The sequence below is a fragment of the Anomaloglossus baeobatrachus genome, chromosome 6 (genome assembly GCF_048569485.1).
Source record: "Anomaloglossus baeobatrachus isolate aAnoBae1 chromosome 6, aAnoBae1.hap1, whole genome shotgun sequence".
Lineage (NCBI taxonomy): Eukaryota > Metazoa > Chordata > Amphibia > Anura > Aromobatidae > Anomaloglossus > Anomaloglossus baeobatrachus.
In genome coordinates this window covers 13,729,841-13,974,000 of record NC_134358.1, presented here as the reverse complement: position 1 = coordinate 13,974,000, position 244,160 = coordinate 13,729,841, and the positions used below count along the sequence as shown (strand labels likewise).

The 244,160-nt window shown below is 53.4% G+C and overlaps 4 protein-coding genes across 7 annotated transcripts; 3 read left to right on the top strand and 1 right to left on the bottom strand.

The window, feature by feature from the left end:
• The first annotated feature begins 1,394 nt into the window (after positions 1 to 1,394).
• MROH1 (maestro heat like repeat family member 1) lies at positions 1,395 to 104,643 on the top strand. Of its 2 annotated transcripts, XM_075352779.1 has the most exons (41): positions 1,395 to 1,534; positions 1,863 to 1,994; positions 21,875 to 22,037; positions 22,754 to 22,852; positions 27,560 to 27,711; positions 27,805 to 27,945; positions 28,236 to 28,328; positions 28,747 to 28,825; positions 29,559 to 29,672; positions 29,752 to 29,825; positions 37,374 to 37,496; positions 37,617 to 37,724; positions 37,812 to 37,956; positions 38,556 to 38,596; positions 38,720 to 38,861; positions 41,076 to 41,128; positions 42,779 to 42,883; positions 42,969 to 43,088; positions 47,420 to 47,542; positions 49,532 to 49,678; positions 51,639 to 51,665; positions 57,190 to 57,312; positions 57,495 to 57,574; positions 58,104 to 58,221; positions 59,357 to 59,452; positions 59,535 to 59,639; positions 59,952 to 60,087; positions 80,735 to 80,847; positions 81,466 to 81,618; positions 81,973 to 82,127; positions 82,478 to 82,643; positions 86,314 to 86,507; positions 88,451 to 88,588; positions 88,793 to 88,907; positions 95,722 to 95,868; positions 95,945 to 96,133; positions 100,532 to 100,687; positions 101,421 to 101,555; positions 101,713 to 101,815; positions 101,942 to 102,007; positions 104,160 to 104,643. In XM_075352779.1, the coding sequence occupies exons 1-41, from the start codon at positions 1,406 to 1,408 to the stop codon at positions 104,243 to 104,245; spliced, it is 4,884 nt and encodes a 1,627-aa protein (XP_075208894.1). In that variant the 5' UTR covers positions 1,395 to 1,405; the 3' UTR covers positions 104,246 to 104,643. The 2 variants fall into 2 exon arrangements, with proteins under 2 accessions (XP_075208894.1, XP_075208896.1); XM_075352781.1 differs by lacking the exon at positions 51,639 to 51,665.
• A 10,113-nt stretch (positions 104,644 to 114,756) lies between these two features.
• BOP1 (BOP1 ribosomal biogenesis factor) lies at positions 114,757 to 175,383 on the bottom strand. Its single transcript, XM_075352774.1, has 16 exons — positions 175,152 to 175,383; positions 169,615 to 169,755; positions 162,450 to 162,521; positions 120,791 to 120,945; positions 120,315 to 120,432; positions 117,853 to 117,954; positions 117,562 to 117,774; positions 117,321 to 117,482; positions 117,170 to 117,250; positions 116,976 to 117,045; positions 116,538 to 116,670; positions 115,859 to 116,039; positions 115,493 to 115,781; positions 115,320 to 115,404; positions 115,129 to 115,236; positions 114,757 to 115,050 (listed from the first exon to the last, which is right to left on the bottom strand). Exons 1-16 carry the CDS (start codon positions 175,182 to 175,184, stop codon positions 114,897 to 114,899), a joined length of 2,097 nt encoding a protein of 698 aa, XP_075208889.1. The 5' UTR covers positions 175,185 to 175,383; the 3' UTR covers positions 114,757 to 114,896.
• On the top strand, positions 121,638 to 146,195 carry SCX (scleraxis bHLH transcription factor). Its single transcript, XM_075352778.1, has 2 exons — positions 121,638 to 122,376; positions 145,783 to 146,195. The coding sequence occupies exons 1-2, from the start codon at positions 121,867 to 121,869 to the stop codon at positions 145,819 to 145,821; spliced, it is 549 nt and encodes a 182-aa protein (XP_075208893.1). The 5' UTR covers positions 121,638 to 121,866; the 3' UTR covers positions 145,822 to 146,195.
• Positions 175,384 to 175,428: 45 nt separating the features above from the next.
• Positions 175,429 to 218,902, top strand: HSF1 (heat shock transcription factor 1). 3 transcript variants are annotated; one of them, XM_075352776.1, is made up of 15 exons: positions 175,429 to 175,536; positions 188,944 to 189,097; positions 196,242 to 196,350; positions 196,460 to 196,596; positions 196,682 to 196,806; positions 196,977 to 197,052; positions 197,196 to 197,257; positions 198,980 to 199,076; positions 200,194 to 200,324; positions 200,399 to 200,626; positions 204,827 to 204,904; positions 207,845 to 207,950; positions 208,038 to 208,103; positions 215,064 to 215,124; positions 215,203 to 218,902. In XM_075352776.1, the coding sequence occupies exons 2-15, from the start codon at positions 188,990 to 188,992 to the stop codon at positions 215,415 to 215,417; spliced, it is 1,599 nt and encodes a 532-aa protein (XP_075208891.1). In that variant the 5' UTR covers positions 175,429 to 175,536; positions 188,944 to 188,989; the 3' UTR covers positions 215,418 to 218,902. The 3 variants fall into 3 exon arrangements, with proteins under 3 accessions (XP_075208891.1, XP_075208890.1, XP_075208892.1); XM_075352775.1 differs by having other exon boundaries at positions 204,827 to 204,919; XM_075352777.1 differs by lacking the exon at positions 204,827 to 204,904.
• Positions 218,903 to 244,160: the final 25,258 nt, after the last annotated feature.

Here is a 244,160-nt window from a genome sequence, read left to right as displayed (position 1 = left end):
CTGGTTAATACTCAGACCCCAGAGCTCATCAACACCAGGAGAACAGAGTAAATTTGCTTCAAAGAATATCAAAAAGTTTATTATCAAGTTATTACACATACAATATTACGTGAGATAAAACAGGCACGAGAGGAAAAGATGATATAAAAGGCAATAACACCTGGGGGCTGCACAACCATTACTAAGAAGAGATCCAAACTCTAACCACCAGGCAATATGTATCCATCAAAGCAAGAAAAAGAGCCCCAGTGGGCTCATTTATCAAAGGCACAGCCCAATTTTTGTTTGATGGTTACCCAGGCTCAAGTGGAGGGTAAACAAATAGGCAACAGGCAAGCAGTAGTTGTGCTAAAGGAACACATGCATCAGGCGTCCCCTATTAGGTAAATAGACCCATAAGGGTTCAGTGTACATACAATAAGCCGGGGCAAGCTGTATGCATGTGGACCCAGTCCACCAATACTGCTAACCTGTAAAAGCCAAGGAACGTGCAGACCGACCAAGGGTGACAGGGAGGGTGAGACCCCCAGTACAGACTCCAACGTACGTTTCACGATGGTAGTGTACCATCGTGAAACGTACGTTGGAGTCTGTACTGGGGGTCTCACCCTCCCTGTCACCCTTGGTCGGTCTGCACGTTCCTTGGCTTTTACAGGTTAGCAGTATTGGTGGACTGGGTCCACATGCATACAGCTTGCCCCGGCTTATTGTATGTACACTGAACCCTTATGGGTCTATTTACCTAATAGGGACGCCTGATGCATGTGTTCCTTTAGCACAACTACTGCTTGCCTGTTGCCTATTTGTTTACCCTCCACTTGAGCCTGGGTAACCATCAAACAAAAATTGGGCTGTGCCTTTGATAAATGAGCCCACTGGGGCTCTTTTTCTTGCTTTGATGGATACATATTGCCTGGTGGTTAGAGTTTGGATCTCTTCTTAGTAATGGTTGTGCAGCCCCCAGGTGTTATTGCCTTTTATATCATCTTTTCCTCTCGTGCCTGTTTTATCTCACGTAATATTGTATGTGTAATAACTTGATAATAAACTTTTTGATATTCTTTGAAGCAAATTTACTCTGTTCTCCTGGTGTTGATGTGCTCTAATGAGTAGCTCTGAAGTGGTGTGGTGATTGGTCTTGACCCACCCCATTTCAATTTTCTGTATGGATTCCTGTAATCTAATCAGACCCCAGAGCTGCAGTCACTATTGTGCTGTTACATCGAGTCTTATCCTCCAGTCACCTCCAGAGCTGCAGTCACTGTTCTGTATTTGCTGCTATGTTGTGGCTTTACGAGTGCAGTGGCATCTCTGCTATTGTTGGTGTCGGGCTCGTGTTTCTCCCGCGGTGTACATGGGAGGTACAAAATTCTATACACCCTTTCCAGGTCTGGCTGTGACCCTCATGGACGCCTCCACGGACAAGGATCCCGATGTACAAGAGCAGATCTACAGCTCACTATGCTTCATAGGAGAGACGGCGCCGGTGGAGGTGCTGGAGGCCTGTGATACCTACCTGCGGCAGCATGAAAAGGTGAGTACTGTGTATGGGGGGGTGCCGCCCTCAGGCCCCCTGCGCGTGCCGCCCCCCCCCCCCCCCCTCTTGTGGCCTCTGCGCATGCTGCCCCCCCCCTCTTGTGGCCTCTGCGCGTGCTGCCCCCCCCCCCTCTTGTGGCCTCTGCGCGTGCTCCCCCCCCCCCTCTTGTGGCCTCTGCGCGTGCTCCCCCCCCCCCTCTTGTGGCCTCTGCGCGTGCTGCCCCCCCCCCCTCTTGTGGCCTCTGCGCGTGCTGCCCCCCCCCCTCTTGTGGCCTCTGCGCGTGCTGCCCCCTCCTGTGGTCTCAGTGCATGGTCTTTCTCCTCAGCTCCTGCACGCTCATCGCACAATCATCCTGAGAGCAATGGAGACTGTGGTGAAGAACAGTCTGAACAACCTGAGCAAGGAGACGGCCAAACTCACCATCGTGCTGGCTTCCAGCGAGATGACCAAGTCTAAGGTGAGAGCAGGGTCTGTTATACACTGATGAGGAGCAAAATGTTCTGCACTTGTGACTTCCAAGCTCCAGATCTCACCGTCCTCTACAGCGCCGCGCGTGAGACCACCTTCATTTTAGCTTGCGGCTATTTATCATATGATCAGTTCTGCAGATTCTCGGCAGTCGCTGCATTGTTACTGTTTTGTTAGTATTTTGTAAATCCACCTTTGACTTTCACCTCTACCTGAAACCTTCTGCGCACCATCAGATTCCAGCATGTCTCCACCGATATCTGCTCCCAGGTCTCTTCTCCATGTTCCCAGTGTTGGTGTATACTGGTCAGGTCTCTTCTCCATGTTCCCAGTGTTGGTGTATACTGGTCAGGTCTCTTCTCCTCATTCCCAGTGTTGGTGTATACTGGTCAGGTCTCTTCTCCATGTTCCCAGTGTTGGTGTATACTGGTCAGGTCTCTTCTCCACGTTCCCAGTGTTGGTGTATACTGGTCAGGTCTCTTCTCCACGTTCCCAGTGTTGGTGTATACTGGTCAGGTCTCTTCTCCACGTTCCCAGTGTTGGTGTATACTGGTCAGGTCTCTTCTCCACGTTCCCAGTGTTGGTGTATACTGGTCAGGTCTCTTCTCCACGTTCCCAGTGTTGGTGTATACTGGTCAGGTCTCTTCTCCACGTTCCCAGTGTTGGTGTATACTGGTCAGGTCTCTTCTCCACGTTCCCAGTGTTGGTGTATGTGAGGTAAATCCGGAGATATGACGATAAATCATGATTTCTTCGGCGCTCTATTGGGAGACCCAGACGATTGGGTGTATAGCACTGCCTCCGGAGGCCACACAAAGCAATTACACTAAAAAGTGTAAGGCCCCTCCCCTTCTGGCTATACACCCCCAGTGGGATCACTGGCTCACCAGTTTTCTGCTTTGTGCGAAGGAGGTCAGACATCCACGCATAGCTCCACTGTTTGTAGTCAGCAGTAGCTGCTGGCTCTATCGGATGGAAGAAAAGAGGGCCCATATAGGGCCCCCAGCATGCTCCCTTCTCACCCGCGGTGGTGCTTGTAAGGTTGAGGTACCTATTGCTGGTACAGAGGCTGGAGCCCACATGCTGTTTTCCTTCCACATCCCCTGGAGGGCTCTGTGGAAGTGGGATCTTGCCGGCCCCCAAGCCCTGGGGCCGGGCTCCATCCACAGACCCATAGAACCTGCTGGATTGGGAGCGGGAGTGCCGTTCAGGGACAAGGCCCTGCAACTTTCAGGTACTCTGTGTCCCCGGCAGGCACGGACACTCTCAGGGCTTGCTGAGCGTTGTAGTGCGCCGGGGATAGTGGCGCTGTACGCTGGGGGTTAGGTCACTGCAGCTTTGCTGAGTGACGTTGTGTGTTGGGAACTACTGCGCCGACCGCTCCTGGAGCGGCGGCGCAGCTGCGACTTGTGGTGCGCCGGGGGCTTTGCGCCGACCGCGCTTTTACGGCGGCGGCGTTTCTAACTTTAGCCCCCGGCTTCTGCGGCCTAGCGCCGCTTCGTTCCCGCCCCCACCCTGTCAATCAGGGTAGGGGAGAGACGCTGCTCAATGGCAGCGCCGAGGGCTGGAGCTTTATTTACATGCTCCAGCCCTCTCACTAGGCACAGGGGGAAGCAGACTTCCCGCTCTTCGTCGGTGTACGCCCAGGGCCCGCCCCCCCTCTCCACAAGGACGCCGGCAGCCATTACACATGCGGTCTGGCTGGGGAAAGGCAGCAGGCTCTGGGAGACCCAGACTAGAGGGATTTCTGGCGACCACACACCGCTCCTAAGCGGGCGGTAAGCTGCACAGTAGTGCTGGCCCCACTAGTGCCTCAGTGATATATTAGTGTACTTTTTTCTTGGTACCATATATATATTTAGTTGCACTGTAAGGTCGCTTCTTGGCTGGACACCCTGTACTGCTCTGAGGAGGCAGCAACATGTCATCCGCAAAACGCAAGGCTGCCAAGGCACGGGCTGTGTGCACTGTTTGTACTGCATGTGGGGCTGATCTACCGGCAGGCTCCAATGATTCACATTGTATGCAATGTTCAGTCCCAGTGGCACTTCGTCAGCCAGAGCCTAATGTGGTGGTAGCCCAGGCAGAGACGCCTGTGAACCCTGCCCCGGTGACGGGGACAGACTTTGCAGTGTTTGCTGATAAAATGTCTGAGGCTATGACAAAAATCCTGGAGACCTTGCAGGCCAGGCCAGTTCCTCAGACCATGGACACTGCTGTGTCTATGCTCCCCGGTCCCCCTCAGTTGGAACTAATCCGTACTTCAAGGGGGTCTCAAGCATCACAAGCTGAAGTCTCTGACTCAGATGACAGTCCCAGGCAGCCTAAGCGAGCTCGCTGGGAAAGACCCTCCACGTCATCACACTGCTCAGGGTCTCAGCGAGAAGAGTCTCTCTGTGATGAGACTGAGGACGGTGATCAGGATTCTAATCCTGAGACCCCTCTCAATCTGGATGCCCCTGAGGGTGACGCCATGGTTAATGACCTTATATCGGCGATTAATACACTGTTGGATATTTCTCCCCCAGCTCCTTCAGCAGAGGAGGCAGCTGCACAGCAGGAGAAGTTCCATTTCCTGTATCCCAAGCGTAAATTAAGTGCTTTTTTGGACCACTCTGACTTCAGAGAATCAATCCAGAAGCACGACGCTCATCCAGACAAGCGTTTCTCTAAACGTTCTAAGGATACCCGTTATCCTTTTCCCTCTGAGGTGGCCAAACGCTGGACCCAGTGCCCAAAGGTGGATCCCCCAATTTCCAAGCTTGCGGCTAGATCCATAGTCGCAGTAGAGGATGGCGCTTCACTTAAAGATGCCAACGACAGACAGATGGACCTTTGGTTGAAATCTGTCTATGAAGCTATCGGCGCGTCGTTTGCTCCAGCATTCGCGGCCGTGTGGGCACTACAAGCTATTTCAGCTGGTTTAGCACAGGTGGATGCTATCATGCATCCAGCAGTGCCACAGGTGGCGTCCCTAACTTCGCAAATGTCTGCGTTTGCGACCTATGCTATCAATGCTGTCCTAGAATCTACGAGCCGTACCTCTATGGCGGCCGCCAATTCTGTGGTTTTGCGCAGAGCCTTGTGGTTAAAGGACTGGAAAGCAGATGCTGGTTCCAAAAAATGCTTAACCAGCTTGCCATTATCTAGAGACAGACTGTTTGGTGAGCCATTGGCTGAAATCATAAAACAGTCCAAGGGTAAGGACTCTTCCTTGCCACAGCCCAGAGCAAGTAAACCTCAACAGAAAAAGTGGCAGTCGAGGTTTCGGTCCTTTCGAGGCTCGGGCAAGCCCCAATTCTCCTCGTCCAAAGGGACTCAGAAAGGACAAGGGAGCTCAGATTCCTGGCGGGCTCACTCACGCCCCAGGAAAGCAAATGGAGGTACCGCTTCCAAGGCGGCTACCTCATGACTTTCGGCCTCCTCCCTCCGCATCCTCGGTCGGTGGCAGGCTCTCCCGCTTTTGCGACATTTGGCTGTCACAGGTCAAAGACCGGTGGGTAACAGACATTTTGTCTCGCGGGTACAGAATCGAGTTCAGTTCTCGGCCTCCACTTCGGTTCTTCAGAACCTCCCCACACCCCAACCGAGCAGATGCCCTGCTGCAGGCGGTGGACTCTCTAAGAGCAGAAGGAGTCGTGATCCCTGTCCCCCCTCTGGAACGGGGGCGAGGATTTTACTCCAATCTCTTTGTGGTTCCAAAAAAGGACGGCTCCTTCCGTCCTGTTCTGGACCTAAAACTGCTCAACAAGCATGTGAACGCCAGGCGGTTCCGGATGGAATCCCTCCGCTCCGTCATTGCCTCAATGTCCCAAGGAGATTTCCTAGCATCAATAGACATCAAAGATGCTTATCTCCACGTGCCGATTGCTACGGAGCACCAACGCTTTCTGCGCTTCGTGATAGGAGACGAACATCTTCAGTTCGTGGCTCTGCCATTTGGTCTGGCGACAGCCCCCCGGGTGTTCACCAAGATCATGGCAGCAGTGGTAGCAGTCTTGCACTCTCACGGACACTCTGTGATCCCTTACTTGGACGATCTACTGGTCAAGGCACCCTCTCAGGAGGCATGCCAACTCAGCCTGAATTTTGCACTGGAGACTCTCCAGGCGTTCGGGTGGATCATCAACTTCCCAAAGTCAAATCTGTCACCGACCCAATCACTAACGTATCTTGGCATGGAGTTTCATACTCTCTCAGCGATAGTGAAGCTTCCGCTGAGCAAACAGCGGTCACTACAGACAGGGGTGCAGGCTCTCCTTCAAAGTCAGTCGCACTCCTTAAGACGCCTCATGCACTTCCTCGGGAAGATGGTGGCGGCAATAGAGGCGGTTCCGTTTGCGCAGTTTCATCTGCGTCCACTTCAATGGGACATTCTCCGCCAATGGGACGGGAAGTCGACATCCCTGGACAGGAAAGTCTCTCTTTCCCAGACGGCCAAGGACTCTGCAGTGGTGGCTCCTTTCCACCTCATTATCACAGGGAAGATCCTTCCTACCACCGTCCTGGGCGGTGGTCACGACAGACGCGAGTCTGTCAGGGTGGGGAGCAGTGTTTCTCCACCACAGGGCTCAGGGTACGTGGACTCAGCAGGAGTCCAGCCTTCAGATCAATGTTCTGGAAATCAGAGCAGTGTTTCTTGCCCTACTAGCCTTCCAGCAGTGGCTGGAAGGGAAGCAGATCCGAATTCAGTCGGACAACTCCACAGCGGTGGCATACATCAATCACCAAGGAGGGACTCGCAGTCGGCAAGCCTTCCAGGAAGTCCGGCGCATTGATGTGGGTGGAAGCCACGGCCTCCACCATATCCGCAGTTCACATCCCCGGCGTAGAAAACTGGGAAGCAGACTTCCTCAGTCGCCAGGGCATGGACGCAGGGGAATGGTCCCTTCACCCGGACGTGTTTCAGGAAATCTGTCGCCGATGGGGAAGGCCGGACGTCGACCTAATGGCGTCCCGGCACAACAACAAGGTCCCAACCTTCATGGCACGATCTCGCGATCAAAGAGCTCTAGCAGCAGACGCCCTAGTGCAAGATTGGTCGCAGTTCCGGCTCCCTTATGTGTTTCCACCTCTGGCACTCTTGCCCAGAGTGCTACGCAAGATCAGATCCGACTGCAGCCGCGTCATACTCGTCGCTCCAGACTGGCCGAGGAGGGCGTGGTATCCGGATCTGTGGCATCTCACGGTCGGCCAACCGTGGGCACTACCAGACCGACCAGACTTACTGTCCCAAGGGCCGTTTTTCCATCGGAATTCTGCGGCCCTCAACCTGACTGTGTGGCCATTGAGTCCTGGATCCTAGCGTCTTCAGGCTTATCCCAAGGGGTCGTTGACACCATGAGACAGGCTAGAAAGCCCACGTCTGCTAAGATCTACCACAGAACGTGGAGGATATTCTTATCCTGGTGCTCTGCTCAGGGAGTGTCTCCCTGGCCATTTGCATTACCTACCCTTCTTTCTTTCCTCCAATCTGGGTTAGAAAAAGGTTTGTCGCTCGGCTCCCTTAAAGGGCAAGTCTCGGCGCTATCCGTCTTTTTTCAGAAGCGTCTAGCACGACTTTCTAAGGTGCGCACGTTCCTACAGGGGGTTTGCCATATAGTTCCCCCGTACAAGCGGCCGTTAGATCCATGGGATCTGAACAGGGTACTAGTTGCCCTCCAGAAGCCGCCCTTCGAGCCTCTGAGGGAGGTTTCACTTTCTAGACTATCACAGAAAGTGGCTTTTCTGGTAGCGATCACATCTCTTCGGAGAGTGTCTGAGCTAGCAGCGTTGTCTTCCAAGGCTCCCTTCCTGGTCTTCCACCAGGACAAGGTAGTGCTGCGCCCCATTCAGGAGTTTCTCCCGAAGGTGGTATCCTCTTTTCATCTTAATCAGGATATCTCTTTGCCTTCGTTTTGTCCTCATGCAGTTCATCGGTATGAGAAGGATCTACATTTGTTGGATCTGGTGAGAGCACTCAGAATCTACATTTCCCGCACAGCGCCCCTGCGCCGTTCGGATGCACTCTTTGTCCTTGTCGCTGGTCAGCGCAAAGGGTCGCAGGCTTCTAAGGCCACCCTGGCTCGATGGATCAAAGAACCAATTCTTGAAGCCTACCGTTCTGCGGGGCTTCAGGTTCCATCAGGGCTGAAGGCCCATTCTACCAGAGCCGTGGGTGCGTCCTGGGCATTGCGACACCAGGCTACGGCTCAACAGGTGTGCCAGGCAGCTACCTGGTCGAGTCTGCACACTTTCACCAAACATTATCAGGTGCATACCTATGCTTCGGCGGATGCCAGCCTAGGTAGAAGAGTCCTGCAGGCGGCAGTTGCCTCCCCGTAGGGGAGGGCTGTCTTGCAGCTCTAACATGAGGTATTTCTTCAGCGCTCTATTGGGAGACCCAGACGATTGGGGTATAGCTACTGCCCTCCGGAGGCCACACAAAGCACTACACTAAAAAGTGCAAGGCCCCTCCCCTTCTGGCTATACCCCCCCGTGGTATCACGGGTTCTCCAGTTTTCAAGCTTTGTGCGAAGGAGGTCAGACATCCACGCATGGCTCCACAGATTTTAGTCAGCAGTAGCTGCTGACTATTTCGGATGGAAGAAAAGAGGGCCCATATAGGGCCCCCAGCATGCTCCCTTCTCACCCGTGGATGGTGTTGTAAGGTTGAGGTACCTATTGCTGGTACAGGGGCTGGAGCCCCACATGCTGTTTTCCTTCCACATCCCCTTGTAGGGCTCTGTGGAAGTGGGATCCTGCCGGCCTCTAAGCTCTGACGCCGGGCTCCATCCACAGACCCATTGCACCTGATGGATATGGAGCAGGAGTACAATCAGGGACAAGGCCCTGCATCATACAGGTACTCTGTGTCCCCGGCAGGCACAGACACACTCCGGGCTGGCTGGGTGTTGTAGTGCGCCGGGGACCGTAACGATTGAGTTGGTGTTCCTGCAGTTTACTGGGGGACTTTTGTGTTGTGGGAACGCAGCGCCGACCCCCACTGGACCGGCGGCGCTGCTGTGACTTGTAGTGCGCCGGGGACACGCCGACCGCGCTTTTACGGCGGCGGCGTTTATAAATCCAGTCCCCGGCTTTTGCGGCCTAGCTCCGCTTCGCTCCCGCCCCCACCCTGTCAATCAGGGTAGGGGAGAGACGCTGTTTCGCAGCAGCGACGAGGGCTGGAGCCTGATTTACATGCTCCAGCCCTCTCACTAGGCACAGAGGGAAGCAGGCTTCCCGCTCTTAGCCAGGAACGCCCAGGGCCCGCCCCCCCTCCTCTCCCAGGACGCCGGCAGCCATTACATGCAGTCTGGCTGGAGGAAGGACGCAAGGCTCTGGGAGACCTGGACTAGGGGGCTTTTGGCGACCACACACCCGCTCTTAAGCGGGCGGTAAGCGGCATTTCAGCTGGCCCCTCTAGTGCCTCAGTGTGTATTGGTGTACTGTGTCACCAGATATATATTTATTTATTTCTTGCACTGTGAGGTCGCTTCCTGGCTGGATACCCAGATCGCTCTGAGGAAGCAGCAACATGTCATCCACAAAACGCAAGGCTGCCAAGGCTAGGGCTGTGTACACTGCGTGTGCTGCATGTGGGGCTGCTCTACCAGCAGGTTCCAAAGACCCCCATTGTGTGCAATGCTCAGATCCGGTGCTGCTTCGCCAGCCGGAGTCCGGAGGGGTAGTGACCCAGGCTGAGACGCTTGTAAGTCCTGCCCCGGTGTCAGGGACAGACTTTGCAGTTTTTGCTGATGGAATGTCTGTGACTATGGCAAAAATCCTTGAAACTTTGCAATCCATGACTGGGGCTCAGTCTATGGACACGGCGAGGTCTCTGTCCTCTAATCCCCCTCAGTTGGAATTAATCCAGACTGCAAGGGGGTCCCCGGCTTCCCAGGCTGAGTATTATGACTCAGATGATAGCCCCAGCCACCCTAAGCAAGCTCGCTGGGAAAGACCCTCAACGTCATCACACTGCTCAGGGTCTCAGCGCAATCAGTCGCCCTGTGATGCGTCTGAAGAGAGTGATCAGGAGTCTTATCCTGGAACCCCTCTCAATCTGGATACCCCGGATGGGGACGCCATGGTAAACGAGCTTATCTCAGCCATCAATAGACTGTTGGATATTTCTCCCCCAGCTCCTTCTGCAGAGGAGGCAGCTGCAGAGCAGGAGAAGTTTCGTTTCCTCTATCCCAAGCGTAAATTGAGTGCTTTCTTGGATCACTCTGACTTCAGAGAGTCAATCCATAAACACGACGCTCATCCAGAAAGGCGTTTCTCTAAACGTTCTAAGGATACACGTTTTCCTTTCCCCCCTGATGTGGTCAAGCGCTGGACCCAGTGTCCAAAAGTAGACCCCCCGATTTCCAAACTTGCAGCTAGATCCATAGTTGCAGTGGAGGATGGCGCTTCACTTAAGGATGCCAATGACAGACAGATGGACCTTTGGTTAAAATCTGTCTATGAAGCTATCGGCGCGTCGTTTGCTCCAGCATTCGCAGCCGTATGGGCACTCCAAGCTATTTCAGCTGGTTTGGCAAAAGTGGATGCTATCATACATCCAGCGGTGCCGCAAGTGGCGTCCCTTACCTCGCAGATGTCTGCGTTTGCGTCTTACGCTATCAATGCGGTCCTAGAATCTACCAGCCGCACCTCAATGGCGTCCGCCAATTCGGTAGTTTTGCGCAGAGCCTTGTGGTTAAAGGACTGGAAAGCAGATGCTGGTTCCAAGAAATGTTTAACCAGCTTGCCTTTATCTAGAGATAGACTGTTTGGCGAGCCATTGGCTGACATCATTAAACAGTCCAAGGGTAAAGACTCTTCCTTACCCCAGCCCGGATCAAGCAAACCTCAGCAGAAAAAATGGCAGCAGAGGTTTCAGTCCTTTCGAGGTTCGGGCAAGACACAATTCTCCTCGTCCAAAGGGACTCAGAGGACGCAAAGAGTCTCAGATTCGTGGCGGGCTCACGCACGCCCCAAGAAAGCAAATGGAGGAACCGCTTCCAAAGCGGCTACCTCATGACTTCCAGCCCCCCCCCTCCGCATCTCCGGTCGGGGGCAGGCTCTCCCGCTTTTCCGACATTTGGATGTCACAGGTCAAAGACCGGTGGGTGACAAACATTTTGTCTCGCGGGTACAGAATAGAGTTCAGTTCTCGTCCTCCAGCTCGGTTCTTCAGAACCTCCCCACATCCAGACCGAGCAGATGCCCTGCTGCAGGCGGTGGACTCCCTAAGAGCGGAAGGAGTAGTGGTTCCTGTACCGCCTCAGGAACAAGGGCGAGGGTTTTACTCCAATCTCTTTGTGGTTCCAAAAAAAGGACGGCTCGTTCCGTCCTGTTCTGGATCTAAAGCTGCTCAACAAACATGTGCACGCCAGACGGTTCCGGATGGAAACCCTCCGCTCTGTCGTTGCCTCAATGTCTCAAGGAGACTTCCTTGCCTCAATAGACATCAAAGATGCTTATCTCCACGTGCCAATTGCTACAGAACATCAACGTTTTCTACGTTTTGTGATAGGAAACGACCATCTTCAGTTCGTAGCTCTGCCATTCGGTCTGGCGACAGCCCCCCGGGTCTTCACCAAGGTCATGGCGGCGGTGGTAGCAGTCTTGCACTCTCAGGGACACTCGGTGATCCCTTACCTAGACGATCTACTTGTCAAGGCACCCTCTCAAGAGGCATGCCAACTCAGTCTACATGCTACGCTGGAGACTCTACAGACGTTCGGATGGATCATCAACTTTCCAAAGTCGAATCTGTCACCGTCACAGTCGCTAACGTATCTTGGCATGGAGTTTCATACTCGAGCAGCGAGAGTGAAGCTTCCGCTGAACAAGCAGCGGTCCCTACAGACAGGGGTGCAATCCCTCCTTCAAGGCCAGTCGCACCCCTTACGGCGCCTCATGCACTTCCTCGGGAAGATGGTGGCAGCCATGGAAGCAGTTCCCTTTGCGCAGTTTCATCTGCGCCCACTTCAATGGGACATTCTCCGCCAATGGGACGGGAAGTCAACGTCCCTGGACAGGAAAGTCTCTCTTTCCCAGACGGCCAAGGACTCTCTACAATGGTGGCTCCTTCCCACCTCATTGTCTCAGGGAAGATCCTTCCTGCCCCCATCCTGGGCAGTGGTCACGACAGATGCGAGTCTGTCAGGGTGGGGAGCAGTGTTTCTCCACCACAGGGCCCAGGGGACGTGGACTCCGCAGGAGTCCACCCTTCAGATCAATGTTCTGGAAATCAGGGCAGTGTATCTTGCCCTACTGGCCTTCCAACAGTGGCTGGAAGGAAAGCAGATCCGAATCCAGTCGGACAACTCCACAGCGGTGGCATACATCAACCACCAAGGAGGGGCGCGCAGTCGGCAAGCATTCCAAGAAGTCCGGCGCATTCTAATGTGGGTGGAGGACACAGCATCCACCATATCCGCGGTTCACATCCCAGGCGTAGAAAATTGGGAAGCAGACTTCCTCAGTCGCCAGGGCATGGACGCAGGGGAGTGGTCCCTTCACCCGGACGTGTTTCAGGAAATCTGTCGCCGATGGGGAGTGCCGGACGTCGACCTAATGGCGTCCCGGCACAACAACAAGGTCCCGGCATTCATGGCGAGGTCGCGCGATCAAAGAGCTCTGGCGGCAGACGCATTGGTTCAAGATTGGTCGCAGTTCCGGCTCCCATATGTCTTTCCACCTCTGGCACTCTTGCCCAGAGTGTTACGCAAGATCAGATCCGATTGCAGCCGCGTCATACTCGTCGCCCCAGACTGGCCGAGGAGATCGTGGTATCCGGATCTGTGGCATCTCACGGTCGGTCGACCGTGGTCACTGCCAGACCGACCAGACTTACTGTCCCAAGGGCCGTTTTTCCATCAGAATTCTGCGGCCCTGAACCTGACTGTGTGGCCATTGAGTCCTGGATCCTAGCGTCTGCAGGATTATCCCAAGGAGTTGTAGCCACAATGAGACAGGCTAGAAAGTCAACTTCTGCTAAGATCTACCACAGAACGTGGAAGATTTTCTTATCCTGGTGTTCCGCTCAGGGAGTGTCTCCCTGGCCATTTGCATTGCCCACTTTTCTTTCTTTCCTGCAATCGGGGTTAGAAAAGGGCTTGTCGCTCAGCTCCCTTAAAGGGCAAGTATCGGCACTATCCGTGTTTTTTCAGAAGCGTCTAGCACGTCTTCCTAAGGTGCGCACGTTCCTGCAGGGGGTCTGTCATATTGTGCCCCCGTACAAGCGGCCGTTAGATCCATGGGATCTGAACAGGGTTCTAGTTGCTCTCCAGAAGCCGCCTTTCGAGCCTCTGAAGGAAGTTTCCTTTTCTCGCCTGTCACAGAAAGTGGCGTTTCTTGTTGCGATCACATCGCTTCGGCGAGTGTCGGAGCTGGCAGCTCTGTCATCCAAGGCTCCCTTCCTGGTGTTCCACCAGGACAAGGTAGCAGGGCTGTGGAGTCGGTAAGCCAAACCTTCGACTCCGACTCCGACTCCGACTCCTCAAATTCTCTTGCACCGACTCCGACTCCAGCTCCGACTCCGACTCCGGCTCCGACTCCGACTCCTACATATATTGCTTATAGTTAGGTGAAAAATTTATTGTAGTACATGAATATGTGTATGTGAACATCAGACATTTAATAATTTTTATGATACAATAATCAAGATATTTGGATAGAACATAAAATATATTTATTGGAATACAACTTTAGAACACAAAAAACTGTAATAAATTGTAAATAAGTAATACACTATGTAATATACAGTAGATTACATATATATCTTGTGTGTGTATATACACTGTATATATATATATATATATATATATATATATATATATATATATATATTTATTACATATTTACAATTTATTAGTTTTTTGTGTTCTAAAGTTGTATTCCAATAAATATTTTATGTTCTATCCAAATATCTTGATTATTGTATCATAAAAACAATTAAATGTCTGATGTTCACATTGTACTACAATAAATTTTTCACTTAAATATACGCATTATACTAAATGTTATTATTTAGTAAAATATTCAGCACATTCTGCATTGCACTCCTGTCCCCAATTTATTATATATTTTAGGAGTCGGAGTCGGTGCATTTTATACCGACTCCGACTCCGACTCCACCAACATGAGCTCCGACTCCGACTCCGACTCCACGACTCCGACTCCGACTCCACAGCCCTGCAAGGTAGTGCTGCGCCCCATTCCGGAGTTTCTCCCTAAGGTCGTCTCCTCGTTTCATCTTAATCAGGATATATCCTTGCCTTCTTTTTGTCCTCATCCGGTTCACCGGTATGAAAAGGACTTACGTTTGCTGGATCTGGTGAGAGCACTCAGAATCTACATTTCCCGCACGGCGCCCATGCGCCGTTCCGATGCACTTTTTGTCCTTGTCGCTGGTCCGCGCAAGGGGTTGCAGGCTTCTAAAGCCACCCTGGCTCGATGGATCAAAGAACCAATTCTAGAGGCCTACCGTTCTGCGGGGCTTCCGGTTCCTTCAGGGCTAAAAGCCCACTCAACCAGAGCCGTGGGTGCGTCCTGGGCATTACGACACCAGGCTTCGGCTCAACAGGTGTGCCAGGCAGCTACCTGGTCGAGTCTGCACACTTTCACCAAACATTATCAGGTGCATACCTATGCTTCGGCGGATGCCAGCTTAGGTAGAAGAGTCCTGCAGGCGGCAGTGACATCCCCGTAGGGGAGGGCTGTTTTGCAGCTCTAACATGAGGTATCTCTTTACCCACCCAGGGACAGCTTTTGGACGTCCCAATCGTCTGGGTCTCCCAATAGAGCGCTGAAGAAGAAGGGAATTTTGTTACTTACCGTAAATTCCTTTTCTTCTAGCTCTTATTGGGAGACCCAGCACCCGCCCTGTTGTCCTTCGGGATTTTTTTGTTGTTTGCGGGTACACATGTTGTTCATGTTGAACGGTTTTTCAGTTCTCCGACGTTATTCGGAGTTAATTTGTTTAAACCAGTTATTGGCTTCCTCCTTCTTGCTTTGGCACTAAAACTGGAGAACCCGTGATACCACGGGGGGGTATAGCCAGAAGGGGAGGGGCCTTGCACTTTTTAGTGTAGTGCTTTGTGTGGCCTCCGGAGGGCAGTAGCTATACCCCAATCGTCTGGGTCTCCCAATAAGAGCTAGAAGAAAAGGAATTTACGGTAAGTAACAAAATTCCCTTCATTCAAGTTATGTCAGGAAGCCCTCTCCTGGTGTCACCCCCCCCTTTCCTTCACACAACTCCTTCAAGCAGAAAATTTACCACAGGGATAAACGGTTTGTTTAGCAGATAGGTGTCAAAGGAACTGGTCTGTGTTCCACTTAAGCTGGTGTCACACATAACGACGACGACAACGACGTCGCTGCTACGTCACCATTTTCTGTGACGTTGCAGCGACGTCCCGTCGCTGTCGCTGTGTGTGACATCCAGCAACGACCTGGCCCCTGCTGTGAGGTCGCCGGTCGTTGCTGAATGTCCAGCTTCATTTTTTGGTCGTCACTCTCCCGCTGTGACACACACATCGCTGTGTGTGACAGCGAGAGAGCGACGAAATGAAGCGATCAGGAGCCGGCACTGGCAGCTGCGGTAAGCTGTAACCAGCGTAAACATCGGGTAACCAAGGGAAGACCTTTCCCTGGTTACCCGATGTTTACGCTGGTTACCAGCCTCCGCTCTTGCTGCCAGCGCCGGCTCCTGCACTGTGACATGTGGCTGCAGTATGCATCGGGTAATTAACCCGATGCATACTATAGCAAGGAGAGCAAGGAGCCAGCGCTAAGCAGTGTGCGCGGCTCCCTGCTCTCTGAACTGTGACATGTAGCTGCAGCACACATCGGGTTAATTAACCCGATGTGTGCTGCAGGAGAGCAAGGAGCCAGCGCTAAGCGCGGCTCCCTGCTCTCTGAACTGTGACATGTAGCTGCAGCACACATCGGGTTAATTAACCCGATGTGTGCTGCAGGAGAGCAAGGAGCCAGCGCTAAGCGCGGCTCCCTGCTCTCTGCACATGTAGCACAGCGACCTTATGATCGCTGCTTCTGCTGTGTTTGACAGCTAAGCAGCGATCATAACAGCGACTTACAAGGTCGCTGTTACGTCACCGAAAATGGTGACGTAACAGCGACGTCGTTGTCGCTGTCGTTTAGTGTGACACCAGCTTTACACCTCCATGGCCATCTCCTGTGATATGGAGATTAGATGATGTGGGAACAATGGACACAGGATGACTCCCTGCCGTGACCCTGTGGTAGGGGCTGCTATCTAATTAGCAAGCTTGGAAGTATCCAGACAGAACGACTCCAGGAAAATATGGTTCATATCTCGCAAGCCATATTTCCGATAAATATGGCAACCATAAAAATGGTGTCTCTGCATGCGGACGATGCTGGCACACCTTTTTTATGGGAGTAGGACATTGGGAAGTACCCCAGGCGTGATATCAGCCAATGGGGAACTAGTAGACAAGTCACGAGTCCTCTCGTTCTGTAGCTAAATTCATAACTGTCACAATGAGAGCGTTGGCATCCGCCTACGACGCTCCCAGGCAAAGTTATGGCCCATATTCCATGTTGTGGATATTGTCCATAACTCCAGCCAGGGGTGGAGCAGTGCTCCCTCTGAGGTCACTAAGGTAGGAGGGGACCTGGATTTGCCCAGGTTGATAACCCTACTTCGGCCATTTTCCAGTGTTCTTTCGCCGGGGGTCACGTGTAGGAAACATCTGTGGGAAAGATCCTAGAAACCTGGTCTACAGCGCCCCCCTGTGGCCAGACGCACAAGGTAACTGCTGGAACTGTGTATGCCTGTTTGTAACCCATGCTTTGATTGTAACTGTACTCTGACATATGTATATTCTGTAGATCTCCTATTGTATATATTGTAGTTTCTAGTGTGCTTTAGGCTGATTAAATTATATAATTAATCTTGGGCTGTTCTGTTATCTCGATCTTGAATCCCACGTCTGTGTGTTCGGCTAATAGTTACCGTGAAGCGGTTGGTGGCAGCGAGTTGTGCCAAGGATTATTGTGGGGAGGCCAGTGAGATTCGGGGAGGTTTTATATATTCCGCCCGCGGAGGTCGGGGGAATATATACCCTACTCTCACCGGGGACCCTTCAATAATCGGCATAAGTAGTATAGCGGCCTCCTTGCTTATTGTCGGGCAATTCCATAATTGGCCTGACTATAAGAGGGGCGCTAGAGAGCGCGTCACGTGCTCTGTCTGTCGGTCGGGAGGTATAAAGGAGGGGTGACCCCCACTTGTTACCCCCCGATTGTGACGTACTGGTAGCCAGCGCGGGGGATTTCTGAGTGACCCCCCCGGTGGTTCGTGACAGTGTATACTGGTCAGCTCTCTTCTCTACGTTCCCAGTGTTGGTGTATACTAGTCAGGTCTCTTCTCCACGTTCCCAGTGTTGGTGTATACTGGTCAGGTCTCTTCTCTACGTTCCCAGTGTTGGTGTATACTGGTCAGGTCTCTTCTCCACGTTCACAGTGTTGGTGTATACTGGTCAGGTCTCTTCTCCATGTTCCCAGTGTTGGTGTATACTGGTCAGGTCTCTTCTCCATATTCCCAGTATTGGTGTATACTGGTCAGGTCTCTTCTCCACGTTCCCAGTGTTGGTGTATACTGGTCAGGTCTCTTCTCCACGTTCCCAGTGTTGGTGTATACTGGTCAGGTCTCTTCTCCACGTTCCCAGTGTTAGTGTATACTGGTCAGGTCTCTTCTGCATGTTCCCAGTGTTGGTGTATACTGGTCAGGTCTCTTCTCCACGTTCCCAGTGTTGGTGTATACTGGTCAGGTCTCTTCTCCATGTTCCCAGTGTTGGTGTAGACTGGTCAGGTCTCTTCTCCACGTTCCCAGTGTTGGTGTATACTGGTCAGATTCTTCTCCATGTTCCCAGTGTTGGTGTATACTGGTCAGATTCTTCTCCATGTTCCCAGTGTTGGTGTATACTGGTCAGGTCTCTTCTCCTCATTCCCAGTGTTGGTGTATACTGGTCAGGTCTCTTCTCCACGTTCCCAGTGTTGGTGTATACTGGTCAGGTCTCTTCTCCACGTTCCCAGTGTTGGTGTATACTGGTCAGGTCTCTTCTCCTCGTTCCCAGTGTTTGTGTATACTGGTCAGGTCTCTTCTCCTCGTTCCCAGTGTTTGTGTATACTGGTCAGGTCTCTTCTCCATGTTCCCAGTGTTGGTGTATACTGGTCAGGTCTCTTCTCCACGTTCCCAGTGTCGGTGTATACTGGTCAGGTCTCTTCTCCATGTTCCCAGTGTTGGTGTATACTGGTCAGGTCTCTTCTCCACGTTCCCAGTGTTGGTGTATACTGGTCAGGTCTCTACACCACGTTCCCAGTGTTGGTGTACACTGGTCAGGTCTCTTCTCTATGGTCCCAGTGTTGGTGTACACTGGTCAGGTCTCTTCTCCACGTTCCCAGTGTTGGTGTATACTGGTCAGGTCTCTTCTCTGGCCCCAGTGTTGGTGTATACTGGTCAGGTCTCTTCTCCACGTTCTCAGTGTTTGGTGTATACTGGTCAGGTCTCTTCTCCACGTTCCCAGTGTTGGTGTATACTGGTCAGGTTTCTTCTCCAGGTTCCCAGTGTTGGTGTATACTGGGCAGGTCTCTTGGGCATGTATACAGCTTCTTCTTCACCCACAAGTGTTGGATTGGGTTGATGTCTGAGGACAGTCCAGCTCCTCTACTTCTTTGTCATTGATCCATGTCTTTTCCAATCTCGACGTATGCTTCGGGTAGTTGTTCTGCTGGAACACTGTCGTCCTTTTTGTTCTCATAGTATCGAGTGTATGAAGTAACTCTTCTTGTAGGACGCTCACATCTATCTCAGCATTGCGACCACCAGCCATCCTGGTCAAGTGTCCAACGCCTTTGGTGACTCAATCCCATATCTTCAGGCTTCCTCCACAGAACTTGACCTTTCCTCCAACTTCTCAATCCGTTCTTCCCTTTTCCCCTTGTTTCTTCCCATTCCCCCCCCATTAGAGCCGTCTATTGACTTTCTTCTCATCACTCCCGATCTTCCGTTTCTTATCTTCCACTTCTTGTTCTTTTGTCTTAATCTGGAGCCGACGCTTCTTATGACAATATTAAAGTTGAGGCTTCTTCACCTTTTTTCGGCTCACCATTCCAGACTTGTGTAACGCGCGTCGCTCGGTGCTTGTATGGACGTCTGTGATGTCACTATTATGGAGCAGACGAGCCGCCCCCACTGCTGGGTGCCACCAGAACTGATAGACCTTGGGATGAGCGACTTGGTGACTCTGGTATTTTCCTGGACGTCAACTCTTGGCTGGTTAATGGACGGGCGGACTTCATTTCTTATTTTTCCATCTGTCATGGCCTCACATGAGGTAGTTTGGCAGTTTTCTTGGACGACAGACCGCTATCGATGAGCTGGATGATGCAGTGTTTCTTTTCTTGGGAAATTTTCTTCATGGCGGCTCCTCGATTCCAACCAGTGACCTTTCACTTGCGAATCAACCTAATAACACTGAGCTATTGGGGAATGTGAGAACAGGTTGTAATATGTAGTATATGGGAAGGAAAAGGAGCAAAACAGTAACAATGCAGTGACTAGAATCTGCAGAACTCATCATCTGCTGGATACATCTCACATTTATGTATGAGAAGCCGAGATGATTGTCTATAAAATGAAGTCGTCTCACGCTCAGAGCTGTTGTGAATACATTTGAATTAGATTCCAGTTTGGGGCTCCCTCTTGTGGTTAGTGCTGGTAGGGAAGTTGGCTTGCAGAATAGAAACCAGATAGCTGGGGAAGATTGGCAATCAGGGTGTTCTGACTTGGCTGATATAACTGAGTAGTGTTCTCTTGTTCCTTGCTGGTGCTCAATGTATCTCCTGTGTGCTAAGGACATTCTTAAACCAGCCCTTTTCTCTGTGTCTACCAGAACTCCTCTCAGATAAGTTGGTCTTTGTACCTCTGCTTTGTCCCTGCTGGGAGTATCTGTGTACCTTGCTCCATGTTCTGTTATGTATTGTGTTTTGTCATGCTTGGTACAAAATTCAGTCCCTCCTCTATATCAGTGTTTTTCTTGGACCCAAGTAACACTAGAGTACTGATATAATGGGGGAGAGCGTGTGTAGGTTCAGTATTTTTCCATATCGGGCGTGCTGGTATTGTCAAGCGAGGCATTTGGGTAAAGATAGCTAATGGTATCTTCGTTTGGGATAATCAGAGGCCGGTGCCGTATTAGCTATATATCAGTGCCGATATTAATGAATCAGACAATGATTACACAAGACATGTTCTCTGTGCTCAGGCTTGCGTCTGAAACTCGTATATTCGATAGATCCAATTATACAGTATGAATCAATAACCTTGAAGCCAGAACACAGAACTTAGGGAGGATTCCACTCCCCAATTTCTCCCAGCAGGTTATGAAACACATCTCTGTTATACATTCTTTCTGTGTGAACATTACTGATAAGACTTTGCAGTTTCACATTCTGGCTTCATTATCTTTTGGTTAACCCCTTCATGACTATACAGCTTAGAATTATATTATGGGTCTATGCGATTGCTACCTAGACAGATTATTATGCAACTACATCTACATTTTGATTATTTACATACACAGATATTCTTATTACGTTTGAACAAACAAGCTACTGCTCAGGCGACCTCCACAGTATTTACTAGGGTTTTTACGGCTGCAGTCAGTGCTCTTTCCTATACAGATAGTTCGGGCCTCATCTTTGCTGAATCTGTTCTCTAGCTATGTATTGTGTTTTCTTATATCGCTGTTGTCTTTACATGTGGGGGGCTATCTATATCTTTGGGGACCACTCCGAGGCAGGTTAGCTTTTCTAATATTTCTCTCTGTAAGAATATTTAGTTCTCTGGCTGTGTCGAGGCGTCAAGGTCATCGTAGGCTCGTCCCATGGCTACTTCTAGTTATGGGTCAGTATTAGGTCTGCAGTCCGTTAAGGTTCCAGCCACTCTGGTTATTTTTTGGGGTTTCCGAGTTTTTGTCCTCTCCCTCCTCCCTCCTCCCTCCCTCCCATGCCTCTGTGCTTGCTGTATTCCTAGGTGGATGATTGCATGGAGGCCCAGCTCCTCAGTCAAGGAGAATCTTTTTCCTTGGGGTTTGTGTGATTCTCTTCGGTTTTCTCCTCCTGTTTCTTTTAGGATTTGGGGGGGGTTCACTTTGTTGTTCTTCTGGGTTTCGTACATTTTCCTCAGTCTCACCGCTTGGTCAGTTTGAACACGTCTTTAGCCCGGGGTCTCGCCCTCTGCCGCTCTGCACTTCTTCTGTTATGTTTGTTGGTGTTTTTGTGTTCCACTTGGTTTATAGCTTAGTGAGGTTAAGGACACTCGGGGATCAGTTGTCGACATGTTGGGGCGCCAATGCGTTATCTTCAGATGCCAACCTCCGCTGTCAGGCAAAGACATATCTGTGTCAGGTTTAGGATGGTGCCGAGTCTGTTTAGGGTCCAGTGGATACATCTCCCCTGGTTTGTTCATCCCTGTGAGAGGGAAAGGGCTCAGTCATAGCTGTGTGTGTGTGTGTGTGTGTGTGTGTTATATACCTGTGTGTGTTATATACGTGCAGTGTGTGTTATATACGTGCAGTGTGTGTGTGTGTGTGTTACATACGTGCAGTGTGTGCGTGCGTGTTACATACGTGCAGTGTGTGCGTGCGTGTTACATACGTGCAGTGTGTGCGTGCGTGTTACATACGTGCAGTGTGTGCGTGCGTGTTACATACGTGCAGTGTGTGCGTGCGTGTTACATACGTGCAGTGTGTGCTCCATGATGCCTCCTTCCCCTTCTCCTGCAGACACTGTGTTCGGCGCCCGTCTCCGGCCCCCGGGTTCTTCTGATCTTTCTGTCTCCCGCAGGACGTGGTCTTTGAGTGGCAGCAGGCGGCCAGTAACGTCCTCGTTGCCGTCGGGAGACGTTTCATCAACTCTGTCATGGAGGAAATTCTGCTCAAGTTCCAGCCGGGGATTCTCCCACATTTCTTCGTCATGCAGACGCTCGCCAACCTCTCCCTGGCGAATGGTATGTTCCACAGCCCCCTATATACCCATGTGTACAATGGGGGGACGTATATACACAGCGCTGGGCAGAAGTCTCAAGCAGGGGTGGAATAAACCTTGCAGAGTCAGAATCTTTAGACAAAGAAGGTTTAACACTGTATGCTGAGGGCGGGGACGAGGGGCAGGCGCCGTGGGCGGGGGTGGATGCGAGGGGCGGGCGCCAAGGGGCATAAGCGAGGGGCAAGGGCGTAGGCGAGGGGTGGGTGCCGCGGGCGTAGGCGAGGGGCGGGCGCCGAGGGCGTAGGCGAGGGGCGGACGCCGAAAAACAGAGCATGGAGGAGACTGGCGTTACCGTATAATGAGGGGATTTCTCTTTTCTTCGTCACTTTGGATGTTGGTAATTGAGAACAATAAACTATTAACCCTTCTGTGGCTGAAGCTTCTGATGCTGCAGTTTATTCTGCACCTGCCTAAGACTTCTGGCAAGCGCTGTACATGTGAGGCACCCAGTGAATGGTAATAATGGGTGCAGATCTGTCCTGTGACGCTCTTCTGCTGGGCCCTCTGCTGTGTGACCCCCGTTTTTTTTTTTTTTTTTTTTTTTTTTTTTTTTTTTTTATACGTATGTACTTGTGCTGTGTGTGCTGATCCCTGGGGCCCTCTGCTGTGTGACTCCCAGGGCCCTTTGCTCGTCCCCTCACTCATGCTGTGTGTTGACTCTTGCTCTTCTCTCCTCAGTATTCGGGATGGTGCCGTTCCTGAACTCCATCCTGGGCACGATGCTCCCAATGCTGGGGATGGTGAAGCAGGACCCCATGAAGGCCGTCTTCTGTGTTTGTGAGTGACACATGGGGGTGACATTTGGTATTCACTAGATATACAGGCGCCTCAGATCCTGCATTGGTGCGTGTATGTGAGGAATATGGCATTCAGACACATCCTGAACTGTATCCGGTGGTCACCAACATAGGAATTCGATACCAAGATCTGCGAACAATTGCCAGGTGACAAGTTAATTATAGCAGAGAAGCAGGCCTGACCAGAGCAGACCCTCTGGTGACAAAAGTAATTTAGCTAGGGAAGTGGGCGGGCGACTGCTGGCCTCAGGAAAGCTTCAAAGGCATTTTGCAGGCAGCCAGGCTTGGAGGAAAAACTTACAATATTGGGGAGTGCATAGCTCCCACAAATAGGCAGGCCTATTCTCAGCCTTAGTGCAGCGAGACGCACATTACTCGTAATTTTCTTTAATAGTGTGATGTTCGTATCAGCCCATAATTTAATAACTAGGCAAGGGAAGACAATAGACCCATCATGTTTCCTAGTTAAGGATAGATAAAATTGTGACTGGAAATATGATGATACTGTCTTCCGCGTGGGACACTCGGAGGCGGAGATATGGGAAAAACTGCCAATTCATAATTTTCTGGATCCTCGAAGCCCATCTCATGTCCAACCCAGTTATAGGTCACTAGGTGGGCGGTATGTGGGAGATACATGGGTTCATAAATATCACAGCGGACGTTTTGAAGGTCGTTCTCCTCTGAGGTCACGTCCAGTAATGTGTGGGGAGTCCCAAGGAAATCGGTGGCTCCACAGCGACTCCCCTGTGCCGAGCCAGCACCGGGCAAAGCAACAAAGAAAAGGTATCTGATCCAGCTGTATATCCGCTTGCAGCTAACTCTTAAGGCCCTGTCACACACAGAGAGAAATCTTTGGCAGATCTGTGGTTGCAGTGAAATCATGGACATATTGTTCCATTTGTACACAGCCACAAACCTGCCACTGATTGTCCACAATTTCACTGCAACCACAGATCTGCCGCAGATTTCTCTCTGTGTGTGACAGGGCCTTTATTTGTATCTGTATCTCTGACCATACTGTCAGGAAATTCATCCTGTATATAGTGTATTTCTCGTGTACCCTTAAGGCGATTAAATATATAATTTAATCCTGGGCTATTCTTTTATCTCGATCCATGAACCCCATGTCTGTGAGTTTGCCTTAGTGTTACAGGCTACCTGGGCTGGTTTCTGGCTCGATACAATCCTGCTAACGGACCAGGCCTATATGTAACGAGGAACTGGAGTGGCTGATCCCTGTTTCACTGGGGCTAGTGAAAAGGGTCTGTCGGCCTGTCGGGGTTGTGAGCGAGTGGGGTGGCATGCCCGAGATTGCGTGACCTGCTGTCTCCCTCCCTGTGCCCGCGTGGACAGGAGGTGGCAGTGTAACCCTGCGCCACGTGGACATTACGTACCCCTTGGGTGCGGAGCGTCATGTGTTGGCGAAAGCGACGAGGACGTATCGCGTTGCTCCGACGTATTAAAGACGTCAGGGTGGCGCTGTGTTGTTGTCAGATTGGCGAACAGTGGTGGGGCGTCTGTGTGACTCTCCTTTTTCTTTTTCTTTTTCTCTCTCTTTTTCTTTTTTCTTTCTTTTTCTTTTTCTTTCTCTCTTTTTCTTCTCTCTTTTTCTTTCTCTCTTTTTCTTTCTCTCTTTTCTTCTCTCTTTCTTTCTCTCTTTTTCTTTCTTCTTTTTCTTTCTCTCTTTTTCTTTCTCTCTTTTTCTTTCTCGTCTTTTTCTTTCTCTCTTTTTCTTTCTCTCTTTTTCTTTCTCTCTTTTTCTTTCTCTCTTTTCTTTCTCTCTTTTTCTCTCTCTCTTTTTCTCTCTCTCTCTTTCTCTCTCTCTTCTTTTCTCTCTCTCTTTTTCTCTTCTCTCTCTTTTTCTCCTCTCTCTCTTTTTCTCTCCTCTCTCTTTTTCTCTCTCTCTCTTTTTCTCTCTCTCTCTTTTTTCTCTCTCTCTCTTTTTCTCTCTCTCTTTTTCTCTCTCTCTTTTTCTCTCTCTCTTTTTCTCTCTCTCTTTTTCTCTCTCTCTTTTTTCTCTCTCTCTTTTTTCTCTCTCTCTTTTTCTCTCTCCTCTTTTTCTCTCTCTCTTTTTCTCTCTCTCTTTTTTCTCTCTCTCTTTTCTCTCTCTCTTTTTCTCTCTCTCTTTTTCTCTCTCTTTTTTCTCTCTCTCTTTTTCTCTCTCTCTTTTTCTCTCTCTCTCTTTTTCTCTCTCTCTTTTTCTCTCTCTCTTTTTCTCTCTCTCTTTTTCTCTCTCTCTCTTTCTCTCTCTTTTTCGCTCCATCACAGTGTACATGGAGGTGATCAGTGCAGGGCTCTCTGGGGGGAGCGGGTGGACTGACTCTCACTTCCCTTTTTGCATTCGAGCTGTGCACCGGTGACTGAGGAAAGCGAGCGGTGCCACATGAGTGCTTCTTTTATAATTCGAGAAAGGTCCATGATCTTTACCCGCCAAGGTCACAGGGACAACGGCACAAACTGGGTGCAGCAGACGGGTAATAAAGGAGGTAACACAGGTGCAAAAATACTGATGAGCCCTCTCCGCCTCGCCGTGCACAGTGTCCAGTGTCAGGATTGCCCAGAGATGAGGCTTGTGTAGGGCGCTGGTCACACACGTGTGGTGCACAGTGTCCAGCTAACGGCCCATTACCCGCAATCATCTGTAATGGTCTGATGGTGCCGGGCAGCTGGATAGTGTGCACCGCACGTGTGTGACCAGCGCCCTATACAAGCCTCATATTAGAGCAATCCTGACACTGGACACTGTGCACGGCGAGGCGGAGAGGCCTCATCGGTATGATGTCGCCTGTGTTACCTCTATTAGTACCCGTCTGCTGCGCGCTGTCTGTGCCTTTGTTCCTGTGACCTCGGCTGGTGAATGGCATTATGGCTTTGCTGCTAAGTTTATAATTTCATTATTTGGGAATTTGTACAGAGTTTCTTTTATTTTTTGCTTTTTTTATTTTGTACGAGTGATTCTGACGTTATTGTGGAGTGCCCGGGTTCACTGGTCATGTTGGTAGTCAATCGCCCACAAACCTCCCACCTGCTGGCATCCCTGATTAGGAGGAAGCCATGATCCAGGAGAAGCAGCCGTGGTGGAAAGAGATGATTGTACACCTTGTAAGAGAAGATCTGCAGCTGTACATGAGCCCCGCCGGCCGGTCCATGCCACAAACCTTTTCTTCTCGTTTGTAGCGCCAGTAGGTCCATGCTGCTCCACCACTTCTACTGACTCCCCCTCCGGCTTGTGCGTAATTCTTGCTCGTCCTGCCGTCCAGTCTGCACCGCAGCACTTCTCCTGGTTCACCGCACCGGCAGGTCCATGCTGCACCACTTTTTCTTCTGACTTGCTCCGCTGGCCGGTCATGTCACAACACTTTTTCTTGCTCCCCCTGCCCGCAGGTCCGCACCACTTCTTCTGAATCGTTCCACCGGCCAGTGCATGCAGCAACACTTCTTCTGGCTCGCTCCGCCGGCAATCTTTGCCGTATTTACAATATGCAGGTAGCTCAGTGGCCTCTCACCATGGGATGATGACCGGTCTTATGTTATTTGAGTTTTCTGTGATGTTTTGTTCTCATGCTGGATGCATATATTTTCCTCCAGGGACCCTGCCTCGCTGTCCGCCCCCCAGCTGCGCCCCTTACTTCTGATATTTCCTTTTGATAGTGAAACCTATAAAGCGGCTCCTGAGTCTGTGCGATTTCTCGGGTCCCGCCCTCCGCCGCCCAGCCCGCTGCCGCCCTCCGCTGCCGCCCTCTGCCGCCCAGCCCGCTGCTGCCCTCCGCTGCCGCCCTCCGCTGCCGCCCTCTGCCGCCCAGCCCGCTGCCGCCCTCCGCTGCCGCCCTCCGCTGCTGCCCTCCGCTGCCGCCCTCCTCTGCCGCCCACACACACCACCTTCAATAAAAAAATATTTAAAAAATTGGTTCAAAGCTCAAAGTGGCAGCAAAAAAATCTCAATCTGAAAAAACCGTCCCCTCAGAGCTGTTCTTGTAGTACGATGAAAGACTGATTTATTTTTAATAAAGTCACTGATTTCTGTGAACTCCGGAGGACGGCCCCGACACATACAGCAGCTCCCAAGAAGCAACAAAGCGCCTCGTAGGACGCTCCCGAAACATAGAAAATCCTGCAACACGACAAGGAAAGACCCAAATGACGCCGAGGGCTTAAAGGGGTTTTCTATAAAAGCACCACGCCAGCGAACTTTTTTTTTTTCCTTTAATTCCAGCCAGTCCTGCCCTTGTTCCGTCCGGGCCTTATCCTCTCCTCGCCCCGTCCGGGCCTTATCCTCTCCTCGCCCCGTCCGGGCCTTATCCTCTCCTCGCCCCGTCCGGGCCTCGCCTTGCCTCGCCCCGTCCGGGCCTCGCCTCGTCCTGTCCTGGCCTCATCCCATCCTGGCTTCATCGGGGCCTCGTCCCGTCCTGTCCTGGCTTTGTTACAATGATGTATAACGTTGTGGGCGCTCCGTGTATGGCAGCATCGGTGCCAGGGGAGCTCCATGTATGGCGGCGGGCTGGGGGAGGCTCTGTGTATCTTAGCAGAGAGGCTCCTTGTATGGGGGGGGAAAGGCTGCATGTATGTGAGCGGGGTGGGCTTTGTATGGGGGTGTAAGGACTCCGTATATGGCTGGATCTGAGGGGCCGCTGTTATTGGTGGGCCGGTGGTTTGTGTGGCCGCTGACGCTCTTTTCTTATCTCAGCTCTGCAGCATTTCTGTGAGAGCATTCTGGAATATCTTGCTAATCTGGATAAGGCCCCGGACCCCACAGTGAGGAAGGCGACCTTCTCCGGCGACCTCTACAGCGCCCATGACGTCCTGTTCAATAACTGGCTGCAGAACCGCGAGTCCAAGGTGAGCGAGCGCAGGACAAGAGCTCTGCTGCCCCTCCACCTCACCCAGGAACTGCTCCATTGTCCCTGTAACTGACTGTGTCGCCCCCTGCAGGTCAGGCTCGCTGTGGTGGAGGCTCTTGGTCCAATGAGTCACTTACTTCCCAATGAGAAGCTGGAGGAACAGCTCGCCCGCCTCCTCCCGGGCATCCTGTCCCTCTATAAGAAGAGTGTGGAGCCTTACTATGTGACCAAGGTGAGAGCATGCTTCACTCGCCCCCTACCCCCCCAGCTCCCCTGTCCTTCTTTCCTCTTACCGGCTCCTATCCTCTGACCCCTCTTTCTTTCCGGCTCCTATCCTCTGACCCCTCTTTCTTTCCGGCTCCTATCCTCTGACCCCTCTTTCTTTCCGGCTCCTATCCTCTGACCCCTCTTTCTTTCCGGCTCCTATCCTCTGACCCCTCTTTTTCTTTCCGGCTCCTCCCTCCCGTGCTCTCCCTGTTTTGTCTTTCCTCTGATGTTTCCCATTTTTTTTTTCCCCTTCAGAGCCTGTGTCAGATCCTGGAGAGTGCGGTGTGTAATGAGAGTCGTACCCTGGAGCCTCAGATAGACTCTGTGCTGTCCGTGCTGCACTCCCAGGTGAGGAGACGGCCGCTCTGTGCTGTACAGACCAGGTCTATGATTATGGTGGGTAAGTGGTGCTGCAACGTAGTCAGCAGGAGCACGATGAGCGGCCACCATTAATCTGTCTGGCCCACTGGGACACCTCCCGGCTACCTGTGGCCCTCCTCTGGGGCGCTTCTCCTCTGCGGGGGCCCTCAGCCGCCTGTGGCCCTCCTCTAGGGGCCTTCTCCTCTAGGGGCCCCATTGATTGCCTGCGGCCCTCCTCTGTGGCACCCCTGGCTGCTCGAGACCTTCTGCGTTGTTGAAATATCCTAGGGAGGTGATACTGATACAATGCCTCGGAGTGTGGCGGAGGACACTCTGGGGCACAGGGCGGCATCATGTGCTGCGTATGTGGCGCTCTGTATCGCTGACTCCTCCTTGTTGTCTGCAGATCTGCTCCTCCACAGACTCGCCCTCACACATGCTGGTGAGGAATAGGAACGAGGTTCTGCGCTGCTTCACGGTTCTCGGTAAGCGGAGGGGATCTTCTGGATTTGTGGGGTGGAGGACTCTTGTTTTATCACATTGGGATTTCATTGACCCTTCATAAAAGGGACAGTCCTAATAAAATATTGTCCTCATAAAGGTGACTCGGGTCAGTAGTGGGGGCTCTGCTTCCTCTGGTGACTCGGGTCAGTAGTGGGGGCTCGGCTGCCTCTGGTGACTCGGGTCAGTAGTGGGGGCTCGGCTTCCTCTGGTGACTTGGGTCAGTAGTGGGGGGGCTCGGCTGCCTCTGGTGACTCGGGTCAGTAGTGGGGGCTCGGCTGCCTCTGGTGACTCGGGTCAGTAGTGGGGGCTCGGCTGCCTCTGGTGACTCGGGTCAGTAGTGAGGGGGCTCGGCTGCCTCTGGTGACTCGGGTCAGTAGTGGGGGCTCGGCTGCCTCTGGTGACTCGGGTCAGTAGTGGGGGCTCGGCTGCCTCTGGTGACTCGGGTCAGTAGTGGGGGCTCGGCTTCCTCTGGTGACTCGGGTCAGTAGTGGGGGCTCGGCTGCCTCTGGTGACTCGGGTCAGTAGTGGGGGCTCGGCTTCCTCTGGTGACTCGGGTCAGTAGTGGGGGCTCGGCTGCTTCTGGTGACTCTGGTCAGTAGTGGGGGCTCCCTACTATGTGCGTAGTGGATCCTGGTTAGCGGGGCATGGCAGGCGATAAGTAGGGATCGGCATTGGTGGGAGCCTCATTGTAACCTCTGTCTCTCCGTCCCACAGCCGCCTCATTCCCCGATAACCTCCTGTCGTTTCTGCTCCCCAAATTGGAGACCAGTAACCCCAAAGTGCGTGTGGGGACCCTGATAATTCTGAAGCAGGTCATTAACTCTGCAGGTAAGCGGGGCCCGGGGCCACATCTTCTCGTCTTCTCATGATGCTTTTCTCTTATTTTGTTACTTCTCTCTGATTTCAGCTTCTCTGATGGAAGTGAAGAAACCGCTGATCCTGACTGCGGTCAGAGGGTCCCTGCAGGACGGAAGCAACCAGGTCAGTGTCCCAACGTCCACGACCACCCTGCTGCCCACCAGGGACCTTCATGGTTCTCCCCTCTTGGTTGTCTGGTTGGCGCATTATGGTCCACCCCTCATCTTCCGAGTGGGCTCACCATGGTCATCCGCTTTGTCCGGCTTGTCTGTACTTCAGGGTCCTCTTGTATGTCCAGGGTCCTCCCCTCAGTCCGGCTTGTCTCTCCCCGGGGGTCCTCCCCTCTGTCAGTTTTGTCTGTGGTGCTTCTGGAGTCCTCTGCTCTATGGGGTCTTCTGCTATGTCCAGGGGTCGCTGCGGTGTCTGGGGGTTGAACAGTGTCTACAAACACCAGTCCTCTGCAGCATCGATTGTGGAGACGCATGGGTCAGAGGATGACCTCGTCTACTGGCCTGGCTGTCTTCCGAAAGACCGCACGGACCGAGCTCATCCCACTGGACACTCTCACTCCTTCCCCTCTCAGACAACACGGGGTGAGGGAACCACACATTGGTAAGAGTATTGGTTCAGCAGGTAAAGAAGGGAATTTTGTTACTTACCGTAAATTCCTTTTCTTCTAGCTCCTATTGGGAGACCCAGACGATTGGGTGTATAGCTACTGCCTCCGGAGGCCACACAAAGCATTACACTAAAAAGTGTAAGGCCCCTCCCCTTCTGGCTATACACCCCCAGTGGGATCACTGGCTCACCAGTTTTAGTGCAAAAGCAAGAAGGAGGAAAGCCAATAACTGGTTTAAACAAATTCACTCCGAAGTAACGTCGGAGAACTGAAAACCATTCAACATGAACAACATGTGTACCCGAAAAACAACCAAAAATCCCGAAGGACAACAGGGCGGGTGCTGGGTCTCCCAATAGGAGCTAGAAGAAAAGGAATTTACAGTAAGTAACAAAATTCCCTTCTTCTTCGGCGCTCCATTGGGAGACCCAGACGATTGGGACGTCCAAAAGCTGTCCCTGGGTGGGTAAAGAATACCTCAAGTTAGAGCTGCGAAGACAGCCCTCCCCTACGGGGAGGCAACTGCCGCCTGCAGGACTCTTCTACCTAGGCTGGCGTCCGCCGAAGCATAGGTATGCACCTGATAATGTTTGGTGAAAGTGTGCAGACTCGACCAGGTAGCTGCCTGGCACACCTGTTGAGCCGTAGCCTGGTGACGCAATGCCCAGGACGCACCCACGGCTCTGGTAGAATGGGCCTTCAGCCCTGATGGAACCGGAAGCCCAGCAGAACGGTAGGCTTCAAGAATTGGTTCTTTGATCCATCGAGCCAGGGTGGCCTTAGAAGCCTGCGACCCCTTGCGCTTACCAGCGACAAGGACAAAGAGTGCATCCGAACGGCGCAGGGGCGCCGTGCGGGAAATGTAGATTCTGAGTGCTCTCACCAGATCTAACAAATGTAAATCCTTCTCATACCGATGAACTGCATGAGGACAAAAAGAAGGCAAAGAGATATCCTGATTAAGATGAAAAGAGGATACCACCTTCGGGAGAAACTCCTGAATGGGGCGCAGCACTACCTTGTCCTGGTGGAAGACCAGGAAGGGAGCCTTGGATGACAGCGCTGCTAGCTCAGACACTCTCCGAAGAGATGTGATCGCTACCAGAAAAGCCACTTTCTGTGATAGTCTAGAAAGTGAAACCTCCCTCAGAGGCTCGAAGGGCGGCTTCTGGAGGGCAACTAGCACCTTGTTCAGATCCCATGGATCTAACGGTCGCTTGTACGGGGGTACGATATGACAAACCCCCTGCAGGAACGTGCGCACCTTAGAAAGACGTGCTAGACGCTTCTGAAAAAAGACGGATAGCGCCGAAACTTGCCCTTTAAGGGAGCCGAGCGACAGACCTTTTTCTAACCCAGATTGCAGGAAAGACAGAAAGGTAGGCAATGCAAATGGCCAGGGAGAGACTCCCTGAGCAGAGCACCAGGATAAGAATATCCTCCACGTTCTGTGGTAGATCTTAGCGGACGTGGGCTTCCTAGCCTGTCTCATGGTGGCAACGACCCCTTGGGACAATCCTGAAGACGCTAGGATCCAGGACTCAATGGCCACACAGTCAGGTTCAGGGCCGCAGAATTCCGATGGAAAAACGGCCCTTGGGACAGTAAGTCTGGTCGGTCTGGTAGTGCCCACGGTTGGCCGACCGTGAGATGCCACAGATCCGGATACCACGCCCTCCTTGGCCAGTCTGGGGCGACGAGTATGACGCGGCTGCAGTCGGATCTGATCTTGCGTAGCACTCTGGGCAAGAGTGCCAGAGGTGGAAACACATAAGGGAGCCGGAACTGCGACCAATCTTGCACTAAGGCGTCTGCTGCCAGAGCTCTGTGATCGCGAGACCGTGCCATGAAGGTTGGGACCTTGTTGTTGTGCCGGGACGCCATTAGGTCGACATCCGGCCTTCCCCAGCGGCGACAGATTTCCTGAAACACGTCCGGGTGAAGGGACCATTCCCCTGCGTCCATGCCCTGGCGACTGAGGAAGTCTGCTTCCCAGTTTTCTACGCCGGGGATGTGAACCGCGGATATGGTGGAGGCCGTGGCTTCCACCCACATCAGAATCCGCCGGACTTCCTGGAAGGCTTGCCGACTGCGTGTCCCCCCTTGGTGGTTGATGTATGCCACCGCTGTGGAGTTGTCCGACTGAATTCGGATCTGCCTTCCTTCCAGCCACTGCTGGAAGGCTAGTAGGGCAAGATACACTGCTCTGATCTCCAGAACATTGATCTGAAGGGTGGACTCCTGCTGAGTCCACGTACCCTGAGCCCTGTGGTGGAGAAAAACTGCTCCCCACCCTGACAGACTCGCGTCCGTCGTGACCACCGCCCAGGACGGTGGTAGGAAGGATCTTCCCTGTGATAATGAGGTGGGAAGAAGCCACCACTGCAGAGAGTCTTTGGCTGTCTGGGAAAGGGAGACTTTCCTGTTCAGGGATGTAGACTTCCCGTCCCATTGGCGGAGAATGTCCCATTGAAGTGGGCGCAGATGAAACTGCGCAAACGGAACCGCCTCCATTGCCGCCACCATCTTCCCGAGGAAGTGCATGAGGCGTCTTAAGGAGTGCGACTGACTTTGAAGGAGAGCCTGCACCCCAGTCTGTAGTGACCGCTGCTTGTCCAGCGGAAGCTTCACTATCGCTGAGAGAGTATGGAACTCCATGCCAAGATACGTCAGGGATTGGGTCGGTGACAGATTTGACTTTGAGAAGTTGATGATCCACCCGAACGTCTGGAGAGTCTCCAGTGCAACATTCAGGCTGAGTTGGCATGCCTCTTGAGAGGGTGCCTTGACAAGTAGATCGTCCAAGTAAGGGATCACAGAGTGTCCGTGAGAGTGCAAGACTGCTACCACTGCCGCCATGACCTTGGTGAACACCCGTGGGGCTGTCGCTAAACCAAATGGCAGCGCTACGAACTGGAGATGGTCGTCTCCTATCACGAAGCGTAGAAAGCGTTGGTGCTCTGTAGCAATCGGCACGTGGAGATAAGCATCTTTGATGTCTATTGATGCTAGGAAATCTCCTTGAGACATTGAGGCAATGACTGAGCGGAGGGATTCCATCCGGAACCGCCTGGCGTTCACATGCTTGTTGAGCAGTTTCAGGTCCAGAACAGGACGGAATGAGCCGTCCTTTTTTGGCACCACAAAGAGATTGGAGTAAAAACCTTGTCCTTGTTCCCGAAGAGGAACAGGGACCACCACTCCTTCTGCTCTTAGAGAATTCACCGCCTGCAGAAGGGCATCTGCTCGGTCGGGATGTGGGGAAGTTCTGAAGAACCGAGGCGGAGGACGAGAACTGAACTCTATCCTGTACCCGTGAGACAAAAGGTTTGTTACCCACCGGTCTTTGACCTGTGGCAGCCAAATGTCGCAAAAGCGGGAGAGCCTGCCACCGACCGAGGATGCGGAGGGAGGCGGCCGAAAGTCATGAGGCAGCCGTCTTGGAAGCGGAACCTCCGGTTGCTTTCTTGGGGCGTGAGTGGGCCCGCCAGGAATCAGAGCTCCTTTGCTCTTTCTGAGTCCCTTTGGACGAGGAGAATTGGGGCTTGCCCGAGCCTCGAAAGGACCGAAACTTTGACTGCCACTTCCTCTGTTGAGGTTTGCTTGATCTGGGCTGGGGTAAGGAGGAGTCCTTACCCTTGGACTGTTTAATGATTTCCGCCAATTGCTCACCAAACAGTCTGTCTCCAGATAATGGCAAGCTGGTTAAACATTTTTTAGAAGCAGAATCTGCTTTCCATTCTTTTAACCACAAGGCTCTGCGCAAAACTACAGAGTTGGCGGATGCCATTGCGGTACGGCTCGTAGAGTCCAGTACCGCATTGATAGCGTAGGTCGCAAACGCAGACATTTGCGTAGTTAGGGACGCCACTTGCGGCACTGCTGGACGTATGAAAGAGTCCACCTGTGCCAAACCAGCTGAAATAGCTTGGAGCGCCCACACGGCCGCGAATGCTGGAGCAAACGACGCGCCAATAGCTTCATAGACGGATTTCAACCAGAGGTCCATCTGTCTGTCATTGGCATCTTTAAGTGAAGCCCCATCCTCCACTGCAACTATGGATCTAGCTGCCAGCCTGGATATTGGAGGGTCCACTTTTGGACACTGGGTCCAGCGTTTGACCACGTCAGGGGGAAAGGGATAACGTGTATCCTTAAGACGTTTGGAAAAACGCTTGTCCGGATAAGCATTGTGTTTCTGGATTGACGCTCTGAAGTCAGAGTGGTCCAGAAAAGTACTCAATTTACGCTTGGGATACAGGAAATGGAATTTCTCCTGCTGTGCAGCTGCCTCCTCTGCAGAAGGGGCTGGGGGAGAAATATCCAACAGCCTATTGATGGCCGCAATAAGGTCATTTACCATGGCGTCACCATCTGGCGTATCCAAAGTGAGTGCGGTGTCAGGGCTAGACTCCTGATCACCCCCCTCTGTCTCATCATATAGAGACCCTTCTCGCTGAGACCCTGACCCGCGTGATGACGTGGAGGGTCTCTCCCAGCGAGCTCGCTTAGGCGGGCTGGGACTGTCATCAGAATCAGAGCCCTCAGCCTGTGATGCCTGGGACCCCCTTGAAGTACGGATTAGTTCCAACTGAGGGGGACCGGGGAACATAGGCACAGCGGTGTCCATGGTCTGAGCAACTGGCCTGGACTGCAAGGTCTCCAGGATTTTTGTCATAGTCACAGACATTTTATCAGCAAAGACTGCAAATTCTGTCCCCGTCACCGGGGCAGGGTTCACAGGCGTCTCTGCCTGGGCCACTACCACCATATGCTCTGGCTGACGAAGTGCCACTGGGACTGAACATTGCACACAATGAGAGTCGTTGGAGCCTGCCGGTAGATTAGCCCCACATGCTGTACAAACAGTGTATACAGCCCGTGCCTTGGCACCCTTGCGTTTTGTGGATGACATGTTGTCTCCCCAGAGCAATATAGGGTATACAGCCAAGAAGCGACCTTACAGTGCAGTATATATATATCTGGTACAGGAAAAAGTACACCAATATAACACTGTGGCACTAAGTGGGGCCAGCACTAAAGTGCTGCTTACCGCCCGCTAAACGCGGGTGTGTGGTCGCCAGAAATCCCTAGTCTGGGTCTCCCAGAGCCTGTGTCCGTCCTCCAGCCAGACTGCATGCAGGAATGGCTGCCGGCGTCCTGTGGAGGGGGGGGGCGGGCCCTGGGCGTGCCAGACTAAAAGCGGGAAACCTGCGTCCCACTGTGCCTAGTGAGAGGGCTGGAGCATGTAAATAAGGCTCCAGCCCTCGGCGCTGAGTAAACGTACAGCGTCTCTCCCCTTCCCTGATTGACAGGGTGGGGGCGGGAACGAAGCGGAGCTAGGCCGCAAAAGCCGGGGACTAAATTTATAAGCGCCGCCGCCGTAAAAGCGCGGTCGGCGCTAAGTCTCCGGCGCACTACAAGTCCCAGCCGCGCCGCCGCTCCGAGAGTGGCCGGCGCGGTAGTTCCCAGCATATGACGTCACCCAGCTAAGCTGCTGTGACTCCAAACCCCAGCGTACAGCGCTACTGTCCCCGGCGCACTAACACACCCAGCAAGTCTGGCGTGTGCGTGCCTGCCTGTACGGGGACACAGAGTACCTGAAAGTTGCAGGGCCTTGTCCCTGAATGGTACCCAGCTCCGTATCCAGCAGGTTCACTGGGTCTGTGGATGGAGCCCGGCCTCAGGGCTTGGGGGCCGGTAAGATCCCACTTCCCCAGAGCCCCTCAGGGGGATGGGGAAGGAAAACAGCATGTGGGCTCCAGCCTCCGTACCCGCAATGGGTACCTCAACCTTACAAACCACAAGTGGGGTGAGAAGGGAGCATGCTGGGGGCCCTATATGGGCCCACTTTTCTTCCATCCGACATAGTCAGCAGCTACTGCTGACTAAACAGTGGAGCTATGCGTGGATGTCTGACCTCCTTCGCACAAAGCAGAAAACTGGTGAGCCAGTGATCCCACTGGGGGTGTATAGCCAGAAGGGGAGGGGCCTTACACTTTTTAGTGTAATGCTTTGTGTGGCCTCCGGAGGCAGTAGCTATACACCCAATCGTCTGGGTCTCCCAATGGAGCGCCGAAGAAAAACATATATACATTCTCAGCAAGAATACGAAATGGTGTGACAGAATCTGGCCCTTCCGCTGGCCTGCTAGGGACCGAATCTTTGTGACTTTGGAGCAAACCTTCCCAGCCAGCAGCACCTCTGTTTTGGCAGGCACCCACTGAGAGGAGATTGCCGAAAGCTTAGGAAGCTGACCGAGGACAGCAAGATATGTAGCCCGGCGACTGAATTGTCCCATCCTGCGTTCTCCAAGTGAATTTGTGCGCTCAGTGTTGAGAAGTGAAGCAGTTCTGTGATCCTCCAGCTGGAACCGTGGACCCTAGGCTGAAATCCTGTAGAGTGAATGTGGTGACAAGAGCGAGTATTTTTCAGGACTTGTGGGAGATGGCTGCTCTTTCATTGGTTGTTCAACCCGATTGCATATTTTTTTTCCTCTCATTTAGTCAAAGGGGCTGAGGCAATCCACACTTATCAGATAATAGTCCGGTCAGTCTGGCATGAAACAATGGCTAACTTCACTTGATTTATCAAACAAAGGAACAATACATCTGGCCTAATTAAGAACAGTTCACCCCACATGTGATCAGATATCATCACAGTCCTCCCCTGTCAGTCTTGTCTGTGCCCCGGGGTCCTCCACTCTGTTTGGGGGTCCTTTTTCTTAATCCGAATTGTCTCTGCCTTGGGGGTCCTTCCTGTCTGCTCCAGGGGTCCTCTGCTCTGTTGGTCTTGTCTCTGACCTGGGGGTCTTCCGCTCTGCCCCGAGGAGCCTCACCTCAGTCCAACTTGTCTCTGCCCAGAGGTCCTCCACTCTTTCCGGGGGGTCCTCCCCTAAGTCCGACTTGTCTCTACCCCTGGGGTCTTCACCTCTGTCAGTCTTGTTTGTGTCCCTCGGGTCCTCTGCTCTGTCTTGTTTGTTCCCTGGGGGTCCTCCCCTGTGTCTGGGGGTCTTCGGTCTTGGCACAGCCTCCTGTATTCTCTCTCGGCAGGTGAGGAAGGCGATGGTGCAGCTGGCCAGTACTATGGCCCATCACGGGTACCTGGAGCAGCCGGGGGGAGAGGTGATGCTGGACTACATCATCCGGCTGTGCTGTGTGTCAGCAGAGAATTCGGTAAGATGCATGATGGGAGTCATCATAGTACCCGTACGGGGGTCTGCTCCATCTGGAGCGTCCAGCAGCAGACCCCCCCCCCCCCCCCGCAAAGGTAACCGATGTCCGCTCCATCATCAGGTGCGACGTCAAAACTTCGAGCAGGAGGAAGTGACGGAAGAAAGCGTCAGACGGATCAGCGTCAACACCCTGTACCTGGTCAGCACCACGGTGGAGCGTATGAGCAGCGTGAGTCCACCGCTATACAGAAAGGTGTAAACCGGTTTATGGCAGCTCAAGGGTTAATGTGCCGCTCACATTGTGTTCCTACGGCAGATCCTGTGGCCCCACCTGTTGGAGTTTGTGGTCCCCGTACAGTTCACCAACGCGCTGACCCCGGTGTGTAAGAGCCTGGTGCACCTGGGCCAGAAGAAGCAGGAGGAAGGTGTGGAGGGGTTCCTCATCAACTACAATGTGAACGGTGAGCCCCCACCTCACTGCTCAAAGGATCCACCGCCCGCAGTGTGACCGCTCGTAGGGTCCGCAGCCCACAATGTGACCGCTCGTAGAGGGTCCGCCGCCCGCAATGTTACCGCTCGTAGAGGGTCCGCCGCCCGCAATGTGACCGCTCATAGGGGATCCGCCGCCCGCAATGTGACCGCTCGTAGAGGGTCCGCCGCCCGCAATGTGACCGCTCATAGGGGATCCGCCGCCCGCAATGTGACCGCTCGTAGAGGGTCCGCCGCCCGCAATGTGACCGCTCGTAGAGGGTCCGCCGCCCGCAATGTGACCGCTCATAGGGGATCCGCCGCCCGCAATGTGACCGCTCGTAGGGGATCCGCCGCCCGCAATGTGACCGCTCGTAAGGGATCCGCCGCCCGCAATGTGACCGCTCGTAGGGGATCCAGCACCCGCAATGTGACCACTCGTAGAGGGTCTGCTGCGCGCAGTGTCAGCGCTCGTAGAGGGCCCGCAGTGTCAGCGCTCGTAGAGGGCCCGCCTCCCCCCAATGTCAGCGCTCGTAGAGGGTCCGCCGCCCCCTACTCAATTTATCTGAGAATTTCCATCTTCTGTTCACAGTGACTCTGCCATCTCCACACGCTCTGTATGCAAGACTGCTGGTACGTGTCCCCCTAATGTGTATATAGTATATATCAAGGAGGAGGGTGAGGAGGAGTGGACACATCTAGTCCTGTCCTGTAGTGATGTATATAGTATATTGGGGGTGTTGTTGTCTTTTTCAGGTGGTCTCGGCCTCTCTGGACCCCAGTGATGGGAGGAATGCGGCTGCTCTTCGCCTTCTGTCCGTTCTGCAGATTAATATCCACCCCAGTATTGGGCAGTGCTGGGAGCAGGAGATTCCGCCCCTCCTGCTGCTCCTGGAAGGTGAGGGGTCTTATGGATGATGTTGGATATTTTTCTGCTCTCCTGATATAATTTGTGGCATTGAACCTCGTAATGATGTGGACGCTGTTTGTGTCAGTCTGTGGCTTCCAGACTCTGTATCGGTCTGTCTGTTGGGGTGCTGTCACTCTGTGCTTGTGTCGGTCGGGGAGCCGTCGCTCTGTGCTTGTGTCGGTCGGGGGGCCGTCGCTCTGTGCTTGTCGGTCGGGGGGCTGTCGCTCTGTGCTTGTCGGTCGGGGGGCCGTCGCTCTGTGCTTGTCGGTCGGGGGGCCGTCGCTCTGTGCTTGTCGGTCGGGGGGGCCGTCGCTCTGTGCTTGTCGGTCGGGGGGCCGTCGCTCTGTGCTTGTCGGTCGGGGGGCCGTCGCTCTGTGCTTGTCGGTCGGGGGGCCGTCGCTCTGTGCTTGTCGGTCGGGGGGCCGTCGCTCTGTGCTTGTCGGTCGGGGGGCCGTCGCTCTGTGCTTGTCGGTCGGGGGGCCGTCGCTCTGTGCTTGTCGGTCGGGGGGCCGTCGCTCTGTGCTTGTCGGTCGGGGGGCCGTCGCTCTGTGCTTGTCGGTCGGGGGGCCGTCGCTCTTTGCTTGTGTCGGTCGGGGGGCCGTCGCTCTGTGCTTGTGTCGGTCGGGGGGCCGTCGCTCTGTGCTTGTGTCGGTCGGGGGGCCGTCGCTCTGTGCTTGTGTCGGTCGGGGGGCCGTCGCTCTGTGCTTGTGTCGGTCGGGGGGCCGTCGCTCTGTGCTTGTGTCGGTCGGGGCGCCTGTGAGGAAAATTCTGAGAAATATTGTGAGGATTATGACATTCATATAAGTGCAAAGAATTCCCCAGATCTAGTCACCAAATGGCCAAGGTGACAAAATCCAATTAAGCCTAAAGAAAAAGTTCCTTACAAGAAGCAACCCGCTGCTGTGAAGAGTATTCAGCCAAGTAGATGGGCGTTTACAAGTTTTACAACTAAGCTGCAAACCAGGGTCCTCAACTCGGAGGTGCCTATGTAAGAGTTACAATATTAGGGAGCGCTTCGCTCCCACATCTAGGGCAGGTATATTTCTGGCTTCACGCACGTCACACACACTTTCTTTTAATAGTGTGACGTGCGACTCAGTTCCAAATTAATATCTCGCTGTGGGAAGGAAAATAATGGTCATATCTTCCGCGTGAGACGCTCAGGGGCGGAGATATGGGAAAAACTGCAAGTACATATCTTTCTGGAAACTAAAGGCAAACCTATGTCCAGCCCAGTCTTAGGTCACAAAAGGGATGGGACATGGAGGGGGTCGTAGATTCATTAAAACCGAAGTAGACGTTTGGTGAGTGTTCTTATCTGAGAGGTCACGTGTGGTACACGTATGAGGAGTCCCAGGAAAATTCATGATTCCACAGCGCCTCCCTGTGCAAGCCAGCACCAGGCCTAATCACAAAGGAACAAGGTAACTGATCCATCTGTATAGCTGTTTTTGACCACGTTTTACCTGTATTTCTGAGAGATAGATTATATATATATATATATATATCTCTGTAAATCAATCTTGTATATTGTGTATTATCCAGTGTGCCCTTAAGGTGATTAAATATAAAATTTAATCTTGGGCTGTTTCTTTTATCTCGATCTTTGAACCCCATGTCCGTGAGTTTGACTTAACACTACACGCTACCTGCGCTGGTTTCTAGCACAATATAATCCTGTTAACAGACCAGGCCTATATCTCACGAGTAACTGGTAGCAGTCTACCACACTGTACCCAACCAGCCGGGGCTACTGGAAAGTCCCTGTCGGGACTGTGGAAAGAACTGGGTGCCCCGCCGGAGGTTGCGCTGCCTGCTCTATCCCCCTCACCGTGCCTCCCTGTGCCCGCAGGGACAGGAGGCGTCAGTGTTGCATTACGCCAAGCGGACCCCACACGCTTCTTGGGGGCGCGGAATATCATATGTTAGCGGACGTGACGATTTCTTATTGCGTGGCTCCGACGTATTAGAGACGTCAGGGTGGAGCTGCGAGGTGCGGTGTCGTCACAGAATGACAGGTCCACGACTGAGCGGAGGGATCTTGATTGACACCCCCCCTTCCCGGCCTCTTTCGTAACAGTGTTGTTGCTCTGTGTCTGTCTGTCGGTCGGGGGGGGGCCGTCGCTCTGTGTCTGTCGGTCGGTCACTCTTTTCATTGATCTGCAGACTCAGGATCTGATGGTTAAACTCTTCTGGTTTTAGAAACTCCGGAGAAACTTCCACAGCAGACGGCGTGGGAGGATCGCTTACTAAAGGTACGGGGCAAGGGAGGAGCTTACTAAAGGTACGGGGCAAGGGAGGAGCTTACTAAAGGTACGGGGCAAGGGAGGAGCTTACTAAAGGTACGGGGCAAGGGAGGAGCTTACTAAAGGTATGAGGCAAGGGAGGAGCTCACTGAAGGTATGGGGCAAGAGAGGAGCTTACTAAAGGTATGGGGCAAGGGAGGAGCTTACTAAAGGTATGGGGCAAGGGAGGAGCTCACTGAAGGTATGGGGCAAGGGAGGAGCTCACTGAAGGTTCGGGGCAAGGGAGGAGCTCACTGAAGGTTCGGGGCAAGGGAGGAGCTCACTGAAGGTACGGGGCAAGGGAGGAGCTCACTGAAGGTACGGGGCAAGGGAGGAGCTCACTGAAGGTTCGGGGCAAGGGAGGAGCTCACTGAAGGTATGGGGCAAGGGAGGAGCTCGCTGAAGGTTCGGGGCAAGGGAGGAGCTCGCTGAAGGTTCGGGGCAAGGGAGGAGCTCGCTGAAGGTATGGGGCAAGGGAGGAGCTCACTGAAGGTATGGGGCAAGGGAGGAACTCGCTGAAGGTTCGGGGCAAGGGAGGAGCTCGCTGAAGGTTCGGGGCAAGGGAGGAGCTCACTGAAGGTTCGGGGCAAGGGAGGAGCTCACTGAAGGTTCGGGGCAAGGGAGGAGCTCACTGAAGGTTCGGGGCAAGGGAGGAGCTCACTGAAGGTTCGGGGCAAGGGAGGAGCTCACTTGAAGGTATGGGGCAAGGGAGGAGCTCACTGAAGGTATGGGGCAAGGGAGGAGCTCACTGAAGGTACGGGGCAAGGGAGGAGCTCACTGAAGGTATGGGGCAAGGGAGGAGCTTACTAAAGGTTCGGGGCAAGGGAGGAGCTTACTAAAGGTATGGGGCAAGGGAGGAGCTTACTAAAGGTATGGGGCAAGGGAGGAGCTTACTAAAGGTATGGGGCAAGGGAGGAGCTCGCTGAAGGTACGGGGCAAGGGAGGAGCTCACTGAAGGTACGGGGCAAGGGAGGAGCTCACTGAAGGTACGGGGCAAGGGAGGAGCTCACTGAAGGTACGGGGCAAGGGAGGAGCTCACTGAAGGTATGGGGCAAGGGAGGAGCTTACTAAAGGTATGGGGCAAGGGAGGAGCTCGCTGAAGGTACGGGGCAAGGGAGGAGCTCACTGAAGGTACGGGGCAAGGGAGGAGCTCACTGAAGGTACGGGGCAAGGGAGGAGCTCACTGAAGGTATGGGGCAAGGGAGGAGCTCACTGAAGGTATGGGGCAAGAGAGGAGCTCACTGAAGGTATGGGGCAAGGGAGGAGCTTACTAAAGGTATGGGGCAAGGGAGGAGCTCGCTGAAGGTACGGGGCAAGGGAGGAGCTCACTGAAGGTACGGGGCAAGGGAGGAGCTCACTGAAGGTACGGGGCAAGGGAGGAGCTTACTAAAGGTATGGGGCAAGGGAGGAGCTCACTGAAGGTATTATTATGGGATGTGAAATATTGAGGGGTTTAATGAAGTTGGGGCAGGGAGGAGAAGTCCAGAATAATCACTGTGCTGTATACAGCTCCTGGTGGGCTCGCTGCGGGCCGTCCAGTACATTTCCCCCTCTTTTCTTGCGGCTCCTGGTGGGCTCGCTGCGGGCCGTCCGGTACATTTCCCCCTCTTTTTCTTGCAGCTCCTGGTGGGCTCACTGCGGGCCGTGTCCGATGACGCCTGGATCTTTCAGCTCTCACAGGAGATGAGGCGGCAGCTGCCCGGTTATACCTCCGCTCTGGAGAAGGTGAGTGGCCTCTGTGCACTGGAGGATGATGGTCATTCTGGTTTGTGACCACTGGAGGGCGACATTGTCCACTTTCTTCTCTCAGAATTTCCTGTATAAATGCATCGGGAGCAGCCTGGGCGCCTGTGCCAACCGCGAGCTGGTGAGGAGGGAGCTGCAGGAGCTGCTGACCGGTGCCCGCTACCAGGACGAGGCCGAGAGAGAGGTATCGCCATCTCATCCTCCGCCATGTGTATCTCATCCTCCTCCGCCACGTGTATCTCATCCTCCTCCGCCACGTGTTTCTCATCCTCCTCCGCCACGTGTGTCTCATCCTCCTCCGCCCCGTGTTTCTCATCCTCCTCCGCCACGTGTATCTCATCCTCCTCCGCCACGTGTATCTCATCCTCCTCCGCCACGTGTTTCTCATCCTCCTCCGCCACGTGTTTCTCATCCTCCTCCGCCACGTGTTTCTCATCCTCCTCCGCCACGTGTTTCTCACCCTCCTCTGCCACGTGTATCTCATCCTCCTCTGCCACGTGTATCTCATCCTCCTCTGCCACGTGTATCTCCTCCTCCTCTGCCACGTGTATCTCCTCCTCCTCTGCCACGTGTATCTCCTCCTCCTCCGCCACGTGTATCTCCTCCTCCTCCGCCACGTGTATCTCATCCTCCTCCGCCCCGTGTGTCTCCTCCTCCTCCGCCCCGTGTGTCTCATCCTCCTCCGCCCCGTGTGCCTCATCCTCCTCCGCCCCGTGTGTCTCATCCTCCTCCGCCCCGTGTGTCTCATCCTCCTCCGCCCCGTGTGTCTCATCCTCCTCCGCCCCGTGTGTCTCATCCTCCTCCGCCCCGTGTGTCTCATCCTCCTCCGCCCCGTGTGTCTCATCCTCCTCCGCCCCGTGTGTCTCATCCTCCTCCGCCCCGTGTGTCTCCTCCTCCTCCGCCCCGTGTGTCTCCTCCTCCTCCGCCCCGTGTGTCTCCTCCTCCTCCGCCCCGTGTGTCTCCTCCTCCGCCCCGTGTGTCTCCTCCTCCGCCCCGTGTGTCTCCTCCTCCGCCCCGTGTGTCTCCTCCTCCGCCCCGTGTGTCTCCTCCTCCGCCCCGTGTGTCTCCTCCTCCGCCCCGTGTGTCTCATCCTCCTCCGCCCCGTGTGTCTCATCCTCCTCCGCCCCGTGTGTCTCATCCTCCTCCGCCCCGTGTGTCTCATCCTCCTCCGCCCCGTGTGTCTCATCCTCCTCCGCCCCGTGTGTCTCATCCTCCTCCGCCCCGTGTGTCTCATCCTCCTCCGCCCCGTGTGTCTCATCCTCCTCCGCCCCGTGTGTCTCATCCTCCTCCGCCCCGTGTGTCTCATCCTCCTCCGCCCCGTGTGTCTCATCCTCCTCCGCCCCGTGTGTCTCATCCTCCTCCGCCCCGTGTGTCTCATCCTCCTCCGCCCCGTGTGTCTCATCCTCCTCCGCCCCGTGTGTCTCATCCTCCTCCGCCCCGTGTGTCTCATCCTCCTCCGCCCCGTGTGTCTCATCCTCCTCCGCCCCGTGTGTCTCATCCTCCTCCGCCCCGTGTGTCTCATCCTCCTCCGCCCCGTGTGTCTCATCCTCCTCCGCCCCGTGTGCCTCATCCTCCTCCGCCCCGTGTGTCTCATCCTCCTCCGCCCCGTGTGTCTCATCCTCCTCCGCCCCGTGTGTCTCCTCCTCCTCCGCCCCGTGTGTCTCCTCCTCCTCCGCCCCGTGTGTCTCCTCCTCCTCCGCCCCGTGTGTCTCCTCCTCCTCCGCCCCGTGTCTCTCCTCCTCCTCCGCCCCGTGTCTCTCCTCCTCCTCCGCCCCGTGTCTCTCCTCCTCCTCCGCCCCGTGTGTCTCCTCCTCCTCCGCCCCGTGTGTCTCCTCCTCCTCCGCCCCGTGTGTCTCCTCCTCCTCCGCCCCGTGTGTCTCCTCCTCCTCCGCCCCGTGTGTCTCATCCTCCGCCCCGTGTGTCTCATCCTCCGCCCCGTGTGTCTCCTCCTCCTCCGCCCCGTGTGTCTCCTCCTCCTCCGCCCCGTGTGTCTCCTCCTCCTCCGCCCCGTGTGTCTCCTCCTCCTCCGCCCCGTGTGTCTCCTCCTCCTCCGCCCCGTGTGTCTCCTCCTCCTCCGCCCCGTGTGTCTCCTCCTCCTCCGCCCCGTGTGTCTCATCCTCCTCCGCCCCGTGTGTCTCATCCTCCTCCGCCCCGTGTGTCTCATCCTCCTCCGCCCCGTGTGTCTCATCCTCCTCCGCCCCGTGTGTCTCATCCTCCTCCGCCCCGTGTGTCTCATCCTCCTCCGCCCCGTGTGTCTCATCCTCCTCCGCCCCGTGTGTCTCATCCTCCTCCGCCCCGTGTGTCTCATCCTCCTCCGCCCCGTGTGTCTCATCCTCCTCCGCCCCGTGTGTCTCATCCTCCTCCGCCCCGTGTGTCTCATCCTCCTCCGCCCCGTGTGTGTCTCATCCTCCTCCGCCCCGTGTGTCTCATCCTCCTCCGCCCCGTGTGTCTCATCCTCCTCCGCCCCGTGTGTCTCATCCTCCTCCGCCCCGTGTGTCTCATCCTCCTCCGCCCCGTGTGTCTCATCCTCCTCCGCCCCGTGTGTCTCATCCTCCTCCGCCCCGTGTGTCTCATCCTCCTCCGCCCCGTGTGTCTCATCCTCCTCCGCCCCGTGTGTCTCATCCTCCTCCGCCACTGCCCCTCTCATCCTCCAGCCTTGACTGCACTGAGAGGGTCCTGATCAGCACAGATTGAGGGGTCCGGATAGTCTGCCTGACTCTGCTCATTATAGGGTTAATATCAGGCTGCCTCTAAGTCCCTCTGTTAGTTCTTCCTGGTAGCCAACCAGTCAGGAAGGCTCCCAATATCCATCCTATAGGAAAAAATGAGTCTGCTCTGCTACAACTACAACTCCCAGCAAGTCAGGCAAGTGGGGACCACAGTAGAGGGACGATGGGAGCAGTGATGAGACCTGTCCGGGCATGCTGGGCAGTGTAGTGCGGACGCTGGGATGAGATCTGCCCTGGGGACGCTCCACCTGTCATGTGTAACAGCGTCTCCGCCGTCCTCAGCCTCTGCTGCAGTACTGTACACTGCCTGCGGGCCGGGGTGGCGCTGTGTGATGGCCCCAGCGGCCGCTCTCTGGTAATGCCTCTGTGTGCAGGGTCTGGCGGTGGCGCTGTGTGTGATGGCCGCTCTCTGGTAATGCCTCTGTGTGCAGGGTCTGGCGGTGGCGCTGTGTGTGCAGGGTCTGGCGGTGGCGCTGTGTGTGCAGGGTCTGGCGGTGGCGCTGTGTGTGGCGGCCTCTCTCTGGTAACGCCTCTCTGTGTGCAGGGTCTGGCGATGGCGCTGTGTGTGCAGGGTCTGGCGGTGGCGCTGTGTGTGGCGGCCGCTCTCTGGTAACGCCTCTCTGTGTGCAGGGTCTGGCGGTGGCGCTGTGTGTGCAGGGTCTGGCGGTGGCGCTGTGTGTGATGGCTGCTCTCTGGTAACGCCTCTCTGTGTGCAGGGTCTGGCGGTGGCGCTGTGTGTGCAGGGTCTGGCGGTGGCGCTGTGTGTGATGGCCGCTCTCTGGTAACGCCTCTGTGTGCAGGGTCTGGCGGTGGCGCTGTGTGTGATGGCCGCTCTCTGGTAACGGCGCTGTGTGTGATGGCCGCTCTCTGGTAATGCCTCTGTGTGCAGGGTCTGGCGGTGGCGCTGTGTGTGATGGCCGCTCTCTGGTAACGCCTCTCTGTGTGCAGGGTCTGGTGGTGGCGCTGTGTGTGCAGGGTCTGGTGGTGGCGCTGTGTGTGATGGCCGCTCTCTGGTAACGGCGCTGTGTGTGCAGGGTCTGGCGGTGGCGCTGTGTGTGCAGGGTCTGGCGGTGGCGCTGTGTGTGATGGCCGCTCTCTGGTAACGCCTCTCTGTGTGCAGGGTCTGGCGGTGGCGCTGTGTGTGGCAGCCGCTCTCTGGTAACGCCTCTCTGTGTGCAGGGTCTGGCGGTGGCGCTGTGTGTGATGGCCGCTCTCTGGTAACGCCTCTCTGTGTGCAGGGTCTGGCGGTGGCGCTGTGTGTGATGGCCGCTCTCTGGTAACGCCTCTCTGTGTGCAGGGTCTGGCGATGGCGCTGTGTGTGATGGCCGCTCTCTGGTAACGCCTCTCTGTGTGCAGGGTCTGGCGATGGCGCTGTGTGTGATGGCCGCTCTCTGGTAACGCCTCTCTGTGTGCAGGGTCTGGCGGTGGCGCTGTGTGTGATGGCCGCTCTCTGGTAACTGCTCTCTGTGTGCAGGGTCTGGTGGTGGCGCTCTGTGTGCAGGGTCTGGCGGTGGCGCTGTGTGTGCAGGGTCTGGCGTTGGCGCTGTGTGTGCAGGGTCTGGCGGTGGCGCAGTGTGTGATGGCCGCTCTCTGGTAACTGCTCTCTGTGTGCAGGGTCTGGCGGTGGCGCTGTGTGTGATGGCCGCTCTCTGGTAACTGCTCTCTGTGTGCAGGGTCTGGTGGTGGCGCTGTGTGTGCAGGGTCTGGCGTTGGCGCTGTGTGTGCAGGGTCTGGCGGTGGCGCAGTGTGTGATGGCCGCTCTCTGGTAACGCCTCTCTGTGTGCAGGGTCTGGCGGTGGCGCTCGGCATCTGCTCCGCTCATCACTTGGACGACGCTCTGGATAAGATGTCCGAGTTCCTGAAATCCGACATCATGAAGAAAAACACCGGAATCTTCAACCTCTTCAAGGTGCGTAAAGCGGAGCGAGCGACCACCACCGAGGCCTGGAGGGTGACAGTGGCCATCGCCTCCGCCAGGGTGCCCACCCAGTGCCAGCCATCGAGTACCCCCCCCCATGTACTGCCATCGAGTACCCCCCTATGTACTGCCATCGAGTACCCCCCCTATGTACTGCCATCGAGTACCCCCCCTATGTACTGCCATCGAGTACCCCCCCATGTACTGCCATCGAGTACCCCCCCCATGTACTGCCATCGAGTACCCCCCCATGTAGTGCCATCGAGTACCCCCCCATATGTACTGCCATCGAGTACCCCCCCTATGTACTGCCATCGAGTACCCCCCTATGTACTGCCATCGAGTACCCCCCCTATGTACTGCCATCGAGTACCCCCCCTATGTACTGCCATCGAGTACCCCCCCTATGTACTGCCATCGAATACCCCCCCCAATGTACTGCCATCGAGTACCCCCCCCCTATGTACTGCCATCGAGTACCCCCGTCCCCCATGTACTGCCATCGAGTACCCCCCCCATGTACTGCCATCGAGTTACCCCCCCCCCCCCTATGTACAGCCATCGAGTACCCCCCCCCATGTACTGCCATCGAGTACCCCCCCCCCCCCTACGTACTGCCATCCGTGCGACGTGGCCCCCAGTATCGGTGCCGGGTCCTCTCTGCTGTATATTTGGTGCTGCACTGAGCATTGGGTCCTGGTGCGGTGCTGGGCGGCATTTCTGGGGTGAGGAGTGGGTGACCTCTCCTGGGGATGGGCAGAGCCCGTGAGACCCCTGACCTGTAGCGTTGTCTTAGCAGTTGGCGCATGACCCTGGCGGCGGTGGCGGGCTGTGTATTCGCTGGCGCTGCGGCCCCCTCCTCCGTACTGGTGACGCTCCTTGTGGGGAATGTTAATTCGATCTTCAGCCCTCGCTGTAATGGACCTAGCAGACCCTGGTGTTGTTGTGATGTTGGATAACATGGCCGCCGCTTCCTCCCCGAGGAGACGACCTGCACCGGAGGCCGGGGGCGTGCGCTCATCTCCACAGCTCCAGTGTACGGGGGGCTCCACAGCGTCCGCTGCACACAGTGTACTGCTGCCCCGCAGAAACCTCTGCTCAATATGATGGGCACAAAGACCCCACCCGGGAGGGTCCGGAGCCAGGGGTCCGATAATCCCCGGGAGAGTCCGGAGCTGGGGGTCCGATCCCCGGGAGGGTCCGGAGATGAGGGTCTGATAATCCCCAACCCCTGTAATAACCCGCGGGGGTCCGATAATCCCTGCGAGGGACCAGAGATGGGGGGTCTGATAATCCCCGACCCCTGTAATTACCCGGGAGGGTCTGGAGATAGGGGTCCAATAATGCCCACGAGGGTCCGGAGATGGGGGTCCGATAATCCTCGGGAGGGTCTGGAGCTGGGGTTCTGATAATCCTCGGGAGGGTCTGGAGCTGGGGTTCTGATAATCCTCGGGAGGGTCTGGAGCTGGGGGTCTGATAATCCTCGGGAGGGTCTGGAGCTGGGCGTCTGATAATCCTCGGGAGGGTCTGGAGCTGGGGTTCTGATAATCCTCGGGAGGGTCTGCAGCTGGGGGTCTGATAATCCTCGGGAGGGTCTGGAGCTGGGGGTCTGATAATCCTCGGGAGGGTCTGGAGCTGGGGGTCTTATAATCCTCGGGAGGGTCTGGAGCTGGGGGTCTGATAATCCTCGGGAGGGTCTGGAGCTGGGGGTCTGATAATCCTCGGGAGGGTCTGGAGCTGGGGGTCTGATAATCCTCGGGAGGGTCTGGAGCTGGGGGTCTGATAATCCTCGGGAGGGTCTGGAGCTGGGGGTCTGATAATCCTCGGGAGGGTCTGGAGCTGGGGGTCTGATAATCCTCGGGAGGGTCTGGAGCTGGGGGTCTGATAATCCCCGGCCACCATTATAAGACCCCCACCTCCTGGGTTAGTTCGGGGGTTATCACACGCTGTGCATTATCCGCTCATCATTGTCTCTTCCAGGATCGGGTGGACGGTGATCTGGAGAAGATCAAGAGCGCGCTCATCCTCAGCTACGGATACGTGGCGGTTTACGCTCCCACAGAACTCGTCCTGCCGCGGATTGAATCTGATATTTTGCGCAATGTCTTCCTTTACTTCCACACCAAGGTGAGACTCCAATGCCAGCCTCCATTATATTGTGCCCCATGTGCCAGCCTCCATTATATTGTGCCCCATGTGCCAGCCTCCATTATATTGTGCCCCATGTGCCAGCCTCCATTATATTGTGCCCCATGTGCCAGCCTCCATTATATTGTGCCCCATGTGCCAGCCTCCATTATATTGTGCCCCATGTGCCAGCCTCCATTATATTGTGCCCCATGTGCCAGCCTCCATTATATTGTGCCCCATGTGCCAGCCTCCATTATATTGTGCCCCATGTGCCAGCCTCCATTATATTGTGCCCCATGTGCCAGCCTCCATGTCCTCCCACCCAGAACGACCATGCCCCCTCACCTGTGTTCCCGCCTCTCGTGTGCCCCCTCACCTGTGTTCCCGCCTCTCGTGTGCCCCCTCACCTGTGTTCCCGCCTCTTGTGTGCCCCCTCACCTGTGTTCCCGCCTCTTGTGTGCCCCCTCACCTGTGTTCCCGCCTCTTGTGTGCCCCCTCACCTGTGTTCCCGCCTCTCGTGTGCCCCCTCACCTGTGTTCCCGCCTCTCGTGTGCCCCCTCACCTGTGTTCCCGCCTCTCGTGTGCCCCCTCACCTGTGTTCCCGCCTCTCGTGTGCCCCCTCACCTGTGTTCCCGCCTCTCGTGTGCCCCCTCACCTGTGTTCCCGCCTCTCGTGTGCCCCCTCACCTGTGTTCCCGCCTCTCGTGTGCCCCCTCACCTGTGTTCCCGCCTCTCGTGTGCCCCCTCACCTGTGTTCCCGCCTCTTGTGTGCCCCCTCACCTGTGTTCCCGCCTCTCGTGTGCCCCCTCACCTGTGTTCCCGCCTCTCGTGTGCCCCCTCACCTGTGTTCCCGCCTCTCGTGTGCCCCCTCACCTGTGTTCCCGCCTCTCGTGTGCCCCCTCACCTGTGTTCCCGCCTCTCGTGTGCCCCCTCACCTGTGTTCCCGCCTCTCGTGTGCCCCCTCACCTGTGTTCCCGCCTCTCGTGTGCCCCCTCACCTGTGTTCCCGCCTCTCGTGTGGCCCCTCACCTGTGTTCCCGCCTCTCGTGTGGCCCCTCACCTGTGTTCCCGCCTCTCGTGTGGCCCCTCACCTGTGTTCCCGCCTCTCGTGTGGCCCCTCACCTGTGTTCCCGCCTCTTGTGTGCCCCCTCACCTGTGTTCCCGCCTCTTGTGTGCCCCCTCACCTGTGTTCCCGCCTCTCGTGTGCCCCCTCACCTGTGTTCCCGCCTCTCGTGTGCCCCCTCATCTGTGTTCCCGCCTCTCGTGTGGCCCCTCACCTGTGTTCCCGCCTCTCGTGTGGCCCCTCACCTGTGTTCCCGCCTCTCGTGTGGCCCCGCCTCTCGTGTGGCCCCTCACCTGTGTTCCCGCCTCTCGTGTGGCCCCTCACCTGTGTTCCCGCCTCTCGTGTGGCCCCTCACCTGTGTTCCCGCCTCTCGTGTGGCCCCTTACCTGTGTTCCCGCCTCTCGTGTGGCCCCTTACCTGTGTTCCCGCCTCTCGTGTGGCCCCTTACCTGTGTTCCCGCCTCGAGTGGCCCCTTACCTGTGTTCCTGCCTCTTGTGTGGCCCCTTACCTGTGTTCCCGCCTCGTGTGGCCCCTCACCTGTGTTCCCGCCTCGTGTGGCCCCTCACCTGTGTTCCCGCCTCGTGTGGCCCCTCACCTGTGTTCCCGCCTCGTGTGGCCCCTCACCTGTGTTCCCGCCTCGTGTGGCCCCTCACCTGTGTTCCCGCCTCGTGTGGCCCCTCACCTGTGTTCCCGCCTCGTGTGGCCCCTCTCCTGTGCCCCCTCTGGTGCTCACTGCTCAGAGCTGCCACGTTGATCCTGTTAGTGCCAGTCTCCTCTTGCGGACCCCCGCCCCTGCTCCCCGCCTCCCCTAGATGCTGTCCGTGGTGGGCACAGGTAGGTATTTCTGCGTTCTACAGTCGGACCCTAACCTTCTGTTCTCCCAATTTACCCCTCAGGTTCTGGGGATAAAGGTAGAGCCCAAGGTAACGTGTTTCTGCTGCTGCTTCTGCCCTCTCCTCTCTCTGCTGCTTGCATGCCCTGCAGACTGCCAGTGCGGGTAGAGGGTCCCAGACCCCCAGAGATGAGGCCAGTGCGGGTACAGGGGGCCAGTGCAGCCACCACTGCAAGCCCCGACCGGAGAGAAGCCCGTGTGACCGGGCACAGATAGCCCTCTATGAGTGGGCGCGAACCTGGGCGGAGCCTAGATTGTGTCCAGTAGGCAGAGCCTTGAATATTGGTGGCAGAGGCGTAGGCTCAGGGTTACTGGTGATGAGCTTTGGGCCTAGGACTGGGTATTATAGACTTGTAAGCCATTGTTGGATCAGTGGTTCAAGAATTGTTGGGTGGCGCCCAAGCTGTTATTGGCTGACGCCCGGGCTCTGGTTGGTTGGGGGGTGTCTGGGCTCTGGTTGGTTGGGTGGCGACGCCTGGGCTCTGGTTGGTTGGGGGGTGTCTGGGCTCTGGTTGGTTGGCGATGCCCGGGCTCTGGTTGGTTGGGTGACGATGCCCGGGCTCTGGTTGGTTGGGTGGCGATGCCCGGGCTCTGGTTGGTTGGGTAGCGATGCCCGGGCTCTGGTTGGTTGGGTAGCGATGCCCGGGCTCTGGTTGGTTGGGTAGCGATGCCCGGGCTCTGGTTGGTTGGTTAGTTGGGTGGCGACGCCCGGGCTCTGGTTGGTTGGTTGGGGGGTGTCTGGGCTCTGGTTGGTTGGGGGGTGTCTGGGCTCTGGTTGGTTGGGGGGGCACCCGGGCTCTGGTTGGGGGGTGTCTGGGCTCTGTTTGGTTGGGGGGGCGCCCGGGCTCTGGTTGGTTGGGTGGTGCCCGGGCTCTGGTTGGTTGGGTGGTGCCCGGGCTCTGGTTGGTTGGGTGGTGCCCGGGCTCTGGTTGGTTGGTTGGGGAGTGTCTGGGCTCTGGTTGGTTGGGTGGTGCCCGGGCTCTGGTTGGTTGGGTGGTGCCCGGGCTCTGGTTGGTTGGTTGGTTGGTTGGGGAGTGTCTGGGCTCTGGTTGGTTGGGGGGGCGCCCGGGCTCTGGTTGGTTGGGTGGTGCCCGGGCTCTGGTTGGTTGGGTGGCGCCCCCCAACCAAAGCACCGCCTGAGGATGGTGGCAGTAAATTGTGTTCTTACCTTCGCACTCATCTTCATCACTAATGCTTTTATGCTGCAAAATGTGTAACTAACATGGCGACTGGGTGGGGGCGACATAATGAGACCGCGGACGACGAGACTGCGGGGACTACAGGTGATGTATAACGAGAGCACCACCGCGCAAATACACCCCATATCACACCCCACTCCCTGTATATCTGGGGGGCATGATGTAATATTACAACCCGGTCCCTGTATATCGGGGGGGGGGGGGGGTGATGTAATATTACTCCCCGGTCCCTGTATATGGGGGGGGGGGTGTGATGTAATATCACTCCCCGGTCCCTGTATATCGGGGTGGGGGGTGATGTAATATTACTCCCCGGTCCCTGTATATCGGGGGGGGGGGGGTGATGTAATATTACTCCCCGGTCCCTGTATATGGGGGGGGGGGTGTGATGTAATATCACTCCCCGGTCCCTGTATATCGGGGTGGGGGGTGATGTAATATTACTCCCCGGTCCCTGTATATCGGGGGGGGGGGGGGGGTGATGTAATATTACTCCACGGTCCCTGTATATCGGGGGGGTGATGTAATATTACTCCCCAGTCCCTGTATATCGGGGGGGTGATATAATATTACAACCCGGGCCCTGTATATTGGGGTGAGGGGGGGGTGATGTAATATTACACCCCGGTCCCTGTATTTCGGGGGGCAGCGCTCTTTAGTGGCCCAGATTGCGGCACGGACGGGGGGGAGCGGTTCATTTCAGGGTAAGTGGCGGTCTCCTTTTGGCTTCTGCTGGTGACACGAGCGGCCGGCGGTGACTTCATCGCGTCATCTTCTATATTTAGGGGCTGAGATCAGGGGGCTGCAGTCTCCAGAGTCACCACCGGGGGGCAGCGTCTGTAAGTTCAATAGTCACACTGTGTAATCCTGGAGACAGAGCTGCGGCCACCGACTCCACAAAGTAATGCAGGGGTCCCCCACCCGAGACATCGAGGGAGGGGCCCCCCCTCCCCCATTATCCTGCAGACCCCCAGTGATTCCTCTACAGACGCTCACACAATCACAGGCCCCAAAACTCTCACAGTAGTCGCCCTTCATAAGGACGGCGGGGGTTGTGGTCTATAAAGAAGATGGCGGGGGGGGGTTGTGGTCACTATATAGAAGATGGGGGGGGGTTGTGGTCTCTATATAGAAGATGGCAGGGGGTTGTGGTAACTATATAGAGGATGGCGGGGGGGGTTGTGGTCTCTATATAGAGGATGGCGGGGGGGTTGTGGTTTCTATATAGAGGATGACGGGGGGGGGTTGTGGTCTCTATATAGAGGATGACGGAGGGGTTGTGGTCTCTATATAGAAGATGACGGGGGGGTTGTGGTCTCTATATAGAAGATGACGGGGGGGTTTGTGGTCTCTATATAGAAGATGACGGGGGGTTTGTGGTCTCTATATAGAAGATGACGGGGGGTTTGTGGTCTCTATACAGAGGATGGCGGGGGGTTGTGGTCTCTATACAGAGGATGGCGGGGGGTTGTGGTCACTATATAGAGGATGACGGGGGGGTTGTGGTCTCTATATAGAAGATGACGGCGGTTGTGGTCTCTATACAGAGGATGACGGGGGTTGTGGTCTCTATACAGAGGATGGCGGGGGGTTGTGGTCTCTATACAGAGGATGGCGGGGGGTTGTGGTCTCTATACAGAGGATGGCGGGGGGTTGTGGTCTCTATACAGAGGATGGCGGGGGGTTGTGGTCTCTATACAGAGGATGGCGGGGGGTTGTGGTCTCTATACAGAGGATGGCGGGGGGTTGTGGTCTCTATACAGAGGATGGCGGGGGGTTGTGGTCTCTATATAGAAGATGACGGGGGGGGTTGTGGTCTCTATATAGAAGATGACGGGGGGGGTTGTGGTCTCTATATAGAAGATGACGGGGGGGGGGTTGTGGTCTCTATATAGAGGATGACGGGGGTTGTGGTCTCTATATAGAGGATGAAGGGGGGTTGTGGTCATATACACAATGTTCCAGATTATTATGCAGATCGGCTGTGAGTGTCCTCGCCATTAATAATGAAGCCCATTGCTGGTTTGTGTCTCGGGGTCTTTGGTCACTGAAATCAGTCTCAGATCCCTGTGATCATTAGTTTCCAGGTGAGGCCCAATAAAAGGAAACCTGGAGGCTCCACAATATTAAGCAGCCACAATTTTCAAGTCACATTGGAAAGAAAAAGGACCTCTCTGCTGCCGAAAAGCAAAAAATAGTGCAATGCCTTGTACAAGGGATGCAAACATTAGATATTTCATGAAAAATGTGCGCGTGATCATCGCACTGTGAAGAGATTTGTGGCTGATTCTCAGCACAGACGTGTTGGTGCAGATAAAGGCAGAATGAGGAAGGTTTCTGCCAGACGAGTCCATCGGAATAAGAGAGCTGCTGCTAAAAAGCCTTTACAAACCAGCAAACAGATGTGAAGCTGCTGGAGCCTCTGGACTCCCTCGAACCTCAAGGTATAGGATCCTTCAAAAGCTTGCTGTGGGGTATAAACCTACCATCCGGCCACCACTAACCAGTGCTCACAAGCAGAAACGGTTGCAGTGGGCCCAGACCTACTGATGAGTGTCAAGCAACCCTTGATGGTCCAGATGGATGGAGTAGTGGATGGAGCAGTGGATGGCCACCATGTCCCAACAAGGCTGCGAGGTCAGCAAGGAGGTGGAGGAGTCATGTTTTGGGCCAGAATCATGGGGAGACATCTGGTAGGCCCCTTTAGGGTTCCTGAAGGTGCGAAAATGACCTCTACAAAGTATATAGAGTTTCTGACTGACAACTTCTGTCCATGGTACAAAAAGCAGAAGCGTGCCTTCAGGAGCAAAACCATCTTCATGGATGACAATGCACCATCTCATGCTGCAGAGAATACCTCTGTGTCATTGTCTGCTATGGGCATAAAAGGAGAGAAACTCATCTTCCCCTGACCTCAACCCTATAGAGAACCTCTGGAGTGTCATCAAGCAAAAGATCTGAGGGTGGGAGGCAGTTTACATCAAAACAGTAGCTCTGGGAGGCGATTCTGACATCCTGCAAAGAAATTCAAGCAGAAACTCTCCAAAAACTCACAAGGTCTATGGATGCGAGAATTGTGAATGTCAAAGAAGGGCTCCTGTGTGACATGTGACGTGGCCTGTCTGGAGGTTCTGGATGTAAATCGCTTTTTATTTCGGTGAATGTGACCTCCTAATGCTGCGAATTCCACAAATCAGCATTTTCACTTCTATAAAACATATAAAATGTTTAGAAACTCTCCGGTGCCTAATAACGTGGAACAGGAGGATTACACTGGTATCATCGGGAGGTTTCTACAATAACACTCCATGTATCCTCTAACGGGTGAGGACTGTTATTAGACGGACGTCGTCTGCACCGAGCATTGAGGAAAAGCAGAGAACAATATCATGTGCATAATAATTTGGAACATGGTGTAGAAGATGGCTGGGGGTTGTGGTCACTATGCAGATGCAGGCGACGCGGTTGGTATATGGAGGTCGGCGTGCGGAGGATGGCGAGGGGGGGGCGTGCAGGTCGGCATGCGGAAGACAGCCAGGGACGCGGTGGGTATATGGAGGACGGCGGGGTACGCGGTGGGTATATGGAGGACGGCGGGGTACGCGGTGGGTATATGGAGGACGGCGGGGGACGCGGTGGGTATATGGGGGACGCGGTGGGTATATGGAGGACGGCGGGGGATGCGGTGGGTATATGGAGGACGGCGGGGGATGCGGTGGGTATATGGAGGACGGCGGGGGACGCGGTGGGTCTATGGAGGACGGCGGGGGACGCGGTGGGTCTATGGAGGACGGCGGGGGACGCGGTGGGTCTATGGAGGACGGCGGGGGACGCGGTGGGTATATGGAGGACGGCTGGGGATGCGGTGGGTATATGGAGGACGGCGGGGGACGCGGTGGGTATATGGAGGACGGCGGGGGATGCGGTGGGTATATGGAGGACGGCGGGGGATGCGGTGGGTATATGGGGGACGCGGTGGGTATATGGAGGACGGCGGGGGATGCGGTGGGTATATGGAGGACGGCAGGGGATGCGGTGGGTATATGGAGGACGGCGGGGGACGCGGTGGGTATATGGAGGACGGCGGGGGATGCGGTCCGTATCTGCGGGTTGCGGTGACATCTCTCCCAGGTGAGGACTGTGTGTTTCTTCAGCAGTGATGTTCTCTGAGCGGAGACTTTCTGGTGTCACCTGATGATGATGATGATGATGTTGATGATGATGATGATGATGATCCCGTTATTAGTGGCTGCAGGGTCTATTTGGTGGAATCAGTCCTCACATCTGGGTACATGGAGCGCCCCCTCCTGGGGGATACATTGCTCCCTCCTGACTGTCTCCTTTTTTTCTCCTCAGGACCTGACCCTGAAGCTGAGCCTGATTCGCAGCATCTCCATGATGGGGATGTCCATCTGCAGCAGCTCGCAGGCCGGGTTCTTCCACTTCAGCCGCAAAGCTGAGCTGATCAGCCAACTGATGGTGAGAGCGAGCCCCGTCCTGGGCCAGGGTATGGCGCCCCCTCTCCCGTCTGCCACGTGGGCCCCCTTTCCCCACCTCACGTGTGCAATATGCTCTCTCCCCATGCCCCCCAACGTGTGCCCCCCCCCCCCCCCCGTCACATGTGCCATCCCCACCCCTTCACGTGTGCTGCTTTTCTCCAGGAGTTCCTGAAGCTGGAGCCCGTGGACGTCCTGAAGTCTCCCCTGCGGCACCGCGCCCTCGCCGCCTGCTCTTACCTGGTGTATCCTAACTCAGATCGGAACTCCCACCATTGTGAGGGGTGGAGCCTCTATAATATCCAGCTGTTGGGGGATTTTTTTTGTACCCACAGGCTTACTGACTGTTTCCCTCCTGATCAGGGGGCGGTATAGCGGTGCAGGCTTCTCCGCCTCCTCTGTGCTACCTTCCTGTCTGTAGGTGGGGGAGGGGTGTGCACAGGCTTGCTGACGGTTTCCCTCCTGATCAGGGGGCGGTGCAGACTTTCCCGCCTCCTCTGTGCCGCCTTCCTGTCTGTAGGTGGGGGAGGGGTGTGCACAGTCTTGCTGACGGTTTCCCTCCTGATCAGGGGGCGGTATAGTGGTGCAGACTTCCCCGCATCCTCTGTGCCGCCTTCCTGTCTGTAGGTGGGGGAGGGGTGTGCACAGGCTTGCTGACGGTTTCCCTCCTGATCAGGGGGCGGTATAGCGGTGCAGACTTCCCCGCCTCCTCTGTGCCACCCGCCTGCTCCTCACCATGATTTCCCTAGATTATGCTTCTTAGTTTGTGGTTAGTAAATTGGAGCCGCCTCTGAGCGACGCGGAGAAGGCGGAGCTGATGAATACGGCGCTGTCCTGCGTCTTCCCGCTGCCGCCCGTGTCTAGCGGGAGCCTGGGAGAACTGCACAAAGAGGTAAGAGCCCCAATGTGGGAGGAGTCTACACAGCCATGTGGAGGCACATGACTAAATCCAACAAATGACATGTAAGGGGGAGGGGCTGAATGCTTGTGTGAACCGAGGGGGGGGTGGCCACTTGTGAGAAACGAGGAGGAGGGCGGAGACTTGCGTGAAACGAGTGGGGACCGTGGACGTTTTTGTTAAGAGGGGGAGTGCCAAGGCGGACAATTTAGTATTCCGAGGGGGGAGGGGTGTGGGATGACAGCAGTCCCAGCAGACAGTGAGTTAGGCGTCCACGTATCTGTGACTGGCTGGTTTAGGGCTGATGTGACCGGAGAGCAGGGTGGGTTTTGGGCAACGTGACCAGAGAGCGGGGCGGGTCAGGGGCGACGTGGCCGGAGGGCGGGGCGGGTCAGGGGCGACGAGGGCGGGGCGGGTCAGGGGCGACGTGGCCGGAGGGCGGGGCGGGTCAGGGGCGACGTGGCCGGAGGGCGGGGCGACGTGGCCGGAGGGCGGGGCGGGTCAGGGGCGACGTGGCCGGAGGGCGGGGCGGGTCAGGGGCGACGTGGCCGGAGGGCGGGGCGACGTGGCCGGAGGGCGGGGCGGGTCAGGGGCTTCGTGGCCGGAGGGCGGGGCGACGTGGCCGGAGGGCGGGGCGGGTCAGGGGCGACGTGGCCGGAGGGCGGGGCGGGTCAGGGGCGACGTGGCCGGAGGGCGGGGCGGGTCAGGGGCGACGTGGCCGGAGGGCGGGGCGGGTCAGGGGCGACGTGGCCGGAGGGCGGGGCGGGTCAGGGGCGACGTGGCCGGAGGGCGGGGCGGGTCAGGGGCGACGTGGCCGGAGGGCGGGGGCGGGGCAGGGGCGACGTGGCCGGAGGGCGGGGCGGGGCAGGGGCGACGTGGCCGGAGGGCGGGGCGGGGCAGGGGCGACGTGGCCGGAGGGCGGGGCGGGGCAGGGGCGACGTGGCCGGAGGGCGGGGCGGGGCAGGGGCGACGTGGCCGGAGGGCGGGGCGGGGCAGGGGCGACGTGGCCGGAGGGCGGGGCGGGGCAGGGGCGACTTGTCTCGAGTATGTGGCAGATGGTGAGCGTACCTGTTGTTGGTGGGTGGGTGTACACGATGGGCCTCCTCACTTCGGGCCGCTCTCTCTCCAGGTGCTCTACCAGGACACGATGGACGCTCTGTCGGAGCTGCTCCGAGGTCTCCTCTTCTGGAACATCACCCCACAGGGGCTGGAGGATATGTTCCAGGTGGGTGGTCACACGGGGTGTCTCCTCCTCCAGGGGGCCATTATTGGGGTTCAGGACGTCTCATTGTGTTTTGTTTCGGTAGATCCTCAACCCCTGGATCAGATCCAGTAAGGAGCACGAGCGGGAGCGAGCCCTGGAGATCAGCAGCGCCCTCCTGGACTTCTACCTGCACAAGCTCAATGTCAATGTGAGGTCGGCCACATCACATGGTCAGGGGTCCCCTCCAGTGCAGGAGGTCCCGGTGACACCACAGCTCCCCAGCGGCACAGAGTATTTCAGCAGAGGAGTGGCAGAGTTATATAGTGGGAGTATTTCAGGAGATGATGCCTTTAGCCTCTCCCTGTATCCCCCCCGCCCGTTTCTCCCCCACACCACACGCTGCCCCTCTGCTCCTCACTGCTCTGCCCATGACTGGTCAACTGCTGCTCTGGTAACGGCTTGTACATGTTGGGGGTTGTAGTCTCCTGGTACTGACCACCTCTGCCTCCTTGTCCCGCAGTGCGTGGTGACATTCCATAACCTGGGGCTCCTGGTGGGCCGGTTGTCCCCTCGCTGCTCGGACTCTCTGGCTTCCATCCGGCAGCACACGCTGGACTGCATCTATTCCCTGCTGTACATCCAGCTGAGATATGAAGGTAAGCGGCGCCATCTCCTCCTCTGACCATGCAGGAATGTACCGCCACATGGCAGCCTGGGCAGGCAGTACACACCACATACACTGAGGAAAATAAGTATTTGATACACTGCTGATTTTGCAAGTTTTCCCACCTACAAATAATGGAGCGGCTGCGGGTCTGCAGCTCACAGGCGGGGCTGCCTAGCCTGGGCCTTTTTTTTTTTTTTTTTTTTGAGACCACAAATGATGACCTAACTTTTCGTTTTCTGCAACGTTTGTAAACAACGACTCAGTAGAGGCAAAAATTCCAATGATTTGACTACTACACACAGGAACCGGCGCGTGGGCTACCAGCATGCATTACTGTGGGAATCTTACTGCACTAAAATGCTGCGTATTGGTCCTCCCCAGCCACCGTTCGCCCCATCATCCGCGTCTGCTACTTCTTCCTCCTCAGTCACCGCACCCAGTGTTCTCTCACATAGGTCTCCGGCCGCAGAACCTCCTCTTGTTTACCCGCTACAGTCGGGGTGAGTGAGGGACCGTCGGCAGTTACGGACGTGACCGTGCCTGGTGCTTTAGAACGATCTCAGACGCCGAGCACACCACGTGTTTCTCAATCCACCATTACACCTCCGCCTGCACCTCCCGCACCGTCCACCGCTCTCTCCTGCACACCGTACTCCACCCTCTCGGCACAGCAGACAGCCCTCGGTCCCGCAGTTCTGGTCACGTAAACGATCGTTTCCTCCCACACATGGCAAAACGAAGAGCTGGAACTTCACCACATCGAAACTGTTGGCCACGGAGATGTTGACTTTCTGCCTGGTGGATAGACTATTTCCGAAACCTCCTGGCTGTCGCAGTCCCCCAGTACCAGTTGCCCAGTCGCCTGTGCCTGCGGTACACCATCATGTTGCAGAATACATTACCCGTTCCTTGAAAAACTGTCTCCCGGGGGCATTTCACCACTGACACCTGGACGAGCAAGCACAGTCAGGGGCGTCATCTCTCCGACTGGGTGACTGGAGGCTGCGAGGACAGGCGGGGAAGGGGCTGCTTCCCAAGTGTTGAACTCCCCAAGGCTTGTGGGAAAAACCTCCTAGATCTACCGCTTCCTCCACCTACTTTAGGGCCTCCACCTGTGCCCTCAACTTCTCTTTTAACCCATTCATGATCAATGACTTACTATTAAGTCATTGGTTGTGTTTCTCCAGTTACTGCGAGCGCTGGCGGCCAGTCCGAGGTAATCCCCGCACATGTCTGCTGATCTGATCAGCAGACATGTGTGCCTGTCTTTTAGATCGCACTGTCAGACTCTGCGATTTTAAAGGACCGCGGTAGGGATACGTTGTTCCCCTCCACCATCGGCGGCCCCATGACGCGATCACCGGGCACCAGTGTTACCCTGACAGTGCGGGGTCAGATGATGACCCCTGATGCTGTTATGAGTCCCTTTCTGTGAAAGCCGGCAGAGCGCAGCATTTCTCACGATCAGAGTGATGCTGATAATGATGAAGCATCACTCTGATTAGCAGAAGCGATCAGACAGCGCAGTCACACGTCCTCCTAAGGGGACTAGTAAAATCAATAAAAATTTAAAAAAAAAAAAAATTCTTTTTTTTTTTTTTTTTTACAACATGAAAAAAATCGTTTAAATCGCCCTCATTTACCCCATTAAACATAAACAAAAAAACCCCCCACACATTTGGTATCACCCTGTTCTGATACGCCCGATCGATCAAAATATAAATCAATTAATCTTAGTGGTACACGATGTAGCGAGAAAAAAAATTCCAAACGCCAAAATTAACGATTTTTTTAGTCGCTGCAACATTGCATGAAAATACACTTAGGCTCGGTTCACACTAGAAAAAGGATTTTTGTCGCCATGTTCAGAGACTCGCAGCGTTCTCATTTTTCGGGATCCGGGGCTCAGTGGTTAATTTTTTTTGAGTCTTGAGCTGACGTTTTTTTAATTCCACCATTTTTGGGTAGATGCGAAGTTTTGATCGCCTTAGGCCTTGTTCACAAATTACGTTTTTACTCGCGTTTTTTTGCGTTTTTGCAGCAGAAATTTCATGAGAAAATGGTTGTAACCTTTCTGCAGACATTCCCCAGCAAAACGTATGGAAAAAAAAAAAGTAATAGCTGTGCGCACACTGCGTTTTTTTTTTTTTTTTTCCTCAAGAACAGAGTTTCTTGAGAAAAATGTGTGAAGTCACTTCTTCTTTTCTGCAGTTTTATGCCATAGATAATGTTTAAAAAAAAACAAAAACCCGCAGGGACCAACCTGCGGAAAAAACGCACCAAAAACGCATGCGGTTTTCCGTGCATTATTGGTGCGTTTTTTTGACCGCAAGTGCACTAATCTTTCAGACTCAAGAAATTTATTGAGAAAAGCGCAATTTTTTTTTTTATTTTTTTTTTTTTTTTTTTTTGGACAAATTTCTGAATTTTTATTTCACCCCTTATATAAAAGTAAAAGTATACATGTTTGATATCTACAAACTCGCACCGACCTGAGGCATCACAGCGACACATCAGGTTTACCTTATAGTGAACATTGTGTATTTTCACTTCTTTTTTACACCATTTTTCCACATTTGGAATTTTTTTTCCCGTTTTCTATAGTACACTTTATGGTAAAATGAATGGCGTCATTCAAAAGGACAAGTCAGCCTGCATAAAACAAGCCCTCCTATGGCAATATTGATGGTAATAAATATATATATATATTATATATATAATTTTTATTTCTTTGTCGCTCCATTGGGAGACCCAGACAATTGGGTGTATAGCTACTGCCTCCGGAGGCCACACAAAGTATTACACTAAAAAGTGTAAGGCCCCTCCCCTTCTGGCTATACACCCCCAGTGGGATCACTGGCTCACCAGTTTTGTGCTTTGTGCGAAGGAGGTCAGACATCCACGCATAGCTCCACTGTTTAGTCAGCAGTAGCTGCTGACCATGTCGGATGGAAGAAAAGAGGGCCCATACTAGGGCCCCCAGCATGCTCCCTTCTCACCCCACTCTTGTCGGGTGTTTGTTAAGGTTGAGGTACCCATTGCGGGTACGGAGGCTGGAGCCCACATGCTGCTTTCCTTCCCCATCCCCCTCAGGGCTCTGGGTGAAGTGGGATCTTACCGGTCTCCAGGCACTGAGGCCGTGCTCCATCCACAGCTCCTGGGAATCTGCTGGACATGGAGCGGAGTATCCTCAGGGACATGGCCCTGCTACGTTAAGGTACTCTGTGTCCCTGTGGGGACCGCGCACGGACACACGGCAGCATTGCTGGGTGTGTTAGTGCGCCAGGGACGGCGGCGCTGCCCGCACTAGTGCCATCGCACACTACAGCTTGCTGGGTGTGTTAGTGTATTAGGGGACTACCGCGCTAACCGCCGTTGCCATTTTTATTTCGGGCGCGGCTGGGACTTGTGGTGCGCCGGGGACTTCCGCGCCGACCAAGGCTTATATGCCGGCCGCGCTTATCACTCGAGTCCCCGGCTTGCGCGGCCTAGTCTCACTTCGTTTCCGCCCACAGACCTGCCAGTCAGGGTAGGGGCGTAACGCTGCACAGCACGGCAGCGCTGAGAGCTGGAGTATGCTTTGCATACTCCACCCCTCTCACTGTGTGCACTGTGAAACCGGCAGCGCTGAGAGCTGGAGTATGCTTTGCATACTCCACCCCTCTCACTGGATGCACGGTGAATCCGGCAGCGCTGAGAGCTGGAGTATGCTTTGCATACTCCACCCCTCTCACTGTGTACGCTGTGAAGCCGGATTCCCGCACTTTCTCAGGCACGCCCACGGCTTCCTCCTCTGCACAGGACGCCGGCAGCCATTCTTGTCAGTGTTTTCTGTAGCGACAGAAGAGACAAGTTTAGGAATCCCTGGCAGGGATTCGGATAGTCACACAACTGCTGTGACCAGGCGTTAAGCAGCACCTGTGGGGCTGACTCCACTAGTGCCGAAGTGCACATATACATATATGCTTATTCACTATGCATTGCACTGTTTAGCTGCATTTTTGTATATACCCTCCTTGATTGTGCGGAGGACATAACAGCATATTGTCTGTGTAAAACAGAGGTGCAGAAGCACATGTTTTCTATGCAGCCGGTACAGCATGTACGGCTATATGGCCGGCAGTGTACAGAGACCCCCATTGTATACTACGGAGTCTCTGCTAACCGTCCAGGACATGGGGACGGTGCCTGCAGTATTTACTGACAGTTTTTCTGAGACTATGGCTATGATACTAGAAGCCTTGCAGTCCAGACAAGTCTCTCAAATCCATGGCCACTGTTCACATTATCCATGGTCCCCCTCAGTGGGAACAATGAGCTCCGAGGGGTCATGTGCTTCCCAGAGTGACGGCTCTGACACGGACGACAGTCCCAGATAGTCTGAGAGGCTCACTATGAGCGGCCATCGACTTCATCACACTAGTCAGGGTCCCAGCAAGCGGACTCTCTGTGTGATGTGGCGGAGATAGCTGCTTAAGATCTAACTGACTGACAGAGGGATCTCTGGTCGAAATCCATCTATGAGGCTATCGGCGCGCTGTTAGCTCCAGCATTCGCAGCCGTAGAGGCACCCCAAGCTACTTCAGCTTGTCTTACACAGATGGACACGGTCACACGTACATCTGTTCCGCAAGTGTCATCCTTAACCGCTCAAATGTCTGCATTTGCGTCTTAGGCGATTAATGCTGTCCTGGACTCTACGACCCGTACGGCAGTGGCGTCCGCTCACTCCGTGGTTTTACGCAGGGCCTGGGTGTTAACTGAATGGAAGGCAGATTCTGCTTCCAAAAAAGGGCTTAACCAGTTTGCCTTGTTCTGCTGACCGACTGTTTAGTGTGCGTGAGATGTAATCATTAAACAGTTCAAGAGTAAGGATTCTTCCTTACCTCAGCCCAGACAAAACAAACCCCAACATACCAAGGGACAGTCGGGGTTTTCGGTTTTTTCAAGGCTCGGGCAGGTCCCATTTCTCCTCGTCCAAAGAGGACTCAAAAGGATCAGAGGAGCTCAGTTTCTTGGCGGGCTCAGTCACGCCCAAAAAAGACAGCCTGAAAACCCACTTCCAAGAGGCTTCCTCATGACTTGCGGCCTCCTCTCTCCGCATTCTCGGTCGGTAGCAGGCTCTCCCGCCTTGGCGATATTTCGCTGTCACAGGTCAAAGACCGTTGGGTGAGAGACATTCTGTCTCACGGGTACAGGATAGAGTTCAGTTCTCGTCCTCCAACTCAATTCTTCAGAACTTCTCCACCTCCCGACCGAGCCGACGCTCTTCTGCAGGCGGTGGGCACTCTAAAGGCACAACGAGTGGTGACCCCCGTTCCTCTTCAGGAACAAGGTCACGGTTTTTACTCCGAATTATTTGCGATGCCAAGAAAGGACGAGTATTTCCGTCCCGTTCTGGATCTAACACGGCTCAACCAGCTCGTGAACACCAGGCGGTTCCGGATGTAATCCCCCGCTCCGTCATCGCCTCAATGTTTCAAGGAAATTTCCTAACATCGATAGACGTCAAGGATGCTTATCCCCACGTGCCGATTGATCCAGAGCTCCAGCGTTTCTACGCTTTGTTATAAGACGCGAACACCTTCAGTTCGTAACCCTGCCTTCTGGCTGGCGATAGCCCCACGGGTCTTCGCTAAGGTCATGCCAGCAGTAGTACCAGTCCTGCAATCTCAAGGTCACTCTGTGATCCCGTGTTTGGGAGATCTACTTGTCAAGGCACCCTCATAAGGAACATGCCAACACAGCCGAACGTTGCGCTGGAGACTCTCCAGAGTTTCGGGTGGATCATCAACTTTTCAAAGTCAGATCCGACCCCGGGCCAATCACTAACATATCTAGGCATGGAGTTTCATACTCTCTCAGCGATAGTGAAGCTTCCGCTAGACAAACAGCGTTCACTACAGACAAGGCTGCAATCTCTCCTTAGGATCAGTCGCACACATTGAGACGCCTCATGCACTTCCCACGTAAGATGGTAGCAATGGCGGCAGTCCCTTTCGCGCAGTTTCATCTGCGTCCACTACAATGGGACATTCCCCGCCAATGAGACGGGAAGTCGACGCCCATCGACAGAGACGTCTCCCCTTCTCAGGCGGCCAAAGAATCTCTACGGTGGTGGCTTCTTCCCACCTCATGGTCAGAAAAAAGGTCCTTCCTACCCCCATCCTGGGCGGTAGTTACGACAGGCACGAGTCTATCAGAGTGGGGAGCAGTTTTTTCTCCGCCACAGGGCTCAAGGTACGTGGATTCAGCAAGAGTCCACCCTTCAGCTCAATGTTCTGGAAATCAGAGCAGTGTATCTTGTCCTACAAGCCTTCCAGCAGTGGCTGAAAAGCAAGCACATCCGAATTCAGTCGGATATCTCCACAGCGGTGGCATACATCAACCACCACGGAAGAACACGCAGCCGGCAAGCCTTCCAGGAAGTCCGGCGGATTCTAACGTGGGTAGAAGACACGGCATCCACCATATCCGCAGTTCACATCCCAGGCGTGGTAAACTAGGAAGCAGACTTCCTCAGTCGCCAGGGTATGGACGCAGGGGACTGGTTTCTTCACCCGGACGGGTTTCAGGAGATCTGTCGCCGCTGCGGGATGCCGGACGTCGACATAATGGCGTCACGGCACAACAACTTTATTCCGGCTTCATAGCACAGTCTCACGATCATCGAGCTCTGGCGGCGGACGCCTCAGTTCAACATTGGTCTCAGATTGGCCGAGGAGGTCGGGGTTCCCGGATCTGTGGTACCTCACGGTAGGCCAACCGTGGCCACTACCAGACCGACCAGACTTGCTGTTTCAAGGGCCCTTTTTTCCATCTGAACTCTGCGGCCCTGAACATGACGGTGTAGCCATTGAGTCCTGGATCCTAGCGTCTTCAGGATTATCTCAGGAGTGGTTGTCACCATGACGCAGGACAAGACGCCAACGTCCGCCAAGATCTACCACAGATCGTGGAAGATATTCTTCTCTTGGTGCTCTGCTCAAGGAGTTCTCCCTGGCCATTTGCATCGCCTATTTTTCCTTCCTTCCTACAATCTTGGTTGGAAAATAGTTGGTCGCTCAGCTCCCTTAAAGGACAAGTCTCAGCGCTATCTGTATTTTTTCAGAAACGCCTAGCCGACTTCCGCAGGTATGCACGTTCCTGCAGGGAGTTTGTCTTCTCATCACTCCGTACAAGCGGCCATTAGAGCTCTGGAGTCTGAACAAGGTTCTAATGACTCTCTTGAAGCCGCCTTTCGAGCTTTTGAAAGTTGTTTCCCTTTCCGTATTTCACAGAAAGTGGCTTTTCTAGTAGCGGTCACGTCTCTTCAGAGAGTGTCCGAGCTAGCAGCGCTGTCATGCAAATCTCCATTCCTGGTCTTCACCAGGACAAGGGGGTTCGGCGTCCGATTCCGGACTTTCTCCCTAAGGTGGTATCCCACTTTCATCTCAATCAAGATATCACCTTGCCTTCTTTGTGTCCTCATCCAGTCCATCAATTTGAAAAGGATTTGCATCTGTTGGATCTGGCGAGAGCACTCAGGATCTACATTCCCGCACGGCGCTCCTGTGCCGCCCGGATGCACTCTTTGTCCTTGTCGCTGGTCAGCGTAAGGGGTCGCAAGCTTCCAAATCCACCCTGACTCTGTGGATCAAGGAACCAATTCTTGAAACCTACCGTTCTGCTAGGCTCCCGGTTCCCTCAGGGCTGAATGCCCATTCTACCAGAGCCGTGGGTGAGTCCTGGGCATTACGGCACCAGGATACGGCTCAGCAGGTGTGCCAGGCACCTACCTGGTCGAGTCTGCACACTTTTACCAAGCATTATCAGGTGCATACCTACGCTTCGGCAGACGCCAGCCTAGGTAGACAAGTCCTTCAGGCGGCGGTTGCCCACCTGTACGAAAGGGCTGTTTGACAGCCCTACCACGAGGTATTCTTTTACCCACCCAGGGACTGCTTTTGGACATCCCAATTGTCTGGGTCTCCCAATGGAGCGACAAAGAAGAAGGGAATTTTGTATACTTACCGTAAATTCCTTTTCTTCTAGCTCCAATTGGGAGACCCAGCGCCCGCCCTGTTTTCTTAGGGTGTTTTTCGGTACACATGTTGTTCATGTGAATGGTTGCAGTTCTCCGATGTTTCTTTGGATTGAATTGGTCTTTAAACCAGTTATTGGCTTTCCTCCTTCTTGCTTTTGCACTAAACTGGTGAGCCAGTGATCCCACTGGGGGTGTATAGCCAGAAGGGGAGGGGCCTTACACTTTTGAGTGTAATACTTTGTGTGGCCTCCGGAGGCAGTAGCTATACACCCAATTGTCTGGGCCTCCCAATTGGAGCTAGAAGAAAAGGAATTTACGGTAAGTATACAAAATTCCCTTCTTTTCTTAATTCTTTCCTGGATGAGGGGGAGGGAAAAAAAAGGAAAATCCCCTGGGGATGAAGGGGTTAATGTAACAGGCGTTACAACAGTGCAGAGCAAATTCCCCCCCCCCCCCCCCCCCGTAACAGCGTGTCCCTCCCCCGCCTGTGCTCATGGTGTAAGTGTCTGTCCTCCTTTGTGCTGCTTCTGCTGGGGGATTGTTTGTTCCTCTCATCATGGCACTTCTCCAACCACAACTTGGTAAACAGAACAGAGCCAGGAGTCTACGGTCCATTCATGTATCAGATGTCTAGGGGGAGTTGGGTCCACCTAAGGGGCTGATCCCAAGAGCGAAGAACAATGAGACTCATGTTAGGTTAGTTGGATCTCGGCTGGAGAAGGACTAGGATCTATAGCTGAGGCTGGATCCTAGGGCCTGTGTATGGACTGTTACAGACTGGAGATCAGTGGCCACGTGGGATTGTGTTTTGTTGTTCCCCCTGTTGGACTCAAGGAACTCATATAAGGACCATTGCCCTATTTTCCCTGGCATCGGAATAGCAGGCGGTGCCCCTGGATCTTTTGTTTTGTTGTGGACTCCTTGCAGACTTTAAGGATCTATATTTGTTTGGTGCTTTATCTTTGTGGTTTTAATAAAGCCCTTTGGATTGTTCCTTGGCCTGGCGTCCCTCACTGCTCTGCCGCATACGCCGCCCCCACCCCCCACCTCCGTACAGTTCGGCCAGGGCTCATTGCAATGAGAAAGCATTGGAGAACGCAGTCGCAGAGTTGTGGACCGCTATCCGGGCCGAGTTTGATCGATGGCGGTCTCCTCTGAACCTGGAGCCAGGGAAGGCCGTGTCCAATAACTGGTGGCGGTACTATACCGAGGTAACCCCACTCACGGGCCTTGCATGGCGCACGTCCTCAGCCTGGTTGTATAGCAATTTGTAGACCACTATCCCGGCCTGGATGTGGCGCTGCAGAAGGCACGGTCGCTGTGCGCTCACTTTCACTGTTCACACCTCGCGGCTCATCAACTTGCATCGCTACCGAGGTCTTTCAGCATGCCGGGTAACCGGTGGATATTTGATGTGTCGACACGGTGGAATTCCACTCTGCACACATTGCAGTGACGAGATGTGGTGCAAGTCATGACGCATAGTCTGAGACAACGCAGTCCAGTCATGGGGCAAATCAGGATTGCAGAGTGGATACAGATGAAGGACCTCTGCACCCTTCTGCAGAGTTTCAAAATGGCTACTAAGGTTATTATTAATAATAATATTTATTATTATTATTATTATTATTATTATTATTATTATTATTATCATAGCGCCATCAATTCCATGGCGCTTTACATGTGAAAGGGGTGTACATAATAGGGACAAGTACAATATTCATAAACCATACAAGACACAGACAGGTAAAGAAGGAGAGAGGACCCTGCCCGTGAGGAGGAGAGAGGACCCTGCCCGTGAGGAGGAGAGAGGACCCTGCCCGTGAGGAGGAGAGGAGGAGGAGAGAGGACCCTGCCCGTGAGGAGGAGAGAGGACCCTGCCCGTGAGGAGGAGAGAGGACCCTGCCCGTGAGGAGGAGAGAGGACCCTGCCCGTGAGGAGGAGAGAGGAGGAGAGAGGACCCTGCCCGTGAGGAGGAGAGAGGACCCTGCCCGTGAGGAGGAGAGAGGAGGAGAGAGGACCCTGCCCGTGAGGAGGAGAGAGGACCCTGCCCGTGAGGAGGAGAGAGAGGAGGAGAGAGGACCCTGCCCGTGAGGAGGAGAGAGGACCCTGCCCGTGAGGAGGAGAGAGGACCCTGCCCGTGAGGAGGAGAGAGGACCCTGCCCGTGAGGAGGAGAGAGGACCCTGCCCGTGAGGAGGAGAGAGGACCCTGCCCGTGAGGAGGAGAGAGGACCCTGCCCGAGAGGAGGACCCTGCCCGTGAGCAGGAGAGGGGAGGAGAGAGGACCCTGCCCGTGAGGAGGAGAGAGGACCCTGCCCGTGAGGAGGAGAGAGGACCCTGCCCGTGAGGAGGAGAGAGGACCCTGCCCGTGAGGAGGAGAGAGGACGCTGCCCGTGAGGAGGAGAGAGGAGGAGAGAGGACCCTGCCCGTGAGGAGGAGAGAGGAGGAGAGATGACCCTGCCCGTGAGCAGGAGAGGGGAGGAGAGAGGACCCTGCCCGTGAGGAGGAGAGAGGACCCTGCCCGTGAGGCCTCACAGTCTACAAGGGATGGGTGAGGATACAGTAGGTGAGGGTAGAGCTGATTGTGCGGCGTTGTATCAGACTGAGGGTTACGGCAGGTTGTAGGCTTGTCAGAAGAGGTGGGTCTTCAGGTTCCTTTTGAAGCTTGTCAAGGTAGGCGAGAGTCTGTGTTGTGGCAGAGCATTCCAGAGTATGGGGGAGGCACGGGAGAAATCTTGGATGCGATGGTGGGAAGAGGAGATGAGAGGGGAGTAGAGAAGGAGATCTTGTGAGGATCTGAGGTTGTGTGCAGGTAGGTACCGGGAGACTAGGCCACAGATGTAGGGAGGAGACAGGTTGTGGATGGCTTTGTAGGTCAAGGTTAGGGTTTTGAACTGCAGTCGTTGGGCGATGGGAAGCCAGTGAAGGGATTGGCAGAGAGGAGAGATCAGGGGGTAGCGGGGGGAGAGGTGGATTAGCCGGGCAGCATAGTTTAGAATAGATTGTAGGGGTGCAAGAGTGTTAGAAGGGAGGCCACAGAGCAGGAGGTTGCAATAATCCAGGGGGGGAGATAAGGGCTAAGATGGTTAGCGCTGACAATGCCGTCATCCGCATCACTATTCCGGTCATCTACATGCTGGAGCGCATTTTGAACAGTCTGCGGGAGGAGGCCGGGGTCCCAGAGGAAGAGGATGCGGCATTATCCTGCCACCAACACGCCATGCACTTGGACCTCACAGAAGTCCCTGACGCATAGTGCAGCAAGATGGTGCTCATCTGCAACGTGATGCCCGTATTGTTAGGATTAGAAATGGTGCGGACTACTGGGTTGTCACTCTGTTACGTCCACGGTGCAAGAGTAAAGGGAGGTGCGGATGCTGGAGAAACAAGCTTGTAGACCATCTTAAGAGTGGTTTTCTTCAAGACAGCCGTGAGACGCACCGCGTGCATGGCAGTTCTGCACTTCCAACCCCGAGAACGTTATCGCAGAAACAGCAGCAGCAGTTTAAGTGGCAGAAGCAATTTCTGAGATTTGTGGCACATTTATTCCACCATCGCATGCACCAGCAGAACAGAGAAGTCTGACACATAGTGAACGACTGGAGAGGACGGTGCAGAAGGACCTAGCGCTCAATATGGATGCCACAAGGGAGATATTGGACCCTTTTGCTTTTTGGTCTTCACGCATTGGAGGTTTTGGCCTGCCCGGCAGCCAACGTTGTCAGAACGTGTCACCAGCGCTGCTTGTAGTGTCTTGACGGATAAGCGCATCCAGCTGTGCCCTGAAAGTGTAGACCGCCTAACGTTCATCACTATGAACAAGTCATGGATCTCCAATGACTTTTCCACCCCTTTCCCAGACTGTGCAGACTAGGCGATGGTGTAGTTTTCATTTAGATGCATTGATCTTCTGTGGCACCTTTCTCGTGGCTTCTGTGGTTGCTACTGCTGCTGATATTACATAAGGGGGCTTTACACGCTACGACATCGCTAATGCGAACTCGTTGGGGTCACGGAATTGGTGACGCACATCCGGCCGCATTAGCGATGCCGTTGCGTGTGACACCGATGAGCGATTTTGCATCGTTGCAAAAACGTGCAAAATCGCTCATCAGTGACACGGGGGTCCATTCTCAAAAATCGTTACTGCAGCAGTAACGAGGTTGTTCCTCGTTCCTGCAGCAGCACACATCGCTCCGTGTGACGCCGCAGGAACGAGGAAGCTCTCCTTACCTGCCTCCCGGCCGCTATGCGGAAGGAAGGAGGTGGGCGGGATGTTACGTCCCGCTCAGCTCCGCCCCTCCGCTGCTATTGGGTGGCCGCTCAGTGACGTCGCTGTGACGCCGCACGGACCGCCCCCTTAGAAAGGAGGCGGTTCGCCGGTCACAGCGACGTCGCCGGGCAGGTAAGTATGTGTGACGGGTCTGGGCGATGTTGTGCGGCACGGGCAGCGATTTGACCATGTCGCGCAACAGATGGGGGCGGGTACCCACATTAGCGATATTGGGACCGGTATCGCAGTGTGTAAAGCCCGCTATAGAAGTGCCTTGGTGGTGCAACAATCAAACCAGTGTGTCCACTGCTGTTACTTTTATAATTTGGCCTTTATGTATGAAGCATCTAAGATTCCTCCTATTCCTTCTCCGTTTGCTTCCTCCTGAGTCACGACGAGCCAATTTTTTTTATTTATTATAAATGAAGACTCTTATTCGGGTGTCCTTGTTATAGTTATATGCTGCCTGTAGTGGCAGGGGTCTCGGAGCGCCAGGCCTACACCTGTCACTCATCCATCTGCTACTGATCAATGTTTAAGCTAGAAATGCTGGGCCAGGCCTTGATCCTGGCCCCGTCCCATGCATCCATACTGTACTATTGCACTCTGGGGCAATTTATGCCAGTTTAGTGGTGTGTGCCCCTAATTTTTGGAAATGTGGAGACTCTTAAGTTGGTTTGTGTTGTCTGTAGTGGCAGGGGGCTCAGAGCACAGCCGGCATTCAGCCACCTTTCACTCATCCACATCTTACTATTCTTATGTGTCTCTGGCAATAACCTTCTATGGTGCTAATATTGCAGCCACCGGAGTGTGGCTGAGCAGAAAAGCAGTATGAGCAGTTGCATGAGGTATGAAGGCTCTCAGCCCACTAGGCCTACGCCTGTCACTCATCCACCTAAGTATTTATCATGCTTATAGTCTAGGAAGCTAATGGCTGTGCCACAACTGTTTGACTGCAATGTAAAACATTTTTGAGCTGTTTTGGCAGCTTTTCATTCCCCCCCCCCCCCTTCTTCCAACCCCAGGTGTTGTCTAGGCCTTTTATTTTTGCCTCTAATTGAATTAAATGGTGTTCGGATACCATCGGCGAACACAGGTAAATTCGTCTAAGGGCGGCTTTGCACGTTGCAACATCGCACGTGTGATGTCGGTGGGGTCAAATCGAAAGTGACGAACATCCGGCGTCACTTTCGACATCGTTGTGTGTAAATCCTAGATGATACGATAACGACGCTTTTGCGCTCGTTAATCGTATCATCGGTGCAAGCTCCGACTTTTTCATAATTACGCTGCCGCGACAGGTACGATGCTGTTCCTCGTTCCTGCGGCAGCACACATCGCTGTGTGTGCAGGAGCGAGGAACATCTCCTAACCTGCCGCCGGCGGCTATACGGAAGGAAGGAGGTGGGCGGGATGTTTACGTCCCGCTCATCTCCGCCGCTATTGGCCGCCAGCCGTGTGACGTCGCTATGACGCCGCACGACCCGCCCCCTTAGGAAGGAGGCATGTCGCCAGCCAGAGCGACTGTTGCAGGGCAGGTGAGTGCATGTGAAGCTGGCGTAGCGATAATTTTCGCTACGCCAGCTATCACAAGATATCGTACCTGCGACGGGGGTGGGGACTATCGCGTGCGACATCGCAGCATCGGCTTGTGATGGTGGCAGACCTTGCCCAAGTAATAGTGCCACAGCTCACATGGTGTCATAATCTTCAAAAGTTATACATTTGGTGGCTTTCCCCTGTGTTGTCCTCTCATCTGCTGTGTCTTGTCCTCCATCTTGTATATTTGGTAACTTCTCCCTATTTCATCCTCTCATCTGCTGTGTCTGGTCCTCCATCTTGTATATTTGGTGACTTCTCCCTATTTCATCCTCTCATCTGCTGTGTCTGGTCCTCCATCTTGTATATTTGGTAACTTCTCCCTATTTCATCCTCTCATCTGCTGTGTCTTGTCCTCCATCTTGTATATTTGGTAACTTCTCCCTATTTCATCCTCTCATCTGCTGTGTCTGGTCCTCCATCTTGTATATTTGGTGACTTCTCCCTATTTCATCCTCTCATCTGCTGTGTCTGGTCCTCCATCTTGTATATTTGGTGACTTCTCCCTATTTCATCCTCTCATCTGCTGTCTTGTCCTCCATCTTGTATATTTGGTACCTTCTTCCTATTTCATCCTCTTGTCTGCTGTGTCTGGTCCTCCATCTTGTATATTTGGTACCTTCGCCCTATTTCATCCTCTCATCTGCTGTGTCTGGTCCTCCATCTTGTATATTTGGTAACTTCTCCCTATTTCATCCTCTCATCTGCTGTGTCTGGTCCTCCATCTTGTATATTTGGTGACTTCTCCCTATTTCATCCTCTCATCTGCTGTGTCTTGTCCTCCATCTTGTATATTTGGTACCTTCGCCCTATTTCATCCTCTCATCTGCTGTGTCTGGTCCTCCATCTTGTATATTTGGTAACTTCTCCCTATTTCATCCTCTCATCTGCTGTGTCTGGTCCTCCATCTTGTATATTTGGTGACTTCTCCCTATTTCATCCTCTCATCTGCTGTGTCTTGTCCTCCATCTTGTATATTTGGTAACTTCTCCCTATTTCATCCTCTCATCTGCTGTCTTGTCCTCCATCTTGTATATTTGGTGACTTCTCCCTATTTCATCCTCTCATCTGCTGTGTCTGGTCCTCCATCTTGTATATTTGGTAACTTCTCCCTATTTCATCCTCTCATCTGCTGTGTCTTGTCCTCCATCTTGTATATTTGGTGACTTCTCCCTATTTCATCCTCTCATCTGCTGTGTCTTGTCCTCCATCTTGTATATTTGGTGACTTCTCCCTATTTCATCCTCTCATCTGCTGTGTCTTGTCCTCCATCTTGTATATTTGGTACCTTCTTCCTATTTCATCCTCTCATCTGCTGTGTCTTGTCCTCCATCTTGTATATTTGGTAACTTCTCCCTATTTCATCCTCTCATCTGCTGTGTCTGGTCTTCCATCTTGTATATTTGGTGACTTCTCCCTATTTCATCCTCTCATCTGCTGTGTCTTGTCCTCCATCTTGTATATTTGATGACTTCTCCCTATTTCATCCTCTCATCTGCTGTGTCTTGTCCTCCATCTTGTATATTTGGTGACTTCTCCCTATTTCATCCTCTCATCTGCTGTGTCTTGTCCTCCATCTTGTATATTTGGTGACTTCTCCCTATTTCATCCTCTCATCTGCTGTGTCTTGTCCTCCATCTTGTATATTTGGTGACTTCTCCCTATTTCATCCTCTCATCTGCTGTCTTGTCCTCCATCTTGTATATTTGATGACTTCTCCCTATTTCATCCTCTCATCTGCTGTGTCTGGTCCTCCATCTTGTATATTTGGTGACTTCTCCCTATTTCATCCTCTCATCTGCTGTCTTGTCCTCCATCTTGTATATTTGGTGACTTCTCCCTATTTCATCCTCTCATCTGCTGTCTTGTCCTCCATCTTGTATATTTGATGACTTCTCCCTATTTCATCCTCTCATCTGCTGTGTCTGGTCCTCCATCTTGTATATTTGGTGACTTCTCCCTATTTCATCCTCTCATCTGCTGTGTCTTGTCCTCCATCTTGTATATTTGGTGACTTCTCCCTATTTCATCCTCTCATCTGCTGTCTTGTCCTCCATCTTGTATATTTGGTACCTTCTTCCTATTTCATCCTCTCATCTGCTGTGTCTTGTCCTCCATCTTGTATATTTGGTAACTTCTCCCTATTTCATCCTCTCATCTGCTGTACCTTGTCTTCCATCTTGTATATTTGGTAACTTCTCCCTATTTCATCCTCTCATCTGCTGTACCTTGTCTTCCATCTTGTATATTTGGTGACTTCTCCCTATTTCATCCTCTCATCTGCTGTGTCTGGTCTTCCATCTTGTATATTTGGTGACTTCTCCCTATTTCATCCTCTCATCTGCTGTGTCTTGTCCTCCATCTTGTATATTTGGTAACTTCTCCCTATTTCATCCTCTCATCTGCTGTACCTTGTCCTCCATCTTGTATATTTGGTGACTTCTCCCTATTTCATCCTCTCATCTGCTGTGTCTTGTCCTCCATCTTGTATATTTGGTAACTTCTCCCTATTTCATCCTCTCATCTGCTGTGTCTGGTCCTCCATCTTGTATATTTGGTGACTTCTCCCTATTTCATCCTCTCATCTGCTGTGTCTGGTCCTCCATCTTGTATATTTGGTGACTTCTCCCTATTTCATCCTCTCATCTGCTGTGTCTGGTCCTCCATCTTGTATATTTGGTGACTTCTCCCTATTTCATCCTCTCATCTGCTGTGTCTTGTCCTCCATCTTGTATATTTGGTGACTTCTCCCTTTTTCATCCTCTCATCTGCTGTGTCTGGTCCTCCATCTTGTATAGTTGGTAACTTCTCCCTATTTCATCCTCTCATCTGCTGTGTCTTGTCCTCCATCTTGTATATTTGATGACTTCTCCCTATTTCATCCTCTCATCTGCTGTGTCTTGTCTTCCATCTTGTATATTTGATGACTTCTCCCTATTTCATCCTCTCATCTGCTGTGTCTTGTCCTCCATCTTGTATATTTGGTAACTTCTCCCTTTTTCATCCTCTCATCTGCTGTGTCTGGTCCTCCATCTTGTATAGTTGGTAACTTCTCCCTATTTCATCCTCTCATCTGCTGTGTCTTGTCCTCCATCTTGTATATTTGGTGACTTCTCCCTATTTCATCCTCTCATCTGCTGTGTCTGGTCCTCCATCTTGTATATTTGGTGACTTCTCCCTATTTCATCCTCTCATCTGCTGTGTCTTGTCCTCCATCTTGTATATTTGGTAACTTCTCCCTTTTTCATCCTCTCATCTGCTGTGTCTGGTCCTCCATCTTGTATAGTTGGTAACTTCTCCCTATTTCATCCTCTCATCTGCTGTGTCTGGTCTTCCATCTTGTATATTTGGTGACTTCTCCCTATTTCATCCTCTCATCTGCTGTGTCTTGTCCTCCATCTTGTATATTTGGTGACTTCTCCCTATTTCATCCTCTCATCTGCTGTGTCTTGTCCTCCATCTTGTATATTTGGTAACTTCTCCCTTTTTCATCCTCTCATCTGCTGTGTCTGGTCCTCCATCTTGTATATTTGGTAACTTCTCCCTTTTTCATCCTCTCATCTGCTGTGTCTGGTCCTCCATCTTGTATATTTGGTGACTTCTCCCTATTTCATCCTCTCATCTGCTGTGTCTTGTCCTCCATCTTGTATATTTGATGACTTCTCCCTATTTCATCCTCTCATCTGCTGTGTCTTGTCCTCCATCTTGTATATTTGATGACTTCTCCCTATTTCATCCTCTCATCTGCTGTGTCTTGTCCTCCATCTTGTATATTTGATGACTTCTCCCTATTTCATCCTCTCATCTGCTGTGTCTTTGTCAAGGTTAAAATGAAATACAGACAGCCGGATCCTTTAAAACCTACGCCTAGCCCCTATGGGGACTGGGTCCTCTAGCTCACCGGCGAGTGACAGTCACACCGTTAGGTCTCTGGCGCACTACCATTCTCCGGACTAGTGACCACCCCCTTTCACCAGGTGTCTCTCGAACCACAGGTAAAACAGCACACACAATGTATATGATGCTCACCGTGGAATGAAGGGTGATCAAATCCTTGATATCGAGCAACACCTGGATACTTGTGGAGCAGCCCCCAGACGTCCGGAAAATGGAAGCTCTGACTCACCCTTCTCGGTGGCCCCACACTTGGCGCGCCAACTGTCAAGGTTAAAATGACGATGATGATGAGACTCAAAGGATCTCTCGATATCCGGCTGCTGTTTCTAATTAAAAATGTCATGTGTGCACACGAGACTAAATAACTGGACAGCAAGTCAGTTACATCTATCTCCATGACTGGCTCTTGACCAAGTGCCCTTTTTATTGTTTGAAAGAAACTCTAGACCAAGCAGTAAGGGGGTGTAAACAAAAGTTTTAGTCCAATCAAGTATCACAGGTCAGGGCTTCATGACGTAGAGAGATCTGCACATCCTCCTTGGATTGGTCAGTCCAGACTCCAGGAATTTCCTTTGTCCATCTGTCTTGGGTGCAAAACAGGAAATGGCAGCCATCTTTACAATTACATGTGCTGGTATATACTGTGTCTAAGGAAAATACACTGAATATGCAATATACATATATACATGTTAGTAAGAAACAAAAGCATTCACAAATATGTGTGTTAGTTCACATCTACTGAACTATATAACTGAGTCTATGAAATGGCTGAATTAAGTATTTTTGGATACTCAATTCTTTATCCTCAACATCTTGTCCTCCATCTTGTATATTTGGTGACTTCTCCCTATTTCATCCTCTCATCTGCTGTGTCTTGTCCTCCATCTTGTATATTTGGTGACTTCTCCCTATTTCATCCTCTCATCTGCTGTGTCTTGTCCTCCATCTTGTATATTTGGTGACTTCTCCCTATTTCATCCTCTCATCTGCTGTGTCTTGTCCTCCATCTTGTATATTTGGTGACTTCTCCCTATTTCATCCTCTCATCTGCTGTGTCTGGTCCTCCATCTTGTATATTTGGTAACTTCTACCTATTTCATCCTCTCATCTGCTGTGTCTGGTCTTCCATCTTGTATATTTGGTAACTTCTCCCTATTTCATCCTCTCATCTGCTGTGTCTGGTCCTCCATCTTGTATATTTGGTGACTTCTCCCTATTTCATCCTCTCATCTGCTGTGTCTGGTCCTCCATCTTGTATATTTGGTGACTTCTCCCTATTTCATCCTCTCATCTGCTGTGTCTGGTCTTCCATCTTGTATATTTGGTAACTTCTCCCTATTTCATCCTCTCATCTGCTGTACCTTGTCCTCCATCTTGTATATTTGGTGACTTCTCCCTATTTCATCCTCTCATCTGCTGTGTCTGGTCCTCCATCTTGTATATTTGGTGACTTCTCCCTATTTCATCCTCTCATCTGCTGTGTCTGGTCCTCCATCTTGTATATTTGGTGACTTCTCCCTATTTCATCCTCTCATCTGCTGTGTCTGGTCCTCCATCTTGTATATTTGGTAACTTCTCCCTTTTTCATCCTCTCATCTGCTGTGTCTGGTCTTCCATCTTGTATATTTGGTGACTTCTCCCTATTTCATCCTCTCATCTGCTGTGTCTGGTCCTCCATCTTGTATATTTGGTGACTTCTCCCTATTTCATCCTCTCATCTGCTGTGTCTGGTCTTCCATCTTGTATATTTGGTACCTTCTCCCTATTTCATCCTCTCATCTGCTGTGTCTTGTCCTCCATCTTGTATATTTGGTGACTTCTCCCTATTTCATCCTCTCATCTGCTGTGTCTTGTCCTCCATCTTGTATATTTGGTAACTTCTCCCTATTTCATCCTCTCATCTGCTGTGTCTGGTCCTCCATTTTGTATATTTGGTGACTTCTCCCTATTTCATCCTCTCATCTGCTGTGTCTGGTCCTCCATTTTGTATATTTGGTGACTTCTCCCTATTTCATCCTCTCATCTGCTGTGTCTTGTCCTCCATCTTGTATATTTGGTACCTTCTCCCTATTTCATCCTCTCATCTGCTGTGTCTGGTCCTCCATCTTGTATATTTGGTAACTTCTCCCTATTTCATCCTCTCATCTGCTGTGTCTTGTCCTCCATCTTGTATATTTGATGACTTCTCCCCATTTCATCCTCTCATCTGCTGTGTCTGGTCCTCCATCTTGTATATTTGGTAACTTCTCCCTATTTCATCCTCTCATCTGCTGTGTCTTGTCCTCCATCTTGTATATTTGGTACCTTCTCCCTATTTCATCCTCTCATCTGCTGTGTCTAGTCCTCCATCTTGTATATTTGGTACCTTCTCCCTATTTCATCCTCTCATCTGCTGTGTCTTGTCCTCCATCTTGTATATTTGGTGACTTCTCCCTATTTCATCCTCTCATCTGCTGTGTCTTGTCCTCCATCTTGTATATTTGGTGACTTTTCCCTATTTCATCCTCTCATCTGCTGTGTCTGGTCTTCCATCTTGTATATTTGGTGACTTTTCCCTATTTCATCCTCTCATCTGCTGTGTCTTGTCCTCCATCTTGTATATTTGGTAACTTCTCCCTATTTCATCCTCTCATCTGCTGTGTCTGGTCTTCCATCTTGTATATTTGGTAACTTCTCCCTATTTCATCCTCTCATCTGCTGTGTCTTGTCCTCCATCTTGTATATTTGGTAACTTCTCCCTATTTCATCCTCTCATCTGCTGTGTCTTGTCCTCCATCTTGTATATTTGATGACTTCTCCTCATTACATCCTCTATTTCTGAGTCAGTTCTCCTATTTTCAGGTTTTGCTCCTGACCATCGGGATGAGCAGGTGGAGAAGCTGCAGACGCTGAGGGGCGGCCTCCTGAACCCGGACTCCAATGTCTTGTTCCATACTTGCTTTGAAATCGCAATGGTAAGATCTGGGGTCCGGGGGGTCCCAGAGTTTTGGTTTCTGAGGATCTCACTGCCATGTTGGACCAGTTGATTGTTGTGGAGCTGCAGAGACAGACCAGGAAACCTCTGCACAGCTAATTGTGTGAGGGCGCGGGGGTCTGCTTCTTGGGAGAGGGCGCGGGGGTCTATTGCTTGGGAGAGGGCGCGGGGGTCTGCTGCTTGGGAGAGGGCGCGGGGGGTCTGCTGCTTGGGAGAGGGCGCGGGGGTCTGCTGCTTGGGAGAGGGCGCGGGGGTCTGCTGCTTGGGAGAGGGTGCGGGGGTCTGCTGCTTGGGAGAGGGTGCGGGGGTCTGCTGCTTGGGAGAGGGCGCGGGGGTCTGCTGCTTGGGAGAGGGCGCGGGGGTCTGCTGCTTGGGAGAGGGCGCGGGGGTCTGCTGCTTGGGAGAGGGCGCGGGGGTCTGCTGCTTGGGAGAGGGCGCGGGGGTCTGCTGCTTGGGAGAGGGCGTGGGGTCTGGTCACTGTCAGGGGACGGAGCGCCTTGACTCTAGGGGGCGGGGGTGGAGCACCTTTTCTCTAGGGGACGGAGGCTTCTTTGATTTTGCGGGGCTGTTGCGATGTCTAATACAGTTGTCTCCACAGATCATCGGAAAGCGTCTTTCCCCGGAGCAGCTGACCAGTCTCCTGTTCATCACCTTCGAGGGTCTCTCAGATCCTGATGCCAATTGCTCCAGAGCAGCCACTGTGATGATCAACTCTCTTCTGAAGGATCGGGGAACCATCCTACTGTCCAAGGTATAATGCTGTGGAGGTGCCCTTCCCCCACTTCCGGCGTTGCCCGGACTCGCCCTTCCACCACTTCCCGCGTTGCCCGGACTCGCCCTTCCACCACTTCCCGCGTTGCCCGGACTCGCCCTTCCACCACTTCCCGCGTTGTGTCTCTTTCCCCTATTCCTTTCCCCCGGCGTTGCCCGGACTCGCCCTTCCCCCACTTCCCGCGTTGCCCGGACTCGCCCTTTCCCCACTTCCCGCGTTGCCCGGACTCGCCCTTCCACCACTTCCCGCATTTTCTCTTTCCCCTATTCCTTTCCCCCGGCGTTGTCTGATAATGGGGGACTGATGGTTTTTGATCACTTTTGTTCCTCTAAGGTCCCGGAGATAATTCAGCGTGTTCAGGAGCAGCTGGAGGAGACTCCGGAGGAGCACGTCAGGAAGGCAGCTGTACAGACGTTATATATACTGGCCACACAACATGTGAAGGCCGTGGTGTCCAGCCTACTCACCAGCCCTATACCATACGAAAGGTAATGGCCGACTCCTCAACTAAAGGCTTCATGACAAACCAAATATGTAGATATGCCCTCCTCCTCCTGTCCTCTAATCCTTCCTGACCGCACTCTATCTTTTCTGAACTACCCTTCTGTCTTCTGATCTTCTCTGACCTCTCCTCTCATCTTCTGATATCTGAGCCCTCCTCTCATCTTCTAATCCTCTCTGACCCCCTCCTCCTGTTGTCTGATCCTCTCTGACCCCCTCCTCCTCTCATCTTCTGATCCTCTCTGACCCCCTCCTCCTCTCATTTTCTGATCCTCTCTGACCCCCTCCTCCTTTCCTCTTCTGATCCTCTCTGACCCCGTCCTCTTCTTTCTTCTAGTGAGCTGTGCACCCTTTGGAGGGCACTGTCCTCGGATCCTCCTCTCACTTCTCAGGTTCTGAATATTCTTCTGGGAAAAATGACAGGTGACGTCCCCTACAAGGAGTGCAAGACATCGCTGCTGAGCTCCGCCTCCAACCGGGTGGCCACTCTCCAGCCGCTCGCTGTGAGTACAGCCCTGACCGGACATGTGACCCCGCGAACAGCGAGACGACTGGTTACTAATCCTGACACCAGCGCCGCTGGGGGACAACCTGTGTACAGTGTAGTATCAGCTATGTGAGGTTGTCACCCGGCCCGTACACTGTATACATCCTGTATACCCTGATCCTCCGCCTGACAACCTGTGTACAGTGTGGTATCAGCTATGTGAGGTTGTCACCCGGCCCGTACACGGTATACATCCTATATACTCTGATCCGCCACCTGACAACCTGTGTACAGTGTGGTATCAGCTATGCGAGGTTGTCACTTGGCCCGTACACTGTATATATCCTATATACCCTGATCCTCTGCCTGACAACCTGTGTACAGTGTGGTATCAGCTATGTGAGGTTGTCACCTGGCCCGTACACTGTATACATCCTATATACCCTGATCCTCTGCCTGACAACCTGTGTACAGTGTGGTATCAGCTATGTGAGGTTGTCACCCGGCCCGTACACTGTATACATCCTATATACCCTGATCCTCTGCCTGACAACCTGTGTACAGTGTGGTATCAGCTATGTGAGGTTGTCAGCCGGCCTGTACACTGTATATATCCTATATACCCTGATTTGCCGCCTGACAACCTGTGTACAGTGTGGTATCAGCTATGTGAGGTTGTCACCCGGCCCGTACACTGTATACATCCTATATACCCTGATCCGCCGCCTGACAATCTGTGTACAGTGTGGTATCAGCTATGTGAGGTTGTCAGCCGGCCTGTACACTGTATACATCCTATATACCCTGATCCTCCGCCTGACAACCTGTGTACAGTGTGGTATCAGCTATGTGAGGTTGTCACCCGGCCCGTACACTGTATACATCCTATATACCCTGATCCTCCGCCTGACAACCTGTGTACAGTGTGGTATCAGCTATGTGAGGTTGTCACCCGGCCCGTACACTGTATACATCCTATATACCCTGATCCGCCGCCTGACAATCTGTGTACAGTGTGGTATCAGCTATGTGAGGTTGTCACCCGGCCTGTACACGGTATATATCCTATATACCCTGATCCGCCGCCTGACAATCTGTGTACAGTGTGGTATCAGCTATGTGAGGTTGTCACCCGGCCTGTACACGGTATATATCCTATATACTCTGATCCGCCGCCTGACGACCTGTGTACAGTGTGGTATCAGCTATGTGAGGTTGTCACCCGGCCCGTACACTGTATATATCCTATATACCCTGATCCGCCGCCTGACAATCTGTGTACAGTGTGGTATCAGCTATGTGAGGTTGTCAGCCGGCCTGTACACTGTATACATCCTATATACCCTGATCCTCCGCCTGACAACCTGTGTACAGTGTGGTATCAGCTATGTGAGGTTGTCACCCGGCCCGTACACTGTATACATCCTATATACCCTGATCCTCCGCCTGACAACCTGTGTACAGTGTGGTATCAGCTATGTGAGGTTGTCACCCGGCCCGTACACTGTATACATCCTATATACCCTGATCCGCCGCCTGACAATCTGTGTACAGTGTGGTATCAGCTATGTGAGGTTGTCACCCGGCCTGTACACGGTATATATCCTATATACTCTGATCCGCCGCCTGACGACCTGTGTACAGTGTGGTATCAGCCATTAGAGGTTGTCACCCGGCCGTACACTATACCGGAGGAGGATCTGGGTATATACAGTGTATACGGTGTACGGGGTGGCTGACTACCTCTGTGATCTTCCCCGGGGCTGGTCGGGGTCAGGGCCCATGGTGGATGCTGCGCTCTGTTGCGGGACAGCGCTCAGTGTTTCCACATTACTCTTGCGCTTCCTGCCGCCGCCGTCCTGGCGTCCTCCTCTCTGGCCGTCCATCCTGAACAGGAGCTTCATTCCAGACGCGCAGCTGTAACACATCTTCATTTCCTCCTCGCAGGGGGAGGGGGAGCGCAGGGGAGTCTGGAAATACGGTCTGGACGGGGTTTACTCTCCCCGATTCCAGTTAATCCCTGGCTATATATACCTCTCCGCCGTCCAGGTGTTCATGCCTCCCCTCCCCCACACTTTCATCTACGCTCCCGCCAATGTCCCCTGTCACTGGCCTGTGCCCCCTCTCACTCCACCAACCCTGATACCAATCTGGGGCCCTGCTCACTGGGCTGGTGTATACACATTACTGATCCGGAGTTACCTCCTGCACTATACTCCAGAGCTGCACTCACTATTCTGCTGGTGCAGTCACTGTGTATATACATTACATTACTGATCCTGAGTTACCTCCTGTATTATACTCCAGAGCTGCACTCACTATTCTGCTGGTGCAGTCACTGTGTACATACATTACATTACTGATCCTGAGTTACCTCCTGTATTATACTCCAGAGCTGCACTCTTCTGCTGGTGCAGTCACTGTGTACATACATTACATTACTGATCCTGAGTTACCTCCTGTATTATACTCCAGAGCTGCACTCTTCTGCTGGTGCAGTCACTGTGTATATACATTACATTACTGATCCTGAGTTACCTCCTGTATTATACTCCAGAGCTGCACTCACTATTCTGCTGGTGCAGTCACTGTGTATATACATTACATTACTAATCCTGAGTTACCTCCTGTATTATACCCCAGAGCTGCACTCACTATTCTGCTGGTGCAGTCACTGTGTATATACATTACATTACTGATCCAGAGTTACCTCCTGTATTATACTCCAGAGCTGCACTCACTATTCTGCTGGTGCAGTCACTGTGCACATACTGTACATTACATTACTGATCCTGTACTGATCCTGAGTTACCTCCTGTATTATACTCCAGAGCTGCACTCACTATTCTGCTGGTGCAGTCACTGTGTACATACATTACTGATCCCGAGTTACCTCCTGTATTATACTCCAGAGCTGCACTCACTATTCTGCTGGTGTAGTCACTGTGTACATACATTACTGATCCTGAGTTACCTCCTGTATTATACTCTACTGTAGAGCTAAGGATCAGTAATGTAATGTATGTACACTGACTGCACCAGCAGAATAGTGAGTGCAGCTCTGGAGTATAATACAGGAGGTAACTCAGGATCAGTACAGGATCAGTAATGTAATGTACAGTATGTGCACAGTGACTGCACCAGCAGAATAGTGAGTGCAGCTCTGGAGTATAATACAGGAGGTAACTCGGGATCAGTAATGTAATGTATATACACAGTGACTGCACCAGCAGAATAGTGAGCGCAGCTCTGGAATATAATATATATAATGTTTTTGTGGTCACGTTCAGACACACTGTTGATTTTCTGTCTGTGACTTATGGTTGTCTGGAGGATGTAAGGGGTTAATGCGGGTGATGAGCGGAGGGTCTTGCAGACAGCTGTGAGTGGGTGGGCGTCCTGGTGAAATGTGATCCCCGCAGTGTCCTGTTATCCTCTCAGACGCTGGTCTCCTGGTTCCGGTGGTCTCCTGGTTCCGGTGGTCTCCTGGTTCCGGTGGTCTCCTGGTTCCGGTGGTCTCCTGGATCCGGTGGTCTCCTGTGATGCCCTAATCCCTTCATTGTCACCTACAGCTGTGTCTCTCGGGGCTCTGGGAAAGCTGGGTGATGGCCCCTGTGGGGCGCAGGGACACGGCTGAGTGTGGGGGCTGCCGGTGATGCCTGTGGCTTGTGTCTCCTCTCTTCTAGGCCACGTGTGCCCTCCGGGAGGTGCTGTCTCAGCCGCAGTCGTCCCCTGCTGTACAGGAGCTGTACTCGCAGCTGTTTGTGGCGCTCCTCCTGCGGGTCAGCTGTATGGTCGGCGTCCAGCCCCCCAAGAACCTCGGAGCAACCAAAGACCGGAAGAGCTCGACCCAGAGCAGCCGCAGCCTGGACCCGTGCAGGTAGAGCCCCCGACAGTGACCCCCGACCCTGCACCATAACTATTCCTGAGCCAGAGGTAATCCCCCTCCCCCCCATACTTCAGGCTCGCCCCATGCACTGGACACAGGGGACTTGTGGCCGCGGTCAGAGTTTCCAGTCCTTCATCCTTCCTCCCCGCTCTGTCTCTTCTCGTGGTGACAGCTTCTTTGCTTCGAGGATGATGAGATGTTTCCTTTGATCATAACATCCCCAGATGTGCCGAGTGGTGGGGGGCACAAACTTATCTGGTGTCAGTACACCAGAACCGGGGACACCCTGCACCCCAGAATATTAAATAATGACTGTCCATCTTTCAAGACCCCCACCAATTCTGGTTTGCTCAGACAGCAAACTCACCGGTCCCCTGATCAGGACCGTGCCCTTATTTCACCGTTGACTGGAGGTGTCTAATCAATGCCACTGGCCTGGTGCCATCCAACCCCCCTATCTCTCCGGCTGCTGGTGGCCCCCTCTCTCGGGTGGGCTGTCTCCGGCTCCTTCCCCCTTTTGCCTCTCTGGTGTGCCTCAAAAAGGCCACCCCTCCTTTCTCCTTTTTGTCTGATGCACTCCCTGTCTGATGCACTACTTCCCGTCCCCTTCCCTTTTTCTCCAGTGCGCTGCTGCCCACCCCCTTTTCTCTCTGGTACATTACCCTTGTGCTGCTGCCCGCCCTCCCTGTCTCTGCTGTGCTGCCCCCTTCCCTTTCTCTCCGGTGTACTATTACCCGTCCCCTTTTTCTCTCTGGTGTGTTGCTGCCCACCCTCCCTCTTTCCGCTGCTTTGCCGCCCACCCCCTTCCCTTCCTCTCCAGAGTTCTACCACCCGCCCCCCTTTTCCCTGTGGTGTGTTGCCGGTGCGCTGCCACCCTCCCTCTCTCCGCTGCGCTGCCGTCCGCCCTCCCTCCCTCTCTCCGCTGCGCTGCCGTCCGCCCGCCCTCCCTCTCTCCGCTGCGCTGCCGTCCGCCCGCCCTCCCTCTCTCCGCTGCGCTGCCGTCCGCCCGCCCTCCCTCTCTCCGCTGCGCTGCCGTCCGCCCGCCCTCCCTCTCTCCGCTGCGCTGCCGTCCGCCCGCCCTCCCTCTCTCCGCTGCGCTGCCGTCCGCCCGCCCTCCCTCTCTCCGCTGCGCTGCCGTCCGCCCGCCCTCCCTCTCTCCGCTGCGCTGCCGTCCGCCCGCCCTCCCTCTCTCCGCTGCGCTGCCGTCCGCCCGCCCTCCCTCTCTCCGCTACGCTGCCGTGTCGCCCGCCCTCCCTCTCTCCGCTGCGCTGCCGTCCGCCCGCCCTCCCTCTCTCCGCTGCGCTGCCGTCCGCCCGCCCTCCCTCTCTCCGCTGCGCTGCCGTCCGCCCGCCCTCCCTCTCTCCGCTGCGCTGCCGTCCGCCCGCCCTCCCTCTCTCCGCTGCGCTGCCGTCCGCCCGCCCTCCCTCTCTCCGCTGCGCTGCCGTCCGCCCGCCCTCCCTCTCTCCGCTGCGCTGCCGTCCGCCCGCCCTCCCTCTCTCCGCTGCGCTGCCGTCCGCCCGCCCTCCCTCTCTCCGCTGCGCTGCCGTCCGCCCGCCCTCCCTCTCTCCGCTGCGCTGCCGTCCGCCCGCCCTCCCTATCTCCGCTGCGCTGCCGTCCGCCCGCCCTCCCTCTCTCCGCTGCGCATCCGTCCGCCCGCCCTCCCTATCTCCGCTGCGCTGCCGTCCGCCCGCCCTCCCTCTCTCCGCTGCGCTGCCGTCCGCCCGCCCTCCCTCCCTCTCTCCGCTGCGCTGCCGTCCGCCCGCCCTCCCTCTCTCTCTCTGCTGCGCTGCCGCCCGCCCTCCCTCTCTCCGCTGCGCTGCCGTCCGCCCTCCCTCCCTCTCTCCGCTGCGCTGCCGTCCGCCCACCCTGCCTCTCTCCGCTGCGCTGCTGCCTGCGCCATGTTTTCCTCTGATTCTGTGCCTTTTTGTTTCCAGCTCTGCGGCGGAGGCTCTGCACTTCATGCTGGTCCAGGGAGGCAGTGAGGAGGTTGCGCTGAATGTGGCAGCTGATGGAGGCTGGGAAAATATGAAAAAAGAGGACACCCATCATATAGGAGTATCGTCACTGAGCAGGTAACAGACCCCAATATCACCCCCCCTTTCCTCCCAGCAGTAGGTGAGCAGGGCCCTTCAGCTGACCCTCCACTGTCCCCTCTGATTATGGGACTCGTATACTGTGGCCCCCTCTTGTAATAATTATGGTGCCCCCAGATAACGGTCACCCTTTTGTGAGCACCCCATCTTCTTTCCTGCCATACATCTCCTCTCTATTTGCAGTGCCATGGTGCGGTACGCCGGACCCAAACTCCCAGACATCATAAAGAGACTGCAGGCGGTCCAGAGCAGCGCGTACGACAACCAGCGGGTGACCGCCACTGCCTTCCTCGCCCAGGTCAGGAGACCATACAGTGGCCAACGTGTATCCCCCTCCTAAGCCCATCTCTACCCCTGTACTGAAGCGCCCCCCCCCCCCTCTCCCACCTCTCCCGCTTTGACCACCCTCTCCCCGTCTGATTTAAGACTGTTCTTGACGTGTGTCGGCTGCATGTTGTGGAATGGGATCCGTGAAGGTGCTGGCTGCCTGTCTGGTGATATGGGCAGGCACTGATTGCCAATCAGGGCAACCCTAAGGGTGCCAGCCATCTGTCGAGGTATTGTGCGGGTGCCGGTTGCCTGTCAGGGGATTGTGCAGGTGGCGGTTGCCTGTCAGGGGTCTGTGTGGGGGCAGATTACCTGTCGGGGGTCTGTGTGGGGGCAGATTTCCTGTTGCGCGCCCTTGTAGGGGGCCAGTTGCCTGTCGGGGGATTGTACGGGGGCCGGTTGCCTGTCGGGGGATTGTACGGGGGCCGGTTGCCTGTCGGGGGATTGTACGGGGGCCGGTTGCCTGTCGGGGGATTGTACGGGGGCCGGTTGCCTGTCGGGGGATTGTTCGGGGGCCGGTTGCCTGTCGGGGGATTGTACGGGGGCCGGTTGCCTGTCGGGGGATTGTACGGGGGCCGGTTGCCTGTCGGGGGATTGTACGGGGGCCGGTTGCCTGTCGGGGGATTGTACGGGGGCCCGTTGCCTGTCGGGGGATTGTACGGGGGCCGGTTGCCTGTCGGGGGATTGTACGGGGGCCGGTTGCCTGTCGGGGGATTGTACGGGGGCCCGTTGCCTGTCGGGGGATTGTACGGGGGGCCCGTTGCCTGTCGGGGGATGGTACGGGGGCCCGTTGCCTGTCGGGGGTCCTTGCGGGGGCCGGTTGCCTGTCGGGGGATTGTACGGGGGCCCGTTGCCTGTCGGGGGTCCTTGCGGGGGCCGGTTGCCTGTCGGGGGATTGTACGGGGGCCCGTTGCCTGTCGGGGGATGGTACGGGGGCCCGTTGCCTGTCGGGGGTCCTTGCGGGGCCGGTTGCCTGTCGGGGGTCTGTGCGGTCTCCTGCTATGACGCGCTCCGTACACTTATGATCTAGCTCGTGTGCACACAGCGACGTGGATAGAGCGGTGTCCCGTCCTCGGTCATTCTCACCGCAGTCTGGAAGTTTCCAGCATAACAAACGTCTTGCATCAGCGCTCAGCGGCTCTGGCAGGACGTCCCGGGTTATGGAAAAATCCATCATCTGCCGCTTCTCCGTGCTCCCTGGACGGCGACTCGGCCACCGCTCCTGCGTCCTGGAAGCAGAGCCTGTAACCCGAGCAGCTGAGGCAGATCTGCGGTGCAGGAACGAGCCGGCCTGGCACGTCGCCCCATCTATCACCGCTGCAAACTATCCATACTAAATAGGAGGTGCAGGACACAACCACAACCCCCATCCTCCCCCTGGGGTTAACGTGCTGCGGAATGGAGGCCTGCTGCTTGTGCTTCACACCTCACCACGTACAGAATGGAGAAAGAGGGACATGTAAAACTGCAGCTAAAAACGCCACACACTGTCTGCATCCTCCATACACTGCAAAATGACGTCCGTCCATTAATTCAGAAGCCAAGAGGTGACGTCCAGGCAAAATATCGGAGTCTACAAGTCGCTCCTCACAAGGTCTATCAGTTCCGGTGGCACCCGGCAGTGGAGGCGGCTCATCTGCTCCATAATAGTGACATCACAGACGTCCATACAAGCACCGGGCGACGCGCGTTACACAAGTCTGGAATGGTGACCCGAAAAAAGGGAAAGACTCCTCAACTGCAATATCATCATAAGAAGCGTCGGCTCTAGATTACAAAGAAGAACAAGAAGTGGAAGATTGGAAACGGGCGATGTGGAGAGATGAGACTGAAGACAATAGAGGGCTCTGATGGGGGGAAATGGGAAGAAACAAGGGAAAAGGGGCGAACGGATCGAGAAGTCGGATGAACTGTCAAGAGGAAGAAGCCTGATATGAGGGTGTTTACTGCCAAAGGCGTTGGCTACTTGACCGGGATGGATGGTGGTCTCAATGCTGAGCTATATGTGAGGATCCTACAAGACAAGTTAGTTCATACACCTGAGTACTATGGGTATGAAAAGGACGTCATAGTGTTCCGGAAGGACAACGACCCGAAGCATACGCCGAGATTGGAGAATAAATGGGTCAATGACAATGGAGTAGAGGAGCCTGACTGTGCCTACAGACCCCAGACCTAGACCCAATCCAACACTTGAGGATTTATACAGCTTTTTCTTCCCCCACAAGTGACCAAACCGGTATACACCAACATTGGGAACGTGGAAAAGAGACCTGACCAGTATATACCAACACTGGGAACGTGGAGAAAGAGACCTGACCAGTATACACCAACACTGGGAACATGAAGAAGAAACCTGACCAGTATACACCAACACTGGGAACGTGGAGAAGAGACCTGACCAGTATACACCAACACTGGGAACGTGGAGAAGAGACCTGACCAGTATACACCAACACTGGGAACATGGAGAAGAGACCTGACCAGTATACACCAACACTGGGACCGTGGAGAAGAGACCTGACCAGTATACACCAACACTGGGAACATGGAGAAGAGACCTGACCAGTATATACCAACACTGGGAACGTGGAGAAGAGACCTGACCAGTATACACAAACACTGGTAACGTGGAGAAGAGACCTGACCAGTATACACCAACACTGGGAACAGGAAGAAGAGACCTGACCAGTATACACCAACACTGGGAACATAGAGAAGAGACCTGACCAGTATACACCAACACTGGGAACATGGAGAAGAGACCTGACCAGTATACACCAACACTGGGAACGTGGAGAAGAGACCTGACCAGTATACACCAACACTGGGAACGTGGAGAAGAGACCTGACCAGTATACACCGACACTGGGAACGTGGAGAAGAGACCTGACCAGTATACACCGACACTGGGAACGTGGAGAAGAGACCTGACCAGTATACACCAACACTGGGAATGTGGAGAAGAGACCTGACCAGTATACACCAACACTGGGAACGTGGAGAAGAGACCTGAGCAGTATACACCAACACTGGGAATGTGGAGAAGAGACCTGACCAGTATACACCAACACTGGGAATGTGGAGAAGAGACCTGACCAGTATACACCAACACTGGGAACGTGCAGAAGAGACCTGACCAGTATACACCAACACTGGGAACATGGAGAAGAGACCTGACCAGTATACACCAACACTGGGAACATGGAGAAGAAACCTGACCAGTATACACCAACACTGGGAACATGGAGAAGAGACGTGACCAGTATACACCAACACTGGGAACGTGGAGAAGAGACCTGACCAGTATACACCAACACTGGGAACGTGGAGAAGAGACCTGACCAGTATACACCAACACTGGGAACGTAAAGAAGAGACCTGACCAGTATACACCAACACTGGTAACGTGGAGAAGAGACCTGACCAGTATACACCAACACTGGGAACGTGGAGAAGAGACCTGACCAGTATACACCAACACTGGGAACGTAAAGAAGAGACCTGACCAGTATACACAAACACTGGTAACGTGGAGAAGAGACCTGACCAGTATACATCAACACTGGGAACAGGAAGAAGAGACCTGACCAGTATACACAAACACTGGTAACGTGGAGAAGAGATCTGACCAGTATACACCAACACTGGGAACAGGAAGAAGAGACCTGACCAGTATACACCAACACTGGGAACATAGAGAAGAGACCTGACCAGTATACACCAACACTGGGAACATGGAGAAGAGACCTGACCAGTATACACCAACACTGGGAACATGGAGAAGAAACCTGACCAGTATACACCGACACCAACAAGAATTGACATTTTACGGCACCTAAAACCATAAGGAAAAAATAAGCAACATGCGCACAACACTTCAGAATTCTCATTCACTTTTCTGGCATGAGGACACACGCAGATTTGGGGAACAAACTGCACCACAAATGTATCGATACTACACCGTGCACACAAGGAAAAAAAAGAAAAAAAGATAACCAGCACGATCTGAAATTGGCATGCATCATATAAAAAGTGAAAATTCACAAATTTATTCCAACTGTACTATAATAAAAAAATGAGATTTTTAGCAAATAATTGATCAATTTTTTGAGCCACCCCTGCCAACGTCACGGCAAATCTCAATAGGGGGGTCCTACTCTACATTCTGTATTTCATGTGCCATGCGGCCTCCTAGATAAAGTTAAAAGCAGAACCATAATGGAGCACACATACCTGCAACCAGTATATAGCCGCTTCCATGTTGCAAAAAAGGCACTTGTGGATAGAGACCAGCCCAGGTCCCAGCATGTGGAGAAAGCCCCACACATACCAGGACTATATCAGAACTGATCCTCCCAGTGCCAAACAGCAACCATTGATAAAGGCGGACCAGATCCAAGAATGGTGCTTAATTAGCAATGCCTGTGGAAAGGGGTGAGGTAACTGAGTCTGAACAGCCACCAACAGGAGGAATATATTGCAAACCAAAATCAGGCGTGCATGGTATGGTGTTGGTCAGACACCAGATTTGTAGCATAACTACGGTTGGTAGCTGTTCAGATTCAGTTACCTCACCCTTTTCCACAGGCAATGCTAATTAAGCACCATCTTGGATCTGGTCCGCCTTTATCAATGGTTGCTGGTTGGCACTGGGAGGATCAGTTGTGATATAGTCCTGGTATGGTGCAGAGCTTGCTCCACATGCTGGGACCTGGGCTGGTCTCTATCCACAAGTGCCTTTTTTGCAACATAGAAGCGGTTATATACAGGTTACAGGTATGTGTGCTCTATTATGGTTCTGCTTTTAACTTTATCTAGGAGGCCGCATGGCACATGAAATACAGAATGTAGAGTAGGACCCCCCTATTGAGATTTGCCGTGACGTTGGCAGGGGTGGCTCAAAAAATTGATCAATTATTTGCTAAAAATCTCATTTTTTTATTGTAGTACAGTTGGAATAAATCTGTGAATTTTCACTTTTTATATGTTGCATGCCAATTTCAGATCGTGCTGGCTCCCCTCTCTCACCGTGCACACAAGGCCTTACCCTTTTACTCGTCCATGTAAATATGATATCTGTCTGTCCGTCCTGTGTCCGGCTGTAGAGTCACCTCCGATCTCCTGTGTGTTTATACACACAAGGTGAAAATTGTTGGTCGCCCTTGTCCCTTGCTTAATGAAAGAAAACCCCACAATGGTCACAGAAATAACCTGAATCTGACAAAAGTAATAAATCTATGAAAATGAACAGATGACAGTCAGACATTGCTGCTTTTCTGCTTCCACGGAATTAAAAATAAAAAATAAAACTCATGAAACAGGCCTGGACAGAAATGATGGCGCCCCTGAAAATGTGACAAAAGGGACATGTCTACTAATTAGTATCACAGGTGACTACAATCTTGTAATCAATCAGTGGGCCTGTATAGAAGGCTACAGATACTCACTGTGCTGTTTACTGACATGGTGTGTACCATACTCAACATGGACCAGAGGAAGCGAAGGAAAGAGTTATCTCAGGAGATTAGATTAAAAATTATAGACAAGCATGTTAAAGGTTATAAGAGCATCTCCAAGCAGCTTGATGTTCCTGTGACTACAGTTGCACATATTATTCAGAAATGTAAGATCCATGGATCTGTAGCCTACCTCCCTGGACGTGGCCGCTGGAGGAAAATTGATGACAAATCAAAGCGACAAATAATATGGTAGCAAAAGAGCCCAGAAAAACTTATAAAGAGATTAAAGGTGAACTTCAAGCTCAAGGAACATCCGTGTCAGATCGCACCATCCATTGTTGTTTGAGCCAAAGTGGACTTCATGGGAGACGACCAAGGAGGACACCATTGTTGAAAAAAAAAAAACCCATAAAAATCCAGACTGGAATTTGCCAAACTACATGTTGACAAGCCACAAAGCTTCTGGGAGAATGTCCTATGGACAGATGAGACAAAAATGGAACTTTTTGGCAAGGCACATCAGCTCTATGTTCACAGATGGAAAAAGGAAGCCTATCAAGAAAAAAACACTGTCCCTACTGTGAAACATGGAGGAGGCTCTGTTATGTTCTGGGGCTGCTTTTCTGCATCTGGCACAGGGGGTCTTGAATCTTTGCAGGGACAATGAAATCTCAAGACTATGAAGGGATTCTAGAGAGAAATGTGCTGCCCAGTGTCAGAAAGCTTGATCTCGCAGGTCATGGGTCTTGTAACAGGATAATGACCCAAAACACACAGATAAAAACACCCAAGAATGACTAAGAGGAAACCCTGGACTATTCTGAAGTGGCTTCTATGAGCCCGGACCTAAATCCTATTGAGCATCTTTGGAAAGATCTGAAACGTCTGGAGAAGGCGACCTTCAAACACGAGACACAAGGAGCAGTTTGCTCTTGAGGAGCAGCCAAAATGCCTGTCGAGAGGCGCAGAAGTCTCATTGACAGTTACAGGAATCATCTGATTGCAGTGATTGCCTCAAAAGGGTGTGTAACCAAATATTAAGTTGAGGAAGGAGGAGGCGGATGAGGAGGAGGAGGGCGCCATCTTTTCTGTCCAGGCCGATTTTCATGAATGGAAGCAAAAAAGCAGCAATGTGTGACTTTCATTTGTTCCTTTTCTTAGATTTTTATTTATTATTACGTGTGTGTGTGTGTGTGTGTGTGTGTGTGTGTGTGTGTGTGTGTGTGTGTGTATAAAATATGTCTGTCTCTGTCCTGTGTCCGGCTGTAGGGTCACCACCGATCTCCTGTATGACTGATGTCTGTCTGTTTGTCCTGTGTACAGCTCCTGCAGAGTAGTGACCTCAGTGACCTCGTTTTCCTGGAGCCATTGATGGAGAACATGACCAGCCGGCTGAAGGACAGCAATGTCACCGTCCGCATGCTCGCCGTTCGTGGCTTGGGGAACATGGCAAGTGGATATCCGGAGAAGGTCAGGACCCTGAGGCTGGGAATGGGAAGGTAAGTAGTTAAAAATCTGCTGAGCCTCCATGTCTGACTCATTACAGGTACGAAAACATGGATCTCACCTGCTGACTGCCATGATCAACGCCATGGATGACCGAGAAGACCCCAACCACATAGTGACCCAGGAAGCCATGACCAATCTGTCTCTTCTGCTGCCCTATGTGCAGGACTCGGACATGCAGTCACTTCTCATCCACACGGCCATCCGCATCAGACCCTTCTTTGATCACGTAAGTAACAGGTAGCTGGAGACCCTATTCTATTAAGGCGTGCGACCCGCGCAAGGAACCCCAACAGTAAGAGGAGACTCCTTAGGACTGGGCCCCGAGGAACCTTAACCGTAAGAGGAGGGGGCCTAGAACTTAGCCCTGAGGAACCCTGATAGTAAATGGAGGGAGCCCAGGACTGGGCTCTGAGAAATCCTGACCATAAGAGGAGGGAACCTAGGACTGAACCCTGAGGAGCACCAACCGTAAGAGGAGGGGGCCTAGAACTTAACCCTGAGGAGCCCTGATAGTAAATGGAGGGAACCCAGGACTGGGCTCTGAGAAATCCTGACCGTAAGAGGAGGGAACCTAGGACTGAACCTCTAGGAACTACAACAGTAAGAGGAGAGTACCTGTGACTGAACCCCTGAGGAGCCCTGACAGTCAGTAGATTACGCCTAGGCTTGAGATCTGAGGAAGCCCAACAGTAAGAGGAGGAGACCTAGAACTGAACCCTGAGGAACCCTGACTGGAAGAGGAGAGGAAGAAGAGCTGGCAAATACAGTGAAGAAGCTATGAGAGAGGTAAGAGGAGTACCAGAAGAGAATGGGGTCCCTGAGCCCAACAGAGCGGAGCACAGTGAGGAGGAGCTGGTGATCCAGTGTCCGATGCTAGAGAGATCCAGGAGGATCAGCAGGGATCAGTAGATTCAGCTGTTAATTATTATATGCTTTAGTGAGGGCAGTTTCTGTAGAGATGAAAGAGCGGAAACCGGATTGTAATAGGTGACGAAGAGATCTGAGAGATGGCGGATTGGACTGGACCGAGCGATCCAGGAGTTTAGAGCTGAGGGGAGATTAGGTTTAGGGCTTAAAATGGGGTGGAAAGTTTTGAAAAGTGTTTTTTGAATGTCGGACAGTGATGTGAGGAGGGCGGTGAAGTCACTTGCGTGACCGCGACGCTTGGCTGCTGGAGCACCGCTGGAGGGAACGTGTTTACAGCGTGTGCCGGGGCTGCCTGTGCCGGGTGCTGGGGGTAGCAGCAGCTGCTTAATCTGGGGCACTTTCCAGTGTCTGATTATGTGACAATGCCGAGTTTGGACAGGACAGGGAGCGAAGGATGGCTGCGGGGTATTGGTGGCACATAGATTTCTGCATGTACAGTCCGTGGGGTCGTCCTGAGCGGGGCGACAAATATCAGAGGGCAATAGAAGATTGTGGGTGGAGAGGGCAGTTAGTAAAGTCATACACTGGGCAGAGTCGGGGAATATGAAGTCCCGTGTCTTCATGTAGGAGAATTAGTCACCTGTGAAAGTCGAAATTGGAGGTTAGAGAAAGAAGATGAGCTGCAGATGGGGAGAGCGGATTTTCAATGATGATGGAAAAGTCCCCCATGATAACGGTGGGGTGGGAAAGGTGGCAAAGTGATCCAGGATCTGGTGGGACTGACCATGGGGGGGGCAACAACCACCACTTACAGGGAGAAGGGTGTGAAGAGTCTAATTAATGTGGACCTCAATGGAAGGAAACCTAAGCAAAAGGTACACAGGGGATAACCTGGAAAGCTCAATGTGATAAGAGGAACAGACAACACCTGCTCTGCTCTCGGGAGGCATGTCAAAATTGTAGCCCACCATAGGAGAGCGTGTCATTGCCAGCGGTGTCCGACTGATGGATGCAGGATTCAGCGAGAGCCAGAAGCTTAAGAGAATTGGAAAAGAAAATGTTTTAGATATTGGAGAATTTGTTGCAAACTGTCATGCCTCGAGGTTCAGGACTAGGTGACCTTCGGCTCGGTGACCTGATGGTCTTTTACCTTTTGCTTCTATCTTTTTGGTTTGCGGTTATCCTGTGTTTTCACTTGTTCATTTTTCTTTGTCCCATCACATCAGAGGGATCTCCACAAGGGTCAAGTACAAAAGGGTCAAATACAAAAAGGGGTCACCACAAGCAGCCCACGCTGATGTAGACAGTTTTGATGGTCTGACATGACACTTGGTGACCTCCTTCACCTCCCTTAAATGTGCCTGGACTTGCGTAGCATTCATCATCCGATTCCACAGGGCATTGTTCACAATCAAGCAGCTGTCAGTGTGGGGATGTAGCCAGAGGACTCTGCTTCTCTGTCTTTCTGTGACTCTTCCAGTCTCTGGCCACTGAGCGTAGAATGACGGTGTCACCAGCAGGCTGTACACTTTTCTGCCTTTCTGTGACGCAGTCTCTCTGTATCTCTGTACAACCTGCTGGTGACACTCTATGCTCGGTCACATCCGTCTGAGAACATCCTGTTTGATCCTCCGTAATTGCGCGGTGCTGCTGATCAATTGTAAGATGTCGTCTTTGTCTCAGGATGTCCTAATGTGAGCAGCATGATGAGTAGGACGACGGTTTATTGCCAATTCTAACTGAACACCGAAGTTTACTGATCCCAGTCTGACTAATTCATGCCATGTGACAGATCTTTCCTTTTATTAAGGAATAACGTTTGGAACTCCATTCTATGTCTGAACTGGGTGCAAAAAACCTAAAAAAACATCACTATGGGGAGATAAGGTATGCACACCAGTGACTATGGAAGGGGAATACATGTATTCCCCTTCCATAGTCACTGGTGTGCATACCTTATCTCCCCATAGAGATCTTTCCTTTTAGTGTTTTAATAGAACAATGTATTTCAGAGGTAATCAATGTTGGTTTCGCATGTTGTGTTTTCTGTGATAAACGTTTTCATACCAGGCTTCCACCTCTTCATACATTTTTTTTTTTCCACTTTTCTGTGAAATATCTGGGAGTGGGAAAAGAACCATAGATGAAGGTATCAGAGGGGAGGGGGAGAACACCGGCGCTGGGACCACGGAGGAGGGGGAGAACACCGGCGCTAGGACCACGGAGGAGGGGGAGAACACCGGTGCTGGGACCATGGAGGAGGGGGAGAACATTGGCGCTGGGACCACGGAGGAGGGGGAGAACATTGGCGCTGGGACCACGGAGGAGGGGGAGAACATTGGCGCTGGGACCACGGAGGAGGGGGAGAACATTGGCGCTGGGACCATGGAGGAGGGGGGAACATTGGCGCTGGGAGCACGGAGGAGGGGCAGAACATTGGCGCTGGGACCACGGAGGAGGGGGAGAACATTGGCGCTGGGACCACGGAGGAGGGGGAGAACACCGGCGCTGGGACCACGGAGGAGGGGGAGAACACCGGTGCTGGGACCATGGAGGAGGGGGAGAACATTGGCGCTGGGAGCACGGAGGAGGGGCAGAACATTGGCGCTGGGACCACGGAGGAGGGGGAGAACACCGGCGCTAGGACCACGGAGGAGGGGGAGAACACCGGTGTTGGGACCATGGAGGAGGGGGAGAACATTGGCGCTGGGAGCACGGAGTCGGGGCAGAACATTGGCGCTGGGACCACGGAGGAGGGGGAGAACATTGGCGCTGGGACCACGGAGGAGGGGGAGAACACCGGCGTTGGGACCACGGAGGAGGGGGAGAACACCGGTGCTGGGACCATGGAGGAGGGGGAGAACATTGGCGCTGGGACCACGGAGGAGGGGCAGAACATTGGCGCTGGGAGCACGGAGGAGGGGCAGAACATTGGCGCTGGGAGCACGGAGGAGGGGCAGAACATTGGCGCTGGGACCACAGAGAGTTTATCTTTGTAGGGTCCAAAATGAAATTGGTGTTATCAATTTCAGTGGGGTGTCATTATGGGGTCGATAGCAGCACCCTTCCATAACATTCAGTGACTATCTGTGGGGTCCTTGGTTATGAGGAATGAATTCCATTTTTACTGTATGGTCATCATTTGTGAGTGGGTTCATCTTTGCTCAGCAGTAGGGACCTCTTGGGTTATCATTGGGATTTGGTTTCTACTGTGGTGGGTTACTCTCTGGTCATCATTGTTAGTGGCCTTCATGTTTGCTTGGCGATGGGGTCCTCACTGGTCATCATTGTGAGTGGGCTTTATGTTTGCTTGGCGGTGGGGTCCTCACTGGCCATCATTGTGAGTGGGCTTTGTTTGCTTGGCGGTGGGGTCCTCTCTGGTCATCATTGTGAGTGGGCTTCATGTTTGCTTGGCGGTGGGGTCCTCTCTGGCCATCATTGTGAGTGGGCTTTGTTTGCTTGGCGGTGGGGTCCTCTCTGGTCATCATTGTGAGTGGGCTTTATGTTTGCTTGGCGGTGGGGTCCTCACTGGCCATCATTGTGAGTGGGCTTTGTTTGCTTGGCGGTGGGGTCCTCACTGGTCATCATTGTGAGTGGGCTTTGTTTGCTTGGCGGTGGGGTCCTCACTGGTCATCATTGTGAGTGGGCTTTGTTTGCTTGGCGGTGGGGTCCTCACTGGTCATCATTGTGAGTGGGCTTTGTTTGCTTGGCGGTGGGATCGCTGTGGCACAATTTCATGTCTGTGGTTCTCTTATAGGACAGGGAAGATTTGCGCAGATCCTCTGTCATCTTGTTCGGGAATCTCACGAAGTTCAGCTCCGGCCACGGGGGGGAAACTCTGTTTGAGCAAATCCTGAATGGTTTAGTGACGTTACTTCTACACCTGCAGGATCCTAAACCGGATGTGGTGAAGGTAAATGTCTCAGCCTGAAGGAGAGGGGCAGGTGATCCTCCTCCAGGTTGTCATCCATCTTGTGCTGCAATTTCCACTCTAAAAAGGCCCCATCTGTATGTGTATACGGTCAATCCAAAGAACCGGGCACTGATGTTAGGAAATGTATTTGTCATCCAAAAGTAAGTGCACAACGTTTCAGTCACTGCCTGAGATTCATCAGGTAAAATAAATGCAAGATTTTGGACAATACAAGAGGACAGACGGTCCACACAGCAGATACAAGAACATCCAGTATAGCGTGCTCCATGTGTCAGTCCATAAAGGTCTCCATGACGTGTAGATAAAGAAAAAGAGGTGCTATGGAGCTGGTGACCTATAAGAGATCCAGTGCGGCCGGCCGGTGCCCTCTTCCCCCGTGCGGCCGGCTCAGTGCCCTCTTCCCCCGTGCGGCCGGCCCGTGCCCTCTTCCCCCGTGCGGCCGGCCCGTGCCCTCTTCCCCCGTGCGGCCGGCCCGTGCCCTCTCCCCCGTGCGGCCGGCCCGTGCCCTCTCCCCCGTGCGGCCGGCCCGTGCCCTCTTCCCCCGTGCGGCCGGCCCGTGCCCTCTTCCCCCGTGCGGCCGGCCCGTGCCCTCTTCCCCCGTGCGGCCGGCCCGTGCCCTCTTCCCCCGTGCGGCCGGCCCGTGCCCTCTTCCCCCGTGCGGCCGGCCCGTGCCCTCTCCCGTCTTAGTCTTTCTTCCTCTCCTGTGTTACAGGCCTGTAAGTTTGCTCTGCAAATGTGCGCCCCAAGTCTGAACAACCAAGGTCTGGCAGACATGTTCACTGCTCACCTGCACCCCGATAGAGGATTGCACTTTGGGGAGTTTATGAATGACGTCTGCAAACACCTGGTGAGTAGCTGTGTGTGGGCAGAGCGGAGGGGTCTTATATGTTGGGGTCTTCGTGTGTGTTCGCTGTCCTGGCGAGGAGCAGTGTATGAGTGGATAACCTTTACTGCATACCCACACAGTACCCTTCCCTATGTGACATTAACCTGTTCTTTTCCAGCTGCAGGGATATCCAGACATGACCCCTCGTCTCATCCAGACCAACATTTCCTACTTCAAGAGCATCTGGCCCGACATCCGAGCAGCGGCCCCATTATTCATTGGTATCTTTTGCCACAATCTTCATCTTATTGCTCCGCCCACTGCAGGGCGACATGGACATGTGTAAAGATTGCCCTTCCCTCTGCAGGGTGACATGAGTTTTATGTTTTTGTTTTTTCTCTATGCAGGGTTCTTGGTGTTGCACATGCAGCCGGATCAGTGCAAAATGGTGGATTTAGATCATCTGGTGTCATGTAAGTTCCTTGTTACATGGATGATGAGTTTATGCATTGGTAAAAGTGTTAGCGGGCTCTTCCCATTAGTCCTCTGCCTTCCTGGGCTTAGTCTTCCTCTTGTGTCATCCTTGCGTGCTTCATCTTACTCTGCCGTCTGTCCTCTCTACTTGTCTGTGCTAGTGTGCTTGTCCTTCTTCTTTATGTCCTCCCTGACTTTCTGCGCTTGGTCTTCCTTGTGTCCTCTCAGCATGTCTGCGCTTGGTCTTCCTTGTGTCCTCTCAGCATGTCTGCGCTTGGTCTTTCTCCACCTCGTCCTCTCTGCCTGTCTGCGCTTGGTCTTCCGTGTGTTCTCCCTGCCTGTCTATGCTTGATCTTCCTTGTGTCCTCCCTGCCTGTCTGAGCTTGGTCTTTCTCCACCTCGTGTCCTCCCTGCCTATCTGCGCTTGATCTTCCTTGTGTCCTCTCTGCCTGTCTATGCTTGATCTTCCTTGTGTCTTCCCTGCCTGTCTGCACATGGTCTTCGTTGTGTCCTCCCTGCCTGCCTGTCTGCGCTTGGTCTTTCTCCACCTTATCTCTCCTGCCTATCTGCTCTTGGGCTCCCTCACTCGTGTGCTCCCCTCCTGCCTGAGCTTTCTCTGACTTTTACCCTCTATTAGAGGCAGGTCCGGTGCATTCAGGCAGGGGAGACACACCAGATGCATGGGTCATTAAAACCAGGATGTATATGGTTGTAGTTGGCAGAGATGCATTTTGTAAATCCCTCCTCTTGTGCCTCCTGTAGGGGGCGCTGTTCCACCATATCCCATTATCGGCACTTTAATGTATAGTATGTGGTCGGAGCAGGATCTGGTGGGTCATCATTCATCTTTATGGCCTGTGTCTGATTACCGGGACGCTGCTGTTTTCCTTCCTCTATTGCTGTGATCAGCTGAGCAGCTTCCAGGATAAGGAGATTTACAGCTGTGTAACCTGCTCCTCTGTCCCCCGGGCCCCTCGCTCTGACTGCGGGGGCAGGAGGAAGCACCATGATCTCATTAGGCCGTCTGTCCTGCTAACGTGCAGACGGATCTCTTCGAGCTTCCCATAGGGTCCCATGTAAACAGCTACTGGAAGTAAGGCTGCCCGGAGAGAGCGAGCCGGGCCCCGCGCCAAGGACAGAGCAGGGGGTGTAATAGAAGAGACAGGCGGAGAACCACTGACTGCCAAAACCCCAACACAAAGAGTGGGGAAGGGGCGTCCCCCAGGAAGAACAGGGGGAATCTATAGGTGATCGGACCTTCCAAATTATGACCACTGGTATTCCCTATATTACCGTAGAGGCAGCGCTTTACTATTAACCCTTTAGTTGTCTTTTTCATGTTCGCTCATCAGTTTTTTGGGGAGAAAACCAATTCGGAAAGTTAGGATGGTTGATCTCCAGTAACTGTCTGTCCTGCATGAGGAGGGCACTCTAACGGGAGAGACAAAAAAGGTGTTCTCCTAAAATCCCAGGCCCAATGTCTGAGGCTGCACTACTGCGAGATTAGTGACCCCCTTTCTGGCCTGCGCTCATCGGGTGCAGGTATTGACAAGGCGGAGGGTCTACGTCAGCTCTCACCGGCCTGTGCTCACAGGGTGCAGTTATTGACATGTATGTGGAGGGTCTACATCAGCTCTCCTGCCTGCGCTCATAGGGTGCGGTAATTGACAAGGTGGGGGGGGGGGGGGGGAGAGAAGGGGGGTTTCTACATCAGCTCTCTTCAGCCTGCGCTCATAGGGTGCAGGTATTGAAAAGGTGGGGGGGTCTATATCAGCTCTCTCTGGCCTGCGGTTATTGACAAGGTAGAGGGTCTACATCAGCTCTCTGGCCTGTGCGCAGCCTAAGGCCGGAGTCACACTTGCGAGAGACTCGCGCTAGTCTTGCATCACATCACCCGACATGGCCTGCAGCTCTCCTGACAGGAGCATCTCAGCTGCATAGAAATACATGCAGCTGACCCGCTCCAGTCAGGAGAGTATGTGGCCATGCCGGGTGATGCGATGTGAGACTCGCGCGAGTCTCTCGCAAGTGTGACTCCGGCCTTAGGCTGGAATTTCACACTTTTCTACAACTCTTCTGGATTTGCCACTGGGCAACTCTCTTGCTGTCTGTGAGCAGATACTCCTTGCTGACTCTCTCTTCTTTTTTCAGCTCTCATCGTCTTGTTGAAGGATCCAGTCCCACCTGTGCGAATTAAAGCTTCTGAGACCATGGGCCGCTTGGTGAAGTTTGTCTGACGTTGATTAGTGATACTCACCCGCGGTGTCAGCTGCTCCCGAGAAGTTGGCGCCTCGCGCATTCCGTCACCAGCATGTGATGTTTCGCATCGTCTCGTCTGCAGTGTGTTACATCCCGGACCTGGACGCGAGGTTGTAGAGCAGCAGCCTAGTGTTGGCCATGGTGGTTCTGGACTTTATGCAATAAAGACTTTGTGGTGGCCGGTCTGGGAGGTGCCGTCCCAGGTCATGATCTCCGTGCTCAGCCTCCTTTCTGTCTTCCCCCATGTTTTGTGTAGGTTCCTTGCTGGGGTGTGTATATTTGGCTGTGTCCACTGTTCTGTATATTTTGGGCTGGTGGGGCTTTTCTATTGTAGTGGCTTTGGGGATCATCAGAGAACATGACTATTTTCACAAAGGCTGTGAGTTGTGTATTAACCCTCACCGCGCCATTGTCATGGAGTGAACGCTGCGGACAAATGGCGCTGTGGTTTTATGTGTCTCCTATAATCTGTGTGCATCCCTTCACGGTTACAAAACCTCCACCTGTCAGACTGATTGGTTTGGGTTGCCATCCTGTAGGAATCTAGTGCAGTTGTGCTTTGTACAGAGGATGATGAAGGCAGTGCACGCCCCCCGCGGAGCCTATACCGACGCCTGCAGGTGGAGCTCACGTGTACGTGTGTGTGTGTACGTGTACGTGTGTGTGTGTGTGTGTGTCCCCCCATCTGTGAGATACGACAACTTGAGTCTGGGTTGCTACAAGGTAATCTCCGATCAGAGACTAGAACACACCGCAATTTTCTGTATTTGGGCTTATTGGAGGCAGTTCTACAACTGAGCTACCGGGCACAACGACTTACTACCTGCGGGTGAGGAGACCCCGAGTCTCCTGTATAATCCTTATCAGTGCACAGCTGCTGGACTATTATGAGGACACCGTGCAGCTGCACTCTGCGCTCCTTTTGATGTGACGCAGATCTGCTGGTGGCCTGCACTCCTTCAGTGTGACACAGGTATGCCAGTGGCCCACGATGCAGATCTGTGCTCCCTTTTGGTGTGATGCAGATCTGCTGATGGCCTGCGCTGCTTCAGTGTTGTGCAGATCTGCCTGTGGTGTTTCAGTGGGATGTAGATATGAAAATATCCTCCAAAAATTACTTACAGCAAGATGGGCTGCAGTGTGTACATCGCCCTGGCCAAAACTAGTACTCTAGCAGGATACAGCTAAACCCCCACTAAAGTGGAAGCGTCACAGGTGCAGGAGGAGCAAATCACACACACACACCTGCATGGAATGGAGGCGGGCGATTGCTAGATGATAAAACTGCACACTAGTGGCTTGCATAGAGCACTGTTCACATATGCAGATAACAGTCACAAACCCGCAGCTTATTAGGTGACGCCCATACCAAAAAAATAAATGAGGTTTTTGTTGGTATTTATGGCCATAAAAACGTAAGCCTACAACCTGCGTCACGGAACCTCATGCTTGTAGGTCCCTACACTAAATATTAATTTACTGTAGGGACCTACAAGCATGAGGTTCAGTGACGTGGGTTGTAGGCTTACATTTTTATGGCCATAAATACAACAAAAACCTCATTTATTTTTTTGGACAGGATACAGCCAGGCCCCTTTCTGTTGGGCCTTGCACTGTAGAGTGTCTGTCCGTGCATGATACACAGTGGGGTACGGCTTGGCAGCTGCCTGATCTAATAGTATGGGCGTCACCTAATAGGCTGCGGGTTTGTGCCTGTGTTATCTGCATATGTGAACAGCGCTCTATGCAAGCCACTAGTGTGCAGTTTTATTATCTAGCAATCGCCCTCCTCCATTCCATGGAGGTGTGTGTGTGATTTGCTCCTCCTGCACCTGTGACACTTCCACTTTAGTGGGGGTTTAGCTGTATCCTGCTAGAGTACTAGTTTTGGCCAGGGCGATGTACACACTGCAGCCCATCTTGCTGTAAGTGATGCAGGTCTGCCAGTGGCCTGCGCTCCTGTGGTGGGATCTGCCGGTTGTCTGTGCTGTTTCGGTGTGACACAGGTCTGCCAGTGGCCTGTACTCATTTGGTGTCACGTAGATATGCGCTCCCTTGGTGTGACGCAGGGCTGTCTGTTGTGGCTGGTGCTCCATTGCTTCAATGTAAAAATGCGCAGCTGTCGCTCGGGCACGGTTTCTAGTGTTGTGTCTGGGTTCCATTAATCAGAAGCTGATCTGGCACTCTTGGTTTCCAGAGCATTTGGCTAGTGAAGCTCCATTCTACAAGAGCAGGGTCCATTTGTGCCGCCCCAGAGGCATCTGATGTCACGGTGGTGACTCCGAGCGGTGATGTGGCCATACAGGGGACAGGCTTTTTGTGACTGGGAATAAAAAAAAAAAAATACAGGGGAAAAATAAAATAGTTTGAGATACATGTTGGGCTGTGGTAGGTCCGGGCACGGGTTATGGGCCCCAGGAGTTAGGACGACCCTCTGGCACTGCACATCACCCCTACTCCAACTAGGGCTGGCTCCTGGGGGATGTGATGAGGTAGGGATGAAGCAGCCGTGAATAATCCAGTCATAGAGACAGGACCAGGAGCTTTTACTGGAGCTCAGCAGAATGTTAACACCACATCCAATGATGGAGGTTCCTCCTGCCCTGACGGGAGTTTGGCTTCTCTGCTGTATAGTGATAGGGAAACAGCAGCAGAGGATGAGTACACTATCTGGGAATAGGTATCCTTGGATTTTCAAGACAAGAACTATCCAGATTTGTAATCTCTTCTGGCGAGCCGGTGGCTGGAATCCTGAGGGAAGACTAATTGTTCTAGAAGTTTCCAGACTCTCAAGTGCCACTGTTCTCCCAGGCAAATGTCACTGCCCCTTATAAAATAAAAGCCTGCAGCCTCTCAGTTCTGTCACTGAATTTGAAGGCACCGATGACCTAGGGACTGATACCCTGACAACTGCAGCTGCCCCTCCAGAGGTTTCTAGAAAATCACCTCAGGACCGGAGCTCTCCTCAGTACGCACCTCACTTCTCCTCACAAGTCTACAACTGCTCCTGACTGAAATTTACCTCACCACTAAGCTCCTCCTTTCCTCTTAGGGATCATCTCTGCAGTGACAGCCTCACTCAGGGAGTGTATGAAAATGTGTGTCCTGTTGTGCGCAGCGGAGAGCCAAATCCTCATGAAGGCTCAGGCCATGTGCCCACGGGGAACGTGTCCTGTGGTTATATCCGCAGAAGCTCCCAGAAAACCGCAGCTTTGTCTGTTTCCATGCTGCGGTTTATTTGTGGAATGTCCTGCGGATACGGTGCATTGAGGATACAGTACCATGGCTTCGGCACTTCATCCTCAGTGCAGAACAAGTGCTGAGCGATCAGGGCGTTTATACCTCCATCACACAGCACTTCTCTCCCGTCTCCGGCCGTGTTTACACTGTGAAGTAGTGATGTGTCGGTCACGAACGATCCGACACAAAGATCCGGCTCCCTGCTGTGAACGACAGGAACCGGATCACCACTGTGAGCCGCTAAAATATCTAAACGGCTCTTTTCGCCGTCAAAACCCCACCCACGGCTAAACTCCGCCTACTCAGCAATCTAATTGGCCATTTTGTAAGTGGGCGGGGCTTTAGCGGCGTTACTATAATCTTAAATATGTGTTCACCTGGGGTGAACACGTTTAATAAGGAGCAGAGAACGAGCTGAAAGATCCGGCTCTTTTTGGTGAACGGAGCCATAACAACCGGCTCACCAAAAAGAGCCGGACTGCCCATCACTAGTAAGTGGGCCTGAGCTAGCTCTGGCTGTCACATGACTGGTGCTCGTGCAGGCTCCACCCACTTCCTGCTCCTAGCTCCACCGCGCTCCTGTGCACCGGAAGAAAGTGACGGGTGTCTGCTATCAAGGCAGGTAAGCCTCTATCTCCATAGTGGAGCGCCAGGATTTCCACAGGAATAATTGACATGCAGTTATGTGCGGCTGCGGGACATCCGCAACATATTCCGCAGCGTGAACACAGACACTCCCCATGTCCCATAGGGCAACATGGGGAGTGTCTGTACTTGCTAAAACCTGCAGATTTATCTGGAAAATCCAGATAAATCCGCAGGAACAAACTCCCGTGGGCACATCGTATTACAATACATGTTATACAGATGGCTTATCTGTGGCATCTAGGCACAGGGCGCTACAACAGCACAAGATGTGACCACTATCTGGACAGGGCCACAGCACGACGCTTTCACTGGTCCTTACATTAACGCAGTTTTCTTCAGCGCTCCATTGGGAGACCCAGACGATTGGGGTGTATAGCACTGCCTCCGGAGGCCACACAAAGCATTACACTAAAAAGTGTAAGGCCCCTCCCCTTCTGGCTATACACCCCCAGTGGGATCACTGGCTCACCAGTTTTCTGCTTTGTGCGAAGGAGGTCAGACATCCACGCATAGCTCCACTGTTTAGTCAGCAGCAGCTGCTGACTATGTCGGATGGAAGAAAAGAGGGCCCATACTAGGGCCCCCAGCATGCTCCCTTCTCACCCCACTTTATGTCGGCGGTGTTTGTTAAGGTTGAGGTACCCATTGCGGGTACGGAGGCTGGAGCCCACATGCTGTTTTCCTTCCCCATCCCCCTGAGGGGCTCTGAGGAAGTGGGATCTTACCGGCCCCCAAGCCCTGAGGCCGGGCTCCATCCACAGACCCATGGAACCTGCTGGATACGGAGCTGGGTACCGTTCAGGGACAAGGCCCTGCGACATTAAGGTACTCTGTGTCCTCGTTTGTACAGGCCGCGCACACTCCAGACTTGCTGGGTGTGCTAGTGCGCCGGGGACAGTAGCGCTGCGCGCTGGGGTTACAGTCACTACACTTTGTCTGAGTGACTTTATGTGTTGGGGACTGCCGCGCCGGCCGCCCCTGGAGCGGCGGCGCGGCTGCGACTTGTAGTGCGCCGGGGACTTAGCGCCGACCGTGCTTTTATGACGGCGGCGCTTATAAATCTAGTCCCCGGCTTTTGCGGCCTAGCTCCGCTTCGTTCCCGCCCCCACCCTGTCAATCAGGGCAAGGGAGAGACGCTGTACGTTTATTCAGCGCCGAGGGCTGGAGCCTTATTTACATGCTCCAGCCCTCTCACTGAGCACAGTGGGACGCAGGTTTCCCGCTCTTTGTCTGCACACGCCCAGGGCCCGCCCCTCTCCACAGGACGCCGGCAGCCATTCCTACATGCAGTCTGGCTGGAGAACGGACACAGGCTCTGGGAGACCCAGACAAGGGATTTCTGGCGACCACACACCCGCGTTTAGCGGGCGGTAAGCAGCACTTAAGTGCTGGCCCCACTAGTGCCACAGTGTGATATTTGTGTACTTTTTTCTCTGTACCATATATATATATATATATATTTTGCACTGTAAGGTCGCTTCTTGGCTGTATACCCCTATTGCTCTGAGGAGACGACAGCATGTCATCTGCAAAACGCAAGGGTGCCAAGACACAGGCTGTGAACGCTGCTTGTGCCGCTTGTGGGGCTAATCTACCGGCAGGTTACAATGACCCCCATTGTGTGCAATGTTCGGTCCCTGTGCCACTTCGTCAGCCGGAGCCTATGGTGGTAGTGGCCCAGGCAGAGTCGCCGGTGAACCCTGTCCCGGTGACGGGGACAGAGTTTGCTGTTTTTGCTGACAGGATGTCTGTCACTATGACAAAAATCCTAGAGACCTTGCAGGCCAGGCCAGTTACTCAGTCCATGGACACTGCTGCGGCAATGTTCCCCGGTCCCCCTCAGTTGGAGTTAATTCGTGCTTCAAGGGGGTCCCAGGCATCTCAGCCTGACGGCTCTGATTCAGATGACAGTCCCAGGCAGCCTAAGCGTGCTCGCTGGGAGAGACCCTCCACGTCATCACGCGGATCAGGGTCTCAACGAGAAGAGTCTCTACATGATGAGACAGAGGAGGGGGATCAGGAGTCTAATCCTGAAACCGCTCTCAATCTGGATACTCCTGATGGTGACGCCATGGTAAATGACCTTATAGGGGCCATCAATAGTCTATTGGAAATTTCTCCCCCTGCCCCTTCTGCAGAGGAGGCAGCTGCACAGCAGGAGAAGTTCCATTTCAGGTATCCCAAGCCTAAACTGAGTACTTTTCTGGACCACGCTGACTTCAGAGAATCAGTCCAGAAACACCATGCCTACCCAGATAAGCGTTTCTCCAAACGTCTTAAGGATACACGTTATCCCTTTCCCCCTGACGTGGTCAAACGCTGGACCCAGTGTCCAAAGGTGGATCCCCCAATCTCCAGGCTTGCAGCTAGATCCATAGTTGCAGTGGAAGATGGGGCTTCACTTAAAGATGCCAATGACAGACAGATGGACCTTTGGTTAAAGTCTGTCTATGAAGCTATCGGCGCGTCGTTTGCTCCAGCATTCGCGGCCGTGTGGGCACTCCAAGCTATTTCAGCTGGCCTGGCACAGGTGGACTCTATCATATGTCCAGCAGTGCCGCGAGTAGCGTCCCTAACCTCGCAAATGTCTGCGTTTGCGACTTACGCTATCAACGCTGTCCTGGACTCTACAAGCCGTACCTCAATTGCGTCTGCCAACTCTGTTGTCTTGCGCAGAGCCTTGTGGTTAAAGGAATGGAAAGCGGATTCTGCTTCCAAAAAATGTTTAACCAGCTTGCCACTATCTGTAGATAGACTGTTTGGTGAACAATTGGCTGAAATCATTAAGCAATCCAAGGGTAAGGACTCCTCCTTACCCCAGCCCAGATCAAGCAAACCTCAACAGAGGAAGTGGCAGTCGAGGTTTCGGTCCTTTCGAGGCTCCAGCAAGACCCAATTCTCCTCGTCCAAAGGGACTCAGAAGGAGCAAAGGAGCTCAGATTCCTGGCGGGCTCATTCACGCCCCAAGAAAGCAACCGGAGGAACCGCTTCCAAGGCGGCTGCCTCATGACTTTCGGCCTCAGCCCTCCGCATCCTCGGTCGGTGGCAGGCTCTCCCGCTTTTGCGACATTTGGCTGCCACAGGTCAAAGACCGGTGGGTAGCAGACATTTTGTCTCACGGGTACAGGATAGAGTTCAGTTCTCGTCCTCCGCCTCGGTTCTTCAGAACCTCCCCACATCCCGACCGAGCAGATGCCCTTCTGCAGGCGGTGTGCTCACTAAAAGCAGAAGGAGTGGTGATCCCTGTTCCTCTGCAGGAACAAGGGCAAGGTTTTTACTCCAATCTCTTCGTGGTTCCAAAAAAGGACGGCTCGTTCCGTCCTGTTCTGGACCTAAAGCTGCTCAACAAGCATGTGAACGCCAGGCGGTTCCGGATGGAATCCCTCCGCTCTGTCATTGCCTCAATGTCTCAAGGAGATTTCCTTGCATCAATAGACATCAAAGATGCTTATCTCCACGTGCCGATTGCTACAGAGCACCAACGTTTTCTACGTTTCGTGATAGGAGACGACCATCTCCAGTTCGTAGCTCTGCCATTTGGTCTGGCGACAGCCCCACGGGTTTTCACCAAGGTCATGGCGGCAGTGGTAGCAGTCTTACATTCTCAGGGACATTCGGTGATCCCTTACTTAGACGATCTACTTTTCAAAGCACCCTCTCAAGAGGCATGCCAACACAGCCTGAATGTTGCGCTTGAGACTCTCCAGACTTTCGGGTGGATCATCAACTTTTCAAAGTCAAACTTGGCACCGACTCAATCACTAACGTATCTTGGCATGGAGTTTCATACTCTCTCAGCGATAGTGAAGCTTCCGCTGGACAAGCAGCGGTCTCTACAGACAGGGGTGCAGTCTCTCCTTCAGGGTCAGTCGCACCCCTTAAGGCGCCTCATGCACTTCCTAGGGAAGATGGTGGCAGCAATGGAGGCAGTCCCGTTCGCGCAGTTTCATCTGCTTCCACTTCAATGGGACATTCTCCGCCAATGGGACGGGAAGACAACTTCCCTGGACAGGAAAGTCTCCCTTTCTCAGACGGCCAAGGATTCTCTGCTATGGTGGCTTCTTCCCACCTCATTAACGCAGGGAAGATCATTCCTGCCCCCATCCTGGGCAGTGGTCACGACAGACGCGAGTCTGTCAGGGTGGGGAGCAGTTTTTCTCCACCACAGGGCTCAAGGGATGTGGACTCAGCAGGAGTCCACCCTTCAGATCAATGTTCTGGAAATCAGGGCAGTGTATCTTGCCCTATTAGCCTTCCAGCAGTGGCTGGAAGGAAAGCAGATCCGAATTCAGTCGGACAACTCCACAGCGGTGGCATACATCAACCACCAAGGAGGGACACGCAGTCGGCAAGCCTTCCAGGAAGTCAGGAGGATTCTGATGTGGGTAGAGGAAAGAGCATCCACCATATCAGCAGTTCACATCCCGGGCGTAGAAAACTGGGAAGCAGACTTCCTCAGTCGCCAGGGCATGGACGCAGGGGAATGGTCCCTTCACCCGGACGTGTTTCAGGAAATCTGCCGCCGCTGGGGGGTGCCGGACGTCGACCTAATGGCGTCTCGGCACAACAACAAGGTCCCGACCTTCATAGCGCGGTCTCGCGATCAAAGAGCTCTGGCAGCAGACGCCTTAGTGCAAGATTGGTCGCAGTTCCGGCTCCCTTATGTGTTTCCACCTCTGGCACTCTTGCCCAGAGTGTTACGCAAGATCAGATCCGATTGCGGCCGCGTCATACTCGTCGCCCCAGACTGGCCGAGGAGGTCGTGGTACCCGGATCTGTGGCATCTCACGGTCGGCCAACCGTGGGCACTACCAGACCGTCCAGACTTACTGTCCCAAGGGCCGTTTTTCCATCGGAATTCTGCGGCCCTGAACCTGACTGTGTGGCCATTGAGTCCTGGATCCTAGCGTCTTCAGGATTATCCCAAGGGGTCGTGGCCACCATGAGACAGGCTAGGAAGTCCACTTCTGCTAAGATCTACCACAGAACGTGGAAGATTTTCTTATCCTGGTGCTCTGTACAAGGAGTATCTCCCTGGCCATTCGCGTTACCTGTCTTTCTTTCCTTCCTGCAATCTGGGTTGGACAAGGGCTTGTCGCTCGGCTCCCTTAAAGGGCAAGTCTCGGCACTATCCGTGTTTTTTCAGAAGCGTCTAGCACGACTTTCTCAGGTGCGCACGTTCCTGCAGGGGGTTTGTCATATCGTACCTCCGTACAGGCGGCCGTTAGATCCGTGGGATCTAAACAAGGTCCTTGTTGCTCTCCAGAAGCCGCCCTTCGAGCCTCTGAGGGATGTGTCACTTTCTCGACTCTCACAGAAAGTGGCCTTTCTGGTAGCGGTCACGTCTCTTCGGAGAGTGTCTGAACTAGCAGCGCTGTCATCCAAAGCTCCTTTCCTGGTGTTCCACCAGGACAAGGTAGTGCTGCGCCCCATTCAGGAGTTTCTCCCTAAGGTGGTATCCTCTTTTCATCTTAATCAGGATATCTCCTTGCCTTCCTTTTATCCGCATGCAGTTCATCGGTATGAAAAGGATTTACATTTGTTGGATCTGGTGAGAGCACTCAGAATCTACATTTCCCGCACGGCGCCCCTGCGCCGCTCGGAGGCACTCTTTGTCCTTGTCGCTGGTAAGCGCAAAGGGTCGCAGGCTTCCAAAGCCACCCTGGCTCGATGGATCAAAGAACCAATTCTTGAAGCCTACCGTTCTGCTGGGCTTCCGGTTCCATCAGGGCTGAAGGCCCATTCTACCAGAGCCGTGGGTGCGTCCTGGGCATTACGACACCAGGCTACGGCTCAACAGGTGTGCCAGGCAGCTACCTGGTCGAGTCTGCACACTTTCACCAAACATTATCAGGTGCATACCTATGCTTCGGCGGACGCCAGCCTAGGTAGAAGAGTCCTGCAGGCGGCAGTTGCCTCCCCGTAGGGGAGGGCTGTCTTTGCAGCTCTAACATGAGGTATTTCTTTACCCACCCAGGGACAGCTTTTGGACGTCCCAATCGTCTGGGTCTCCCAATGGAGCGCCGAAGAAGAAGGGAATTTTGTTACCGTAAATTCCTTTTCTTCTAGCTCCTATTGGGAGACCCAGCACCCGCCCTGTTGTCCTTCGGGATTTTTGGTTGTTTTTCGGGTACACATGTTGTTCATGTTGAATGGTTTTCAGTTCTCCGATGTTACTTCGGAGTGAATTTGTTTAAACCAGTTCTTGGCTTTCCTCCTTCTTGCTTTTGCACTAAAACTGGTGAGCCAGTGATCCCACTGGGGGTGTATAGCCAGAAGGGGAGGGGCCTTACACTTTTTAGTGTAATGCTTTGTGTGGCCTCCGGAGGCAGTGCTATACACCCAATCGTCTGGGTCTCCCAATAGGAGCTAGAAGAAAAGGAATTTACGGTAAGTAACAAAATTCCCTTCTTCTTATCCCTAGAATATGCAACCATAGAAATCTACAATAGAAAACAAGTAACCTAGCCGTCCTGCGAGGCCCCAGGTATGCGTTCTAGGGTTATCCACCAAACAGATGCACAGATACTGCTGGACCGCTGTCCCAGAGTGAGGACATGTCATGGGGGGATGGGATAGTACAGAACAGACCCTCACATCGTAGAATCATTACGTTTTATTATAAAACAAACTGGCTGGGCTGATAGACGTATGTACAGAAGGACCACCGCCACTCCAGTGTGGAGGACAAGGACTTCCACTACATCCTTTACACAGGGGGCTGGATGGCATGAGGTCGAGTTATGTGAAGAGCCGGATTGTAGAGTCAGCTCCAGAAGAGAAGATCCAAGGCTGTGTGGGGTGGAAGACTACATCCAAGACGCCAAGATCGCGGGTGATATCATGTCCTCGGAGGACCTTCACGGGAACTATGAGAGGATTCTGCAGGAGATCGCTGCAAGACAAGAGACATTGGTCAGTTCATCCCACCCCGACAGCAGACCCTCCCCCACCACTGTGACATCACACTTACTTGTAGACCATGCCATGGCACACAATGACACTGCCATCATCAGAGCCAGAGGCGAAGAGCGGGTACTGTCGGTGGAAGGCCACGGCCCTCAGGGCTTTCTTGTGATGTCTGTAAAGTAAACAACATCTCCAGCAGCAGCTTCATTAACTCAATGCCCCCATAACCAGTGCAGCCCTCTCCTCACATCCTACCTGAGCACCTTGTAGGGCTTCGTGGAGAGATCCATGTCAAACCAGGCCAACTTAGAATCATAACTTCCATAGATCAGATTATCACCTGAGAAGACACGAGAAGTTGTGGCTCAGATCTAGTCTACAGGAGAAGCCCCCCAAATCATACTGCAGCACAGTACCCCATTACTAACCCGCAGGGTGGATGGCGATGCTGGAAATCCACTTGCAGTTGGCGAGCAGCTTCTTGGTCAGCTCCTGCTTCAGCAGATTGTAGACTCTGATGTAGCGCTGTGTGGCCACAAAGAAGAACGGGCGAGTGGGGTGGAATTGGACGCGCTGGACCTGACCTTTGTTTTTACGGAATGGGTTTTGACTGCGTCTGCGGCTGAGCTGATGAATCAGGACCTGAGAGTTTCCATTATCTGGAAGGACCACTGCAAAATAATCCCCACGTCCGTGCCACGTCACCTGCTTCACCGCCTGTGGGAAGGGAAACCATAACCATGTGAGGCGCAGCGGAGGCTGCAGGAAACTCTACCTGTCCTGGAGGTTCCTACCTTCTCATGGTGGAGCCGGAGCCGCAATCCCTGCTCAAAATCTGCCCCCTCTGCTGCCACCCAGGTCACCGGCTGCTGCTTCTGCTCCTCCGGTGACTTGTACCCCTCCAATTGCTGATCGGTGGAACTGCAAAGAAGACGGTCTCCAAGGCCGGGATTCACGATGACAACTGAGCTCTCCCTGAGCAAAACAATCAGTGTGACAGCACAAGTTAGAGCAGGCCGAAGCTGCAGCCTTCCAATAATAACCGGCAGAATAGTGAGCGCAGCTCTGGAGTATAATACAGGATGTATGTAACTCAGGATCAGTAATGTATGTACACAGTGACTGCACCAGCAGAATAGTGAGTGCAGCTCTGGAGTATAATACAGGATGTATGTAACTCAGGATCAGTAATGTATGTACACAGTGATTGCTCCAGCAGAATAGTGAGTGCAGCTCTGGAGTATAATACAGGATGTAACTCAGGATCAGTAATGTAATGTATGTACACAGTGATTGCTCCAGCAGAATAGTGAGTGCAGCTCTGGAGTATAATACAGGATGTATGTAACTCAGGATCAGTAATGTATGTACACAGTGACTGCACTAGCAGAATAGTGAGTGCAGCTCTGAAGTAGGATCAGTAATGTATGTGTACAATGAGTACAGCTCTGGATAGCCATACAGGATACTCACACACACGCAGCCACCAATACCAGTGAGGCGTTCGGGTTCCAGTTCACACTTTTGATGGCCCCGTCCAGCTGAATAGTTTTCATGCAACGACCAGAACAAATTTCCCAAAACTTGATTGTTGCGTCATCAGAGCCTAAGACCAAAACCAGCAGGGTCACGCTTTTGCAAACTGCCACCACTTACCAGGGGCTGCAGACTACGGTTTGTCCTTGGTGCCTTTAAGGTTTAAGTATGCTTTTTATGAGTCCGTTAGTCCAGCAAGCCTGATAATCCAGAATAACAATCTGACCCTGGCAGAACCTCGGTGCTGGTGCATGGGAGCCACCGCTGGAGTAATCCTCATCCTCCAAAGTGGTGTAAATAGTGTCGGCTCCACGGATGACGACAGAGGACATAATACAGAAATACTGGAAAAAAACTGATTGTGAAGCCACGTACCTGAGACGATCCACTGCCCGGAGGGGGAGACACTGATACAGCGCACAAGGGATGTGTGACCACGATAAATCTGCGGGGATCAGGGAAAGGGAGAGCAATCAGCAAAGGAGCAAAGATGGCTCTGAGCAGAGGCAAGAACCATGAGCGGAGGAAAACTAGCAAAATCCGGGGAGCGGCTGGAAGCACAGACTCACCATGGACTGTGTGGTGGGGAACGGCTGCAGATCCCGGGGTTTGGGTAGTTTGGGGATCAGATCCTCGGGGTCCACATTGACCTGTATGATACAAGCACAGATGAGCCGGACATTTCTGGAAGTGCAGCGCTCTCGTCTGGTGGCCACTTACCCTCATCTTCCTCTGCCGAGGACACAAGTACAGGTCCAAACAGCGCTCAAATCTCTCGTGTATGAAGCGGGCATACGCGGGAACGGAGCGCAGGGCACTGTACCGCTTGGGAAGGAACGGCAGCTTCCGGTCTTCAGGATCCTGCTGCTCCCAGGCCAATTTCTACAGAGGAACGAGGAGATATTGGACATGATGCCGCCGCACACAAATAGCAAGAGGTGGTCAATCACAGACATCGCACCTCCTCCTCGGTCATCAGATACTCCGGAGGGGGGTTATAAGATTCTTCATGTCCTGGGAGTGGCAGCCGCGGAGCCGGAACGTGCATCTTATGCCTCCCGAGTATGGCGTTAGGATCCTCCTGAGCCCACAGGTCATAGTAAGTGGGGGTGTCATCTCGAGGCTTCCGAGGACGGATCCAGCCCATCTTAATGGCATGAACCAACTTAGAAACCTGAAACCAGCAACAAATGTGATCACTGAAGAAGTTCTGCAGCAGCCGCCAGGACACCAATGGCCAAAATGTTGTTACCTTCTCCTTCTCAATGAGGGATGGAATGAAGCTTTTCTTGTCCGCCGGCCGGTTGGTGACAGGATGGATCATGGTCTCATGTGTGAAGAAATCCACCGATGGCTGCAGGAAAAGATCACAGGTCGTCAGCCCGAGAGGAGAAAAGTAATGGTCAGACAGTATACAGGACAGAGGACAACTGCAGCGACCACTGGGAGGGGCAGAACGGCTGCAGCGACCACTGGGAGGGGCAGAACGGCTGCAGCGACCACTGGGAGGGGCAGAACGGCTGCAGCGACCACTGGGAGGGGCAGAACGGCTGCAGCGACCACTGGGAGGGGCAGAACGGCTGCAGCGACCACTGGGAGGGGCAGAACGGCTGCAGCGACCACTGGGAGGGGCAGAACGGCTGCAGCGACCACTGGGAGGGGCAGAACGGCTGCAGCGACCACTGGGAGGGGCAGAACGGCTGCAGCGACCACTGGGAGGGGCAGAACGGCTGCAGCGACCACTGGGAGGGGCAGGGGGCAGGATGAATCCTGCAACTACTGGGAGGGGCAAGAAGACTACTGGGAAAGATAGGGGTGGTGTTCAAGAAGACTGCAGTGATGATTGGGGAAGACTGTAGTGGGGGGGAGGGAGAGTGGGCGCGTCAGGAGTGGGTCCAGCACAGTTTAACTTAATGGCAGCAATTTATTTAACAAAGGGAACAAAGCCTCAGGTGCGTATATATTCCAATCGGCCGTGTGCTTGTATACATGTACACTGTGTTCCAAATTATTATGCAAAAAAATATTTTTTCATATTTTCCTAAATTAACTTTCTGAATTGCAGTCATTGTTATTTTCCAGTCTCTACTATTCGAGTATAATTGAAATGTTTTTGATGCCTATGAAAACAGTATATTTTTAAAACTAATAAACACTCAAAATGTGTGTTCCAAATTATTATGCAGAGCAGAGTTTTCAACCTTTTTATTTTTAAAAACAAAATGGTGAATTGTGAAATTATACGCATTATCAGCTTATTACAAAATGAAATCAAACAGTTTTCAAGTCAATACTTAATTCTAGGTGATGTTACATTTGCACATAGGACCCCTTGTTTGAAAGAAGCTTCTGAACTCTCTCGTCCATTGAATTTGTCAGTTTTTGGATGGTTTGTGCTTCAATTGTTTTGCATGTGGACAGAATACCCTCCCTGAGCTGTTTCTTAGATGTGAACTGCCTCCCGCCATCATAAACACTCCTTTTGATGATGCTCCAGAGGTTCTCAATGGGGTTGAGGTCAGGGGAAGATGGTGGCCACACCATAAGTTTGTCCTCTTTTATGCCCATAGCAGCCAGAGATGCAGATGTGTTATTTGCAGCATGAGACGGTGCATTATCATGCATGAAAATGATCTTGCTGCGGAATGCACGGTTCTTCCTCCTGAACCATGAGCAGGAAGTGCTGTTTTAGAAACTCCACAAATATTATGGAGTTCATCTTTACCCCTTCTGGGATCCTAAAGGGGCCGACAATCTCTCTCCCCATGATTTCAGCCCAAAACATTACTCCACCTCCTCCTTGTTGGCGCCTTAGCCATGTTTTCATGGGGTGTCCATCAACCAGCCATCCTCCCCTCCATCCATCTGGACCATCGAGTGTTGCACAACACTCATCGGTGAACAAAACAGTTTGGAAGTCAGTCTTCATGTATGGTTTGGCCACTGGAGCCGTTTCTGCTTGTGTGCAGTGGATAGAGGTGGCGACAGGATGGCTTACGCACAGCTGCAAACCTCTGAAGGACCCGGCATCTTGTTGTTCAAGGGACGTTGGAGGCACCAGCAGCTTCAAAAACTTGTCTGCTGCTATGACCAGGCATTATAGCAGCTGCTCTTTTAACCTGATGCAATTGCTTGTTGGAAAGAGTCCTCAATTTTTCCTTATCAGCATGCACACGCGTGTGCTGGGAATCAGCTACATACTTCTTGATTGTGCGATGATCAGGATGAAGTGTCTTGGCAATGTTGATTGTAGTCATGCCTTCACCTAAATACTCCACAATTTGTTGCTTCTCAGCAGCCGAAACATCCTTTTTCTTTCCCATTTTGGCAAAAAATGTAGCTGCTTAATAATGTGGAACAGCTTTCTTCAGTCGTCTTGCCTTTATTTGGACTCACCTAACGCCAAACTAATGTGCACAGGTCTCTGCAATTGCTTTCACTGATATAAAGAGCCCTAACACCATCACCAGCAATGATATAAAGAGCCCGGACACCATCACCAGCATGAGTTTAATGACAAACAAAAAATGTCTAACCTTATCACTCCTAAACTCTATTTGCATAATAATTTGGAACACAGTGTAGATTATATATTCCCTTCGGCTGCACACTTGTATACGTATATGGTATATATTCCCATCTCCCGTGCAGGGTGCACTTTTTGTCTCCTCGGCCATTAAAAATTTCGTCCAGACCTCAGAGACGTTACTGTACCTCATATGGATCAAAGTTCACATCCCCAAACTGTCCTCGCTGCAGCCGGTCAACCAGATCCACCTGCTCGTCGGTCAGCTTTATGTCCTGGCCGGTTTTCTTATCGTGAACGGTTCGCCTGTAAGAAGAAGAAGAAAAGAAAGAGTCAAATCAATGGGGATGATGGGGCGATGGGGCCCTGGGGCAGGAGGGGGCAATGGGGTCCTGGGGCAGGAAGGGGGCCCTGGGGCAGGAAGGGGGCAATGGGGCAGGAGGGGGGCGATGGGGCCCTGGGGCAGGAGGGGGGCAATGGGGTCCTGGGGCAGGAAGGGGGCCCTGGGGCAGGAGGGGGGCGATGGGGCTGGAGGGGGCGATGGGGCCCTGGGACGTCTTCTAAAGAACGACACAAGCGTCAATAGGACGTAATCTACTCTGTCCTGAATGGCGGTATGTACCCCATGATGTGATCCACCTGATCACCTCCAGGACACACTCACCAGTAATCTGGATTCTCCATCTTGTCCAAAAACTCTTCCAGTTGGTCTTTATTCCGCAATGGTTTGAAGATCTTCTTCCCATCTAGGTCGTACCCAATGTGAGGGAAATCCTTGTACCATTCCATGGGAATATTCCCCACAGTGTTCCTGATGTCCTGAGAAGGAAAAAGATCCCCAGATGAGAAGGGATCAAACACGATAACACATGTGATCTACAGTCAGTCCAACAGATCCCAGCACAACCCCAGAAGCCACGGCTCCAGGATCGTGATCCAACATGGAAGAGAAGGTGTCCTGCAGAAGGGGACGTGCGTCTCGTGCGTGTGCGTCTTGCAGGGGGAGCGCGGGTCTTACATATTCCCATGATGGGGACAATCATTTCTTGGTAGCAAGTAGAGAGAATCTGTCTTCCAGTCTATACCAATTTTCTGCCTCGCAACCGACCCTGTCCCTGTTTGGTCTGTCGCTGTCTTTATGGTGGACAGAGTCAAAGCTAAGAGGTCGGAGGCCTCTTGCCTGAAGACCTCAAGTATAGACTGCTGGCACCAGATATCTTCCGCGCTCATAAGCTCCAGCCATGAGATGTGAATAACACCGCACAATATCACACACTGGAAAACACAACTGAGGGAAACAAATCCCCAAAAAGTGTTTGGTATTTCCAATAAGTTTCCAATCTAACGGTGAATTCCGAAAGAACCATGAGAGGGACCGATAAGGGTTAACGCTGCGCCTGGTTAGGAAGCACAGGCCAGTCTAGGCTGTTAAATCCCACAGCCGTCTGGGGACTCCCTTCCCCCCCTCTTCCAGCTTCCGATGGAGCCCCCCTCACTTGTGTCTGCTGCCGGCTGAGGGAGGAACCAGACTCACTCTCAAGGGTCACTATAAAAAGTCAATCACAGCTGCAGCTCCGCCAGACGGCTGCACTCCACACGTGCGAGATACCAGGACGCAGAGAGAGGAGGAGATGGACCGCGCGCCAGAGACACAGAGGAGGCAGTGACAGCGCCGGCCCGATCACAGGTGGAAATCAAACCTATAGAAGAGCACTCATCCCCCAGTGTCGCGGCTTCATCATGTCGTTTGCGATGCTCCGCCATGCCCCTCCTGCCCGCTTTCTCTACCCGGACATCAGCATGCTTTCTGACGATGAGGACAGTAGCAGTGACAGCTCCGGCTGTGGCGACAAAGGCTTCCATCACTCAGGAGGTGGAGGTAAAAGGGCAGATAAAAAGTGTCCGCGACTGCATCGAGAACCACGTCAGCGACATACGGCCAACGCCCGCGAGAGAGACCGGACCAACAGCGTCAACAACGCCTTCACCGCCCTGCGCACACTCATCCCCACCGAACCTGCGGACCGTAAGCTATCCAAGATAGAGACTCTACGCCTGGCGTCCAGCTACATCTCACATCTGGGAAATGTACTACTGCTCGGAGACACGTGTGGAGATGGACAACCCTGCCACACAAGCACGCCATACTACCCGCATCACCCCACCACTGCCAGCCCCAAACACCGGGAGCCCGAGCACGGCCAACCCAAGCAGATCTGCACCTTCTGCCTCAGCAACCAGAGGAAGCAGGTGAGCACCGCCCGCTGATGTGTCAGACGCCTCTGCGATGTCAGCTTATACCATCCTGTCCGTAAACGCGCTGCCCCAAGAGGGATCGCAGTGCCACCCAAAGAGCGCCGCGCTGCCCCAAGAGGGCCCGATGTGCTGCCCTGAGAGGACATGCCGTTGCCACACTACCCCAAGGAGGTCTGCTGTGCCGCCCCGAGATGGCCCGCCGCCCTGAGAGGGCCCGCTGAACCGCCCCAAAAGGGCCGCGCCTCCGCGATAGAGCCTGCAGCCATGCCACCCCAAGAAGGCCCGATGTGCTGGCCTGAAAGGGCCTGCCGTCGCCGCACTGCTCCGAGAGGTCCCATTGCCATACCGCCCCGAGAGGGCCTGCTGTGCCACACCACACTAAGAGGGCCCATCCTCCCTCACCCCCCTCCTGGGTATATACTATATACATCCCTACAGGACAGGACTAGAAGTGTCCGCTCCTCCTCACCCCCCTCCTGGGTATATACTATATACATCACTACAGGACAGGACTAGAGGTGTCCGCTCCTCCTCACCCTCCTCCTGGGTATATACTATATACATCCCTACAGGGAGGACTAGAGGTGTCCGCTCCTCCTCACCCTCCTCCTGGGTATATACTATATACATCACTACAGGACAGGACTAGAGGTGTCCGCTCCTCCTCACCCTCCTCCTGGGTATATACTATATACATCACTACAGGACAGGACTAGAAGTGTCCGCTCCTCCTCACCCCCCTCCTGGGTATATACTATATACATCACTACAGGACAGGACTAGAAGTGTCTGCTCCCCCTCACCCTCCTCCTGGGTATATACTATATACATCACTACAGGACAGGACTAGAAGTGTCCGCTCCTCCTCACCCCCCTCCTGGGTATATACTATATACATCACTACAGGACAGGACTAGAGGTGTCCGCTCCTCCTCACCCCCCTCCTGGGTATATACTATATACATCCCTACAGGGAGGACTAGAAGTGTCCGCTCCTCCTCACCCCCCTCCTGGGTATATACTATATACATCCCTACAGGGAGGACTAGAGGTGTCCACTCCTCCTCACCCCCCTCCTGGGTATATACTATATACATCCCTACAGGGAGGACTAGAGGTGTCCACTCCTCCTCACCCTCCTCCTGGGTATATACTATATACATCCCTACAGGGAGGACTAGAAGTGTCCGCTCCTCCTCACCCCCCTCCTGGGTATATACTATATACATCCCTACAGGGAGGACTAGAGGTGTCCGCTCCTCCTCACCCCCCTCCTGGGTATATACTATATACATCCCTACAGGGAGGACTAGAGGTGTCCGCTCCTCCTCACCCCCCTCCTGGGTATATACTATATACATCACTACAGGACAGGACTAGAAGTGTCCGCTCCTCCTCACCCCCCTCCTGGGTATATACTATATACATCACTACAGGACAGGACTAGAGGTGTCCGCTCCTCCTCACCCCCCTCCTGGGTATATACTATATACATCACTACAGGGAGGACTAGAAGTGTCCGCTCCTCCTCACCCCCCTCCTGGGTATATACTATATACATCACTACAGGACAGGACTAGAAGTGTCCGCTCCTCCTCACCCCCCTCCTGGGTATATACTATATACATCACTACAGGACAGGACTAGAAGTGTCTGCTCCTCCTCACCCCCCTCCTGGGTATATACTATATACATCACTACAGGACAGGACTAGAAGTGTCTGCTCCTCCTCACCCCCCTCCTGGGTATATACTATATACATCACTACAGGGAGGACTAGAAGTGTCCGCTCCTCCTCACCCTCCTCCTGGGTATATACTATATACATCACTACAGGGAGGACTAGAGGTGTCCGCTCCTCCTCACCCTCCTCCTGGGTATATACTATATACATCACTACAGGGAGGACTAGAGGTGTCCGCTCCTCCTCACCCCCCTCCTGGGTATATACTATATACATCACTACAGGGAGGACTAGAAGTGTCCGCTCCTCCTCACCCTCCTCCTGGGTATATACTATATACATCACTACAGGGAGGACTAGAAGTGTCCGCTCCTCCTCACCCCCCTCCTGGGTATATACTATATACATCACTACAGGGAGGACTAGAAGTGTCCGCTCCTCCTCACCCCCCTCCTGGGTATATACTATATACATCACTACAGGGAGGACTAGAAGTGTCCGCTCCTCCTCACCCCCCTCCTGGGTATATACTATATACATCACTACAGGGAGGACTAGAAGTGTCCGCTCCTCCTCACCCCCCTCCTGGGTATATACTATATACATCACTACAGGACAGGACTAGAAGTGTCCGCTCCTCCTCACCCCCCTCCTGGGTATATACTATATACATCACTACAGGGAGGACTAGAAGTGTCCGCTCCTCCTCACCCCCCTCCTGGGTATATACTATATACATCACTACAGGACAGGACTAGAAGTGTCCGCTCCTCCTCACCCTCCTCCTGGGTATATACTATATACATCACTACAGGACAGGACTAGAAGTGTCCGCTCCTCCTCACCCCCCTCCTGGGTATATACTATATACATCACTACAGGGAGGACTAGAAGTGTCCGCTCCTCCTCACCCCCCTCCTGGGTATATACTATATACATCACTACAGGACAGGACTAGAAGTGTCTGCTCCTCCTCACCCCCCTCCTGGGTATATACTATATACATCACTACAGGGAGGACTAGAGGTGTCCGCTCCTCCTCACCCCCCTCCTGGGTATATACTATATACATCACTACAGGGAGGACTAGAGGTGTCCGCTCCTCCTCACCCCCCTCCTGGGTATATACTATATACATCACTACAGGGAGGACTAGAAGTGTCCGCTCCTCCTCACCCCCCTCCTGGGTATATACTATATACATCACTACAGGGAGGACTAGAGGTGTCCGCTCCTCCTCACCCCCCTCCTGGGTATATACTATATACATCACTACAGGGAGGACTAGAGGTGTCCGCTCCTCCTCACCCCCCTCCTGGGTATATACTATATACATCACTACAGGGAGGACTAGAAGTGTCCGCTCCTCCTCACCCCCCTCCTGGGTATATACTATATACATCACTACAGGACAGGACTAGAAGTGTCCGCTCCTCCTCACCCCCCTCCTGGGTATATACTATATACATCACTACAGGGAGGACTAGAGGTGTCCGCTCCTCCTCACCCCCCTCCTGGGTATATACTATATACATCACTACAGGACAGGACTAGAAGTGTCCGCTCCTCCTCACCCCCCTCCTGGGTATATACTATATACATCACTACAGGGAGGACTAGAAGTGTCCGCTCCTCCTCACCCCCCTCCTGGGTATATACTATATACATCACTACAGGACAGGACTAGAAGTGTCCGCTCCTCCTCACCCCCCTCCTGGGTATATACTATATACATCACTACAGGGAGGACTAGAAGTGTCCGCTCCTCCTCACCCTCCTCCTGGATATATACTATATACATCACTACAGGGAGGACTAGAAGTGTCCGCACCTCCTCACCCCCCTCCTGGGTATATACTATATACATCACTACAGGACAGGACTAGAAGTGTCCGCTCCTCCTCACCCCCCTCCTGGGTATATACTATATACATCACTACAGGGAGGACTAGAAGTGTCCGCTCCTCCTCACCCTCCTCCTGGGTATATACTATATACATCACTACAGGACAGGACTAGAAGTGTCCGCTCCTCCTCACCCCCCTCCTGGGTATATACTATATACATCACTACAGGACAGGACTAGAAGTGTCCGCTCCTCCTCACCCCCCTCCTGGGTATATACTATATACATCACTACAGGACAGGACTAGAAGTGTCCGCTCCTCCTCACCCCCCTCCTGGGTATATACTATATACATCACTACAGGACAGGACTAGAAGTGTCCGCTCCTCCTCACCCTCCTCCTGGGTATATACTATATACATCACTACAGGGAGGACTAGAAGTGTCCGCTCCTCCTCACCCCCCTCCTGGGTATATACTATATACATCACTACAGGGAGGACTAGAAGTGTCCGCTCCTCCTCACCCCCCTCCTGGGTATATACTATATACATCACTACAGGGAGGACTAGAAGTGTCCGCTCCTCCTCACCCCCCTCCTGGGTATATACTATACACATCACTACAGGGAGGACTAGAAGTGTCCGCTCCTCCTCACCCTCCTCCTGGGTATATACTATATACATCACTACAGGACAGGACTAGAAGTGTCCGCTCCTCCTCACCCTCCTCCTGGGTATATACTATATACATCACTACAGGACAGGACTAGAAGTGTCCGCTCCTCCTCACCCCCCTCCTGGGTATATACTATATACATCACTACAGGGAGGACTAGAAGTGTCCGCTCCTCCTCACCCCCCTCCTGGGTATATACTATATACATCACTACAGGACAGGACTAGAAGTGTCCGCTCCTCCTCACCCCCCTCCTGGGTATATACTATATACATCACTACAGGGAGGACTAGAAGTGTCCGCTCCTCCTCACCCTCCTCCTGGATATATACTATATACATCACTACAGGGAGGACTAGAAGTGTCCGCACCTCCTCACCCCCCTCCTGGGTATATACTATATACATCACTACAGGACAGGACTAGAAGTGTCCGCTCCTCCTCACCCCCCTCCTGGGTATATACTATATACATCACTACAGGGAGGACTAGAAGTGTCCGCTCCTCCTCACCCTCCTCCTGGGTATATACTATATACATCACTACAGGACAGGACTAGAAGTGTCCGCTCCTCCTCACCCCCCTCCTGGGTATATACTATATACATCACTACAGGACAGGACTAGAAGTGTCCGCTCCTCCTCACCCCCCTCCTGGGTATATACTATATACATCACTACAGGACAGGACTAGAAGTGTCCGCTCCTCCTCACCCCCCTCCTGGGTATATACTATATACATCACTACAGGACAGGACTAGAAGTGTCCGCTCCTCCTCACCCTCCTCCTGGGTATATACTATATACATCACTACAGGGAGGACTAGAAGTGTCCGCTCCTCCTCACCCCCCTCCTGGGTATATACTATATACATCACTACAGGGAGGACTAGAAGTGTCCGCTCCTCCTCACCCCCCTCCTGGGTATATACTATATACATCACTACAGGGAGGACTAGAAGTGTCCGCTCCTCCTCACCCCCCTCCTGGGTATATACTATACACATCACTACAGGGAGGACTAGAAGTGTCCGCTCCTCCTCACCCTCCTCCTGGGTATATACTATATACATCACTACAGGACAGGACTAGAAGTGTCCGCTCCTCCTCACCCTCCTCCTGGGTATATACTATATACATCACTACAGGACAGGACTAGAAGTGTCCGCTCCTCCTCACCCTCCTCCTGGGTATATACTATATACATCACTACAGGGAGGACTAGAAGTGTCCGCTCCTCCTCACCCCCCTCCTGGGTATATACTATATACATCACTACAGGACAGGACTAGAAGTGTCCGCTCCTCCTCACCCTCCTCCTGGGTATATACTATATACATCACTACAGGACAGGACTAGAAGTGTCCGCTCCTCCTCACCCCCCTCCTGGGTATATACTATATACATCACTACAGGACAGGACTAGAAGTGTCCGCTCCTCCTCACCCCCCTCCTGGGTATATACTATACACATCACTACAGGACAGGACTAGAAGTGTCCGCTCCTCCTCACCCTCCTCCTGGGTATATACTATATACATCACTACAGGACAGGACTAGAAGTGTCCGCTCCTCCTCACCCTCCTCCTGGGTATATACTATATACATCACTACAGGGAGGACTAGAAGTGTCCGCTCCTCCTCACCCCCCTCCTGGGTATATACTATATACATCACTACAGGGAGGACTAGAAGTGTCCGCTCCTCCTCACCCCCCTCCTGGGTATATACTATATACATCACTACAGGACAGGACTAGAAGTGTCCGCTCCTCCTCACCCCCCTCCTGGGTATATACTATATACATCACTACAGGGAGGACTAGAAGTGTCCGCTCCTCCTCACCCCCCTCCTGGGTATATACTATATACATCACTACAGGGAGGACTAGAAGTGTCCGCTCCTCCTCACCCCCCTCCTGGGTATATACTATATACATCACTACAGGGAGGACTAGAAGTGTCCGCTCCTCCTCACCCTCCTCCTGGGTATATACTATATACATCACTACAGGACAGGACTAGAAGTGTCCGCTCCTCCTCACCCTCCTCCTGGGTATATACTATATACATCACTACAGGACAGGACTAGAAGTGTCCGCTCCTCCTCACCCCACTCCTGGGTATATACTATATACATCACTACAGGGAGGACTAGAAGTGTCCGCTCCTCCTCACCCCCCTCCTGGATATATACTATATACATCACTACAGGGAGGACTAGAAGTGTCCGCTCCTCCTCACCCCCCTCCTGGGTATATACTATATACATCACTACAGGGAGGACTAGAAGTGTCCGCTCCTCCTCACCCCCCTCCTGGATATATACTATATACATTACTACAGGGAGGACTAGAAGTGTCCGCTCCTCCTCACCCCCCTCCTGGGTATATACTATATACATCCCTACAGGGAGGACTAGAGGTGTCCGCTCCTCCTCACCCCCCCTCCTGGGTATATACTATATACATCACTACAGGGAGGACTAGAAGTGTCCGCTCCTCCTCACCCCCTCCTGGGTATATACTATATACATCACTACAGGACAGGACTAGAAGTGTCCGCTCCTCCTCACCCCCCTCCTGGGTATATACTATATACATCACTACAGGGAGGACTAGAAGTGTCCGCTCCTCCTCACCCCCTCCTGGGTATATACTATATACATCACTACAGGACAGGACTAGAAGTGTCCGCTCCTCCTCACCCCCCCTCCTGGGTATATACTATATACATCACTACAGGACAGGACTAGAGGTGTCCGCTCCTCCTCACCCCCCTCCTGGGTATATACTATATACATCACTACAGGACAGGACTAGAAGTGTCCGCTCCTCCTCACCCCCCTCCTGGGTATATACTATATACATCACTACAGGACAGGACTAGAAGTGTCCGCTCCTCCTCACCCCCCTCCTGGGTATATACTATATACATCACTACAGGACAGGACTAGAAGTGTCCGCTCCTCCTCACCCCCCTCCTGGGTATATACTATATACATCACTACAGGACAGGACTAGAGGTGTCCGCTCCTCCTCACCCCCCTCCTGGGTATATACTATATACATCACTACAGGGAGGACTAGAGGTGTCCGCTCCTCCTCACCCCCCTCCTGGGTATATACTATATACATCACTACAGGGAGGACTAGAGGTGTCCGCTCCTCCTCACCCCCCTCCTGGGTATATACTATATTCATCACTACAGGGAGGACTAGAAGTGTCCGCTCCTCCTCACCCCCTCCTGGGTATATACTATATACATCACTACAGGACAGGACTAGAGGTGTCCGCTCCTCATCACCCCCCTCCTGGGTATATACTATATACATCACTACAGGACAGGACTAGAAGTGTCCGCTCCTCCTCACCCCCCTCCTGGGTATATACTATATACATCACTACAGGGAGGACTAGAGGTGTCCGCTCCTCCTCACCCCCCTCCTGGGTATATACTATATACATCACTACAGGGAGGACTAGAAGTGTCCGCTCCTCCTCACCCCCTCCTGGGTATATACTATATACATCACTACAGGACAGGACTAGAGGTGTCCGCTCCTCCTCACCCCCTCCTGGGTATATACTATATACATCACTACAGGACAGGACTAGAGGTGTCCGCTCCTCCTCACCCCCCTCCTGGGTATATACTATATACATCACTACAGGGAGGACTAGAGGTGTCCGCTCCTCCTCACCCCCCTCCTGGGTATATACTATATACATCACTACAGGACAGGACTAGAGGTGTCCGCTCCTCCTCACCCCCCTCCTGGGTATATACTATATACATCACTACAGGGAGGACTAGAAGTGTCCGCTCCTCCTCACCCCCCTCCTGGGTATATACTATATACATCACTACAGGGAGGACTAGAAGTGTCCGCTCCTCCTCACCCCCTCCTGGGTATATACTATATACATCACTACAGGACAGGACTAGAGGTGTCCGCTCCTCCTCACCCCCCTCCTGGGTATATACTATATACATCACTACAGGACAGGACTAGAAGTGTCCGCTCCTCCTCACCCCCCCTCCTGGGTATATACTATATACATCACTACAGGACAGGACTAGAAGTGTCCGCTCCTCCTCACCCCCCTCCTGGGTATCTATATATATAATTGCCTTATTCTGTCTGTCTGTCTGTCTGTCTGTCTGTCTATCTGTCTGTCTGTCTGTCTGTCATGCTCCGAAATTGTGTCCTTACGGTGACACAAAGCTGATTGGCCGCTGGGCTCGCCATGGCCCCGCCCCCCCCACACGGATTGGCCTCTCGCCCCGGCTCTCTGCAGGCCCCGCCCCCCTCACGCAATGCACGCTCGCTCTGCCCCAACTGACACGGAGCCGCGACTCCCAGGTGAGTACACACACACACATCAGATCACACTCACTCTCACACTCACTCTCACACATCACATCCACACACTCACAACATGCTGGGATATCGCTTGCTTCTACACCGGCTCCGTCACGATCCCAGCAGCGCCAGACATAACCTTGCGATGCTGGCATCTTGACGGAGGCCGTGAAAGCTGGTAACCATTATACACATCGGGTAACTAAGGTCCCTTAGTTACCCGATGTGTATCATAGTTACCAGTGTACACCGGCTCACACTCACTCTCACACACATCACATCGCATCCACACATCTAGGTCCTGCAACGGCGGAAAATACAGACACATAACAGCACACACATAACAGCACACACATAACAGCACACACACATACACACACACACACATACACACACACAAATCAGATCACACACACCTCACACATCACATCGCATCCACATACTCACAACATCCTGGGATATCGCTTGCTTCTCGGCGGCGGGACTGTGCTGTTGTGATCTTCCAGGACCTGCGGGAGGATCACATGGCCAGAAGCATGTGATATCCCCGGATGTTGTGAGTATAAGCGCGTATGTGCGATATCGTCAGTGTCTGTGTGTGTGAGTGTATGCGATCGGGTGTGTGTGAGTGTATGCGATCGGGTGTGTGTGAGTGGATGCGATCGGGTGTGTGTGAGTGGATGCGATCGGGTGTGTGTGAGTGGATGCGATCGGGTGTGTGAGTGTCGGCAGAGGAGCACGGCGTGCTGGAGGAGGCTGGGAGCACAGAGGCTGATCATGGGGAAGGCTGGGAGGAGAGAGGCTGATGCTGGGGGAGGCTGGGAGGGGGAGGCTGGGACGAGGGAGGCTGATGCTGGTGGAGGCTGATGCTTGGGGAGGCTGATGCTGGGGGAGGCTGGAAGGAGAGAGGCTAATGCTGGTGGAGGCTGATGCTTGGGGAGGCTGATGCTGGGGGAGACTGGGAGGGGAAGGCTGATGCTGAGGGAGGCTGGGAGGAAGGAGGCTGGGAGGAGAGAGGCTGATCCTGGGGAAGGCTGGGAACGGGAGGCTGATGCTGAGGGAGGCTGGAAAGAGAGAGGCTGATGCTGGGGGAGGCTGGAAGGAGAGAGGCTGATGCTGGTGGAGGCTGATGCTTGGGGAGGCTGATGCTGGGGGAGACTGGGAGCGGAAGGCTGATGCTGAGGGAGGCTGGGAGGAAGGAGGCTGGGAGGAGAGAGGCTGATCCTGGGGAAGGCTGGGAAGGGGAGGCTGATGCTGGGGGAGGCTGGAAGGAGATAGGCTGATGCTGGTGGAGGCTGATGCATGGGGAGGCTGATGCTGGGGGAAACTGGGAGCGGAAGGCTGATGCTGAGGGAGGCTGGGAGGGGGAGGCTGGGAGGAAGGAGGCTGGGAGGAGAGAGGCTGATCCTGGGGAAGGCTGGGAAGGGGAGGCTGATGCTGAGGGAAGCTGGAAGGAGAGAGGCTGATGCTGGGGGAGGCTGGAAGGAGAGAGGCTGAGGCTGGGAGGAGAGAGGCTGATGCTGGGGAAGGCTGATGCTGAGAGAGGCTGGGAGGGGAAAGCTGATGCTCGGGAAGGCTGGGAGGACGGAGGCTGGGAGGAGAGAGGCTGACCCTGGGGAAGGCTGGGAGAGGGAGGCTGATGCTGTCGGAGGCTGATGCTGGGGGAGGCTGGAAGGAGAGAGGCTGATGCTGGTGGAGGCTGATGCTTGGGGAGGCTGGGAGAGGGAGGCTGATGCTGAGGGAGGCTGGGAGGAGGGAGGCTGGGCGAGGTTGGCTGAGAGAAGAGAGGCTGATGCACACACACACACACACACACACACACACACACGCGCGCGCACTGCACAACACACCACACACACACACACACACTGGGAACCACAAACAACTGCCCTACACAGACACCCACACACACAGACAACGCTGCACACACACAACACGCAACACACAAACACCGCGGCACACACAAATATACGCACATACCGCACAACACACACATTGCACAAAACATACCTCCCCCCAAAACACACCACACACACACAAACCGCGCAACACACACACACAACGCTACAGACACACAGCGCTCCACAAACAACGCAACACACGCAACACACATACAACACCGCTCTCACCCCCCGTCACACCCAGACAACACCCAGAACATGTACAGCGCCTACACAAACACTTGGTAACTAGACACAACAACATCTATATATATATATATAACAAAAATCATACATGAACTACACAATACGTAAATTCTAGAATACCCGATGCGTAGAATCGGGCCACCTTCTAGTATACTATATACATCACTACAGGACAGGACTAGAAGTGTCCGCTCCTCCTCACCCCCCTCCTGGGTATATACTATATACATCACTACAGGGAGGACTAGAGGTGTCCGCTCCTCCTCACCCCCCTCCTGGGTATATACTATATACATCACTACAGGGAGGACTAGAAGTGTCCGCTCCTCCTCACCCTCCTCCTGGGTATATACTATATACATCACTACAGGACAGGACTAGAAGTGTCCACTCCTCCTCACCCCCCTCCTGGGTATATACTATATACATCACTACAGGACAGGACTAGAAGTGTCCGCTCCTCCTCACCCCCCCTCCTGGGTATATACTATATACATCACTACAGGACAGGACTAGAAGTGTCCGCTCCTCCTCACCCCCCTCCTGGGTATATACTATATACATCACTACAGGACAGGACTAGAAGTGTCCGCTCCTCCTCACCCCCCTCCTGGGTATATACTATATACATCACTACAGGGAGGACTAGAGGTGTCCGCTCCTCCTCACCCCCCTCCTGGGTATATACTATATACATCACTACAGGGAGGACTAGAAGTGTCCGCTCCTCCTCACCCTCCTCCTGGGTATATACTATATACATCACTACAGGACAGGACTAGAAGTGTCCGCTCCTCCTCACCCCCCTCCTGGGTATATACTATATACATCACTACAGGACAGGACTAGAAGTGTCCGCTCCTCCTCACCCTCCTCCTGGGTATATACTATATACATCACTACAGGACAGGACTAGAAGTGTCCGCTCCTCCTCACCCTCCTCCTGGGTATATACTATATACATCACTACAGGGAGGACTAGAAGTGTCCGCTCCTCGTCACCCTCCTCCTGGGTATATACTATATACATCACTACAGGGAGGACTAGAAGTGTCCGCTCCTCCTCACCCTCCTCCTGGGTATATACTATATACATCACTACAGGACAGGACTAGAAGTGTCCCCTCCTCCTCACCCTCCTCCTGGGTATATACTATATACATCACTACAGGACAGGACTAGAAATGTCCGCTCCTCCTCACCCTCCTCCTGGGTATATACTATATACATCACTACAGGGAGGACTAGAAGTGTCCGCTCCTCCTCACCCCCCTCCTGGGTATATACTATATACATCACTACAGGACAGGACTAGAAATGTCCGCTCCTCGTCACCCTCCTCCTGGGTATATACTATATACATCACTACAGGGAGGACTAGAAGTGTCCGCTCCTCGTCACCCTCCTCCTGGGTATATACTATATACATCACTACAGGGAGGACTAGAAGTGTCCGCTCCTCCTCACCCCCCTCCTGGGTATATACTATATACATCACTACAGGGAGGACTAGAAGTGTCCGCTCCTCCTCACCCCCCTCCTGGGTATATACTATATACATCACTACAGGGAGGACTAGAAGTGTCCGCTCCTCCTCACCCTCCTCCTGGGTATATACTATATACATCCCTACAGGACAGGACTAGAAGTGTCCGCTCCTCCTCACCCTCCTCCTGGGTATATACTATATACATCACTACAGGACAGGACTAGAAGTGTCCGCTCCTCCTCACCCCCCTCCTGGGTATATACTATATACATCACTACAGGGAGGACTAGAAGTGTCCGCTCCTCCTCACCCCCCTCCTGGGTATATACTATATACATCACTACAGGGAGGACTAGAAGTGTCCGCTCCTCCTCACCCCCCTCCTGGATATATACTATATACATCACTACAGGACAGGACTAGAAGTGTCCGCTCCTCCTCACCCTCCTCCTGGGTATATACTATATACATCACTACAGGGAGGACCAGAAGTGTCCGCTCCTCCTCACCCCCCTCCTGGGTATATACTATATACATCACTACAGGGAGGACTAGAAGTGTCCGCTCCTCCTCACCCCCCTCCTGGGTATATACTATATACATCACTACAGGGAGGACTAGAAGTGTCCGCTCCTCCTCACCCCCCTCCTGGATATATACTATATACATCACTACAGGGAGGACTAGAAGTGTCCGCTCCTCCTCACCCCCCTCCTGGATATATACTATATACATCACTACAGGACAGGACTAGAAGTGTCCGCTCCTCCTCACCCCCCTCCTGGGTATATACTATATACATCACTACAGGGAGGACTAGAAGTGTCCGCTCCTCCTCACCCCCCTCCTGGGTATATACTATATACATCACTACAGGGAGGACTAGAAGTGTCCGCTCCTCCTCACCCCCCTCCTGGATATATACTATATACATCACTACAGGGAGGACTAGAAGTGTCCGCTCCTCCTCACCCCCCTCCTGGATATATACTATATACATCACTACAGGACAGGACTAGAAGTGTCCGCTCCTCCTCACCCCCCTCCTGGGTATATACTATATACATCACTACAGGGAGGACTAGAAGTGTCCGCTCCTCCTCACCCCCCCTCCTGGATATATACTATATACATCACTACAGGGAGGACTAGAAGTGTCCGCTCCTCCTCACCCTCCTCCTGGGTATATACTATATACATCACTACAGGACAGGACTAGAAGTGTCCGCTCCTCCTCACCCTCCTCCTGGGTATATACTATATACATCACTACAGGGAGGACTAGAAGTGTCCGCTCCTCCTCACCCTCCTCCTGGGTATATACTATATACATCACTACAGGGAGGACTAGAAGTGTCCGCTCCTCCTCACCCTCCTCCTGGGTATATACTATATACATCACTACAGGGAGGACTAGAAGTGTCCGCTCCTCCTCACCCCCCTCCTGGGTATATACTATATACATCACTACAGGGAGGACTAGAAGTGTCCGCTCCTCCTCACCCTCCTCCTGGGTATATACTATATACATCACTACAGGGAGGACTAGAAGTGTCCGCTCCTCCTCACCCCCCTCCTGGGTATATACTATATACATCACTACAGGGAGGACTAGAAGTGTCCGCTCCTCCTCACCCCCTCCTGGGTATATACTATATACATCACTACAGGGAGGACTAGAAGTGTCCGCTCCTCCTCACCCTCCTCCTGGGTATATACTATATACAATCACTACAGGACAGGACTAGAAGTGTCCGCTCCTCCTCACCCCCTCCTGGGTATATACTATATACATCACTACAGGGAGGACTAGAAGTGTCCGCTCCTCCTCACCCTCCTCCTGGGTATATACTATATACATCACTACAGGGAGGACTAGAAGTGTCCGCTCCTCCTCACCCCCCTCCTGGGTATATACTATATACATCACTACAGGGACAGGACTAGAAGTGTCCGCTCCTCCTCACCCCCCTCCTGGGTATATACTATATACATCCCTACAGGGAGGACTAGAAGTGTCCGCTCCTCCTCACCCCCCTCCTGGGTATATACTATATACATCACTACAGGACAGGACTAGAGGTGTCCGCTCCTCCTCACCCCCCTCCTGGGTATATACTATATACATCACTACAGGACAGGACTAGAAGTGTCCGCTCCTCCTCACCCCCCTCCTGGGTATATACTATATACATCACTACAGGGAGGACTAGAAGTGTCCGCTCCTCCTCACCCCTCCTCCTGGGTATATACTATATACATCACTACAGGGAGGACTAGAGGTGTCCGCTCCTCCTCACCCCCCTCCTGGGTATATACTATATACATCACTACAGGGAGGACTAGAAGTGTCCGCTCCTCCTCACCCCCCTCCTGGGTATATACTATATACATCACTACAGGGAGGACTAGAAGTGTCCGCTCCTCCTCACCCTCCTCCTGGATATATACTATATACATCACTACAGGACAGGACTAGAAGTGTCCGCTCCTCCTCACCCTCCTCCTGGGTATATACTATATACATCACTACAGGACAGGACTAGAAGTGTCCGCTCCTCCTCACCCCCCTCCTGGGTATATACTATATACATCACTACAGGACAGGACTAGAAGTGTCCGCTCCTCCTCACCCCCCTCCTGGGTATATACTATATACATCACTACAGGGAGGACTAGAAGTGTCCGCTCCTCCTCACCCTCGCTCCTGGGTATATACTATATACATCACTACAGGACAGGACTAGAAGTGTCCGCTCCTCCTCACCCCCCTCCTGGGTATATACTATATACATCACTACAGGACAGGACTAGAGGTGTCCGCTCCTCCTCACCCCCCTCCTGGGTATATACTATATACATCACTACAGGGAGGACTAGAAGTGTCCGCTCCTCCTCACCCCCCTCCTGGGTATATACTATATACATCACTACAGGGAGGACTAGAAGTGTCCGCTCCTCCTCACCCTCCTCCTGGATATATACTATATACATCACTACAGGACAGGACTAGAAGTGTCCGCTCCTCCTCACCCTCCTCCTGGGTATATACTATATACATCACTACAGGACAGGACTAGAAGTGTCCGCTCCTCCTCACCCTCCTCCTGGATATATACTATATACATCACTACAGGACAGGACTAGAAGTGTCCGCTCTCCCCTCACCCTCCTCCTGGTATATACTATATACATCACTACAGGACAGGACTAGAAGTGTCCGCTCCTCCTCACCCTCCTCCTGGATATATACTATATACATCACTACAGGACAGGACTAGAAGTGTCCGCTCCTCCTCACCCTCCTCCTGGGTATATACTATATACATCACTACAGGACAGGACTAGAAGTGTCCGCTCCTCCTCACCCTCCTCCTGGGTATATACTATATACATCACTACAGGACAGGACTAGAAGTGTCCGCTCCTCCTCACCCCCCTCCTGGGTATATACTATATACATCACTACAGGGAGGACTAGAAGTGTCCGCTCCTCCTCACCCCCCTCCTGGGTATATACTATATACATCACTACAGGGAGGACTAGAAGTGTCCGCTCCTCCTCACCCCCCTCCTGGGTATATACTATATACATCACTACAGGGAGGACTAGAAGTGTCCGCTCCTCCTCACCCCCCTCCTGGGTATATACTATATACATCACTACAGGGAGGACTAGAAGTGTCCGCTCCTCCTCACCCCCCTCCTGGGTATATACTATATACATCACTACAGGACAGGACTAGAAGTGTCCGCTCCTCCTCACCCTCCTCCTGGGTATATACTATATACATCACTACAGGACAGGACTAGAAGTGTCCGCTCCTCCTCACCCCCCTCCTGGGTATATACTATATACATCACTACAGGGAGGACTAGAAGTGTCCGCTCCTCCTCACCCCCCTCCTGGGTATATACTATATACATCACTACAGGGAGGACTAGAAGTGTCCGCTCCTCCTCACCCTCCTCCTGGGTATATACTATATACATCACTACAGGGAGGACTAGAAGTGTCCGCTCCTCCTCACCCCCCTCCTGGGTATATACTATATACATCACTACAGGGAGGACTAGAAGTGTCCGCTCCTCCTCACCCTCCTCCTGGGTATATACTATATACATCCCTACAGGACAGGACTAGAGGTGTCCGCTCCTCCTCACCCCCCTCCTGGGTATATACTATATACATCACTACAGGACAGGACTAGAAGTCACTTCTGCACAGGTCTCTGTGGCCGGCAGACACCTAGGCCGTGAATTGCCATGACAACCGTGATTTCATGAGACACGGAGTACAATGTGAAGGAAATGATTCCTGGTTTGCTAGATATTTTTTTACACATAAATCTGAACATTGTGAGGTGCGTTAGTATTCAGCCCCTGTAGTCCTGAGTGACAGTCGCCCCCAGAAATCACATAATTCGTACATTTCCTGCTCCTGGGTGATTTCTCCTCATATAACCACTGCTGTTCTGTGAAGACCTCAGAGGTTTGTGTGAGATCCAACATCAGATAAACCAAGGAACACATGGGACAGGTCAGGGATAAAGAGAAGAGGAAAGCAGGGTTAGGTTATAGAAAATAGCCCAAGATGTGAACACCTCATGGAGCACTGATCAATCCATCATCCAATAATGGAAGGAGTACGACAACTGCAAACCTACAAAACATGGACGTCTACCAAAACTCACATCTCAAGAAGGAGAGAAGAGCCAAGAGGCCCATGCTCACCGGAGGAGCCACAGAGATCACAGCTCAGGGGAGAATCTGTCCACAGGACGAGCAGAGATCACAGCTCAGGGGAGAATCTGTCCACAGGACGAGCAGAGATCACAGCTCAGGGGAGAATCTGTCCACAGGACGAGCAGAGATCACAGCTCAGGAGGAGAATCTGTCCACAGGACAAGCAGAGATCACAGCTCAGGGGAGAATCTGTCCACAGGACGAGCAGAGATCACAGCTCAGGGGAGAATCTGTCCACAGGACGAGCAGAGATCACAGCTCAGGGGAGAATCTGTCCACAGGACGAGCAGAGATCACAGCTCAGGAGGAGAATCTGTCCACAGGACAAGCAGAGATCACAGCTCAGGGGAGAATCTGTCCACAGGACGAGCAGAGATCACAGCTCAGGAGGAGAATCTGTCCACAGGACAAGCAGAGATCACAGCTCAGGGGAGAATCTGTCCACAGGACGAGCAGAGATCACAGCTCAGGGGAGAATCTGTCCACAGGACGAGCAGAGATCACAGCTCCGGGGGAGAATCTGTCCACAGGACGAGCAGAGATCACAGCTCAGGGGAGAATCTGTCCACAGGACGAGCAGAGATCACAGCTCAGGGGAGAATCTGTCCACAGGACGAGCAGAGATCACAGCTCAGAGGGGAGAATCTGTCCACAGGACGAGCAGAGATCACAGCTCAGAGGGAGAATCTGTCCACAGGACAAGCAGAGATCAGAGCTCCAGAGAAGAATCTGTCACAGGACGAGCAGAGATCACAGCTCAGGGGAGAATCTGTCCACAGGACGAGCAGAGATCACATCCCAGAGGGGAGAATCTGTCCACAGGACGAGCAGAGATCACAGCTCAGGGGAGAATCAATCCACAGGACGAGCAGAGATCACAGCTCAGGAGGAGAATCTGTCCACAGGACGAGCAGAGATCACAGCTCAGAGGGGAGAATCTGTCCACAGGACGAGCAGAGATCACAGCTCAGAGGGAGAATCTGTCCACAGGACGAGCAGAGATCACAGCTCAGGGGAGAATCAATCCACAGGACGAGCAGAGATCACAGCTCAGGAGGAGAATCTGTCCACAGGATGAGCAGAGATCACAGCTCAGGGGGGAGAATCTGTCCACAGGACGAGCAGAGATCACAGCTCAGGGGAGAATCTGTCCACAGGACGAGCAGAGATCACAGCTCAGGGGAGAATCTGTCCACAGGACAAGCAGAGATCACAGCTCAGGGGGGAGAATCTGTCCACAGGACGAGCAGAGATCACAGCTCAGGGGAGAATCTGTCCACAGGACGAGCAGAGATCACAGCTCAGGGGAGAATCTCTCCACAGGACGAGCAGAGATCACAGCTCAGAGGGAGAATCTGTCCACAGGACGAGCAGAGATCACAGCTCAGGGGGAGAATCTGTCCACAGGACGAGCAGAGATCACAGCTCCGGGGGAGAATCTGTCCACAGGACGAGCAGAGATCACAGCTCAGAGGAGAATCTGTCCACAGGACGAGCAGAGATCACAGCTCAGAGGAGAATCTGTCCACAGGACGAGCAGAGATCACAGCTCAGGGGAGAATCTGTCCACAGGACGAGCAGAGATCACAGCTCAGAGGGAGAATCTGTCCACAGGACGAACAGAGATCACAGCTCCGGGGGAGAATCTGTCCACAGGACGAGCAGAGATCACAGCTCAGAGGAGAATCAGTCCACAGGACAAGCAGAGATCACAGCTCAGAGGGAGAATCTGTCCACAGGACGAGCAGAGATCACAGCTCAGGAGGAGAATCTGTCCATAGGACGAGCAGAGATCACAGCTCCGGGGGAGAATCTGTCCACAGGACTAGCAGAGATCACAGCTCAGGGGAGAATCTGTCCACAGGACGAGCAGAGATCACAGCTCAGGGGAGAATCTGTCCACAGGACGAGCAGAGATCACAGCTCAGGGGAGAATCTGTCCACAGGACGAGCAGAGATCACAGCTCAGGAGGAGAATCTGTCCACAGGACGAGCAGAGATCACAGCTCAGGAGGAGAATCTGTCCACAGGACGAGCAGAGATCACAGCTCAGGGGAGAATCTGTCCACAGGACGAGCAGAGATCACAGCTCAGGAGGAGAATCTGTCCACAGGACGAGCAGAGATCACAGCTCCGGGGGAGAATCTGTCCACAGGACTAGCAGAGATCACAGCTCCAGAGAAGAATCTGTCCACAGGACGAGCAGAGATCACAGCTCAGGAGGAGAATCTGTCCACAGGACGAGCAGAGATCACAGCTCAGGGGAGAATCTGTCCACAGGACGAGCAGAGATCACAGCTCAGAGGGAGAATCTGTCCACAGGACGAACAGAGATCACAGCTCCGGGGGAGAATCTGTCCACAGGACGAGCAGAGATCACAGCTCAGAGGAGAATCAGTCCACAGGACAAGCAGAGATCACAGCTCAGAGGGAGAATCTGTCCACAGGACGAGCAGAGATCACAGCTCAGGAGGAGAATCTGTCCACAGGACGAGCAGAGATCACAGCTCAGGGGAGAATCAGTCCACAGGACAAGCAGAGATCACAGCTCCAGAGAAGAATCTGTCCACAGGACGAGCAGAGATCACAGCTCAGGAGGAGAATCTGTCCACAGGACGAGCAGAGATCACAGCTCCAGAGAAGAATCTGTCCACAGGACGAGCAGAGATCACAGCTCCGGGGGAGAATCTGTCCACAGGACGAGCAGAGATCACAGCTCAGGAGGAGAATCTGTCCACAGGACGAGCAGAGATCACAGCTCCGGGGGAGAATCTGTCCACAGGACGAGCAGAGATCACAGCTCCAGGGGAGAATCTGTCCACAGGACGCACAGAGATCACAGCTCAGGGGGAGAATCTGTCCACAGGACGAGCAGAGATCACAGCTCAGGAGGAGAATCTGTCCACAGGACGAGCAGAGATCACAGCTCCGGGGGAGAATCAGTCCACAGGACGAGCAGAGATCACAGCTCCAGGGGAGAATCTGTCCACAGGACGCACAGAGATCACAGCTCCGGGGGAGAATCTGTCCACAGGACGAGCAGAGATCACAGCTCCAGGGGAGAATCTGTCCACAGGACGCACAGAGATCACAGCTCCGGGGGAGAATCTGTCCACAGGACGAGCAGAGATCACAGCTCAGGGGGAGAATCTGTCCACAGGACGCACAGAGATCACAGCTCAGGGGAGAATCTGTCCACAGGACGCACAGAGATCACAGCTCCGGGGGAGAATCTGTCCACAGGACGAGCAGAGATCACAGCTCAGGGGAGAATCTGTCCACAGGACGCACAGAGATCACAGCTCCGGGGGAGAATCTGTCCACAGGACGAGCAGAGATCACAGCTCTGGGGGAGAATCTGTCCACAGGACAAGCAGAGATCACAGCTCAGGAGGAGAATCTGTCCACAGGACGCACAGAGATCACAGCTCCGGGGGAGAATCTGTCCACAGGACGAGCAGAGATCACAGCTCAGGGGAGAATCTGTCCACAGGACGAGCAGAGATCACAGCTCAGGGGGAGAATCTGTCCACAGGACGAGCAGAGATCACAGCTCCAGGGGAGAATCTGTCCACAGGACGAGCAGAGATCACAGCTCAGGAGGAGAATCTGTCCACAGGACGAGCAGAGATCACAGCTCAGAGGAGAATCTGTCCACAGGACGAGCAGAGATCACAGCTCAGGAGGAGAATCTGTCCACAGGACGCACAGAGATCACAGCTCAGGAGGAGAATCTGTCCACAGGACGCACAGAGATCACAGCTCAGGAGGAGAATCTGTCCACAGGACGAACAGAGATCACAGCTCAGGAGGAGAATCTGTCCACAGGACGAGCAGAGATCACAGCTCAGGGGAGAATCTGTCCACAGGACGAGCAGAGATCACAGCTCAGAGGGAGAATCTGTCCACAGGACGAGCAGAGATCACAGCTCAGAGGGAGAATCTGTCCACAGGACGAGCAGAGATCACAGCTCAGGGGGAGAATCTGTCCACAGGACGAGCAGAGATCACAGCTCAGAGGGAGAATCTGTCCACAGGACGAGCAGAGATCACAGCTCAGGAGGAGAATCTGTCCACAGGACGAGCAGAGATCACAGCTCAGAGGAGAATCAGTCCACAGGACGAGCAGAGATCACAGCTCAGGAGGAGAATCTGTCCACAGGACGCACAGAGATCACAGCTCAGGAGGAGAATCTGTCCACAGGACGACTATTAGTCGCAGACTCCACAAATCTGGCACTGTGTGGGGGGCACAGCTCGTAGAGATTGATCCAAAGTGACTGGCAGCTGTAATTGCCACAAAAGGAGGCTCCACAAAGTACTGACTACAGGGGGTGAATAGTTTTGCACACTGAAGTTGTCTGTTATTTTGTCCCATTGTTGTTTGCTTCACAATAAAAAGAAAAGCAAATATTCACAGTCACTGCATTTTCTCTGCACTTCACAAATATTTGTACTTCGTGCTAGTATCACATTATGCCAAAAACATACACTTAATGGGAAAGGTCACGGGGTATGAATACTTTAAGGTACTGTATACACATCATTACAGGACTAGAAGTGTCCGCTGGTCCTCCCCGTCCTGCCTGTTGTTGCTATGGTTACTGGTGACAGACAGGTCAGGATCGGGGGCTGGGCTGCGTCTCTAGACTCCGCCATCCTCACACACCGAGTGCACAGAAGCTTTTGCCTAAAGTTTCCATCTTTAAAGTGGATTGTAAAATGTGGAAATGCACAAATACCAGAGCGATCGCGTCACCAGGAGGGGGTCAGGAACCACAACCAGCCGCCGCTCCGGCCCTTTAAACACCACAGACCTGAATGCAATATATTGTGCAGAAGCTGTGGCGAGACGGCCCTCCTCATGGTGGTGGTGCGGTGGGGGCACTGGCCCTCCTCATGGTGGTGGTGCGGTGGGGGCACTGGCCCTCCTCATGGTGGTGGTGCGGTGGGGGGACTGGCCCTCCTCATGGTGGTGGTGCAGTGGGGGGACTGGCCCTCCTCATGGTGGTGGTGCGGTGGGGGGACTGGACCTCCTCATGGTGGTGGTGCAATGGGGGGGACTGGACCTCCTCATGGTGGTGGTGCAGTGGGGGGGACTGGACCTCCTCATGGTGGTGGTGCGGTGGGGGGACTGGACCTCCTCATGGTGGTGGTGCAGTGGGGGGGACTGGACCTCCTCATGGTGGTGCAGTGGGGGGACTGGCCCTCCTCATGGTGGTGGTGCGGTAGGGGGACTGGCCCTCCTCATGGTGGTGGTGCAGTGGGGGGACTGGACCTCCTCATGGTGGTGCGGTGGGGGGATTGGCCCTCCTCATGGTGGTGGTGCGGTTGGGGGACTGGCCCTCCTCATGGTGGTGGTGCGGTGGGGGGACTGGCCCTCCTCATGGTGGTGGTGCGGTGGGGGGACTGGCCCTCCTCATGGTGGTGGTGCGGTGGGGGGACTGGCCCTCCTCATGGTGGTGGTGCGGTGGGGGGACTGGCCCTCCTCATGGTGGTGGTGCGGTGGGGGGACTGGCCCTCCTCATGGTGGTGGTGCGGTGGGGGGACTGGCCCTCCTCATGGTGGTGGTGCGGTGGGGGGACTGGCCCTCCTCATGGTGGTGGTGCGGTGGGGGGACTGGCCCTCCTCATGGTGGTGGTGCGGTGGGGGGACTGGCCCTCCTCATGGTGGTGGTGCGGTGGGGGGGACTGGCCCTCATCATGGTGGTGGTGCGGCGGTGGAAACGGCCCTCCTCATGGTGGTGGTGTGGTGGCGGGACCGGCCTTCCTCATGGTGGTGGTGGGACCGGCCTTCCTCATGGTGGTGGTGGGACCGGCCTTCCTCATGGTGGTGGTGGGACCGGCCCTCCTCATGGTGGTGGTGCGGCGGCGGAACCGGCCTTCCTCAAGGTGGTGGTGGGACCGGCCTTCCTCATGGTGGTGGTGGGACCGGCCCTCCTCATGGTGGTGGTGCGGCGGCGGAACCGGCCCTCCTCATGGTGGTGCGGCGGCGGAACCAGCCCCACTCGTGCTGGCGCGACGGCGGCGGTGGGACTGGCCCTACTTGTGGTGGTGGCACGGCGGCAGGACCAGCCTTACTCGTGGTGGTGCGGCGGTGGCGAGACCAGCACCCCTCGTGATGGTGGTGGTGCGGCGTCGGGACCAGCCCTCGCTCCAGATTAGGCCAGGTTCCTGCTCGGTCTTGCATGGTGTAACACTCTTACGTTACGTCCCTCGGACCCCTTCCCCACCCCTCTCCCGCTATTATAAATCGCCTCTCGCTGGTAGCAGATATAATTTCACAGTTTCAGACAAGGAAACAAAATTCTTTCAAAATAACGTATTCATCCTGCACAAAGCAGAGCGCATGTGGCAGCGCCGCCTGCAGGCCACACCGGGGGGTGCACAGGGGACTCATCACCGAGGTCTTCACAGGTTAACCCTTTCCTTCTTTCACTCTACAGGGAAAAGATCGAGAGAGGAAGACGACCATCAGAACCTAATGAAGGCTGCGGGGGGCACGGACCCCCCAGTGACACCCTGAAATCACGCAGTGGGTGAGAGACCAGACCAGTGAGCCAGGACGACAACCAAGAGGAAGAAGAGGGGGGGAAGACGCTCCCCCAAATCCAGGGCTCTAAAGTGAAGATGCCGAGCCTCCTGTCTGGGGGTCCCTTCTTGGAATATTGAGCTTGTGGAGGTCAGAGGGGCCGCACCAAGACCAGCAATGCCCTCCATGGTGGTCACCACAGAACTCTCATCCTATCCGTCCAGATGATCCTGGAGGGGGACTCCTCAGAGACCCAGCGGCCCCCATAAGACTATAGGACTGTGGACGCCGTGTATCCGTCTGTCGCTTCAATAAAGAGATGTTGTCTATTTATACAACCAGTGCAATCTGTGTGACAGCGGAGGACCCCCACCACCGACAGGCAGATACGGGGGAAGCCGAGGCTCCCCTATTACCCACAGGCAGATACGGGGGAAGCCGAGGCTCCCCTATTACCACAGGCAGATACGGGGGAAGCCGAGGCTCCCCTATTACCCACAGGCAGATACGGGGGAAGCCGAGGCTCCCCTATTACCCACAGGCAGATACGGGGGAAGCCGAGGCTCCACTATTACCCACAGGCAGATACGGGGGAAGCCGAGGCTCCCCTATTACCCACAGGCAGATACGGGGGAAGCCAAGGCTCCACTATTACCCACAGGCAGATATGGGGGAAGCCGAGGCTCCACTATTACCCACAGGCAGATACGGGGGAAGCCAAGGCTCCACTATTACCCACAGGCAGATACGGGGGAAGCCGAGGCTCCCCTATTACCCACAGGCAGATACGGGGAAAGCCGAGGCTCCCCTATTACCCACAGGCTGATATGGGGGAAGCCGAGGCTCCCCTATTACCCACAGGCAGATACGGGGAAAGCCGAGGCTCCCCTATTACCCACAGGCAGATACGGGGAAAGCCGAGGCTCCCCTATTACCCACAGGCAGATATGGGGGAAGCCGAGGCTCCACTATTACCCACAGGCAGATATGGGGGAAGCCGAGGCTCCCCTATTACCCACAGGCAGAGATGGGGGGAAGCCGAGGCTCCCCTATTACCCACAGGCAGATACGGGGGAAGCCGAGGCTCCACTATTACCCACAGGCAGATACGGGGAAAGCCGAGCTCCACTATTACCCACAGGCAGATATGGGGGAAGCCGAGGCTCCCCTATTACCCACAGGCTGATATGGGGGAAGCCGAGGCTCCCCTATTACCCACAGGCTGATACAGGGGGAAGCCGAGGCTCCCCTATTACCCACAGGCTGATATGGGGGAAGCCGAGGCTCCCCTATTACCCACAGGCAGATACGGGGGAAGCCGAGGCTCCCCTATTACCCACAGGCTGATATGGGGGAAGCCGAGGCTCCCCTATTACCCACAGGCTGATATGGGGGAAGCCGAGGCTCCCCTATTACCCACAGGCAGATATGGGGGAAGCCGAGGCTCCTCTATTACCCACAGGCTGATATGGGGGAAGCCGAGGCTCCCCTATTACCCACAGGCAGATATGGGGGAAGCCGAGGCTCCACTATTACCCACAGGCAGATATGGGGGAAGCCGAGGCTCCCCTATTACCCACAGGCAGATATGGGGGAAGCCGAGGCTCCCCTATTACCCACAGGCAGATATGGGGGAAGCCGAGGCTCCACTATTACCCACAGGCAGATATGGGGGAAGCCGAGGCTCCCCTATTATCCACAGGCTGATATGGGGGGAAGCCGAGGCTCCCCTATTACCCACAGGCAGATACGGGGGAAGCCGAGGCTCCCCTATTACCCACAGGCAGATATGGGGGATCTGACCTGAGGATCGGCTATTACCCACAGGCAGATATGGTGGAGGGGGTCGGACCCAAGGATCCCATGTCTCCCAAAGGCAGATACGGGGGGGATTGGGGGTCTGACCCGAGGCTCCCTTATTACCCATTGACAGATATAAAAGGGGAGGACTGACCTGATGATCTGCTATTACCCAGATACAAGAAGATATGGGGAGGGGGGTTCTGACCTCGTGATCTGCTAATACCCACAGGCAGATATGTGGGGGGTGGGGTCTCACCTGAGGATCTCCCATTCCACACAGGTAGATATGGTGGTCTGACCGGAGGATTGGCTATTACCCCCAGGCAGATATGGGGAGAGGGAGGGCAAGGGGGGAATCTGACCCGAGGGACCCCTGTTACCCACAGGCAGATATGGGGGAGGGGGTTGGACCCAAGGATCCCTTATTACTCTTTGGCAGATATGAAAGGTGGGTACTGACCTGATGATCTGCTATTACCCAGACACAAGCAGATATGGGGGGGGTCTGACCTCATGATCCGTTATTACCCACAGGCAGATATGTGGGGGATGGGATCTGACCTGAGGATCTCCCATTACACACAGGCAGATATGGGGGTGGGGTGGGGGGGGGAGGGGTTTGACCTTATGATCCACTATTATGCATAGGCAGTTATGGGGATGGGGGGGTGTTTCACCTGATAATCTATTACCCCCAGGCAGATATTGGGGAGAGGGGGGCTGCCCTGAGGATCTCTTATTACTCACAAGCAGATATCAAGGAGGGGGGAGGGGGCAGGTCTGACATGGTGATCTGCTATTACCCCCAGGCAGATATCGGGGAGGGGGTCTGAACCGAGGCTCCCTTATTACCCACATGCAGATCTAGGGGGGGGGGTCTGACCTGATGATCCGCTGTTACACAGACAAATATGTGGGGTCTGACCTGAGGATCTCCCATTACCCACAGGCAGATGTGTGTTTGGGGGGGGGGGGGGGGCACTGAGCTGAGGGTCCGCTATTACCCGCAAGTAGATATGGAAGAGGGGGTCTGACCTGAGAATCCACTATTACCTACAGGCAGAAAGAAAGGGGGGGGGAGGGGGTCTGACCTGAGGATCCCCTAACATCCGGGCAACTATGGGGTCGGAAGGTCTGACTTGAGTATCCGCTATTGCCTGCGGGCAGATATGGGGAGGGGGGGGGGGTCTGTGCTGAGGGTCCACTATTACCTACAAGCAGAGAGAAGGGGGAGGGGGGGGGTCTGACCTGAGGATCCGCTATTACATATGGGCAGCTATGGGGGATCAGAGAGAAGGGGGGGTCTGACCTGAGGATCCGCTATTACATATGGGCAGCTATGGGGGTCTGACCTGAGGATTCGCTATTACCCGCAGGCATATATGGGGGAGGGGGGGTCTGACCTGAGGATGCGCTATTACATATGGGCAGCTATGGGGGAGGGGGGTCTGACCTGAGGATTCGCTATTACCCGCAGGCAGATATGGGGGAGGGGGGGGTCTGACCTGAGGATGCGCTATTACATATGGGCAGATATGGGGGAGGGGGGGTCTGACCTGATACCCGCAGGCAGATATGGGGGAGGGGGGGTCTGACCTGATACCCGCAGGCAGATATGGGGGAGGGGGGTCTGACGTGATACCCGCAGGCAGATATGGGGGGGGGGGGGGGTCTGACCTGAGAATCTGCTATTACCCACATGTGGATATGGTGAATGGGATGGTCTGAGGATCTGCTATTAGCCAAGGGCAGATATGGAGGGGGAGGGGTGTCTGACCTAAGAACCTACAGGCAGATATTTGGGATGTGGGGAGGGGGTCTGACCTGAGGATCCCTCATAAATGTGGTAACGGGGGGGGTAGAATCGTCCGGCTCACCCACCATAGGGTGACGTGAATGGAGACCCCCACGTGCAGCTGACGGAGAAAGTAAGGGGGATCATCACCATCATCATTGTGTGCAATGTGGGCGGGGAGGAAGGTGGCTCCGCCCACAATAGAGTAACCACCATCAAGAGAAATTAAAGGTGCAGTGACCCGATGAGTGACAGGTAGTGTAGCCCCCACCTCGCCCCCATGACAACTACTCTGTCAGGCCCCGGTGAGCTCCTGCGGTGACACATGCAGCAGCCTCCGCAGTCGTGCAGCACGGCATGGGTTAATGTCTCGGGGTGTTTGGTTTCGGAGGAGATGGGATATAGGAAAATCTCCCTCAGATCCGCTGGGGTTTGGCAGGATTCGCATCATTCCACCCCGGAACGGGGCCAAGCAGCCCCGCGCCTCAGAGAGAGGACCGGCCGGGCCGGGAGGGGTTAATGCTACGTGATGTAATCCCAGGGACGGACGGGCGATTAACCCCCGAGCAACCAATAACGCAGAGTTAGCACAGCCAGTGCCACAAAAGAGGCCGCCTCCACCCCAGGAGAGGCCGGTGGCACAGAAAAGACCGCCCGTCACCCCCAAGAGAGGCCAGCGCCACAGAAAAGGCCGCCCGTCACCCCCAAGAGAGGCCGGCACCACAGAAAAGGCCGCCCGTCACCCCCAAGAGAGGCCGGCACCACAGAAAAGGCCGCCCGTCACCCCCAAGAGAGGCCGGCGCCACAGAAAAGGCCGCCCGTCACCCCCAAGAGAGGCCGGCGCCACAAAAAAGGCCGTCCGTCACCCCCAAGAGAGGCCGGCGCCACAGAAAAGGCCGCCCGTCACCCCCAAGAGAGGCCGGCGCCACAAAAAAGGCCGTCCGTCACCCCCAAGAGAGGCTGGAGCCACAGAAAAGGCTGCCCATCACCCCCAAGAGAGGCTGGCGCCACAGAAAAGGCCGCCCGTCACCCCCAAGAGAGGCCGGCGCCACAGAAAAGGCCACCCCTCACCCCCGAGAGAGGCCGGCGCCACAGAAAAGGCCACCCCTCACCCCCGAGAGAGGCTAGTGCTACAGAAAAGGCTGCCCGTCACCCCCGAGAGAGGCCGGCGCCACAGAAAAGGCTGCCCGTCACCCCCGAGAGAGGCCGGCGCCACAGAAAAGGCTGCCCGTCACCCCCAAGAGAGGCCGGCGCCACAGAAAAGGCCGCCCGTCACCCCCAAGAGAGGCCGGCGCCACAGAAAAGGCCGCCCGTCACCCCCAAGAGAGGCCGGCGCCACAGAAAAGGCTGCCCGTCACCCCCAAGAGAGGCTAGTGCTACAGAAAAGCCGCCCGTCACCCCCGAGAGAGGCCGGCGCCACAGAAAAGGCTGCCCATCACCCCCAAGAGAGTGAGGCTGGTGCCACAGAAAAGGCCGCCCGTCACCCCCAAGAGAGGCCGGCGCCACAGAAAAGGCCGCCCGTCATCCTCGAGAGAGTGAGGCTGGCGCCACAGAAAAGGCCGCTCGTCACCCCCCAGAGAGTGAGGCTGGTGCCACAGAAAAGGCCGCCCGTCACCCCCAAGAGAGGCCAGTGCTACAGAAAAGGCCGCCCGTCACCCCCGAGAGAGGCCGGCGCCACGAGCAGCTGAAATAATTATTATCCCACACATCCTGTAAGCTTCGGCATCGGTCACCCAGGGGTTAATGATTGCCAGGCATCTGTCCGCAGATCGATTAACCCCTGCACCCCCAGGCACACATAGGTGAGGAGGCGGCCGGGCGCTGGCAGCAGGTGGCCCCCGGTGAGTGTCAGCCGGCAGCTGCGGGGGCCGGGGATCCCCTGTGCCTGTCTGGGGCTGGAGGAAGCGGCCACCTCTGGAACACTTCACTCTCTCCTCATCTCCCCCCCCACGGGACAATAATCCGCACCCCCTCTCTCCTCCTTCCTGAGCCCCCGGATCACTTTACAAGAGCGGCCGCCTCCCGGCTGCAGGTGATGCATTAACCCCCTAACTACCAACACAGGAAAACAGCCCCCCGATATTAACCCTTCTTATCCAGCGAGACGCTACAATCTTGTGACTGCTGAGGTGGAGTCACTATGGGGCCCGTCACTTGGTTGTGGCCCCCAGTATGGTGGGATTAGATGGGGGGAGACCTGTCCCGGTGCTGCTCACAGCTGAGGGTTTGTTACCTTGTACCCGGCTGCCCCTGGGTGACAATGGCTGGTCGGATACGCTGCACTGTATGGCGGGGTGCAAATCGCTGTCAGGATGGGTTAATAATGGTGGCATCTGACAGCAGCGTCCATGTGCCACACGTGGCGGACCCCAATCCTGGCTGCGTGTCCATACACTGACAGCAAGCAGAGAATGTGGACCCCCGAAGGTTAGAGATTAGCATCGCCCCACAGGTCACCTGGGTACCAATAACATACAGATGCCGGCGGTGGGAGCAGCAGGAGAGTATCAGCGCCTCTCCGAGCCCCCCATCACCACTGCCTGCAGTGCCAGCGCCTCTCCTGCAGGTGGCACCTGGCACTAATGATCAGAGATGAAGGGGCCAAGGACCCCAGACACTGAGCGGACCCCTCAGCGGCAGCCTCGGGGTTAATGTGCTGGACCGGCTCATGTGCCGTCTGCCCAGAATTCAGTCCAGTTTTATTAGAAGTTGCAGGGATGGGGCGAGGGGCGAGGGGCGAGGAGCCTGCCAAGTACTGGAGAGGAGGGGGCACCTCACAAGGAGCAGCTACCGAACTCCTCCGCCCCCCCCCCCGGGTCACACTCAGCTTCTGCAGCGAGGGGGGGGGCCGCGAGAGACAGCACCAGCAGCCGGGGGCTCATTCATTACCTGCAACAGCTGGAAAAGACATTGTGCTCTCACTGAAAACTTCCTAACCCCGGAGCGGGGGAGGCGCGATCCTACAGAGACCAGCGAGGGAGCGCAGGGAAGGGGGGCCCGAAGGGAGGCCGAGGAGGGGGCCCGAAGATGGAGGGACAAAGGGTGGCCTGAGATCAAAGGGGAGGAAAGAGGGCAGGTGTACCTAAAGACTGACCAAAGAAAGGGGGGGGGGGACAAAGACACAAAACAAAAGGGGAGGAACGGGAAAGAGTGACCTGAGATCATCGGGGAAGGGGGGTGCAGGTGTACCCAAAGATAGAGGGAGGCAAAGAATGACCTACAATAAAAAAGAGGGGGTGGTGGGTTTGGAGGAATTGGGGGGGGGGGGGGGTTGATTTTAGAGGGCAGATGTATCCAAAGACTGGCCAGAGGTAAAGGGGGGTATGCAAAGAGTGACCCAAAATCTAAAAAGGTGAGGGGGAAAGTGGTCCAAAATCAAAAAGGAGGCAGAGGGCAGGTGTACCCAAAGACTGAGCAAACCGATTGGGGGGGGGGCAGTGACTCAAAATCAAGAGGGAGGGTGGCAAAGAGTGACCCAAAATCAAAAGGAGGGGGTGGAGGGAGTTGGTAAGAGGGAAATTGTACCCAAAAACTGGCCAAAGGGGGGGGGGATGCAAAGAGTGACCCAAAATCAAAAAGGGAGGGGGCAAAGAGTAACCCAAAATCAAAAGAGAGGGGGCAAAAGAGTGACCCAAAATCAAAAGAGAGGGGGCAAAGAGTGACCCAAAATCAAAAGAGAGGGGGCAAAGAGTGACCCAAAATCAAAAAGGAGGCAGAGGCCAGGTGTACCCAAAGACCGACCCAAGAGGGAGGAAGGAGGCAAAGAGTGACCCAAAATCAAAAGGGTCCGATATTCCCCCTCTCAGGAGCGTTTCCTGAGAAGTCTCGGTGATACCTGCTTGGATCCAGTGGTACTTAAGGTGGAGGCCTTGTCCCCTCGGTGCCATAATGCCCCAAGTACATGGGCTCGCGCCCCTAACACCCCCCCCCCCCCTCGGCACAGGCCCCAAACAGAGGCAGTTGGCCCCCTTCTTCCAGCTCGGACAAACAGGTCACCCAGAGGCGGACTGGCGGGGCGACGGCCCAGAGGCGGGGCGGCGGCCCGACAGCCCAGAGATGAGGCGACGGCCCAAAGGCGGGGCGGCGGCCCAGAGGCGGGGCGGCGGCCCGACGGCCCAGAGGCGGCTCCAGATGACCTCTCAGCAGCGATGCCTACTGCTGTACAAGACCTCACTGGGAGATCAGAGCGTCAGTAGCCATTATTGGACTTCCTGAAGGAGCAGCGACCTGATGAATTTGTTGAGAAATGGCTCAAGGAATTATTTCCTGACACTTCCTTCTGCTTGGCCTTTGCTGTGGAACGTGCTCATTGGGGTCCCACCAAACACCCTCCTCTGGACTCCTAAATTGCCAGGACCAAGACACAGCACTCCGCAGGACTACACGTCAGGGAGAGATCCGGTCTGACAATGCCAGTTTCCATCAAATTACAGTAGCAAAGAGCCACATTCGTCACCATCGAACGTCGCCTGCAATATCTCCATTTACCATGTGGCATACCGGCTCGGTTACAAGGACACCGGATCTCGGTTGCCGGAGACCAGGCCCATTTCTTTCCCGTCCCTACCGAGGCGGAGGACTGTCTGACCAAGAGACGGAAGGTGAAGAGCCAGAATCCACCAACTTCTGATTTTCTACTTTGATTTTCTACAATTTCTCACTGGAACAAATCTTTCTCCGATGCCAATATGGTGGCAACACCGGCGCCGGATTATCCCGGAGATTGTGCGTCACATGGACCCAGATCATTGTTACATTATAAAATATTCACCACATTCTAGCGAATATAGTAATTCACAAAATTATTCACCCAGAGCGGCGAGATTTATTCTGGGCTGGTCTACATCCCTAGGGGAGAGGGATTAGATTTGGGTGCCCTCTGCCCCCCCTTTGTTTGCCATTGTCATGGAACCATTTGGCTGTCAGGATCCCCCAAATGACAGGTTTTCCATTGGGTTTAGGTCAGGACTCTGGGCTGTGGGCATTTCATTGTTTCCAGGATCTGCTTTCCCCGTTTTGCTGTGTGACAGGGGACATTGTCCTGCATGAATATTGCTGCTGATTGAGTGATGGGCACAAGTAAGGAGCCGCGTGTGAAGAAGGTTCTGATCCACACTTGTATCACTCTGCCATGTGTCTGTATGAGAGGTCCAACTCCTGCTGCAGAAAACATTCCCCAAACCATGACCCTTCCTCCACCGCCGCTCACTGACTTCTTACCACACTTTGGGTTCAGTCTTTACCCAGTGGATGAACATAATGTTTCCCAAATACATTACACTTGCTTTCATCACTATAATGAGCTGTGGCCACTTCTCCTCTGTCCACACAACATGCTCCTCACCAAAGGTCTAGCCTTGTGATTCTTTCTGCTAATTAGAGGTTTGGTCACTGCAGAGTTGGTTTTCAGTCTAAATGCTCTTACACGTCGTGACACTGTATGACGAGACAGATCCTTACCCTGTTCAGTGCTGAACTGGCGGCAATTCCAGCTGCAGTGTGGGAACGATTACCCATGGAGAGTCTCCGCATTCTCCCGTCCTGTCTGTGGAGAGCCTCCGCACTCTCCCGTCCTCTCTGTGGAGAGCCTCCGCACTCTCCCGTCCTCTCTGTGGAGAGCCTCCGCACTCTCCCGTCCTCTCTGTGGAGAGCCTCCGCACTCTCCCGTCCTCTCTGTGGAGAGCCTCCGCACTCTCCCGTCCTCTCTGTGGAGAGCCTCCGCACTCTCCCGTCCTCTCTGTGGAGAGCCTCCGCACTCTCCCGTCCTCTCTGTGGAGAGCCTCCGCACTCTCCCGTCCTCTCTGTGGAGAGCCTCCGCACTCTCCCGTCCTCTCTGTGGAGAGCCTCCGCACTCTCCCGTCCTCTCTGTGGAGAGCCTCCGCACTCTCCCGTCCTCTCTGTGGAGAGCCTCCGCACTCTCCCGTCCTCTCTGTGGAGAGCCTCCGCACTCTCCCGTCCTCTCTGTGGAGAGCCTCCGCACTCTCCCGTCCTCTCTGTGGAGAGCCTCCGCACTCTCCCGTCCTCTCTGTGGAGAGCCTCCGCACTCTCCCGTCCTCTCTGTGGAGAGCCTCCGCACTCTCCCGTCCTCTCTGTGGAGAGCCTCCGCACTCTCCCGTCCTCTCTGTGGAGAGCCTCCGCACTCTCCCGTCCTCTCTGTGGAGAGCCTCCGCACTCTCCCGTCCTCTCTGTGGAGAGCCTCCGCACTCTCCCGTCCTCTCTGTGGAGAGCCTCCGCACTCTCCCGTCCTCTCTGTGGAGAGCCTCCGCACTCTCCCGTCCTCTCTGTGGAGAGCCTCCGCACTCTCCCGTCCTCTCTGTGGAGAGCCTCCGCACTCTCCCGTCCTCTCTGTGGAGAGCCTCCGCACTCTCCCGTCCTCTCTGTGGAGAGCCTCCGCACTCTCCCGTCCTCTCTGTGGAGAGCCTCCGCACTCTCCCGTCCTCTCTGTGGAGAGCCTCCGCACTCTCCCGTCCTCTCTGTGGAGAGCCTCCGCACTCTCCCGTCCTCTCTGTGGAGAGCCTCCGCACTCTCCCGTCCTCTCTGTGGAGAGCCTCCGCACTCTCCCGTCCTCTCTGTGGAGAGCCTCCGCACTCTCCCGTCCTCTCTGTGGAGAGCCTCCGCACTCTCCCGTCCTCTCTGTGGAGAGCCTCCGCACTCTCCCGTCCTCTCTGTGGAGAGCCTCCGCACTCTCCCGTCCTCTCTGTGGAGAGCCTCCGCACTCTCCCGTCCTCTCTGTGGAGAGCCTCCGCACTCTCCCGTCCTCTCTGTGGAGAGCCTCCGCACTCTCCCGTCCTCTCTGTGGAGAGCCTCCGCACTCTCCCGTCCTCTCTGTGGAGAGCCTCCGCACTCTCCCGTCCTCTCTGTGGAGAGCCTCCGCACTCTCCCGTCCTCTCTGTGGAGAGCCTCCGCACTCTCCCGTCCTCTCTGTGGAGAGCCTCCGCACTCTCCCGTCCTCTCTGTGGAGAGCCTCCGCACTCTCCCGTCCTCTCTGTGGAGAGCCTCCGCACTCTCCCGTCCTCTCTGTGGAGAGCCTCCGCACTCTCCCGTCCTCTCTGTGGAGAGCCTCCGCACTCTCCCGTCCTCTCTGTGGAGAGCCTCCGCACTCTCCCGTCCTCTCTGTGGAGAGCCTCCGCACTCTCCCGTCCTCTCTGTGGAGAGCCTCCGCACTCTCCCGTCCTCTCTGTGGAGAGCCTCCGCACTCTCCCGTCCTCTCTGTGGAGAGCCTCCGCACTCTCCCGTCCTCTCTGTGGAGAGCCTCCGCACTCTCCCGTCCTCTCTGTGGAGAGCCTCCGCACTCTCCCGTCCTCTCTGTGGAGAGCCTCCGCACTCTCCCGTCCTCTCTGTGGAGAGCCTCCGCACTCTCCCGTCCTCTCTGTGGAGAGCCTCCGCACTCTCCCGTCCTCTCTGTGGAGAGCCTCCGCACTCTCCCGTCCTCTCTGTGGAGAGCCTCCGCACTCTCCCGTCCTCTCTGTGGAGAGCCTCCGCACTCTCCCGTCCTCTCTGTGGAGAGCCTCCGCACTCTCCCGTCCTCTCTGTGGAGAGCCTCCGCACTCTCCCGTCCTCTCTGTGGAGAGCCTCCGCACTCTCCCGTCCTCTCTGTGGAGAGCCTCCGCACTCTCCCGTCCTCTCTGTGGAGAGCCTCCGCACTCTCCCGTCCTCTCTGTGGAGAGCCTCCGCACTCTCCCGTCCTCTCTGTGGAGAGCCTCCGCACTCTCCCGTCCTCTCTGTGGAGAGCCTCCGCACTCTCCCGTCCTCTCTGTGGAGAGCCTCCGCACTCTCCCGTCCTCTCTGTGGAGAGCCTCCGCACTCTCCCGTCCTCTCTGTGGAGAGCCTCCGCACTCTCCCGTCCTCTCTGTGGAGAGCCTCCGCACTCTCCCGTCCTCTCTGTGGAGAGCCTCCGCACTCTCCCGTCCTCTCTGTGGAGAGCCTCCGCACTCTCCCGTCCTCTCTGTGGAGAGCCTCCGCACTCTCCCGTCCTCTCTGTGGAGAGCCTCCGCACTCTCCCGTCCTCTCTGTGGAGAGCCTCCGCACTCTCCCGTCCTCTCTGTGGAGAGCCTCCGCACTCTCCCGTCCTCTCTGTGGAGAGCCTCCGCACTCTCCCGTCCTCTCTGTGGAGAGCCTCCGCACTCTCCCGTCCTCTCTGTGGAGAGCCTCCGCACTCTCCCGTCCTCTCTGTGGAGAGCCTCCGCACTCTCCCGTCCTCTCTGTGGAGAGCCTCCGCACTCTCCCGTCCTCTCTGTGGAGAGCCTCCGCACTCTCCCGTCCTCTCTGTGGAGAGCCTCCGCACTCTCCCGTCCTCTCTGTGGAGAGCCTCCGCACTCTCCCGTCCTCTCTGTGGAGAGCCTCCGCACTCTCCCGTCCTCTCTGTGGAGAGCCTCCGCACTCTCCCGTCCTCTCTGTGGAGAGCCTCCGCACTCTCCCGTCCTCTCTGTGGAGAGCCTCCGCACTCTCCCGTCCTCTCTGTGGAGAGCCTCCGCACTCTCCCGTCCTCTCTGTGGAGAGCCTCCGCACTCTCCCGTCCTCTCTGTGGAGAGCCTCCGCACTCTCCCGTCCTCTCTGTGGAGAGCCTCCGCACTCTCCCGTCCTCTCTGTGGAGAGCCTCCGCACTCTCCCGTCCTCTCTGTGGAGAGCCTCCGCACTCTCCCGTCCTCTCTGTGGAGAGCCTCCGCACTCTCCCGTCCTCTCTGTGGAGAGCCTCCGCACTCTCCCGTCCTCTCTGTGGAGAGCCTCCGCACTCTCCCGTCCTCTCTGTGGAGAGCCTCCGCACTCTCCCGTCCTCTCTGTGGAGAGCCTCCGCACTCTCCCGTCCTCTCTGTGGAGAGCCTCCGCACTCTCCCGTCCTCTCTGTGGAGAGCCTCCGCACTCTCCCGTCCTCTCTGTGGAGAGCCTCCGCACTCTCCCGTCCTCTCTGTGGAGAGCCTCCGCACTCTCCCGTCCTCTCTGTGGAGAGCCTCCGCACTCTCCCGTCCTCTCTGTGGAGAGCCTCCGCACTCTCCCGTCCTCTCTGTGGAGAGCCTCCGCACTCTCCCGTCCTCTCTGTGGAGAGCCTCCGCACTCTCCCGTCCTCTCTGTGGAGAGCCTCCGCACTCTCCCGTCCTCTCTGTGGAGAGCCTCCGCACTCTCCCGTCCTCTCTGTGGAGAGCCTCCGCACTCTCCCGTCCTCTCTGTGGAGAGCCTCCGCACTCTCCCGTCCTCTCTGTGGAGAGCCTCCGCACTCTCCCGTCCTCTCTGTGGAGAGCCTCCGCACTCTCCCGTCCTCTCTGTGGAGAGCCTCCGCACTCTCCCGTCCTCTCTGTGGAGAGCCTCCGCACTCTCCCGTCCTCTCTGTGGAGAGCCTCCGCACTCTCCCGTCCTCTCTGTGGAGAGCCTCCGCACTCTCCCGTCCTCTCTGTGGAGAGCCTCCGCACTCTCCCGTCCTCTCTGTGGAGAGCCTCCGCACTCTCCCGTCCTCTCTGTGGAGAGTCTCCGCACTCTCCCGTCCTCTCTGTGGAGAGTCTCCGCACTCTCCCGTCCTCTCTGTGGAGAGTCTCCGCACTCTCCCGTCCTCTCTGTGGAGAGTCTCCGCACTCTCCCGTCCTCTCTGTGGAGAGTCTCCGCACTCTCCCGTCCTCTCTGTGGAGAGTCTCCGCACTCTCCCGTCCTCTCTGTGGAGAGTCTCCGCACTCTCCCGTCCTCTCTGTGGAGAGTCTCCGCACTCTCCCGTCCTCTCTGTGGAGAGTCTCCGCACTCTCCCGTCCTCTCTGTGGAGAGTCTCCGCACTCTCCCGTCCTCTCTGTGGAGAGTCTCCGCACTCTCCCGTCCTCTCTGTGGAGAGTCTCCGCACTCTCCCGTCCTCTCTGTGGAGAGTCTCCGCACTCTCCCGTCCTCTCTGTGGAGAGTCTCCGCACTCTCCCGTCCTCTCTGTGGAGAGTCTCCGCACTCTCCCGTCCTCTCTGTGGAGAGTCTCCGCACTCTCCCGTCCTCTCTGTGGAGAGTCTCCGCACTCTCCCGTCCTCTCTGTGGAGAGTCTCCGCACTCTCCCGTCCTCTCTGTGGAGAGTCTCCGCACTCTCCCGTCCTCTCTGTGGAGAGTCTCCGCACTCTCCCGTCCTCTCTGTGGAGAGTCTCCGCACTCTCCCGTCCTCTCTGTGGAGAGTCTCCGCACTCTCCCGTCCTCTCTGTGGAGAGTCTCCGCACTCTCCCGTCCTCTCTGTGGAGAGTCTCCGCACTCTCCCGTCCTCTCTGTGGAGAGTCTCCGCACTCTCCCGTCCTCTCTGTGGAGAGTCTCCGCACTCTCCCGTCCTCTCTGTGGAGAGTCTCCGCACTCTCCCGTCCTCTCTGTGGAGAGTCTCCGCACTCTCCCGTCCTCTCTGTGGAGAGTCTCCGCACTCTCCCGTCCTCTCTGTGGAGAGTCTCCGCACTCTCCCGTCCTCTCTGTGGAGAGTCTCCGCACTCTCCCGTCCTCTCTGTGGAGAGTCTCCGCACTCTCCCGTCCTCTCTGTGGAGAGTCTCCGCACTCTCCCGTCCTCTCTGTGGAGAGTCTCCGCACTCTCCCGTCCTCTCTGTGGAGAGTCTCCGCACTCTCCCGTCCTCTCTGTGGAGAGTCTCCGCACTCTCCCGTCCTCTCTGTGGAGAGTCTCCGCACTCTCCCGTCCTCTCTGTGGAGAGTCTCCGCACTCTCCCGTCCTCTCTGTGGAGAGTCTCCGCACTCTCCCGTCCTCTCTGTGGAGAGTCTCCGCACTCTCCCGTCCTCTCTGTGGAGAGTCTCCGCACTCTCCCGTCCTCTCTGTGGAGAGTCTCCGCACTCTCCCGTCCTCTCTGTGGAGAGTCTCCGCACTCTCCCGTCCTCTCTGTGGAGAGTCTCCGCACTCTCCCGTCCTCTCTGTGGAGAGTCTCCGCACTCTCCCGTCCTCTCTGTGGAGAGTCTCCGCATTCTCCCGTCCTCTCTGTGGAGAGTCTCCGCATTCTCCCGTCCTCTCTGTGGAGAGTCTCCGCATTCTCCCGTCCTCTCTGTGGAGAGTCTCCGCATTCTCCCGTCCTCTCTGTGGAGAGTCTCCGCATTCTCCCGTCCTCTCTGTGGAGAGTCTCCGCATTCTCCCGTCCTCTCTGTGGAGAGTCTCCGCATTCTCCCGTCCTCTCTGTGGAGAGTCTCCGCATTCTCCCGTCCTCTCTGTGGAGAGTCTCCGCATTCTCCCGTCCTCTCTGTGGAGAGTCTCCGCATTCTCCCGTCCTCTCTGTGGAGAGTCTCCGCATTCTCCCGTCCTCTCTGTGGAGAGTCTCCGCATTCTCCCGTCCTCTCTGTGGAGAGTCTCCGCATTCTCCCGTCCTCTCTGTGGAGAGTCTCCGCATTCTCCCGTCCTCTCTGTGGAGAGTCTCCGCATTCTCCCGTCCTCTCTGTGGAGAGTCTCCGCATTCTCCCGTCCTCTCTGTGGAGAGTCTCCGCATTCTCCCGTCCTCTCTGTGGAGAGTCTCCGCATTCTCCCGTCCTCTCTGTGGAGAGTCTCCGCATTCTCCCGTCCTCTCTGTGGAGAGTCTCCGCATTCTCCCGTCCTCTCTGTGGAGAGTCTCCGCATTCTCCCGTCCTCTCTGTGGAGAGTCTCCGCATTCTCCCGTCCTCTCTGTGGAGAGTCTCCGCATTCTCCCGTCCTCTCTGTGGAGAGTCTCCGCATTCTCCCGTCCTCTCTGTGGAGAGTCTCCGCATTCTCCCGTCCTCTCTGTGGAGAGTCTCCGCATTCTCCCGTCCTCTCTGTGGAGAGTCTCCACATTATCCCGTCCTCTCTTGCATTTGTCTTTCGAGGGCGACCAGCCTTCTTGGGGGACATGGAAGAGTTTGTGATGTTGTAAAGATGCAATATTCTCAAAATCACAGAGTTAGGCCGGTTTCACACACCCGGCTTTTCGCCGGTTTGCTGGATGCGGCGCACTCCAGTACAGTGTATACAGTACAATGGCAGCGCGAGAAGCGGCGGTCACATGCTGTCATGTGACCGGAGCATGTGACCCGGAAGTTGCGGCGCTGCCACTGTACTGTATACACTGTACTGGTGTGCGCCGAATCTGTCGAAAAGCCGGATGTGTGAAATTAGCCTTAGAATGACCAACTTCTCTTCAACTTCTTCTTATGGCTGATGGGGTCACCCCTTTGGCCGTCATCTGGACAACCTGCTACTGGAGGGTTTCAGTCAGTGCAAACTGGAAAATTCGGCGCCAGTTACATAGGGATTAACACCAATAACTTGCAGGGATCTGAACGTGTTCTCTAATTGTGATCCGTGTCTTTTACATTTATCTCATTTACATTATTATTTGCTTTACAATAAACTCAATTTATGAAATAAGCGGAAAATCCTGCGCGTTTCCTCATGTGAGGATCTAATCACATAGGACGAAACAATGACCGCAACATTTAGGAAAGTGTGTGCTGTTCTCCAAGTTTGATCTCCAGCGTGTACACCCTGTGGTGTCCAGAGTTGTGGAAAGAGGCCATAGCTTTCCTGGCGGACCCCACAACCCCCGGCATTGCTCTGCTAAAGGTGCGTTTATTAGGGATTATGGACGTGGAGACCCGGCCTCTCCGCCCACACTTCTCAGGGACAGCCAGCTTTTGGCCAGGAGATAGCTGAAGACCACCGTGGATTTCACACTGGGTCAATATAGTGAATACTGCGGCTTCCCATGAGAGGGTGGTCTATGAAAACAGTCCTCAGAATGATCAAGTGCGGACGCCCTGGTCTGATGCCGTCACCTGGCACTGGGCCCCCGGCGAGGCGCACACTCACGACTGCCATACAGGATATTTGGTGTCAGCAATGAGAAGTGCGCCTCCTTCTAGGATGTAACCTTGTCTTATGTCATATAACCTTCAATAAATCCACCACTGAGCAGAGGGGGCGCCATTGTCACCAGTCAGGTTAGCGGGATTAATGCTCCACATTCCTTCACACTGCGCCGCCACCGCCTCCTCCCCCCACCCCCAGACGACAGCCAGCTCCCCCCGTAGCACCTTACCTCTTCATCTGAGGAGTCGTGCTCGTACTCATCCTTCCCTCCAGTCACTGGATCCGGCGTCCTCAACAGAGCCTAAAAACAAGAGTCAAGAAATAAGGAGAAGTGAAGACTCCCCCAATCCTGACACCCCCCAATAATCACCAGACGGGAATACAAAATGATCTCCATCAATAGGAGAACCGAGAACAAGAACTCAGCAGTCAGCAGCGCACAGTCTACAGGGCGGCACGAGAGCTCGGCGGTCAGCAGCGTACAGTCTACAGGGCGGCGCGAGGGCTCGGCGGTCAGCAGCGCACAGTTTACAGGGCGGCGCGAGGGCTCAGCGGTCAACAGCGCACAGTCTACAGGGCGGCGCGAGGGCTCAGCGGTCAACAGCGCACAGTCTACAGGGCGGCGCGAGGGCTCGGCGGTCAGCAGCAAACAGTCTACAGAACGGCGCGAGGGCTCGGCGGTCAGCAGCGCACAGTCTACAGGGCGGCGCGAGGGCTCGGCGGTCAGCAGCGCACAGTCTACAGGGCGGCGCGAGGGCTCGGCGGTCAGCAGCGCACAGTCTACAGGGCGGCGCAAGGGCTCGGCGGTCAGCAGCGCACAGTCTACAGGGCGGCGCAAGGGCTCGGCGGTCAGCAGCGCACAGTCTACAGGGCGGCGCAAGGGCTCGGCGGTCAGCAGCGCACAGTCTACAGGGCGGCGCAAGGGCTCGGCGGTCAGCAGCGCACAGTCTACAGGGCGGCGCAAGGGCTCGGCGGTCAGCAGCGCACAGTCTACAGGGCGGCGCAAGGGCTCGGCGGTCAGCAGCGCACAGTCTACAGGGCGGCGCAAGGGCTCGGCAGTCAGGAACGCACAGTCTACAGGGCGGCGCGAGGGCTCGGCGGTCAGCAGCGCACAGTCTACAGGGCGGCGCAAGGGCTCGGCAGTCAGGAACGCACAGTCTACAGGGTGGCGCAAGGGCTCGGCAGTCAGCAGCGCAGTCTACAAGGCGGTGCAAGGGCTCGGCGGTCAGGAGCGCACAGTCTACAGGGCGGCGCAAGGGCTCGGCAGTCAGGAACGCACAGTCTACAGGACAGTGTGGAGGCTCACCAGTAAGCAGTGTACAGTCTACAGGATAGCGCAGGGGCTCGGCGGTCATTTGCGCACAGTCTACAGGGCGGCGCGGGGGCTTGGCAGTCAGCAGCGTACCATCTACAGGACAGTGCAGGGGCTCGCCGGTAAGCAGTGTACAGTCTACAGGACAGTGCGAGGGCTTGCCGGTAAGCAGTGTACAGTCTACAGGACAGCGCGGGGGCTCGCCGGTAAGCAGTGTACAGTCTACAGGATAGCGCGGGGGCTCGGCAGTCAGTAGTGTACAGTCTACAGGACAGCGCGGGGGCTCGGCAGTCAGTAGTGTACAGTCTACAGGATAGCGCGGGGGCTCGGCAGTCAGTAGTGTACAGTCTACAGGACAGCGCGGGGGCTCGGCAGTCAGTAGTGTACAGTCTACAGGATAGCGCGGGGGCTCGGCAGTCAGTAGTGTACAGTCTCTGGGGTGCCACAATGGCTCAGCGATAAGAAAAAAGGTGTGCACACTGAAGAGGATGAGGTGCTAGTGGTTGGGTATAACCCACCGATATATATAAATGTTACACTGCACACTCAAGGTAACGTAAATAAAGTAGATTTATTTAAAAAAAAGCCAAGCAAAGGAAGTGAACTTATTAAGACAGATTTAAATTCTCTGACGTTTCGGCCCATGGCCTTGTTCACAGTTTACTAAAAAAGATAAAGTACAAAACATAATACAGATTGTTACAAAGTTTGTTCTCACAATGAAAAGTAACAAAAACGGTGAACAAAGAAGTAGGGAATGGGAAAAAAAGGGGAAACGATTCAAACAAAAGATACATCATGTCGTGGGTTGACGAAAGAATTATTAATATTCAGTTAGGTCCAGAAATCTTTGGCCAGTGACACAATTTTGGCGAGTTGGGCTCTGCATGCCACCACATTGGATATGAAATGAAACCTCTACAACAGAATTCAAGTGCAGATTGTAACGTTTAATTTGAAGGTTTGAACAAAAATATCTAATAGGAATTGTAGGAATTGTCACATTTCTTTACAAACACTCCACATTTTAGGGGGTCAAAAGTAATTGGACAAATAAACCAAACCCAAACAAAATATTTTTATTTTCAATATTTTGTTGCGAATCCTTTGGAGGCAATCACTGCCTTAAGTCTGGAACCCATGGACATCACCAAACGCTGGGTTTCCTCCTTCTTAATGCTTTGCCAGGCCTTTACAGCCGCAGCCTTCAGGTCTTGCTTGTTTGTGGATCTTTCCGTCTTAAGTCTGGATTTGAGCAAGTGAAATGCATGCTCAATTGGGTTAAGATCTGGTGATTGACTTGGCCATTGCAGAATGTTCCACTTTTTTGCACTCATGAACTCCTGGGTAGCTTTGGCTGTATGCTTGGGGTCATTGTCCATCTGTACTATGAAGCGCCGTCCGATCAACTTTGCGGCATTTGGCTGAATCTGGGCTGAAAGTATATCCCGGTACACTTCAGAATTCATCCGGCTACTCTTGTCAGCTGTTATGTCATCAATAAACACAAGTGACCCAGTGCCATTGAAAGCCATGCATGCCCATGCCATCACGTTGCCTCCACCATGTTTTACAGAGGATGTGGTGTGCCTTGGATCATGTGCCGTTCCCTTTCTTCTCCAGTCTTTTTTCTTCCCATCATTCTGGTACAGGTTGATCTTGGTCTCATCTGTCCATAGAATACTTTTCCAGAACTGAGCTGGCTTCATGAGGTGTTTTTCAGCAAATGTAACTCTGGCCTGTCTATTTTTGGAATTGATGAATGGTTTGCATCTAGATGTGAACCCTTTGTATTTACTTTCATGGAGTCTTCTCTTTACTGGTGACTTAGAGACAGATACACCTACTTCACTGAGAGTGTTCTGGACTTCAGTTGATGTTGTGAACGGGTTCTTCTTCACCAAAGAAAGTATGCGGCGATCATCCACCACTGTTGTCATCCGTGGACGCCCAGGCCTTTTTGAGTTCCCAAGCTCACCAGTCAATTCCTTTTTTCTCAGAATGTACCCGACTGTTGATTTTGCTACTCCAAGCATGTCTGCTATCTCTCTGATGGATTTTTTCTTTTTTTTCAGCCTCATGATGTTCTGCTTCACCTCAATTGAGAGTTCCTTAGACCGCATGTTGTCTGGTCACAGCAACAGCTTCCAAATGCAAAACCACACACCTGTAATCAACCCCAGACCTTTTAACTACTTCATTGATTACAGGTTAACGAGGGAGACGCCTTCAGAGTTAATTGCAGCCTTTAGAGTCCCTTGTCCAATTACTTTTGGTCCCTTGGAAAAGAGGAGGCTATGCATTACAGAGCTATGATTCCTAAACCCTTTCTCCGATTTGGATGTGAAAACTCTCATATTGCAGCTGGGAGTGTGCACTTTCAGCCCATATTATATATAGAATTGTATTTCTGAACATGTTTTTTTAAACAGGTAAAATAACAAAACTTGTGTCACTGTCCAAATATGGCCCTGACTGTAGGTCACCAAAATGTAGCAAGTTTTAGTACAAAAACATATAGATCCCAGGAACTAGAAGGCAGAGGAGAGTGGAATACGGGGGTGAAGATCTGGTCTCAGCAGATCATATAGACAATCTTATCTATGACTATGTAATGCTTATACAGGCTGTATAGAGAGAAAAAGGTTTCGTGGTTAAGTATATAAACAAATAATTTGATAAAGAACACTACGGTTTTTTATCTGTATTATGTTTTGTACTTTATCTTTTTAAGGCTAGTTTCACACTTGCGTTGGACGGCTTCCGTAGCATTGCGCTGTGTGACAGATGCAACGGATGCAACAGATCGTACAAAACAACGGAAAGCTTTTTTTTTTCTTCTTTACAGTTTTACTGGCAGCAGACTATTGTGAACGATCAGCTGATCACTCTCAATAGCCGGCGGCCGGTCGCTCAGCTGAGCGCTGTTACTTGCAGGCGGCCGAGCATGCCGGTGGACGGGTGCTCAGCTGAGCGCTGTCACTTGCCGCCGGCCGGGTATGCCGGCGGCCGGGCGCTCAGCTGAGTGCTGTCACTTGCCGCCGGCCGGGCATGCCGGCGCTCAGCTGAACGCTGTCACTTGCCGGCGGGCGCTCAGCTGAATGTTCGGCCACCGCAAGACAAAATAAAATTTGTAACTTAAAAAAAAAAAAAGGGCATGCGCAGTGAAATCCTGAGGATTCCGCTGCTCAAAACAACGTTACAAGTTGCGTTCCTCCCGCTGGGCGGAAGCAACGGAGCACCGCCCAGCGGAAGCAACGCAGGTCCTTTTGGCACAATCCATCAACCATACAAGTCTATGGGAAACAGCGGAATCCGTTAACGGAAGGAAAACAACGCAAGTGTGAAAGAACCCTTAGTAAACTCTGAACAAGGCCGTGGACCGAAACGTCAGAGAATTTAAATCTGTTAATAAGTTCACTTCCTTTGCTTGGCTTTTTTAATAAATCTACTTTATTTACGTTACCCTGAGTGTGCAGCGTAGAGGTCCAGTCACACATAGCGAGATCGTTACTATGTCACAGTTTCCGGATCGTTGTTGAGAGGTCACAGTCATTTTCTCCACGACTTTAGTAACGATGCAGAGGGGGCGCGGAAAAGGTGACGCAACTACACGCCTTTCATCTAGGTCGTTAATGAGATCGTTGATAGGTGTCAAACATACAGATCCATCCTGCCCAGCAGCACTCCAACAGCCAAAAATGGCCCAGGACATTCAGCAACGACCAATGATCTTACAGCAGGGGGCGGATCACTGGTGCGTGTCACACATAACGAGATCGCTGGGGAAGTCATTGCTTCATCACAGAAACTGACGTACAACGATGTCGTTATGTGTGAAGTGGCCTTAACTTTTATACAATGGCTCAGCAGTCAGCAGCGCAGATTATGGGGCGGCGCGGGGGCTCGGCAGTCAGTAGTGTACAGTCTATGGGGCGGCACACGGGGGCTCGGCGGTCAGTAGTGTACAGTCTATGGGGCGGCACGGGGACTCGGCAGTCAGTAGTGTACAGTCTATGGGGCGGCGCGGGGGCTCGGCGGTCAGTAGTGTACAGTCTATGGGGCGGCACACGGGGGCTCAGCGGTCAGTAGTGTACAGTCTATGGGGCGGCGCGGGGGCTCGGCGGTCAGTAGTGTACAGTCTATGGGGCGGCACACGGAGGCTCGGCAGTCAGTAGTGTACAGTCTATGGGGCGGCACGGGGGCTCGGCAGTCAGTAGTGTACAGTCTATGGGGCGGCACACGGGGGCTCGGCAGTCAGTAGTGTACAGTCTATGGGGCGGCGCGGGGGCTCGGCGGTCAGTAGTGTACAGTCTATGGGGCGGCACGGGGGCTCGGCGGTCAGTAGTGTACAGTCTATGGGGCGGCACACGGAGGCTCGGCAGTCAGTAGTGTACAGTCTATGGGGCGGCACGGGGGCTCGGCAGTCAGTAGTGTACAGTCTATGGGGCGGCACACGGGGGCTCGGCAGTCAGTAGTGTACAGTCTATGGGGCGGCGCGGGGGCTCGGCGGTCAGTAGTGTACAGTCTATGGGGCGGCACGGGGGCTCGGCGGTCAGTAGTGTACAGTCTATGGGGCGGCACACGGAGGCTCGGCAGTCAGTAGTGTACAGTCTATGGGGCGGCACGAGGGCTCGGCGGTCAGTAATGTACAGTCTATGGGGCGGCACGGGGGCTCGGCGGTCAGTAATGTACAGTCTATGGGGCGGCACGGGGCTCGGCAGTCAGTAGTGTACAGTCTATGGGGCGGCACACGGGGGCTCGGCAGTCAGTAGTGTACAGTCTATGGGGCAGCACACGGGGGCTCGGCAGTCAGTAGTGTACAGTCTATGGGGCGGCACACAGGGGCTCGGCAGTCAGTAGTGTACAGTCTATGGGGCGGCACACGGGGGCTCAGCAGTCAGTAGTGTACAGTCTATGGGGCGTCACGGGGGCTCAGCAGTCAGTAGTGTACAGTCTATGGGGCGGCACGGGGGCTCGGCAGTCAGTAGTGTACAGTCTATGGGGCGGCACACGGGGGCTCGGCAGTCAGTAGTGTACAGTCTATGGGGCGGCACGGGGGCTCAGCAGTCAGTAGTGTACAGTCTATGGGGCGGCACGGGGGCTCGGCAGTCAGTAGTGTACAGTCTATGGGGCGGCACGGGGGCTCGGCAGTCAGTAGTGTAGTCTATGGGGCGGCACGGGGGCTCGGCAGTCAGTAGTGTACAGTCTATGGGGCGGCACGGGGGCTCAGCAGTCAGTAGTGTACAGTCTATGGGGCGGCACGGGGGCTCGGCAGTCAGTAGTGTAGTCTATGGGGCGGCACGGGGGCTCGGCAGTCAGTAGTGTACAGTCTATGGGGCGGCACGGGGGCTCGGCAGTCAGTAGTGTACAGTCTATGGGGCGGCACGGGGGCTCAGCAGTCAGTAGTGTACAGTCTATGGGGCGGCACACGGGGGCTCAGCAGTCAGTAGTGTACAGTCTATGGGGCGGCACGGGGGCTCGGCAGTCAGTAGTGTACAGTCTATGGGGCGGCACGGGGGCTCGGCAGTCAGTAGTGTACAGTCTATGGGGCGGCACGGGGGCTCGGCAGTCAGTAGTGTAGTCTATGGGGCGGCACGGGGGCTCAGCAGTCAGTAGTGTACAGTCTATGGGGCGGCACGGGGGCTCGGCAGTCAGTAGTGTAGTCTATGGGGCGGCACGGGGGCTCGGCAGTCAGTAGTGTACAGTTCTCCCCGTGTCGCCTCCATTTTCGCCCCACACTCTAAAGCCTGGAATGCAGATTGTGAGCCCCGATGGGGACAGTGATGATGTTGTCTGTACAGCGCTGTGGAATATGATGGCGTCTAATAAATAATAAGTACTGGGGAGGGGGAACGATCAGCGGCACCTCCGTATAATAGTGTAGGGGGCATTGCGTCCTCCTGATTTCAGGTCATATTGAAATGGGTGGTCCGGCCTGACAAGTCTGCAGTCGCTGAGCACACTCTGGCGGGATTCTCCGGTGCGTACGGCGGACGGTCACATGACTGCACAGATGCGATTTGCTTATTTCCGTCTGTTTTGCGCTGTCAGGATTCTGAGGTCTCCATTTCCTGCTCACCGTCTCTCCAGGCTCCGCCCCTTCCTCCTCGCTGCTGTCAGAGGCGGAGTCCTCCAGCCCGGAGTACTGACTCTCCTCACTGTCACTCAGGTCCGACTCCGCATCCTCCCCCAGGAGCTCGTCCCCTCCAAGCAGCGGCACCTGCAGAAAGCGAAACCACCAATTATACACCGGACCACCAGGACCCCGGCACTACATACTAGGGGGGCCTCCTACTCCACATACTCCTCAGTATTGGTGGGGGCTCATTCTCCTCAGTATTGGTGTGGGGGGGGGGCTCATTCTCCTCAGTATTGGTGGGGGGGGGCTCATTCTCCTCGGTATTGGTGTGGGGGGGGCTCATTCTCCTCGGTATTGGTGTGGGGGGGGGCTCATTCTCCTCAGTATTGGTGTGGGGGGGGGCTCATTCTCCTCAGTATTGGTGTGGGGGGGCTCATTCTCCTCGGTATTGGTGGGGGGGGGGCTCATTCTCCTCGGTAATGGTGTGGGGGGGGCTCATTCTCCTCGGTATTGGTGGGGGGGGGCTCATTCTCCTCGGTATTGGTGGGGGGGGGCTCATTCTCCTCGGTATTGGTGGGGGGGGGCTCATTCTCCTCGGTATTGGTGTGGGGGGGGGCTCATTCTCCTCGGTATTGGTGTGGGGGGGCTCATTCTCCTCAGTATTGGTGTGGGGGGGCTCATTCTCCTCAGTATTGGTGTGGGGGGGCTCATTCTCCTCAGTATTGGTGTGGGGGGCTCATTCTCCTCAGTATTGGTGTGGGGGGGCTCATTCTCCTCAGTATTGGTGTGGGGGGGCTCATTCTCCTCAGTATTGGTGTGGGGGGGCTCATTCTCCTCAGTATTGGTGGGGGAGGGCTCATTCTCCTCAGTATTGGTGGGGGGGGCTCATTCTCCTCAGTATTGGTGGGGGGGAGGGCTCATTCTCCTCAGTATTGGTGGGGGGGAGGGCTCATTCTCCTCAGTATTGGTGGGGGGGAGGGCTCATTCTCCTCAGTATTGGTGGGGGGGAGGGCTCATTCTCCTCAGTATTGGTGGGGGGGAGGGCTCATTCTCCTCAGTATTGGTGGGGGGGAGGGCTCATTCTCCTCAGTGTTGGTGGGGGGGAGGGCTCATTCTCCTCAGTATTGGTGGGGGGGGGAGGGCTCATTCTCCTCAGTATTGGTGGGGGGGGAGGGCTCATTCTCCTCAGTATTGGTGGGGGGGGCTCATTCTCCTCAGTATTGGTGGGGGGGAGGGCTCATTCTCCTCAGTATTGGTGGGGGGGGAGGGCTCATTCTCCTCAGTATTGGTGGGGGGGAGGGCTCATTCTCCTCAGTGTTGGTGGGGGGGAGGGCTCATTCTCCTCAGTATTGGTGGGGGGGGAGGGCTCATTCTCCTCAGTATTGGTGGGGGGGAGGGCTCATTCTCCTCAGTATTGGTGTGGGGGGGGCTCATTCTCCTCAGTATTGGTGGGGGGGAGGGCTCATTCTCCTCAGTATTGGTGGGGGGGGGAGGGCTCATTCTCCTCAGTATTGGTGGGGGGGGGAGGGCTCATTCTCCTCAGTATTGGTGGGGGGGGCTCATTCTCCTCAGTATTGGTGGGGGGGCTCATTCTCCTCAGTATTGGTGGGGGGGGGCTCATTCTCCTCAGTATTGGTGGGGGGGGGCTCATTCTCCTCAGTATTGGTGGGGGGGGGCTCATTCTCCTCAGTATTGGTGGGGGGGGCTCATTCTCCTCAGTATTGGTGGGGGGGGCTCATTCTCCTCAGTATTGGTGGGGGGGCTCATTCTCCTCAGTATTGGTGGGGGGGGGGCTCATTCTCCTCAGTATTGGTGGGGGGGGCTCATTCTCCTCAGTATTGGTGGGGGGGGGGCTCATTCTCCTCAGTATTGGTGGGGGGGGCTCATTCTCCTCAGTATTGGTGGGGAGGCTCATTCTCCTCAGTATTGGTGGTGGGGGGCTCATTCTCCTCAGTATTGGGGGGCTCATTCTCCTCAGTATTGGTGGTGGTGGGCTCATTCTCCTCAGTATTGGTGGGGGGGAGGGCTCATTCTCCTCAGTATTGGTGGGGGGGGAGGGCTCATTCTCCTCAGTATTGGTGTGGGGGGGGAGGGCTCATTCTCCTCAGTATTGGTGGGGGGGAAGGGGCTCATTCGCCTCAGTATTGGTGGGGGGGAGGGCTCATTCTCCTCAGTATTGGTGGGGGGAGGGCTCATTCTCCTCAGTATTGGTGGGGGGAGGGCTCATTCTCCTCAGTATTGGTGGGGGGGGGGCTCATTCTCCTCAGTATTGGTGGGGGGGGGCTCATTCTCCTCAGTATTGGTGGGGGGGGCTCATTCTCCTCAGTATTGGTGGGGGGGGCTCATTCTCCTCAGTATTGGTGGGGGGGGCTCATTCTCCTCAGTATTGGTGGGGGGGTCTCATTCTCCTCAGTATTGGTGGGGGGGCTCATTCTCCTCAGTATTGGTGGGGGGTCTCATTCTCCTCAGTATTGGTGGGGGGGGCTCATTCTCCTCAGTATTGGTGGGGGGGGCTCATTCTCCTCAGCATTGGTGGGGGGGCTCATTCTCCTCAGTATTGGTGGGGGGGCTCATTCTCCTCAGTATTGGGGGGTCATTCTCCTCAGTATTGGTGGTGGGGGGCTCATTCTCCTCAGTATTGGTGGTGGTGGGCTCATTCTCCTCAGTATTGGTGGGGGGGAGGGCTCATTCTCCTCAGTATTGGTGGGGGGGAGGGATCATTCTCCTCAGTATTGGGGAGGGTGGCTCATTCTCAGTATTGGTGGGGGGGCTCATTCTCAGTATTGGTGGGGGGGGGCTCATTCTCAGTATTGGTGGGGGGGGGGGCTCATTCTCAGTATTGGTGGGGGGGGCTCATTCTCAGTATTGGTGGGGGGGGCTCATTCTCAGTATTGGTGGGGGGGCTCATTCTCAGTATTGGTGGGGGGGCCTCATTCTCCTCAGTATTGGTGGGGGGGGCCTCATTCTCCTCAGTATTGGTGGGGGGGGCCTCATTCTCCTCAGTATTGGTGGGGGGGGCCTCATTCTCCTCAGTATTGGTGGGGGCCTCATTCTCCTCAGTATTGGTGGTGGGGGGGGCTCATTCTCCTCAGTATCTGTGTGGGGGGGGCTCATTCTCCTCAGTATTGGTGGGGGGGCTCATTCTCCTCAGTATTGGTGGGGGGGGGGGGTCATTCTCAGTATTGGGGGGCTCATTCTCCTCAGTATTGGTGGTGGGGGGCTCATTCTCCTCAGTATTGGGGGGCTCATTCTCCTCAGTATTAGTGGGGGGGGCTCATTCTCCTCAGTATTGGTGGGGGGGGGCTCATTCTCCTAAGTATTGGGGGGGCGCATTCTCCTCAGTATTGGGGGGCTCATTTTCCTCAGTATTGGTGGTGGGGGGCTCATTTCCCTCAGTAATGAGGGGCTCATTCTCCTCAGTATTGGTGGTGGGGGGGGGGCTCATTCTCCTCAGTAATAGGGGGCTCATTCTCAGTATTGGTGGCGGGGGCTCATTCTCCTCAGTATTGGGGGGCTCATTCTCCTCAGTATTGAGGGGCTCATTCTCCTCAGTAATGGGGGGCTCATTCTCCTCAGTATTGGTGGCGGGGGCTCATTCTCCTCAGTATTGGGGGGCTCATTCTCAGTATTGAGGGGCTCATTCTCCTCAGTAATGGGGGGCTCATTCTCCTCAGTATTGGTGGCGGGGGCTCATTCTCCTCAGTATTGGTGGGGGGGGCTCATTCTAAGTATTGGGGGGCTCATTCTTCTCAGTATTGGGGGGCTCATTTTCCTCAGTATTGGTGGTGGGGGGCTCATTTCCCTCAGTAATGAGGGGCTCATTCTCCTCAGTATTGGTGGTGGGGGGGGCTCATTCTCCTCAGTAATGGGGGGCTCATTCTCAGTATTGGTGGCGGGGGCTCATTCTCCTCAGTATTGAGGGGCTCATTCTCCTCAGTAATGGGGGCGGGGGCTCATTCTCCTCAGTATTGGTGGCGGGGGCTCATTCTCCTCAGTATTGAGGGGCTCATTCTCCTTAGTATTGGTGGGGGGGGGCTCATTCTCCTAAGTATTTGGTGGCTCATTCTCCTGAGTATTGGGGGGAGGCTCATTCTCCTCAGTAATGGGGGGCTCATTCTCCTCAGTATTGGTGGTGGGTGGGGGGCTCATTCTCCTCAGTAATGGGGGGCTCATTCTCCTCAGTATTGGTGGCGGGGGCTCATTCTCCTCAGTATTGGGGGGCTCATTCTCCTCAGTATTGGGGGGCTCATTCTCCTCAGTATTGGTGGCGGGGGCTCATTCTCCTCAGTATTGGTGGCGGGGGCTCATTCTCCTCAGTATTGGGGGGCTCATTCTCCTCAGTATTGGGGGGCTCATTCTCCTCAGTATTGGGGGGGCTCATTCTCCTAAGTATTGGTGGGGGGGGGGGCTCATTCTCCTCAGTATTGGGGGGCTCATTCTCCTCAGTATTGGGGGGCTCATTCTCCTAAGTATTGGTGGGGGGGGGGGCTCATTCTCCTCAGTAATGGGGGGCTCATTCTCCTCAGTATTGGTGGCGGGGGCTCATTCTCCTCAGTATTGGGGAGCTCATTCTCCTCAGTAATGGGGGCGGGGGCTCATTCTCCTCAGTATTGGTGGGGGGGGGGCTCATTCTCCTAAGTATTTGGTGGCTCATTCTCCTGAGTATTGGGGGGAGGCTCATTCTCCTCAGTAATGGGGGGCTCATTCTCCTCAGTATTGGTGGTGGTGGGGGGCTCATTCTCCTCAGTAATGGGGGGCTCATTCTCCTCAGTATTGGTGGCGGGGGCTCATTCTCCTCAGTATTGGGGGGCTCATTCTCCTCAGTATTGGGGGGCTCATTCTTCTCAGTATTGGGGGGCTCATTCTCCTCAGTATTGGTGGCGGGGGCTCATTCTCCTCAGTATTGGGGGGCTCATTCTCCTCAGTATTGGGGGGCTCATTCTCCTCAGTATTGGTGGCGGGGGCTCATTCTCCTCAGTATTGGTGGCGGGGGCTCATTCTCCTCAGTATTGGGGGGCTCATTCTCCTCAGTATTGGGGGGCTCATTCTCCTAAGTATTGGTGGGGGGGGCTCATTCTCCTCAGTATTGAGGGGCTCATTCTCCTCAGTATTGGGGGGCTCATTCTCCTAAGTATTGGTGGGGGGGGCTCATTCTCCTCAGTATTGGGGGGCTCATTCTCCTCAGTATTGAGGGGCTCATTCTCCCCAGTATTGGTGGGGGGGGCTCATTCTCCTAAGTATTTGGTGGCTCATTCTCCTCAGTAATGGGGGGCTCATTCTCCTCAGTATTGGTGGCGGGGGCTCATTCTCCTCAGTATTGGGGGGCTCATTCTCCTCAGTATTGGGGGGCTCATTCTCCTAAGTATTGGTGGGGGGGGGCTCATTCTCCTCAGTATTGGGGGGCTCATTCTCCTCAGTATTGGGGGGCTCATTCTCCTAAGTATTGGTGGGGGGGCTCATTCTCCTCAGTATTGGGGGGCTCATTCTCCTCAGTATTGGGGGTCCCTGCACCCTGTACCGGGGCCCCGCCTCCTCACCGGCTCCGCGCTCCCCGGGCTCCGCCTCTTCATGGTTCGGTTGGTTCCGGGGTTGTTACGGTCCTGAGCAGCGCGAGGTCCCGGCCAGGAACACGTTTTTCGGCAGCTTTAGCCCCGGAAGTGAATGTGCGGTGTGACTCCACCCCCCGCTCTGCCGGAAGCCACAGCACGCCATCTTGGTGGAGGCATGAGAGTCATACGCACAGCTGGAAAGAGAGGACCGGAAGCAGCTGTCGGAAGAATAATCGTGTAAGGCGCATGCGCAACATGTGACGGCAGAAAAAGATGGCGGCGACCAGAGCAGTGCGGGCCCGAACTTATGTGCAAATCACCAGGGGCCCCTGAGAGCCCCAGGAGCTGAGCAAAGAGACCCCGAGGAGCCCAGGTACCTGATAGCGCTATATACACCCTGCTGACACCCCTGATATTACATGTACGGGATGGTAACCGCCCTGATGTTATATGTATTGTATATAGTGCCTAGAAAAAGTATTCACACCCCATGAACTTTTCAACAGTTTTTCACGTTATTTCCAGAAACTTAAATATGTTTTATGTGAGAGCGACACTGAGTACAAGTATCTGTGACTTGTGATGGAAATGATGCCTGGTTTTCTAGATATTTTATATACATTTATATATCTGACCATTGTGAGGTGCGTTAGTATTCAGCCCCCGTAGTCCTGCGGAACCAGTCGCCCCTAGAAATCACATAATTCGTACATTTCCTCCTCCTGGGTGATTTCTTCTCAGTATATCTACAGCTGTTCTGTGAAGACCTCAGGTTTGTGTGTGAACATCAGGGATCAAACATCAAGAAAACCAAAGAACACACCAGACAGGTCAGGGATCAAACATCAGGAAAACCAAGGAACCCACCAGACAGGTCAGGGATCAAACATCAAGAAAACCAAGGAACACACCAGACAGGTCAGGGATCAAACATCAAGAAAACCAAAGAACACACCAGACAGGTCAGGGATCAAACATCAGGAAAACCAAGGAACCCACCAGACAGGTCAGGGATCAAACATCAAGAAAACCAAGGAACACACCAGACAGGTCAGGGATCAAACATCAGGAAAACCAAGGAACACACCAAACAGGTCAGGGATCAAACATCAAGAAAACCAAAGAACACACCAGACAGGTCAGGGATCAAACATCAGGAAAACTAATTAACCCACCAGACAGGTCAGGGATCAAACATCAGGAAAACCAAGGAACCCACCAGACAGGTCAGGGATCAAACATCAGGAAAACCAAGGAACCCATCAGACAGGTCAGGGATCAACCATCAGGAAAACCAAGGAGCACGCCAGACAGGTCAGGAATCAAACATCAGGAAAAATCAAGGAACCCACCAGACAGGTCAGGGATCAACCATCAGGAAAACCAAGGAGCACGCCAGACAGGTCAGGGATCAACCATCAGGAAAACCAAGGAGCACGCCAGACACGTCAGGGATCAACCATCAGGAAAACCAAGGAGCACGCCAGACAGGTCAGGAATCAAACATCAAGTAAACCAAGGAATTCACCAGACAGGTCAGGGATCAAACATCAGGAAAACCAATGAACTCACCTGACCATCAGGAAAACCAAGGAACCTACCAGACAGTTTAGGGATCAAACATCAGGAAAACCAAGGAGCACGCCAGACAGGTCAGGAATCAAACATCAGGAAAAATCAAGGAACCCACCAGACAGGTCAGGGATCAAACATCAGGAAAACCAATGAACTCACCTGACCATCAGGAAAACCAAGGAACCTACCAGACAGTTTAGGGATCATACATCAGGAAAACCAAGGAACCTACCAAACAGTTTAGGGATCAAACATCAGGAAAACCAAGGAGCACGCCAGACAGGTCAGGAATCAAACATCAGGAAAAATCAAGGAACCTACCAGACAGTTTAGGGATCAAACATCAGGAAAACCAAGGAACCTACCAAACAGGTCAGGGATCCAACATCAGGAAAACCAAAAAGACCACAAAACAGCATAATGAAAACTAAGGAGCACGCCAGACAGTTCAGGGATAAATCATCAGGAAAATGAAGGAGACCACTAGACAGGTCAGGGGTTAAACAGCATAATTAAACCAAGGAACCCACCATACAGTTCAGGGATAAAACAGCATTATGAAAAGAAGGAGCCCAAGGTCATGTATAAAACAGCATCATTAAAACCACACCAGACAGGTCATAGATAAAACCACATCATGAATACCTAGAAGCCCACCAAACAGGTCAGGGATGAAGAGGAAAGCAGGTTTAGGTTATAGAAAACAGCCCAAGCTCTGAACATCTGGGGTAGCGCTGCTCAGCCCATCATTCAATAATGGAAGGAGTACGGCACAACTGCAAACCTACAAGACCAAGACATGGCCTTCCACCCAAACTGACATCCCCAGGAGGAGAGCATTAATGAGAGAAGTGCCGAGAGGTCCTTGATCACTAGAGGAGCCGCAGAGATCACAGCTCAGGGGAGAATCCGTCCACAGGACGACTATTAGTCTGTCCACACATCTGGCCTTTATGGAAGAGCAACAAGAAGCCATGCAGGGGGTACAGTGAGCAGTGGAGGAAGGGGCTCTGGTCTGAGGAGAACAAAGGAGAACTAGGCTGAATGCAAAACACTGTGTGGGGAGAAAACTAACCTTGCACATCCCCATAAAAACTCCATCCCCACCGTCAAACGTGGTGGAGGCAGCATCCTGCTGTGGAGAGGCTTTTCTTTAGCAGGGGCAAGGAAGCTGGCCAAAGGAGAGCTGGACTAAACGGCGAGTGCTGAGGGGAATGGATTGCTGATGATGGGAGAGGTCTTGTACCTGCTGGACTCTTGCAAGACCCTCGGTTTTAGTGTACCCCCAGCCTTCTCTCTTCTATTCTGTGCCGCTATGTCCATGGGTAGGAAGAGAGCCTCCTCGAATCCTGGACCAAGTTCGGCGACTTCAGAAGCTGGTATCTCCCGCTACCTACGCCACATACCAGTAACCTCGGGGCCGGAGACTCTGTCAAACCTGGAGCTGGCACCAAGCTACATTACTCGCCCCTGGCAGCGCAGTGGAGCTCCTCATCAGCGGACTTCCTTACAGCTCTCTGTGCACTCGCCCCCTGGCAGCGCAGTGGAGCTCCTCACCAGCGGACTTCCTTACAGCTCTCTGTGCACTCGCCCCCTGGTAGCGCAGTGGAGCTCCTCACCAGCGGACTTCCTTACAGCTCTCTGTGCACTCGCCCCCTGGCAGCGCAGTGGAGCTCCTCACCAGCGGACTTCCTTACAGCTCTCTGTGCACTCGCCCCCTGGCAGCGCAGTGGAGCCCCTCACCAGCGGACTTCCTTACAGCTCTCTGTGCACTCGCCCCCTGGCAGCGCAGTGGAGCCCCTCACCAGCGGACTTCCTTACAGCTCTCTGTGCACTCGCCCCCTGGCAGCGCAGTGGGCGAGTTATATCTAGTAATGATATATAAACTTTTTTTGTACTTCTACTATGTTCCCTGTTTTCCTGTTTTATGTTCTTCTTCCCTACCCCCTGATCCCTATTGTTCATCATTTTATATCATGTAATTTTTTTTTCCACGTTTTCTTTACGTCAGTAAAAGGTATTTGTTAATTACTAAATAAAAACTTATTTAAGCAAAAATGAAGAACGCTGTGTGTGGAAAAAAACTAAACCTGCACATCATCCTGAAAACACCATCCCCACTGTCACACATGGTGGAGGCAGCATTCTGCTGTGTGTGGAAAAAAACTAAACCTGCACATCATCCTGAAAACACCATCCCCACTGTCACACATGGTGGAGGCAGCATTCTGCTGTGTGGGGAAAAAAACTAAACCTGCACATCATCCTGAAAACACCATCCCCACTGTCACACATGGTGGAGGCAGCATTCTGCTGTGTGGGGGAAAAAAACTAAACCTGCACATCATCCTGAAAACACCATCCCCACTGTCACACATGGTGGAGGCAGCATTCTGCTGTGTGGAGGAAACTAACCCTGCACATCATACTGAAAACACCATCCCCACCGTCACAGATGGTGGAGGCTGCATCCTGCTGTTGGGAGGAAACTAACCCTGCACATCACCCACATCACCCTGAAAATACCATCCCCACCTGTCACACATGGTGGAGGCTGCATCCTTATGTGGGGAGGAAACTAACCCTGCACATCATCCTGAAAACACCATCTACACCTTTCACACATGGTGGAGATTGCATCCTGCTGTGAAGAAGAAGCTAACCCTGCACATTACCCTGAAAATATCATCCCCACCGTCACACATGGTGGAGGCAGCATCCTTCTGTGGGGAGGCTTCTCTTCAGCAGGGGTAGGGAAGCTGGTCAGAGGTGATGGGAAGATGGATGGAGGTAAATACAGGGCAATCCTGGAGGAAAACCAAAAATAATAAAGACAAGACCCTACACGGGTCGGCAGCAGACGTGGTGACAGTTCCCATGTCTGATTATTATGCGTCTTTATTTCTCTATTGATTGGATTTTCTGTGTGTTACTAAGTTTCTATATATCTAATTTTCACCTCTGAATTGTAATTTAATTTTGTGTATGTACAGTACAGACCAAAAGTTTGGACACACCTTCTCATTCAAAGAGTTTTCAGGACTCTGAAAATTGTAGATTCACATTAAAGGCATCAAAACTATGAATTATCACATGTGGAATGAAATACTTAAAGTGTGAAACAACTGAAAATATGTCTTATATTCTAGGTTCTTCACAGTCGCCGCCTTTTGCTCTGATTACTGCTTTGCACACTCTTGGCATTCTCTTGATGAGCTTCAAGAGGTAGTCACCGGAAATGGTCTTCCAACAGTCTTGAAGGAGTTCCCAGAGATGCTTAGCACTTGTTGGCTCTTTTGCCTTCACTCTGCGGTCCAGCTCACCCCAAAGCATCTCAATTGGGTTCAGGTCTGGTGACTGGAGACCAGGTCATCTGGCGTAGCACCCCATCACTCTCCTTCTTAGTCACATAGCCCTTACACGGCCTGGAGGGGTGTTTGGGGTCATTGTCCTGTTGAAAAATAAATGATGGTCCAACTAAACGCAAACCGGATGGAATAGCACGCCGCTGCAAGATGCTGTGGTAGCCATGCTGGTTCTGTATGCCTTCAATTTTGAATAAATCCCCAACAGTGTCCCCAGCAAAGCCCCCCACACCATCACACCTCCTCCACCATGCTTCACGGTGGGAACCAGGCATGTAGAGTCCATCCGTTCACCTCTTCTACAAAGACTCGGTGGTTGCATCCAAAGATCTCAAATTTGGACTCATCAGACCAAAGCAGAGATTTCCACTGGTCTAATGTCCATTCCTTGTGTTCTTTAGCCCAAACAAGTCTCTTCTGCTTGTTGCCTGTCCTTAGCAGTGGTTTCCTAGCAGATATTTTACCATGAAGGCTGCTGCACAAAGTCTCCTCTTAACAGTTGTTCTAGAGATGAGAAGGTGTGTCCAAACTTTTGGTCTGTACTGTACGTCCGAGCACAAATACAGGAATATCCTCCCTGGTTCTGCTGGCCAGCATATGTCCGGTGTATCGCCCCTTCTTATTGCAGAATTTCATGTTTGGTACACACTGATTGTTCCTGTGTCAGTTTCTGACAGTTCAGTGTTATCGCCCTCACTTAGGCTAAGTTCACATTTCCGCTAAAATCTATCAGTCACAATCCGCTGCTCTTGTAAACAGCGGAATCCGTTTAGCGGATTCCGCTGCTCCCATAGACTTGTATGAGCAGCGGATTGTGACTGATGATGCTGCGTTGCACCCTCCGCCCGACTGATCAGTCGTGGAACGACTGACCGCCGGGCGGGAGGAACGCAGCAGGTAACGTTTTTTGAGCAGCGAGATCCGTCGGATTTCGCTGCGCATGCTCTCTGGCTCCCTGCACACGTCACCAGCTTTGGTTGGTTACCCGATATTTACCCTGGTTACGGTGCAAGGAGCCAGCGCTAAGCGGTGTAGGCCCGTAACCAAGGTAAATATCGGGTAACCAAGGTAAACATCGGGTGCTTTGCTGTTACCCGATATTTAGGCTGGTTACGTGTGCAGGGAGGCCGACACCTCCCCGCTCGGCCCCGCCCCCTCCCGCACTCCGCACATGTATGTACACACACACACACACACACACACACACACACACACACACACACACACCTGTCCCTAGCCATGCAGACAAGCACTGACACCCTCGTCTGGCCCCGCCCCCTGCTCGGCTCCGCCCCCTCCCGCACTTTGCATGTGCACACACATACATACACACATACATACATACATACATGCACATACACACACTCACTCACAGATACACTCACCTGTCCCCAGCCATGCAGACCGCAGCACTTCCACTGACATCCTCAGCGCCTGGCCCTGCCCCCCGCTCGGCTCCGCCCCCTCCCGCACTTTGCATGTGCACACACATACATACACACATACATACATACATACATGCACATACACACACTCACTCACTCACAGATACACTCACCTGTCCCCAGCCATGCAGACCGCAGCACTTCCACTGACATCCTCAGCGCCTGGCCCCGCCCCCCGCTCGGCTCCGCCCCCTCCCGCACTTTGCATGTGCACACACATATACACACATACATACATACATACATACATGCACATACACACACTCACTCACAGATACACTCACCTGTCCCCAGCCATGCAGACCGCAGCACTTCCACTGACATCCTCAGCGCCTGGCCCCGCCCCCCGCTCGGCTCTGCCCCAGAACTCCGCCCCCCGCACACAACGGAATCCGACAAAGAATTCTGTTCTTTGTCATCCGTTGTACAGCGTTGAACAGCGCATCAGTCACATGCGTCAAGCGACGCATGTGACTGATACAAATCAACGGAAATGTGAACTTAGCCTTAATCACAAAACTCTCCCACACATCATTGCACCACCTGCTTTCTCTTTATTTTCTCCTTGTCACTGGCGACATCTCTCCTAACCCGGGCCCTCCTGTCACTAGTAGCTATAACTCTCATCCTGCAGCACATAAACCCTGCTAGTCTCAGTAACGTTCAGCGCTCGCCTTCTCCTGTCTCCTTTCATTTTTCCCCCTGGAAGGCACAATCCGTGTGTAACAAACCCCCCGATATCCACCACGTCTTCCTTTCCAGTTCCCTTCACATTCCTACTCTCATTGACGCCTGGATCCAGCAGTCGCACACCATCACCGCCACCGCTGCTGCTCTCTCGTACGGTGGGCAACTATTTTTACCAGACCAAACTTTTCATTGCTACAGCCATGTGAGGGCTTCCTTTTTTTGCAGGACGTGTTGTACTTTTGAATTACACCATTCACGTTCAGACTAGTGATGAGCGTGCTCGGCACTACTCGATCGAGTATCATGCGCATGCTCAATATGAGAGCGATCTCGTCCCCTTCCCTGATATCGGGGTCTTCCAGAAAAATGCTGGCGTTTCCCATTGACCTCCATTATACTTGTTACTGGTGATGTGACGTACTGGGAATCGGAGAAAAAAATTCCATGTGCATCAAAATAGTGAAAGACAATCACAGAATTACGCTTTGTTTTTTTTAATACAATTTTCACTATACGGTAAAACTGACTTGGCAATACACCGTGTGCAGAATACACCGTGTGCAGAATACACCGTGTGCAGAATACACCGTGTGCAGAATACACCGTGTGCAGAATACACCGTGTGCAGAATACACCGTGTGCAGAATACACCGTGTGCAGAATACACCGCGTGCAGAATTATTAGGCAAGTTGTATTTTAAAGGATTATATTTTATTATTGATCAACAACTATGTTCTCAATCACCCAAAAGACTCATAAATATCAAAGCTTAATATTTTTGGCGGTTGGAGGGGTTTTAGATTTGGCTTCTTAGGAGGATCTGTTTGTGCAGGTGACTATTACTGTGCAGAATTATTAGGCAACTTAATAAAAAGCAAATCTATTCCCCTCTCACTTGTTTATTGTCACCAGGAAACCAATATAACTGCACAAAATATAGAAATAAACATTTCTGACATGCAAAAACAAAACCCCAAAAAAATGAGTGACCAATATCGCCCCCTTTCTTTCTGATGACACTCAGCAGCCACCATCCATAGATCCTGTCATTGCTTGATCTGTTTACGATCCACATTGCGTGCAGCAGCCACCACAGCCTCCAGCCACCACAGCCTCCAGCCACCACAGCCTCCAGCCACCACAGCCTCCAGACACCACAGCCTCCAGCCACCACAGCCTCCAGCCACCACAGCCTCCAGCCACCACAGCCTCCAGCCACCACAGCCTCCACCCACCACAGCCTCCAGACACCACAGCCTCCAGCCACCACAGCCTCCAGCCACCACAGCCTCCAGCCACCACAGCCTCCAGCCACCACAGCCTCCAGCCACCACAGCCTCCAGACACCACAGCCTCCAGACACCACAGCCTCCAGACACCACAGCCTCCAGACACTGCTCCCAGAGGTGGACTGTTTTCCCTCCCTGTAGATCTCACATTTTATGAGGGGCCACAGGTTCTTTATGGGGTTCAGATCAGGGGAACAAGGGGGCCATGTCATTATTTTTTCATCTGTTAGACCTTTACTGGCCAGCCACGCTGTGCAGTAGTTGGATGCATGTGATGGAGCATTGTCCTGCATGAAAATCATGTTTTTCTTGAACGATACCGACTTCTTCCTGTACCACTGCTTGAAGAAGTTGTCTTCCAGAAACTGGCAGTAGGTCTGGGAGTTGAGCTTCACTCTATCCTCAACCCGAAAAGGTCCCACAAGTTGATCTTTACTGATCCCAGCCCATACCAGTCCCCACCTCCACCTTGCTGGCGTCTGAGTCGGAGTGGAGCTCTCTGCCCTTTACTGATCCAGCCTCTGGCCCATCCATCTGCCCATCAAGAGTCACTCTCATTTCATCAGTCCATAAAACCTGTGAAGAATCAGTCTTAAGATATTTCTTGGCCCAGTCTTGAGGTTTTATCTTCTGTTTCTTGGTCCGAGGTGGTGGTTTTCAGCCTTCCTTACCTTGGCCTGTCCCTGAGTATGGCACACCTTGTGCTTTTTGATGCTCCAGTAACGGTGCAGCTCTGAAATATGGCCATACTGGTGGCAAATGGCATCTTGGCAGCTTCACGCTTGATTTTCCTCAATTCATGGGCAGTTATTTTGCGCCTTTTTTGCCCAGCACGCTTCTTGCGACCCTGTTGGCTATTTGCCATGAAACGCTTGATTGTTCAGTGATTACGCTTCAAAAGTTTGGCAATTAGAAGACTGCTGCGTCCCTCTGCAAGACTCTCACAATATGGACTTTTCAGAGCCCGTCAAATCTCTCTTCTGACCCATTTTGCCAAAGGAAAAGAAGTTTCCTAATTAAGCCCCCCTTATATAGGGTGCTGATGTCATTACACCGCACCCCTCCTCATTACAGAGACGCACATCACCTGAGTTACTTCATTGGTAGTTGGCTTTCAGCCTATACAGCTTGGAGTAGGACGACATGTATAAAAAGTATCGTGACCAAAATACTCATTTGCCGAATAATTCTGCACACAGTGTATTATTCTCCAGATCAGTAGGATTAACCCCTTAACGACCGCGGGCCGTAAAATTACGTCCTAAATGACATAATCTTACTGCCCGCGGTCCTCCGGCGGCAGCATGCCGCGATCGGCACACATTTCAGCTGATTTTCACAGCTGAGATGTGTGCCTGCTAGGCACGAGCAGAATCGTTATCTGCTCGTGCCGATTAACCCCTTATATGGCGCTGTCAATACATGACAGCGCCATTATAAGCGCGATCGCGGTAAAGTTTTACTTACCGCCGAAACCGGAAGTCACGTGACGCGATCACGTGACTCCCGATAGTTGTCATGGTAGCACAGGGTCATGTGATGACTCCTGTACTACACATGAATTGGTTTCACTTTCGCTGTGCCCGGGGCACAGCAAAAGAGAAAGACAGCGTATCTGCTGTTTACAGCCTTCCAGCTGTGATCAGCAGATACTGCAGAGCGATCGGAATGCTGATCGCAATAGCCCCCTAGGGGGACTAGTAAAATAAAAAAAAAAAGTAAAAAAATAAGTTTTAAAAAATTAAAAAAAAACAAAAAAACCTAAAAGTTCAAATCACCCCCCATTCGCCCCATTGAAAATTAAAGGGTTAAAAAAATAAAAAATATACACACATTTGGTATCGCCGCGTTCAGAAACGCCCGATCTATCAAAATATAAAATCAATTAATCTGATCAGTAAACGGCGTAGCGGCAAAAAAATTCCAAACGCCAAAACGACGTTTTTTTGTCGCCACAACTTTTGCGCAAAATGCAATAAGAGGCGATCAAAACGTAGCATCTGCGCAAAAATGGTACCGTTAAAAACGTCAGCTCGAGACGCAAAAAATAAGCCGTCATTGAGCCTAAGATCCCGAAAAATGAGAACGCTACGGGTCACGGAATATGGCGTAAAACGTGCGCCACTTTTTTCGGACAAACTTCCGATTTTTTAACCCCTTATATAAAAGTAAACCTATACATGTTTGGTGTCTACGAACTCGCACTGACCTGAGGCATCACACCCACACATCAGTTTTACCATATAGTGAACACAGTGAATAAAATATCTCAAAAACCATAGTGCTATCGCACTTTTTTTGCAATTTTTCTGCATTTGGAATTTTTTTGCCATTTTCTAGTACACAATATGGTAAAACTGATGGTTTCATTTAAAAGTACAGCTCGTTCCGCAAAAAATGAGCCCTCACATGACCATATTGACTGAAAAATAAAAAAGTTACGTCTCTCAGAAAAAGAATGGCGAAAAAAAAAAACGGAAAGCGAAAAATCGGCCGGTCGTGAAAGGGTTAAGGACATGTTTGGGGTGGGGGGGGGTGAAAAGAAATTTGGAAATTTTGTAAAAGAAATAAAAGATGAATTTCACGAGTTGTAACATTTTCAGGGTTTTATGATGGATTATTTTTTGCCTCCTGAGCTGACATTTTTATACCATTTTGGGGCAGATACGATGTTTGATCTCCCCTCATTGTAATTTACTGCAATGTCGCATGATCCGAAAAATTTAATTCTGGGGGTTAGATTTTTTTTTTTTTTTCATGACACAATTTACTGATTTGAATTATTACATTTTCATAGATCTGACGTTTACGAATGTATTTACCAAATGTGTATTTTTTTTATTTCTTTATTTTTAGTAGAGGAAAAGGGAGGTAATTTGACACAAAGCTCTCCACAGTTCTGCACCCCCTACATCTCCTCCTCATCTGTCTATCACTCATCCCATCCTCTCCACAGTTCTGCACTACCCTACATCTCCTCCTCATCTGTCTATCACTCACCTACCTACCTGACCTGTCCACAGCCCTTCATCTCCTCCTCATCACTGTGTATCACCCTATATGTCTTCTCCACAGTTCTGCACCCCCTACATCTCCTCCTCATCTGTCTATCACTCATCCCATCCTCTCCACAGTTCTGCACTACCCTACATCTCCTCCTCATCTGTCTATCACTCACCTACCTACCTGTCCTGTCCACAGCCCTTCATCTCCTCCTCATCACTGTGTATCACCCTATATGTCTTCTCCACAGTTCTGCACCGCCCTACATCTCCTCATCTACCCGTCCTCTCCATAGTTCTGCACCGCCCTACATCTCCTCATCTACCCGTCCTCTCCACAGTTCTGCACCGCCCTACATCTCTTCATCTACCTGTCCTCTCCATAGTTCTGCACCACCCTACATCTCCTCGTCATCTGTCTATCACCTACCTACCTGTCCTCTCTACAGCCCTTCATCTCCTCCTCATATCTATCACCCTATACGTCCTCTCCACAGTTTTGCACCACCCTACATCTCCTCCTCATCTCCGTCTATCACCTACCCATCCTCTCCACAGTTCTGCACTGCCCTACATCTCCTCATCTATCACCTACCCGTCCTCTCCACAGTTCTGCACTGCCCTACATCTCCTCATCTATCACCTACCCGTCCTCTCCACAGTTCTGCACTGCCCTACATCTCCTCATCTATCACCTACTCGTCCTCTCCACAGTTCTGCACTGCCCTACATCTCCTCATCTATCACCTACCCGTCCTCTCCACAGTTCTGCACTGCCCTACATCTCCTCATCTATCACCTACCCGTCCTCTCCACAGTTCTGCACTGCCCTACATCTCCTCATCTATCACCTACCCGTCCTCTCCACAGTTATGCACTGCCCTACATCTCCTCATCTATCACCTACCCGTCCTCTCCACAGTTATGCACTGCCCTACATCTCCTCATCTATCACCTACCCGTCCTCTCCACAGTTCTGCACTGCCCTACATCTCCTCATCTATCACCTACCCGTCCTCTCCACAGTTCTGCACTGCCCTACATCTCCTCATCTATCACCTACCCGTCCTCTCCACAGTTCTGCACTGCCCTACATCTCCTCATCTATCACCTACCCGTCCTCTCCACAGTTCTGCACTGCCCTACATCTCCTCATCTATCACCTACCCGTCCTCTCCACAGTGTCCCCATAGATATTCTCCTGTGAGCAGGACCCTCGCTCCTCCTGTATCTGGTGACCTGTGTGTTACTGTATGATGTCTGTATTCTCTGTACATGTCCCCTCTGATGTGTACAGCGCTGTGGAATATGTTGGTGACATAGAATAATAATTATTATTACTTATGTGCCTATGCAGAGCTGTTACCTCCATTACCTCGCAGTATTCGGCCATCTGGTGGCTGCACTCTGTACTGTCCTTCCTTTGTTTCACGATGTTCATTCCTTTGTTATTGTGTAGTTTGTCCCTCAGTTAATCAGCGATTGTTCCTGTACACGTGTGTGATCTCTGGTGATTATGGAGGATCACTTACATGTTTTCTACTAAATCCACCGAGAATCCGTGTCAAGACGGGAAAATCACTGATCACAGACGTCTCCATCCGATATCACCGAGCGAGAGAAGAGGGGAAAGGTGCAAAGCTGGAGAGACCCCAAAAGACAGAAGAAGGTGGTCCTACCAAGTACTGACTCCGGGGGCTGAATACTAATGCAAAACAAAGAAATGTGGTCCTACAACGTACTGACTCGGGAGCATGAATACTAATGCAACACAGGGAAAGGTGGTCCTACAAAGTACTGACTCCGGAGGATGAATACTAATGCAAGACAGAGAAACGTGGCAATACAAAGTGCTGACTATGGGGGCTGAATACTAATGCAAAACAGAGAAAGGTGGTCCTACAAAGTGCTGACTCTGGTGGATGAATACTTATGCAACAGAGAGAAGTGCTGACTCTGGGGGCTGAATACTAATGCAACAGAGAAAGGTGGTCCTACAAAGTACTGACTCTGGGGGCTGAATACTAATGCATCTCATAATCTTCAGCTTCAAATAAATGTGTATTTAGAAAACCAGGTATCCTTTCCTTTACACGTCACATACTTGTACTCAGTGTTGGTATCAGATAAGATTCTTTTACGTTTGATGTAATGTGGAAAAGTTAACACGGTGTGAATACTTTTGGTAAGGCACTGTACATATAATTATAACTCTTGGGGGTCATATAGCGTCACCCCTCTGCTGCACTGTGACACCCTTGCAGGATCCGGGTTTCTGCAGAGCTGACGCTCTTTTCTGATGGTGGTGATAGGTTGGGTGGAGTTGTGCTTCTTCCCGCCTCTAGTGTCGCTCCTCGGAGGCGTGTTTGTAGTCTAGCTCCTCCCCTGAGGTCTTGTTTCTTTTCTTTTTCAGCCTCCACTTTTTCTGCATCCTCCGATCTTCACTCGCTCTGGAGACGATGGAGGCGCACGCTGCAACCACAGGGAGTAATGTCCCCGCCTTTCTGGCCAAGTTATGGAGTCTGGTTGAGGACCCGGAGACGGACCCCCTTATATGCTGGAGTCCAGTAAGTATTGTGCCCCCGAGTCACTGGCCAAGGATTACATAGAGCATAGCCTTGATGATTGGGCACCAGGAAGTGTGTAAGGCGCCCCCCTCAGCCTCCTCCCCTCCCCCAGTTTGTACAGTCAGATGATTGCACCTATAAATTTGGCCAATGACCACGGGTGCTTCATCTCTGATCCCACACGTGTGCCAATAACTCTCCGTTATCGGGAGAGTCTCGCCGCTTCACACCAGGGTCTCATTCCTGGTTCTCCTTCCTCAAATATATTTTCTGCTGCTTGGATCATGTGAGGAACTTGCCCCGATCTCCGATCTCCTGTGACGGACCGGCCCCGACCTCCTGTGACGGACCAGCCCCGACCTGCTGTGACGGACCGGCCCCGACCTGCTGTGACGGACCGGCCCCGACCTGCTGTGACGGACCGGCCCCGACCTGCTGTGACGGACCGGCCCCGACCTGCTGTGACGGACCGGCCCCGACCTGCTGTGACGGACCGGCCCCGACCTGCTGTGACGGACCGGCCCCGACCTGCTGTGACGGACCGGCCCCGACCTGCTGTGACGGACCGGCCCCGACCTGCTGTGACGGACCGGCCCCGACCTGCTGTGACGGACCGGCCCCGACCTGCTGTGACGGACCGGCCCCGACCTGCTGTGACGGACCGGCCCCGACCTGCTGTGACGGACCGGCCCCGACCTGCTGTGACGGACCGGCCCCGACCTGCTGTGACGGACCGGCCCCGACCTGCTGTGACGGACCGGCCCCGACCTGCTGTGACGGACCGGCCCCGACCTGCTGTGACGGACCGGCCCCGACCTGCTGTGACGGACCGGCCCCGACCTGCTGTGACGGACCGGCCCCGACCTGCTGTGACGGACCGGCCCCGACCTGCTGTGACGGACCGGCCCCGACCTGCTGTGACGGACCGGCCCCGACCTGCTGTGACGGACCGGCCCCGACCTGCTGTGACGGACCGGCCCCGACCTGCTGTGACGGACCGGCCCCGACCTCCTGTGACGGACCGGCCCCGACCTCCTGTGACGGACCGGCCCCGATCACCACCGACCTCCTGTGACGGACCGGCCCCGATCACCACCGATCTCCTTGTGACGGACCGGCCCCGATCACCACCGATCTCCTTGTGACGGACCGGCCCCGATCACCACCGATCTCCTTGTGACGGACCGGTCCCGATCACCACAGATCTCCTGTGATGGACCGGTCCCGATCACCACCGATCTCTTGTGACGGACCGGTCCCGATCACCACCGACCTCCTGTGACGGACCGGCCCCGATCACCACCGACCTCCTGTGACGGACCGGCCCCGATCACCACCGATCTCCTTGTGACGGACCGGTCCCGATCACCACCGACCTCCTGTGACGGACCGACCCCGATCACCACCGACCTCCTGTGACGGACCGGCCCCGATCACCACCGATCTCCTTGTGACGGACCGGTCCCGATCACCACCGACCTCCTGTGACGGACCGGCCCCGATCACCACCGATCTCCTTGTGACGGACCGGTCCCGATCACCACCGACCTCCTGTGACGGACCGGCCCCGATCACCACCGATCTCCTTGTGACGGACCGGTCCCGATCACCACCGATCTCCTGTGACGGACCAACCCCGATCACCACCGATCTCCTTGTGACGGACCGGTCCCGATCACCACTGCTCTCCCTGTGACGGACTGGACTCGACCACTGATTTTTGTGCAGTCGGAGAACACTGTTCTCTGTCGTCAGCCTCTGTTAGGTAATGCGTGTCGCACGTTTTTCCAGGAGTTGGTGGCTGCTGTTCTCTGTTGTCAGCCTCTGTGTTAGGTAATGCGTATCTCACGTTTTCCCGGCGGTCGGTGGCTGTTGTTCTCTGTTGTCAGCCTCAGTTAGGTAATGTGGGAGTCGGTGAGCGCTGTGGATCCGGTTGCTCCGGTTCGGCTCGGGTTTCACATTTCTCCATTCGGTCATCTCCTCATTGTATATTTCCTGTGTTCTGCGCCAAGTGCAGCGCTGTAAAGTGATCTCCCGGCTCACACATGGTTATCATTACTCTGCTCCGGGGGTGTGATGTTCCTGCCACAAGTAGCAGTCTGGCCGGGGGCCAGCGGGGAGGAGGAGGGGGCCGTCTGCTCCGAGCTGATTGTCTGATGATCCTACCGCACTCCTCACTGTCCAGATGCACGCGCTGTGCCCGACACCCTGCGCTGCTCGGCCCTACGCGTGCTGCCACACATGGAAGCCGGACTCCTGATTGTGGCCTGCGAGTAGCCCAGCATGTCTACTGTCATCACCATCTGCCCCATCATACAGTGATAGATGCTGTGCGGAGTCTCCGGCTCCCCCAAACTGCTCCAACACCCCTGAACCCCAAAGGTTTTCTCTACCTGACCTGTTTACTCTTCTCCCGATGCTGTGCCTGATCTTTGCTCTGCCCCCCTTGGTTCTCTGTCTGACCTTTTGCTCCACTCCTCCCCAGCGCTCTGCCTGTTTTTTGCGCCATTCCCCATCCCCTGGTGCTCTTCTTGACCTGTGCTCTGCTCCTCCCCGGCGCACTGCCTGACCTTTTGCTCCTCTCTTCCTCCGGCGCTCTGCCTTACCTTCTGCTCTTCTCCTCCTCCCCGGCACTCTGCCTGACCTTTTTGCTTCACTCCTCCAGGTGCTCTGTCTGACTTTCTGCTCCTCTCCTCCCCGGCGCTCTGCCTGACCTTCTGCCCCTCACCTGTGCTCTGCTCCTCTCGGCACTCTCCCTGACCTGTGCTCGTCCCCTCCCCAGCGGTGTCCCTTACCTGTGCTCTACTCCTCTCAGCGCTCTCTCTGACCTGTGCTCTGCTCCTCTCTGCGCTCTCCCTGGCCTGTGCTCGTCCCCTCCCCAGCGGTCTCCCTGACCTGTGCTCCGCTCCTCTCGGCGCTCTCCCTGGCCTGTGCTTGTCCCCTCCCTAGCGCTCTCCCTGACCTGTGCTCTCCCCTCCCTAGCGCTCTCCCTGACCTGTGCTCCTCCCCTCCCCAGCACTCTCCCTGACCTGTGCTCCTCCCCTCCCCAGCGCTGTCCCTGTGCTCCTCTCGGCACTCTCCCTGACCTTTGCTCGTCCCCTCCCCAGCTGTCTCCCTTACCTGTGCTCCACTCCTCTCAGCGCTCTCCCTGACCTGCACTCTGCTCCTCTCGGCGCTCTGCCTGATCTGTGCTCCTCTCGGCGCTCTCCCTGGCCTGTGCTCGTCCCCTCCCTAGCGCTCTCCCTGACCTGTGCTCCTCCCCTCCCCAGCACTCTCCCTGACCTGTGCTCCTCCCCTCCCCAGCGCTCTCCCTGACCTGTGCTCCGCTCATCTCGGCGCTCTGATTGACCTGTGCTCTGCTCCTCTCGGCGCTCTCCTTGACCTGTGCTGTGCTCCTCCTCTCGGCGCTCTCCCTGACCTGTGCTCCACTCCTCCTCTCGGCACTCTCCCTGACCTGTGCTCCGCTCCTCCTCTCGGCGCTCTCCCTGACCTGTGCTCCGCTCCTCCTCTCGGCGCTCTCCCTGACCTGTGCTCCGCTCCTCCTCTCGGCGCTCTCCCTGACCTGTGCTCCGCTCCTCCTCTCGGCGCTCTCCCTGACCTGTGCTCCGCTCCTCCTCTCGGCGCTCTCCCTGACCTGTGCTCCGCTCCTCCTCTCGGCGCTCTCCCTGGCCTATGGTAGTCCCCTCCTCAGCGCTCTCCCTGGCCTATGGTAGTCCCCTCCCCAGCACTCTCCCTGACTTGTGATCGTCCCCTCCCCAGCGCTCTCCCTGACCTGTGCTCTGCTCCTCTCGGCACTCTCCCTGACCTGTGCTATGCTCCTCTCGGCACTCTCCCTGACCTGTGCTCTCCTCCTCTCGGCGCTCTCCCTGACCAGTGCTCTGCTCCTCTCGGCGCTCTCCCTGACCTGTGCTCCACTCCTCCTCTCGGCGCTCTCCCTGACCTGTGCTCCGCTCCTCCTCTCGGCGCTCTCCCTGACCTGTGCTCCGCTCCTCCTCTCGGCGCTCTCCCTGACCTGTGCTCCGCTCCTCCTCTCGGCGCTCTCCCTGACCTGTGCTCCGCTCCTCCTCTCGGCGCTCTCCCTGGCCTATGGTAGTCCCCTCCCCAGCGCTCTCCCTGACTTGTGATCGTCCCCTCCCCAGCGCTCTCCCTGACCTGTGCTCTGCTCCTCTCGGCACTCTCCCTGACCTGTGCTCTCCTCCTCTCGGCGCTCTCCCTGACCTGTGCTCTCCTCCTCTCGGCGCTCTCCCTGACCAGTGCTCTGCTCCTCTCGGCGCTCTCCCTGATCTGTGCTCCGCTCCTCCTCTCGGCGCTCTCCCTCACCTGTGCTCCGCTCCTCTCGGCGCTCTGCCTGATCTGTGCTCCTCTCCTCTCGGCGCTCTCCCTGGCCTGTGCTCGTCCCCTACCTAGTGCTCTCCCTGACCTGTGCTCCTCCCCTCCCCAGCGCTCTCCCTGACCTGTGCTCCTCCCCTACCCAGCGCTCTCCCTGACCTGTGCTCCTCCCCTCCCCAGCGCTCTCCCTGACATGTGCTCCTCCCCTCCCCAGCGCTCTGCCTGACCTGTGCTCTGCTCCTCTCGGCGCTCTCCCTGACCTGTGCTCCGCTCCTCCTCTCGGCGCTCTCCCTGACCTGTGCTCCTTTTGGCGCTCTTCCTTATCTGTGCTCTGCTCCTCTCGGCGCTCTCTCTGGCCTGTGCTCTGCTCCTCTCGGCGCTTTCTCTGGCCTGTGCTCTGCTCCTCTCGGCGCTTTCTCTGACCTGTGCTCTGCTCCTCTCGGCGCTCTCCCTGACCTGTGCTCTGCTCCTCTCGGCGCTCTCCCTGACCTCTGCTCCACTCCCCGGCTCTCCCTGACCTGTGCTCCGCTCCTCCTCTCGGCGCTCTCCCTGGCCTGTGCTCCGCTCCTTTCGGCGCTCTCCCTGACCTGTGCTCCTTTCGGCGCTCTTCCTGATCTGTGCTCCGCTCCTCTTCTCGGCGCTCTCCCTGACCTGTGCTTCACTCCCCGGCTCTCCCTGGCCTGTGCTCCACTCCTTTCGGCGCTCTCCCTGACCTGTGCTCCTTTCGGCGCTCTTCCTGATCTGTGCTCCGCTCCTCTCGGCGCTCTCTCTGGCCTTTACACCCTCCATATGTCCAATCTTCTGCCTCTATGCTTTCTCCTGCTCGTTTCTATTTTCTTTTTTTAAATTTGTTTATTAAGAGTAAAGAAATAAACCGGGCACATTGTGAAGACCTGTAAGGCACGTGCAGATATATACAGCTCTACAGTGACTCCGGAACATTCTACCAATTAAATTTGCACAACACCATGTTATTTATTATTATTTATTTTTATAGCGCCATTTATTCCATGGCGCTTTACAGTGAAAGAGGGTATACGTATTACAATCATTAACAGTACATAACAGACTGGTTTAGGAGGAGAGCGGACCCTGCCCGCGAGGGCTCACAGTGTATAGGGAAAGGGTGATGGTACAATAGGTGAGGACAGAGCTGGTTGCGCAGTGGTGTACTGGACTGAGGGTTATTGTAGGTTGTAGGCTTGTTGGAAGAGATGGGTCTTGAGGTTCCTCTGATATGCTGTGGTAGAGCGTTCCAGAGTATGGGGGAGGCACGGGAGAAATCTTGTACGCGATTGTGGGAAGAGGAAATAAGAGAGGAGTAGAGAAGGAGATCTTGTGAGGATCTGAGGTTGCGTGTGGGTAGGTACCGGGAGACTAGGTCACAGATGTAGGGAGGAGACAGGTTGTGGATGGCTTGGTTAATGTCGTGGTTAATGTTTTGAACTAGAGTCGTTGGGAAGCCAGTGAAGGGATTAGCAGAGTGGCGAGGCTGGGGAATAGCGAGGGAAGAGGTGGATTAAGCGGGCCGCAGAGTTTAGGATAGATTGGAGGGGTGCAAGAGTGTTGGAAGGGAGGCCAGAGAGCAGGAGGTTGCAGTAGTCGAGGCGGGAGATGATGAGGGCATGCACTAATGTTTTTGCTGAATCTTGGTTTAATTTACCATATACATTGCAGGATGCCTACACTGCCTTACAGCCCGGGCATTACAGACTGGTGAGATACCCGAGTATGGAAACAACAGATTACCCGTGTCTGCGGTGGGTGCCAACCTAGCACAAACCCCAGTCCAGAACCTTAATTATAAATTCCGCGTCACTTCATACATCCAAGGCCATGCGGGGCGCCCGAGTTAGGGAGATAGCGTCAGGGGAGAGGAGTCCCACATTTCCCAGGACCCCCTCTTTTCTGATAAACAATCCGCTCAAAGGGAAGCATTGCGTTTACTAGTTCTACCCATACTCGTGCAGTCGGGGGATGGGGGTGGGGGTCCGCGCAGACATCGTAGGGCTATACGTTTCGTGGCTATAAAGAGAGATTCCCGTAGAAAAATGTTGTGATGGTGAGACCAGGTTCCCTCATCCAGGACTCCAAAAAGACAGCAGTGGGTCGAAAGGTATGGGGAAAGAGGCCAGGGAAGATAGAAGGGAGACAGCCTCGCGCCAGAAGGAAGCAATCACCAGACACCCCCAAATCATATGGATAGAGTCCGTGTCTTCTCCGTGACACTGTGGACAATCCGGTGTCGCTCGGTGCTGCATCTTAAAAGGCCTCAATGGTGTTAAATACGCCTGATGCACTATATAGATTTGGATCATTTGATTGTTAATTGAAGGGGAGACCTTGGTTGAGGGCTCCAGAATCTTCTCCCTGTCCTCCTCCTGCAGATTCGGGACTAACTGCCCCCACGTCCCCCTGATTGCAGACAGTAGGTTGCTATACAAAGATGAGATCAACCCTTTAGGTCCCTGATCGCGAGGAATCCCTATTAATGGAAAAGAGGAGATTAGGACCCTCTCAGATGCCCTCTGCATGTGATGCTGGACCACTATTCTAAGCTGTGGATATCAAAAGACGTGACACCAAGCCACGGTAAATCTGGACTGTATCTGATCATAGGACAATAAAATGTTATGTTCATATATGTCATTGAGAGAGCGAACGCCATGTGAGCTCCAGAATGTGGAGGATGGGTGGTCAAATAAGGTGGGCAGGTGGACATCCCACCACAAGGGCATTTCAGCCATGGTGTCAGAGAAACACGCAGTCTTTTTTTGTGTGTCCAGACCTCCTCATGTCTGTTTTCTGCCCTCAGGAGGGAAGCAGTTTTCACGTCTTTGACCAGGGATGTTTCGCTAAAGAAGTTCTCCCCAAGTACTTCAAGCACAACAACATGGCAAGCTTCGTGAGGCAGCTCAATATGTGTGAGTCTGAGAGGGCAGGGTGGTGGCCCGCAGCTGGGAGGGTGGTGGCCCTCGGCCCTCAGGGCACGACTCTCCAGGATGTAATCTTCCCTCCTTGCTTTTCCCTCAGACGGCTTCCGTAAGGTGGTTCACATTGAGCAGGGCGGTCTCGTGAAGCCGGAGAAGGACGACACAGAATTCCAACATCCATATTTCATCCGCGGCCATGAGAACTTACTGGAGAACATCAAGAGGAAGGTCAATAATGTGAGTGCAGCAGGGGAGGTTGGGGTGTTGTGTTTTGGGGGGGGTTCATATTCACACTCACATGACGCCATCTCTTTTGCCCCAGCTGTCGGGAACCAAAACGGTGGAGGTGAAAGTTCATCAGGACAATGTCAGTAAGCTGCTGACGGACGTGCAGGTCATGAAGGGGAAGCAGGAGACCATCGACTGCCGCCTGCTGGCCATGAAGCAGTGAGTGTCACCTATCTGGTGATCCGCCCCCGAGTCGTCCTGTCAATGTTCTAGCCCCATTATTTGTATATTTGATTTTGTAAAAGCTGGGTGATACCCAAGCCGCCATTACAGACGTCACTCCGGTTGTCACCCGGCCACCCATTAATGATCCGATGTTCTTCACACAGTGAGAATGAAGCCCTGTGGAGAGAGGTGGCCAGTCTGCGCCAGAAACATGCCCAACAGCAGAAGGTGGTCAATAAGGTGAGAGCCGCGGGGACTACACATCACTACAGCTCCCAGCATGCCCTGACCACCACTAACTGGAAGACCCCTGCTATATATCATACTTGTGTGTGTGGCCCGCTGACATAACCAAAGGACATAACCTTCTCTTTTATCTCCAGCTCATTCAGTTTCTCATTTCTCTCGTCCAATCCAACCGGATTTTGGGGATGAAACGGAAAATGTGAGTAAAGGAACCATCTCCACCACATCTATGTGTGATCTGTCCGCCTGTATCCAGGGAAGCAGCTGCAGATCTAGGTGTGATATGTCCGCCTGTACCCAGGAAAGCAGCTGCAGATCTATGTGTGATATGTCCGCCTGTACCCAAGGAAGCAGCTGCAGATCTATGTGTGATATGTCCGCCTGTACCCAAGGAAGCAGCTGCAGATCTATGTGTGGTATGTCCGCCTGTACCCATGGAAGCAGCTGCAGATCTATGTGTGATATGTCCGCCTGTACCCAAGGAAGCAGCTGCAGATCTATGTGTGGTATGTCCGCCTGTACCCATGGAAGCAGCTGCAGATCTATGTGTGATATGTCCGCCTGTACCCAAGGAAGCAGCTGCAGATCTATGTGTGGTATGTCCGCCTGTACCCATGGAAGCAGCTGCAGATCTATGCCTGATATATCCCCTGTAGATCTATGTATGATATGTCCAACTGTACCCAGGGAAGAGACGGCAGATTTATGTCTGATATATCCCCTGTAGATCTATGTATGATATGTCCGCCTGTATCCAGGAAAGAAGTAGCAGAGCTTTGTGTGATATGTCCGTCTGTACCCAGGCAAGAAGCGGCAGATCTGTCTGTGATATATCCCCTGTAGATCTATGTATGATATGTCCGCCTGTATCCAGGGAAGAAGCAGCAGATATATGTTTAATATCCGCCTGTTTCCAGGGCAGAAGTGTCAGGCATGCGTGATGTTTCCGCCTGTATCTAGGGAAGAAGCTGCAGATGTATGTTTGATATGTCCGCCTGTACCTAGGGAAGAAGCGGTAGATCTAGGTGTGATATGTCTGCCTGTTCCCAGGGAAGAAGTGGCAGATTTTTGTGGGATATGTCCGCCTGTACAAAGGGAAGATGTGGCAGATCTATGTGTGATATGTCTGCCTGTAACCAGGGAAGAAGCTGCAGATCTATGTGTGATATGTCTGCCTGTACAAAGGGAAGATGTGGCAGATCTAGGTGTGATGTGTCTGCCTGTACCCAGGGAAGAAGCAGCAGAGCTATGTATGATATGCCTGTACAAAGGGAAGATGTGGCAGATCTATGTGGGATATGTCCGCCTGTACCGAGGGAAGAAGAGGCAGATCTATGTGGGATATGTCCGCCTGTACAAAGGGAAGATGTGGCAGATCTATGTGTGATATGTCCACCTGTTCCCAGGGAAGAAGCGGCAGATCTATGTGTGATATGTGTACCTGTACCCAGGGAAGAAGCTGCAGATCTATGTGTGATATGTGTACCTGTACCCAGGGAAGAAGCTGCAGATCTATGTGTGATATGTCCGCCTGTTCCCAGGGGAGAAGCGGCAGAGCTATGTGTGATCTGTCCGCCTGTTCCCAGGGAAGAAGCGGCAGATCTATTGTAATATGTTTCCTGCACATATGTCATATGTGTCCTGAACAGTAAAAGGCTCCAAACCAAATACCAGACACTCTGTGCATCACTGCAAAACATTTCCATCCACGTTCCCACCTGCTTGTTTTCCCTCAGTATCTAGCCCACCCCTCTTGGGTGACATCTCTGGTTTCATAGAACAAGAGAAGAGCAAAATAGTAAGAGAACAAGCCGGTGGAAGGTGCCGTTTGTTCGGCCACCGTGATGCACCGAGCGCCTGTGCTTGGTGTGAACAGTCATTCAGTCCTGACATTTAACCATTTTTTACTCTTCCCTTTCAGCCCTCTCATGCTGAATGACAGTAGCCCGACACACTCCTTACCAAAGTACAGTCGACAGTATTCTCTGGAGCCGGCGCATGGAGCAGCCGCTTACCCTGTAAGTCTAGAAGTGCCCGGACAGTCACTGGATGTTTCCATGTGTCCTATATCCTTCACCATAAGACATCTCTGCACCTGTCATCTGCAGGGCTGCTATTTCATTATGTATTTCTTACACCCTCTTTCTCTGCGAGCTCTGGGCGAGGTGGCGCCCTCTCTGCGGGCTCTGGGCGAGGCGGCGCCCTCTCTGCGGGCTCTGGGCGAGGCGGCGCCCTCTCTGCGGGCTCTGGGCGAGGCGGCGCCCTCTCTGCGGGCTCTGGGCGAGGCGGCGCCCTCTCTGCGGGCTCTGGGCGAGGCGGCGCCCTCTCTGCGGGCTCTGGGCGAGGCGGCGCCCTCTCTGCGGGCTCTGGGCGAGGCGGCGCCCTCTCTGCGGGCTCTGGGCGAGGCGGCGCCCTCTCTGCGGGCTCTGGGCGAGGCGGCGCCCTCTCTGCGGGCTCTGGGCGAGGCGGCGCCCTCTCTGCGGGCTCTGGGCGAGGCGGCGCCCTCTCTGCGGGCTCTGGGCGAGGCGGCGCTCTCTCTGTGGGCTCTGGGCGAGGCGGCGCCCTCTTTGTGGGCTCTGGGCGAGGCGGCGCCCTCTTTGTGGGCTCTGGGCGAGGCGGAGCCCTCTCTGTGGGCTCTGGGCGAGGCGGCGCTCTCTCTGTGGGCTCTGGGCGAGGCGGCGCCCTCTCTGTGGGCTCTGGGCGAGGCGGCGCTCTCTCTGTGGGCTCTGGGCGAGGCGGCGCTCTCTCTGTGGGCTCTTGGCGAGGCGGCGCTCTCTCTGTGGGCTCTGGGCGAGGCGGCGCCCTCTCTGCGGGCTCTGGGCGAGGCGGCGCCCTCTCTGCGGGCTCTGGGCGAGGCGGCGCCCTCTCTGTGGGCTCTTGGCGAGGCGGCGCTCTCTCTGTGGGCTCTGGGCGAGGCGGCGCCCTCTCTGTGGGCTCAGTACAGCAGCTGATATCGGCATCATCACGTCATAGAGGATTATAGGAAGACCTGAACCAAGCGAGACACAGAGGTCACCCTGTGCGGTCTACAGCACAGCACCTTCTACTTTCCGCTGACGATAGTCCCCAACATAAGCCTGCAGCTATTGTATGTTCATTGGGTTGTAGACGTTTTTTTCTGTTTTCCTGTTCCAGGCGTCTTTTTCGGGGTACTCGGCCGCTGGACGCTACTCCCCAGATTCCACTGATGGCCCCATTATCTCTGATGTAACGGAGGTGGCCGTCTCCAGCCCCCCAGCGTCTCCAGTTCTCAGCTTGGAGGGGAGGCGAGTATGGAGCCCACAGGGGTCCTCAACTGCTTGGTGCACATGAATGTAATTCTCCCACACTTCTCTTTTAGATGCAGTCCAGTCATCCTAATCAAAGAAGAGCCTCTCACCCCTGATAGCCAGGTGGTCTCTGAACCCAGCCCCCTCCCCGCCCAGGACGTGGAGGTCTCCTTATCTCCTACCACTTTCATTGACTCCATCCTAAAGGAGAACGTCCCCAATGTCGAAACGACCAGGGATGATGGACGATCACCGCCCGAAGAGCAGGAGCCTTGCCTCAGTGTGGCCTGCCTTGACAAGTAAGTATGGTGCCACGCTGGTGGGCTGTGGCCGGCAGGGCCGTCTCCTCCATAACGTCTGCGCCGCCTCACTGCCACTCAACCGCTGTGTACTCCCTGTCCGCTCTCTCTGGCTGCTCTGTGCGCTCTCCTTTGGCCGCTCTCTCCTGTTCTGACTCCTGTGCTCTCTCCTTTAGCTATTCTCTCCCCTTCTGTGACTGGTGTGCTCTCTCCATTTGTTGCTCCTTCCTGTTACTCTTTACTGCCTATGCACAGCTCCCTGTCTCGCTTCCTGTTGATGACTCGTAACTCTGTCTCACTCTTCTGTTGGCGCTCAGCTCTCTGTCTCGCTTTTCTGTAAGTGCGCAGCTCTCTGTCTCATTCTCTTCTGTCGGCGCTCAGCTCTGTCTTACACTGCCCTATCAGTTTGTGGTGCTCTGCTGTCAGAGCATGGCTCTGTCAGTCTCTCATTCAGGTCGGTGAGCGGCTGTTTGTGTTGCTCTTTCTTCTTGCATTGCGCGCCTCTGTTCCTCCCCCTCCTGCCCTGCCTTGCTGCCTCCCGTCGGTACGTGTCCCTGCCTCGTTGCCTCCCGTCGGCGCGCGGGCCTGCCTCGTTGCCTTCCGTCGGCGCACGGCCCTGCCTCGTTGCCTCCCGTCGGCGCGCGGGCCTGCCTCGTTGCCTCCTGTCGGCGCGCGGACCTGTCTCGCTGCCTCCTGTTGGCATGTGACTCTGTATCTCCCTCTCTCTCTTTGGAGCACGGCTCTCTATCTCACTCTTTCCTGTTAGCATGTAGCTCTTTTTAACCTTGTCTTCTATTACTATGCGTCTCTCGGCCCCGCTCTCTCCTATTGGGCTCTGCTCTCTGCCCCACTCTCTCCAGTCAGGGGCTCGGCTATCTGCCCCGCTGTTTGTGGTCAGGGTGCGGCTCTCTGCCCTGCTCTTTCCAGTCGGCGCATTGCTCTCTGCCCCGCTTTTCCTGGTCGGCACATGGGTCTCTGTCCCGCTCTTTCTGGTTGACACTTTGCTCTCTGTCCCGCTCTTTCCGGTCAGCATGCGGCTATCTGCCTCGATCTTTCGGTCGGCGTATGGCTCATTGCACTGTTCTCTCTGGTCGGCTTGTGGCTCATTGCCCTGCTCTCTCTGTTCGTCGCATTGCTCTCTGCCCCGCTCTTTTTGGTCAGCGACTTGCTCTCTGCCCCATTCTTTCCGGTTGGCGTGTGGCTTTCTGCCCCATTCTTTCTTTTTTTTTTTTAAATCAGGTTCATTTTTATTTAACAGCAAAATTATACAACACATAAAATAATTCCCTCCATAGAAATATCACAGAAAGGGAAAAAACCTTTAGTCAATAAGAAAAACCACACAAATAACATAATAAACAATGCACCCGCAGTCCACGTCTCATTTCAATATGGGTCTCAAAGTGCATATTATTTCCCAATATATTCTCCATAGTATAGCTTACCCAGCATCATTATGACATTATATATATATACACATATACATACACGCACGCACGCACACACATATACATGCACACACATATACATGCACACACATATACATGCACACACATATACATGCACACACCTTCCAGCAGTACGCATATCACCCTATTTGAGGAAATTTGTTAACCGGTCAGAAGGAGAAGGACCTGGTCGCTCGCACTGTCCTGCAGTAACGCCGAGGAGGGAAGGCCTGGGGTATCCAACCATGCCCCCCAGATCTTATAGAACTTTTTCAATGCATTTCTTTTAAGGTATACTCCTCTCTCCAGTCGAAGTATAGCGTTTACTCTTTCCCTAAAATCCCCGATGACCGGAGGCGCTGGGTCCAACCAGTGGTAGGCCAACAGTTTCCTAGCCTGGTACAAGAGACGTGTAATACCGACCATTACCGGCGAACTCAAGTCGACCCCCCCTTCCAGTAGACCCAGGATACATATAATAGGTCTTGGCTGTAGACGGATATTGAAAACTTGTCTAACCAAATCTAGTACTGCCCTCCAGTAATCTTCAATGTTCCCACAGGACCACATCATATGCATCAGATTAGCACCCTCCTGTCCGCACCTAGGACACAGATCATCCATCCTAACTCCCATCTTATGCAATAGACTAGGTGTCCTATATACTCTATGTAACAGGAATAGCTGTGACAGTCGTTGGCCTTCAGATACAGCAAGGCTTGGAGTCTGAGACAGGACCTCACCCCACTGTTCCTCTGTCATAGGGCCTAGGTCCCTCTCCCACTTTTCTCTAGCCTGCAAAGGGAATTTGTCGAGGTGTCTAGATAACATCACTGTATACAACCTAGAAATAATACCATAGGAGCGATCAGATGTCAACAATTCAGTAAGAGTGTGATTCCGCTCTATCCTAATGTCCATACGACGTGTCTGTGTCTCATAGGCATGACGGAGCTGCAGGTATTGGTAAAAGGAACTGTGCGGTATCCCAAACTCAGCTTGAAGCTGGTCAAATCTTTTAAGTATATCATTCTGAAGAATCTGAGACACCTGATGCACCCCCCTGCTCACCCACATTCTCCAACCCGGGAGTCTCTGCAGCCCCGCCAGTCCACGATTATGCCATAAGGGCCAGTACTCAGTCATTCCTGATATTCCCAGCAACTGCTTCCCTCTATCCCACACCTTGTACATCAATGATAATGTTGGATATAATGTTCCTCCTCTGGGTGAGTATCCTGCGTCCAAAAAAGCCACTGGGTATCCCCATTCTGCAAGGCCCCTCACCAATTTGCCCCCAGCGTCATATGCCTCATCCTTTCCCCACCCCCTGAAGTGCTGCATCTGTGCCGCAACATAATAAACCCACAGGTTGGGGACTGCCAGACCCCTGCCCCATTCTTTCTGGTCGGTGTATTGCTCTCTGCTCCGCTCTTCGTTCAGCGTGCAGCTCTCTGTCCCACGCTTTCCTGTCGGAGCTCGGCTTTCCTTCCCGCTCTCCGGTCAGCGTGCGGCTCTCTGCCTCGCTCTTTCTGATTAGTGTGCGGCTCTCTGCCTCGCTTTTCCAGGTTGTCGTGTGGCTTTCCATTCTTTCCGGTTGGTGCATTGCTCTCTGCCCCGCTCTTCGTTCAGCGCTCAGCTCTCTGTCCCACTCTCTCCTGTCGGAGCTCGGCTTTCCTCCTTGCTCTTCGTTCAGCGTGCGGCTCTCTGCCCGTTTTTTCTGCTCGGCACCTTGCTCTCTGCCCCGCTCTCTCCTGTCGGTGCTTGGCTTTCCTCCCTGCTCTCCGGTCAGCGTGTGACTCTCTGCCCCGTTCTTTCCGGTCAACGTGTGGCTTTCTGCCCCATTCTTTCTGGTCGGCACCTTGCTCTCTGCCCCGCTCTTCGTTCAGCGCTCAGCTCTCTGTCCCACTCTCTCCTGTCGGAGCTCGGCTTTCCTCCCTGCTCTTCGTTCAGCGTGCGGCTCTCTGCCCATTTTTTTCTGGTCGGCACCTTGCTCTCTGCCCCGCTCTTCGTTTAGCGCTCAGCTCTCTGTCCCACTCTCTCCTGTCGGAGCTCGGCTTTCCTCCCTGCTCTTCGTTCAGTGTGCGGCTCTCTGCCTCGCTCTTTCCGGTTGGCGTGTGGCTCTCTGCCTCGCTCTTTCCGGTTGGCGTGTGGCTCTCTGCCTCGCTCTTTCCGGTTGGCGTGTGGCTCTCTGCCTCGATCTTTCCGGTTGGCGTGTGGCTCTCTGCCTCGCTCTTTCCGGTTGGCGTGTGGCTCTCTGCCTCGCTCTTTCCGGTTGGCGTGTGGCTCTCTGCCTCTTTTTTCCAGGTTGTCGTGTGGCTTTTCATTCTTTCCGGTTGGCGTGTGGCTCTCTGCCTCGCTTTTCCAGGTTGTCGTGTGGCTTTTCATTCTTTCCGGTTGGCGTGTGGCTCTCTGCCTCGTTTTTTCAGGTCGTCGTGTGGCTCTCTGTTCTTTCCGGTTGGCTCATTGCTCTCTGCCCCGCTTTTCCTGGTCAGCGCGCAGCTCCCTGCCTCACGCTCTCCTGTTGGCACGCAGCTCTCTGCCCCACGCTCTCCTGTTGGCACGCAGCTCTCTGCCCCACGCTCTCCTGTTGGCACGCGGTTCCCTGTCCCGCTCTTCCATCGGCACATGGCTCTCTGCACCACTCTTCATCATATATTTCTCCAGTAGAGTTTGGGGCCGCCTATTCCTCGGCTGTGGCCCCTGACTTTATTTGTTTTTCTCCTATAGCGCCTGTGTTTGTCTCTTTCAGCCTCTCTAGCAGTCGCCAGATGTGTGAGATGTCTCGCCTCTGCTCCTCTCCCTCCCTGCAGAGCAGGACGGAGCCCGGGTCAGATTTTTTTGTGTATGTTGCCCGTCCTTGCGGCCTCCGCTGTCTCTCCCTTTTGGCCAGTAATGCAAATTTCCCCCCCCCCCCCACAGCGTGGCTCAACAGAGCGATCCCACTGGGGAGGGGGTAGTGACAGCTATGGGTGTGTCCTCTACAGGACACCGCAGAGAAGGAGATCAGCGGTGATCAGGGACTGTAGAAACCCCTTATTTCACTTCCATCATGCATCATTTTCCACACTGGGAGGAAATCTTTGATCACATGACCTGGAACCTATCAATAACGAAAGGTGACGGAGTCCTGTGCTTGTCGAGACCTCTGCAAACCATGAGCACGATCAGCAGCAGAGGGGAAGAAAACTGCCATCCACCATGCTGTGTCTAATGGCTACAGGCAATCCTGTCCTCCCCACTGCTGCCTCCTCTGTACCACGCTGTCCTCCCCACTGCTGCCTCCTCTGTACCACGCTGTCCTCCCCACTGCTGCCTCCTCTGTACCACGCTGTCCTCCCCACTGCTGCCTCCTGCCTCCTTTGTACCATGCTGTTCTCCCAACGTCATCTGTACCACACTGTTCTCCCCACTGCTGCCCCCAGCCTCCTCTGTACCACGCTGTCCTCCCCAGTACTGCCCCATCATCCTCTGTATCACCCTGTTCTCCCCACCGCTGCCCCCAGGCTCCTCTCTACAACACTGTTCTCCCCACTACTGCCTGCAGCTGTCTCCTCCCCGGCGCTGCAAGTCTGTCTCCTCCCCGGCGCTGCAAGTCTGTCTCCTCCCCGGCGCTGCAAGTCTGTCTCCTCCCCGGCGCTGCAAGTCTGTCTCCTCCCCGGCGCTGCAAGTCTGTCTCCTCCCCGGCGCTGCAAGTCTGTCTCCTCCCCGGCGCTGCAAGTCTGTCTCCTCCCCGGCGCTGCAAGTCTGTCTCCTCCCCGGCGCTGCAAGTCTGTCTCCTCCCCGGCGCTGCAAGTCTGTCTCCTCCCCGGCGCTGCAAGTCTGTCTCCTCCCCGGCGCTGCAAGTCTGTCTCCTCCCCGGCGCTGCTAGTCTGTCTCCTCCCCGGCGCTGCTAGTCTGTCTCCTCCCCGGCGCTGCTAGTCTGTCTCCTCCCCGGCGCTGCTAGTCTGTCTCCTCCCCGGCGCTGCTGCTTCTGTCGACGCTGCTGCTTCTGTCGACGCTGCTGCTTCTGTCGACGCTGCTGCTTCTGTCGACGCTGCTGCTTCTGTCGACGCTGCTGCTTCTGTCGACGCTGCTGCTTCTGTCTCCTCCCTGACGCTGCTTCTCTTACAGCCTCCTTTTTCCTCCCCGTTGTTGTTTCTGTTACAGCCTCCTTTTTCCTCCTCGTTGCTGCTTCTTTTACTGCCTTCTTTTTCCTCTCTGTTGTTGCTTCTCTGACTGCCTTCTTTTTTTCCTCTTGACTGCTACCTCTGTCTCTTCCCCGATGCTGCTCCTCTACTGCCTTCTTATTTTTCCTTCCCGTGGCTGCTTCTCTTACTGCATTATTTTTCCTCCCCGTTGCTGCTTCTCTTACTGCATTCTTTCTTCCCCGTTGCTGCTCCTCTACTGCCTACTTTTTCCTCCCCGTTGCTGCGTCTTACTGCCTTGTTTTTCCTCCCCATTGTTGCTTTTCTTACTGCCTTTTTTCCTCCCTTTTGTTGCTTCTCTTACTGCCTTTTTCTTTCTCATTGCTGCTTCTTTCTTCCTTTTTTCCTCCCCGTTGCTGTGTCTCTTACTGTCTTCTTTTTCCTCCCTGTTGCTGCTTCTTTTTCCTCCCCATTGCTGCTCTTCTTACTGCCTTTTTCCTCCCCGTTGCTGCTCCTCTTACTGCCTTTTTTTTTTTCTCCCCATTGCTTCCTCCCTGTTGCTGCTTCTCTTACTGCCTTCTTTTTCTTCTCCGTTGCTGCTTCTCTTACTGCTTTCTTTTTCTTCTCCGTTGCTATTTCTCTTACTGCCTTCTTTTTCCTCCTTGTTCCTGCTTTTGTTACTGCCTTCTTTTTCCTCCCCGTTGCTGCTTCTCTTACTGCCCTCTTTTTCCTTCTTGTTGCTGCTTCTCTTACTGCATTCTTTTCCTCCCTGTTGCTGCTTCTCTTACTGCCTTCTTTTTTCCTCCCTGTTGTTGCTTCTCTTACTGCCTTCTTTTTTCCTCCCTGTTGTTGCTTCTCTTACTGCCTTCTTTTTCTTCTCCGTTGATGCTTCTCTTAATGCCTTCTTTTTCCTACCTGTTGCTGCTTCTCTTACTGCCTTCTTTTTTCCTCCCTGTTGCTGCTTCTCTTACTGCCTTCTTTTTTCCTCCCTGTTGCTGCTTCTCTTACTGCCTTCTTTTTCTTCTCCGTTTCTACTTCTCTTACTGCCTTCTTTTTCTTCTCCGTTGATGCTTCTCTTAATGCCTTCTTTTTCCTCCCTTTTGCTGCTTCTCTTACTGCCCTCTTTTTCCTTCTTGTTGCTGCTTCTCTTACTGCATTATTTTCCTCCCTGTTGCTGCTTCTCTTACTGCCTTTTTTTTTCTCCCTGTTGTTGCTTCTTACTGCCTTCTTTTTCCTCCCCGTTGCTGCTTCTCTTACTGCCTTCTTTTTTTTTCTCCTTGTTGCTGCTTCTCTTACTGCCATCTCTATCTTCCCCGTTGCTGTTTCTGTTACTGCCCTCTTCTTCTTCCCCGTTGTTGCTTCTCTTACTGCCTTCTTTTTCCTCCCTGTTGTTGTTTCTATTATTGCCTTCTTTTTCCTCTTGGCTGTTACTTATGTCTCCTCCTCGATGCTGCTCCTCCTTTTCCCAACATCTTTGCCTCCCCGTTGCTTCTGCTCCCCTTCCTTCTCCCTATTGCTGCTACATCCACTGTTGTCCCTCCTCCTGCCCTCTTCCTCCTCCTCGCTTCTGCCCCTCTTTCTGTTGTCATCCTCGTTGATAATGTTGCCCGCCCAGTCTCATTGCTCATTTCTATTGTCATTAGGACCGAGCTGCATGACCACGTGGACATCATTGACTCCGGGCTCGACAGTTTGCAGAACATGTTCAGTGGCCACAATTTCAGCATGGATTCCAGCGCCTTCCTAGATGTGAGTCCTGCCCCCTCGGATCCGCACCCCCTGGATCCCGCCCCCTCGGATTCCCGCTTCTTTTCTGACCTCTGGCTTTTCTTCCAGCTCTTCAGTCCTTCATTGACGGTCCCGGAGCTGCCGCTATCAGACCTGGACTCTAGCCTAGCCAGTGTGAGTTTGCCGCATGCCCATGCCTCGCACCCGAGCAGTGAGGGCCCCGTGCGGGTGACAGCCAGGGCCACGGCCCTCCTAACATTGATGTCTCCGGGTTTATCCTAATTTCTGTATTATAGCATTCTAAAATGTTCGATTTCTCACATTTACCCCAAGATCTCTGCTTGTTATCAGTCCTGTGTTGGTTACAGTAACGCTCTGTGAGCTGAACACCTCCTCAGCGGGTGCACAGATCTGCCTGTTTGTTACAGTGTATCAGTCTGGAGTCCAGGATGTTCATAGAGCATTGTCTGCACCGGATATGAGCTATGCACAAGTTATGGCGTCTGCTTGCACCGGATATGAGCTATGTACAAGTTATGGCGTTGCTTGCACCGGATATGAGCTATGCACAAGTTATGGCGTCTGCCTGCACCGGATATGAGCTATGTACAAGTTATGGCATTGCCTGCACCGGATATGAGCTATGTACAAGTTATGGCATCTGAGGCAAGAGTGTTCATTCACTGGCAGCAAGCAGAGATCTTAAATGTCTGTTTAAATCCATCAATATATTGATAGATTGCAAATCCTGCTGAACTGATGAGGTGGAAGGAGTCCAGGTCCGGCATCCAGGTCCTCTGCCAGACCTGGAGGACCTCACACCATAGACGCCATGTAATACCTCATTTCTTCGGCGCTCCATTGGGAGACCCAGACGATTGGGTGTATAGCTACTGCCTCCGGAGGCCACACAAAGCATTACACTAAAAAGTGTAAGGCCCCTCCCCTTCTGGCTATACACCCCCAGTGGGATCACTGGCTCACCTGTTTTCTGCTTTGTGCGAAGGAGGTCAGACATCCACGCATAGCTCCACTGTTTAGTCAGCAGTAGCTGCTGACTATATCGGATGGAAGAAAAGAGGGCCCATATGGGGCCCCCAGCATGCTCCCTTCTCACCCCACTTGCGGTTTGTAAGGTTGAGGTACCCATTGCGGGTACGGAGGCTGGAGCCCACATGCTGTTTTTCCTTCCCCATCCCCCCTCAGGGCTCTGGGTGAAGTGGGATCTTACAGGTCTCCAGGCACTGAGACCGGGCTCCATCCACAGACCCAGAGAACCTGCTGGATATGGAGCTGAGTATCGTCAGGGACAGGCCCTGCTACATTAAGGTACTCTGTGTCCCCGGGCAAGCGCGCACACACACACCAGCATTGCTGGGAGTGTTAGTGCGCCGGGGGCAACAGCGCAGAGCGCTCGTGCTATTAGTCACTACAGCTTTGCTGAGTGACTTTATGTATTGGGAACTGCCGCGCCGGCCGTTGCTGGGTGTTTTTTATATTGTGGCGCGGCTGGGACTTGTGGTGCGCCGGGGACTTCCGCGCTGGCCGTGCACATGGACGGCCGCGCTTATTACTCGAGTCCCCGGCTTTGCGGCCTAGTTCTCGTTTCGTTCCCGCCTCCAGCCCTGCCAGTCAGGGGTGAGGCGGGACGCTGTACAGACACTCAGCGCCGAGGGCTGGAGTCTGCTTTGCATTCTCCAGCCCCCTTCACTGGACACAGTGGGATGCCAGTTTCCCGCTCTTGTCTGGGGCACGCCCACGGCCCGCCCCTCGTCACACGAGCTGGAGAAGGACGCCGGCAGCCATTCCTGCACGCAGTCCGAGCTGGGGAACGGAGACATGCTCTGGGCAACCAACACAGGGCTCTGGCGACCACACACCCGCGTTATAGGCGGGCGGTAAGCAGCACCTGAAGTGCTGACCCCACTAAATACCGAAGTGTCCATTTGTATTTTATGCTTGTATGCTATACACTGCACTGTAGGTCGCTATCTTTGGCTATATGCCCTCCTAGATGGCGAGATAACAGCAGCAAAAAAGCAAGGGTGCTAAGGCACAGGTTTTCTATGCTGCTTGTATTGCATGGCTGAAGTGTTCATTTGTACTTATGCTTGTATGCTATACATTGCACTGTACGGTCGCTACTCTTGGCTATATTCTCCTAGAGGGCTGGACAACAGCAGCAAAAAAGCATGGGTGCCAAGGCACAGGCTTTATAGGCTTCTTGTACTGCATGTGCTGAAGTGTTCATTTGTATATATGCTTGTATGCTATACATTGCACTATACGGTCGCTACTCTGGGCTATATTCTCCTAGAGGGCTGGACAACTGCAGCAAAAAAGCAAGGGTGCCAAGGCACAGGCTTTCTATGCTGCTTGTATTGCATGTGCTGAAGTGTTTATGCTTGTATGTTGTACATTGCATAGATGACTAGAATACAGCAGCAAAAAAGCAACACAGGCTTCTATGCTGCTTTTCCTGCATGTGATACTGTTCCACCGGCAGGTTCCACTGACCCCCATTGTGTGCAATGCACCCCTGTAGCACTTGGTCAGCCGGGGTCTCTACTAGAGGTGGCCAAAGGAACCACCTGTGAACCCTGTCCAGGGACAGGGACGGAGATTGTCATGGGATGGAGACTTTGCACTCCAGACAGGCCATGGGCAATCTTGATTAATGCTCCCTGGCCACCCTCATTTGGAACGTACTCAGTGCTCCGGGGGGGTCCCAGGCATTCCAGGGTGAAGGCTCTGACACGGACGGCAGTCCCAGACAGCCTAAGCTAGCTCGCTGGGTGCGGCACTCGGCTTCATCACTGGTCAGGGTCCCAGCAGGAGGACTCTCTGTATGATGAGGCAGACGTAGCTGATCGGGGCTTTGGTCCTGACACCGCTCTTAATCCGGATACACCGGATGGTGACGCCATAGTGAATGATCTTATAGCGTCCATCAATGGCATGTTGCATATTTCTCCCTCAGCTCCCCCAGTGGAGGAGTCAGCTTCACAGCAGGAGAAATCCCATTTCAGTACTCATGCGTATATTGAGTACTTTTTCTGACCACGCTGACTTCAGAGACGCAGTTCAGAAACACCACGCTTACCAGATAAACGTTTTCTCCAAACGTATTAAGGATGCACGTTATCCCTTTACCCTGATGTGGTACAGCCCTGGACCCAGGGTCCAAAGGTGGATCCCCCAATCTCCAGGCTTGCGGCTAGATCCAGAGTTGCAGTGGAGATGGGAATTCACTTAAAGATGCCATTGACAGACAGATAGACCTCTGGTTGAAATCTGTCTGTGAAGCTATCAGCGTGTCGGTTGCTCCGGCATTCGCAGCCGTATGGGCACCCTAACCTATTTCAGCTGGTCTTGCGCAGCTGGTCTTGAGCACATGTACATCTGTGCCGCAGGTGGTGTCCTTAACCTCGCAATGTCTGCATTGCGACTTACCCTAGTAATGCTGTCCTGGGGGGACAGTCGAGGTTGGTCCTTCCCAGGCTCGGGCAAGTCCCAATTGTCCTCGTCTAAAAGGGCTCAAAAGGCTCAGAGGGGCTCAGATTCCGGCCGGGCTCATTCACGCCCAAGGAAGGCAGCAGGAGGAACCGCTACCAAGGCGATCTCCTCATGTATTTCAGCTCTCTCTCCCCGCATCCGCGGTTGGTGGCAGAATCTCCCGCTTCTGGGTACATTTAGCTGCCACAGGTCACAGACCGGTGGGTGAGAGACATTGTGTCTCACGTGTACAGGATAGAGCTCTGTTCTCGTCCTCCGGCTCGATTCTTCAGAACTCCCCCCCCCCCCACCGAGCCGATGCTCTTCTGCAGGCAGAAGGAGTGGTAATCCCTGTTCCTCTTCAGGAACAAGACACGGTTTTTTCCTCCAATCTTATTGGGGTGCCAAAAAAGGGTGGCTTTTTCCGTTCCGTTCTGGACCTAAAACTGCTCACCAAGCACGTGAAGGCCAGGCGGTTCCGGACGTAACCCTCCGCTCCGTCATTGCCTCAATGTCTCAAGGTGATTTCCTAGCATCAATAGACATCAGGATGCTTATCTCCACGTGCCGATTGCTCCAGAGCACCAGCGTTTGCTACGTTTCGTTATTGAAGACGAGCATCTTCAGTGCGTACCACTGCCCTTCGGTCTGGCGACAGCCCTACGGGTTTTCACCAAGTTCAGGGCAGCAGTGGTAGCAGTCCTGCACTCTCAGGGTCACTCTGTGATCCTTACTGGACGATCCACTTGTCAAGGCACCCTCTCAAGAGGCATGCCGACACAGCCTGAACGTGGCGCTGGAGACTCTCCAGAGTTTCGGGTGGATCATCAACTTTTCAAGGTTACATCGGGCACCGACCCAATCGCTGACATATCTGGGCATGGAGTTTCACACTCCCTCAGCGATAGTGAAGCTTCCGCTGGACAAGCAGCGTTCACTACAGACGGGGGTGCAGTCTCTCCTTTAAGGCCAGTCACACCCCTTAAGACGCCTCATGCAGAGGCAGTCACTTTCGCGCAGTTTCATCTGCGTCCACTTCAATGGGACATGCTTTGCCAATGGGTTGGGGAGTCGACGTCCCTAGAAAGGAACGTTTCCCTTCTCAGACGGTCAAGGACTCTCTCCAGAGGAGTCCATCCTTCAGATCAATGTTCTGGAAATCTGGGCAGTGCATCTTGCCCTGCAAGCCTTCCAGCAGTGGCTGGAAGGAAAACAGATCCGAATTCAGTCGGACAATTCCACAGTGGTGGCAGACATCGCCCACCAAGGCGGAACACGCATCGCCAAGCCTACCAGGCAATCCGGCGGATTCTGATATGGGTGGGGGACAGAGCATCCACCATATCCGCAGTTCACAACCCGGGCGTAGAAAATTGGGAAGCAGACTTCCTCAGTCGCCTGGGCATGGACGCAGGGGAATGGCCTCTGCACCCAGTATGGTGTCAGGAAATCTGTAGCCGCTGGAGGATGCCGGACGTCGACCTAATGGCGTCTCGGCACAACAACAAGGTCCCGATTTTCATGGCGCGGTCTCACGAGCAAAGAGCTCTGGCGGCAGGCGCCCTAGTTCAGGATTGGTCGCAGTTCCAGCTCCCCTATGTGTTTCCTACTCTGGCACTGTTGCCCAGAGTGCTACGCAAGCTCAGCTCCGCTTGCCGCCGCGCCATCCTCGTCGTCCCAGACTGACCGAGGAGGTCGTGGTCCCGGATCTGTGGCATCTCACGGTCGGCCAACCGTGGGCACTCTCAGACCGGCCAGACTTACTGTTCCAAGGGCCGTTCTTTCCACTGAATTCTACGGCCCTGATCCGGACTGTGTGGCCATCGAGTCCGAGATCCTAGCGTCTTCAGGATTATCTCAAGACGTCATTGCCACCATGAGACGGGCTAGGAAGCCGACGTCTGCCAAAATCTACCACAAGACGTGGAAGTTATTCTTATCTTGGTGCTCTGCTTAGGGAGTGTCTCCCTGGCCATTTGCATTGTCTCCTTTTTCCCCCCTTCCTGCATCTGGATTGGGAAAAGGTTTGTCGCTCGGCTCCCTTACAGGACAAGTCGCAGCGCTGTCGGTATTCTTTCAGAAGCGCCTAGTACGACTTCCTCAGGTACGCACGTTCCTGCAGGGGGGTTATCACATTGTCCCTCCGTACAAGAGGCCGTCAGACCCATGGGATCTGCACAGGGTATTAATTGCTCTCTAGGAGCCGCCCTTCGAGCCTCTGAGGGTTGTTTTCACTTTCTCGACTTTCACAGAAAGTGGCCTTTCTGGTAGCGGTCACGTCTTTTCGGAGAGTGTCCGAACTAGCAGCGCGGTCATCCAAAGCTCCCTTCCTGGTGTTCACCAAGATAAGGTAGTGCTGCGTCCGATCCCAGAGTTTCTCCCTAAGGTGGTATCCCCTTTTTATCACAATCAGGATATCTCCTTACCTTCCTTTTATCCATTTCATCGATATGTAATGGCTTTGCATTGTTGGATCTGGTGTAGAGCACCCAGAATCTACATTCCCGCACGGCGCTCCTGCGCCGCTCGGATGCACTCTTTGTCCTTGTCACTGGTCAGCGCAAGGGATCGCAGGCTGCAACATCCACCCTGGCTCAATGGATCAAGGAACCAATCCTTGAAGCCTACCGTTCTACTGGGCTTCCGGTTCCATCAGGGCTGAAGGCCCATTCTACCAGAGCCGTGGGTGCGTCCTGGGCATTACGGCACCAGGCTACGGCTCAACAGGTGTGCCAGGCAGCTACCTGGTCGAGTCTGCACACTTTCACCAAACATTATCAGGTGCATACCTATGCTTCGGCGGACGCCGGCCTAGGTAGAGGAGTCCTGCAGGCGGCAGTGACATCCCCGTAGGGGAGGGCTGTCTTTGCAGCTCTAACATGAGGTATTTCTTTACCCACCCAGGGACAGCTTTTGGACGTCCCAATCGTCTGGGTCTCCCAATGGAGCGCCGAAGAAGAAGGGAATTTTGTTACTTACCGTAAATTCCTTTTCTTCTAGCTCCTATTGGGAGACCCAGCACCCGCCCTGTTGTCCTTCGGGATTTTTGGTTGTTTTTCGGGTACACATGTTGTTCATGTTGAACGGTTTTCAGTTCTCCGATGTTACTTCGGAGTGAATTTGTTTAAACCAGTTATTGGCTTTCCTCCTTCTTGCTTTTGCACTAAAACTGGTGAGCCAGTGATCCCACTGGGGGTGTATAGCCAGAAGGGGAGGGGCCTTACACTTTTTAGTGTAATGCTTTGTGTGGCCTCCAGAGGCAGTAGCTATACACCCAATCGTCTGGGTCTCCCAATAAGAGCTAGAAGAAAAGGAATTTACGGTAAGTAACAAAATTCCCTTCTTCTCCTGTGGAGGTGCTGCAGGGAGATGAAATATTGAGGTCCTTGCAGGGAATCTTGCTACACTCTACTTTTCATAGGGGGAAGCCCCCATGTAATCACTGTATAACAATGTAGGACCTCTCTGCATGCCGTCAGTGAACGCAACTGTTTTGCCATAACCAGAGGATGAGACGTGCCCTGCGGTAGTCCTGCTCACACAGCTGAGGGTTTGTTACAGTGAGTCCTGCCATGCAGGATCCAGTGTGATCTCTTGTGTTTTGGGGATCATGACCTTGGTATGTTCTTCTGGTCACAGATCCAGGAACTGCTCTCCTCCCAGGATCAGAAGGAGACGGAGGGTGGAGCGGCGGGCGCAGGTGAGGTCTCCGGGACGTATCTGGCACCGCGCGCCTCCCCTGGGTCCGGCATTAACCCTTCTTCTTCCTTGCTCGCAGGGAAGCAGCTGGTCCAGTACACGTCACAGCCCCTGATCCTTATGAACTCACCGAGCTCGGACCTCCCCATCCTGCTGGAGCTGTCCGGGGATGAGACGGACGATCACCCTGAGGACCCCACCCTGTCTCTGCTCTCGTGGGACGATCACAACAAGTCCAAGGATTGTGGGATTTTAGATGAGGAGTTACTGAGACATGAGGCAGCGCAGCCATGAGCGGCCCCCCACCCCCACTCTGCGCAGCTCGATCTGTCTGCTTGTTTCTAGGGTCTCTGCGGACTCTACTCATGTAACCTCTGGATGTCTCTAGAGAGACCGTCACGTCTTGTCTCTTGGAGTGAATGTCCTGCTCTGCGCCCCTCCCCCGGCGTGATGACGATGATTTCCTAGTAGACACAAAGCAGGTTGTTACAGGTTGTTCATTTACTATAACACACATGCAACGCGTTCGGGACGACTATCTCAAGGGTGACCAGTCCAGGACGACTGTTGTACTCTGTGGTGGGAACGAGATGACTGTAGCACACAGGCGATACATCCAGACCACTGTTACACACGGTGACTGGAACGTTGTGACAAACACACAGGCGATGGGTCCGGGACAGATAACACACGGCGACTGGATCGAGACTGTAACACACAGGCGATGCGTCCGAGACAACTAATACACGGCGACAGGATCGAGACGACAGTAACACACAGATGATGGGTCCAGGACAAGTAACAAACTGCAACAGGATCGAGACAACTGTAACGTACAGGCGATATGTCCGAGACAACTAACAGACGGGAACGAGATGACTGTAACACACAGGCGATGTGTCCGAGATAACTAACACACAGAGACAGGATCGAGACGACAGTAACACACAGACGATGGGTCCGGGACAAATAACACACTGCAACAGGATCGAAACGACTGTAACGTACAGGCGATGGGTCCGGGAAAAGTAACACACTGCAACAGGATCAAGAAGACTGTAACACACAGACGATAGGACCGGGACAAGTAACACACAGCGACAGGATCAAGACGACTAACACACAGATGATAGGACCGGGACAAGTAACACACAGCGAAAGGATCAAGACGACTAACACACAGACGATAGGACCGGGACAAGTAACACACAGCGACAAGATCAAGACGAGACGTCCGTAACACACAAATGATGAGTACGGGACAAGTAACACAGCGACAGGATCGAGACGACTAACACACAGATGATAGGACCGGCACAAGTAACACACAGCGACAGGATCAAGACGACTAACACACAGATGATAGGACCGGCACAAGTAACACACAGTGTCAGGATTGAGACGACTGTAACACACAGATACTAGGACCGGGACAAGTAACACACAGCGACAGGATCAAGACGACTGTATCACACAGACGATACTTTTCCCGTTCCTATCGCCTGTGTGTTACAGTCGTCTCGTTTCCGTCTGTTAGTTGTCTCGGACTCATCGCCTGTGTGTTACAGTCGTCTCGATCCTGTTGCTGTGTGTTACTTTTCCCGGTCCTAACACAAGGCGATAGGATCAAGACGACTAACATAAAGACGATGGTTCTGGAACAAGTAACACACAGCGATAGGGTAAAGACAACGGTAACACACAGACGATGGGTTTGGGACAACTAACACACAGCAACGGGAACAAGACTACTGTATGGATACTATGTTCACATGTTTTTTTTTCTGCAGCAAAACCTGCTCTCTTGGCAGTAAAAAACCTGATTCCAAAAAGCAGGGTTTTTTCTGCATTTTTTTTTTTTGCATCTCCACATTGCTTTCTATGGTGAATAAAAGCTGCTTCTTTCAAAACAGCAGTTTTCCATTACAGTCGGGAAAAAAAAGTGTGTGAGTGCGAAATATTCCTGAAATCGCAGCTTGTGCTGGAACTGTAAAAAAAAAAACGTGAACAAAGCCAAACACAGGCGATGGGTCTGGGACGACTAACACAAAGCGACAGAACTGTGGCGCCTGTAACACAGCCGATAGGTCCGGGACAACTAACAAAGCGACAGGAATGTGGCGCCTGTAATACAGCCGATAGGTCTGGGACAACTAACAAGGCGACAGGAATGTGGCGACTGTGACACAGCCGATAGGTCCGGGACAACTAACACGGCGACAGGAATGTGGCGACTGTGACACAGCCGATAGATCCGGGACAACTAACAAGGCGACAGGAATGTGGCGACTGTGACACAGCCGATAGGTCCGGGACAACTAACAAAGCGACAGGAATGTGGCGACTGTAACACAGCCGATAGGTCCGGGACAACTAACACAGCGACAGGAATGTGGCGACTGTGACACAGCCGATAGGTCCGGGACAACTAACAAGGCGACAGGAATGTGGCGACTGTGACACAGCCGATAGGTCCAGGATAACTAACAAGGCGATGGGAATGTGGCGACTGTAACACAGCCGATAGGTCCGTGACAACTAACAAGGCGATGGGAATGTGGCGACTGTAACACAGCCGATAGGTCGGGGACAACTAACAAGGCGATGGGAATATGGTGACTGTGACACAGCCGATAGGTCCGGGACAACTAACAAGGCGATGGGAATGTGGCGACTGTGACACAGCCGATAGGTCCGGGACAACTAACACGGCGATGGGAATGTGGCGACTGTAACACAGCCGATAGGTCCGGAACAGCTAACACCTGACGACCGGAATGTGGTAACTGTAACACAGCCGATAGGTCCGGGACAGCAAACACATGGCGACGGGAATGTGGCGACTGTAATACAGCTAATGGGTCCGGGACAACTAACACATGGCGACGGGAATGTGGCGACTGTAACGCAGCCGATGGGTCTGGGACAACTAACACAGCAACGGGAATGTTGTGACTGGAACAAAGGCATGGGTCCGAGACAACTAACACATGGCGACAGGAATGTGGCGACTGTAATACAGCCGATAGTTCCGGGACAACTAACACGCGGGACCGGGAATGTGGCGACTGTAATACAGTTGATAGGTCCGGGACAACTAACACACGGCGACAGGAATATGGCGACTGTAATACAGCTAATGGGTCCGGGACAACTAACACACGGCGACGGGAATGATGCGACTGTAACGCAGCCGATGGGTCTGGGACAACTAACACAGCAACGGGAATGTTGTGACTGGAACAAAGGCATGGGTCCGAGACAACTAACACTGCGATGGGTTGACTGTAACACACAGGTGATGAGCTCCAGGATGACCCCCGAGATGCCCATTGATTGCTGTCGGACGCTCATTTTCTCCCATACTCTTTATCTGGTTCTTGTGTGATGTCATCGCTTCACTGCTCTCTGATTGGTCGTCTCTGCTGTCACGTCCTGTTCAATGTCAGGATCTGGCAGGGGGAGGGGCTTTGATTTTTGGGAATCCTCATGGGTGCAGGAAGTGCCAAGTACTCAGCAATAAGCTGGCGGATCACTGACGACATAGGGCCCATCTGTGGGGCCATACTAAGCCTTGCTATATGTCCCCCATGGGCCATGGTGGTGAAGCGGCCATCACTGATGCATCGAACCTCTGGCCTCCTGGACATCCGGGGGTCCCGCAGGGTGGGGGCCGCACTCTCGTTTGTATATGGACTTATTTCTGGTGCGTTCTGGATTTTTCTGATTATTTTTTTTTTCTGCATAATCTTCTGTAATAAATATATTCCGCTGTGTAACCCTCGATGTGCCAACTCCTTATTGGGGGGGGGGGGCTAGGCATGGAGTTACATGACCGGATCTCTGCACTATGAGGGGGGCACTGAGGACAGGGATCTAATACCACCGCCAGTCTGCGAGTCTATCCCACCTGATGTGATACTGATGGGGGACACCATAGGAAATTGCTACTAAAACTCCCAGCATTCAGTCACTGACATCAGATCACATTTATGCTGCATGGGCAGTGAATACAGTCACAGAGGGATCTGACACATTTTCACTCTTGGGGACAATTTCTATTTATTGGTGTTCTGCTTCCCAAAATTCTAAAAAAAAATTGCCGTAAATTGAGAGATGACCCCAGGACCAGTGGTCAGAGTCGGTGCTTTTCTGTATCACATGGAGGTAGTTGCTCCCACTACTCCCATCATTTATGGCTCTTTCCACTGGAGCTCACGCCTCTCTTACAGGTACAAGAGGCTATAAATACAATAGTTGCCAAACCTGGAAAAAGCCTAATGACCGGAGAATCGGCTTGGATTAACCCTTTATGGGAAAGGGATTACCCAGAGTCTACCGGCCTCTTTGAAGACATTCCGCAAGATGTTTGACTAGGCGGCTCGAGTTTCTTCGGCCGCATCTTCACTGCCTAGACTCCGCCAAGGGAGTCTCACCATAGGCCAATATGCCATCCGGTTCCGCACTATGTCCACCGAACTGGGCTGGAACAATGAAGCACACACAGGTGGCTGTATTCTGGGAGGGTTTGAGGGGTTGTCTGGAAGAATAAAGGATGAGCTGATGGGTCAAGATGTGTCATGTTCCCTGGACGACCTAGTATCGCCATCTGCATCAACCTCCAGTTCCAAGAACAGTCGAGAGAGTCAAATCGTGAGAAAAGGTCATGGGGCCTGGCTCCATCATTCCAGAGGGCCATCGCGCCGCTACAAGTAACTCCTGCTGTATCCTTCGAGTCCATGGAGGGAAGATTAAGTGCGTCCAGGGAGACCCATTGCACCAGTGAAGGGTGGTTCTACTGTGGAAGGTCTACGCACCTAATCCACTTCCCAGCCTAGGGTCAGAATTAGAGGCTATCCTAGATGGTTGCAAGTCCTCTTCACCCCTATATATTACTCTGTAACCAGTAACGACTCACAGTTCTCCGAAGTGGCCCTTCTGGACTCTGGCACTACCGGGAATTTTATACAGGAGGCCATAGTGGATCGGCACTAGATTCCTGTGCGTCAGCTGCCACCTCCCATTACGGTGCTGTCGGTGGATAGAAAGCCTCTGTATCAGCCCATCCAGTTCGTCGTCCTACATGTGGGAATGCTGCATATGGAGAGAATCGCCTTCCATGTTCACCTGGAAGTGTCGCATCCGTTGTTGCTAGTCCCACCGTGGCTTCAGAAGCATGAACCACTTCTAGACTGGAGATTTGGGGACGTGCCCGGGTGGGGCCACAACTGCCACGAAAGCTGTCTTGTTTCCATGCAACCTCCTCAGCTGCCTGTGAGACCCTTTAACCTTCTGGCAGACATGTTTGACAAGAAAGAGGACTAGACTCTGCCGCCACACAGACCATACAACTGCCCTATTGCCCTACTCCCTGGGTCTACTCCTTTCTGCAGTTGTATTTATCCTCTGTCACAAGCCGAGACCCAAACTATGTCCGAGTACATAAAGGAGAATCTGGCAAGAGGTTTCATTCAAAAGTCTTCCTCTCCTGCCGGAGCAGATTTCTTTTTTGTCAAGAAAACGAACAGGTCCCTTCGGCTATATATTGACTACAGAGGGCTCAACCAAATTACAGTCAAGAACAAGTACCGCTACTGCTTATACCGGAATTGTTCGACCAACTCCGAGGTTCCAGGATATTCTCCAAGCTGGACCTTCGTGGTGCGTACAATATGGTCAGGATACGGTTGGATGACAGACAGAAAACGGTCTTCAGCACCCAGGACAGCCACTGAGTATCGGGTAATGCTATTCGGGCTTAGCAGTGCCCCAGCAGTCTTCCAGGAATTCATCAATGACATATTCCGATATCTGCTCTACTCATGTGTGGTGGTATACCTGAACAACATTCTCACCCGACCTGTCTACGCACAGGAGGAATGTTCATCAGGTATTGTAGAGGTTAAGGGAGAACTGTCTATACACCAAAAATGAGAAGTGCATTTTTAAGCAGTACTCTATCTTTCTTGGGCTACATCATTGCAAATACCAGTCTGAGGATGGATCCGGACAAGTTGTCAGCAGTATTGAAGTGGCCTTGTCCTGAACAGTAGGAAAGCAATCCAGCGGTTCTTCGTCTTTGACAATTATTATAGACAATTCATTCCGTGGTTCTTATTCCTGGTTCTTCCCATCTCAGTCTTGACCTGCAAAGGGGCAAATCCAAAAGCGTGGACCCCAGAAGCCGGAGACGCCTTTATCTCTCTCAAGGAGGCCATCTCTTCGGCTCCAGGGCTGCATAGACCAGAGACTAGCAAGCAGTTTATCCTAGAGGTGAATGCTTCGTCCTCTGGTGCCAGGGCGGTTCTCACGCAGAAGTTGGCTATGGGTAAGACAGTAACGTGCGGATTCTTTTTCAGGGCCTTCTTTCCGGCTGAACGAAATTACTCGATTGGCAATCAAAACTTGCTGGCGATCAAATTGACCTTGGAGGATTGACAATACCTTCTGGAGTGAGCGCTGCATTCAGTCATTATCTTCACCGACCACAAGAACCTGGCCTATCTTCAGTCGGCCCAGAGGTTGCTGTTCTTCGCCCGTTTCGAATTCGTTCTGCATTTTCACCCATCTTAAAAAAAACGTCAAGGCTGATGCGTTGTCGCAGTTGTTTTTTGTCAGCCGATCACGAGCCTCAACACGTTATCGAGCCTTCCAGAATGGTGATAGGGGCTCCTATACACGTGTCCCAGGTTCCTCCTACTAAGACGTTCGTTGTTGAAGCAACCAGGAAGCAAATTCTTCAGTTGGGTCATTCCTCCAGGCTGGCCGGTCATGCTGGCCAGAAGAAGTCCTTGCAGCTGACCTTGCGGCATTATTCGTGGTCTACATTGCGACAAGACGTCCGGGAGTTTTTCTGCCTGTTCCTTGTGTGCCCGCAACAAGACCCCAAAGAGGCTTCCTGCTGGGCCGCTGCTTCCCTTGCTGGTGTTATCTGCCCCTTGGCAGCACATTGGGAAGGACTTTACACCGCCATCTGCGTGGTGGCCGTCAGATTCTCAAAAATGGCTCATTTCTCCCCTCCGCCCAGGCTTCCCTCTGTGCCAGGCCTCGCCGAGCACTTCATCCACCACATCTTCCGGCTGCATGGTCTTCCTTTCCACATTGTGTCCAATAGAGGTGTCCAGTTTGTCTCGATCTGGAGAGCCATCTGCAAGTTGCTGGATGCCACCTTGGACTTCTCGTCGGCCTGTCAGCCGCAGTCCAATGGTCAAGTGGAAAAGGTGAATCAAATCCTGACGAAACTCCTGTGGCACTTTGTCAATGAGTCAACTTCCTCCCTTAGGAGGAGTTTTCGGATAACACGAGTGAGTCCTCCGCCAAATCTCCTTGTCATATAGTGTATGGACAATGACCTAGAATCCTGTTCCCAATGGCACTCTCCTCCAGCAATCCTGCGACCGATTCCCTTGTCAAGACTTTCTCCAACATCTGGGCGGAGGTCAAGTCCTCCCTGGAGCAGTCCTTTGAATCCGTATGAAGAGGCACGTGGACAAGAGACGCCAAGATCCTCCTTCGTTCCAGCCCGCAGACAAGGTATGAGCTATGGCTGTCTTCCATGTACGTTCGCCTCAAGGTGCCTTCCTGTAAGTTGGGTCCCCGCTTTATCAGTCCCTTCGAGGTGCTCCAATGGATTAACAAGTTGTCCTACAAACTGAAGCTCTCGGCCTCCCTACGTATCCCCAACTTGTTCCATATGTCCCTTCTCAAACCTGTCAACCTGAGTCATTACCATAGGGATCCAGGTCCTACGGTCAGTGATGAAGACACTTTAGAGGTAAAAGTCATCCTTGCTGCAATAGAGGCCAGAGGTAAAATTTACTACCTGGTGGACTGGAAGGGGTTTGGTCCTGAGGAGAGGTCATGGGAGCCAAGGGACAGTATTAATGCCCCTCATCTAGATTTCTAGAAAAGAGGTGTTGAGGAGGACCTTTCCATCAAATACTTAATTAACCTCTTGACAAGGGATTGTGGGAAATATGTCGATTTGCCTTACATAATTCAGGTTTCAGATCATACACATAACACAGATATAAAGATGGCTGCCATTTCCTATTCACCACACCTTGCTTGGAATGCAAGGAATGTCCAGATGAAATAAGACCGCCATATAAGGGAAGACCCCTGGTCAAGCTAGAAGACCAACCCACAGATCAGATGACATCATAGACCAAACCATCAGCATGGATCCACTAAATGACGTCCCTCCCATCACCATGGTTTCATCCACTGGAGTCAGACCCGCCCATCAACAGCAACACGGATCTCCCTATTGGCTAGCTCATGAACTGTCCCAATAAATGTGCATATCTGAACTTGTGTACGCCCGTAGCCTATATCAAGAGGACGCATGCTCTTCCCTGCTCTGTTTTGGTGCCATCTTTACTGTGACCAAGAAGAGATTTCATATCCGACTGTGTCTGGTGTGAATTCTTTTATGCATGCACTTGGCCCATATCAATTCATCCAGGCAGTAGGCAACTAGTGATCTCTGGTTAAGAGTTCACCCCAACATTATTGGTGCCCAAAGATCCATTAGAGTTGTGATACAATCAGGTGTATTTAGGTAGAAAAGTCTAGAAGACGCGGACAGCACTCGGATGTTGACTGGGTATCAGTCTTTCAGAAACAGTAACGCTAAAAGCTGCAGCATAACGGTAAGAAGCTTATTCTTACAATTGCCTTACTCTTTCTAATCGATTAATCTCAAAATCTGAGTGAGCTCTTCAGCATTAAATAGTCTGTTCTAAGGACTGGGACATTACCTGTGCCTCTGTGAACTGTGTGTGCGGGATGTGATCAACTCTCTGATCAGCAGTCTGTACCAGCAGGGGCAAAGGCTTAGCATTGCTTGTATGGCGGATAGAAAAAATGAAAAAAGGTTGCAGTTAAAGCATTAGAGCTGATTTGTTAGAGGACCACGGTAGGGTCAGAAGGTTAATAAAGTATTTAGGGGGGACTGTTGAGGAGGACCTTTCCATCAAATACTTGATTAACCTCTTGACAAGGGATTGTGGGAAATATGTCGATTTTCCTTACATAATTCAGGTTTCAGATCATATACATGATACAGATATAAAGATGGCTGCCATTTCCTGTTCACCACACCTTGCTTGGAATGCAAGGAATGTCCAGATGAAAGAAGACCGCCATATAAGGGAAGACCCCTGGTCAAGCTACAATACATCACAGACCAAACCATCAGCATGGATGCACCAGATGACGTCCCTCCCATCGTCATGGTTTCATCCACTGGAGTCAGACCCGCCCATCAACAGCAACACGGATATCCCCATTGGCTAGCTCATGAACTGTCCCACTAAATGGGCATATATGAACTTGTGTACGCCCCTAGCCTATATCAAGAGGACGCATGCTCTTCCCTGCTTTGTTTTGGTGCCATCTTTACTGTGACCAAGAAGAGATTTCATATCCGACTGTGTCTGGTGTGAATTCTTTTATGCATGCACTTGGCCCATATCAATTCGGCCAGGCAGTAGGCAACTAGTGATCTCTGGTTAAGAGTTCACCCCAGCAGAGGTAGGTACTGTAACGCCCATACTGGCGTCCCCGCACTGTCCTGCCCTTCTCCCCCGGTGGGGACGCTAGCTCTCTTACCCAGCTTGCCGTCCTGTGGTGGTTAACCCATTTCTGGCCCACGCTGCTGTCTCCCAGACGCTATGCCCCTCTTGCAGGCTTCCTAGTTCTGCTCTAGTGGTGCATGCAAGGCCATGCCCATTTTCTTAAAGGACCAGTGTTCCCCTAATCTGGAAGTGCCTCTCAGATCAGCTAAGAGGCTGCAGGTACTTAGGCACCTCTGCCCTATGGGAGGTGCCTGGGCAACAAGTTAGACATGTTGCTAGTTCTCAGGTCCCCTTGTGCTGCTGTCATTGTGCTAAGTACTGCTGCTGACATTTGTCTACATTCCAGTGCTGTGCCAGTTTCCTGACCCCCTGCTGCCGTTACTATCCATGCCTGCCAGCTACCACGATACCCACCACTGCAAGTATCCATGCCAGTTGCTGCTGATCCATCCACCCACCCATCCGTTCCGGCTGAAACCTCGACACCTGCTGCCGCTGTTACCCACCATCAGAGACTGTCGCTCCCATACCTCTGGGGCCAGCAATCGCAGCATCAGTCTTCCTGAGTGCCACCCGGACTCACACCTGCAACGTAACACCCTCACCATTTGAAGTTCTGGTGAAAAACAAGGTGTGGTTCCGTAGTCAAGCCCCTCTGGGCTTTCTGTGTGCTGTGGCCCAGCGAGCAAACACATGGCTTCCTGGGTGCATTCTACGTGAGCTGCAGGGGCAGATTGGGCAGAGGGGGCACCTGCCGATCTGCTGAGGATCGGTGGGATTTATTGCAGCAGTCTGGCCCTTCTTATAGGTCATGGTCGTGCTGTTAATGAGGTCATCTGCTCCTGATCTGTATAAAGGGTCAAACTGCCACCATAAATCACATAGTGCTCCAGATAGACACTGCAGACCCGACTATATAGAGCTCTGCTCCAGCTTCAGGACATAACAGATATATACACAGTCATCTATGATGTCCTGGTAAGTCTAGTCCAGACCTGGGTAAAGTGCAGCCCGAGACAGCTGAGTGGCTGAAAACAGTAGTCTGCGGGCCACACCATGCCGTCCAATACACGTGCCCTGATGGAGGACCAAGCTGACGGCTCCTTCTTTCACCAATCATGGCGTCACTTCATTGCTTGTGTTGTGTAAAGTCAGTGCACCGAAGACTGAAGCAGCGTACAGAGCCGAGGCGGCAGTAGCAAGGTGAGTATATGTTTTATATATACAGCTACACATGTATGTGACATGTGTGGCTGTATATAGGAGACTATGTGGGGGCTCATACTGTATATAGAAGGCTATGTGAGGGCTTATTATGTATATAGGGGGCTATGTGAGGCTCATACTGTATAAAGGGGGCTATGGGAGGGCTCAAACTGTGTATAGGGGCTATGTGGGGGCTCATACTGTATATAAGAGCTTGCGATGGACACCATCCAACAGGGAATGGAGAACGTCTTACAACTGGGTCTACATGCATCAGTCCAGCATAGTGGAGGATCAAATCATCAGATGGAGAATATCCACCACCAGGGAATGGAGAACTTTTCACACCAGGTGTACAATGCATTAGTCCAGCCTAGTATAAGGGAGCAGCAGAGCCTACGATGGACAATATCCACAAGGGAATGGAGAACTTCTTACACTGGGTCTACATGCATCGGTCCAGGCTGGTGGAGGCGCAAATCCTTAGATGGAGAATATCTGCCACCAAGAACATTTCTCACACTGGATCTTCAAGCATCAGTCCAGCATAGTGGAGGAGCTCAGCCTGCGATGGACAACATCCAATAGGTAAAGGAGACCGTCTTTGTTGAAATATGGGTGGTTGCTTATAATTTTATATAGGTTCGTATTTTAGGCGTGGTGCTCTGTCCATTATGTGTATTCCGTGTGTGTACAATGTCCTGTTTGCAGGTTAATCACCCCTGCTGGGCTTCTGTTTCTAAGTCTGGGGGAGGGGGCCTGGGATACACCTAAACTCTCTGCTTACCTGGGGGACTTTTCATTCTGGCTGGGAAGGACAAGAGAGAAGCAGGAAGATTCATCCTCTGGGGGAGAAGCTGCGGCTACAGGCAGCACCCCCAGAGAGCCATTGAGAAATCCCAATTTCCCTGGAAAAGGACTGCTAGAGGATTTTGACTGATCCCCAGGACATTTATCCCATTACTGGACTACTTTACCCTCTGTGTGGTAGATTATTTCATAGTCCTTCTGACATGCTTGGAATAAATGTTCTTTGGATTCTTCAATCATCTCTCGCTCTGTTGATTGTGTGATATGGGAGAAGGACCCTGTGACAGTCTCACACTGGGTTTACATGCATCAGTCCAACATAGTGGGGGAGCAGAGCCTGCAATGTAGAACATCTAGAGGTAATATGGTAGGATGTCCAACTCCTCATCTATGAAGACTTCTCAGACGAAGTCTACAAGTCTTAGGCCAGCCTGGCAAATGAGCAGATACTAAAAACATCTAGAAATAACAGTAGGCAGTACATCAGGCATCGTGACATGGAACACTCCTTAGACCTGGACTGCAAACATTGATCCAGCATGATAAAGGAACAGAGATAAAGGGCGATCAACTCCTGAGCCATGAAGATTCCTCACAACAGGTCCACACACTCAATTCCAGTTTTACCACCACGGTTCATCACTCATGACTTGGATTGTGATGAGCAGAAAATGGAACCAAAACTGATCTCTGGGAGATTTGCTACTGTGGAAATATTTTCCTCAAAGAGACTGGAACGTCTCATAAACACAAAGGGTTCATCCTTTGCTTTTTATTGTGACTCACTTTTCTTTCTTGACTTGTGGTTTTTACTGACATTTTTGGTACCAAATGCAGCAAAATGGCACACACAATTCATGAGAGGAATTCAAACCAAAAACTAGTGGAAATGCAACGGATAAATCAAACCCAGAAGAGGAAGAAGCTGCATGGTAGGGGTGAGTGGTCTTCAACCTATGGTTCTCCAGGTGTTCTGAAACTAGGACCACCACCAACACGCCATAAAACCGGTAATAAAATCACAGACACACGGAGGATGCTGAGATGTTTAATATCAAGAAGGACAAAGCTTAGTAAGAAATCATCTACAGAGGAGACCAATTGTGCGACACTTAACTCCCCACATGATGGGAACGAGACTTTCCCCGATTGTCAGCTCTCCTGTCATGGGCACCAGAGGATGAGCGGCTAAGAGCAATGACAAGCCAAACTCTTACCAATAACGAGGCTCTAATATTGAGTGACCAGATGGAACGGAGCATGGCTGGCTTTGTACCATCCACACATACAGCAACCATGCGGATAACCTTAGGGTTGGTGCTACATTTGTATTCCTAGACTCCGTTGACTTCTTTAAGGGGATAATGGCTTTATAACCCCCAGAAAATGAGAAATATAAGGAGCAACCTCAGATCCACCCTTATAATTGGTAATCTACAGAAGTAACAAGGACTGGATCTCCGGCCTGGTTATGGTTGACTGCTATGTGGATGCAAAGTCCTAATTAAGAGACCCAATGGTTTCTCAGTGGGTGGCAGGTCCACAGCATAAATGGCCACCCTATACATGGAGATGTGGAGGTCCATGGTGTGCCGACTGTGGTCTACATAGTCTTGCTGCTGTAAACATGTTACAGTTGGAGATCCTGGCTGGACATTGGGTCTTCTGTAGGAGTGGCACACGGAGGCATGAGTCTTGAGGTACACATGGGGGAGAGGAGGACAGTCGATCGTGAAGGTCTCATTTTCCAGCTGAAATAGGTAAAACAATATAGTAGATATCAGAGAATACAGTAGTGAGTATGATGGAGTATATCATGTATATATCAGTGTACAGTGAATATAAAAGTCTACACGCCCTGGTAACATCCCATAACTTTATCCACCTTTAATGTCGCCCATAATCTGTACAAATCCCTGAGAAAGAAATTGAAATAAAAATAACAAACCCACAATAATGGTTGCATAAGTGTTGACACCCTCCTATAATGGGGCGTTGGTTGTGCTCAGAATCAGCGATCACAGCCCACATATTACACAGTATCAACGCTCGGCCGCCGTCATTCACATCTGATTAACCCCAGAGAAAGTGTCGCTGTTCTAGGAGGATTTTCCTGATATTTTCTGTAAACAGCCGACAACACAGCAAAGGGTCTCACTGTGGAAAGTGACCGCGAGAGAGGACGGTACAAAGACATTTCTCAGGGATTAGATACCACTGAGCCTATGGAGACGACACCAAGAAGAGGCTGGAATCTGGTACAACGGTGACATCACCAAGAAATGGACGTCCCTCAGACATTGATGATAAGACAAGAAGAAAACTGGTCCATAGAAGTGACAGCAACATTAAAGGAATTTCTGTTAAGTCCTGGTTGTAAGTTATTACAATTACACATGTTTTGTTATACGAGTGTTTATTTCCTTTGAGTGTATACAAACAACACAAAAAAAGAGAAAAAGGGCAAATTGAACATAATTTGTATAAAACTCAGAAAATTGTCCAAAACAAAATTGTTGGCACCTTTCCAAAATTGTGGGTAAACAACTTTGTTTCAAGCCTGTGATGCTCGTTCAGACTCACCTGTGGAAAGTAACGGATGTGGGCAATATGAAAATCACACCTGAAACCAGATAAAAAGGGGAGAAGTTGCCTCAATGTTTGCATTTTGTGTCTGTGTGCCGCACTAAGCATGGAGAACAGAAAGAGGAGAACTGTCCTGTGCCTTCGACACAGTAGACCATTCCCTCCTACTACAGATTCTCTCATCTCTGGGCATCACAGACTTGGTCCTATCTTGGATCTCCTCATACCTATCCGACCGAACTTTCAGCGTCTCCCATTCTCACACCACTTCCTCATCTCGCCCCCTATCTGTCGGTGTCCCTCAAAGCTCAGTTCTTGGACCCAGCTGTTCTCCATCTACACCTTTGGCCTGGGACAGCTCATAGAGTCCCACGGCTTCCAGTATCCTCTCTATGCCGATGACACACAGATCTACCTCTCTGGACCTGACATTACCTCTCTACTAACCAAAATACCACAATGTCTGTCTGCTATTTCATCCTTCTTCTCTGCGCGATTCCTAAAACTTAACATGGACAAAATAGAGTTCATTGTCTTTCCCCCTCCTCACTCATCCCCTCCAACAAGCCTTTCCATCAAACTCGATGGTTACTCACTCTCCCCAGTCTCACAAGCTCGTTGCCTTGGAGTAACCCTCGACTCTGCTCTATCCTTCAAGCCACACATCCAAGCCCTCTTCACCTCATGCAGATTACAACTCAAAAATATCTCCCGGATCTGTGCTTTCCTTAACCAAGAATCAGCAAAAACATTAGTGCATGCCCTCATCATCTCCCGCCTCGACTACTGCAACCTCCTGCTCTGTGGCCTCCCTTCCAACACTCTTGCACCCCTCCAATCTATCCTAAACTCTGTGGCCCGCTTAATCCACCTCTCCCCCCGCTATTCCCCAGCCTCGCCACTCTGCCAATCCCTTCACTGGTTTCCCATCACCCAACGACTCCAGTTCAAAACACTAACCATGACATACAAAGCCATGCACAACCCGTCTCCTCCCTACATCTGTGACCTAGTCTCCCGGTACCTACCTGCACGCAACCTCAGATCCTCACAAGATCTCCTTCTCTGCTCCTCTCTTATCTCCTCTTCCCACAATCGTGTACAAGATTTCTCCCGTGCATCCCCCATACTCTGGAACGCTCTACCTCAGCACATCAGACTCTCCACTACCGTGGAAAGCTTCAAGAGGAACCTCAAGACCCACCTCTTCCAACAAGCCTACAATCTACAATAACCCTCAGTCCAGTAGACCACTGCGCAACCAGCTCTGTCCTCACCTATTGTACCCTCACCCATTCCCTGTAGACTGTGAGCCCTCGTGGGCAGGGTCCTCTCTTCTCCTGTAGACTGTGAGCCCTCGCGGGCAGGGACCTCTCTCCTCCTGTAGACTGTGAGCCCTCGCGGGCAGGGTCCTCTCTCCTCCTGTAGACTGTGAGCCCTCGCGAGCAGGGTCCTCTCTCCTCCTGTAGACTGTGAGCCCTCGCGGGCAGGGTCCTCTCTCCTCCTGTAGACTGTGAGCCCTCGCGGGCAGGGTCCTCTCTCCTCCTGTAGACTGTGAGCCCTCGCGGGCAGGGTCCTCTCTCCTCCTATACCAGTCTGTTTTGTACTGTTAATGATTGTTGTACGTATACCCTCTTTCACTTGTAAAGCGCCATGGAATAAATGGCGCTATATAAATAAATAAAAATAATAATAATAATGAAAATAATAATAATAAAGAGAACTGTCTGAGGAAGGGGAAACCTAAATTACTGAAAAAATATCAACAATCTTTAGATGTGAAACATAATAAAGACGTTTACAACCCATGGCACTGTTGCTAATATTTCTGGATGTGGAAGTCAGAGAAAAATTGATAAAAGGTTGTAACCCAGGATAGTCTGCAAATTAGAGCTGTCCTGCAGCTCAGGGGGAATCAGTGTCAACGCAAACTCTGTCCACATCTGAATTACATGAAACGCTATGGAGGGGACCCAGGAGGACCCACTGCTGACACAGACAGAAAAGAGCCAAAATGTATGTGAGTAACCAAAATCCTTCTGGGAAAGCATCTTGTGGACAGATGAGACCAAGATAAAGATTTTTGGTAAAGCGCATCATTCTACAGTTTACCGAAAACAGAAAGAGGCCTACAAAGTAAAGAGCAAATGACCTACAGTCATTCATGGTGGAATTTAAGATGTTTTGAAGTTGTTTTGCTGCCTCTGGCACTGGGTGCCTTGGCTATGTGGATTACCAAAGGATCCTGGGTGGCAACGAAGTGCCCAGTGTCAGAAAGCTGGGGGTGCGTCCTAGATCAGGGGTCTTCAGCAGGACAATGACCCCAAGTACTTCAAGAAGCCCCAGAAATGGATAAAAACAAAGTGATGGCGAGTTCTGAAGAGGCAGCAATGAGTCAGGATCTATATCCCATTGACACCTGTGGAGAGATCTTAAAATTAGGAGAAGACGCCTTTAATTATGAGACCTGAAGACATTTATAAAGAAGACTTCCATGTGAGAAGAGGAAGAAGTTGTGGACGGGTATAGAAGGCGACTGATGGGATTTATTCCAAATATTAAGCAACTTTGTTTTGCCCATTCCTGGAGTTTTGTGTGAAATTATCTCCAATTTGCCTTTTTCCCTCATCTTTTTCTGTTGTTTCAATAAACACAAAGGAGATAAACTTGTGTCTATCAAAATGTGTAACTGCAATCATTTTCTGGAACAATTTCAAAGGTGCCAACACTTTCATCCATGACTGTAAGTATTGAACACGTCACCAATTCTCTACGTAAATATGTCTTAAGATGCTATTGACATGAATTTCTCACTAGATGTCGGTAATAAGCCATCCAATCCACACAGGCAAAGAAATCACCAGAGCGGTCCATAAATGATGTGTAATAATGTGAAATGACACAGGGCAAAGTATTGAACACGTTACTCAGATTTATTTAATTCCTGGTAAATTCTCCTTAATCGGTGATGAAGCTTCCAGACGCCTCCTGTATGGAGACACTAGTCCCTGCATTGTTCAGGTGTGAGTCTGGCCCATTCTTCCGCACACACTCCTCACATCCTGTATGGAGACACTAGTCGCCTGCATTGCTCAGGTGGATTTTGGCCCATTCTTCCGCACACACTCCTCACATCCTGTATGGAGACACTAGTCACCTGCATTGCTCAGGTGTGAGTCTGGCCCATTCTTCCGCACACACTCCTCACATCCTGCATGGAGACACTAGTCACCTGCATTGCTCAGGTGGATTTTGGCCCATTCTTCCACACACACACTCCTCACATCCTGTATGGAGACACTAGTCACCTGCATTGCTCAGGTGTGAGTCTGGCCCATTCTTCCGCACACACTCCTCACATCCTGTATGGAGACACTAGTCACCTGCATTGCTCAGGTGTGAGTCTGGCCCATTCTTCCGCACACACTCCTCACATCCTGTATGGAGACACTAGTCACCTGCATTGCTCAGGTGTGAGTCTGGCCCATTCTTCCGCACACACTCCTCACATCCTGTATGGAGACACTAGTCACCTGCATTGCTCAGGTGTGAGTCTGGCCCATTCTTCCGCACACACTCCTCACATCCTGTATGGAGACACTAGTCACCTGCATTGCTCAGGTGTGAGTCTGGCCCATTCTTCCGCACACACTCCTCACATCCTGTATGGAGACACTAGTCGCCTGCATTTGACTCGCCCACCCCAGGGCTATGGGACACCCGGTGCCGGGCCGGACTAGTCCGGTGGTAGTCAGTGGTGGCTGGGCCCGGCTCCGTGGCCCTGGTGGGTGTCAGTAAACTATGTGGCTTAAGTTAAAGTTTGTGTTCGTGACGCCACCTGTGGTATGCGGCTAATAAGCCGCCGCTGCTGTGTGAGGCCTCCGGGATGATGTTATGGCAGCAATGATAGTACTGCTCCCCACAGGTGGAGCAATGCCCGGGCACAGTTGGTGCTTGTAAATGTCTATGCAGATGAAATAACTGAGGCAACTTCAGAGGTGCAGTTCAAGTTCTTTTACTCACAGTTCTTGTCAGGGCAGGCAGAACCCTTGGACTGCTGGGACCGCTGTCAGGGACCTCCGTCTTCTGGGTGATTCAGAGTGAGAAATCCGGTACCCTCTCTCTTAGTGTCTCTTTCTCGGCTGTCTTCACTAGCCTTGCCTTAGTTAGATGGACTTTGGCTTGGCCTCCATTACAGCCTCCAGGCTGGGGGGTCACCTGTCGGCTGATTACCCCTTTTCTGAAGGTCTGCTCTGGGTTCTGGCCCTGGGAGCTTGCAAGTCCCTGGGCCTCGGTTTTTACTGTCTGGAGATTGTCTTTTCACTCCTCCAGTTTCTAGGGACCGTCCCCTGTCGCAGCTAATCACTCCACCGATGTCACTGTGGACCAGGCCACCGCAGCCTGCAGCTACTCGTAGCGCCTCTGGGCCCTCGGCTTCGGTACCCAACAAGGACAGCTCGTGGTACCTACAGGACTACCCGCGGCCCTGCGACCCTTTCTTTCCTTCTCTTCTTTCTTTCTCCTTGCCTGCCTCCAGCAGGCCTCCTCCTCCCTCCTTTCTCTCGTTCTCCTCCTCCTACTACATGCTCACTCCTCACTCTCTCACTCCCTGAGCGAACTGAAACTAACTTGACCTTCCTTTCTCTATCTGCTCTCTGGTGGCTCCTCCCACCTCCCCAGTTGCTAAGCTACCACCCTATGGGAGCAGGGATGGGTCTTACAGCCCCTCTCAGCATGCAGCATGGGAGGGTTGCCTGCCACTTTCCCTGGTCCTGTGTGTCCCTAGCAATGGGTGTAGTGTGAATTTACCAGGGGACCGGAGTTCACTCTCTTCCTCTCCCAGAATGGGACATCACACCGCAGATGGGGTGCAATGACCTGTGGCGACGGAAGCCTCAGGGGCGCCACACATTGCTCAGGTGGATTTTGGTCCATTCTTCCGCACACACTCCTCACATCCTGTATGGAGACACTAGTCGCCTGCATTGCTCAGGTGGAGTTTGGCCCATTCTTCCGCACACACTCCTCACATCCTGTAGGGAGACACTGGTCGCCTGCATTGCTCAGGTGGATTTTGGGCCATTCTTCCGCACACACTCCTCACATCCTGTATGGAGACACTAGTCGCCTGCATTGCTTAGGTGGATTTTGGCCCATTCTTCCACACACACTCCTCACATCCTGTATGGAGACACTAGTCGCCTGCATTGCTCAGGTGGATTTTGGCCCATTCTTCCGCACACACTCCTCACATCCTGTATGGAGACACTAGTCGCCTGCATTGCTTAGGTGGATTTTGGCCCATTCTTCCACACACACTCCTCACATCCTGTATGGAGACACTAGTCGCCTGCATTGCTCAGGTGGATTTTGGCCCATTCTTCCGCACACACTCCTCACATCCTGTATGGAGACACTAGTCACCTGCATTGCTCAGGTGGATTTTATCCATTCTTCCGCACACACTCCTCACATCCTGTATGGAGACACTAGTCACCTGCATTGCTCAGGTGGATTTTATCCATTCTTCCGCACACACTCCTCACATCCTGTATGGAGACACTAGTCACCTGCATTGCTCAGGTGGATTTTGGCCCATTCTTCCGCACACTCCTCACATCCTGTATGGAGACACTAGTCACCTGCATTGCTTAGGTGGATTTTGGCCCATTCTTCCGCACACACTCCTCACATCCTGTATGGAGACACTAGTCGCCTGCATTGCTCAGGTGGATTTTGGCCCATTCTTCTGCACACACCCCTCACATCCTGTATGGAGACACTAGTCGCCTGCATTGCTCAGGTGGATTTTGGCCCATTTTTCCACACACACACTCCTCACATCCTGTATGGAGACACTGGTCGACTGCATTGCTCAGGTGGATTTTGGCCCATTCTTCCGCACACACTCCTCACATCCTGTATGGAGACACTAGTCGCCTGCATTGCTCAGGTGGATTTTGGCCCATTCTTCCGCACACACTCCTCACATCCTGTATGGAGACACTAGTCGCCTGCATTGCTCAGGTGGATTTTGGCCCATTCTCCCGCACACACTCCTCACATCCTGTATGGAGACACTAGTCGCCTGCATTGCTCAGGTGGATTTTGGTCCATTCTTCCGCACACACTCCTCACACCCTGTATGGAGACACTGGTCGCCTGCATTGCTCAGGTGGATTTTGGCCCATTCTTCCGCACACACTCCTCACATCCTGTATGGAGACACTGGTCGCCTGCATTGCTCACGTGGATTTTGGTCCATTCTTCCGCACACACTCCTCACATCCTGTATGGAGACACTAGTCGCCTGCATTGCTCAGGTGGATTTTGGCCCATTCTTCCACACACACTCCTCACATCCTGTATGGAGACACTAGTCGCCTGCATTGCTGAGGTGGATTTTGGCCCATTCTTCCACACACACTCCTCACATCCTGTATGGAGACACTAGTCACCTGCATTGCTCAGGTGGATTTTGTCCCATTCTTCCGCACACACTCCTCACATCCTGTATGGAGACACTAGTCACCTGCATTGCTCAGGTGGATTTTATCCATTCTTCCGCACACACTCCTCACATCCTGTATGGAGACACTAGTCACCTGCATTGCTCAGGTGGATTTTATCCATTCTTCCGCACACACTCCTCACATCCTGTATGGAGACACTAGTCACCTGCATTGCTCAGGTGGATTTTGGCCCATTCTTCCGCACACTCCTCACATCCTGTATGGAGACACTAGTCACCTGCATTGCTTAGGTGGATTTTGGCCCATTCTTCCGCACACACTCCTCACATCCTGTATGGAGACACTAGTCGCCTGCATTGCTCAGGTGGATTTTGGCCCATTCTTCTGCACACACCCCTCACATCCTGTATGGAGACACTAGTCGCCTGCATTGCTCAGGTGGATTTTGGCCCATTTTTCCACACACACACTCCTCACATCCTGTATGGAGACACTGGTCGACTGCATTGCTCAGGTGGATTTTGGCCCATTCTTCCGCACACACTCCTCACATCCTGTATGGAGACACTAGTCGCCTGCATTGCTCAGGTGGATTTTGGCCCATTCTTCCGCACACACTCCTCACATCCTGTATGGAGACACTAGTCGCCTGCATTGCTCAGGTGGATTTTGGCCCATTCTCCCGCACACACTCCTCACATCCTGTATGGAGACACTAGTCGCCTGCATTGCTCAGGTGGATTTTGGTCCATTCTTCCGCACACACTCCTCACACCCTGTATGGAGACACTGGTCGCCTGCATTGCTCAGGTGGATTTTGGCCCATTCTTCCGCACACACTCCTCACATCCTGTATGGAGACACTGGTCGCCTGCATTGCTCAGGTGGATTTTGGTCCATTCTTCCGCACACACTCCTCACATCCTGTATGGAGACACTAGTCGCCTGCATTGCTCAGGTGGATTTTGGCCCATTCTTCCACACACACTCCTCACATCCTGTATGGAGACACTAGTCGCCTGCATTGCTGAGGTGGATTTTGGCCCATTCTTCCACACACACTCCTCACATCCTGTATGGAGACACTAGTCACCTGCATTGCTCAGGTGGATTTTGTCCCATTCTTCCGCATACACTCCTCACATCCTGTATGGAGACACTAGTCGCCTGCATTGCTCAGGTCTGAGTTTGCCCATTCTTCTGCACACACTTGTCACATCCTGTATGGAGACACTAGTCACCTGCATTGCTCAGGTGGATTTTGTCCCATTCTTCCGCACACACTCCTCACATCCTGTATGGAGACACTAGTCGCCTGCATTGCTCAGGTGGATTTTGGCCCATTCTTCCGCACACACTCCTCACATCCTGTATGGAGACACTGGTCGCCTGCATTGCTCAGGTGGATTTTGGACCATTCTTCCGCACACACTCCTCACATCCTGTATGGAGACACTGGTCGCCTGCATTGCTCAGGTGGATTTTGGCCCATTCTTCTGCACACACTCCTCACATCCTGTATGGAGACACTAGCCGCCTGCATTGCTCAGGTGGATTTTGGCCCATTCTTCCGCACACACTCCTCACATCCTGTATGGAGACACTAGTCGCATGCATTGCTCAGGTGGATTTTGGCCCATTCTTCCGCACACACTCCTCACATCCTGTATGGAGACACTAGTCGCCTGCATTGCTCAGGTGGATTTTGGCCCATTCTCCCGCACACACTCCTCACATCCTGTATGGAGACACTAGTCGCCTGCATTGCTCAGGTGGATTTTGGTCCATTCTTCCGCACACACTCCTCACACCCTGTATGGAGACACTGGTCGCCTGCATTGCTCAGGTGGATTTTGGCCCATTCTTCCGCACACACTCCTCACATCCTGTATGGAGACACTGGTCGCCTGCATTGCTCAGGTGGGTTTTGGCCCATTCTTCCGCACACACTCCTCACATCCGGTATGGAGACACTAGTCGCCTGCATTGCTCAGGTGGATTTTGGTCCATTCTTCCACACACACTCCTCACATCCTGTATGGAGACACTAGTCGCCTGCATTGCTCAGGTGGATTTTGGCCCATTCTTCCACACACACTCCTCACATCCTGTATGGAGACACTAGTCGCCTGCATTGCTCAGGTGGATTTTGGCCCATTCTTCCACACACACTCCTCACATCCTGTATGGAGACACTAGTCACCTGCATTGCTCAGGTGGATTTTGTCCCATTCTTCCGCATACACTCCTCACATCCTGTATGGAGACACTAGTCGCCTGCATTGCTCAGGTCTGAGTTTGCCCATTCTTCTGCACACACTTGTCACATCCTGTATGGAGACACTAGTCACCTGCATTGCTCAGGTGGATTTTGTCCCATTCTTCCGCACACACTCCTCACATCCTGTATGGAGACACTAGTCGCCTGCATTGCTCAGGTGGATTTTGGCCCATTCTTCCGCACACACTCCTCACATCCTGTATGGAGACACTGGTCGCCTGCATTGCTCAGGTGGATTTTGGACCATTCTTCCGCACACACCCCTCACATCCTGTATGGAGACACTAGTCACCTGCATTGCTCAGGTGGATTGTGGCCCATTCTTCTGCACACACTCCTCACATCCTGTATGGAGACACTAGTCGCCTGCATTGCTCAGGTGGATTTTGGCCCATTCTTCTGCACACACTCCTCACATCCTGTATGGAGACACTAGTCCCTTCATTGCTCAGGTGGATTTTGGCCCATTCTTCTGCACACACTCCTCACATCCTGTATGGAGACACTAGTCACCTGCATTGCTCAGGTGGATTTTGGCCCATTCTTCCGCACACACTCCTCACATCCTGTATGGAGACACTAGTCGCATGCATTGCTCAGGTGGATTTTGGCCCATTCTTCCGCACACACTCCTCACATCCTGTATGGAGACACTGGTCGCCTGCATTGCTCAGGTGGATTTTGGACCATTCTTCCGCACACACTCCTCACATCCTGTATGGAGACACTAGTCCCTGCATTGCTCAGGTGGATTTTGGCCCATTCTTCCGCACACACTCCTCACACCCTGTATGGAGACACTAGTCGCATGCATTGCTCAGGTGGATTTTGGACCATTCTTCTGCACACACTCCTCACATCCTGTATGGAGACACTAGTCACCTGCATTGCTCAGGTGGATTTTGGCCCATTCTTCCGCACACACTCCTCACATCCTGTATGGAGACACTAGTCGCATGCATTGCTCAGGTGGATTTTGGCCCATTCTTCCGCACACACTCCTCACATCCTGTATGGAGACACTAGTCACCTGCATTGCTCAGGTGGATTTTGGCCCATTCTTCCGCACACACTCCTCACATCCTGTATGGAGACACTAGTCGCCTGCATTGCTCAGGTGGATTTTGGCCCATTCTTCCGCACACACTCCTCACATCCTGTATGGAGACACTAGTCGCCTGCATTGCTCAGGTGGATTTTGGACCATTCTTCCACACACACTCCTCACATCCTGTATGGAGACACTAGTCGCATGCATTGCTCAGGTGGATTTTAGCCCATTCTTCTGCACACACTCCTCACATCCTGTATGGAGACACTAGTCACCTGCATTGCTCAGGTGGATTTTGGCCCATTCTTCCACACACACTCCTCACATCCTGTATGGAGACACTGATCACCTGCATTGCTCAGGTGGATTTTGGCCCATTCTTCCGCACACACTCCTCACATCCTGTATGGAGACACTAGTCGCCTGCATTGCTCAGGTGGATTTTGGACCATTCTTCCGCACACACTCCTCACATCCTGTATGGAGACACTAGTCGCCTGCATTGCTCAGGTGGATTTTGGCCCATTCTTCCACACACACTCCTCACATCCTGTATGGAGACACTGATCACCTGCATTGCTCAGGTGGATTTTGGACCATTCTTCCGCACACACTCCTCACATCCTGTATGGAGACACTAGTCGCCTGCATTGCTCAGGTGGATTTTGGCCCATTCTTCCGCACACACTCCTCACATCCTGTATGGAGACACTGGTCACCTGCATTGCTCAGGTGGATTTTGGCCCATTCTTCCGCACACACTCCTCACATCCTGTATGGAGACACTGATCACCTGCATTGCTCAGGTGGATTTTGGCCCATTCTTCCGCACACACTCCTCACATCCTGTATGGAGACACTGATCACCTGCATTGCTCAGGTGTGAGTTTGGCCCATTCTTCCACACACACTCCTCACATTCTGTATGGAGATACTAGTCACCTGCATTGCTCAGGTGGATTTTGGCCCATTCTTCCGCACACACTCCTCACATCCTGTATGGAGACACTAGTCACCTGCATTGCTCAGGTGTGAGTCTGGCCCATTCTTCTGCACACACTCCTCACATCCTGTATGGAGACACTAGTCACCTGCATTGCTCAGGTGGATTTTGGTCCATTCTTCCGCAGACACTCCTCACATCTTGTATGGAGACACTAGTCACCTGCATTGCTCAGGTGGATTTTGGCCCATTCTTCCACACACACTCCTCACATCCTGTATGGAGACACTAGTCACCTGCATTGCTCAGGTGGATTTTGGCCCATTCTTCTGCACACACTCCTCACATCTTGTATGGAGACACTAGTCACCTGCATTGCTCAGGTGTGAGTTTGGCCCATTCTTCTGCACACACTCCTCATATCTTGCAGGTCCCGACTCCTTCTATGATCTCGGAGCTTTAGTTCTGTACCTCCCCGCGCTCGGCTGCAGCCGAGCCGCTCGGATCCGGGCTCGCATGTCGGTGGCTCAAGCGCCTCCGGACCGGGGGTCACGTCGCTCTCTGCAAGGGGACTGGCGCCTTGAAGGGGGGTTTTAGATTTAAAGTTCATGACGCCACCCACGGGTTGTGGTGAATGGATGGACACCACCGCTGCCGTTGACTAGGCTCCCGGGGACGGTGTTACGCAGCTTGGTGTTGACCCCTCCATTGGCAGGGATGGTGATGGTCCCGGGGGCCCGAGGGAGGTATTGAGGCGAGGGGATGGGTGCGTGCTGGCGTGTTGGTGCGGTGCGCGGCCCGAGGGCATTGCAGTACTCACTATTACAGATACACTGGAGTCTCTGGTAAACCAAACAAGATGGTGGACGGTGTCCGCAGCCGGCTGCGCTTCTCCCCTTTTCAGGTTGGTGGTTGTCGCCTTTCTCCTGCACCTCCCTTGTAGTAAGAATTTGACTCCTATGCCTGAGCAACGGTAGTCCGCTCCCCAGCTTTGTATGTGCCAGTAGAGCCCGCTTTCCTGCAGACGCTGGTCCGTGGGATCTCGATGCCTGGGCGGTGGCTTTCTATCCCTCTGGTTGGGCTGTTGTCTTCCTTCGGGTCTTGGGTGGGGAAAGGACCTAGAATCCAGACCCCAGTCAGTGAATTCGACTCGGTCCAGTGGCTTCTGGGCTTCGTACAGGGTCTGAGTACCCTTAAACTGGTGCTCCGGTTTCCAAGCGGTTCCCCGGTTCGGTACCGGCGGGCCACTACCCTGCCCCGGTCCCTTACGGTTCCACCGGCTGTAATCCCAGCTCCTGCATGCGGCCACCACCGTCTGCCTCCTTGCCAAAGTGCCCAGGCTCCGACCCAGGAAACTGGACAGATCTACTCCTGTCACTTCCACTGTCAAAACTCATCTACTCTCCTCCTCTCCTCCAACTCATCTCCTTGTTTTTCCTGCCTCTGGGTCTGTGAACTCCTAGGTGGGCGTGGCTAACCACCTGGCTCCGCCCCCCTTGTGTGGACATCAAACCCAGAGGGAGGTGACTAGGTTTTGTAGGTTGGCTGCTGTCACCTTATTAGGGGGTTGGTGTTGTGCAGGGGCCTGTCTGTGACTACCTGGCTAGTCCAGGGCGTTACAGTTCCTTCCAGACATTTCTCTTGGATTCAGCTCCGGTGATCGGCTCGGCCATTCTAGCAGATTTGTTTTCTCACCTTGGCCGTGTGTTTGGGGTCATTGTCTCGGTGATGTTCATCCTCGTTTCATCTTCATCCTCCTGGTAGATGGCAGCAGATGTTTATCAGGAGTGTGTCCGTACATTTCTCCATTCATCCTTCCTTCATTATATGAAGTTCTCCAGTGCCGTCTGCTGAATATCAGCCGCACACCATGATGCTCCCACCTCCACACTTCACTGGTGTTGGTGATTTTGGGATGATTTTCCTTTTTACCTCCAACCATGGTGTGTATTATGGTTTCCAAAGAGTTCAGTTTTGCCATCAGTATGTTTTGAAACAATAAGGCTAAGAAGGTGTTGTGACAGCTCACTGGTTTTACCAATCATGAGATGTTTCTTGTGTGGCACCCTGGTGATGAGACACCTTTTTATTGGCTATCAGTTCAACCAGCTGATGTTATTTCTCACTAAGTGGCAGGATTGCTTTGTAATTACAGATGCATTTCAGTTGGTGTCAGGACTTTCCAGGGCTTTTTGCACCTTTCTTTCTTCAGGTGTTCAATACTTTTCCCTGTATTCATTATTAGACATCACTAAATTCATGGACATCTCTGGTTATTTCTTTGCCAGTGTGGATTGGATGGGTTGTTACCGACATCAGATAAGAAATTCATGTCAATAGCAGTTGGTATTAAAGCATCACCAATTTTCTATCAGTATTTATCAGAGCACTTTGTGGTCCTCCATGGTGGAGGTTTTGTGTCACCTGGCAACGTGAATGATTCCTCTGACTCAGGATCCTGATCTGAAAAAAAAAATACAAAAGTGATTGAGGCGACTCGATCTGTGTCATGTGACCCGCCGCAGACTCCGCCCTCTTATGGGTTCTTACTCTCTTTGGACTCCATAGACTCCACCGGGATATCGAGGACGGGACCTACAAGAGAAAACGGCGCAGTGTGTCAGTGCATCTGATCTACAGATCTGTCTCAGCTCTTCCCGGTTCTCCACATCTCAGATTGCTGTCAGTGGATGGACACCTATCATGATGTGGTCCTGCTCACATACTGGGGTGTAAATAGAAATCATGGGGCCCCAAAAGCAGAAGTTCCAGTTGGGCCCCCCTCGCTCAAAAACATATAGATATTTGGTGAGGTTACAGAGGAGCAAACACACAACATTGCAGTCTTTGCAAAGTAATTTTCCTCCTCTTAAAATCCCCAGATTCCCCTTTCATTGCAGACATAAAGTGTGATGCCAACAAATGCGCCCCCACAAACACTGTATTATACCCCACAGTCAATTCCTCTACAATAGCCCTCCATACAGTATAATGGGCCCCACATAGCCCTCCATACAGAATAATGGGCCCCACATAGCCCTCCATACAGAATAATGTGCCCCACATAGCCCTCCATACAGAATAATGGGCCCCACATAGCCCTCCATACAGAATAATGGGCCCCACATAGCCCTCCATACAGAATAATGGGCCCCACATAGCCCTCCATACAGAATAATGGGCCCCACATAGCCCTCCATACAGAATAATGGGCCCCACATAGCCCTCCATACAGAATAATGGGCCCCACATAGCCCTCCATACAGAATAATGGGCCCCACATAGCCCTCCATACAGAATAATGGCCCCACATAGCCCTCCATACAGAATAATGGGCCCCACATAGCCCTCCATACAGAATAATGGGCCCCACATAGCCCTCCATACAGAATAATGGGCCCCACATAGCCCTCCATACAGAAAAATGGCCCCACTTAGCCCTCCATACAGAATAATGGTCCCACATAGCCCTCCATACAGAATAATGGGCCCACATAGCCCTCCATACAGAATAATGGGCCCCACATAGCCCTCCATACAGAATAATGGGCCCCACATAGCCCTCCATACAGAAAAATGGCCCCACACAGCCCTCCATACAGAATAATGGTCCCACTTAGCCCTCCATACAGAATAATGGGCCCCACATAGCCCTCCATACAGAATAATGGGCCCCACATAGCCCTCCATACAGAATAATGGGCCCACATAGTCCTCCATACAGAATAATGGGCCCCACATAGCCTTCCATACAGAATAATGTGCCCCACATAGTCCTCCATACAGAATAATGTGCCCCACATAGTCCTCCATACAGAATAATGTGCCCCACATAGTCCTCCATACAGAATAATGTGCCCCACATAGTCCTCCATACAGAATAATGGGCCCCACATAGCCCTCCATACAAAATAATGGGCCCCACATAGCCCTCCATACAGAATAATGGGCCCCACATAGCCCTCCATACAGAATAATGTGCCCCACATAGTCCTCCATACAGAATAATGTGCCCCACATAGTCCTCCATACAGAATAATGGGCCCCACATAGCCCTCCATACAGAATAATGTGCCCCACATAGCCCTCCATACAGAATAATGTGC

What these genes read in the sequence shown, in the direction of transcription:
- MROH1 (XM_075352779.1), top strand. Translation starts at nt 1,406, where the DNA reads ATGGACGCCTCCACGGACAAGGATCCCGATGTACAAGAGCAGATCTAC. An exon ending in GCGAGATGACCAAGTCTAAG is followed by an intron (nt 1,995 to 21,874) that starts GTGAGAGCAGGG and finishes TGTCTCCCGCAG; the next exon opens with GACGTGGTCTTTGAGTGGCA. An exon ending in AGCCTTACTATGTGACCAAG is followed by an intron (nt 27,946 to 28,235) that starts GTGAGAGCATGC and finishes TTTCCCCTTCAG; the next exon opens with AGCCTGTGTCAGATCCTGGA.
- SCX (XM_075352778.1), top strand. Translation starts at nt 121,867, where the DNA reads ATGTCGTTTGCGATGCTCCGCCATGCCCCTCCTGCCCGCTTTCTCTAC. An exon ending in TCAGCAACCAGAGGAAGCAG is followed by an intron (nt 122,377 to 145,782) that starts GTGAGCACCGCC and finishes TTCACTCTACAG; the next exon opens with GGAAAAGATCGAGAGAGGAA.
- BOP1 (XM_075352774.1), bottom strand. Translation starts at nt 175,184, where the DNA reads ATGAAGAGGCGGAGCCCGGGGAGCGCGGAGCCG. An exon ending in TCCCCACCACACAGTCCATG is followed by an intron (nt 117,046 to 117,169) that starts GTGAGTCTGTGC and finishes TGATCCCCGCAG; the next exon opens with ATTTATCGTGGTCACACATC. An exon ending in CGGGCAGTGGATCGTCTCAG is followed by an intron (nt 116,671 to 116,975) that starts GTACGTGGCTTC and finishes TTTTGGTCTTAG; the next exon opens with GCTCTGATGACGCAACAATC.
- HSF1 (XM_075352775.1), top strand. Translation starts at nt 188,990, where the DNA reads ATGGAGGCGCACGCTGCAACCACAGGGAGTAATGTCCCCGCCTTTCTG. An exon ending in AGTGTGGCCTGCCTTGACAA is followed by an intron (nt 200,627 to 204,826) that starts GTAAGTATGGTG and finishes TGTCTCTTTCAG; the next exon opens with CCTCTCTAGCAGTCGCCAGA. An exon ending in ATTCCAGCGCCTTCCTAGAT is followed by an intron (nt 207,951 to 208,037) that starts GTGAGTCCTGCC and finishes CTTTTCTTCCAG; the next exon opens with CTCTTCAGTCCTTCATTGAC.